At 40.9% G+C, this 275,746-nt stretch overlaps 2 protein-coding genes, 1 non-coding gene and 1 pseudogene across 4 annotated transcripts; all 4 read left to right on the top strand.

Moving 5' to 3' along the window:
- Positions 1-21,773: 21,773 nt before the first annotated feature.
- On the top strand, positions 21,774-21,880 carry LOC138077247 (U6 spliceosomal RNA). Its single transcript, XR_011144710.1, has one exon. It is a non-coding gene; the product is annotated as a U6 spliceosomal RNA (small nuclear RNA).
- Positions 21,881-38,502: 16,622 nt separating this feature from the next.
- MAP3K20 (mitogen-activated protein kinase kinase kinase 20) lies at positions 38,503-207,501 on the top strand. The gene is made up of 20 exons (XM_068968128.1): positions 38,503-38,573; positions 51,714-51,906; positions 115,776-115,863; positions 122,094-122,195; positions 126,205-126,270; positions 132,576-132,604; positions 132,725-132,862; positions 140,625-140,711; positions 146,239-146,313; positions 152,071-152,177; positions 159,270-159,405; positions 171,893-171,937; positions 173,719-173,749; positions 173,847-173,986; positions 177,655-177,717; positions 178,914-179,006; positions 197,027-197,143; positions 199,887-199,961; positions 202,710-202,860; positions 206,726-207,501. Exons 2-20 carry the CDS (start codon positions 51,748-51,750, stop codon positions 207,424-207,426), a joined length of 2,403 nt encoding a protein of 800 aa, XP_068824229.1. The 5' UTR covers positions 38,503-38,573; positions 51,714-51,747; the 3' UTR covers positions 207,427-207,501.
- LOC138077107 (serine palmitoyltransferase small subunit A pseudogene) lies at positions 102,947-103,180 on the top strand (annotated as a pseudogene).
- A 54,593-nt stretch (positions 207,502-262,094) lies between the features above and the next one.
- Positions 262,095-274,014, top strand: CDCA7 (cell division cycle associated 7). 2 transcript variants are annotated; one of them, XM_068969359.1, is made up of 10 exons: positions 262,095-262,115; positions 265,308-265,433; positions 265,854-266,090; positions 268,782-269,018; positions 269,322-269,399; positions 270,251-270,454; positions 271,023-271,160; positions 272,137-272,286; positions 272,678-272,814; positions 273,909-274,014. In XM_068969359.1, exons 1-10 carry the CDS (start codon positions 262,095-262,097, stop codon positions 273,937-273,939), a joined length of 1,359 nt encoding a protein of 452 aa, XP_068825460.1. In that variant the 3' UTR covers positions 273,940-274,014. The 2 variants fall into 2 exon arrangements, with proteins under 2 accessions (XP_068825460.1, XP_068825461.1); XM_068969360.1 differs by lacking the exon at positions 265,854-266,090.
- The last annotated feature ends 1,732 nt before the right edge of the window (positions 274,015-275,746 follow it).

Raw genomic sequence — 275,746 nt, 5'->3', positions numbered from 1 at the left:
TTTACCTAGACATTCTGTATAAACAGAATCATATAATGCAGAGTCTTTTATGTCTGGTTTCTTTCACTTAGTACGTTTCAGGGTTCTTCCACGTTGCAGCAGGTATCAGGACGCCACTCCTTTTTATGGCTGCGTACTATTCCATGGTATGGATATGTCACCTGTTGTTTGCTTACTTATCAATTAACGGACACTGGGTTGTTGCCACTTTTTAGCTGTTAGGAATACTGCTGCTATGAAGAGGCACTGGATTTTAGAGCTATTATGGGTCCTACACCACTGTTTTAGTGATTTAAGCAATTGGTATACTACTTGATGAAAAAATTTCCAAAACAATTTAATTCCCCAACCCATGTCTGTTTTTTTTTGTCAGCATTTTCCAGAGTGTATTTCAGGCTATAATCTCACAAGTTCACAAACTGTTCCTTCCAAAACATACACAATTGCAGAATGAGACACAAAACCAAGATGACATCTTCAAAAAATTGGGGAACCATAACATACGCCCTTCTTAGAAATGATTCCCAGTATTCATTAACATATTCAAGGCTCTGAGAAGTCCTGCTGTAATCCCTTTTCACATTCACAGTCAAAGGCCTCTTTGAGAAATGCCACAGCAGTCAAATGCCTTTCTGTGTTCATTTATGTAATAGTTCAAGGTCCCCAGGTACAGGGGTGATGTTTCATGCAACATTATGTCTTCTATGCAGGGTCGAGCTGAAAGCCTAGAATTTACCAGAGAATTTTAAAAGTCACCAAATAAATTTTTTTGAAGTTATTATTCTTCAGCATTTTACCATCTCATAGACCTTAGTATCAGCTGCGAAGTTTCCCTTATATAATGTGTAATGCTTTCCCACCATTATATAGTTTTCCTTTCCTAGACAATTTTAAAAGCTGACAAAATGAAGCTGATAGCCTATCCCTTGGGCATCTTTGCTCTTGTTTACTCTTCCTTACTCCTATCTTACTTAAAAGCTGGTAGCCCGCATGACATCCTTCCTTTCTCCCAATTCCATGGTGACTGACCCCTTTTGACCTTATTCTAATTTGGATTCCACATTATTCAAAATCAATACATACTCTCCCATGATATTCCCCTTGGTCTTCCAAATGAGAATAACTATTGCTATACTTAATAAAGATAAGGGATGCTTAATTATGTCTGGCTTCTTTGAAAATGCATTAAATGCCATTAGTCAAGGTAGCGATGGTGAAGTAAAAGAATTCACCCAGCAAAAACAGAGTAGTAGCCAGGCAACCCTTCCTGAAGCAGGAGATGCAGTTAATACTTTAAAACTTGCTAACAAGCCAAGAGAAAATGAGATGCCTACAGGGTCACAAGAAGGATAATGAGGTTTGCTAGAAGATGTGAGAAAGAAGAAAGAATGTTTTTACCAAAAGCGCTTGTAGAAAATTATACATTTAAGTGTTTAACATACCTGCTTAGCACAGTGTACAGAAACTAAGCTTTTCCAGCAATTTTTGAATGCCATGCAGGTTAAGTAGATTTCTCCTGAATTCAATGTCATTTCCTCTGAACTATGAATGCAAATCAATGACTACCAGTGTGGGGAAATTAAAAGAAGTATCATTCTGATTTCACACTGGGCTTATAATTTTTTTTGAAAAATCAGCACAGAAAATGCAGTGTTGTAAAAATGAACCCCTACCTCAAATAGTTTCCCTTTACCTGTTAATCTGAAATGTACTGCCTTTCTCGCTGTGGAATAATCTTCATTTCCTCCACTTGTCTTACACAGAGAAGAATGTGGTATTAGATGAACAGAGCATAGCATCAATGACTTAAAGATTGGAGAAGAATCTTTAACTTATTAATAGTTCGATATTGTTAGTTATCTTTCTATTCATTCATTCATTAGCCAGTAATGATTGAAGGGCTTATAAGTGAGTGCCAGGCCCTCAGTGAAATCAAGATTCAACATAAGGCAAAACTAGAGGGTCTCTGTTCTCCCAGAGCTTATCATCTATTGATGAAAACCAGAGTAACCAAATAAACAATAAAACATAAAGACACTTCCAAGGAAGGATGTAGAGGTGCTGGAACATGTAGTAAGAGGACTTAAGCTGATCTGAGGTGAGGAAATGTTTTCTGTGGAGGAACAGTTGATCTGAACTCTGCAGGGTGAAAATGCTAACTCAGCAGAGAAGAGAGAATATGGTCTAAGGAGGAAACAACCTCAGCAGCGTAAAGAACAGAAGGTGAAAACCTCACTGTGGAAGAGCAGAGACAGCAAGGGTGAGCAGGTGCAAGGTGCGCTGAAGACCTAAGACAGGCTCTGAGTGGGCAAAGCCTTGCACGGCCTTTTAGAGGAGCTTTGTCTTTCATCCCAGAGCAGTAGGAAGCCTGAAGTGCTCAAGGCAGGGGGTTGCATTTCAAATAGCAGCTCTTACAGGCCTGGGCCATTGCTTTATGATCTCTCCCTGTGGATGACACATGTTATACCTAATTCCTTAATTACTTATTATACAGGCTTAAACATAAGGCAGAGAGAATTGTGCATAATGGTAAATGTTAGAGTAGTGGTGGGCCTAGATGCCCACACAGAGTCAAACACCCTTCTTCCTCCTGACTTAGTCCATACTGGGCTACTTTTTAATTTTGGTTGTGGTAAAATATAGATATTGTAAAATGTACCATTCTAACCATTTTTGAGTATACAGTTCAGTGGCATGAAGTCCATTCACACTGTGCAACCATCACCACTGCTGCTGCTGCTACTAAGTCGCTTCAGTCATGTCCGACTCTGTGCGACCCCATAGACGGCAGCCCACCAGGCTCCCCCGTCCCTGGGATTCTCCAGGCAAGAACACTGGACTGGGTTGCCAATTCCTTCTCCAATGCATGAAAGTGAAAACTGAAAGTGAAGTCGCTCAGTCGTGTCCGATTCTTAGCGACCCCATGGACTGCAGCCCACCAGGCTCCTCCATCCATGGTGGGCTGGGGGGCTACCATCACCACTATCCATCTCCAAAACATCATCAATCTAAACTGAAAACCCCTATTATATAATAACTCCCCACTTCCCCCTACCCCCAGTCCCCAGAAGCTACAACAGTAAGTCCCACACACATGAATAAGTTTCGGTCCGATAGTGCATTCATCAGTCCAATTTGTTCATGTAAGTACAACAAAGTTACCCTAGGCACCCAACTAACACAATAGAGTACTGCACTGCAATAGGTTTATAGTACTTTTCACACAAATTACACCAAAAAAAGGTAAAAAAACAAAGACAATATTTTTATTCTTATAGTGCAGTATGTTGAAAATCACAGTAGTACAGTACAACAGTACAAACCGAGACAGCACATTAAAAAAGAGAGACTTGACTTTGCCTACAAAGGTCCATATAGTCAAAGCTATGGTTTTTCCAGTAGTCAGGTACAGATGTGAGAGCTGGACAATAAAAAAGGCTGAGCCCCAAAGAAATGATGCCTTTGAACTGCAGTGCTGGAGACTCTCGAGAGTCCCTTGGACAGCCAGGAGATCAAACCAGTCAATCCTGTAGGAAATCAACCCTGAATATTCACTGGAAGGACGGATGCTGAAGCTAAAGCTCCAATACTTTGGCCCCTGATGCAAAGAGCTGACTCATTGGAAAAGACCCTGATGCTGGGAAAGATTGAAGGCAGGGGAAAATGGACAGAGCATGAGATGGCTGGATGGCATCACCGACTCACTGGACATGAGTTTGCGCAAACCCCAGGAGACAGTGAAGGACAGGGAAGCCTGGTGTGCTGCAGTCCATGGAGTCGCAAAGAGTGGGACACAACTGAGCAACTGAATGACAACAGTGCAACAACAACGAGCATACAGGACACGTTCATCCCTTTGAAAGCGTCAACGTGAAGGTTCGTAAGTAGAGGACTTACTGTACCCCCCTTCTATGGATCTGGAAGTTACCTTCCCTAATAGCTGTCCTTTTGCAGATCCGAGGAGAGGACTGGGGTTGGCTGCACGGAGATAGGCCAAAGGGCCTGGAGTGCAGTCGAGGCCACAACCAGGGATGTGCACAGGATGGAGCCCAGGTTTGCCAAAAAAGCCCCATTGTTAACCTGCATATCAAGGGAGGGGCGGGGCCCCACCATATCAGCCCCTTAGCACACTCACAGCGGGCATGGCTCTGCCTCTGTGAGCTCCGGGAGCGTGCAAGCACCCATGAAACTGAGAGGGCCTCCCAGGAGGAGCACTCCAGTAATATCTACCTCACATTGCAGCTCAGAAATGCATCGGAGGGCTTCTATTTCAACTTGGAAGAAGACCCTGACCCTAACAGACAACCCCAAAGCAAAGAGGAAGCCCTGCTCAGTGTCCAGAGTAGTCTCTGTTCAACACAACACCAATTGCACCCCCTAACAAGGGGACAATGGCCAGCACACACAGAGAAAAGAGGTGACAGGCATTCATACCAAAAACAGACCTCGCAGTAAAATTACTACACTCACACATGCTACACTGGGATGCTCCCACATAAAATTGCCCTTTAAGGTCAAAGTAGATAACTGTTTCTCCTACGTCCAGAGAAACAGAGAAAGTTAAGTAAAATGAAAAAGCAGAGGAATTACTCCCAATCAAAAGAACAAGAGAATTTCCTTAAAAGAATAATGAAACAGATGTCTCCTGTCTACTAAACACTGAGTTCAAAATGGACGTAATATAAATGCTGAAGGAAAGAAAGGGCTATCAGTAGAAATAGGGGGTTCCCTGGTGGTCTAGCGGTTATGACTTTTTACTGCTGTGGCCCAGGTTCAAACCCTGGTCAGAGAACTGATATCCCACACACCTCATGGGATAGCAAGGGAAAAAAGAAAAAAAGAAATACAGATCATTGTAAAAGGAAGTAGAAACTATGAAGAGAAGTCAATGAAAATTTAAAAACTCATTTACCAGGACAAAAACTGAGCTAAAGGCAATAAATAGCAAACTAAATAATACAGAAGAATGAACAAGTGATCCGAAAGCTAGAACAATGGAAATTATCCAATCACAATTGCAGACAGAAAGACAAGTGAGAAAAAAAAAAAAGAAAGCAATAAGCAAGACCTCTGGGATAATAACAGTGAGCCAACCGATGCATAATTGGAATCCAGAATAAGAAGAAACAAGGGAATATAAAATATATTTGAAGCAATTATGGCTGAAAATTTCCCAAACCTAAAGAAGGAAAAAGATATCCAGGTACAGGATGCACAGAGTCCCAAACAAGATGAACCCAAACAGACCCACACCAAGAATAGTATAATTAAAATGACTATTAGTTAAAGTTAAAGATAGAAAGAGTCTAAAGGCAGCAAGAGAAAAACAGAGTTAGTCACAAGGGAACCCCCATAAGGGTATCAGCTGATTTCTCTACAGAAACATCACAGGCCAGGAGGCAATGGCAAGATATATTCAAAATCCTAAAAGAGAAAAACTACCAAATGAGGAAACTCTATCAGCAAGATTATCATATAGAATTGAGGAAGAGGGAATTTCTTAGACAAGCAAAAAAAATTAAAGAATATAGTAAGACTAAGCCTATCCTTAAAAAAACTACTGAAAGGTATTCTCTAAATAGAAAAGAAGCAATAATAAATAGGCAAGAGAAAATCACAACAGGAAAGTGAATCATTTAAATAAGCCAGTACATAGATTTCTAAAGTTTTTTAAATTGTGAAAGCAATTGTAAGCACAATGAACAGCAAAAGGATAAACATGAAAATGTAAAAGAGGACATCAAAAGGTGGAAACAAGACGGCAGAGTAGAAGGATGTGACCTCACTGCTTCAGATGAAAACAGCAAAATCACAGCTGACTGCTAAGCAACCATCAGCCAAAAAACACCGGAGCCTATCAGAAATGACACCCTACATCCAAAGACAAAGAAGCAGCCACAACCAGGCGGCAGGAGGAACACAGTCACAGTAAAATTAAATCCCATCTCCTACAGATGGGCAACCCACAAACTAGAAAATAGTTATAGCAAAGCAGCTCTCCCACAGGAGTGAAAGTTCTAAGCCCCAGGTTAGACTCCTCACCCCGGGGGTCCGGCAATGGGAAGAGGAGGCCCACAGGAAATCTGGCTTTGAGGGTCAGGGGGTTTGATGGCAGGAATTCCACAGGACTGGGGGAAACAGAAACTCCACTCTTGAGGGTGAACACAAGGTCTCTTGCGCACCAGGACCCAGGGGAAAAAAGCAGTGACTTCACAGGATTCAGGGCCACGTTACCTGCTGGTATTGGAGGGTCTCCTGTGGAAGTGGAGTGAGAGGAGGTAGCTGCAGCTCACTGCAGGAACAAACACAGGGACAGTGGTAGTTCTGGAGAGTATTCATTAGCATGAGCTCTCCTGGAGGGCTGCCAAGATCTGGCCCCACTCAGTAGCCTGTAGGGTTCACTCCTGAAACACCACAGGTCAAACAACCAACAGGGCAAGAATACAGCTCCACCCATCTGTAGACAGGCTGCTTAAAGTCTTTCTGAGGACACAGATGCCCACTAAACATACCCTTTGACATGGCCCTGCCCGGAGGAACAAGACCCAGCTCTACCCACCAGTGGGTAGGAAGCAGTGCCTCCCACCAGGGAGCCTATACAAGCCTCTTAGACAGTTTCATCCACCAGGAAGCAGACTGTAGAAGCAAGAAGAATTACAACCAAGCCTGCAGCTTGCAGAAGAGAAACCTCAATCACAGCAAGTTAGACAAAATGAGACAGCAGAGAAACATGACCCAGAAGAAAGAAGAAGATAAAATAAAACCCCAGAATAACAACTAAATGAACTGGAGACCAGGCAATCTACCCAAAAAAGAATTCAGAGTAATGATAGTAAAGATGATCCAAGATCTCGGAAAAAGAAGTGAGGCACAGACTGCGATACAAGAAATGTGAAATAAAGACCGAGAAGAACTAAAGAATAAACAGAGATGAACAATACAATAACTGAAATGAAAAATACACTGAAGTAGTCAATAGCAGAATAACTGAGGCAGAAGAATGGATAAGTGAACTGGAAGACAGAATGGTGGAAATCACTTTCATGGAATAAAGAAAAAAGAATGAAAAGAAATGAAGACAGTCTAAGAGACCTCTGGGACAACACTAAATGCATCAATATTTGCATTATAGCGGTTCCAGAAGGAGAGAAGAGAGAAGGAAAGGACCTGGGAAAATATTTGAAGAGATAATAGCTGAAAACTTCCATAACTTGGGAAATGAAACAGCCACCTGAGTTCAGGAAGTACAGAGAATCCCAGGCAAGATAAACCCAAGGAGATACACATCAAGACACAAAGTAATCAACTGACAAAAATTAAAAACAAAGACTAAATATTAAAAGCAACAAGGAGAAAGCAACAAATAACATTCAAGGGAATTCCTACAAGGTTAGGAATTCCTACAGCTTCTGATTTCTAGGCAGAAACTGCAGGCTAGAAGGGAGTGAGTGACACCATGTATTTAAAGTGATGGAAGAGAATAACCTACAACAAGAATACTCTATCCAGCAAGGCTCTCATTCAAATTTGATGAAGAAATCAAAAGCTTTACAGACAAAAGCTAGACTACCACCACCAGACCAGCTTTGCAACAAATGTTAAAGCAACTTCTCTAGGCAAAAAAGAAACGACCACAACTAGAAATGAGAAAATTATTCATGGAAAAGCTCATTGGTAAAAGCAAACATACATTAAAGGTAGGAAATAATCTGCACACAAATATGATATGAAAACCAGCAATTGTGAGGAGAGGAGAGCAAAAATGCTGGATATTGGAGATGCATTTGAAATTAAAAGACCAGCAACTTAGAACAATCTTGTTTTTATAAAAGTCTATATAAAAACTTCATAGAAACCTGTTAACGTGTTAACACAGTTAACAGAAGAAATCCTAAAAAGAGAGAAGAAATAAATGAAATAGAGACTTAAACGATAGAAAAAAAATCAATGAAACTAAAAGTAGTTTTTCTGAAAAGACAAAAAAATTTGACAAACCTTTTGTCAGACTCATCAAGAAAAAAAAAGAGAGGGTGCTCAAATCAATAAAATCAGAAATAAGAAAGGGGAAGTTACACTGGACACAGAAGAAATACAAAGGATCATCATCAGAGACTACTACAAGCATCTATATGCCAATAAAATGGGCATCCTAGAAGAAATGGAAAAATTCTTAGAAAGGTACAATCTCCCAAGGCTGAACCAGGAAGAAATAGAAATATAAACATAAACAGACCAATCACAAGTACTGAAATTGAAACTGAGGTTTAAAAACTCCCAACAAACAAAAGTCCAGGACCAGAAGTCTTCACAGGCAAATTCCATCAAACATTTAGAGAAAAGTTAAAACCTATCCTTCTGAACAGAGAAGGCAATGGCACCCCACTCCAGTACTCTTGCCTGGAAAATCCCATGGACAGAGGAGCCTGGAAGGCTGCAGTCCATGGGGTCGCTGAGGGTCGGACACGACTGAGCAACGTCACTTTCACTTTTCACTTTCATGCATTGGAGAAGGAAATGGCAACCCACTCCAGTGTTCTTGCCTGGAGAATCCCAGGGACTGGGGAGCCTGGTGGGCTGCCATCTATGGGGTCGTACAGAGTCAGACACGACTGAAGTGACTTAGCAGCAGCAGCATCCTTCTGAAACTATTTCAAAAAAATTACAGAGGAAGGAACACTCCCAAACCACCATCAACCTAATACCAAAATCAGACAAAGATACCCCCCCAAAAAAGGAAGAAAATTAGAGGCCAAGATCACTGATGAATATACATGCAAAAATCTTCACCAAAATACCAGCAAACTGAATCCAACAATACGTTAAAAGGATCATACACCATGATCAATTTATGGTGTGGAATTTATCCCAGGGATGCAAGGATTTTTCAGTATCCACAAGTCAATCAGTGTGATACATCACATCAAGCCACATGATCCATTGCAACAGATGCAAAAAAATAAAAATAAAAATCTTTTGACACAATTCCACACCAATTTATGATAAAAACTCTCCAGAAAGGAAGACATCTCAACATAATAAAGGCCATATGTGACAAACCTAGAGCAGACATCATACTCAATGATGAAAACCTGAAAACATTTCCTCAGGAACAAGAAAAGGATATCCACTCTCACCACTTTTATTCAACATAGCTTTGGAAGTCCTAGCCATGGCAATAAGAGAAGAAAATCAAAAGGAATCCAAATTGAAAAAGAAATAAAATTGTTACTGTTTGCAAATGACATTGTATCACAGGTAAAAAATCCTTATGCTACCAAAAACCTAAACACTAGAGTTCATTAATGAATTCAGTAAAACCACAGGATACAAATATATAGAAATCTTAGCATTTCTATACAATGACAATGAAAGATCAAAAAGAGAGATTAAATAAGCAATCCCACTTACCACTGCATCAAAAAGAATATATAGAAATAAATCTACCTAAGGAGAAAAAAAGACCTGTACTCTGAAAACTATAAGATTCCGATAAAAGAAACTGAAGATGATACAAACAGACACATGCTAGCAAGGTAATGCTCAAAATCCTTCAAGCTAGACTTCAGCAGCACATGGACCGAGAACTTCCATATATACAAGCTGGATTTTAAAAAGGCAGAGGAACCAAATTGCCAGTACCTGTTGGATCACAGAGAAAGTGAGGGAATTCCAGAAAAACATCTACTTCTGCTTTGTTGACTACACTAAGGTCTTTGACTGTGTGGATCACAACGAACTGTGGAAAATTCTTAAAGAGATTTTACCTGTTTTAGGAAAAACCTGTATGCAGGTCAAGAAGGAACAGTCAGAATCGGACATGGAACAACAGACTGGTTCAAAATTGGTAAAGGAGTACATCAAGGCTGTATATTGTCACTCTGCTTATTTAACATATATGCAGAGTACATCATGTGAAATGCCAGGCTGGATGACTCACAAGCTGGAGTCAAGATTGCCTGGAGAAATATCAACAACCTCAGATATGCAGATGATACCACTCTAAAAGGCACAAAGCAAAGAGGAATTAAAGGGCCTCTTGAAAAGGGTGAAAGGGGAGAGTGAAAAAGCTGGCTTAGATTAAAAAAACCAAGATCATGTCATCCAGTCCCATCACTTTATGGCAAATAGATGTGGAAAACGTGAAAACAGTAACAGATTTTATTTTCTTGGGCTCCAAAATCACTGTGGACAGTGACTAAAGCCATGAAATTAAAAGATGCTTACTCCTTGGAAGGGAAGCTATGACAAAACTTTTTTTTTTTTTTAAGTCATTCAGTCATATCTGACTCTTTGTGACCCCATGGACTATATAAAGTCCATGGAACTCTCCAAGTCAGAATATTCCTCTGGGGGAATCTTCCCCACCCAGGGATTGAACCCAGGTCTCCCACACTGCAGGCAGATTCTTTACCAGTTGAGCCACAAGGGAAGCCCAGAAATACTGGAGTGGATAGCCTATCCCTTCTCCAGCTGATCTTCCCGACCCAGGAATCGAACCTGGGTCACATGCATTGCAGGCGGATTCTTTACCAACTGAGCTATTAGGCAAGTCCAATGACAAACCTAGATAGCATATGAAAAAGTGGAGACATCACTTTGCCAACAAAGGTTTATCTAGTCAAAGGTATGGTTTTTCCAGTAGTCATGTATGAATATGAGAGCTGGACCATAAAGAAGGTTGAACAGCAAAGAATTGATGCTTTCAAATTGTGGTGCTGGAGAAGTCTCTTGAGAGTTCCCTGGACAGCAAGGAGATCAAACCAGTCAATCTGAAAGGAAATCAACCTTGAATATTCATTGGAAGGACTAATGCTGAAGCCCCAATACTTTGGAGCTTGGCTACCTGATGCAAAGAGCTCACTGGAAAAGACCTTGATGCTGGGAAAGATTGAGGGCAGGAAGAGAAGAGGGCAACAGAGGATGAGATGATTAGATGGCATTATCAACTCAATGGACATGAGTTTGAGCAAGTGAAGGACAGGGAAGCCTGGCATGCTGCAGTCCATAGCATCGCAAAGAGTCAGACACGACTTAGTGACTGAAAAACAACAATAATAAACAGATGGAAAGATAAACCACATTCTTGGATTGGAAGGATCAATATTGTTTAAATGACCATTCTATCCAGATTCTGTGCAATCCCTATCAAATTACAGTGGCATTTTTCACAAAACTAGAACAAAGTATGAACACACAAAAACCCCTGAATACCCAACACAATCTTGAGAAGGAAGAACAGAGGGAGAGGAATTACGCTCCCTGACTGCAGTCTACACTATACGCAAAACTACAGGACTCAAAACCACAGTACCGACACAAAAGCAAGCACAATGCTTAATGGAATCAGGATAGAAAACCCAGAAATAAATCCATACACTTACAGTCAATTAATCTACAAAAAAAGGAAGCAAGACTACTCAATGGGAAACGACAGGCCTTTCAGTAAGTGGTGCTGGGAAACCTGAACAGCTACATGGAAAAGAATGAAATTATTAAGAGCACATTCTTTAACACTGCATACAAAACTTAAAATGGATCAAACACCTAAATATAAGACTGAATACTATAAAACTTCTAGAGGAAAACTTAGGCAGAACACTCTTTGACATAAACCACAGTAATTATTTTTTTGGATCCATAATGGAAGTAAAATCAGTAGTAAACAAATGGGACCTAATTAAACTTAAATGCTTTTGCACACTAAAAGGAAACCATAAATAAACCAAAAAGACACCCTATAGACTGGCAGAAATATTTGTAAACACTGTGACTGGTAAGGGCTTAATTTCCAAAATATAAAAACAGTTCATACAGGTATATATACACACACATATATATACATATATATATATATATATACACCCAATCAAAAAATGGGCAGAACACTTGTTCCATGTTTTTGCTCCAGGGAGCAAACAGGTACAAAGCTCGTCTCTGGAAGAGCTTGGGAAGGGGTTTGGAGAAGGGAGGAAGGAGATCAAAACGCTATTCTGACATGTACCCCAGTGTTCACAGCCGCACTGTGTACACTAGTCAAGATATGGCAGCAACCTAAACTTCCACTGACAGATGAATGGATAAAGAAGATACGGTATTTAAATGGATACAACGCAGTATTAGTCAGCCATAAAAAATGAATGAAATAATACCATTTGCAGCAACATGGGTGGGCCTAGAGATTATCATACTAAGGGAAGTGACTCAGAGAAAGACAAATATCATATGCTGCCACTTATATGCAGCATTTAAAGAGATGGCACGAGTGAAGTTATTTACAAAACAGAAACAGACTCCAACAGAAAGCAAACTTATGGATACCAAAGGGATAAATTAAGAGTTCGGGATTAGCAGACACCCACTGCTATATAGGAGGTCCTACTGTATTACACAGGCAACTACATTCAGGATCCTGTAATAAACCATAATGAGAGAAACATATATATGTAGCACAACCAGGTAAATCAGCTGTACTTCAGTAATTGTCCTTTTGTGTCTGGCTCATTTCACTTAGGGTAATGTTTTCAAGGTTTATCCATGTATCAGAATTTCCTTCCTTTTTAAGACTGAAAAATACTGTATTTCATGTATATACCATATTTTGTTTATCCACTCATCCATCAGTGGACATTTGTTTCCATCTTTTGGCATTGTGACTAATGCTGCTGTGTACATGGGTGGACAAATATCAACTCTCAGCTTTTAATTCTTTTGATGCCTATTTAGGAATGGAATTGCTAAACTTGTAATTCTATGCTTAACCTCTTGAGGAACTGCCATACTGTCCTCCACAGTGGCTTCAGCATTTTACGGGCTATATCTGGCATAGTCCATGATTTCCCATGTTGTCTTAGAGATGGAGGCTGACAGCGCATGGCACGGCTGCTAGGAGAAGCAATGGCTAGGGGACCCAGGGCCCAGTGCGTGGGTGTCCAAGCACGGAGAGGAAGCCTCCACTCGCCACTGTGCCCTCCTTCAAGCCATGATGGCCCAGAGGCAGTCACAGCTCCAGAACTGTGGTCTGTCCTTGCTGCTCTGTTGGCTGAGTTATCAGACTACCGTCGCCTTTTGCTTGACACCAAAGGATGGGAGAACTGGAGGAAATGTTACTAACCCCAGAGAATAAGAGCGTGGGAATGGGAAAAGTGCCTGCCTTACTTTAGCTCCTTTTGCACGTGCTTTCCCAGCAGCTAGGGAAGGTCAAGGTTACAGGAAGCTAGGATCTTTGTTCTTGAGGCAATTTAAAGTTGGAAAAATTGGGTCCAAAGACCTGCACTAAAGGGAAGTGAGCACAAGGCACAGTGAATTTGTGGGCACTGATTGATATGGGAGAACTTCCAGACTTAGAGAAAGAAAGAGGCTGGGGCCAGGGCATGCAAGCACAGCTGGTTTCTGCAGTAGTATCCTCCACTTGGCACCTGTGGGGAAGGTTCAGACTCTTCCTCGGCAGGGAGAGTTGAGAAGAGTGGACTCCTACAACAGGAGGACAAACATAAGGAAATAACTGGGGCAAAAGTTTGCATAAAATTTTTCAGAATAGGTTCTAGTCCTCTTCTATTGTCAGGTACTGCAAGAAGACCCTCATGGGGCCTCCATTCCCTCCTTTAGCCATAGGCAGAGGGCAAGAGTCTCCAGTGTGTTAACAACAGGGAACTGGAAGGAATGGAAATGCATTGATGGTTTAGTCTTCTTGGCAGGATAAAGGGCTGAACACAAGAAGACTCAGCAGCTCTTGGGGAAGACAGGTTCTGGACCAGCCAAGATACAGAAGTTCTAGAAGGATGAAGAAGGAAGTGGTTCAGTGGAAAGATAAACTACATCACCAAGTGTATCAGTTATTGCATGTATTAAACAAGTTTCTTCCAAGAAGTAGGACCAATAAAATGTGTATATACATAGGAGATCTATTATGAGGAATTGGCTCACACAATATGGAAGCTGCAGTGGGGCCAGCATGTTGCAGACACAGGAGAGTTGATGGAGCAGTTAAGTCCAAATCAGTGTGCTGGGGAACTCCCTCCTCCTTTGAGGAGGCCAGTCTCTTTGTTCTGTTCAGATCTTCAACTAATGAGATGAGGCCCACCCAGTTATGAAGGACAATCTGCTTACTTGAAGTTTACCGACTTACAAATTACCCATGCCATTTTTCACAGAACTAGAACAAATAATTCTAAAATTCATATGGAACCATAAAAGGCTCAGAATTGGGTCTGAAGAAAAGGACCAAAGCAGGAGGCATAACCTTCCCAGACTTCAGACAATACCACAAAGCTCCAGTAATCAAAACACCATGGTATTGGCACAAAAACAAACAGATCGATGGAACCAAACAGAGAATCCAGAAATAAACCCACATGCCTCCAGTCAATTAGTCTTCAACAAAGGAGGCAAGAATATCCAATGGGAAAAAGACAGCCTCTTCAGCAAGTAGTGTTGGAAAAGTTGGACAGCTGCATGTACATCAATGAAGTTGGAACACACCCTCTTACCACACACAAAAATAAACTCAAAATGGCTTGAAAATTTAAGCATAAGACATGACACCATAAAATTCTTAGAAGAGAACATAGGCAAAGCACTCTCTGACATAAACCATACCTACATTTTCTTAGGTCAGTCTCCCAAGGCAATAGAAATAAAAGCAAAAATAAACAAATGGGACCTAATCGAACTTACAAACTTTTGCACAGCAAAGGAAATGGAAACAAAACGAAAACACAACCTACAGAATGGGAGAAAATATTTGTTAACAATGCAACCAACAAGGAATACGTTTCCAAAATACATAAACAGCTCACGAAACTCAACAACAAAAAAATAACCCAATCAAAAAATGATCAGAAGACCTAAATAGACATTTCTCCAAACAAGACAGACAGAAGGCCAAGAGGCACATGAAAAGATGCTCAACATTGCTAATTATTAGAGAAATGCAAATCAAAAACCACAGTGAGGTAGCACCTCACACCATTCAGAACAACTGTTATTAAAAAGTCTACAAATAACAAAGGCTGGAGAGAATGTGGAGAAAAGGGAATCCTCCTATATTGTTGGAGGGAGTTTATATTGTATACTATATTGTAAGCTGGTGCAGCCACTATGGAAAACAGGATAGCGGTTCCTCAGAAAACTAAAACTAGAATTACCCTACGATCCAGCAATCTCACTGCTGGGCATATATCCTGAAAAAATGATAATTCAAAAAGATACACTCATCCCTATGTTCACAGCAGCACTGTTCACAATAGTCAAGACATGGAAACCACCCAAATGTCCACTGACAGATGAGTGGCAGTCCAGTGGTTAGGATTCAGCCCTTTCACCACTGGGGCCCAGGTTCAGTCCCTGGTCAGGGACCTAAGATCCTGAAAGCCACATGGTGTTGCCAGAACAAAAGCAATAAAAGCAGATGAATGGATAAAGAAGATGTGGTACACACATACAACAGAATACAACTCAGCCATAAAAGCAACAATATAATGCCATTTGCAGCAACAAATATAATATAATACAAAAGCAACAATATAATGCCATTTGGGTGCAACTAAAGATTATTATACTAAATAAAGTAAATCAGAAAGAAAGACAAACACCATATAATATCACTTATACGTGACATCTAAAATACGGCACTAATGAACCTACCTATGAAACAGAAACAGCATCATGGACATAGAGAACACGCTGGTGGTTGCCAAAAGGGAAGGGTCTGGGGGAGGGATGGAGTAGGAGGCTGTGGTTAGCAACTGTAAGCGTTTGTATATAGGATGGATACACAACAAGCACAGAGGACTATATTCAATATTCTATAATAAACCATAATGGAAATAAAAAGAATGTATATATGTGTATAACTGAATCACTTCTCTGTACAGCAGTAATTAACACAACAATGTAAATAGACTAGTCTTCAATTTAAAAAACAGTTCACCAGTTGGAAGGTTAATCTCATCTGAAAACATCCTCCAGTGAGACATGTAGTTAATTAACACTGTGTATCAACCACTCCAAAATTAGTGGTTTAAAACAATGAGCCCATGGGTCAACAAGGCAATTCTGCCACCTGAGCCAGACATAGGCTGGGCTCCGTCAAGCACCTGCAGTCCACTGGTACAGGAAGACCTCCGATGGAGTGCTTCATCTCTGCTCTATGCAGTCTCCCATCCTCCAGCAGGCTAGCCTGGGCTTATTCACTTGCTGACTAGGAAGGGTTCCCAAGGAAGAAGTAGGTGAATGGGAGCTCAGAATGGATGCGCCATCACTTCCATAGCACTGCACTGGCCAACGTGGGTGAAGAGGCCAGACAAGATTCAAAGGGTGGAGAAGTAGCTCTGTCTCTCCATGTGCAGAGCTGCAAAGCCACAGCGCCAAGGCTGTGGATATAGGAAAAGGAATATTGCTACCATTTTTGCTGACCATCCCTCCCCCAGACCCTTCCCCTTTGTGAGTGTCTGAAAGTGTTGCGGCTCTTGTTTAGGGAGAGTTTTCAGGGCCTGGTGCTGTCAGATGTTTAAAATGCTTCTCTTGGGTGAAGTTGGTAGCTTTGGGGGAAGGAATACATAATAGCAGAAATACACTGGGCTTTAAAATCAGGGTTTGACTCAGTCAGGGCCCTCTCCAGTCCAAACAACACCTTCACTTGCATTAGGACAAGAGGCAACCCTTCTCTCCGACTGGCACTGCCCTACTAGAGAACCCCCACTGTATGCAGTAACCCTCGCCTTTGAACACTGGCCAGTGTTATCTCCTCGGAGCCTCAATTTCCGTATCTGCTGATGAGAATTATTATAACACCGCCCTCACAAAGGCTGTGGGGAGGATTAAATGAGTTTAGGTATATGAAGTGTCTGGCATACTGAGTACTTGGTTCTCAAAAACTATTAATGCCTTTTCTGCCTCTCTGCTATAAGAAGCCACAGTGAAGAGAACTTTAGAACATTTAAGGATGCCTGTGAGCCTCCAGTCAAACCAATCATGAAAGGAGGGGAAAGGAGAGAAACTTACACGAGGGCATTGAGTTCTTGAACTTGACCTGGGTAGAGGAGCAGTTCAAGAGGCCTGTGCGTTGCTCATCCTTTGCACCCCAAACTTGGGTTACTTGAGTTTTACTAAGGGATTACTGCAATAATTGAAACAGAGGATAACGATCTTGTCTATACCCAACCTAAAAGTTATTTTCAGAGGAATAGAAAACATTTCAAATTACTGAATGAAAGAGTGGGGAGGTGAAAATAGAAAAAAAGCCTCATGCTTCTTATCAGCAGATAAATGGTCATATATGTAAGAATACATGGGGGCTTCCCTGGTGGCTCAGTTGGGAAAGAATCTGCCCGCAACGTAGGAGACCCAGATTCAATCCCTAGGTCAGGAAGATCTCCTGAAGAAGGAAATGGCAACCCACTCCAGTATTCTTGTCTGGAAAATTCCATGGATGGAGAGGCCTGGCGGGCTACAGTCTATAGCATCTCAAGAGTCTATGACTTAGCAACTTAGTGACTAAACCACCACCATGCAAGAATAGATGAGGAACCAAACCAAAGTTTTAACACAAGTCATACATACATAATTCACTCAAGAAGTTCAATTTTAGCCTCACCTGGGTGTTCAATTACAGGAACCATGGAACCTAGAAACAATCACGCAATGTTAATCCTCCCAAGAAAGTGGCTCTTCATTAGTGATTCTAATCTGTCACCTGATGCTCACAGGCCATTATGAAATCCATTTATATTCCTAGTTTCAAAAACTAAATTGGAGGTATGAGCAGAAGAGTACATTAAATTAGGGATTATTGCTTGTGGCACTCTATGTGAGCCAGGTGATGCTGGGCCATTTTAATTAAGAGTTTGTTTTCAATACCAACACAAGCAAATGAATAATATTAAGTCAACACTGAGACAGTTGTGGGGGGAGGGGTTATGGGGATAATTGAAATACACAGTTGTGTTATAGGTCTATTGTGCAGAGTTCTGTTAGTCATTAGAAAAAACTGCTTTGGAGCAACTGAATCAAATCTGTACATGGGGCATGGATATTGAGCACCAAGAAAAGATGACGGCTAGAGTAATAGGCTTCCCTGGTTGCTCAGCGGTAAAGAATCCATCTGCAATACAGGAGACATGCTTCGATTAAGGTAGAGGTGGGGTTTCAAACCAGGTGTATCTGATTCCAAAGCATACTGTTAAAACAGAAACAGACTAACAGAGAATGAGCTTAAGGTTATGCGGGGGGTGGAGAAGGGGGGAAGGACAGTTAGGGAGTCTGGGACTAGTGTGTACACACTGCTGTATTTGAAATACATAACCAACAAGGACCTACTGTATAGCACAGGGAACTCTGCTCAGTGATAAGTAACAAACCTAAATGGGAAAAGAATTTGAAAACAGATACATGTATATGAATAACAGCCTCAGTTTGCTGTACATCTGAAACTATCAACTATACTCCAACATAAAATAAAAAGTAAACAAAAAAAAATTACAAAGCCTATGTTATTAACTATGAGACTTCACTATCTGCCTGTCTTATTGTCCCCAAGGAGGAAAAAGCTAAAAATAACCGAAAAAAGTTTGGGAACCAAACCATGAGATTAATTTTGCCAAAATATTGTGAGGTTTAGGGAAGAGATTTGGGAGTATTTTTCTCTGAAGTTTTCTCTTTAGAACAAAAATGTATGTGTGTGTCCCTTCATCAATATACCATATACATGTTACTGGAAGCCTTTAAGCCTTCGCCATAAATTATCCAGTCGTCTTCAGGGAGGGACTTCCATTGTATTTGATATGCTTTTATCCCTGAAGCTGAGTGTCTGGTTAGCCCATGTGTGTTTTCACATTGTTTGCTATGTTTTATTTCATTAAAAACTAAATCCACTGAAATCAGAGCATTATTGAACCATGCAGATTTACTTTTTTTTTTTTTTTGGCAGATAAGATGGGAGAAGTGGGTTTCATTCCAGAGCTGCACAGTATTTCATTTTTAAAAATCTTCCTTGAAAAAAAAAATCCTCATTGAACATAATTTGTCCTCCAAAGCTTTCTTCTTTGCTGCGTATCATAGGCTCTGCTCTTTCTAGTCCAGGTTCTCCCCACCCCCTCCAGTCTGCAGATAATCCTTAGGAACCCTAAGTCACACTTTCTTCTTTATGCAGATCAACTTAATTGTATCCTACTTCTTAGCTCCAGACCTAAAAATCTCCATTCTGACTGGGAATGAAGATATTGTTCAAACAGAAGACCCTTCTATCACTAGGGTCATCCTCTTTGAAAGGAAACTATAAATGACAAAAAAAAAAAAAAAGTTATACTAGATAACAGCAAATGGTCTTAATTAAAACCAAAACTAGCTACCTCTCCTTCTGCCTCATAAGGATAGGTGTCATAATTTATATCAGGGAAAGTAAACCTCTCTTCTCTAACTCTTCATTTCAGAGACTAGTGAGAAGAGAAAGAAAGACTGAAACTTCAAGCCCTCCCCAGTTCTGTGCTAAGGCATCGTTCAGCATGGGATGCATTCTCAGACATGGGAGCCTAACCAGCCATTACCTTTCACGTAAAGATAAATCCCCAGAATACACATTGACATCATTCTTCCTTTCTCTTAAAATCCCCTAAGTTATAATAAGCTTAGGGGACAGTTTTTTCCCTGCTATTTTTGACAACCCCTCAAAGACTGCAGTGATACTTTAGATGCCCTTCCTAATATCAAAGGATTTCTATCAATTTTTAATTTTTCCTGATTTTGGCCTTCTTGATAACTGGCCTCACAAGCTGTAGCAAAACTTTCATTTAAACATCCAATGGGATACTCTCCCTGAGTACCTTTTTGGTCACCTCCTGTACACTTTTTCATTAGCTATCTTAAGTTATAACTTCACAAAATGAGAAAGAAAAGAAGTCCAAGGCAAGATTTCTACTTCTGCTGTTCTGGCTAAGTCCACCATGAAAATATGTGTACAAGTTCACTGCATCTAAAGCAGGACTGCTTGTCACACTAGTTCCTCCATGTACTTGAGGTTACCACACAGTCTTCTTATTCAGGGAAGTATCCTACAGGAAAAAATCTATTTCTCAACAATAAAGAAAATCCATGACAGCTAACTAAAATAGTCAAATCTAATTCTTCATTCTTACATATAAACAATAACTAATGATTGGGCTTCCCTCGTGACTCAGTGGTAAAGAATCTGCCTGCCAATGCAGGACACACACAGGTTCGATCCCTGATCCAGGAAGATCCTATATGCCACTGAGCAACGAGGCCCACGAGCTGCAACTACTGAAGCTCTCGAGCCCTACAGCCGGTGAGCTGCAACAAGAGAAGCCAGCACGACGAGAAGCTGGCGCTCCGCAACTGCAGGGTAGTCCTTGCTCACCACAACTAGAGAAAACGTCCACATAGCAATGAAGACCCAGCACAGTCTAAAATAAACAAATAACATTATTTTTAAAAATGATTAATTTGATCAGAGATGTCTAGGAAAACTAGTACCATAAAAGAGAAAAACTAATTCCAGGGAAAACAATCCATATAACTGAATAATGATAGTAAAAAATATTTAGCATGAAACATGACTAATAATAACAGCAACACTAACTCAAAGCCCTGTTTTAAACACTGCACATATGTTGACTTATTCAATCCAAACAAAAATCCTATTTTTATAGGTGAAGAAAATGAGGCTCAGAAAGGCTGAGTAAAACACTCAAGGTCACACAGCTCGTAAGAAGCAGACCTCAGTCAAGGTCTATCCAACCCAAAGCCCATGTTCTTAGTCCCTATGCTGTATTGTAGTCAGAGCCTTAATCTTTGAGTCTGACACGGCAAAGTCCTCATTAACATTTGTCCCAAAGGATCCACCAATCTCCCAACTTTTCATGGAATAAGACCACTCAAGGTCCACTGTGACTTGTCTAAGAAAGAGTCTGGGTAAGAACTTGAATTTGGCCTCCGCTTACATACATTTTGGGAAATAAAACTACTAAAATCAGCCTATGACTTCAAGAATATCCATGAGCTTTATTTCATAACAGGATGTCAACACTAAAACTTGCGCATCTGGATGTTTCAGAACCAGAAATAATCTGAACCATCTAGAGGTGCGTAAAGCATATTCCTCCAGAGGCTGGGGGTGTTAGTCATAGATCTTAAGCTATGTAACTGAAACACTGAAACTTGTTAGAGAGGTCTGTGAAACGATCCAGATAAACTGGTTGTCTACACTGACCAAGGCTGGCTTGTGCTTAGTCGCTCAGTCATGTCTGACTCTTTGCAATGCCATGGACTGTAGCGCGCCAGACATCTCTGTCCATGGAGATTCTCCAGACAAGAATACTGGAGTGGGTTGCCATTTCCTTCTCCAAAGGCTGGCTCAGTGAGGTTGAATTTTGATTACTCAACTGAAATAATACAGTAGGATTTTGCACATCTGACTTACAATTATTTTGAAATGTCCCCCACAAAAGTTTGGTAAGGTTTGCTTTACATTAATGAAGTAAAAAACTACTATCCAGGGAACTTCCCTGGTGGTCTGGTGGCTAAGTCTCTGCTCCCAATGCAGGAGGGGGCCTGAGTTTGATCCCTGGTCAGGGAACTAGATCCCACATGCTGCAAATAAAGATCCTACATAGTCCAACTAAAAGATCTTTTAAAGAAAGAACTGTAAGTGGGGAAAATTATATGGAGATTTATCATTCAACCTGAATTGTAATGAATAGACTGGAATGTGTCAGGAGGATGAATTTGTGAGAGATGCAAATAGTGAAGAATCAACTCTCATGCTCACTTCGGCAGCACATATACTAAAATCGGATGCCTACAGGGTAGATTAGCATGGCCCCTGTGCAAGGATGACGCGAAAATTTGTGAAGCATTCCATATTTTTAGGGAACTCAAACCAGGGCTCTGTAACCACCCAGAGGGGTGGGAGGCAGACGGGAGGTACAAGAGGGAGGGAGCATGTGTATACCTCTGGCTGATTCATGTTGATGTGTGGCAGAAACCAACACAATACTGTAAGGCCATTATCCTTCAATTAAAAATAAATAAATTTTTAAAAAAGAATACACTTATATATAAATGTATCCCAATGCTCCTGCATTGGGAGGACATAAAAGAATATGTCTATACATAAAAAGAAAAGAATCAACTCTCAGCAGTGTGCTTGGCAGTCCCTTGGATCTGTCTCTTGCTTCACAGTGTTTGGACGAAACAGACGTGGGACACCCTTCCTCCAGCCTCTGATGAAAGAAATTTTCACATATCGAGATACAGGGAAGTCATTCTGGTTTACACATGAGTTAATTTGAATTTTATGCTAAATACAATAGCCTAAAAAAAAAAAAAACCGATAGCCTGCTTATGGCCTATCAAACATACATTGTACAACTGCTTTAATTATTAAAGAAAAGGGCCTACTGACCAGAAGTAAATAATGTCCATGTTAAAAAATTAAGGTTAAACACCACTTTTCCTTGGACACTGACACTGGTTCTCCTTTGATGATAAGACTCCCTTCCCAGGTGCCAAGACTATACTGACTCACTGGGTACCTCGTGCTCTGTTCTGCTTTTGTTTTTTTGGTTTTTTTTTTTGGTCTTTTTTCTGTTTGTTTGTTTGTTTAACCACACCACATGGCTTGTGGGATCTTAGTTCCCTGACTAGGGATTGAATCAGGGCCCTTGGCATGGAGTCCTAACCGCTGGACCGCCAGGGAATTCCCTGTTTTCTTTTTTTTGAAACATTGAAGAAATGTAACCCTGACTTGTTCAATGTTCTTTGTTTTCACAAGATATAAAACTATGTTGAAAACCTTGCTTCTCCAGAGCAGTTTCTCAGAGTAATCTTGGAAGCAGGATTCTGGGCTAGTCCTCAGTTCAGTTCAGTTCAGTTCAGTCGCTCAGTCGTGTCTGACTCTTGGCGACCCCATGAATCACAGCACGCCAGGCCTCCCTGTCTGTCACCAACTCCCGGAGTTCACTCAGACTCACGTCCATCGAGTCAGTGATGCCATCCAGCCATCTCATCCTCTGTCGTCCCCTTCTCCTCCTGCCCCCAATCCCTCCCAGCATCAGAGTCTTTTCCAATGAGTCAACTCTTCGCATGAGGTGACCAAAGTATTGGAGTTTCAGCTTTAGCGTCATTCCTTCCAAAGAAATCCCAGGGCTGGTCTCCTTCAGAATGGACTGGTTGGATCTCCTTGCAGTCCAAGGGACTCTCAAGAGTCTTCTCCAACACCACAGTTCAAAAGCATCAATTCTTCGGCGCTCAGCCTTCTTCACAGTCCAACTCTCACATCCATACATGACCACAGGAAAAACCATAGCCTTGACTAGACAGACCTTAGTCGGCAAAGTAATGTCTCTGCTTTAAATATGCTATCTAAAAATAAATAAATAAATAAATAATAAATAAATAAATATGCTATCTAGGTTGATCATAACTTTTCTTCCAAGGAGTAAGCGTCTTTTAATTTCATGGCTGCAATCACCATCTGCAGTGATTCTGGAGCCCAAAAAAACAAAGTCTGCCACTGTTTCCACTGTTTCCCCATCTATTTCCCATGAAGTGATGGGACTGGATGCCATGATCTTCATTTTCTGAATGTTGAGCGTTAAGCCAACTTTTTCACTCTCCACTTTCACTTTCATCAAGAGTCAAGTGGGCCTTAGAAAGCATCACTACAAACAAAGCTAGTGGAGGTGATGGAATTCCAGTTGAGCTATTTCAAATCCTGAAAGATGATGCTGTGAAAGTGCTGCACTCAATATGCCAGCAAATTTGGAAAACTCAGCAGTGGCCACAGGACTGGAAGAGGTCAGTTTTCATTCCAATCCCAAAGAAAGGCAATGCCAAAGAATGCTAAAACTACCACACAATTGCACTCATCTCACATGCTATTAAAGTAATGCTCAAAATTCTCCAAGCCAGGCTTCAGCAATACATGAACCGTGGACTTCCTGATGTTCAAGCTGGTTTTAGAAAAGGCAGAGGAACCAGAGATCAAATTGCCAACATCCGCTGGATCATGGAAAAAGCAAGAGAGTTCCAGAAAAACATCTATTTCTGCTTTATTCACTATGCCAAAGCCTTTGACTCTGTGGATCACAATAAACTGTGGAAAATTCTGAAAGAGATGGGAATACCAGACCACCTGATCTGCCTCTTGAGAAATCTCTATGCAGTTCAGGAAGCAGCACTTAGAACTGGACATGGAACAACAAACTGGTTCCAAATAGGAAAAGGAGTACGTCAAGGCTATACACTGTCACCCTGCTTATTTAACTTATATGCAGAGTACATCATGAGAAATGCTGGACTAGAAGAAACACAAGCTGGAATCAAGATTGCTGGGAGACATATCAATAACCTCAGATATGCAGATGACACCACCCTTATGGCAGAAAGTGAAGAAGAACTAAAAAGCCTCTTGATGAAAGTGAAAGTGACTAGTCCTCAACTTGGCATAAATTAAACTTTTCTAGTCTTATTACAGATTGTCTATTATTTTCATCGACACCTCGACCACCCTCCAACCTCTTTCTAGTCACAATTTTCAGAACCAACCACTCAGCTATCCTCAGCCACCAGGACAAGCCACACCATTTTTTCAGCTTCTCTCCTTATTACCAATTACTCAAGAGCTCCCAGATGCTTGAGGACTATTCCCCAGAGGTGGAGGCCGCAGTCCACCCCGCAGTCAACCTGTCTCTGCAGTCCTCTAACACCTACCTCTCTCTGGGCTTCTATTTCCACTGGGACGATGTGGCTCTGGAGGGCAGGGGCCACTTTTTCCACGAATCAGCCAAAGAGAAGCATGAGGGCACCCAGCGGTCCCTTGAAAATACAAAACCAGTGGGGCAGGCAGCTGTGCTCTCTTCCAGGACGCGTGGAAGCTGCCCCAAGAAGAGTGGGGTGAAACCCAGGACGCCATGGGAGTTTCCATTCTCATGAAGAAGAACCGGAACCAGGCCTTGTTGGCTCTGCAGGCCCTGGGCTCTGCCCTGGGGGAGAGCCGCGTCCTGGAGGAACAGGTGAAACACACCGAGAAGATGGCGACCACGTGACTCCCCTCTGCAGGCTGGTTGGCCCCCAGGCTGGGCGGGACGAGTTCTCCTCCAAACACTCACCCTCTAGCAGGATGAGGGGCTTCTGGAGCCCAGCCCTGGGGCCTTGGACTCTTTAATCAACAGAAATTTATTAGAGGCCAGACAGGAAACTTGGGCGAGGCTTTGCTGGGATCCGTGCTATAGCAAGAGGGAACAAAAACAAGTAACATGTGCCTTTGCTAACTCCTCGGGAAGGAGGGTGAGCTATTTTCTCAAATGATGAGAGGATGGGGTAGATTGGAGGGTCGCGCTGGAGGGCTGGCTCAGGTGGTCTGCCCACCCCTTGATGGTGCTGTTTGCAGGGACCATGCATGGTACTCTGCTTTTGCTCCCTGAACCTCCAGAAGTGACAGTTGCATTTTGGCCTTTTTGTATCTTCTTGTTCATAATTTGCCCCCAACTGTGCATGCATACAGTTATTTTTAATGCCTTATAGTTACTTTGTATTCTGTTGCTCAGATCAGATCATATCAGTCGCTCAGCAGTGTCCGACTCTTTGTGACCCCATGAATCGCAGCATGCCAGGTCTCCCTGTCCAGCACCATCTCCCGTTGGAGGAGACATTTGTTCAGGTGCAAGCACTCCAGTAAAGGGCCCCAGGTTCCAGTTTGTCTCATAGTGGCCTTTGAGGAGCTTCTCCTGTGTCAGCACTTCTGCATGAAGTCTCTTTGCAACTTTTTGTTTTTTTAGTTGCTAAGTCATCTCTGACTCTCTTGCAACACCCGCCACCCCCACCCCCCACCCCCACCCCGCTCCGCCCCCACTCCTCCACCCCGCTCCCCCGGTGACTGTAGCTGCCAGGCTTCCCCGTCCCTGAGATTTCCCAGGCAAGAATACTGGCCTGTGTTGCCATTTCCTTCTCCAGAGGATCTTCCTGACCCAGGGATCAAACCTGAGTCTCTTGCATCTCCTGAATGGGCAGGATTCTTTACCACTGCAGCCACTACTCAGCTTTTTAACCACCCTGGAGCCCTATCCTAAGCCTTGGAGCAGAGGGAAACAAAGTTTTTTGCAGGAAAACAAAAGAGAATTTCATAGAATCTCAAATATTACCTAAGAATACTTGCTCTAGATAGAAAATTAAATTTTAGCTCAATGTTTTCAGCTGAAATTCAACTCTTTAAGACTTCAAAAGTAAGAAAAAAGAATAAAAAGTTTCCCATAGGAAAACAGAATTTACTTACTTATGCCTTTTCTAACTCACAGGCCTACTGTGAAACTATTTAGGAACTTGGAATGTAAAATTGCATGTTGTTTAGTTATCTAAAATGCAGACATTTTTCTCTTCAAATCTTAGATTTAGTACTGAATTGCATTAAAATTAGGATTAGGGCCAATTAAGAAAGGATAACATGTCATAAAAATAGACAGTTCTACATGGAAAATCTGTGGAAATGCAGCTTTAATTTCTCAATGAAAATAATATCTTCTATTTGCCTTTATTATATTTCAGTACAACATAATACCATTAATTTGCTTGTATACCACTTATAAAACATGTTTGCATAAACTATCTCATTTGAACTTGACAACAACACTGAGATGAATAGGCCAGTTAGGAGGGGACAGAAAGTAAAAGTGAAAGTCACTCAGTCCTGTCAGACACTTTGCGACCCCATGGACTGTAGCCTGCCAGGCTTCTCTGTCCATGGAATTCTCCAGGCAAGAATACTGGAGTGGGTAGCTGTTCCCTTCTCCAGGGGATCTTCCCAACCCAGGAATCGAACCCAGGTCTCCCGCACTGCAGGTGGATTCTTTACCATTTGAGCACCAGGGAAGCCCATGAGAGGACAAGTTGTTGTCAAACCAAATGGGTCCCTAGCCCTCACACAGTAAAGCCAGTCTACTGACATCAGGTTGTGGTGAAGAAAGGTGCAGCATTTATTGCAGGGTGCCAAGCAAGGAGTTCAGGACAGCTAGTATTCAAAAGGCCCAAAACTCTCTATGGATTTCAGGAAAGCATTTGACAACTACAAGTTGATACTTGCCATCTATCTCTACAGAATTAAATCATGAACTGCTGCAGCTGCTGACCTTCCATTGTCAGTAAATTGTGTCCAACTCTTATGAGACCTCCTGGACTGTAGCCTGCCAGGCTCCTCTGTCCATGGGGTTATAGTCCATGGAGACTCCCAGGCAAGAATACTTGAATGGTTGCCATTTCCTCCTCCAGGAGCTCTTCCTGACCCAGAAATGTCTCCTGTATTGACAGGTGGATTCTTTATCACTGAGCCACCAGGGAAGACAACCTTCAATATCCCCTGAAAAAAATTTGGGGTGGGTGGAGCTCTGGGAAAAACTGGCGGAATAAGCCTTCAGATAGATATTTTCAGGAGACTTTATGAGCCCACTTCCTGCATCTCCTCATATCTAGAAAATAAAAAAAAATCCATGGTGGGACTTCCCTGGCAGTCTGGTGATTAAAACTGTGCTTCCAATGCAACAGGCATGGGTTCAATCCCTAATCAGGAAACTAAGATCCCACATGCAGCCTGGTGCAACCAAAAGAAGAAGAAAAAAACATCCTTCATGCTGAGGTCTGCTCCTCATGACCTAGCAGTAACTTTCACGAGAATAGCAGCAGCCAGCTGCAAAAAATATGTGCTTGATTGAATATACTCTGCTTTCACCAAAATCACATATATACTGACCCTCTCCCTACCTCTTTGGAACAGTCTCTCAGAGCTATCTGAAATGCTGTCTCCTGGGCTGTAGTCCTCATTCTACCCCAAATAAAACTTAACTCGCAACTCTTCATGGTGTGCTTTTTTTCTTTCCAGTCGACTTTTTTTTTTTTTCAAAGTTGTAATCAAATGCTCTACCCCGAGCCATACCCGCACGTCGCAGTCAACATATTTTAAAGGCGAGGTGAGGGAGGGGACTTGTAGGGTTTGAGATCAGCTTGTGCATGATTCTCTGATTGCTTGATGATGAGGTTACAGGGCAGTGTCACAGGGTTTATTCATCCTCAGATACTAGCAGGTCTGGGGGCTACATGCTCATGATCAAGTAGTTACTTTCTTCCACTTGGTGATGGTTTTAGCATCTGTAAAACTACTCAGGAAATGTGCATCAGACACAATTATCTAGGTACTTCAGAGAGGAGTTAAAGCACAGAATATAGGGGAGGGGTCTGGCCCAGGAAGTTCACATAGGATTACAAATTCACAGATTACAAATTCACAGATAGGGAAATTGAGATGTAAAGATTAAATAAATTTCTCAGTATGGAAAAGAAAAGATTACTGTGGGTTTATACTCAGTTAACTTTATAAGGGGGAATAGAGAGAGAGAAACTGACAGTGAGGGAAGAGAAACTATTTCCTGGAAATATTATGCAGAAACATGAAGGCTAACCTTCTGAAAAAATGATTTAAAATTGCAATACGTGAACTGCTGCTGCTGCTGCTAAGTCGCTTCAGTCGTGTCTGACTCTGTGTGACCCCATAGACGGCAGCCCACCAGGCTCCCCGTCCCTGGGATTCTCAAGGCAAGAACACTGGAGTGGGTTGTCATTTCCTTCTCCAATGCATGAAAGTGAAAAGTGAAAGCGAAGCCGCTCAGTCATGTCTGACTCTTAGCGACCCCGTGGACTGCAGCCTACCAGGCTCCTCCGTCCATGGGATTTTCCAGTGAGAGTACCAGAATGGGGTGACATTGCCTTCTCCGAATATGTGAACATTAAGTAGAAATAAGTGGCATGTGAGAAGCCTCATCTCATTGAAAGTGAAAACTGGCTATAATAAGGAGGATAATGTGTGACACAAAGTGAAAAAAAGGCTTAATGAATCTCATTCTCTGATTTGAAGGTGGCATGTCTGAGTCCATTATAAAGAACAAAGTCACCCCAGAGCCTATAGGAGTCAGGGAGTCAGTGAACTGATTCGTTATAAAAGAAAATGTTTAGCACACACTTCTAACGTATCTTTATCTCTATATATATACAATATATTATTTATATAAAATATCTGTTGTAAGTATATATAAATGTAACATACATTTACTTGCTTTAAAATTCTAGAATCTATTTCTTTTTAGAAAATTGATACTATGCTTAACAAAATCAAATATTATGGTCATAAAATAATTTTTAATGTTAGAATATTTCTTTAACAGTGGAAAAATATCCACTGAGAATAAAAGACTTAATTTGCTTTTATAAATAGTGGTGGATTACCACCACGCAATAGTGCTAACTCTGCTATCGCTGTGTATTTAAAGCCAAGATGATGACTGTATTGAAAAAGAAGGAAGAGAAAATCAATAGATTATTGCTTCAATGGAGCTCACAACAGTGCTGATTAGAGAACACAAATGAATTGCATAATAGTAAAATAGCTATAAACTAGGTATGGATTTAAGCCTATGTTAAGACCATTCTTAACTGCATTGTATCTTTAGAAAACATGCACTGAAATTACAATAGCAAATTAAATCTATTCGACCGCAAAATTTAATACATAAGAAAATAGCATTTATTAATGATCTGGAAGAGGGAGTAAATAGCATGTTAATGAAATTTGCAGATGATACTAAATTGGAAGGTGTTACAGCTAGGACAGGGCCTTAATACAAGTGGACATTGAAAAGTTAGAAAAAATGGTGACAAAAAAACCAAAAACCAAGTTAGAACTTATAAAAGTATTTGGTTGAAGAATTTTAACTTCAAAATAATAATATAAAAAATGTGACTTTGACATTTGATCAGGATTTTCTGATTATGATAAACTAATTAATCCACTCTTGAGAGGTCCTGGGCCAGCTACTGGAAAGTAGTCATTCCTTTATTCCTTCCTCTAGCCTCTTTCTAGGTAGACCAGAAAAACTATATCACCTGGTTGTAGACATTTCGTAGGCAAGCAAAATGAAGAAAATAGAGACCAGACATATCAGTTATTTAAAAATTGCATATTGAAGAGGAAAAATGGCTAGTGAAAACACTAGACTATTGGCATCATCTAATGCATGAGAAACGCTGGGGGGAAGAAGCACAAGCTGGAATCAAGACTGCCGGGAGAAATATCAACAACCTCAGATATGCAGATGAAACAACCCTTATGGCAGAAAGTGAAGAGGAACTAAAAAGCCTCTTGATGAAAGTGAAAGAGGAGAGTGAAAAGTTTGGCTTAAAGTTCAACATTCAGAAAACGAAGATCATGGCATCTGGTCCCATCACTTCATGGCAAATAGATGGGGAAACAGTGGGAACAGTGGCTGACTTTATTTTTTGGGCTCCAAAATCACTGCATATGGTGATTGCAGCCATGAAATTAAAAGACGCTTACTCCTTGGAACGAAAGTTATGACCAACCTAGGTAGCATATTCAAAAGCAGAGACATTACGTTGCCAACAGTGGTCCGTCTAGTCAAGGCTATGGGTTTTTCAGTGGTCATGTATGGATGTGAGAGTTGGACTGTGAAGAAAGCTGAGTGCTGAAGAATTGATGCTTTTGAACTGTGGTGTTGGAGAAGACTCTTGAGAGTCCCTTGGACTGCAAGGAGATCCAACCAATCCATTCTGAATGAGATCAGTCCTGGGTGTTCTTTGGAAGGAATGATGCTGAAGCTGAAACTCCAGTACTTTGGCCACCTCATGCCAAGAGTTGACTCATTGGAAAAGACTCTGATGCTGGGAGGGATTGGGGGCAGGAGGAGAAGGGGACAACAGAGGATGAGATGGCTGGATCGCATCACTGACTCGATGGACATGAGTTTGGGTGAACTCCGGGAGTTGGTGATGGACAGGGAGGCCTGGCGTGCTGCGATTCATGGGGTCGCAAAGAGTCGGACACGGCTGAGCGACTGACCTGAATACACTAGTAATAGTAATAGTGAACTGAATGCTGTTTACAGTTAAGAGGGGCCATGAAAAATCTATAAACAGATATCTGGACTTCCCTGGAGGTCCAGTGGTTGAGAATCTGTCCACCAATGCAGGGTGCATGGGTTCTACCCCTGCTTCGGGAAGAGTCCATGCGCTGCAGGGCAACCAAGCTGCTGCGCCACAACTGCTGAAGCCTGCACTCTAGACTCTGCTCCACGGAAGCCGCTGCAGTGAGCAGCCCGCGCACCATAGCTAGAGAGTAGGCCTTGATTGCTGCAACTAGAGAAAGCCCTCACACGGCAACAAAGATCCACCACAGCCATAAATAAATAAATAAAAACAAAAGTTTTAAAAATCTATAGATAACTAAAAATTTTATATAAAAAATGGCTGCTGTCACTTGATTCTTTGAGCAATTATTAACTGCAGCTAATAATTACCTTATGAAATACAATTCTAGCTTTTCCAGATAGCAAAAATAGAACAGTCCTCCTTCCTAATCATATGTGCCTAAATCCAAGAAATTGGTGATATTCTGAATATCACACGGGATACTATTGGTCTTCCTAGAATGTCTGGATGCTTTGGTCTGAGAATTTGGTTTATCCAGAAAAATAGCACCACGTGTCTCCTGGAAGCTCTGGGGACTACAAAAACAAATAATGTATAATGTTTTACCAGCTCATCTGGCTCTCGGATACAGTTATCTGGGGATGAAAACCTATCTCTACTGGATCTGTTAAGACAGAAATCTGTTTCAGAAATCAGACTATTGTAACATTTTAATGTTTCCTTTTGATTTCAGTAACATAATCTTTGAACAGAACCTACCAGTGCCACATCTGTGATGGAGGAAGAACAGAGTATGCTTGGGTGGACAGACGTGATGATGAGAGTGAGAGCTGATGGAGAAAAGTTTCAAGGAGGAAGGGAAGGAGCTGGTGGGAAAGGAGCAACATGAAACCCGTGGAGACAGGAGATAATGTTGGGGAGGAAAATTTGGGTGAGCTAATAGAGGGTTTTAAATACGCCTTAAGGATCTTGGACTTCATTTAGTTGGCAGTGAGGTGTCAATAAAGATTTGTGAGTAAAGTTTTTTGAGTTTTGATATGATTCTCTTACATAATATGCTAATTATTCCTTCAAAATGCATGCTATTCTCTAGCTAGATAGCATGCCACCTACATCTTTATCCAAGTTGTAGAAATGTTGAACTGGGCAGGCTAGAGAGAACCCAGCAACATCTCTTCTTCTATTTTAAACTAATTAATTAATTTTTGATTGCTCTGGGTCTTTGTTGCTGTGATCAGGCTTTCTGTAGATGTGGTGAGCAGGCACTGCTCTTCGTTGCGGTGCACGGGCTTCTCATCTCAGTGGCTTCTCTTATTGCAGAGCAGATTCTGGGCACACGGGCTTCCGCAGTTGCAGCACATGGGCTCAGTAGTTGTGGCACACGGGCCTAGTTGCTCCATGGCATGACCAGTTGCTCCTGGTCTGAAATCTTTCCACACCAGGGAGTGAACCCATGTCCCCTGCATTGGCGAATTCTTATCCACTCTACCACCAGGGATGTCTAACAATCCTTCTAAAGAGAATGCTGCAGCTTCAGTGACATCAGCACTTTGGGGGTATAGTTTCTAACAGCAATTTATTATATTATACTGTCATCAGTTAAAATCCTTTTCTGACTTATAAAGTCATCGTGAGAAATTTTGACATGTTTCACTGGCAGAAATCCTCACAGTACTCAATGATCCTAACAGAGGAAACTAGATTTGTCTCGTATATATCTTTACTTCAATGAGTCCATGCGGCTTCCTAATGTTCACTTTCAAAGAGACTACCAGCCTTTCATTTAATAGTGCCATTTAATAATAACTCTAGAATCTTGCCAGAAAATAAAACCAACTGTCATTTCTTTGGGGAAGGAGCACATGAGTTTCTTGCAATAATGTAGGGCTAAGGGCAAACAAAAACGGCAGGCTCAATGTCTTAGATCTAGGATTTTTAAAGATGAGCACAGCAAACAATAGCAAGAGTGAGCAGTGAATAGAACCCCAGATTCAGTACCTAGGCCTTTATCATCCCACATAACCGTCAAGCAGCATTGTCCCAGCTAAGTCACAGCTGCTTAGGGACAGGACTGGCACCACATTCCAGAACTTCTAATGTCTAGCATCCTGCTCAACGCAGCTGTCCCATGATGCTGCCTCTTGAGGCAAAGCACAGAGCAATGAACTCTCCCAAAGAGTATCTTTAAATTCCAAGATAGCAATTCTCAAAATGCAGCCCAGAAACCCTTTGTCTGTAAGGTCAAAGCTCTTCTCATAAGAATACTAAGACGTTATTTTTACTGTCCTCCTTTCGAGTGGATGGCAGAATCTTCCACAGGGTAAATGTAACGTGATCCTGGAATAGATTTAATGCAGAAGCAGATATGAGAATCCAGCTGTTCTATTAGGCCAGATATTAAAGAGATTTGAAAAAATATAAAACAATGACACTTCTCTCACTAGCTTTTTTATTTTGGATAATAGCTATTTTTCACTAAAATATGTTATTCACATTAATCTATGGCTTTATTGTTTTTAAATGAAATTAACAGATTTCAGTTTTAATTTCTTATATGATAAATATTGACAGGTTATAACAGGTATAACTCACATAAACAAAAGTTATTTGACATCCTCAAGGACTTATTTACTTATATAAATGTATTTTTAAATTTATTTATTTTGAAATACAGTTGATCTGTAATATTATGTTAGTTTCACGAAATAAAGTGATTTGACATGTGCATACAATATGAAATGATCATTGCAGTAAGTCTGTCCCCACACAAAGTTACACTATTACTGACCATACACTATCACTATTACTAGTGTATTCAGTTCAGCTCAGTTCAGTCGCTCAGACGTGTCCAACTCTTTGCGACCCCATGAATCACAGTACGCCAGGCCTCCCTGTCCATCCCCGGAGTTCACTCAGACTCATGTCCATCGAGTCAGTGATGCCATCCAGCTATCTCATCCTCTGTTGTCCCCTTCTTCTCCTGCCCCCAATCCCTCCCAGCATCAGAGTCTTTTCCAATGAGTCAACTCTTCCCATCAGGTGGCCAAAGTACTGGAGTTTCAGCTTCAGCATCATTCCTTCCAAAGAAATCCCAGGGCTGGTCTCCTTCAGAATGGACTGGGTGGATCTCCTTGCAGTCCAAGGGACTCTCAAGAGTCTTCTCCAACACCACAGTTCAAAAGCATCAATTCTTCGGCACTCAGCTTTCTTCTACCCATACACTATTATTGACCATATATCTTATGCTGTATATTACATCGCATGGCTTATTTATTTTATCTCAAGGATTTTTAAGAATGTAAAGAAATCCTGAGACCAAATAGTTGGAGAACTCCTTAATCTAAAAGAATAAGCTCTAAAGTTTATGTCTTGCTCCATGAGGGAAGACAAGTTGCCTAAGATTTCCAAGACTTCTTCCTGCCCTACAGCATAGGATGATTATTTAAACTGCCTCGTTGGGTTATTTTGAAGATAAGGTGGTGTGAGCTTGTGTAAAACTCTTAGCTCAGTGCAGGGGACATGAGGTCTCAGAAAATATTAGCCATCACTGTTATTATTATTGCTATGGCTACTATTACTACAACCACTATGAGGATTATTATTCCCTCTTGGCAATGTCTTTTACTCAGCTACTAGGGGATTTAGTCTTTGTACTTGTTAAATGTTCTTGGGCCTTTGTACTTGCCGTTTCCTTCACCTAGAATAGCTTTCCTACCTTTCTGTCCAGCAAATTCTCAACATCATTCTCATATGGACTTAGGGCTTCTTTTCCTTGGAAGCTTTTATTGACTCCCAGAAACTGTGTCAGGTGCCCTGCTGTAGGTCCGGATATTTGCTCACTTAGCACACTGCTTGTATCTTTACTGGCTTTTCCATGGCTCTCTGAAAACTCTGTGAAAGTAGGGACCATATTTGGGTCACTGCTACAATCAAAAAGCTCAGCACAGTGCCTGCCATTCAGTAAATGCTTGTTGAATTAATTCTGTAAAAGTCTCCAGTTTCTATTCTTGACCTACTGCCCCTTTCATGTCCTAGAAAACCTAAGCAAACTTGGTACCCGAAATACTCTCGTGAGTCCTCAAATTTGATGTCCTCAAATTTGATGTGAAATCTAAGCTCAGAAAATGACCTGGGGTTCATCTGTGAGTTTAAGGTAAAGGCTACTTATCTTAAAAGATGCTTGATTATATGTCTTTTTTCCTGGGGATCCAAAATTGCGCAGGAGGTAAAACATCAACTTTTGTGTAAAAGTTGGTCAATTCTTAGTTGTGATCCAAACACAAGTCAGTCACAATCTAAGACGGAGACCTGAGGTGGCTAGAAAAAAATGCTCCAATGTACAAGCATGACAGGTCTTATCGCTACAAGAAGAGTGAAGAATACTCAGAATGCTTTCTGTCTTTCAAGTTGCCTTTCCTTCCATTCTTAGTGGAAGGTCTGCCTGCGCTTCTCTGATCCACTGATAGCAGCTCCGGAATTTCTATTTTAGAGGAACTTAGTGGCAATCTGATTGAATAGGGGGCTAGGAGACTTTTAAGCTATATTTGCATAGCAAATACTGATTTTTTACTGACATTACCTGTTTATTTTGGAGGGTATTCTTGGATATAAGAGGGTGCTAAGGACTTCTAACTCACCCCACTGCTGAAAGTACATCTATTTTTAGTTCAGAGACATGTGAAATAAAGGAATAGGAAAGCTTGATAAGAGAGGTTTGACTAGCTCTCCTTTGTTATGGCTATTTACATTTGTTAACTTATACTCTGCCTGGTAAGAATTAACCAATATGCTTTAAAAAAGATTTGAAAGTCTGAAAAAGCAGAGTTGACCTTGGGAATAAAAATTGACCATAGGAATAAACACTAGAGTATATTTATTAAGTTTGGGACCTAAAGAGATCAGTATAGCCATAAGGAAACAGACAAATTGACCCAAGAAAAATCAGACTTGAAGAAATCAGTTTATTACACAATTATTATATATTTCTTTCAACTATAGACAGATACAATAGAATATATGACTTCAAGGACCTTGCAATCTAGCTGGGAAGACAAGAGAATGCCTACAGGGTTATCCTTTCATCATATCTATGAGACTACCCTTTAGTATTCACCGTTCCTGCTGGTTATTCTCTTAGCCTAATTAACTGAGGAAAAATAAAATGAAGAAAAGAACAGGTGGAAAGGAAGGGGATTGTGGCTAAAAATATTGTGACATATGCTCCAAATTTAAAGCAGTATTATTCAGAAATTTAAAGCTGGAAACTTCAGCTAACATTTGATGGACAATATTGTTTTGCAGGGAAGAAAACTGAGGCCCATCTAGCAAAATACCCCAGCTGATTATTGGCAGGCCTAAAACCAGAAGTCAGGTTCTCTGTTCCCATACCAGTGTCCTTTCCATTACAATCTAGTGCCTTTGAAGGTGGGGTAAAATAACTGAAGTCACTCTATACCTGCTGCTGCCGCTGCTAAGGCGCTTCAGTCGTGTCCGACTCTGTGTGACCTCATAGATGGCAGCCCACCAGGCTCCCCTGTCCCTAGGATTCTCCAGGCAAGAGCCCTGGAGTGGGGTGCCATTTCCTTCTTCAATGCAGGAAAGTGAAAAGTGAGAGTGAGGTCACTTAGTCATGTCCGACCCTCAGCGACCCCATGGACTGCAGCCTTCCAGGCTCCTCCATCCATGGGATTCACTAGGCAAGAGTACTGGAGTGGGATACAGGATGCTTGGGGCTGATGCACTGGAATGACCCAGAGAGATGGTATGGGGAGGGAGGTGGGAGGGGGGTTCAGGGTTGGGAACTATACACCCATGGCGGATTCATGTTGATGTATGGCAAAACCAATACAATATTGTAAAGTGAAAAAAAAATAAAATAAAAAATAAAATAAAATTTGAACAACAACAAAAAAGAGTACTGGAGTGGGTTGCCATTGCCCTCTCCACACTCTATCCCTAGGTCTGTGCTAAAGAGCCTTAGTTTTCCCTTTAATGGTTAGATGGTTTATGAAATTCTTTGATTACCTATACCAGAGTTTTGTTTTTCATTTTTAGCATGACAGTTTTCACTAATCCTAATTTTCAGTTCCCCAAATAGAATCTATCAATGCTAAAATTTCCAGTTTTTAATCAAAGGGAAAATTCAAATAATTAATCTGAATCACAGACTAGAAAGTGGGTTTTTTTTTTCACTCATATCTCCACTTTGATATTTTTAACTATATGAATGGTTTAGAAATTTTGTATTTCCCTCCCGACCACTTTTCTGAATCGGTTTCCCGTTTCAACTGTGGCATCTCTACCGGTTTTTCCTCCCATGACCTCAAACTCAACAGAAAGCCAGCTCCTAGTCTGCTTATCTCTATTTTTGTCAATGACACCATCATTCTTCCAGTCACCCAGGTCTGAAATCTTGGCGTCATCTTTGACTTTTTCTTCTTTTCACTTCTAGTGGATCACCAGTTCTTGTGGCTTCTTCCTGAAACATGTCTCCCAAGTCCGTTTCTTCTTTTCTAATTCTATTCTGTATGCGCCAAGTCCTGATAACCGCATAACCAGGTGGTCACCATATGCTGCTTCCCTTTGCCCTAGCAACCCATCCTGCATCTACTGGGGACTGCTCTCTCTCGAAATCACCATTAAAAAAAAAACCCCACAAAAGCTATTTCATTCCTTGGAGTCTTAACTTTCCCCAGTTCCCCTGTGTCCATAGATGATAAAACTCAAACTCGGTGAGCCTGGATTGTGCTGCCCGTATCTTTGGAACCTCGTCTCCCGTTTGCTTCATAGAACCATCCTCCTCACTGATCGTAACTTCTCTCCCCGGTGCTGGTTTCCACCCTTTGCTCACCCCTGGAATGCATTCTAGTTTCATCTGAAATCGGTTTCGCTAACGTCAGCAACCAGGGGAACAGACCAGGACCCCTCCTCAAAATTACGCAGGTTATCTACTGATAATTTCATTGAAGCAGCTTTCAGCCCTATCTCCATAGAAATATCTGTACACGTCGGTCCTCTTCCCAAGTGGATAATTAACTTCTGGCCCGCACGAGGCAACCTCCCTTGTCTTTGTATCCCAGCGCTTTTTTCATAGTAAATGTTTATGGATAAGGATGAGGTGAGTGCAAAGATGTGAAGGCACAAAGGGGCGCAGGGACATACCCCGTCTCCCCGCGCCCCCACAGTATGGGGTGCCGTGTGAAGCCTGCGGCGGCCTGGCAGGGTTCCAGGGCGCGGGACGCAAGGTGCCCTAAGGGGCCAGCCCGGGAGCCGGAGCGCCCTCCCCCGCCTGGCTGTCTGGCGCGTCTGCGGGGCGGCCAGCCGGGCGGGCGTGCGGGACGCCTGCAGGGAGGCCCGGCGGTTCCGCGCTCGGAGGTAGGTGGTGCTGTTGCCGTGACTGTCTTCCTCATTGGCGCGGGGCGGAGAGGCGGAATGTTCAACTCCTGACTCGGGCGGAAGCGTGGGAGCCGCGCCGCGGGCAGCCGTCCCCTCGAACCCCGGTAGCCGTCCCTGCCCTCGCCGCGCGTGGGGCCTCGGCGCCCCCGGCTCTTGCTCGCGCCCGGCCTGGGAGCCAGGTAAGGGGCCAGGCCGGAGGCCGCAGGGGAGAGGGTGGGGGGCAGGCCCATCGCGATCGCGACTCGTCCCGGCGTCGCGGGCCCAGGCCCTGCCGCGGTCCGGGCCCCCGCGGCAGGACCCCCGCCCGATCCGGAGCCGGCGTCCCGGGCTCCCGCGGCCTTGCGCAGCCGGGAGCGGCTCGGGAAGTTCGCGCGGATCCGATGCAGAAGTTGGCGCCCGGAAGAGTGGGGCGCAGCCGGGGCGTCTCCGGCCGTCTCGGCCAGCCGTGCGGCGCCTCCGGGTCGCCGCTTTCCCTCCCCGGACGCCAGAGCGCCGGCCTCGCCGGCGGTGACCCGAGCGTCTCTCGCGAGGCGAGGCGCGAGTCTCCCAAATCAGCGCAGGGTGCAGGCAGCTTCCCGGCAGAGGTGTTCGCGGGCGAGGAGAGCCCACCAACTTCTGCTTTCCTGCCAGCCGGCCCAGGAGCTCGCATCCCGCCAAGGGCGACCGCGCCAGCCCTGCGCCGTGAGCGTGGAGCCCGCGCCCTCCCGCACTTCGAGGGGCCCCCGAGCCTTCCGCGGGCGCCAGGGTGGCCCCTTTGCCGACCCGCTGGCGTCTCGGATTCCTGGGCCCGGGGAAGTGCACCAGGCCTGGGGGTAAAGGCTGAGGCGGCCGCCAAGCCGCGTTGGCTCCTGACAGCTTGCAGACAAACTTTAACACAAAACTGACCAGAGGACATCGAGTTGCTTACTGAACGGGGCAATCGTTGTTAGAGTGCTGAAAATGTTCGTTTCTGATGCGCCTCTGGGTCTTGCATAAGCACTGTTCATGGGGAAACTTAATTACTATTTTTGTTACTTTCTTTAATAATGAAAGCAACACCATTTAGTGTCCTATTCCAGTGATATTACAATAAGCAGCTTCTCATGAATGATAGTGAATTAGAATCGACTTACAGAATTAATTCGATGATTTTTGAGCTAAGGTGGTTGTTAAAGTGTATTCATATTTTAACCTTAAAGCTGTTCTAGGAGAAACCTTGCTCTCCTGACCCTCCGTTGAAATGAACAGCTAGGATTCCGTGGAACCAAACCGACAGACATATTTAGACAAAATGTAAACAAGAGATCCAAGACAGTTAATGTCTTCTTTGTAGTAGGCCCATCTCCACAATGAAATATCATGTCGTTTTTTGACTTTCAAAAAATATGGAATGGCTTCATTTTAATTATAGTTTTAGTCATTTGTGGAGCCTTTGTTTTCTGTTCCTCTACAATAGTGAGAGATTTGGGAGATTGTAAATGAATGCGAATTTAGTTTGTTTGGAAAGAGGGAATTAAGATAAAGAAACATAGTCTTTTAGAGCAATGTGTACTGTTTAATCTTTTGCAATTTAATTTTTATTATAACTTTTTGGAGGTTATTTTGAGAGTTTTTTTAAACTGGAAAATATTTTTGTTTTTATCAAAAGTTTTAGTGGTAATAATTCCAGAGTAAATGACCATAATGGAAAGGGCATTTTTTTCTTGTCTAGGAAAGCAAACAGATGATTGATCTCTTTTCCTTATTCTTTCAGGGAACACATAAGGACAAATTAAAAAGAGAGAAATATCCAAATATTAAGCACTGAGGATTTGGATCTAAAAATGGATGGTCAAAGATCTTGGGAACTAAGGGACCTTCTTGCCAAATAAGGATACTTGGCAGGCTACACTGTGTATTTTAAGTTAGCACAAGCGTGAGTGTTATTGGCAATATATTGGCTGAGTGCCTATCTGGAAAGAACAGTGAAACTGACTTTGATAGGGCTTCAAAATTATAAACAGGAGTTAAGAGGGGCATGGAGTGAATAATCTGGTCATCAGAGAAAACACTGGAGAAATTACAGTGATGTTTCATGAAAAGGGGTCAGACATGGAGTGAAACTATTAGTGTGGAGTGAAAGAGAAAGAAAATAGTTGATTTTAGAAATTGTTAGATTCAGAGAAAAGAAAGAGAATCAGTGATTTTTTTTTTTTAAAAAACAGAGAAGAGTATTTGTGGTGATATAATCCTTCTTGGAATAAGATAGCCTTATATATGTATCCAGAGATGTTGGAAATCAAAATTAATTTGCATCATTTACTTTCCATTTTATTTGACCCAGGACAGATTGACAGAGAGGGTGTCCTGTCTATCTGAATGCAGTAGAAACAGCTCGGGCACCTTTTGGTATACTGCAGGGATCATTTAGGCTACTTCTTGTGTGGCTATTAACCTTGCCCCACTACACACAAATAAGCAGAGTTCCAGCTGTGACCAGAAAACTGTACCTGGTAAGGAAAGAGAGCTATAATGCTCGAGCTTAGATTGGTTTGACTGATATGTGGGTGCTTTTGTGTCAGACCGTCCTATGGACAGCTGAACCATCGATTATGCCCTAATAGCAGTTAAATAATCCCACCCCAGTAGAAGATGCTGTGAGAACAATGCAGCCAGGCCTTTGACATCCTAATCCCAACATCACGATGGCTTCTAGGAAATTAAAGCCTCATGTTGAACTTTAGGTAAATGGTAAGCAATCTAATAATTACTAGAGTAAGAAAGGAGTTTGTTTAAAGGGAGGGAAAGAAAAACACAAGTTAGAAGGAGAAGGCGGAATGATAGCATGGGGAAAATATGGTGGAAAAAATGCTGTGACTTTGAACTCAGACCTGAATTTGAATCTCAGCTGTGTCATTTTTAAGTTAGGCAACTTTTACATGCTTGATCCTCAATTTCCTCACATGCAAATTGGGGACAGTAATCCCTGCTTCATAAGGATATGAGACAGCACATGGAAATGCTTCAACCAGCGCCCGAAACTTTAGCCGCCATCACTAAGTGGTAGAGAAGGGGTTTTCCACATTCTCAAGTTATACTCAGAGAAAGCTGCCTGTCTCACCTGTTCCCAGCTAAGGCTTGCCCTTGGTAGCCTGCCCTGTTTCCAGATTATACTAATGTGTACATGGAGGGCTAGCAGATTTTCATAACTATTTTCTTGCTTTGCATATAAGGATTTCTAAAGCAGCTTTGTGCATACCTCTGGGTTTATACACGATTTATACACAGCTTTGTAATATTCTTGGGGAGGGGGAGGAGAATCTGAAAATTGGTGCATTTAAATTTGAAGAATTTCAGAGCTATAGGAATAGTGGTTGATTATGACCTAGAAGACCAATGTTGGAACCATTCTTACAGCTAATTTTGAGCGCAGATTACCTTCAGGGACCAACATTCTTTATGGACTCATCTCTGGACCTCCAAAGAAGAAAATTGAAAAGAGAAAGCAAGGGTTGCTGCCTGAAGATTATGGAGTAAATCTTTGCTGATCGAACTTTTCTACTAAAATGTAGAAAAGTTCCCCTATTTAGGGGAAGAATGTATTCCTTCAGGGATCTGTAGGTATAACCATAAATACTTCTGGTATAAGCAAGCACTTTCTCTCAGATCTTGCATTTAATCTTAAAAATTTATGTGACCTTGGCATTCTTTTCTGTACTATTTGACTTATTGAACAAACCAATACAAATGCCAAGCATGTTTCTTCCCCCAAATCTTAAAGAAAAATCAATGCTGTAAGATGGATGTTTGTTCATATACCTTCTTCACAGTGCTGGGTACTCCCCCTGAGGGAGCACCCACATTTGAGGAGCTTGAGCCTGGTTCTGGTAAATGGTACTGCACCACTGAGCTTCACAGCCCAGCACGCTGCATGGGGTAATGCAATTCCATTATGCTGAGAAAAGAATAGTGTACATCGTCATCCAAAGAGTTTTTTTCTGTGGTCACACTGGGGCTTTCAAGGTCAGAAAAGCTCTTTGCTTTGGAAGTCAAGAAGAGGGAGAGATAGTTGTGGGATAGAAATGTAAAATACAGTTTCACCTTCTCAGCCAGTTTAGGAGGGGAAATATAGGAGGACAGCCCAATCATCTCCATTAATCCCGTCCCTGACTTTAATCACCGTGTTCCTCCATGAGGGAGGGGGCTCTCTGTGTCAGGTTCCTGACTATATCCCTAAGAAGGGAAGGGAGAGGTCAGTTAGTCATGGTGTACTCACAGGGTTGGAGTGGGTCTTTACGAAACTCTTCATTCCTCTCCTGGTCTCCTCCCCAACTCCCCTTCAACATGCTCAGTGATAAGGAACTCACTACTAAACAGGGTGGCATATTTTCTTGTTAGGCAGCTCTGATAACCCTGAATTCCATCTGTAACTTGTCTACAGATAGTGTGGCCTCTGGCTCTGTGATACATACTGTAGAGTCTTCCTTTGGGCTTATCTAATTTTAATGCCCCGGGTTTTGTTTGTTTGTTTTCATGTTACTTCAAGGTTACCAAGTTTTAACTCTCATACTTCCCCTTCTCGGGGAACCTTCATTCTAGGTTCGTCCAAAATTGTACTCAGCCAGGAAGGTGAGATACTTTCTATTTGACAAGAGTAGAAATAAGAATAGAAACAAGAGCTGAGTAGAAGCAGGATCTTGAATGGGTGGGCTTATTGACTGAGTAAATCTTTCTTACTTATTAGCAACTGCTTTCTCCCCACCCCAGCCTACACCCCCAAGACCTATGAATTCCTCTTCTAGCCGACTCATAGAAATATGCCCACTTTACGCTTTTTTGCTATAGTCAGGCTCTGACCTCCTTCTCTTCCTCAGGCCTCCAATCATTCAGCGCTCAAAACTTGTAATTGTTTGACACAAGGCACCGACCCGTGTCCTGGGTTGTACCTACTCGGAGTTTCCTAGCTAGGCTTCTGTTTGAGCATGGGCACATTTCCACAGGGCATCTCTGGGCATCAGTACCCCTTCTCCCTACATTTCTGTTCCTCATGTATTTTGCTTCTAGTAACATTTCTGGCAAAAAATATGTCATGGAAGTCTCTTTTCTTTAACTGAAGTATTTAACCTGTGCTTCAAGTAGAGGTTTATGTTCAGTTCAGTTCAGTTGGCCAGTCGTGTCTGACTCTTTGCAACCCCATGGACTGCAGCACGCCAGGCCTCCCTGTCCATCACCAACTCTTGGAGTTCACTCAAACTCATGTTCATTGAGTCGGTGATGCCATCCAGCCATCTCATCCTCTGTCGTCCCCTTCTCCTCCTGCCCTCAATCTTTCCCACCATCAGGGTCTTTTCAAATGAGTCAGCTCTTTGCATCAGGTGGCCAAAGTATTGGAGTTTCAGGTTCAACATCAGTCCTTCCAGTGAACACCCAGGACTGATTTCCTTTAGGATGGACTGGTTGGATCTCCTTGCAGTCCAAGGGACTCTCAAGAGTCTTCTCCAGCACCACAGTTCAAAAGCATCAATTCTTCGGCACTCAGCTTTCTTTATAGTCCAACTCTCACATCCATACATGACTACTGGAAAAACCATAACCTGGACTTGATAGACCTTTGTTGGCAGAGTAACGTCTCTGCTTTTTAATATGCTGTCTATGTTGGTCATAACTTTTCTCCCCAGGAGCAAGTGTCTTTTAATTTCATGGCTGCAATCACCATCTGCAGTGATTTTGGAGCCCCCAAAAATAAAGTCTGCCACTGTTTCCACTGTTCTGCATCTATTTGCCATGAAGTGATGGGACCGGATGCCGTGATCTTTTATTTATGTTTATATTATGTTAATGTTATTTAGGAGATTTATGTTATTTATGTGATAAAGGAGAGAGTGGAAAGGAAGTGGACCAATAGCTGTTCTAGGTTTTAGACTTTTAAAGTTGGCTTCTCTTAGATACCCAGATCCTCTTCATGGTGCCCTGCAACCTGTTCTAGACAAGATAGTCTGCTTTCTGTTGGCAGCCTTTGAGGAAGGAAGGCAACAGCTAGGGTAGACACAGTACTGGTTAGTTCTCTTCATACCTAGTCTCTAGCTAGTCTTCTAGAACTTACCTATCATAGCAGAATAGCAGTCCTGTTCAGGAACAGAATCTCTGCATCCTTGATCTTGATGTTATAAACAAGTATATCAAACCCAGAGCTTTCCTCCTTTTGGAAAAAGACTTGCAGAAAAAAAAGAATTGCAGAACTGTAATCCAAGTGGTATTGTTTTTATACACATGATGATAAAGCACATTTTTATTAGTTTATTCACTGATCTTCATTAAGGAGGCTGAAATAATGCTAGCATAAATAAATACTAGGGCAGCAAGTTTGGCAAAGGAATTTGTTGAGGGTTGGGGTTTTTTTTTGCCATATTCAGTCATGACAAAACGAATGAATTTTTTTTTTCCTATATTGTATCAGAAAATAAACTTTTAACTTTACTTTTGTGAAGAGAGGAAATAGAGTAGTATAAGTAAAGGATAGAGAAAGGATCTGAATTGAGAAATAATAGGCCTATATAAACCTGAAAGATAAAAAAATCCAGAAAAAGTCCAAGAGTCTATTTTCTAATAAAGTTAATCCCTTTATAAGTAGATTTAATTTTTTTTAAATTAACCAGTCCATCCTAAAGGAAATCAGTCCTGAATATTCATTGGAAGGACTGATGCTGAAGCTGAAACTCCAATACTTTGGCCACCTGATGAGAAGAACTGACTCATTCGAAAAGATCCTGATGCGGGGAAAGATTGAAGGCGGGAGGAGAAGGGAATGACAGAGGATGAGATGGTTGGATGGCATCACCGACTCAATGGATATGAGTTTGAGTAAACTCTGGGAGTTGGTGATGGACAGGGAGGCCTGGCGTGCTGCAGTCCATGGGGCTGCAAAGAGAGGATTAAGAAAAAATATAAAACATACACAAAGAAACTTAGATACTATAATAAGGCTTTAGGGGATCAATGATACAGTAATCTATTTTTGCTCTGCAAAACTAATGGAGATATAATATAGAACAATTCTGAAAACAAGGAGAGGAAAAGTATTGAGGAAAGCAATCCTAACTACAAAGGCTGAAAAGTAGATGGTTAAATATGATATCAAGCTTTCTTAATATAATTAGGTAGCCAGTTTCCGTTTATTGAGTATTATGTGCTGTGTGCTGGAGAAGGCGATGGCACCCCACTCCAGTACTCTTGCCTGGAAAATCCCATGGATGGAGGAGCCTGGTGGGCTGCAGTCCATGGGGTTGTGAAGAGTCGGACACGACTGAGCGACTTCCCTTTCACTTTTCACTTTCATGCATTGGAGAAGGCAATGGCAACCCACTCCAGTGTTCTTGCCTGGAGAATCCCAGGAATGGGGGAGCCTGGTGGGCTGCCGTCTATGGGGTCGCACAGAGTCGGACACGACTGAAGCGACTCAGCAGCACCAGCTGCATGTACTGTGTGCAGGGCCCTGTGCAAGGCCTTTCACAGCATCTCCCGCTTCGCAACAGCCGCATGGCATGGGTATTACTGCCGGGGAGAAAACTGCTCAGAGAGGCTCGGTGTCCTGCCCAAGGCCTAACAGCTGGTCAGTGCAGATTTGCTACTAGAGCTAACTGGGTCTTTCTCTTGGATCAAAGCTATGTTGTGTTCAAATATCTGTTACTTGGAAATAAGACTTAAGAAGTCAAATAATACTGTGCAAACATGTAACTGTTGGACTATCAATTTTTAAATGTTTGGTAACAGAACAGATATTTCATTTATTGGGTCTGGAAATACCATGGTCTTGAGAAGAGTGATTGATTCAAGGTTACTAAGAGGTAGAGGCAGAGCTTTTATTTTTTTTGGCTGTGCTGGGCAGCTTGTGGGATCTTAGTTCCCTGAATCCGTGCCCTCTGCAGCGGAAGTGCAGAGTCCTAACCATTGGACTGCCAGGGAATTCCCTAGAGGCAGAATTCTAACTCACATCTATCTCATTCTAAACTTTATGGGTTTCTTTTTTCCTCTTTTTCAAAAATCCAGGACAAAAGTCCATTTTTTTTTTTGGACTGGAAGGCTAAAAACTTTGAAAAGTAAAATAATTTTCCCTTTAAGGTTTTCTTCCTATAGTTCCACTTTTGATAATAAGCTGATGGTGCTATTTATGCTTTCAGCAATTAATAGTATAAAAATATATTTAAATTTTAATTTAAGGAAAACAAAAAAATGTTTTGGTTGCACCCTGTGGCTTGCAGGATCTTAGTTCCCTAGCCAGAGATTGACCCTGGGCTTCAGGCAGTGAACATGCAGAGTCCTAACCACTGGATGACCAGGGAATTCCCTAAGGAAATTTTTAAACATTAAAAAAAATGTTACCACTACTAACATAGTAGTTCTACTACTAAAGTAGTTACTAAAGTCATACCACTTGAGGACTCTAGTGATTTGATTCAACCTCTGAGTTAGTGATTTTCAGTATTGTCAGAGTTGTGACGCTCTCTTATGCTTTCATTTCTGTCATATCCCTGTTCTAACTTACTCTTCAGTGCTCTGTGGTAGATACTTAGCATTAGCATTTAAACACAGCTTTGAGAGTTTATGAAACCAGAGTTAGGATGCTACAGAATCAGGACTGGGAATTATTGCATGGAGGAAAGTTGTCTTTCTTGTGTAAAAGCAATTATTTTAACATTGTAGAATGACAGCATCATTTGATTGGGTGGACTAGGTAAATACATTTATAGGGATGACTTTTATTAAATTCTAGTGTCTTCACTGGAGAATACACCTAAAACTTTAGAACATAATTTGATCAGGTAGCAATCTTCCCCAAGATGCTCAAAGTATAATTAATCTGCAACTCTGATTATCCTTTCTTCTGGTCATAAATCGATCCTCTTAGAATAATGATTTTCAAGGAGGGAAAGCTCAAAGGGAAAAGGAAATATATGTGGTCAGACAGTCATGTAGATGGCAGTGGGAATCTCAGTCAGGCTCTTTAGCTAAGCCCATGATGCTTTGCCAAACTTACTGGAGTGAAACCTGTATTCATACACCCCAGAATTTTTAGTCTCCTTGGTAATCAGATGGTACTTAATTTTTTATGGTCCCAATAAAACACTCCAGTAATTATATAGTTCCATTCATTCACAGCCAGTTTCCAAAAGGCAGGATGTATCACAAAGTGAGTAACAGTGATTCTGGGAAGAGCTGACTGGTTGCCTCATCTCAGAGTGAAGATCCTGAGAACTATGCTTCTCAGAGGTCTGCCTCTCTCTGGTACCTCCAGGTCAGTTTCAGATGGGACTGATCCTGCCTCAGGTTACCCTGGACTTGCTCTGTACCAGAGGGTTCGGATTTATTCGTATCGATCTCATCCTGGTTCAGATCCCTGTTTGTTCTGGAAGAATTTCCTCACTCCTCTTCCACCTTCCTCATCTTCTCTCCACCCTTCTCCTCTTCCTCCAGTCTCAGAGACCTAACCCTAGAGATCCCAAATATACTCTTCTTAGTCTCCCAGAAAGCCTAGGCAGCTGTTTCCAGATCAGTATTTGCTTCAGAATCCTTTGGAGGGCACTTATAAAAACTACAGTTCTCAGATTTTACTTAATCTGATTGTAATCTTTCTTTTTTTTTTTTTATTGTAATCTTTCCAGCTGCAAATGGTATAACAGGAATAGCCAGAAGTTATTTGATTGGTTTTTGATTCATTCATTCAACACATATTTTTGAATGGAATAGGTGTGATGTGCTGGCTGCATAGTAGCTACTGAAGATTCATATGAAAATAGAAATGTGTTTCACTTTTAAAGAATTTATAGTCTGGTGGGAAGTAAGTGGGAAAGATGAAAGGATAAAGAAAGGGGCTGTGGCACAGAAAAAGGAGAATTAACTGTGCTCATGGGGCTCAGAGGAGATGGTCAGGGACATCACTGGGCAGGCAAAGGCATTCAGAACTGAAACCCTAGCCTGGGCAGAGGTGTGAAGATGGGAAAGCATGTTCTGGGAATTGCAAATCTGTCCTCCTGTGTGTCTAGGGGGCTGGAGGAGGAAATAAGAAGTAAGAATGGCTATAAGTGGTCAAGAAAGATCACAAGGAAATTTTCTGGAATTAAAAGCCATGAGTCACAGATGGAGAGTATACTGAATATGCCACCAATGAATGAAAAAGACTCACTCCTAAGCATAGCCTATTAATTTCAGGATTCTAGGGTTGAATACCAGGTCCTAAATGATTTCAGAAAGGAAAGAATAATGTAAGCAGAATTGGTAACCAGAGTAACTTCAGACTTGCTCTACAGACACATTAGAAACTAGATGAGTATGAGGTAACAATTTTGAAATCATCAGGAAATAATTTCCTACCTGAAATTGCATACCACCCATCAAGACATTTGAAGACATACGGATTCTCCCCGCAAAACCGCGTTCTGGGCACTCTGCTCAGGTAGCTAATGGGAGATGTGCTCTGTCAAAGTAAGAGACTAAACCAAGAAAGGGAAGCCAGGAGTTCCCACAGAGGAAGAGGGGACGGATGCGGAGGATGATGGACAAGCCAGTGCAATCAGACCTGGAAAGCCACTGGTTCAGCCAAACTGCTCAAGGTGAAAGGTAGGGGAGAAGTGTCTCCTAGAAAAAAATAGACCCTCCTCCCCTGTTACCTGATGTTTTTACTTTACTGAGAGGACTTTTGCAGTTCAGAGAGTTCGAGGTGAATACGTTTTAGATGTATACAAAGCTAAGTGAAGTGAAAGTCACTCAGTCGTGTCTGACTCTTTGTGACCCCATGTACTATACATATACAGTCCATGGAATTCTCCAGGCCAGAATACTGGAGTGGGTAGCCTTTCCCTTCTCCAGGGGGTCTTGCCAACCCAGGGACTGAACCCAGGTCTCCCACGCTGCAGGTGGATTCTTTACCAGCGGCTAAACAAACAGCAAAAACCAAACCGAACAACTAATAACTCAGGGAGAAATGAACAATTATCCAAGAAAGAAAAAGTCATTGAGTCCTGCTCAGCACTCTCAGGAATAATGTTTACCTTGCCAGACTGCTGTAAACAGTGAATATTGCCTTAACCGAATGTTACAGTAGAGCCGGACGCTGGGAGGATAGGGCACGTGTGACGTGTTTGATGTAAGGAGGTAAAGGATGGGGGATGAGAACTAATCTTTTTCTTCCACAGGGAGAAGTGAACAGGTAATAACTAAAATGGAACAATCAGGAACTGGCTATATAAACACACTTTTAGGAATGTACTAATAGATATAAAAATATCATATGAAATATAAATATCAGAATAAAATCCTAAGTGAGTTGAAATTAGTTCCCCCTGAAGAGAGAATTGGGTGTGGGGAGGGGTAGGACAGGGGAGTTCTATTTTTCATTTTTTTTTGATAAAAGTAAAAATGGTAGAAATATAGTATTTATAACACTGAGGGACTCTTACAAGCAGTGTTTTGCATTTTGTTGAACAAACATTTTGCAGATAAGAACAAACTTGCATGTTCTATGTACCTATCTTTGGCATGGTCTTAAGTTTTTTTGGGAGGGGTCTTTTTTTTTTTCTCTAATTAACAAAATATGAATCGAAGCAAAAGTTAGGTAACATTTTTGCCTCAAATATGTACTGACTGTATTTTGATACTATATTTACTTATGTAGATTCTAAAGCTATCTTTTAAACTTCAGAGGATTAAGTCTTCTCTCTTGCCTTCATCCCAAAGTAGAGTCAATTTTGACTTCACTTAAGAAATCAGCATTCTTCAGTGACCTGATGCTCCTAAAATGGATTGGCTAGTCAGCAGCACATTAAGATCTATAATAGATATGAATTTGTACTCTCATGTGTAATAGATATAAATTGCCCCTCCTCCTTTTTTTTTTTGAAAATAATCAGATTCCACAGAAAAGTAGTAGAACACCCACATACTTGGCACCGAGATTCACCAGTTCTTAACATTGAGCTGGATTTGCCTCTTTCCTTTCTATACCCATTCACTTTGTTTTTTGGAGGGTGAAGGGGAGTTGAACTATTTTAAATTAAATTGGAGATATCATACTTTGATATAGGACTCAGTATATCTTCCAAGAACAAGGACATCCTTCTACAAAACCAAAACCAAAATACCATTATTTGCCATGCAGAAAATAATATTATCTAATCTAACTAGTTAATATTCAAATTTCCCTAAAATCCTCATAATTGACTTCTGCACTTTTGAGGGGATCCAAAATCTAGTCAGTGATCATGCATTGCATTTAGTCATGTTTCTTGAAGTCTTCCATATACTAGAAGCTTCTCTGCCTTTTAAATCATGACTTTGACAGTTATGAAGAGACCAGGGGAGTTGTTTTGTAGAATGTCCGGTACATATGGGTTCATCTTTTTGCTCCCTCAGTATAAGATTCTGATTTACAATTTGGGAAGAACATGTCTAAAAACTTCTTTATCCATCTGCTTTTTTTGCGGGTTCAAAATTTTAGACCTTCTTGTTCTTGGTTGTAGGTTTTTGTTTTGTTTTTCCTGCTAATCTGTGGTTAGGCATAGAGTGTGAAGAATTACCCCTTACCTGGAGAACAGTGAAACTCCTTAGACTGCAGAAAATATCACTGTCATCTCTGTGAAAGGTAATCTGTTCCTCTGGAAACAAGCATAATGTTTTTTTTTAAAACATTCTTGGCAGAGATCACTGGATGACTTAATATATTGTAGTCAAGGGCAAATTTTCTTCTCTTTAATTAAGTTCTGCTACAGGACACAGTCCAGGGAGCCACTTCTCGAAAACACTTGGCCAGCTCTTCTCTCATCCCAAAGCTGACCACTTGCTTTTGGAATCCCAGCCCCGAGCGTGCGTTCTGTTTGCAGTGTTTGGGCCCTCCTGTGCCAGCATGCTCAGATGCTTAGGTTATGTATATTTTATGTTAAGTGAGTACAACGCAGAGAGATGGCATGCCTCAGATGCCAGAAGAGCTGTGCAAGCCTCCTGCTGAGAGCACACTTCCCGTTTGTCTTTGCGGTGGGAGAGAGACCTGGTTACACGGTAGCCTTTAGGCAGAGCTGCTGGGGATGTGCAGGAAGTGCTGTTGCAGGCTTTGTCGGGGGGGAAATCTGAGCCATTTCTCTGGGGACAGCTGTGTTTCAGAGTCTGGACAGGTTGCTGTTGAATTTTGCTCGGGCTACCAGGGTAAGTGTTCTCATGTTGACTTGTTTATACTTCTGCTTTTCTTCCTCCTAAGTCATCAAGGCTCTTTGTGGGAGCACCACAGGGCTTGGTATACATTAGCTAAAGTGGAATTCAGAGGTTTCATTCTAGTGTTTCTAATCCAGCTTTTTTTTTCCCCTTTCCCTCTGCAGATTTTGTGGAAGTATAATACTTTGTCATTATGAGATGTCGTCTCTCGGTACCTCCTTTGTGCAAATTAAATTTGATGACTTGCAGTTTTTTGAAAACTGCGGTGGAGGGAGTTTTGGGAGTGTCTATCGAGCCAAATGGATATCACAGGACAAGGAGGTGGCTGTAAAGAAGCTACTCAAGATAGAGAAAGAGGTAAGGTCTTTTCCTGCTATCAGAAGTGGTCATGATAGCACTTATGTAAGCTTTTCAACCTACAGTCAGAGGTCACAGGCTGCCAGGGACCCAGCAGAGCCTTCGGGGCTGATCCACGAGGCTGTTTCCCAAATTTCCATTCTGGGAGCCCCATAAATAGCAATCAGTGCCACGTGTGTTGTAGGGTTGAGTTTTACTAGGGGTCATCTGAACTGAGAGGATTTCTTTCCATGGCGTGCAAGACCGAATGTTCTCTGAGCTCTTGTCCTGGGGAGGTGAGCGCTCAGGTCTTCCCAGACTTTAGGCTTTGCCCTGGGTCAGCCAAAAGGGGTCAGTAAAGAGTAGTGTGTAAAGTTTTCATCCCCTTTCCACTTTCTGGTGAATTTGTGGTCCCCAGGACTTGTCTTTTTGAAAAACAAAAAAAGCATCATTTCTCTACTGAAATAGAAGCAATACCAGCTTCTTGGATTTCACCTCTACTTGAAGTGCAGAGTGATGGACTTTGTTTAATAAAAGTGCTACACAGAGAGCTGCTCTACTTGTAAAATTGGAAAAAACATTTTGACTTTCAGAGTCTGGAATTGGTGCTGGTCCTAGTGGAGCTCAAAACTTGTACACAGGCCCTTCATCTTTCTTAGGAAAGTGACACAGCATCGTCCCCACGTTCAGTTTGGTACCCAAACCCCACAGTAAAGCTAGCTGCAGAGATGACTTGCAGGAGCTCAGGGTGTCAGTAACTTTAAATAGCTACCCTCTGGAGTTTGCTTTGGTCAGTTCTATTTATGCTGTGTTTTGGCTAATTATTGTTCTTTTCAGTATGTTTTTAAAGTGAACTTTTCCATAAATATCCTTTAATCTCCCTGAATGATTTCCTTTTTATCATTAACTGCTGTCAGGGAACCACAGCAGTTGATTCAGAAAGGAAACCGAAATGGCCAAAATAGAAAGCGCTTTGTGTCGTTCCCTCCCAGCACTGCTTTGTGACTGTGTGACCAGCAGTTGTGTTTATGATTTGTGAACCCAAGCCAGAGGACTAAGATACCTCTGCCTTGGGGTATCTGTAGGTTGTAGAAAGCATTAAGAAGTGATAGCTTTTAAAGGGAATGTGTGCTCCAAACCAAAAGGCTACTATGTAGAAAAAGTTTTCTCCCAGTCATGTGGTGATCAACAAATTTTTAAATAGTAGCCAAATAATAAAATTATTTTTTACTCTGGAGTTGAACCTATCTTTTTTTTTTTTTTTTAATCTGGTGAACTCTTGAGCCCTTTATAGGCAGGCATTGTTGTACTCATTCTGTAGGTTGGGAAACAGAGCTTTGCGAAATATGTACAGCTGCCCCAGTAGGGGTGGATGAATTCCAGATCGGACCCCCTATTCTCTAGTTTTTAATTCTGAAACCTCTAGTTTGACCAGGTAAGAACAGATAATAAACCAGTCCCATCAAATTTATATTCAAAGAAGTATATAAGTCTGCTAATATTTTTAAGCATCATACGACTTCAGTACAGTGAACATGTTCTTAACGTGATTGTTGGATATGAGAAAGACTTTGAGACGTGAAACAAGTTTTGATAGGAAAATAGTAATTGCAACCCATTCACTCCACCACTACCCATACCCAGTACCATTTTTTACTGTCTGAGAGAGAACCAGGAGAATGACAGAGGGAAGCACACGAGTGAAAGCAGGAACTGGAAACTGCCAAATCCTGCTCTCATATAGATATTTAACTTGAGTGCATATCACTCAGAATTGGAGCTGATTACAGCAAACCACAGGAGCACGCCTCATAAACTTCGAAGTAGGAAAAACAGAAACTCAGTTTCAGCTTTGGGGCTCGGTTTAGCCAGTGACTGTGAGTGATACAGACGCACGCTAAGTTATTGCAAAGTGTCTCCACACTTACTGACTTAATGTGTGTTCAAGATGTAAATAATTTTGACTAGGGCTTGGCAGTTATTGGAAAGGAAATATGCATTTCTTATGTAAATGTTTGTTATACTTTATGAACTATGTGTTGGCTTGGTGGCTAGATGTTTTCTCAGTGATAAGATAAAAGTTAGAAGCTCTGGATTTTTTTCAGTTTATGGATTCAGTCCTGTGTCACTTGGTCATTTTTGCGAATGAGTTTTAGAAACAATGGAACATTTAATAACATATTTGTCCCTCATGGAACTCTTTAAAAATGACCTAATGTCTGGTTAAATATATATATGTTTTGTGAAAGGTAGAAAAAGTTTATATAGAACTCTTTAATTCTGCTTATGTGGGCATTTAGAGGAATGCTGTTTATTTTCACTTTTATTTGTAGACCTCTAGTTTAGTGAGTATATGTTACTTTTCTGATTTAGAAAAAAAAAAGAAAAATGGCATTTACTTAAAATTTTGGTAGTTCCTTACAACTTAGTTTTTTTAAATATTCATCCATTTGTTTTTTAGATTCTACCCATAAGTGATAGCAATAGGATTTAACTCTGTGTAACTCATTTCACTAAGCTCTAGGTCCATCCATGTTGTTGCAGATGGAAAAATTCCATTCTTTTCTATGACTGAGTAGTGTTCCATTGTACATATAATATATACCACATCTTCTTTATCCATCCATCTGTTGATGGACACTTAGGTTGCTTCCATATCTTCTAAAACTTCATTGTTTAAAAAACCTTTACACCTAGTGAGAAACTACAAGGAGGTACCATGAACTGTAGCATATCATTCCTCTAGAATCACAGCTAATTAACATTTTACAACATTTGCTTTTTCTCTATACATAATCAATTTGGGTATGTTCATACATATTTTCTCGGAGAAGACAATGGCACTCCACTCCAGTACTCTTGCCTGGAAAATCCCATGGACGGAGGAGCCTGATAGGCTGCAGTCCATGGGGTCGCTAAGAGTCAGACATGACTGAGTGACTTCACTTTCACGTTTCAATTTCATGCATTGGAGAAGGAAATGGCAACCCACGCCAGTGTTCTTGCCTGGAGAATCCCAGGGACGGGGGAGCCTGGTGGGCTGCTGTCTATGGGGTCGCACAGAGCCGGACACGACTGAAGCGACTTAGCAGCAGCACACATATTTTCTAGTGAACATAAGGGTAAATTGCAGATGCTCTCTACCTTTATCTCTAGCTACTTTAGCTTCTCTGAAGAACACAACTATAATGCAACTATTGGAAATTTAACATTGATTCAGTAGTACCTATTATACAAGCCTATTTTCAGATTTTTCCTATTGTCCCAATAATGGCTTTTTATGGCATTTTTTTTTCCCAATCCAGAATCACATACTGCATTTCATGGTAAATCTATTTAATCTGTTTTAATCTGCAACAATTTCTCTGCCTTTCTTTGTTTTTTAAACTTTGACATTTTTGAAGTGTGCTGGGACGTTTTTGTAGAATATCTATCATTTGGGGTTAATCTGATTTCCTTTCCCTCTCGCCTAGTTTAAGGTTATGTAGTTTTGGTAGGAATGCTACATAACAACACATGTCCTTGGCAGATCTTAATGGAAGACCTATTATGTCAGTTTGTCCCATTATTGGTGACATTAATTATGAATCTTTGATTAAGAGAGGCTCACCCAATTTCTCCCCAGTAAAAATACCTGTTTTCTCTTCATAATTAATAATTAAGATATTGATAGATACTTTGAGGTTATGTAAATATCTTCCCTCAACAAATATTACCCAATGTCTTTAGCATCCATTGGTGACTCATTTGAGTCAAATATTATTATGACAGTTACAGTGTAGAAAACAAAAGGTTCTGGCATAAATGAGAGCCTTTCTTCCTTCCTTTCTTCACTTGTTTATTGATTCATTTATTTATTTATTGCTTATTGATCCATTTTTTTTATTGTTTCATTGTAGACTTAAGGATTCTTTTTCAAATTTGGAACGTTACAGTTCACTACCGTTGTTATTCACTTTCATGCTTAAATTGTTCCCAGTTTAGCAAGTAAGAGTCTCTTCAGTTTGGCTCCTATGTCCTTTTGATGTTTTTTTAGCGTTTCCTTACTCCCTGGCATGAAAAGATGCTCTAGGCTCAGTTAGTTCCATTCCTGGAGTCAGCCATTTCTTCAGGAAGCCCTGATTCAGGGTACCTGATGTGGGAGTATGACATTCAGAAACCAAGATTTGGCTAACAGGTTTGCTTATTGTAGACTGTTTAAAAAGGAGCCTTTGTCCTTTTGGGAGAACAAATGGTCATAGATAACTTTTATTTATGGAAGCATTTAATTACAATTTAAATATCATATATCTGGATAGTTATGAGCTGTGATATACTCCTATTAGAAATGTAAATTGATATATGTTTTGGGGAAAAGTTTAGCAAATATATAAAAAATCTTAAAATGTTTCCTTCCTTTGAGCCAGAAATTTACTTTGAGGACTTTATCCTGAGGAAGTAATTTGAGATATGCAGGAAGAAGGATCTAATAATTTGCTTATTTCAAATAAATAATAAAGAATTGGAAATAATTCAAGTGCCCTACAAACAAATTATCTTTTAAATTATGCTGTATTCTTACCCTTCCTCCCCCCAAAATGTGAAAGGTGATGATTATGTTAATTAACATGATCATGGGAATCATATCACACTATACAGTACATACATATATTGAAATCATCATGTTGTATACTTTAAATATATTACAGTTCTACTTTTCAATTATATGGAAATGAATATGAAGAAAATTATGCTACATCTGTATAGTGGAATTCCATTGCATTTGGAAGACTACTTAAAAAGCTAGGAAGATACTCATAATATATTGCTAAGTGGTAAAAACAAGTTACAAAATAACATATACACTATCATCCAGGTGTCTTCTTGGTGTCTGTGTGGTATTTTTATTATACTTTCCTTTGTTTTTCATATTTTTCTATGCTGACTTCATATTTCTTTCCCCCCCAACATTTTATTATGAAAATTTTCAAACGTAAAGAAAAGTTGAAAGGGTGAAATTGAACATCTATATGTCTACCCTGTAGGATCTGTTATTAGCATAAACACTCACTTTATCATATGTGTGTCTGTGTGTTCTTCCATCCATCAGTCCATTTTGATGCATTTCAAGATGAGTTGCAGGTGTCAGTCGTTTGCTTTTAAATATTTTAGTGTATGTATTATTACCAGAGTTATTATGTGTTTGCAGGCTTGTTTTCTTTTGAGATAAAATTTGCATACAGTGAAATACGCATATCACTATGTTTTGACAAATGTAAACACAGTGTAACCCATATATTTACAGGAAAAAAAAATAAAAAAAGTCATAGTTCTGACAACCTTTGTCACTTTCTAAGGATGTTCAAGTGAGTTAAGTTATTTATAAGCCACTTTAGTAGGTCACAACTCACAAATTTTCCAGTCTCCATATGTGCTTTTTAAATGTTTAATGTTCATGTCTCCTTGCTTTCTCATAGCAGTGCTATAGGATTTTCAGTGGTAATTTAGTTTGTTTTTATTAGTTGCAGATTTACCTATAGAGTGCTACTTATTTTTGTTAAAAAAGTTTTCAATAGGAAAAAATGGTTTGATCTTAAGCTCATATGCCAAAGGTAAGAAAAGAAATCATTATTGTATCTTTTTGGTAAATTCCCAATGAGCTGAGATCAAACCAAACTGCTTAGGCAGAAATTGAAGCAAGGAGTGGAGAGGGCAGAGGAAGACACCATGGATCCCAGTGCCCTCTTTCCAACCCCCGACCCAGAGGTGAGCAGCCTCTGCACTAGTGGTTCATCTTCATAGTGTGAACCAGACAAGTCTGTACGTCACACTTTTTTCCTGTCTGAGAGATGGAAGCCTGCAAGCATTTGTAATCTATTGATATTTAACCGAAGTAGGAAACCAGATTTAAGTATAGGATTTGAAGGAAACATTCTTCCCCTAAAGAATAAAAAGGAAGCAGAATCCTCAAAAGCTGAAATATGAGACCCTTTCTTCAATTGCCTTGCCTTTTATAAAACCCCACTTCCTTTATTAAAAAAAATTTTTTTTCCTACCCAATTTGACTCTTCTGTGTGCTTGCGTGCTCGCTAAGTCACTTGAGTTGTGTCCAACTCTTTGCAACCTCATGGACAGTAGCCTGCCAGTATTCTCTTACCATGGGGTTATCTCCACAAGAATACTGGAGTAGTTTGCTGTTTCCTCCTCCAGGGGATCTTCCCAACTCAGAGATCAAACCTGCTTCTCCTGCATTGGCAGGCAGATTCTTTACCACTGAGCCACCTGGGAAGCCCCTTTACCATTGTAGAAATATTGAAAGCCAGATAAATTCAAGATTCAAAACTTTCCCACAGTGTAAACATTTATAGGTAGAGAGAAAAGATAAAAATATCAAAACTGGTCATAAGAACAGGAACTCTCAGTAACTTTTTATATAAAGGGGGAAATACTGGTGTGAGATAGAAAATGCAATAGAAATTGAAACAGAACTCAGAAGGAACTTTAGTAAAAATAAGAGCTTTGATTGTATAGATTTTATCAACATGACAGCATTTAGTGATTCATAGAAGTATAGCTAATGTTGTTGCCATCTTATTAACTCTTGAGAGACCCTTTTTCCTCTTCTTTGCAGTTCTGTAGATGACCACTCCAGTGTACTTGCCTGGAGAATCCCAGGGACGGGGGAGCCTGGTGGGCTGCCGTCTATGGGGTCGCACAGAGTCGGACACGACTGAAGCGACTTAGCAGCAGCAGCAGCAGATGACTTTTTGGGCTTCCCTCATAGGTCAGTCAGTAAAGAATCTGCCTGCAATGCAGGAGACTCGGGTTCGATTCCTGGGTCAGGAAGATCCCCTGGAGAAAGAAATGGCAACCCACTCCAGTATTCTTGCCTGGAGAATTCCATGGACAAAGGAGCCTGGGGGGCTACAGTCCATGGGGTCGCAAAGAGTCGGACACGACTGAGTGACTTTCATTTCATTTCATTCATTTCAGCTGACGTTTTAGTGAATGAATTATTTGCATTCACTTAATTGTAGGAATGCTGTTTTACTATTTTCCCCCATCTTTGAGCACAATAAAGAAGAATAACACTATTTACTTTCTTTGTAAATCCTCTTAGCATGTCAGTGTATCGGTGGGACCAATAGAAACAAAAATTAAACATCTTGGATACTGGATAAACTGCCGTTGAGTTACGGTATAGTTTCTGTGATAATTTGTCCAAAATGGTGCTCAAGAATTGCCACTTGGTATTTTTAAACATCAAGAGGGTGAACTTAAGGATGCCAGAGTTACCATTTTAAGTTGCTATTTCAGATGCCCCAGTTCTTAGTGCCTTACTTATCTGTTACAGTATCTTCACATAATTAGTCTCTTCCTTTTCACTCAAAAGTCCCTTCATGGGTTATTATTAAGATAATCCCACCCAGGATTTTTCTGTCTCCAATCAGAGTTTACCCATTCTGCGGTCTCTTCTTTTAGGTCAGTGGTTCTCAAAGTGTGGCCACTGGACCAGTAGCATCAAGCATCACTTGGAAATTTGTTACAAATGCAAATTCTTGGACCTCACTCCACACCTACTGAGTCAGGGGGGACTGGGGCCTGGCAATCTGTGCTCTAACAGGCTTCCCACATGTTTCTGATGCCACTGGAACTTTAGGCTGTACCTAGCCCAATCATGTCAGGTGCAGACCACCCGTATGTTAACTCCAGTTTGGAATTTTAGGCACCTTGTGCAACTCGTGGTGGAGGCATTGTTGCTGTTGGAGGCTTTTGAGACCCTTAATTCACCATGCTCAGGTGAACCTCCTGTGCACAGGCCCTGCTCGGCAATGTCATTGGACATAATGAACTTAAGTCAGTCTTAGGAGCATCAAACAGATGGGAACCTCAGGCAAGCACCTTCAGATTCTAAACCGTTTCCACTTGGGTCCTCATCTGACCTTCCAGCGTTGCCTTTAATTTTCTGACCTGAAACCACCTCTACCCCACCATCCACCTGTTCTGTGCTACATTTCCATTTCTGTAACCTCATCCGCGTTCTTTCCCTCACCTCTAATACCTTTGTCTTCTCTGCCTGAGCAGGTCCTACTCACTCTTCAGCTTTCATTTGAAGCTTCTCTGTGAACCATTCTCAGGTCCTACAATCATAGTTTTTCTCTTTTGAATTTATACCAGTTAATGCTCATGTGCTAATCCAACATGTGAATAAAACTGCCTTGTGACTCTAGAAAGAATGTAAGGGACTGTCACTTGACTTCACATGAACATGTCTTCTCATCTGAAAAGTGGGGCTAAGACTGTACCTCCATGCCGGGGTTGTCAAGAGAATTAAGTTGACTTAATGTATCTAGAAGAGTGCCTGGCACCAAGGAAGACTTGGGTGACTGTTCACTGCCTGCTGTAGCTTTACAACCATGCTGTAAAGTCAGAATAGCAGACATGTGTCACGTTTTGTAAAAACTTCAACTTGTTGGTTCCTAGAACTTCTGTTGAGAAAGCGCCAGAGGCTGCGTTTACACTCTGCAGGAAAGAGCCATGCCAAGGTTTAGCATGGGTGTGGAATGGCAAGCGTGTATACGCTGTGTATTCAGCACCTCTGGTGGGAACTCTCTGCGGGCAAGAAAAGCCATTGCCTTAGTCACTGACGCTGTCACTGTCCTGCTCGTCATTGCTGTACCAAGTACAGCTACCACTGTGAGTGGGGACTTGGCTAGGGGCTTTCCATCACGCCCTCTTCCTCTTCACAGTTGCGTTACAAGATTATAACCTCCATTTGTGAGGATCAGAAATCAAGACTCAGAGAGTCTTGGCTAATATAAACAGCACCCTTCTTGCTGGTCTCACAGCACCTGGGACTGTGCCTTGCTCAGAGTCAAGTATCTGTTCCTTGGTACTTGGGATCAAATCATATCACTGTAGACATCCCTCTCATTCATCCTGTATGGATATGTCTGCATTTTCTTCCTTTACTCTTTGAGCTGTGAAGAAGATAGAGCTCATCTGTTTTCACTGTATCAACTGTACCACTCTCATTTAGCTACATAGTAACAGTACTCTTAGCTATTAGTTTTTTTTAATAAATACCTTTGCTTTGGCACCTCTTTTAGACTGGCATACATGCCATTTTCGCTTAGGGAATTTTAAACATTTCACGGTGCCATGCTTTGAGTTTGTCCTACATACCTAAATCACCTTGAATTAAAGAATAAGCAGTTTTAAATAATGGAATAATGAATCACTGTATTTGATCATGATGCAGTCACTACTCCAGAGGTATATAGAAAACAGCTATTTATCACTCAGCTGTTTTCTGTGAGATGTTTCTGTTCCTGGGAGCTGATAAGACATCCCAAAGTGAACTGCTATAAAGAGAAACAGAAAATTGGACACATGTTGAACAAATATGTAAATTAAATGAGTAAGCATGGTACTACCGATATGTCAGAAGCTAACACGAACCTTTTGGAGAGGTAAACTTACAGTGAGGAAAAGCTATAAGAATGGCTTCTCCTGGGACCAAGAGGACTTTAGAAAGTTACCTGAATTACAAATGACTTTCTTACTGTGTGACGTGAAATGCAGTTACATTAAGATAAACATCACTCTGTGATATTTCAGATCATTGATTTGACTATCAGAGTCTTTTCTCTTTGCAATCAAAAGCCCTATTCTTCTTATTTTTGCTTCTCAGTCATTTAAATTTTTAAAAATTCTCTCAGAATTTTGTCAGATTACATATTTACTTGCCCGTGGAGGTTATTTTTGATTTGCCATATATAACATTGTTACAACAGTTATTTCAGCTTTTCATTAAAGTTATTATTGATCTCAGTATACTAGGCAATAAACATTTCAGTTAATAATTTTTCTCCAGCCATGTTCTAAGTATTGAGCTGAAATCAAACCAATGAATGTGTTCCAGTAAAGCTGTTATATCCTGACTAACTGGTGCTATACAAACCTTGGCCTTTGCTGCTAGAAGAAAAATAGTATGAAGAACATATTTAATTTTTGAGAAAACACAAAGCCTAATATAGAGAGAACAATTTAAAACCTGAAAAATTGGAGAGTTTAAAACTATCTGAAATATTCACAAGTGAATATTCGTAAATATTCGCAAAACTGTCTGAAATACTTGTGAATATTTCAGATAGCTTTTAAATCGATATGATTGGATCTCAGTCTTCAGAATAAAATTGTATCACTTGGGTATTAGAAAGATGCCTAGAATTTCCTCCTCTGCTTTCTAGTGAAGGCGAGAAGTCACTCATGAGAAAGTCCCTAAGACAGAGATCATTGTATCAATTTTTTTTCACTCATGCTTGATTCCCGCTCCTGGTTAGGACAACCAGTTTCTGTTTGATTGCTGCCACTGATGACATGTGCGGTGCAGGCTCTTCAATTTTGGAACAGCTTAATTCTTAGAAAGTCCTTTATACTGTAGCTTCCAGCCATACATAGTGGTCTCCTCTGGGACCATACAGAGCAAATCTTACCCTCTTCCTCTCATGTGTCTGCTTCTTGAGCACCGGATCTGTATCTGATTTTTTTTTTTTTTAACTCTGCATTGTACCCAGCCCACCATAAATAATTAAGAAATGCTTAGGGAATAAATAAAGATCACATCTCAGCCTTCTCTTCTTTTGCAAGATTTTCGGAAAAGTTTTGCTCTTCCTGAATCTACAGAAAAGAACAGCCTGCATCCCCAGTCTACTTCATTCTTTGCCTCTTCTTCTCCATGTTTGGCTGATTATTTGAGTTCTTAACAACTAGTTTGTCTTTGAATGAAAGGTTCTGCTCTATGGCAGCTAGGCAGGATTTTCCTGACCATGGTCCTTACCTGGTTTGTTGTTTTTAACATGTTTCCAAGAAAGGAATCCAAGATGCTTTTTCTTAGCTGTGTTAATATCAGATGTTCATGATTCATGACCTGAGAAAAAGTAAGATATCCTAAACGAAATGAGACCATGGGAATCTTAATGACTTGACAATATGACTCCTATCCCTGATACTATTCTTCAGGAGAACAGCGCTTGGTAAAATTAGCTACATTACAGCAGTTACACTGATAAGGATGCAGATGTCTGGTGAGTGTTCGTGTAGGCTCTGCTCAAGAAGGGGACTACACAGCTGGTCTGCTTTTGAAGACAGATTATATTAAGCAATTAATGAATAAAATCAGTTTATCTCGCTGTATTTTAAAAACGTATAGAACAGTGCTTCCTTTAGTGGGAAAACAATTGCTTTTGTTATTCTAACTATAGTTGTAGAGTCTGTCTTAAGATGTATGTGCGTGCTTAGTCGCTTCATTGTGCCCGACTGTTTGTGACCCCGTGGACTGTAGCCCACCAGGCTCTTCTGTCCATCGGATTCTCCAGGTAAGAATACTGGAACGGGTTGCCACGCCCTCCTCCAGGGGATCTTCCTGACCCAGGGATCGAACCTGTGTCTCTTTCGTCTCCTGCCTTGGCAGGCCCCAACTAAAGAGTATATTAAAACACTATAAAGATCTTTACCCTTGTTAAATATAAGCTGAACTTAGTGACTCACTTCCAAAGACTAGAGTATAGAAAAAGAAAAATGGGTAACTTTATAGTGGACAAATCTTGCAAATATCACCTTAACCCCGTGATCAGGGTTATTAGCACCTAGTGTTAAGTCACATGGTAACCTGTCTCCAAAAAGAAAACCACTTCATCTCTCTGGTCCTCTTCCCTTCAAACCCATAACCTCAGTCTAGTCATGAGGGAAATATCAGATAAACCCAAATTGATGGACATTCTATGAGATACCTGGCCATTACCCCTCAGCGTTGTTAAGATCTCGGGAAACAAAGACTGAGAAACCGTCACAGTCCAAAGGAGACTGATTGAGGCATGATGACCAAACAGAATGTTATATCCTGAAATGGATTCTAGAACAGGAAAGAAAAAAAGACATCAGTGTAAAAAATGGTGAAATCCAGATGAGGTCTGGAGTTTAGTCAATAGTAACATAGCAGTAATGGTTTCTTAGTTCTGATTAGTGTTCCCTGGTGATGCAGCATGTTGAAATGAGGGGAGACAGGGTGAGAAGAACAATCTGCATTATCTTCTTAACTTTCCTATAAATCTAAAATTGTCCCAAAGTAAACAATTTATATCAAAAAAGTAAAGAAAAACATAGAGCAGAGTAAGGGGAAGCAGGAGCGCCAGCAGGGAGCTAATGTTGCCAGTTTATAGGGGCTGATCTGGGTAGGCCTACTTGGGAAGGTGGTCTTTGAGTAAACACTTGAAGAAAGAAAGGGAGCCGTATACTTACATGGAAATAAAACAGTCCAGGCCTAGGGAACACGCGGATGCCAGGTGGGAGTGTGCCTGTTATGTTGGGTAATAGCTGGGAGGCCATGCTGCCTGGAGTGAGTAAGAGGGAAGAAACAGGAAATGGGGCCGGAGAGGTAAAAAGGCCAAACAAGATAGGGCCTGTAGGCAATTCTAAGAGCTTCTGATTCCAATTAGGAGGAATTGGTGAGCAACCAGTGCTTTGGAGTAGAGAAGTGAAATGACTATGATGTTTTGATATGACCACTCTGGATACTTTGTTGAATTAAGACTATATGGGGCAGAGGCAGGGACAGAAAGACCAGTTGGGGTTATAATCCAGACAAAGAGATGTTTGTGGCTGGGCCCAGGAAGGTTGCATTGGAGGCAGAAAGAAGTTGCTCTTGAGGGGTATTTTAAAGGTAGTTCTAGCCAGATTTGCTCAGTCATTGGACATGCTATGTGAAAGCAGAGTCAAGAAGTCTCACAGGTTTTGCACCTAGGCAATGGAGAGATTTATTTGCCATCTTGGGAGATGGGCAAGCTCATGGGTGGAGCAGGTTTGTGAGAGCAGATGAAGAGTTCCTTTTTGATACTGGCAGTGAACTAGGGAAAGAATTAACCATCTAAAAAATACTATATAGAATGCAACAAAAATATGAAACAGTTGGAAATAACCCAAATGTCCATTGACAGGTGAATGGATAAACAAAATACGGTGTAAGCTGCTGCTGCTGCTAAGTCAGTTCAGTTGTGTCCGACTCTGTGTGACCCCATAGACGGCAGCCCACCAGGCTCCCCCGTCCCTGGGATTCTCCAGGCAAGAACACTGGAGTGGGTTGCCATTTCCTTCTCCAAGGCATGAAAGTGAAAAGTGAAAGGGAAGTTGCTCAGTCATGTCTGACTCTTCGTGACCCCGTGGGCTGCAGCCTACCAGGTTCCTCTGTCCGTGGGATTTTCTAGGCGAGAGTACTGGAGTGGGTTGCCATCACCTTCTCCGAACACGGTGTATAATTAATTGAAATTACACTCCTCATTCCTTTAAAAGGAGTGTGATTCTGTTACATGCTACAACATGGATGAAACGTGAAAACAGTATGCTAAATGAAATAAGCCAAACACAAAAGGACAAATATCGTGTGATTTTTACTTACATGAGATACTTAAACTAGGCAAACTCAGATACAGAAAGTAGAAGAGTGGTTACCATTAATAGCAGCTGTGGAGAGTGGGGAATTGTTTAATTGATACAGAGTTTCTATTTAGGATGATAAATTCTGGAGTTTGATTAATGGTGATGATTGCGCAACAGTGTGAATACACTTAATGCATCGTACACTCAAAATGATTAAGATAGTAAGTTTTATATACGTACCCCAACTAAAATATAAAGTTTTATTTATAAAAAAATAAAGGAAATGCTAAGGGATACATTTAACAAAAGAATTGTGCAGTGTCTTTATGCTGAAAACTATAAAACATTGCTGAGACGAGTGAGAGAAGATGTAATAAATGGAGAGAGATGCTACGTTTATAGGTTAGAAAATATGTTATCAAGATGTCAGTTCTCCTGAAATTGATTTGTGTATTCAGTACAATCCCAATCATAACACCAGCCAGCTTTTTGTAGAGACTGATAAGCAGATTATAAAACATATATGGAAATGTGAAGGGACTGGAAGAGCCAAAGCAATTTTGGAAAAGAGGACAGTGTTAGAGGACTTCTACTACTTCTTTATATCAGTACTTACTCTGAGGCTACAGTTATCCACAGTATATGGTGTCAAGATGTATGGATGGGTCATCAAGGCAGAACTGAGAGTTTAGACATAGACCCGGATGTATTTGGTCAGTAGCTTTCTGACAGCGGTCTCAAGGCAATTCAGATGAGGACGAGAAGATGAAAGGATCATATTTTCAACAGATGGTGCTGGAACAGTTAGTGTCTATATGCCAAAAATTTGAGAACCACTGGACTGGAGAAATGTTGTTGGTTACTGAGCAGCGATGGTTTTCTGCAGCCATATTCAGCTCTACAGGTACAGGAGTGGAGTAGATAAAGCATGGAATTTATTCAGGGTTGCAGTTTTCCTGAGTACAGTGAAGTAAAAACAGAATAGAGGAGTTGAGGATGGATCTAAGGGAAGGATTCTGTGAATTGTCTTGGAATTTAAGTGAGGGGAAGAGGGGAAAGGAAGACCTCCGGGAAGGGCATGCATGCTAAGTCGCTTTAGTTATATCCGACTCTTTGCAACCCTATGGACGGTAGCCCACCAGGCTCCTCTGTCCACAGGATTTTCCAGGCAAGAATACTGGCGTGGGTTGCCATTCCCTCTTCCAGGGGATCTTCCCGACTAAGGGATCGAACCCACATCTCTTAAGTCTCCTGCATTGGGAGGTGGGTCCTTTACCACTTGTGCCACCTGGGAAGCCCCTCTGGGAAGGGAGTGGCATGAAAAGGCATAGGCCGGGAGGTTGTGGGAGTCCAGGTACTGGAAGGAAGGAGAGGGAAATCTAAGCGTGGGATGGGTGGATGTCAGATTACGGAGGATGAAGTTACTGGTCATGCAGGGTCTAGGGTGTGACCAAAGGTATGCACACTGAGGTGTGATGAAGGATTAGATTGTTGCAGCTGAGTTCAAGGACTTGAGAGGACAAGTGTCCGAGGCTCGCTTATGTGCACGTAAGCATTCCTACACTATGAGACAGGAATTGTAATTGGAGAAAATGGCAGTGAACTAGGAGCTGAAATCCTCAGGCGATGAAGGGGCGCTGCCTGGAGTTAGTGTATGCTGACAACTGTAAAGGATAATGGATGATGCAATCTAATGATAGATTCAGCTTTTAGACGTGGGAGGGAGAGCTGACTGGAAGCAGTCATGAGGAGCCGGGAGGACGCCTTGCTCCCCTCCAGGCCCCAAGGAGCAGGTGCTGAAAGAGACAGTAGCTACCATGGGGAGAGATGCAGAAGACAGCCAGCTCCTGTCAGAAGGTGAGAGAGAGTTTAGGGAAGCTTCGACTTTCCGTGGAAGTCTGAGACGACATCACCTGCTGGAGGGCAGTTTAGGAGACTGACAAAAGTCTTTAAATGAAATGCCATTTGGTCTATCTCTTTTAAGAATTTGTCCTAAGGAAATGGTTGGAAAAGGGCACGTGTGTATGTTAAGGGCTTTGGTGAAGAATTGGCCTGCAATGCAGGAGACCACCTGCAATGCGGGAGACAAGAGTTTGACCCCGGGGTTGGGAAAATCCCCTGGAGGAGAAAATGGCAACCACTCCAGTATTCTTGCCTGGAGAATTCCACGGACAGAGGAGCCTGGTGAGCTACAGTCCATAGCGCAAGAGTCAGACATGACTTAGCAGCTAAACTATGACCATGTGTGCTAAGAAACAGTGAGCATATGCTACTTTTATAATCAGAGGAAAAAAAAAAAAAAAAACTAAGCTAACTAATAGCGTGGAGACAGGGAAAACATCTCTGTGATTTGTCAGCTTTGTACACATGGGTGATTCACCCCCTGCTTAGTTTTAGATCATGCGGAGCAGAGCACCTTGAAAGTGTACTCCTATGCTCTTGATGTTTTCCGCTTCAGCTCCCCTAGAGTATCACTGACGGCACACGGAAGGTTGTTTTTTCCCCCATGCTGCGTGGTTTGTGGGATCTTAGTTCCCAGTGTTGTCCTGTGCTGTGCTCAGTTGCCCAATTGTGTCCAACTCTTTGTGACCCCATGAACTGTAGCCTGCCAAGCTTCCCTGTCCATAGGATTGGTCAGGCAAGAACACTAGAGCAGGTTGCCGTTCCCTTCTCCAGCGGATTTTCCCAACCCAGGGATTGAACCTGTGTATCTTGCTTCTCCTGCATTGGCAGGCGGGTTCTTTAACATTGCGCCACCTGGGAAGCCCCCTTAGTTCCCAGACCAGGGATCAAACTAGGCCCTTGGCAGTGAAACCACAGTCTTAATCCCTGGACTGCCAGGGAATTCCCGATGGTCCCCAATTTTAATGTTTCTGTTTATGTTAACTTTTTTCCCTTGATTTCTTTGCTGTCATGAGGTTCTGCATACACGTGGTATAAAGTAAACATGAATTCTACTTAGGAGTCTCTCCAGCTCTTAGTTGATAGACGGAGAAACACTGCAGACGTTTTAAGTTAAATGTACATTTATCTGGACTTGCCATCTTAATCTTTTAGTATTCTTTAGGAAGACAAGTAGAACACATGGTTACTAACCAATAGGGCTTTAGAATTTTTCCTTTGTTTCTAGCTTGCTCCAGAGTTGGTAATTATAAGGGGAAGAAATCTATATGTGTTCTGTAGGTGAAAGCGTGTAAAGAACACAGAACCAGTACTTGGGTGGCATCTGAAATGTGTCTTTTCCTTTATTATGGTGGATTTTTTTTTAAATCTTTTTGTTTTGGCAAATGCATAAGGGTTCTGGAATGTTTACCCACAGCCATTTGTCAGAATGAGTGAGGACGAAATTTTCCTTTTTAAGAACTGTATATAAACAGAGAAAAACATTTCACACCTGTTTATCTTAGCAGGGCCTGCAAGGAAGGGAGGCGGATTCTCCATTAACTCTTCCATTCAGAGAAGAGTTTAGAAAAGAGACAGACTCTCCTGTGACCCTGTCAGCCCTGGATAAGAGCACTCAGAGCCAGACGTGTGGGGAGGGGGCCGCCCTTGGTGTCCACAGAAAAAAAACCTGTCCTCCATTTCTCTTTTCAGGCCCCTCTGTACGTTCTTTCAACTCACCTAGGAATAGTCTGTGCTTCTATAGGACATTTTCAGAAGCACACTTTAGAATTTTTTTCCTTAATGAAAACTACCATGCAGTTTTAGTCATTTGATCCAGCAAATATCTCTCTTATCCTCTTGTATTAGGAAATCTAGTCATGGAGACAGGTGGGGTGGGGTGTGATGTGATGTATTTGTCTCCTCTAAAGTAATGTTTGGTAATCTGCTTCCTTTTAAGATATTAATTTGATTCAGTAATAAGTAAGGCATGAGAAGGAAAATTAATGACCTTTTAACTATAAAAAGAAACAACGTCCTTTTTTCATACAACTTATAAATCAAAGAAGGTGGTGTCCCCTCTGACTGAATGGGTCTCTAAGCCATGTAAGAAAATCAGCCTGCTTTGCGTTTATCACCCCCGTCCCTGACTCACTCTCCATACAGCCTACTTCAGCCACTTCATCTCGCACACATCCCTGTCCTCCTTGATTTCAGCGCCTGCCTCACTGTTTTCTGGCCTGGCCTCGACCGTCAGCCCTCCTGAGTGAATTTGGCATCCCCTGTAAGGACCCCCGAGCCAACTGCAGACTTCTGTCACTACCACTTCCCTGACTTGTAGCTCCACTTCCCTTCAGCCACTTATGGGTAAAACCTCATAGCTTAGAACTTCTCTACCTTCAAAACAGCAAGCCTGCCTTTCCCTTCTCTGCCCGTAATTTATTTACCCCAGTCTTCCAGCTGCTCTGCTTTTCTTCATCCTTATCGTGCGTCTAGCCTTTATTCTCCCAACTCAGCACTCCATTCTGGAGTCATTTGCCTCCTGGCCTGCAGGTTTCCCACTGCAGTTATTTCAGTGTTCACCTCTTTAATCCTGTTAAATCCCTTTGTTCTTATCTCCTTGACCTATTCCTTGAAGACAATGGCTTTGTGCATCTGTGCATCACCTTGCTCTGTGCTCACTATTTCCTTAATGGGCAAATGATATTAAGTATTCATATGTATTCACAGGTTTAGTTTTAATAGTTTGACTGTGTCGAAAATTAAACCTTCCGTCAGAGGACAAATATTTACAACACTGAGGAACCCAACTAATGAGAATTGCAAGGAAGACCTGTAGTTTTAAATCAGGGCTGCAAACTGCAGAGTCTGCAGACGGTAATCTAATTTAAAGGAGTGAAGTGAGCCCGGAGTGAAGTGAGCCCGGCATCACACAGTAGGAAGTGGAGGGAGCTGGGGAGGTGGAGAGGGTGGCTTCACTGTGTACAGCTGTGTGCTAGGCCATCACGGTTATCATTATTAAACGTGTTACCAACTGGTAGTCCGTGGCTGTTTCAGATATTCTGTGTTTGATACACACAGTACTTTAATTTTAAAAAGTTTATTGTCAGCATTTAAAACTTAGATGATTTTATATGAAAATCCAGATTTCTAGCTTCCTTGAGAAGCACGCTGGGTTCCTGTTGTTGAGTCGTGACACTGATGACTTCCTTGATGATGGCATGGCTCATATGGGAGTACTAATTCTAAAAGATTTAGTAAAGATCAGTATTATAATTTTATAATTATGTCTCATTCAGTAAGGTGCAATTTTCAATAGTATTTAACAATGCAATCAATAAAATAAAGAATTGGTCTTCTAGAAAGTTTATCTATGAAGTGTATCTTAAAGGACTAAGGAATGTTAAGCTGAATCTCTTAAGAATGCAAAGAGTTCCTCTTATGGAGAAGGGATATGTTCTCATAAATTTTTAAACTTCCCCATTGATTTTTTTCCTATAAACCATACTGAACTCTGTTCTTGGAATGGACTTTTAACCCAGAAATGGAAAGCACCAATACAGAAACGCAAAATGTAGGAACTTCCCTGGTGGTCCAGCAACTAAGACTCCGCGCTCCTAGTGAAGGGGGCTCAGATTCAATCCCTGGTCAGGGATCTAGATTCCACATCCTGCCACTAAAGATCCCACATACCCCAAAGAAGTGTCTGAAGTTTCCACATCCTGCAGCTGAGACCAGGTACAGCCAAATAAATAAGTAAAAATAAATACTTTTTTAAGAACCACAAAATGTAAAAGACATGAGCTAAAGTGTATGTTTAAGCAAGAAGTAGCTTTGAAAAGTGGAGAAGGCAATGGCACCCCACTCCAGTACTCTTGCCTGGAAAATCCCATGGTTGGAGGAGCCTGGTAGGCTGCAGTCCATGGGGTCACAAAGAGTCGGACATGACTAAGCGACTTCACTTTCACTTTTCACTTTCATGCATTGGAGAAGGAAATGGCAACCCACTCCAGTGTTCTTGCCTGGAGAATCCCAGGAATGGGGGAGCCTGGTGGGCTGCTGTCTCTGGGGTCGCACAGAGTCGGACACGACTGAAGTGACTTAGTAGCAACAGAAGCAGCTTTGCAAAGTACAAATATCATATTTCCCGAATTATTTCTGATTTGATAGCAATATCTCCATTCATTTCCCTGAACTTTAGACATGGATGATTATTTTAATGTGACGAAGTGTTAATGGAGTGGCTCTTTTGTTTCTGTCCTATGTGGCAATAGAAGAATGAGACAAAACCCAATAACAGTGATAACGAAAAGATCACTCGCTGACTCTTGTCCATTTTCTTTTTCCACATGAAGTTCTCTCTCTTGTTCTCAATTGTCTCTATGTCTCTAAGACTACTTAAAAAAAAATGTTTTTTTTTTTTCCTTTGGCGATTCTGGAACAATCAGGCTGTGCATATTCCTCTTGTTTTTACTTCTTTGCTTTTATGATAACAAAAGAAATGAAACACATAACATTTTATGCATAGTAGAATATTATATTTGCAGACATTTCCATTCCATTTAAAGGCTTCTCCCACTCTTAACTTCTTTTGGAAGTTTCCCCCAAAATATAAGGAGTGTTGAATGCATTGATAGATTTAATTTTTTGTTTTATTGATAAGAAAGTTTTTAAAAAATGATGGTTTGTGACAATAAAAAGATAAAATTTTATATGAATTGGCTCCTTGAGGATTTACCCATAAATGAAAATAATACCAGGGTTCTTATATTCTTCAACTATTTTCTTATTTATTTTCTTAATAACGTTTTTACTTAACAAAATTTTATTTTTTACAATAAAATTATAGCTTCAATATCCTTTTCTTTATTGGAGTATAATTGCTTTACAATGTTTTGTTAATTTCTGCTGTACAGCAGAGTGAATCAGCTATATATGCATACTCATATCCCCTCCCTGTTGAGCCTCCCTGCCATCCCACCCCACCCCTATCCCACCCTCTAGGTCATCACAGAGCACCTAGCTGAGCTCCCTGTGTGACCCAGCAGCTTCCCACTAGCTATCTATTTTACACATGGTAGTGTAGCCTCACTATCCTTAATTGCACAAGAACTGATACAGGATAGAACAAATGTTAGGATAGCTTAAAGGAGTGCTCATCTAGAAAATGCCTCTGAGTGGAGCAAACAGACATACATCACTTTTGGCTATGGAAATTTTTGTTAATCTCCTTTATCGTCTAATACCAGAGACCCTCTCCCCTGAGGTATATTAGAAAAACATCTAAGTTATATATAAAGGCCTTCTCTGTTCAGTTAGAGCAAAATACCTGCCATTTGTCAAGGTTAAGAGGGTGAGAAGCGGGTGGCGGGTGCTTGAGGGAGTGATCAATGGAAAGATGCGGCAAGAATATGCTATCTAAATCTCTAGCAAGGCAGGAGACCCACCCCAAGGGGTTTTCTCTGCTTTCTACAGTTAGACTCAGAAACTTTGGGACCTGAAAGCATACTATCTGAAGCCAACTATTTTTGTTCCCGTTGTTTTACAAATCTAGCCATGTATTTGACCTTAAGATTAATTATATTTCATCTCTTTTTTCTTATAACTCCATTTTCTTCTAATCAAGTCAGAGTATTTCTTAGTTAATTGTATTGTTTATGTTTAAGGAGATAAAAATCTTTCTTTAAATACATGTGCCCCAAAGAGTAAGATCTGTTATTAGTCAGTAACATTAACAAATCTGGTTGGGGGAAACCACAGTTTTATGGACTTGTCGATTTTTTGAAATTATTTCCAGATTCTTGACTCCATGTTACGAGTTTGTGGCAGGGAAGCACATTAGAAAAGCAGCAAGCAAGAAAGTACCCTATAAATATTGTATGTGTTGGTTCCTTGGCTTGACTGTATTATTTTGATCTCTGTGAATACGCAGGAGCCATAAACATATACGCATACACACAAATACACCCACACGCTTTCCCCCTTAGTTTTCACAAGACCTTGTTCTTGTGAAATCAGTGATTTTACAGTACAAGGCAAGGAATGAAGATTGTGTTTGACAGAGACCAGACTCTTTAAAGGGGAGGAGGTTGTTAACAGCAAGGCTTGCCTTAGACGTTGGTGGTGGTTGTGTCTGTCCACCATCATTTTTTGCGTCTACATCGTCATGTATATAGGGCTTGATTTCAAACTCTTCTTCTTTAATTCAAGAAACTGCAATTGCTTCCTGTTATTTACTTAAAATATTATCAAAATAATGGTAATTAAGTTTGAAAAGCATACCATTGGTAAGGTTAGTAAGTCCTGCCCAGTGAGTAATACCATGATATAAGAGATGCCTCAGTACAAACCAGTAGATTATCAGTCAGGGTCCAATCAGGAAACAGAAACCACACCAGTAATTTGAACAGTGAAGACTGAACATTAAAATTACTAACTAGCATGGTCAACACTATTAACTAGTAATAGTCTCTAAAGAATACGGGAGTGGCAAAGGTAGGGAGCAGCTATCCCCTCTGAACCTAAGGAGAATACCAAAGGAAGGAACAGACTTGGGAGAGAAATTTAGACCTCAGTGGAGAGCACGTAGCTGCACCTGGCTGGTGGAGGGGTTTCTATGGTGCCACTGTCTGAAGCTGGTTCACAGGAAGCCGTTTGCTGGGGTTCCAGTGAGGTTCTCAGGAGTACTGTGGCTAGCATGTAAGAAGCCACCTGCTGGGGAGCTGGCAGGTTGAAGCTGGTCCACTGAGGTGCCAGTAATGCACTTGAGGGTAAGTAACATTGGGTGTCACGTATACTCCTGGCAACTGTAGCCACGGGGGCGGGAATCACACAGTAGAGAGGAAGGGGAGTCCTCTACCATGTCTTACAGTGGCCTTCTAGTGCCCTTGACTGACCGCCCAGCACTCTGCCAGCTGGCAAAAAAAAAATGTTTATAGGGTCTATCTCCAGCATCCTAGGCAGGACAAAGCAACAGATATGGTTCTGAGAGGCACCTGATCAGTAACTGGCACAGTTTGCCCCTTTGGCTACTCAGCTTTTATGTACAACCTCCATGCACATTTGAACTTCTATATAATTCAGTTGGTAAAGAATCCACCTGCAATGCAGGAGACCCTGGTTCTATCCCTGGGTCGGGAAGATCCGCTGGAAGAGCAATAGGCTTCCCACTCCAGGATTCTTGGGCTTCCCTTGTGGCTCAGCTAGTAAAGAATCCACCTGCAATGCGGGAGACCTGGGTTCGATCCTTGGGTTGGGAAGATCCCCTGGAGAAGGGAATAGCTACCTACTCCAGTATTCTGGCCTGGAGAATTCCTTGGACTGTATAGTCCACGGGGTTGCAAACAGTTGGACACGACTGAGCGACTTTCACTTTCACTCTTTTCATAATAATGAAATAGCTATGCTTTTACCATTAAAGAACATGTGTCCTTTTTATAAATGAAGACGTTTTCACCCTTTCCCCAAAATAAGGAGACATACCATCCCAAAAGTCATCCATTGCTGACTGTTAATTTCTCCTCAGATTCCATTGTAATCTCTTTGAATACTCTTTTACCAAAAGAGAAAATCATAAGCTTAACCCCTAACAACTTGTGTGTAAAACATGGGGAAAATAGACATTATTTCTGAGAAGACATAAAAATATCCAGCAGGTATATTAAAAGATGCTCACCATCACTAATCCTCAGTTCAGTTCAGTTCAGTTCAGTCGCTCAGTCGTGTCTGACCCTTTGCGACCCCATGAATCGCAGCATGCCAGGCCTCCCTGTCCATCACCAACTCCTGGAATTCACTCAGACTCACGTCCATTGAGTCCGTGATGCCATCCAGCCATCTCATCCGCTGTCGTCCCCTTCTCCTCCTGCCCCCAATCCCTCCCAGCATCAGAGTCTTTTCCAATGAGTCAACTCTTCGCATGAGGTGGCCAAAGTACTGGAGCTTCAGCTTTAACATCATTCCCTCCAAAGAAATCCCAGGGCTGATCTCCTTCAGAATGGATTGGTTGGATCTCCTTGCAGTCCAAGGGACTCTCAAGAGTCTTCTCCAACACCACAGTTCAAAAGCATCAGTTCTTCGGCTCTCAGCTTTCTTCACAGTCCAACTCTCACATCCATACATGACCACAGGAAAAGACATAGCCTTGACTAGACGGACCTTAGTCGGCAAAGTAATGTCTCTGCTTTTGAATATGCTATCTAGGTTGGTCATAACTTTTCTTCCAATCCTCAGGGAAATACAAATCAAAACCACAATGAGATATCATCTCACACCTGTAGGATGGCTGAAATCAAAAAGTCAAAAGATAACAAGTACTGACAAGGATGTGGAGAAAAGGGAACCCTCGTATACTGTGGTGAGAATGTAAATAGGTGCAGCCTCTATGGAGTTATGGGGGAGGGATCCTCAAAAAATTAAAACTAGAACTACCATATGATCCAGCAATCCCACCTCTGGATATATATCCAAAAGAAATAAAATCACTGTCTTGAAAAGATATATGCACTCACATGTTCATTGCAGCACTGTTTATAGTAGCTAAGATATAGAAGCAACCCAAGTGTCCATTAATGGATTAGTGGATAAAGTTGTGTGTAAGGTACATACTTTTAGTCATAAGATGAATTAAGTCCTGGAGACCTAAAGTAACGCATGGTGACATTAATAATAGTGTAAAATTTTCTAAGAGAGTAGATCGCAAATGTTCTCATCAAACAACACAAAAAGGTAACTACATGAGTTGTTAAATGTATTAAGTAGCATGATCGTGGTAATCATTTTATAATGTATACATAAATCGAAACATGTTGTACACCTTAAATATATGCAATTTTTATTTGTCAATCACACCTCCATAAAGCTAGGGAAAAATAAAGAGAAGAAAAAGAGATAAAAAGAAATGGTTAATATACACAAGTAAGTGTACATATATTTTACAGATATAAATATACAGATGTCAAACAGAGGGAAAAATACACAAAGCTCTGTCCTCATTTACAGGCCTCATTTCTGTAACTAGTCATGATTTCTGTCTTCCTTCTTCCACTGCTCGTTCCATGTTTCCTTTTTCCCTGAGCCGAAACCTCAGCTGGTCAGAGCTCTTTGCTTGGTGGGGCGGCCTGAACTTTCATTTCTGAAGGCTGAGTCCTCAGTAGCCCCACCTGCTATTGGTTGTCATGGTATTTCATTAAGTTTTATTATTGAGCACGGAAGTGTTAGGACTCATCTCACAGAAACCCCTGAGTTTCAGACAGGGTTCTTTGCTCCTACTGTTAAGCAGCAATCTAAATCTTCTTTTGGTAATTGGGATCAATTACTCCCATCAGCAGAGGAATCTCTTTCTATACTTGTTGATTCGGTGGCATTAAAAAAACCTCAAATAGCCAAGTGGCAAATAGCCAATTCAGTAGAATCTTAATTATGTGTCCCCTAGTGGGAACATTTCATCCTCTGGGACTAAGACTTCCAAACCAGCGGAGCTCAAATTTAGGATGGGGAGCACAAACTCTCTGAGTGAGGACTTCCCTGGTAGTCCAGTGGTTAAGGCTTTGCACTTACAACGTAGGAGGTGCCCATTTGCTCCCTATTCAGGGAACTAAGATGCCACATGCTGCTGGGCATGGAGAAAAGTAAATAAATAAATAAAAACATGTAAAAAACATCCTCTGAGGGGATTATTAGGTATAACAGTGACAAGAGTCGCTCCTACTTCTGTCTGTCTATTCCAGATCAGTGTATTCTATTATACGGGAGACAGTGGTCTCTGATTCAAAACGTATATATACTTCATCCTCTAAGTCAGAAATGCTTTTAGGATATTGTCTCTCAACTGGTGACACTGCTGAGACTTCAGTAAGTCATTCCCCCTTCTGGTTGGAATCTCTGCTTCTGAGAAGGGGCGTGTGCTGAGACTAGTAAATTCCATGGGGATGAGCCCATTGCTGCCCTTCCTTTGCTGTGAAGTGGTTTCCTTCCTCAGAGGTGCTGAGGTGTAGTAAAGGGAAGGAAATAGCGGTGAATAAGGCATGCCGTGGGGCAGCTGATGGAGATGCTGACAGAAACATCACAGTCATTACTGTTCCTTGCAGGAGCAACAGACTGCTCCGCCTTGATAAGCAGAAGTTTGTGTTGCTAAGTCTCCATCTCCACCACCATCATCACTTAGTTCATGGACCCATCGAGCTAGCATTGCCGTGGCTGGGAAAGAGGCTGAATGATGTCTGTAGAATATATAATCTGTTCACCTGATTATTGAGCACCTCATCTGCGGTGGATGCTCTTTGGTGAGCATTCATATGGGACACAGTCTGTGCCCGATCTTAGACGTTTATCCACATACCTCTTCCCCCAGATTCTTCGTCATCTATCTTCTAATCCTGTTACTTTCAAGTCCTTGATCATTCAGACAAATTGTAAGTAATAACCCATGAGTTAGTATAAATGCATACTACCTCAGGCCATCTCTCATTCCAAACAAAGTGGGGGGTCTCTACATGTACTACCTGGGTTCTGCCCACTAGGAGGATTTTCCCTGAAAGCTGTTTCTGGGGCTTCCTTGGTAGTTCAGTGGTTGAGAATCTACCTTCCAATGCCAGGGACGTGGGTTCAATCCTTGGTCAGGGAACTAAGATCCTATATACCACAGGGCAGCCAAGCCGGCGTGCCACAGCTACTGAGTCCACTCTCTCTAGAGCCTGTGCCCTGCAACAAGAGAATCCCTCCTGCTGCAACGAAGACCCAGAGCAACCAGTAAATAAATCTGTTTCTTAAAAGGCTGTTCCTTGGGTGTGACCCCTGCTTGGGGCTGCAGATGTCCACTTTTAGTTGGTACTAACATATCACACAGAACCATTTATAAATTGAGTTCATGTCTTTTCTTTCTCTTGGAAAATTTTGTGGACAGAGGAGCCTGGCGGGCTAATGGTCCATGGGGTTGCAAAGAGTTGGACACAACTGAGTGAGCATGCACGCACGCACACACACACATTTTCTTTCTCAGTAAGCCTGTTACAGGGAACTTGGTATCGATTCAGAGCTAGTGTTTCATAACTCCTGAAACTACTGGGCATTTCCTTCTCCCCAATACCCTATCCATCCAGTAATTAACAGCAGGTCCTTTGGTGAATGCTCAGAGGAGGATTTCCTATGCCTGTGAGAGTACAGCAGGGCCCTTCCTCAAAGATACCTGGCCTTCCCTCCGATCAAAGGACTCTGGTCTGTAAACTGGCCTGGAACTATCTATGCCTGTGACAATACAGCAGGGCCCTTCCTCAAAGCTACCTGGCCTTCCCCCCGATCAAAGGACTCTGGTCTGTAAACTGGCCTGGATCTAGAAAATGGGTGTGATGTTTGACTCCCTGGTGGTGACTTAGTGGCTGCCAGAACTAGAGATTTTCCTGTTTAATAGATGATGTCATATTCCGGTAGATTCCACACTGATTTCATTCCTAAGGACACCCAATGTCCCTTAGCATTTTGGCTATCAGTACATCTCTGCTGTCTTTTATGGTAAGTGCACCAAAGTCTTGTCTTTGGCGTTAAGTGCTGCTGCTTAGGGACTCTCCCAGTGGTCCAGTGGTTAAGAATCTGCCTTCCAATACAGGGGATGTGGGTTTGACCCCCCTAGTCAGGGAACTAAGAGTACACATGCCACAGGGCTACTGAGCCTGTTCTCTCTAGAGCCCGCATGCCACAAGTAGAGAGAAGCCCGCACACTGCATCGAAGATCCCACATGCTGCAACCAAGACATGACACAAATAAAAAAACAGAATGTTTTTTTAAATAAATACATAAATAATTCCCAGGTGGACAATGCCCTCGCTAGTCAGAATAACTCTCATCTTAAAAAAAAAAAAAAAAAAGCTGCTGCTTGGCCTCTGCTACTCCGGTATTTCTTCATCCCTGGGGAGATCAGAAAGCCTGTCCCAGTGGTGGCATCCTCTTTGGTGATACCTGGTTTATAAAGGAGAAGAGCCACGGAGTTTTTCAGAGATACAGTGCTATTCTCTCTAATACCTTTGGCAATGTATTAGTGAAGGGAGTGTCTCTGGTCCTTCTCAGGAGATGTAGTTGGCTGGCTGTATTTACACTTCGCCCATCATAACTCCACTCCAGTATTCTTTTCTTCCTGAGCCTTTCGTTCCTTCCTCCACATCATACGAGGGAACTTCTAGCATCTCAACCTTGTTCATTACATGTAGGCTGCCATCCATGTTTTAGTCGCCAATGAAATGAACTATCAGAGACATTTCCGGCTTCATGGGCCAACACATTAAATCTGGAATCCCTGATAAGTGCATCCATATCTCTGTAATCAGCCTTATCTATATATTGCCACCCTCCTTGGTCTAACACCTTTGATATTTATTCCTATACATATTGCCTGAGTTTTTCCAATATAAACAAAATCTTGCATTAAAAAAAAAAATCTTTTTGGCCTATAACATATATTTACTTCAGGATTATACCATGTACCTGACCCCCTGAAGCTTTTTATTTGGAGACAGTGAGTGGTTATGGCCAGTCTTGAGAACAATGAGCATCCCCTTGCAAGGCATGTACGTAGATGAGGCTCTCCAGGAAAAATTTTCCAGCAAAAGAAGGCTTGTCTCTTAAGACATAGGAGGGCAAGATACTTCCATAGGCAAGGGAGCCTCTGAGAGACTTGGGGGGTTGAGCCATCTTGGATGGAATCCAGTACCCCTTTCCAGGCTTCAGGTCCCATTCTTTCCGAGTCAGTGCTCTAACTGCACAAGGGGAACTTGGTGAGGTTATGAAATCAACTGATGTTGCAATTCAACAACACACACAATAAACTTAGGTTTTAATTTCTGGAAGAAGTAGTCCTGTGGCTACTGCGGGGGAAAAAAAAATCCTTTTAGAGCTGCTGTTGAAGCGCTTTTGTTCTTAGAGCTTGGGCTGGGGTTTAAAGGACCTGACTCATCATTTTCTCTTGGTAACTACCTCACTGCACTGAGAAGAACCCATCCTGCCCTTCTGTCCTTATATTCATCATCTCTGCGATGATGGTCAAGGACAGCAGCTGCTTTGGCTTCCAGGCCGTGTTTCAGTTGGGGCTTCACCTCAATTAACCACAGATGACAAAATGATTCATGTTGCTGTCTCTTTATTGCCATGGGTTATAATATCCTCTTTCCCCTTATGGGGGAATTTACCACTGGACTGCAGTTCACGACCAAACTAACCCTAAAATCTTATTTTTCAGGGTTTGTAACCTAGGACCACACCCAGTACCACCTCTATATCACACAGAAAAATTAATGTAGAGAATTATTAACTAGTAAAAGGTGGTTAACCTCCAAACTGAGTAAAAGAGACTCAGGAGTACAGAAATACAGGAAGCAGCCACTAGCCCCGGAGCTGAGGGAGCATATTCAAGGAAGGAACAAACTTGGAAGAGGGCCCATTGCCCACACTGTAGTTGAGACCCGTTGTAGAGGCTGTAGCTGTGAATGGGTAACAGAGGAGTTTGGTGCCATTTCATGGCCCAGGGTTGGTTCACAAGAAGCCACTTTTGAGGGTGCTGGTAATGTTGCATGTAGTGCCCTAGGTTGGAGTGGTTCCACACACATCCCTGCTGTGGGTTACGTGTGGGCAAGAGCTGGGGAACATAAAGCCACCTGCTTGGGTACCAGTGGGCCAGAACTGGCAGGCAGAAAGCTGCCCATTAGGGTGTGGCATCCAGAGCTTGTTACAAGAAGCCAGCTCCTGGGGCGCCCGAGAGACCTGCTGAAGGGTAAGCGCCCTGGAGTCATGCTGGAGGAGGGAGACACCGAGGAGCAAGGGAGAGACACCCCTTCCTCTGCTACGCCTGTGGTGACCCTCCAGCGTCTCCATTCACAAAGCCTGAGACCACACCCACTAACGAAGGAGAAGTGGTTATGGGAGCCAGCTCAAGTATTGATATTACAAAGGAGAGCAAAGTATGGGTGCAGAACTTGAGAGGCAAGTAACTGGCAACTGGCACCTATCTTTAAGATACTGAGGCGGGGCTTCTCGGTGCTCCAGTGGCTAAGGCTCTGCTCCCAGTGCAGGGGGCCCAGGTTCAGTCCCCGGTTAGGGAACTGGATCCCACATGCCACACCTAAGAGCTCGCATGCTGCAGCTAAGACCCAGTGCACCCAAATAAACATTTAAAAAAATAAGTAAAGTACTAGCTGACAATGAGAAGAAACGAATATACCATTTTTTCCTTCATATATTGAAAATCAACTGCCTAGTCATTAGTTGACATGTTTTGTGGAAGATGTGCATTTTAATCCACATTTAATTATATCCCCTGCAAAATCGTATGCATGCGCGCTGAGTCATGTGTCCAACTCTGCGACCTTATGGACTGTAGCCCTCCAGGCGTCTCTGTCCATGGGATTCTCTAGGCAAGAATACTGGAGTGGGCTGCCGTTCCTTCCTCCAGGAGATCTTCCCCACCCAGGGCTTGAACTTGCATCTCCTGCACTGGCATGCGGGTTCTTTACCACTAGCACCACCTGGGAAGCCCAGAATCTCTCATATAGTACCTCCTAACTGACTCAGGGAGGTGGTGATGGACAGGGAGGCCTGGCGTGCTGCGATTCATGGGGTCGCAAAGAGTCGGACACGACTGAGCGACTGAACTGAACTGAACTGACTCTTTGGAAAAGCCCCTGATGCTGTGAAAGATTGAGGGCAGGAGGAGAAGGGAGTGAGAGAGGAAGAGATGGTTTGATGGCATTACTGATTCAATGGACATGAGTTTGAGCAAACTCAGAGAGATAGTGAAGGACAGGGAAGCCTGGCATGCTGCAGTTCATGGGGTCGCAAAGAGCCTCACACAACTTGATGACTAAACAACAACAGAAAGAATGTTCTCAGTGCAATAATTTATTGCCCGTGTATGTCAGCTTTCCAGTATTAGTCCTGAGACCACAACTAAAGAACATATATTGTTTTATGGCTTTTTAGCTTGATGAGAGCTCTCATCACAGCAATACAAGAATCTCAGATTATCTTTATAGCAACCTCACTTACATGGGTTCCCAGGTGGCACTAGTGGTAAAGAACCTGCCTGCCAATGCAGGAGACAAGAGACGCGGGTTCGATCCCTGGGTCAGGAAGATCCCCTAGAGGAGGGCATGGCAACCCATTCCAGTATTCTTGCCTGGAGAATCCCCATGGACAGAGGAGCCTGGCAGGCTACAGTCCATAGGGTCACAGAGTCGGGCACGACTGAAGTGACTTACACATGCAGTCTCACTTACTTGTGTTTTTCTGCTTAGAAGCCTTTACCTTATTGTTTGAAAATAGAGAACAAAGTTAAATTTCAGATACGGTCTTTGGAAACAGAGCTTTATCTTACATACTAGTATTTCTTGCCTAACACTAAAAATGTCAGTCCACTGGGGAGTGGAAGAGAAGATGCATTTCATTCCAGAGAAGAGTTTTCTCAGAAAGCTTTCTTTTCTTTATTTCCCTTTAATTTTCTAGATTGAGGGATGTATGCTTGCCACTTGTCATCTGTACGTTATAAATGAACAGGAAATTATACATTGAAGAATAATTAAAATAAGTGCTTGGGAAACAATATAATTACATTTCCTTATGGAACTTTAATATGTTTAATCCAAAGAATGAGGCATTGTCTCTAAATATAATATTGTTCAAAAGTGTTTTGTGCGATGCTCTTGCCTGTGGCACTTACATAGGGTTTATATAAATTAGGGTATCAAATTCAGGGTTTCATACTTTATTGCTGGGGCAAGGAAAAGAATGACCATCATGGGCAAAAAAGAGATGATGTTGTAATATTCCAGTAGTGATATGGAGGGGAGGGTGGTGTCCAAAGTAACAAAGCAAGCTTCTTTACAAAGAGTGTATTCATTTCCTGTTCTCATCATCAGTCCAGAAGGAAGGAGAGTGAGAAATGCTCGGACTGCAGAAACTCACAGACTATTTTGGGCAGTAAGGTTTGCTTAGAAAAATATGATACCTACTCAGATAGGCAGCATCCACATGTTCAGTTCTTGTGGTGACCACTGCAACAAGCAGGAGGTTTGTGTTTTCTGGATTTTGGAAAATGAAATAGAGCCTGCAAGTTTTGTTCGCTTATGTGACAGCCCTGTGGTTTTGGAATGGACGTTTGTTTTCTCATCAAACCGCAGTCCTACTTGGGCTATTTTTGTGGTTTGCCTCGGACATGCAACAGGAAGTAGGGATTAGCAGTCAGACCACTCAGTAAACATCAGTATTTTGATCACAAAACGAATGAAACAAGAAATAAGAGCGCAGATTTCCACTGCAGAGGACCACCCAGTGGTCATTTCCTTCTAATTACCTCAGCCAGCCTAAGAAAGAAAGAAAAGATGGATGAATGGATCTGCATTGATGGGAAACTCTTCCGAAGTTGGATTCCCTTTCCCTCATTTCAGTTTCTACCTCATTTAAACAATTTGTTCTTATTTAAACAAGTCTAATACTGACTTCCTACTCTCACTCCTTTTCTTTAGACTTGCTCTGCTCTTCACAGTGGTGGAAAGATACTTTGATAACTGATTTATTTAGAAACAGAAATTTTGCTTTTCTGAGGATCCTGTTAAAAAGATCACCTGTAAAAAAGAATTAGCAGCATCTTTCAAATCAAGAATCTCTGCAAAAAAAAAAAAAAAAAAGCATGTTTACATTTGAGAGACTGGTAAGGAAGAAAGATGATGGGAACTGGTATAAATATGAGAAAAAGCTAAAATGTACTTCATCTTTAGTAAACAAACCAAACCTTTCTTGGGGAAGCTTTAAGAAACAATTGCCTAATTTCTAAATAAGATGAGTATTGAGACAGGGATACAGAAATGTATATGTTAGCTTGGAATATAATGTTAGTCAAATTTATCTTAGATTAGTGCAAAGGCATTAAGAGATGAAGTCAGAAGCCCCATAATTTATGCAGATCAACTAAACATAACATGTGCAATCCCTTATTGAACTCTTCCCTTATATATGCACTCTGTGTGCAAAAGTAACACCTCTATGAATTAGGAGTTACTACCTATACACAGGTGAAGCAACAGAGAGAAGTGGATTTATATGCCCAAAGACACATAGTAAGGGGTAGAACCAGAATTTGAATCCAGACCTTCCTGGCTCCCACCATACACATTCTTTCAACTGTACCTCTTTTAACTAAAGCATACCTAGTTGAAGACCTCTCACACCTTAGTTCTAAATTTCTTTTTGACTCTAGTAGATAGCATATTCAAAAGCAGAGATTACTTTGCTGACTAAGGTCCGTCTAGTCAAGGCTATGGTTTTTCCAGTAGCCATGTATGGATGTGAGAGTTGGACTGTGAAGAAGGCTGAGCGCCGAAGAATTGATGCTTTTGAACTGTGGTGTTGGAGAAGACTCTTGAGAGTCCCTTGGACTGCAAGGAGATCCAACCAGTCCATTCTGAAGGAGATCAGCCCTGGGATTTCTTTGGAAGGAATGATGCTAAAGCTGAAACTCCAGTACTTTGGCCACCTCATGCGAAGAGTTGACTCATTGGAAATGACTCTGATGCTGGGAGAGATTGGGGGCAGGAGGAGAGGTGGACGACAGAGGATGAGATAGCTGGATGGCATCACTGACTCGATGGACTTGAGTCTGAGTGAACTCTGGGAGTTGGTGATGGACAGAGAGGCCTGGTGTGCTGCGATTCATGGGGTCGCAAAGAGTCGGACATGACTGAGTGACTGAACTGAACTGAAGAGGAATACAATGAATTAATTTAGAGGCAAAAGATTTATGGAAACTATTGAAATAACAAGAGAAAGAGAAGTTTTATTTTTTCTCTGACACTGGGTTTGTCTCACATGCCTCCTTGATGGCCTCTCCAGTGTTTCTCAGGGTAGTTTGCTAATTGCAGCTCCCAAGAAGCAGCTTGGTTTGGGTTTATGCATCTGCTAACGATCTTTTGACAGAGTAGCAGATGGAAAACATTATGGCTACACTGACTTTAATTAAAAGTTTCTGTGCTGTTCTTTGCATTATTTTTCCTACAGCTATTTGGAGACTTTAAAATCATGATTTTAGGATTTAGTGAGCTGGTTCTTTCCTGAAAGTGCAAAATGATAGATCATTTCCTGCTCAAATAGAATTTCCTTTAAATTCCATTAAACAAGAGCCTGTTTTAGCTGTGATAATTTTAAAATGAAAGATTTTCAACTGTTTTGTAATAAAATATGCTTCAGGGAACTATAAACATTCTTCAACTCAATTTTATAAGTGTTAAATATTGAGAATAAGGTTATAGAAATATGTAACACTGTATCAATAATTAGTAACATTCCTACAGTGTTTGCTAGGGAGGGTAAGCTCATTTCATTCTCACCACAACTCTGTAAGGTAGGTACTACCATATCTCATCAAATCTAAAATGCCTTCAATTTAAAAGAAGTCACTGTTTTATGCACTACTCGATCCCTGGGTTGGGAGGGAAGATCCCCCGGAGAAGGAAATGGCAACCCGCTCCAGTATTCTTGCCTGGAGAATCCCATGGACGGAGGAGCCTAGCAGGCTATACAGTCCACGGGATCGCAAAAGAATCAGACTAAACAACAACAACGAAAGAAAAGAATGCTACTGATGAAAATCCTAAAATGACACCGGTTGTAATATAACCTCGATTGCAGTGATACTTGAAGGAATAACCGTACATCTTAGAGACCATGAAATACAACGTCAGCAGTTTTGCATATGAGGAAACTAAGAGAATCAAATAAATTGTTAAGACCAGATAGTCTGCTGAGATCAGCCTAAGGCTCTGACTACGTTTTGTGTTCAAACTGTTAACATTTATGCTCTCACAAATGCTTTGGATCTGGGAGTATTTAGAAGAGAAACTTAACTGAATGATTTATCTATATTTGACTTATTAAAATTAAGTTGAAACTGCCCTTTCAAAATTTTACATATTAGAATTAGATGTTAGATATTAGAATTGGAACCCACTTACCTAACATGGTAAAGAACTAAAGCGGAACCAAACACACTGACATAAAAAGGACACCAAGAGACACTTCACCGAAAATAGGCTATTGTGGATACTGATAAAAATATATGCAAATTTTCACTGCTGTGAAGGCTGGGAAAATGGATACTCTCTTAATTTATTGGAGGGAGCTTAAGCTGACATACTTCTAAAGTGCATCTGTATATTCTGTATCAAAACAGGCATACATTTTGACCCAGGCATTTCCCAACTAAGAATATAAGCTGAGTTCATGGGCAAAGAAGTGTGTCTGAGGACTTCCCTGTGGTCCAGTGGCTAAGCCTCCATGTTCCCAATGCAGGGGGTCCTGGTTAGATCGCTTGTCAGGGAACTAGATCCCACATGCTGCAACTAAGAGTTCTCATGCTGCTGTGAAGATTCAATATGCCAAGTACTGCAGCTGTGACCTGGTGCTGCCAAGTAAATATATAAAATAATTTAAAAAGAAAGTAACAGAAGTGCATCTGATGAGTATACAGTGTTTTTTTTTTTTTTTTAATAATCATGAAAAATTAGAAACAACTTGAATGTTCAACGATAGAGAACTGGGTAAACGAATTCTGGTATTCCCATTCAATGAAAATTAAACTGCTTTGGAAAACAATGATCTTGATCCATAATTACTGACATGGAAAAATAAAGCAGCTTATAGACAATATATATTTGCTTAAGGAGATTGATATCCGCTGAATTTCCATCACTATTACCAAAAGGGGAGGGGAGCCAGTTATGAGACTATATCAGTATTTTTATGCTGTCAAGGAGAGAGTGGAATTCACATTTTTATCTTTGACTCTGAAATGAGTCCCTCACCTTTCTGATTCCCTCCTCTGTAAAAGAGGAGGTTATGAAAAATAGAAGGATTAGAATCTTCGTAGTTCTAAAACTTAAATGCACGTTCACTAAAGAGCAGATTTAAATATGACACAAATATGTGTTGGACTTCATCCAGGGCATGCTAGTTAACTGAATTACCAAGTTCAGTGGTTCAGCAAGGTACCAGGCACCTTGCTAGGCAAGTGCCCTGTGGAATGGGCTTTGCATTTCTTTTCACTGCCGCTATTTAGGAGATATAATGAAATCATCAATAAGAGAGAAGGAAAGTCAGGCTGGTAATTGTTACTGCTACTGGAGGATCATCACATCAGCGTTAAACAGAAACTTAAGTGCCCTAGGATTCAGAGTTTGACAAGATTTTGGAACCTATCAAAACTCTGCTGAAACATGTGGCTGTGACTCAAATAACTAAGATACTGTCAGAGACAGAATTTGACTTGTCTGTGAGCACCGCACCTTCAAAAACAAAAAGCAATTCCTTAGGGATGATAGTTGCTTTACATGTAGTGGCATTTGTGCAGTTTTTGTCTGCCTCAATCAAACCATTGCCTGTGTATCCTAACTTGGTGGAAACAGCAGAACCAGTGGCAGCCCAGAGGTCTTAAATATTCTTTGTGCATACACTCATTTTGTTTTTCTAGCCTGGCTTTTACCCACTAGAGGGGATAATGCATTTTCTCCAGGGAATTCAGAGACTATCTTATATGTCTTACATAGTCTAAAGGAGATTGAATAATGCATACACATATAAAGTTGCATGTATGGTAATTGACATTAGGTGCTCCATTAAACAATGAAATGTCACAGTGTACCAGTTCTTCCGGACATGTTGCCATGGATACCCAGTGTGATGGAGGAGGGGAAAGAGTTGCTTAGGAATTCAGTGATTTCATTTTGAGGTGAAGTGAAAAAAGAAACTGTTTAGAAATAGGAACCGTTAAAGTAGTTGTTGTTACATATACAAATAGCTGTTTTCAAAATCATCAGTCTTTCAAAATGAGTATCAATTAACGACTGTATTGTCTGTTGTTTTGTAAGCCAAAAGGCTGGGCAGAATTCTTCATTTCAGCTAGGAAACTGTGTGTCATATAGATAAGAGAAAATATTTTAATCAAAGATGACTAAAACAAACAAAAAAAAATCAAGAGTAGAATTACAGAAATGGCAGGAGGCTAGTAGGAGGTAAGTTCTCCAAGGGTTTGCTCAGATCACTCAGTACTGTGAACCCTCAGGTAACCTTTGGGTAAATTACAAAGCAAAGATTTGGAAAAGGAACAAGTTTTAAGAATTAATAAGATACAACAGAAGCAGTAGTAAGGATGGCAACTAACTAGTGTGATATGATTTCATGTCTTCCCCTGTATCTAAGAGCAGTTTGCAACCAGGACTGATTCCAGTTCTTGGATTTCCTGGAGGTATCCATGACTTCATCCCAACACTACTCAGTGAAATTCTCATCTCTAATCAAACAGATTCCCAAACAAGTTCCCTGGAATGGAAAGACCGGGCTCCGGTGTTCATGTAGGTGTGTTCTCAACCGTGTACATTTTGTTGGAAACAGAAAGATTTTTTTGGAATCGGTGTTTACTTATTCCATCTTTGCTTCCCTTAATACAAGTCATTCTTCTCTTGCCTTCCAGTATCTGTTTTCCCTTTCTGATACATCGGCCATGTGGATACCAAAGCAAACAAACAAAAACCCCACCAGATCAGATCATGTCCTTTCTGCTCCAGACACTTTTGATGGTTCCTGTTACTTATAGAGTAAATTCTAACTCCTTAATATGATATCAGAGAATTCCCTGATGGGTGGTCTAGTGATAAGAACTCTGCACTTCCACTGCAGGGGGCCCAGGTTCCATCCCTAGTGGGAAACTAAGCCCTCACAAGCCCGTCGATCTAAATAAATAAGTTTACAAAAAGTAAATAATACAAGAAATAAGGGTTTTTTTTAGTGCACATTAAAAAAAAATATGACATTAGCCCCCTCTAAGAAAGTTCACCCTCAATAAAGCTGTTTAACCTCTTCTGCTTTCCATTCATGCAAGCTGTGTTTCAGCTTTGTGAGAGGACAGGATGTTCTCCAAATGGGCAATGTACTTTCCTGCCTCCAACTGAATGCATTTCTACCTGCTTCCAGCCTGTCAGAAGCCTGTTGTCCTTAAAATACCCCTCCATAAAAGTTCTTCTTCCCCTCCTCCACTCCTCCCAGGGGGGTTAAAATGTCCCTCTGTTTTCATAGAAGACTGTTTACACCTCTATGGAAACCTTGTGCTGTGCTAGGCTTAGTCGTGTCATAAAATTAAGAGACAGTTGAGCGCATACCTTCATAAAATTACAGAAATTTAAAAATTGACAAAGATCTCACAAGCCCAATTTTCCTAATTTTGGCTGCACATCAGAATGACCTGGTGGGCATTATTGACGGGGGGATTTTTGTGAAAACGAATGCCTGTGGCCAGCGATTTCTGTAAATGAATATTAAAACATCTGCAAGTCAATAACATTCAGGTAACAGTAGATGTATTAATACATCTCAAGTTAATATTAATATATATATATAGCTTGACCCTACTTCCAAGGATTCTGATTTAGTAGTTCCAAATTAGAATCTAGGCGTGTGTGTGTGTGTGTGTGTGTGTGTGTGTGTGTGTTCAAATATTTTTCCCCGGATGTAGCACATCAGCAGACTGACACTGGCATTTAGGGAGCCTTGATCTCCCCTAATCAGAGATTCTCATTACGAGATGATTTTCTTCATCCTCTGGTTATCTGGCCACTTTAAATACCTATGGTGATTGGAATTTATAAAAGACACCCTTTCTTCTTTTGCATGGCTCTCTTTTATAGGCCTTCATTGGTTTTAGTTAGAATTTGCTCCCTTTGAACTCTGCCCATTGGTTCTAGTATTGTCTGCTGGAGCCATATAAATCATTTAGCATTGCCTCCACTGCAGTCTCCAGATACTTGCAGACAGTTATGATGCCCTTTTAAAACCTTCTTTTATTTAGGATCTAGAACCCTGTCTATCCTTAGTGTTGCAACTTAATTCAGAAGCCATGTCACCATATATAAAGGGCTTAGTAGATGCCAGAACTGCGTTGCAAGTTGAAGAACCCATGGGGATCTTACAGGTGAACTGGGAGGAGATGAACTTGTAAATAAACACCTTCGGTACAGAGGCAGTGGTGTAAAGTGTGGGCTCTGTAGTCAGACCTGTGTGGTATCCCTAGCTCAGCCACTTGACTAGCTTCCTCTTTCTGCAAGCTGTTTGTACCCTGATTCCTCATTTCTATTAATGGGATGAGAATGCTACTATGACCTACTGCAGAGTACCTTAGAGGGAATTCGAGGTTTTCAGTACAATGCTTGGCATACAGTAAGTGTTCACTACACTTTGGCTGAAAGCTATAATAGTGATAGGAACAAAGAAGATGTATTACGACTTGGAAGGCAAAGTTTATCTGGTACTGAAATATATACTTCTAAATATTTTATTTATTTAGGTATTTATTTGGCTGTGCCAGGCTTAGTTTCAGCAGGTGGGATCTAGTTCCCTGACCAGGGATTGAACCCAACATTGGGAGCATGGAATCTTAGCCTCTGGACTACCCAGGAAGTCCCTGAAATAAAAATATGGAAATAAAGTTTCCATGTACAAATTAGGTGAATTTGTACATGCTTTTACGAGTACCTAAAACCCACTTAATCCTTCTGGAATTAAATACATTTACTCATGTCCTTCTTAACACTTACTTAAGTAATTTAGGTGGCATCTAATTCAGTTAATATAATAATAGGAGAAGTAGTTGATGTGTTAAAAGACTCGGTAAGAATAAGAACCTAAAAAGATTTCAATCAATGAGCACACTGAGCCTGAAGATGGAAATGAAACATTTTATACACAGACTCTGGAAAGCTAAGTGTCGGTAGAAGATGAGGAAAATACAGCTTAAGGGAAAGATGTTTTAGATTTGGTTTATTATGAGTTAATATGTGATATATCTGCCAGAAAAGTTAATGTGATTTTTTTCAAGCCATGATAAGAAAAATTTAGGATCCCGAATGATTGAAGATCGTGCGCTGCTCTCTTTAAAGTTCTAGATCTGTTCTTACTTTTCCTTTACTAATTGGGAGGTCGGGCGAGTCAGCTAACATCACTGGAACGAAGTTTCTTCACCTATAACATAGGGATAATTCCTTCCTAGTCATATTTGCTTTGAACTATAAAGGTCAAATATAATGAATACAAGTGAGATTGTTGTCACTATAGAGAATTTTGTCACATTCTGTTTATATGATTCAAAACCGTTTTTCCTTGATATGACTGATAATATTACTAGTTTTATTAACCATCTGGAATTTTAATTAACTAAAATTTAACTGAAATCTTAGAGATTGTGGCATAGACAGTATTGTTCATCTTGCTTTACATTCAGTAGGAATGTGAACATTAAAGTAGTTGGTGAATGGTGAATTATTTTTTTTTTTTACCTCTTTTAGTTTGTATATTCGCTGGCAAACCTAACTGTGCATTAAACCGACGGAGGTATTTTAGAATAAGTGAAAACCTCGTGAGCATCCAGGGCTAAGGTTAGCTATAGCAAAAGCAGTATGAGCTACCTCATTGAATGGCTTGTGTTCTACTTTTAGTGGAAAAGGATACTTCAGGAATATAGGGAAGAACAGATTGGTAGTTTTCTTTTACACTCTTTGCTGCTGGTGGCTGTGCTTTTTGGGGAAGCAGTAAGAGACTCCTTTTCTGCATCCTCTTTCTCTGTCTCTCAACTGTTATAACAACAAAAATTCATAATGTGAAGATCAAGAACCTGCAGATTACAATTCTAATTATCTTTTAAACCCAAACATGAGCATTAGAATCCTTTTACATATGATATGACAGTTTCCCGTCAGCCCTGACATTTTCCTTGTGTTCTCTGTAGCTACTGAAGAGCCTGGACAGGGAAGGAAAGAGACAGAGGGTGAGAAAGAGAGGGAGAGTCTAAATGACAGTCTTTTGAATAGTGTAAGTTCAATCCCTAAAACAAAAAGCACGATCTTTTTTTCTGCTAAATAATGTGCTCTCCAGCTTCACCTCTCATCCTGAGAAAGATGAAAGAGAAAGTAAAAGAGGTGACCCAAATCACAGAGTGCCTTTGATAGGAGAAATTCAGCTGTTTTGAACACTTACAATCAAAGGAAGTGGTTTCCCTAATTACATGAACTATGTGAAATCTCTCAGAATAGCTCTTCCACCCCAGGATTCCTTGCACTTTAGAAGTTTGCATAAAAAGCTCACATGGAGAATGAGATGCAAAGTGTTTGATTCAGATTTTATTAGGCAGAAGAGTGCCCACATCCATCCTGCAGTTTGCCAGCTGCTCGGGTTGGGACCACTATACCTGGTTTTGATGTAGCTGTCTCTCAGACCTGCAACATTAAGAGCTTTGTTCTATCCTTTTCTTGCAAGGAGCACCACTCTTCAGGAGCAGTAGCTATGAAAATATTCAGAAGATTCGTCTTCCCATTTTCTCTCTCAACCTGAAATGGATCCATAGCTATGTCTGTGAACTTTGCATGGGAAAACATGATTTCCTGGGTTGGTTGCTGGGTTGTGTTCAAGTGTTAGATTTTATTAAGCTCTTCATTCGATTTTAATATTTTAAATATAATCGTTTACCGTAAAATTTACATGCAGATTTCCCCCAGGTACTCTCAGAATCTAGGCTAGGAATCTGCCAAAACACTTGGCCTAAAGAATAATAGCAATTATGGTGGTATTAAATCTTTTGTATTTTGCTAGTCACTTTGTTATCAAGGCGTATAGGATGGTGCAGGTGTGTAGAGAAGAGAATTACAGATATCCTGAGTTCTCTTGTTTGAGGAGGTAGGTATCAGTATTAAGCCATCAGAAGACAGAAGCATCCATCTTAATTAAAATGTCAACTTCTGAAGACTTTTTTTTTTCCCCTGGAGGAGTAATTTTATATTATAAGGGAGATCGTCTAATAAGCTTAAGTAACACTAAAAAAGGCATATGTGTGTTTCTTTTTGCCTTTCTTTTCTTTCTTTCAATGAATAAGTGTTACTATTGTATCTTATATTCTGTTGAAAATTTGTGGGTCCAAAGAAAGAAATGGAAATCCAGGAACAGAAACAGCAGGAAATTTTATTTTGTCTAGTGTTTAAAGTACTGACTAAAGTGTAATCCACATAAAATATCCTAACACTAGGATTGTTGGCTCTTGCGCAGTGAGATTTAAGTAAAAGAAAATAAGAGTGCCCTTCAAAAAACCAACCTATAAAAATCTACTTAAACAATTACATAGCAATTTCTTTGTACTTTAACAGTCCTCATTTATTTCAGAGAAATAGCTTATTTGAAAAGATACGTAGGTTGATAAGGATTTGTCATTTTAAGATATATAAAATCCAGAAGTGGCATGACTGTGGTGTGCTGTGAACTCCTAATTATGGGTGGATAAAAATTTGGCTATTTTGTACATAGTCTCATCAATATAAGAAGAGAAAGGAGATTTGAAAGGTGATGAAGGATTGATACTATGGGAGGTATTTTGCTTAATAGGTAGGTTTGCACATAATTGTGAAGAGGTCTGTTATCTGAGAAATCTATAATACTCAAACTGAAAGTTTAATAGCTATTTTAGTCCAACAACCCTAAACCACCATTTTAAAAATCAGTTATTTAAAGTTCAGAACTGTTACGTTGGGTAGCAGTAAATTCAGTTGCAGGGCCCAGGCCTTTGGTTTGCCAGCTTGGAGCTCTTGTCAGGAGCACACTGTCAAGTTCCTACTGCTTCTGTTATTTTTTTGAATGACGTTAAATTGCCTACCCTATGCTTGCTATAAGAGAGAAGGTTAAACATGCTTAAATGATAGGCATGTGACAACACTTTAACGTTAGTGGTAAAAGGTCATTTTGGTTTTCTTCTTCATAGTATTTCTATCAACTAAGAAATAGTACCGCATAAATCACAATTCAACTTCTTGTTCATGATCAAGACTGTATCTGTGCCGTCCCAGAGACTGAGAATTGTATACGTCATGTAAAATTCCACAATCTCTCTGGAAAATGGGTTCTGTAATCCTTACCATTTAGAAGTCAGCTTCATGGCTGGCTTAAATAACGTCTGTTAAGGTTTTAACTTAGATCCCTTGCGTTATCCTCAAATGATTATAAATAATATTATTCAGACAGCACTTTTACCATTTACACAGCACTCTTAATTATATCATTCCGTATACAGAATGATGAAACAGGTTCAGTATGATTCCCAAAATTATACCTTAGAAACCAGAGCTGAATCTTAGGGTTTTGGGCTCTGGATCCAGTACTCTTTACCCAAGATAGAATCTCAGCTTTGGAAAAGACCTTAATTGACAATATTTTAGATGCCTGGATCTCCTCTGCAAAATTCCTGCCACAGATGGGCATTGAGCATCTGTTTGAATTCTGATTACCACTGTTAGAGAACTCACCAGAACATTCTCAATGCTCCTGGAAACTTCACCTTTGGAAAACTGTGACCATCACAGAGTTCTTTTCTGAGTTTTTCTGAGTCTATACCACATGCTAACAGTACATCTTTGATCAGTCATAAAAGGAATTAAGTAACACTGTATATGAATGTGATTTTTTAAAACATCATTAAAATTATACTCCTCAGAAAACTCTTACCAAATGGCATTTATTAAGCATTTAATTGTCCCCTAGCTTGTAATTATAAGTAATATAGTGTCATTTATTGTAGTTTTTTAGTTTTCTGTCAATTTTTTAAAGTTTTTTCTTGCTTTTTGGAATCTCTTTCTAAAGTGACTAGTTCTTACTTAAGTGAAGAACCCAACTGGATGTAGTATACTAATAATAGAAAAATAGAGCCCTAAATATTATATTTTATACACTTCAGTATCATACCTCTTTTTAATGTTTATACTTTTGTCCACTTGCTCACTGTAACCCTGCTATACTTAAAACCAGACATTTCCATGTTATATTTATTTTCTATATTTTACTTTTTATGTTGTAAAGGTGATAAATGTTTATTTTTAAAAAATCAAACATTATAGCAGTGTAAAAAGTAAAAAAGCAAAAAATTTTTCCTTCCTACAATCCTATTTTATAAAAATTCTCAGCTTATGAATGACTTAACAGATTGATTTTTTTCCCCTCTGCATTTATGACAGTACTAATACTCTTTCCACTTCCCGGGTGGCTCCGTGGTAAAGAATCTGCCTATAATGCAGGAGACACGGATTCTCTCCCTGGGTCGTGAAGATCCCTTGGAGAAGGAAATGGCAACCCACTCCAGTATTCTTGCCTTGGAAATCCCATGGACAGGGGAGCCTGGCAAGCTACAGTCCATGGGGTCACAAAGAGCTGGACATGACTTGGTGACTAACAGCAATACTCTCTCCGCTCCATGAAACAATGAATCATCCAAAGAAGAGTAGCAGGAGGGAAATTTGTATCTGCCTGTATCTTGACTGTTGTGATGATCACTTGAATACGGGTAATATAAAATTGTGTAGAACTAAACACACGCACACATACAATGCGTATAAAACTGGTCAAATCTGAATAAGGTTTGTGGATTGTCCCAACCTCAGTTTTCTGGTTATATTATTGTACTGTAGTTATGCAAGATGTTACCATTAGGGTACACTGTGTAAAGAGTGTATGGGACCTCTCTAAATTATTTTTTATAGCTGCCTGTGAATCCACAATTATCTTTTTAAAAAGAAGTTTAAAAATTAGATCGTTCTGTTATATATATATTATCTTGCAACTTGAATTTTTAACTTTATATATAATTTCCATGTGAGTATGGATAAAGCTACCTCATTCTTTTTAATAACCTTTATACTTTGTATTTAAATAGTATTTATTTGTTTACTTTTCTTTTGTTATACTAAATTATATTCTTGACCAGTATGCAGTAAAAATTTACTACGTGAAGAAACATGAAAAGCTTCTGAACCCTTCTTAGTAAAATGTTAGGCTATGAGAGGCAGGATGTTGAGTGGCTTTCAGGACACATTCAGCTCCAGAGCTTCTCCTTTATTTTGTTCTTCTAAAGCAACTTGGGATGTATTCACTGTTGCCTGATATTGGAGGGATGAGTTGTATGAGTGGCATGGATTCTGACTGAGCTTTCTCCCAGGCAAGCTGGCAAGCTCAGAGCACTGAGCGATAAAGAAAGCTTCACTCTCCTGTCTCCCCCTCACCGCAGGTCATCTTTTCTATCTTCCTAATGATGCTTGAAAACTGTGCACAGATTGCTTAACAGGAAATATGTAAATGTTGGTTCCTTTGCTGATGTTTGTGGAATGGTCCCTCTTGAATTTTGTGGCTTCTTTGTGTAGCTCCAGGACTAAGGTTGATGTTTGACGGCAAAGTGAAACCTCTGTGGCTTCTGAGCTTCCGCTGGTGCCTCTGTCTTCACCCCATCTCTTGTCCTTTCTCCTCTGCTAGATTGAGCTGCTTTTGCTAACTCAGTTGGTTAGAGCAAGATGTTTCTGAAGGTTTGGTCAAGGGCTATCTCTATAAAAGTGTCCTCTTACAGGGGAAAATCTGTAGTTGGAGAGGATTTGTGAACCCCGAGCAACTGTTAAAGATGTGTAGAACTCATCATTTTGTAGCATGGGTATAAACATTTATAATAATAATAATAATGCTAATAACCCATATTTGGGACTTAATACAGTCCAGTTTTCTTGGTGCTTTATATGCCTGGGCTCATTTAATGCCTAACAATAGTAAATCATATTCTAATATTCCTTTTCATTTTACAAGGTGTTTTCACATTTATTTGATTTGTATTAAAACCCTGTGATATGAGACTAGAGAATATTAGGGAGGTATAACAACTGAATGTGATGTGAACCCTCTGGAGAGGGTCCTAGACCACAAAGAGGACATTCACAGAGCAACAGGTGAAATGTTTGGTTAATAGTGATGTACTACAGTAATATATTTACTGGACTAGGGCTTTGCTGCTGCTGCGGCTGCTAAGTCACTTCAGTCGTGCCCGACTCTGTGTGACCCCATAGACGGCAGCCCACTAGGCTCCTCTGTCTCTGGGATTCTCCAGGCAAGAATCCTGAAGTGGATTGCCATTTCCTTCTCCAATGCATGAAAGTGAAAAGCAAAAGTGAAGTCGCTCAGTCGTGCCCGAGTCTTAGTGACCCCATGGACTGCAGCCTACCAGGCTCCTCTGTCCATGGGATTTTCCAGGCAAGAGTACTGGAGTGGGGTGCCATTGCCTTCTCTGGGACTAGGGCTCTACAGAGCCTCTATTTTTACCTATGACTCTAAATTCTCTAAACAGCTTTTCTCTGAATCTAAAAATTATTCCAAAAGAAAAATTTTGAAAGTTTTTATTATCCCCAATTCCACAGATTCCTAGTGTTTGAAAGGCCAGGTAACTTGCTGAGTGGCACATAGTGAAAAACCAGAACCCCAAACCCTAGTCTTTACCTTTCTGGTGCCACCCATGCCTGTATTTGGCTCAATGCCACCATTCCCCCAACAGTCTTTAGAGCTGGGAGGTAATATCCTTACTTTAGAGATGATAGATCATTGTGATTGATGTTCACTCCTGGAAAAATAATTCAGAAATACTTTTCTGATTGACTTTGAGCCAGTAGTCCTTCCATATTTGAATGGAGGGTGTCATACATATATTGGGCTCATTTGATTACACTAACACAACAGAAACCTCATTATGATGAATGACAGCCAGGGCCAGAGGCAACTGTTCTGAAAAAGAATAATGGTGCAGTGTGCTCCTCTGCGACCTCTGACACGGAGATCTGAGAATGGGCAGGAAAGAGAAGCACAAGAACAGCCCCACCAAATTCTCATTCTTTCTGCAAATGTGGTAATTGTGAGGCTAATGATGGTTAAGCTGGATTCTTTACCCTGAGTGTGGAAAAGAGAAGTAATGTTTACTTTCTTTCAGCTTGGCACTTTATTTTTAAAATAGTAGGGAACTGTAAGATTTGTTTAGAGATTAGAAGAACCAGGCTTAACAACTTGGGGTTATCTGTGGTATATTTTGGTCTTTGGATTTAGAGTCTTCTGGCAGCTGTGGTGTTACCTGAGTTTGTAGGCTGACATACCTTCACGCTCTTCCAATGCTGTGTCCACTAGACTTTCTCTGGTCTTTTCTCACTGTTCTGCCCAGACCTGTGTTCCGGCCTCTTGTCTCCTTTATGAGTTTCACTGTGCAGTTGCTGTCAATCTTTGGATCTCTTTTCCAGAAGTTCATAGTTCTAGCAGGTGTTCTGTGTGTCTGAGATCAGTTCTGTGTATCTTCTAAACAGTTTATCTTTGTTCACTCTAGGAATGATTTATTGAGGTAAACCAGGTGCCCGGCAGGTACTGTCCAGGTATATGTGGCCCTCACAGCTGCTTAAGTAGACACTGATTTTCTTATTTTAGAGATGACAGCAAGCTCCGTGATACTGAGGGACTTGCAAGGCCACACAGTTTAGACATGATAAAGTTGAAATTCAGCCCCCAGCATTTCCAGCTCCTAAATAATGAGGCCACAGTTTAGCTGCCACAGAACCACTGTCTAGGCCAGTGCACATTAGACTCACCTGGGAAGCTTCTAAGGCACACCTGTGCCCGGGTCCCACCCCATATCAGCTTAGTCCGATTTAAGTCAGGAAGTTAGAATTTAAGGGACTTTAGATCATTCATTTGGTCCTTTTTACCTCCAAATTTTGACATTTATCAGTAGGTGAGCTGAGGCCTCGAATCACATAGCCTCTGAGTGTCAGAACCAAGGCTAAATTAGGTCTCTTGATTCTGATTCTAGAGTTCTTTCCATACTCAGATAAAGTAAATATGTTAAAGTATTTCCTCTGTTATGTATATGTATAGTCGCAGGTGGAGTTTGTTTATCCTTTTGTAACATACAGAAATGTGTGTGTGTGTACATCTGTGTGCATGTGTAGAACATGTACATCTGTGTGATTTTGAAAACTGACATTCATTCGTGAGAGAGGCTGTACTATGTCATGGTGGAAATCATAGGCTTTACAACCAGACTACCTGGGTTGAATCTTGGCTTCACTGCTTCTTAAGCTAGGCTTGTAATTCCTTTACCTATCAATGTTCTCCCATGTATACTCCACATTCCAAGCAAACAGAAGTGCTACTGTCTCTCAAACACGCTGCCCATGCTGTCTCTAACAAAGTTCTTGTTGTTCCCTTTGCTTGGAATGCCAAGCCTTCTCTAGCTATAAATTAAAGCCTAATTCATTTTCCATTGTCTAATTGAAGCTTTCCATTACCCCCAGCTTCACCTAATCTCTATATGGGTCCTCCACAACACTTTCTACTTCTTATAATCATTGTGTTGCATGTTATTATTATGCACTTTTATTTTTCCCCTGCTATTGTGTGAGCCTTGATAGTAGGGGTTTATTTTATTTTTATATAACTTAGAATGCCTGTGTCTCTTGTTTTCATTCATACCAGGAAATAGCACAGGTATAGATCTAAGGGACTTTATCAGAGTGTTCAGAGGAGCTTATATTTAACTGAAGAACTCAGAATAGAATCTATAAAGGGTATTTAACAGAAAAGATCAGAATTCAGAATTAGTTAGGGAAACTTTAACAATAGAATAAAAATCCAGCCAAATATAATGGGATTAAGAAATGAATAAAAAGCAAAGAAACAGAACTTAGTGAAAAGTATTATTTCAGGCCGTTTTGATGTTTAGAAAAGTAGCTTGAGAAGAGGGTCAAGCAAAGTTGTTTGTTTCTTGGAGAGGTGAAGCTCAAGCATTTTTTAGGCCTAGAGGATAGAACTAGAAAGAGATTGTTCCAGAAAGGATATAATTGATGGATTATATGTCCTGAGTGAAAAGGAGAGATATAAAGAGCACAGGTGGGGAAGAAAAAAAAAAAGAGCACAGGCGACAGTGTAAGATCTGGGAAGGAAGGATACCTTTTTCTCAGACAGAAAGGCAGAAAGTGTAGGGAAGGAATACCAAGGGCAGTTATGCCTGTTTCTCTGGTGTAGAGCATCCATAGTGATCTGAGGCTGGAAAAGACAAGAGTAGCTAAAGGCCGTGAGTAGAGTCAAGGTTTATTGTAGGTAACTCATAAAGATGATCTTGTTTATTACTTGATATCATCATCGTCTGTCTTCCTCTCTAAACTGTAAGCTCTGTGAAGGCAATGGCTTTGCCATCTTGTCCATCACTATCCTCAGCCCCGAAAAAATAGTGCCTGGCACATAAATACTCAGTAAATATTTGTTGAGTAAACAGAGAGTGAAGAAGGGAGGACACTGGAGATACTCGAAATTACTGCTACAGCCTTCTAGCGTTCAATAAATGGAGATGTAAACAGAACTCATTGGATAAGATTGCTGAGAGCGCTCTTTAGAGAAAGCTGACCTAAGAGAATGCCCTTCTACACTTTCCTCTTTCCTGCTGCCTCAGGGGTTGTGTTGTGATCATCTGGTAACCTTGAGGATGTAAACCAGTGCGAAGGATGGTAAGGCAGACTGTATTAATAATCGTGGCGCTTCCATACTGGGCTTCCTGCAGCCTTCACATTCTGAGACAGTATGAGCTACTTGTTTAACTACTGTTACTTTGGATCTCTGTTTCTTTCAACAGAAAGAAGCCACAATGGGGCTTCTCTTGTGGCTCAGCTGTAAAGAATCCACCTACAGTGTAGGAGACCTGGGTTCTGTCCCTGGGTTGGGAAGATCACCTGGAGAAGGGAAAGGCTACCCACTCCAGTATTCTGGCCTGGAGAATCCCATGGACTGTATGGTCCATGGGGTCACAAAGAGTCGGACACGACTGAGCGACTTTCACTTTCTTTCAATAGAACCAGTTGATTAGTGGGGGAAAACTGAAATGAACTAAGGGACTAGAGACCTCAATAAGATCAACTGAAGAGCAGGTTTAAGGTGAACAAGGCTAAAAGGTTAAGGTGAATAAGGCTAAAAGGTTAAGGTGAAAGAGGGCCTTCTGCATTTGAGATGGGGGGTAATAGAAAGATCTAAGGGATGGTCATGAATTGCTAAAGCAGAATGCTGGTGAAGGCTGCCAGAGGAGAAACAGTGAAGGAGAGCATCTTTGTGTACAGAGAAGTAACCAAGAAGTAACCCTTCGATTAGACCAGTGTTTCTTTCATTTTTCTGATGGGCCACCAGGGACCATCTGTGGACCCTGGAGTCTTATCTTGAAGAGTCCAGTTTGAGATACAGTACAAAATACTGTTTTATTGTATGGCTTCACTGTCAAAATGATTTAAGGCAGCTAATAGAAATACAAATTATGAGATTTAAAAAATTAAAATAGGAAAATGGGGCAAAGGGAAAATATGGTGAAAAAACAAAATGGAAACAAAAATGAAAATAGTACAATAAAAATACACTCATGAGGTTCTTTATTCTTTCTAGATATAGGCAACAAATTTGTGCCTAAGCTTTCTTGCAATCAACTTGAAAAATGTAACATGATAAGTTGTTGAGCAATGGGGATTGAAAACCAACCGGTTCAGGAAAATCACAAATATTCCTTTTCCTGAGACCAGATAGATTCAAGGGATTATATCTGATAGAGTGCCTGAAGAACTATGGATGGAGGTTTGTAACATTGTACAGGAGGTAGTGATCAGAATTATCCCCAAGAAAAAGAAATGCAAAAAGGCAAAATGGTTGTCTGAGGAGGCCTTACAAATAGAAAAGAAGAGACATGAAAGGCAAAGGAGAAAAGGAAAGATATATCCATCTGAATGCAGAGTTCCGAAGAATAGCAAGGAGAGATAAGAAAGCCTTCCTCAGTGATCAGTGCAAAGAAATAGAGGAAAACAACAGAATGGGAAAGACTAGAGATCTCTTCAAGAAAATTAGAGATACCAAGGGAACATTTCATGCAAAGATGGGCACAATAAAGGACAGAAATGGTATGGACCTAACAGAAGCAGAAAATGTTAAGAAGAGGTGGCAAGAATACACAGAAGAACTGTACAAAAAAGATCTTCATGACCCAGATAACCACGATGGTGTGATCACTCACCTAGAGCCAGACACCCTGGAATGCAAAGTCAAGTGGGCCTTAGGAAGCATCACTACAGACAAAGCTAGTGGAAGTGATGGAATCCCAGCTGAACTATTTCAAATCCTGAAAGATGATGCTGTGAAAGTGCTGCACTCAATATGCCAGCAAATTTGGAAAACTCAGCAGAGGCTACAGGACTGGAAAAGGTCAGTTTTCATTCCAATCCCAAAGGAAGGCAATGCCAAAGAATGTTCAAACTATTGCACAATTGCACTCATCTCAGATGCTAGCAAAGTAATGCTCAAAATTCTCCAAGTGAGGCTTCAACAGACTGGTTCCAAATTGGGAAAGGAGAACGTCAAGGCTGTATATCATCACCCTGCTTATTTAACTTATATGCAGAGTACATCATGCAAAATGCTGGGCTGGATGAATAAGCTGGAATCAAGATTGCTGGGAGAAATATCAATAACCTCAGATATGGAGATGACACCACCCTTATGGCAGAAAGCAAAGAGGAACTAAAGAGCCTCCTGATGAAAGTGAAAGAGGACAATGAAAATGCTGGCTTAAAACTAAACGTTCAGAAAATGAACATCATGGTATCCAGTCCCATCACTTCATGGCAAGTAGATGGGGAAACAATGGAAACAGTGAGAGACTTTATTTTCTTGGGCTCCAAAATCACTGCAGACGGTGACAGCAGCCATGAAATTAAAAGACACTTGCTCCTTGGAAGGAAAGCTATGACCAACCTAGACAGCATATTAAAAAGCAGAGATGTTACGTTGCCAACAAAGGTCTGTCTAGAGACTGACATTTGGCTGCAACGCGGGAGGCGTGTGGCGGGGATGGCGCTGGCGCGGGCCTGGAAGCAGATGTCCTGGTTCTACTACCAGTACCTGCTGGTCACGGCGCTCTACATGCTGGAGCCCTGGGAGCGGACTGTGTTCAATTCCATGCTGGTTTCCATCGTGGGGATGGCACTGTACACAGGATACGTCTTCATGCCTCAGCACATCATGGCGATACTGCACTACTTTGAAGTTGTACAGTGACCAACATGTGACCAAGTCAAGAAGCTCCTTAGGGAAGACCCATCATCTGAATTTGGAAAGAGACTTCATCAGATGTCATAAGAAACTCTCCTAGATGTCAACATAACCAACCCTATGAATATAAGGACTAAAATTCATGAGTAGAACAGGAAAGCAATCCTGACTCATGTGTTGTGTTCTTTATTTTTAATTTTAAAAGAGGCTCTTGTATAGTAATTTTTGTCTATTTTAACATTGTAGTCATTTGTACTTTGATATCAGTATTTTCTTAACCTTTGTGACTGTTTCAATATTACCCAGTGAAAGCTTTTCTTAATGTAACTTTGAGTACATTTTAATTGCCTTCTATTTCTAAAACCTAAAGTCATTAGTTGGGCTTTACTGTTCTTGCTATTGTATAGCATACATATCTGCCTGGAAATATTTATACTCTTGACCAAAGTTTTGTAAGAAAAAAATTCAAGATTTGGGGCAAGGGGGCCGGGGAGGGAGGACATTTTATTGAGAACTATTTACAAAAGACTTATCTGTAAGTTTGAACTCAGGAGTACAGTTTTAGTTATCTGGACTCTTATCAGCTTTTGCTTTAAAACTATAAAGTGTTTCTTAATGAAAAAGGAAGATCTCGCTTAAGTTAAAATAAGGAACATTTCACCTTTTAAATATTTAATTCATGTGTGAACTTATTTCCAGAAAACTTTGATGACGGTTCTTGTGACAAATGGTGGTTAAGCAGCGTTATTATGTAAGGCTTATATACCATAGAGTTTTTAACAGAAGGTAATGAGCTTCTTCTGAGGGCCACTAGTAGCACTGTACTTCCTTAAAGTAATGGGTGCTGCAAGTGCATTTGCACATTGCAATATGATGAGATGAATTGTTAAAAACTATAACAAAAAGAAATGTAAACTTGGTTAAAATCTGCTCACTCTTTGTATTGTTTTTTTTTTTTAAGATTTTTATTCCGTAAATGTAAAAAAAAAAAAACAAAGGTCTGTCTAGTCAAAGCTATGGTTTTTCCAGTAGTCACGTATGGATGTGAGAGTTGGACCATAAAGAAAACTGAGAGCCAAAGAATTGATGCTTTTGAACTGTGGTGTTGGAGAAGACTCTTGAGAGTCTCTTGGACAGCAAGGAGATCAAGCCAGTGAATCCTAAAGGAAATCAATCTTGAATTAGATTGATTGGAAGGACTGATGCTGAAGCTGAAGCTCCAATACTTTGGCCACCTGATGCTAAGGGCTGACTCATTAGAAAATACCCTGATGCTGGGAAAGATTGAAGGCAGGAGAAGGGGACAACAGAGGATGAGATGGTTGGATGTCATCACCAACCTGATTGATGTGAGTTTGAGCAAGCTCTGGGAGTTGCAGATAGACAGGGAAGCCTGGCGTGCTGCAGTCCTTGGAGTCGCAAAGAGTCAGACACAACTGAGTGACTTAACTGAAGATGATTATACTTAAATTATAACTTTATATGATTGAACCTAAAAATGTAAAAAATTTTCTTTTGGATCAGAGGAATATAAAGATGTTTTTGAGGAGAGCCATAGTAACCAGGTTTACACTATACCTCAATATTGGGCTGAAAAGTGAATACATTCAGTCAGGTGGCTCTACCAGTTACTTGAGTGTGTTTTTAGAATGATTGGTATTTTTGCATAAATTTAGGTAAAACAACCCCTAAAAATGGAAAAATAAGACATGTCAAGAAAATTGATAAGAATTAGAGTTTTTAGACTTGTTTAGTCACTAAGCTGCTGGGAGGGATTGGGGGCAGGAGGAGAAGGGGACGACAGAGGATGAGATGGCTGGATGGCATCACTGACTTGATGGACGTGAGTTTGAGTGAACTCTGGGAGTTGGTGATGGACAGGGAGGCCTGGCGTGCTGCGATTCATGGGGCTACAAAGAGTCAGACACAACTGAGCGACTGAACTGAGTCACTAAGTCATATCCAACTCCTGCAACCCCATGGACTGCAGCATGCCCTCTCCTCTGTCTTCCACTATTTCCCAAAGTTTTCTATAATTCATGTCCATTGAGTTGGTGATGCTATATAACCATCTCATCCTCTGCCACCCCCATCCCCTTTTGCCTTCAATCTTTCCCCAGCATCAGGGTCTTTTCCAATGAGTCAGCTGTTTGCATCAGGGCCACAGTATTGCAGCTTCAGCTTCAGCATGAGTCCTTTGAATGAATATTCAGGATTGATTTCCTTTAGGATTGATTGGTTTGATCTCCTTGCTTTCCAAGGAACTCTCCAGCTGTCCAGAGTCTTCTCCACCAACACAGTTCAAAGGCATTAATTCTTCAGCATTCAGCCTTTTTGATGGTCCAACTCTTGCATCTGTATACGACTACTTGCAAAACCATAGCTTTGACTATAGGGACCCTTGTTGGGAAGGTGATGTCTCTGCTTTTTCATATGCTGTCTAGGTTTGTCATTGCTTTCCTTCCAAGGAGCAAGGGTATTTTAATTTCACAGCTGCAGTCACATCCGTGGTGATTTTGGAGCCCAAGAAAATAAAATCTGTCACTTCTTCCACTTTTTCCCCTTCTGTTTACAATGAAGTGATGAGACCAGATGCCATGATCTTAGTTTTCTGAATGTTGAGTTTTAAGATAGCTTTTTCATTCTCCTCTTTCACCATCAAGAGGCCTTCTTCACTTTTTGCCATTAGAATGGTATCCTCTGCATGTCTGAGGATGTTGATATTTCTCCTGGCAGTCTTGATTCCAGCTCGTGATTCATCCAGCTTTAGGCCTCAGTTCAGTTCAGTTCAGTTCAGTCCCTCAGTCGTGTCTGACTCTTTGTGACCCCATGAACCGCAGCACGCCAGGCCTCCCTGTCCGTCACCAACTGCCGGAGTCTAGGCTTAGGAAAACCTAGACTGTAGTGTGATATGAAAATTAGCCTTCAGATGTTATCTTTTACTATCTCTACTGAACACAAAGAAGGACTTAGATTTCAGCATGAAGGTTAGTGAAAAGAAAGATTGTGGTGGTGGTGGTGGTGGTGGTTATTAATATGGGAGAGTTGGCTTACATGGAGGCTGTCTCTTCTTTAAACCTTAAGGGAGAAATCGTCTTAAGAGTCTGTGATTCCAGGTTATTTTTTTACCGTATATTTGTTGGGGTTTGGTGCTTGTTTTTCACTCAACAGTCTGGCAGACACCACACACGGCCTTTGTCATTAATTATTGTTTCAGTATGCTGACAGAACCCAGAAATAGTGAAATCATTCAATGGAAGAATCCAGGTATTCCAGATGCTGTCTAATTGGAGTCTACAAGATGTGAAAGGACTTTTCAGACTATTTAAAAATTAAATCTGCCTGAATTCTTCTAAATGATTTTGCAGATTTCTATAATAAATGTAGCAAACATTTCTCTAATGGGATATAAATAATCAAACTCTGTTGCACTGTAGAGTAATATTATAAAGCACTTAACTAATCAGATTGTGAGAGTTGCTCAAAATTCCTAACCATGTAATTTTTGCATAGAGAGAGGGTGCTTCATGCTGTGCAATTAACTGGCTTTATTAACTATAAATTTGGTCATTTCTTGCTGGCCTGATGGCCTAGTGAGAATTAGATCTTGGTTCTTGACTTGACCTTGCCCAGTTGAGTGTCAGGAAGGCTTGGAAACCTTACAGTGGAGGTAGTGGCTGAGGTCGTAAAGGGAGTTGATGAGTTGTTTCTCACGTTTCTGTAACTAACTAGAGAGTTTTGGTATTTTTTTAGGTCTATTATAATTTTAAGATGTTCTATAAACTAACATCCCATTCTGTATTCAAATTAGGTTTGTAAAGTGGGAGGGTTTAGTGATTATAAACAGAGCTTTGGCATAAGACAATCTGTGTTAAAAACATGGCTTTGCCATTTTTTTGTGCCCTTAGGCAAGTTTTAAAATGTCTCTGTGATAGTAGAAGGCTCTGGCTCGTGATTTGCTTTGAGGCTTTAAAAGGTCAGTCTACCAATCGCATATATATCATCACCAGGCAGAATGATGTTTGCATTACTCACCTTTCTGAAACTTGATTATTTTCATCAGGTTCTTTAACTACCTGTTCCATTTCTTCCTTTAATTTCTTCATGAAGTGAAGTGAAGTCGCTCAGTCGTGTCTGACTCTTTGCGACCGCGTAGACTGGGACCTATCAGGCTCCTCTGTCCATGGGATTTTCTAGGCAATAGTGTTGGAGTGGATTGCCATTTCCTTCTCCAGGGGATCTTCCCAACCCAGGGCTCGAACCTGGGTCTCCCACATTGTAGACGGACGCTTTACCATCTGAGCCACCAGGGAAGTCTTCATACTACATATATTTAAAATACACATAAATAATTCAGTTCAGTTCAGTTCAGTTCAGTTGCTCAGTCGTGTTCGACTCTTTGGGACCCCATGAATCGCAGCACACCAGGCCTCCCTGTCCATCACCAGCTCCCGGAGTTCACTCAAACTCACATCCATCGAGTCAGTGATGCCATCCAGCCATCTCATCCTCTGTCGTCCCCTTCTCCTCCTGCCCCCAATCCCTCCCAGCATCAGAGTCTTTTCCAGTGAGTCAACTCTTCGCATGAGGTGGCCAAAGTACTGGAGCTTCAGCTTTAGCATCATTCCCTCCAAAGAACACCCAGGGCTGATCTTCAGAATGGACTGGTTGGATCTCCTTGCAGTCCAAGGGACTCTCAAGAGTCTTCTCTAACACCACAGTTCAAAAGCATCAATTCTTCGGTGCTCAGCCTTCTTCGCAGTCCAACTCTCACATCCATACATGACCACTGGAAAAACCATAGCCTTGACTAGACGGACCTTTGTTGGCAAAGTAATGTCTCTGCTTTTCAATATGCTATCTAGGTTGGTCATAATTTTCCTTCCAAGGAGTAAGCATCTTTTAATTTCATGGCTGCAGTCACCATCTGCAATGATTTTTGGATAAATAAATACCTCTGCTCAAAAAATGCATGCAAGTGTTTTAGAATTATATTTATATAATATTTTGGTTCTCTAGATTAATCTGGGCTTCCCTGCTAGCTCAGACAGTAAAGAATTCGCCTACAATGCGGGAGACCTGGGTTTAATCCCTGGATTGGGAAGATCCTCTGGAGGAGGGCATGGCAACCCACGCCGGTATTCTGGCCTGGAGAATTCCATGGACAGAAGAGCCTGGTGGGCTTTGATTAATCTAAGCCATTAAATAACATTAGCAAATGTATTCACAGCACATATAAAAGAGTTCAGAATAAAAGACAAGATCACAAACTGAAATAAAAACAAATGGATGGTGACTTCCCTGTTGGTCCAGAGATTAGGAATTCTCCTCCCAGTGCAGGGGACATGGTTTTGATCCCTGGTCCAGGAAGAATCCTGCATGCCACGGAGCAACTAAGCCCGTCAGCCACAGCTACTGACCCCGCGAGCTTAGAGCCTGTGCTCCGCAACAAGAGAAGCCACTGCAATGGAAAGTCCATGCACCACAACTAAAGAGTAGCCGCTGTTCAGCGCAATAGAGAAGCCCACACACAGCAATGAGGAGCCAGTACTGCAGCGAACAAGCAGAGGAGCTTCTGCAGTGGTTGAGTGGCTGAGCTTCCCAATGCAGAGGGCCCAGTTTTGATCCCTGGTCTGGGAACGAGGTCCCCACATGCCGCAACTAAGACCAGGAGCAGCCAAAGAAATAAAATATTTTTATAAAATAAGACTAATATAAAATATTATTTTTTTAAGCTATCTATATGAATTGTTTGACACAGTAGACACTCAGTGTGTACTAGCTGTTTTGTACAGAAGTCTGCAAACTGGAATCTCTTTGAGCAAAGGCAGCTTTTGATAAAAAAATATTTAGATGAAAGAACTCATATTTTTATTGTATTTTTTTAAAGGGGGTGGGTAAAGAATCCACCTGCAATACAGGAAATGCAGGAGATGTGGGTTCCATACCTGGGTGGGGAAGATCACCTGGAAGAGGGCATGGGAACCCACTCCAGCATTCTTGCCAGGAAAATCCCAGGGACAGAAGAGCCTGGGGGCGTACAGTCCATCGGGTCGCACAAAAAGTCAGACACAACTGAGCGACTGAGCACAACACAGCACGCATAAACATGGAAAGTCAAATATGATAAATGCATGAAGCTAACTAATACAAGCCAATTATGAAAGTGAAATCCAGTGTGGAAGAAATCTGATCTTTGCTCGTAAGCTTGACTTGACTCTGAATGATAAGCTGGTTAAAAAGGAAAAGGAAGACCTTCAGAGAAAGGAATTATCATTGGTTAAATACCTGGAATTTCTAGACACTAGGGTAGGATTTCTGTTCTCCCTTAAGGAGACTGGAGCCCAGAGAGGTTAAATCGCTTCCCCTAAGTCACCCAGCTTATAGGAGGCATAGCCAGGACTCCTGCCTCCAGTCTCTTTGACTCCAGAGGGTGTCCTAATACACCACAGTTAATGACCTCAGTTCAGTTTATCACATATCTATCGAGAACCCACTCTGAGTAAAGCAACTGTTAGAAAGACATCAAGTTAGCTGTTTGTTTGTTTGTTTATGTATCTATAGAAATAGATAGAAATTTAAAGCATGAAGGAATCTGGAAGATAATTTTGTCCAGCAAAAAAATAATTTTCTAGGAAGAAACAAGGGTCAGAGTAACCAGGTGGCTCCAGGGCCATCCATTTTGGAATTAGAATTTAAATTTCCACTGACCTAGTTTTGATTACATTATATTGTGTTTTATTATTTTTTTAAAAGCCTAACCCTTCATTAATTCATACTTCAAGTCTTATTCAAGGGCTTTCTTTGGGGAGGTTTTCTGTGTAATTTTAGCCCCAAGTGATCTCTTTGACCAAGTTACGTAAGTTGTTTAGTGGAAAATTGAGTGCTTGAATGTGCTTTTGTTATCCAAACTGAATACAGGTTTACAATATATCTGACTTTTTCATGTCATCACAGTGACCTTCTGTTGTTGAGCATGAAGAATCTAAAATCTCTCAGTCTTTTATACCTTGGGATATCTCTTACATCCCAGTCCTTAACTCTTCAGTATTTATTTCATTCAGTTTTAGCCAGCCTTCCATCCTGCCAGGTTAGTCTGTCCTTAGTTGGGTATATACTTCACTGGAGAGCAGCCTGATCCCTGGAATGGAGCCCAGGCAGCTGTCCTGGTAGCTGCACGTGGTAAGTCTCCTGCAACCCACCAGGAAAACCATTGAGCAATAAAGACTTCCCAGCACCAGTGATGTTTGTAATGCCTCCCGCGTGACTCCATCTCGGCTGTTCACGAAGAGTGAGCAGAGTGACTAGTTTATTTTTCCTTCTTAGTATTTCTAGCCATTTTTCTTCCAAAGAAACGTCTTCATGATATCATACGCCATGAGGAATATAGGCTGTATTATATTATGGAACCTGAATTCAGTTCGTTTATCCTTCTTTATTTCCCTGAATACCTAAAGGGCAGCATTTGAAAGAAAACCTACAGAACTGAGAGATTTGCTGCTTGTCATGTGCCTGTGTTATTGAATGGGTCTCATTAAGTGTAAAAGTGACTCAAAGAGCACAACCTGGGTATGACTCCAGTGATTCAACACAGAATTGAAAATCATCCTCGCCTATTTTTAATGTTGTTCTATAGCACTGACTTTTTAGAAGTGGGAGCTGGTTTTCCATCTTGCAAGAATCAAGTTTTTATGTTAGGAAAAAGCCCCTAAAATAGTATTCTTGGAGTAAAAATGCAATGAAGTAAACAACTTTTTTTTTTTTGGACACTGGTTCTTGTGATCTGACACGTGTAAATCTTCTGATTACTTAGAGAGTGCATTCTGCCTCAATTATCTTTGTAATCAGAGCCTGAAACAGAAGAGAATGTCTACCTACTTCTTGCCTGAAAAAGCAGGATGTTTGACCTTATACACTGCTGTTTTAGGGTTGTTTATTTGGTTTTTTTTTTGGCTGCACTGAATCTTCATTGTGCCATGGGCTTTCTCCAGTTGTGGTGTGGGGCTTCTCGTGGTGGTTTTTCTTGCTGCAGAGCGCAGGCTCTAGAGCTTGGGTCAGTAATTGTGGTTCACAGACTTAGTTGCTCCACGCTTGTGGGATCTTCCCAGACCAGGGATCAAACCGGGGTCCCCTGCATTGGCTGGAGATTTCTTAACCACTGGTCCACCAGAGAAGTCCCTGTTTTCGGAGTTTTTAAATCAAGTATTTCCCATTGTGCCTTACGGTCTGCTGCTAAGTACAATAAATAGCTCTGGGCTCTGTGGGAATAATGATAAGAGGTACACTGTACTGAGAAGACCAAGGGCATTGTCTTTTCGAACCCATCCTGTTCTTTAGAAGCCTGGTTCAGTTGTGTAGAGTTTTGTGATGTTGGCCCAAGCCTAGGAAGAGGGCTGTCTTAGTCCATTCAGGATGCTGTAACAGAATGCTGAAGATGGGGTGACTTGTAAACCACAAACACACTCATAAGTTCTGGAGGTTGGGAAGTCCGAGATCAAGTTGTAAGCAGAGTCAATTTCTGGTGAGAACCTACTTCCTGATTCACAGGTGGCCATCTTCGTGCGGTGTCCTCATGTGGCAGAAGGAAGGGGCGAGGGAGCTCTTTTATAAGGGCGCTGATTCCATTCATGAGGCTCTACCCTCATCACCTTTTACAGGTCCCACCTCTTTATACCATCACTTCGGGGGTCAGGTTTCAACATATGGATTTTAGGGAAACACATTCAGTCTATGCAGAAAGCATGTGTGAAATGTAGCCCCACTACTAAGAATCAGGGCTCCATTTTTCAGTGTGTGGTAGAGGAGTGTCTGCTACAGTGGGTATGGTGTGGGCAAGATGTGGACTCGATAAGAAGCTGGCTTACTTGCAGAGGTGATTTTGGAAATATAAGTGGTACCGTGCATTGGGTAGAAAGCTGGAAGCAGAAGGTTTAAGATTAAGCAAGCTTCTCCATTCTATATCTGAAAAAGTTCAATGAGGGCATGCTTGGAGAATAGACAAGCAAGGAAGGGCTCTCAAGAAGTTTTGCCCATTTGATTGTCATGGACTGCAAGAGGCAACTTGTAGCTATCCAAGGCTTTATTCTGAAAGTTCACATCAACAAAGGGCTCGTGAACACAAATTTCAATGTGGCTTCTACTGTAGTTGTATAATTGATTGACTGGCATTCTTATGAAATAATAGCCTGAAGTAACCCTTATGCCTGTAAAAGAACAGAATGAATATTGAAGCAAATCCACACCCACAGGCATTGTACTCTTCTCACTGCCCTGTTCAGAGTAAACATTTACCTTACATGAACTCTTAGCATGGCAGTTATTTAAACACACTTAATATCACTATTGTCAGATACTATTTATTCATCCACCCTTCAGATGCTGTTGAGCTTCTGCTGTGTAAAGCATGTGATCTTTCTCCCTCGTGTGGTTTTATACTAGACAAGGTGCAAGACAAGCAAGGCTTCTCTGAAGAGCAGTGGGCTACGAGAACAAATGTCCGAAGGGAGAGGAAGACCATTTAATAAAACACTGAACCAGAGTCTAAGGAGGTATACTCAGTGTCCAGACTTTTGTCTCACGGCGTCTCAGAGCTTATGGACTTCTTCAGGAATAACCCAGGAGATGTTTGTTCTGGATGCAAGTCAGGAGAAACTCATAGCTCAGAGATTAACTAAACTAGTCCTTATATACCTAGGGTAGTTCTGGGGAGGTAAGGAAAGAATTTTACCTCTTTCTGATCCAATCCTAGGGAAATCAAAATTTCCATGCAAAACAGTATTTTAAATATTTATATGCTCTAGTCATACATACTATGGATAACATGCATCTATTGTTTTTTCTGATTAAAAATTATAGAGGCTATTATAAAGAATTAGGGAAATATGTGGAAATTTTAAATCAGTTAATATTCTTTTTACTACCTAGTGCGTGCTCAGTTTTTTCAGTCATGTCTGACTCTTTGCAACCATATGGACTGTAGCCCACCAGGCTCCTCTGTTCATGGAATTCTCTAGGCAAGAATACTAGTGTGGGTTGCCATACCCTCCTGCAGGGGATCTTCCCCACCCATGGACTGAACCCATGTCTCCTGCATTGCAGGCGGATTCTTTATCCTCTGAGCCACCTGGGAAGCCCTTTGCTACCAGGAGATAAACACAAATAATATATTTTATTTCCTCCCCATTTCCTTTCTTTTATGTGTGATTTTAATTTTTTTTTAAATGTGGGCTCTTCTTAAATTTGGGGAATGGATATTCCCCTTTAAACTATTGGGGAATGGCTATGCACTCCAGTATTCTTGCCTAGAGAATCCCATGGACAGAGGAGCCTGGCCGGCTACATAGTCCATGGGGTCGCAAAGAGTCAGACATGACTGAGTGACTAATACTTTCACTTTCAGTATTCTCTAAGTACATCCATATTTCTGCAAATGACAATATTTTGTTCTTTTTTATGGCTGAGTAATATTCCATTGTAGATACGTACCAAATCTTCTTAGTTTTAATAGTATAAAAAATATTTAAATTTTTTGGCACAACAAAGCATTATTTTAGCCTTCATTGTTATTATGTTTCCTTTTTACCATAAAGCTGAACTTTTTCAAGCCACTAATCCATTATTTTGATGTGTAAGCCATTTGCTAGAGTATCCCAGAATTTAAATCTGGAAAACAATGGGAAAACAACAACTGGAGGGAAAATTATTTGCTGCATACTTACTTCAGCAATATCCATTGATGAACTATTGACAGGCAGGAGCCTATAGAGGGAAATCTCTATAATACATCCATTTGCATTCAGATACCGGCTACTATAAGCACAGGTTTTAATAATTCAATTAATCCCAGGTATTTCTTTTGGAGCTTGTTTGAATTGCTAACAGGTATCATGATTTCCATTTATTGCAAATATTACTTATTTATTTAATCTATCTCTACTTATTATTAGGCCACTTTCATGAAACTCGTACAACATTCTAAAGTAGCATGTTGTTTTCAAGATGTTAAATTCTTAGTTTATTAAATTGGAACCTAAAGCCTTATTCCATAAAAATATCTTTTGCTTGCAAATCATACTGCAAGAGTTTTTCATAACTGTAAAGAATTAAAACATGAGCACAACAAAGTCACACAAGATAATAGTTGTTCTGTTGTTAGCATATACCTACTCAAGACCATTTAGACATGCTTACCAACACCTGAAAAGATACATTCTCTCTCCAAGATATAATTTGTTAGTATCTTAAATGTAAGCATGAAAGCTAGCTAAAACACTGAAAATTCCATGTCATGCTGAATTATAAAATGATTGTCCAAGGATTCAGAATATTCTTATATTTATTCTTATTGCTGAAAACATTTTTAATGGCTTCGAGATTTAGATATTCTGAAGAAAATATCAAAAAGTGCCAAAGGATAACACTGCCTGATTTTGACCAATACTGGTTCCAACATTAATGCGTCCTCACATTGAGCTATCATGCTTTACTCACAGAGAGTTGATCTGCCACTGAAAAACAGAGGGCTTATGATCTCCAAACTTCACATGAACTCTTTTTACAACAAAGGTCATTTATGCTGATTTAGAAATAAAGTTGCCATATGGATGGATAATTGTATTTATTGTCCGGTTAGTATATTTTCTTTCTACTTGGAAAACTAAATTATGAGAAGATTGTTTGATGAATACAGAGAAACCTCTACGCGCAGTGAACACTCGGTAATTGTTAAGGAATTATTTCTATAGCCCCCTTCAACACTTACTAAAACAAATTGTCAAATCAACCTTGATAAAATGAATGTCTTATCCAGTCACTAATAATGGCTACTTTCTCTTGTTCCCATATTGACCCCTTGTCAACCCATAACCTCTGTTTTCTGTTTAGTCAAACTACCTTGCAAGCAAGTTTCACACATTTTTAATGAAAAATCGTCTCCTACTGGGGTGTCCCAGGTGGTGCTTGTTGTAAAGAACCTGCCTGCCAGGGCAAGAGACATAAAAGACATGCAATCCCTGGGTTGGGAAGACCCCCTGGAGGAGGGCGTGGCAACCAAGTCCAGTATTCTTGCCTGAAGAATCCCATGGACAGAGGGGTAAGAATACTGGAATGGGTAGCCATTCCGTTTTCCAGGGAATCTTCCCAGCCTAGGAATCGAAGCCAGGTCTCCTGAATTGCAGGCAGACTCTACTGTCTGAGCCAATTTTGTTTTAACTGTTCATCCAACTGATAGAAATTTAGTCATGTTGCAGTCTGCCAGTGGGGATATTATGCAGGCAAAAAAAATCTGTTTGACTTAAAGGAAGAAGGCTTTTACTTAAATAAATATGGCATCTCCCCTCTTTAATCATCCCCCTCTACTGTCAGTCATGTTGGCTTTCTATCTAGTAAGCACTTCTGCTGCTGCCAGTTCAACCCATTTCTTTAAAAAATTTTTCAGAAACTTTCAATATAAATTCTTAATCTATCAAGAAGACTGCCAAAGGTACTGTTTTATTAGTATCACATGCTTGTTGAACACATACACATCCTTGTAAAGTATGTAAAAGAAAATTGAATATAAAATCTGTTTTATGAGACTTTTATAAATGTGAAATTTTATGCAGTTTTGTATTTGATTTTTGTATAGGCAGAAATACTCAGCGTCCTCAGTCACAGAAACATCATCCAGTTTTATGGAGTAATTCTCGAACCTCCCAACTATGGTATTGTCACAGGTAGGAACTCTATTTGACTTTTTTCTTTCCCCATTTACCTAGCTTTAGATTCTTTAATATGCTCAAATGCTTAATATTACGTTCTGTCATGAATTGTGTGCTACTGTCAGATGTCACTTTTGTTGCTATAAAGCATTAATAAAACTGATTATATCAATATAATTAAGAATGGTGTTTCCACTTCTACCCATGTTTAATTGTGCTAATTATATCTGTGTAAATGCTATTTAAATGCACTCGCAGCTGCAATACCAATATTTAAAGGTGCCGTTTAACTAAAATTTCATTTAATTAGTTGAAATGAGCGATGTTTTTTGTAACTCTGTGACCTTTTACAAATTAAGATTTCTTGAGCTACTCATGCTGTAATTCTTCGCAAGGCATTTTAATCCCATTAGAGCATTCTTTCTTCAAGGTCTCTGATGTGAGAATAATATTTTTCAGGTTTGGTCATCTGGGTTGGTAATGACCTTGATCTAAATTATCACATAATATGGAACTGCAATTTATAACTGATGGAAATACCCTTTCCAAAATGGAGCACACAGGAAATTTTGCCATATAAAAATACAGAATGGCACCTATTTATATTACTTTATACTTTGGCCACCTCATGTGAAGAGTTGACTCATTGGAAAAGACTCTGATGCTGGGAGGGATTGGGGGCAGGAGGAGAAGGGGACGACAGAGGATGAGAGTGGCTGGATGGCATCACCAACTAGATGGACGTGAGTTTGAGTGAACTCCAGGGGTTGGTGATGGACAGGGAGGCCTGGCATGCTGCGATTCATGGGGTCGCAAAGAGTCGAACACGACTGAGAGACTGAACTGAACTGAACTGAAGCTGTTTATTGGATTATTATACAACTATGAGTTTCAGTTCAGTTCAGTTCAGTTCAGGCGCTCAGTCGTGTCCGACTCTTTGTGACCCCATGAATCGCAGCACGCCAGGCCTCCCTGTCCATCACCAACTCCTGGAGTTCACTCAAACTCACATCCATCTAGTTGGTGATGCCATCCAGCCACTCTCATCTTCTGTCATCCCCTTCTCCTCCTGCCCCCAATCCCTCCCAACATTAGAGTCTTTTCCAATGAGTCAGCTCTTCGCATGAGGTGGCCGAAGTACTGGAACTTCAGCTTCAGCATCAGTCCTTCCAAAGAACACCCAGGGCTGATCTCCCTTAGGGTGGACTGGTTGGATCTCCTTGCAGTCCAAGGGACTCTCAAGAGTCTTCTCCAACACCACAGTTCAAAAGCATCAATTCTTTGGCCCTCAGCTTTCTTCACAGTCCAACTCTCACATCCATACATGACCACTGGAAAAACCATAGCCTTGACTAGATGGACCTTTGTTGGCAAGGTAATGTCTCTGCTTTTCAAAATACTATATAGGTTGGTCATAACTTTCCTTCCAAGGAGTAAGCGTCTTTTAATTTCATGGCTGCAGTCACCATCCGCAGTGATTTTGGAGCCCCCAAAAATAAAGTCTGACACTGTTTCAGGTCTACGATAAGTAAGTATAGTGTTCAATTTTACAATACATAACTTTGACCCAAGTTCTTTATCATGGCAGTTCTTTGACCAACAAGAAAACCTTAAAAGATCAGGCAGCCCTCTTTTCTTCTGCTGTAGTGGTAAGAACTTGGATTGTCTTTATATATTGTCTTAAAATAACAACAAAATACCCTCAATAAAAAGGACTGGATTAGGTACTTCCTTATAAATTATGTTATCTAATACTTAGAATAACCTATTTCACGTAAGAAACTGAAACTCTAACTTAGGTACTTTTCCAAGATTACCCAACTAATGGTAGAACCACAGTGGTGTAAGTTTCTCAATTGATTTTATGCAGAATCTCCTCTTCTTATACGTAAGCTAGGTTCTGGACGGCTATGAGCACACTTTAGGTCCAATAGATGTGGAAGACTGAATGTACCGCTCCGTTTTATGTAAGAGACTCGAGTGTCCTCAGCCAACCCCCGGCAGATCACTGAAGGATGCTAGTACAGACGCAGCTGAGTCGTGTGGAAGGTCAGATGGGTTGGAAATGAGAGCACTTGCCTTGCCTCTTGAAATGAAAGCTAGTGTGGCAGACCTGTAAGTAAGTAAGGCAGGCACGAAAACCGTGATCACCCAATCCAACTAGCTCCCTCTTTTTAGAACCTCATTGTCTTTCTCAGATGCTGGAGTCCTGATGCGGAAACCTTGAATAGCTTGTACCTATTCCGTCTTGAGTGTACTTTGTTAATAAAAAAAGGTTGTTGCATCAGGCAGCTGTTGTCACTCATTCTGAGGACTTGAAAGAATAATTTATCAGAGTGATGGAACAGAATGGACACCGGAATAGGAATTGAGAGATGAAGTCTTGTCTTGATTCTGCCAAAGCTCCATAGATGGGTCCCTGATGACCTATGTCTCAGTTTTCTCTTCGTGAGTGAAGGGACGAGAATTGATTATTTCTGGGTGAGAGTGTGTATAGGTGCACCCATGCATGTGTGTTTGCCGAAACTTCTCATCACAGAGACGATTTTCTAAAACCTGCTTGTAAGACTTAGAACAGAGTCCAAGAGGTAGCTGCCATTTTATTTCCCTTGGAAGGGAAGTGAACATCTTTTTCTCAGATCTACAAAATAATGGGATGACTAGAATCTCCAGAGTCAAAAGAACAGGTACCATAGAGGATCGTCTTCGATCATTCTTTGATTTTTGGAAACGTCTTAATTCTGTACTACCGATCAAGCAATAAGCACGAACTGGAGTAACTATAGTAATTTCAAACAAAAGAAGCTTAAGAAATATTACTAGAAATAAATTGAGTCATTCATAATGATAAAAAGAATTAATACATCAGGAAGATATAGCAATTGTAAATGTTTACACAGTTAACAACAGGTCCTCAAAGTACATGAAGCAATAACTGACTGTAAAAGAGAACCAGTCAGTTCAACAAAGGGGTTTCAGTATCCCCATTCTCAGTAATTGAAGGAACAACTAGATAGAAAATCAGCATGGATATAGAAGACTTGACACTCTCAACCAGCTCTACACACCACCGAACAAAGAATGCATATTCTTCTCAAGGGCATATTCTTTAGCATGCATGATAAGTTAAATCATGAAATAAATCTTAATGCATCAAAAAGAACTGAATAAAATGGAAGAGCAGTTCAAGTTCAATGCATGAAGCAGGGCACCCAATGCCAGTGCTCTGTGACAGCCTGGCGGGATGGGGCGAGGAGGGCGGTGGGAGGCGGGTTCAGGGTGGGGGGACATGTGTACCTATGGCCGATTCATGTTAATGCATGGCAGAAGCCATCACAATATTGTAAAGTAATTATCCTCCAGTTAAAATAAAGGATTGAAGAGTTCTTTAATCACAATAGAATTAGAAAATCAATACAAGAAAGAAACCTGGAAAAGTCCCAAATGTTTGGAAATTACATGACATGTTTCTAAACAGTCAATGAGTCAAGAAACTACAATGGTTTTTTAAATATTTTCGACAGAGAGGAAATGAAAATGCAGCATATCAATATCATAGGTGGAAGACAAAGTAATACTTAGGAGGGAATTTATAAGCATATTAAAAAGCAGAGACATCACTTGCTGACAAAAGTCTGTATAGTCAAAGCTATGGTTTTTCCAGCAGTCACATACGGATGTGAGAGTTGGACCATAAAGAAGACTGAGCGCCAAAGAATTGATGCTTTTGAACAGCGGTGTTGGAGAAGACTCTTGAGAGTCCCTCGGACAACAAGGAGATCCAACCAGTACCCTAAAGGAAATCAGCCCTGAATACTCATTGGAAGGACTGATGCTGAAGCTGAGCCTCCAATACTTTGGCTGCCTGATGCGAAGAGCCGACTCACTAGAAAAGACCGTGATGCTGAGGAAGATTGAGGGCAGGAGGAGAAGGGGACGACAGAGGACGAGATGGTTGGATGGCATCATTGACTCAATGGACATGAGTTTGAGCAAACTCCAGGAAATGATGAAGGCCAGGGAAGCCTGGCGTACTGTAGTCCATGGAGTTGCAAAGAGTTGGACACAACTGAGCGACTGAACAACAACACATCTATGTTTTATTTAAAAAGAAGGTCTGAAATTGATCATTAAGCTTTAACCTTAACAAACTACAAAAAGAACAAAATAAGCCCAAAGCAAGGCAGTGAAAGGAAATAATAAGGATTAGAGCAGAATAGAATAACATAGAAAACAGAAAAATAATAGAGACAATCCATGAAACTAAAATTTTGGTCTTTGTAAAGCTCAGTAAAACTGACAAACCTTTAGCTGGACTGACCAACAAAAAGGAAAATACAAATTGGCAAACTCAGAAATGAAGAAGAAGACAGCATTATGGTCCCTACAGAAATTTAAAAAGGTTATAAGGGAATATTATGACCAACTTTATGGCAACAAATTAGGCAATTTAAAATGAAAATGATACAATGAAAAAATCCCTAAAAATACAAAAATTTTCAAAACTGACTCAAGAAGAAACAAAAAATCTAACCAAAACTGCAAGTAAAGAAATTTGAATTCATAATTTAAAATGTTTCCATAATGAATTTCCAAAACCAGGTGATTTCACTGATGATTTCTATACGAAATATAACACCAGTCCTTCCCATACTGTTTCTGAAAATAGAAGGAACACTTGCCAGTTCATTCTGTACAGCCAGCATTATCCTAATAGCAAAACCAGACAGAACCATAATATGAAAACTACAGACTGCCATCCCTCCTGAATATAGATGAAAAAATCCTTGACTAAAAAAAAAAAATCCTTCACTACATATTAGCAAACTGAATCCATCTACCAATAAAAAGGATTATACATTACAACCGAATGGGATCTATCCCAGAAATGCAAGGTTGATTTAACATCTGAAATCAATTAATGTAAAACACCATAATAGAATAAAGGACAAAAACCAATCTGACATCCTCAACACCCATTTATAATAAGAAATCTCAGCAGGCTAAAAATAGAAGGGAATTTTCTCCACCTGATAAATAACATCTAGAAAAGAAACCATGCAAATATCTATCAACCCAGTGAATGAAAAAAGTGAATGTGCTAGATCAATACAATGAAATACTGGTGCTGCTGTTGCTGCTGCTAAGTCGCTTCAGTTGTGTCCAACTCTGTTGCGACCCCATAGACGGAAGCCTACCAGGCTCCCTTGTCCCTGGGATTCTCCAGGCAAGAACACTGGAGTGGGTTGCCATTTCCTTCTCCAGTGCATGAAAGTGAAAAGTGAAAGGGAAGTCGCTCAGTCGTGTCCAACTCTTCGCGACCCCATGGACTGCAGCCCACCAGGCTCCGTCCATGGAATTCTCCAGGCAAGAGTACTGGAGTGGGGTGCTGTCGCCTTCTCCAGGACAGTGAAATACTATTCAGGAATAAAAAGGAATGAAGTACTGACATATGCTACAACACAGAAGAGTCTTGCAAACATTATATGAAGAGAAAGAAGTCAGACATAAAGGCCGTATATTGTTTCATTCCATTATGTGACATGTCTAGAAAAGGCACATTTGAGAGTGAGAAAAGATAAATCACAGGGCTGGGGCTGACAGTGGTGATTAACTATAAGTGGGCAGAAGGGACTTGTTTGGGATCGTGAAAAGGTTAAAATTGGGTTGTAGTGATTATTGCACAAATCTGTAAGTTTCCTAAAAATCAAATTGTGCACATATGGTGGGTGAATTTTATGATATGTAATTTATATCTCAAAACCATTTTTAAAGGAATTTTCTCACTTTCTTGGCCTTTTGTAAAGCTTAAAATTTGAGGACTAATGTAAATCCTGATGCAACAAATATTGATTTGTTTACATTGTTACATAACCCTCTGACTTATGTGTTTAACCTTATTTATCTCCTAAGAATAACAATTTTTTGAAATACCTATATTCATGCCTGCCTTTGTTTCAAATGGATTCTTGCAACACCTTTGTATTTCTGAATTCCATCCAAATAGCTTTTGATTTCATCACCAGCTGAAGATATTATCTATTCTGTTAGTAGTCTTGTCTTTGACAGATTTCTTTCCATGATGATATTAATTTTGAGAAACCACAGCATAGAACAGTTTTTTTTAATAAGTTTTAATGTCTTTTGTTAAATTTTTTAGCACATTTTCTCAATGAAACCATGCAGTCTTATTTGTGAATTGTGCCTTGGTTTTAATTCTATGCTTATCTTTCCTTTGAAAACAGAATACGCTTCTCTGGGATCACTCTATGATTACATTAACAGTAACAGAAGTGAAGAAATGGACATGGATCACATTATGACCTGGGCCACTGATGTAGCCAAAGGTAATGTTTCATGTATTCTTACAGCATAGTTGGAGAGATCCTGACATGGTGAGTTAAGTTGGAAGATTTCTTATTCTGTCTTAAGCTTTTTTTTTTTTTTTCAGACAAAAGTAGCAAGAATTCTGCAGCTTACTGTGCACATAATATTTTAGGCCATTGCCTTTCCACTGCTGCATTCCTTTTTTCTCTTTCCTTTCTTTACTTCTTTACCAAAAACCAAGTTTCAACAAAATCAGTGGCTCCAAGGAAGATACTTTTGTCCCATTTTGTGACACTGTAATTGACCAGCTTGCTCAATACATTAAATGGAAAGATCATATTTCTGTTATTGTTCTGTAAGTCTCAGACCGCAGTATCCAGAAAACGTGACTTATTGTAGGATTAGTTCTACTTCTTTTGTATACATAATAATATGCTAAAAATAGTAACCACTTGCAAAAAAGTTTTATTTGGCCTTCAATGCAAAAGCAATTCAGATTTTATTTTATATTTAATGTAAACTTGAAAATCACCCTTGGAAATGGAATATTTTTTAATACACAAAATCCCTAAACAAGGTGCCTAGTTCTTTTTCCCTCATAAATTCCTTCATACACAAATGCTCTCTAAAGCAATTTAAACTCCATTTATTTTTATCTTTTTTCCATTTTCCTAACTGAATGTTTCTGAGTTTTATTTATAACTGTCAAAGTTGCTTTGGAAACAACTTAATCTAAATAATGAATGCTGATGGTTACATTTGTATTCTAGCAACCCCTGGAAAGCAAGTATGTCCAAATTTTACTGGGGCAGTTAGCTCCTTTGCATTTTGCTGCTCCAATCTCTACAAGTATCTCTTTACAAAGCAAATAAAAGGATATTTAGTACTCAATAAGGAAAGCAACTCATACTTCACTTTCACTGGAAAGTCACACAGAGACTTCCAAAAGTAATAGTCTTTCCTTTGGGGAATTATCCTGTTTTAAGTTTCATCAACACCTGCCAAATTCTTCAAATAGAGAAAGTGGAAATTAAAAAAAAAAAGTTTCATGCAAAATGCTGCAGCTTGAGTGATACTTCATTACCTTATAAGAATAATAAGCTCTATGTTTAGGATGGTGTACTTAAGGCTTTGGCTGTGTTAATTAACTTAATTGTGTATTCATGCATGAGACATCTCAAATCAGTCTTAAAATTTCTCATTCTTCAAGACATTTTCATGGAACATCATAGCCACTTCTCTGCATATCAGGGGCCACCTGTTTGTAAGCTGGTTAATGTGCTGTTTTTGGAAACTGCCTGAAGCATTGTGGAAATACTCTTAGAGAAATGTAAATACATATACAAGCAGTCCTTGACTTAAAGCACTTCACCTTACAGACATTTGCGTTTAGGGTGCTCAGCCAATTACACCCATCTTATTACCTAATGGCACTTAAGATGGATAGCAAACAAATCAGCTGACACCAGTCACTCGGCTTCTTGCTGTGCACACTGTTTAGCTTCCCTGGCCCTTAACCTGTAAACCTCATCCCTCCTGATCCCTTCCCCTGTAACAGTCCCTGTCTGTGGGGCAAGTCCTTTGGCTCCAGATCAGCTCAGTCATTCCTAGGGTTTCTCAAGAGTCCCGGCTGTATAAAAAAGAAAAGGAAGAGAAGGAATAGGACTAAACAGCAAACTGGAACTACAGGTGAAAAACTGGGATGAAGAAGATGGGAGTGTGCAAAACTACACAGTAATAGAACTTCCATTTTGGTGGCTGATGAATTAATGTGAAAGGCAAGTCCCCATGTGTTCAGCCTCAAGTGAGAAGCGTGAAGCAGAGAAGACAGTCGTTTACAACTATACAGGTAGTTCTTAATATTTAAAATGGCCTACAAAAAGAAGAAAGCAATGCTTTCAGAATGACTTCAACCCTCTCTGATAAAGCTATGTGTGGAACTTGGAGATGACATAGGAAGCCTTGATTTTTGTTGATTCAGTTTTGAATTCAGCTGTGCCCTTCAGTTTGACCATGATTGAAGCCACTGAAGCAACAAGATGTTGAGAAATCAGAGGATGAATAATTCATTTCAAATAAGAGTTGATTCATGCAGTTTTGAAATAGGCATTGCTTAACATTACTGGAAAGAGAAAACCTTCTCAAAGGCAAAACAGACTCTCTTCTTTCTGGGTGGGAAGAGGGAAGAAGGGCAGACCAGTGTATCTGAAATTGCTGCAAGTCAGCCAGCAATGGGTAAAAGGAACAATTAAAGCTAACAAGCCTGGATCCAGTCTCCAAATGGTCATCATTGATTCCACATCTTCCCAAAGTGACACCTGGGAAATCTTTTTTAGGAAACCCTGAATTTTAAAATTGATGGAGATATTTTTCAGGCCTCCTGTTTTCTTGCAATAAAAATATGGCAGAATTGTATATAGCGCTATTGAAACACACTAAATAGAATTTTATATGATTGTACATGTACACTAAATATTCTATAAATGTATACTATGTTATACACAGATACCAGCTTGCTCAATACAATATGGTACTTCTTCTCATAATATCTACAGTGAGGAAGAAAAGTCCCTATACTCAAAGCTTTTGAGTGTTTTTTAAAATTCTTTATTGTCAGCAAATGTAGAAATGATGTAGCTCTATCTCTAATAGTAATTAAACAGTTTCTACCTAAAAAACTATTCAGGAATTGGATTCTTAAAGCAAGAGAGAAATAACTATGAAATTCTGTCATAAAAATTATTAAACGTTACCCAAGTTGTAGCTATTGAATTTTCACAGCTTGGAATATGTAGAACTTAATATTAGAAGAAAGATTTCTTCTATTCCAGTTACATTTTATTTAAGATATTTGAATTGCTATACTTTTGTTGACTCTTCAGTAATAACTTTAAATGGCAAGAGTTTAAGTGTTTTGAAATTTTTCATTGTTCTTTCATGATTCTTCAATATATAATAACTAGAAAGTAGAAAATAATAGATTTTTAAAAATTTGCCCTTATAAAACTGAAATTTTCTATATACTGAAAAAAGAACCAAGGCCTCATTATTAAACTGTGTTCAGCATATAATTCATTAGCCAAAGAAATGGTTTTGATTGAGGTGAGAGGGCTATTTCTTTGATTGTTTAGAAGGCAACTTAAGAAATAGGAAATATTTCAGTAGAAAATGTTTTTGTTCTTTATTCTAGATAGACTATATATAAATACAAGGAAGGAACCAAATATTACTAAGGGGGTAACTGTGAAATATGTATCTTTTAAAATATAATTTTTTATTCAAAATAAGAAAACTGCTTAATTTATGTGCATACAATTTACTGAAGTAACTTGATTTTTAATATGTTGTAAAGAATTTTAGAGTACATTGAAATATAGATTATCTCAAAGATTTGTCTTTGTAAGAAGAATAAAATATTTTATAACTACTGTGTATTTTTCTATCTGAGGATCACAAAATTCTTTACCAACCATAACTAATGAATTCAACCAGTCTTCCCATCCCTACTCCACCTCCACTCCCAGGGTCTTACCAGAGTGAATACTGAGAAAATAAATGAAACTGCCCTGGGTAACTTCAGACATGCAAATGAAAACTGAAATTTCTGTTCAGAACTGTGGCTGATTTAGAAGGCCGTTGGTAGTGGAATACCTTAGTCACTTAGTCACCTTATCATTTCTTTCAGTGGCATCTGTTTTATTTTTGTGCAAACTCCAGAAAATCAAGGTGTCCTATTGGATACTGTGAGAAGCTAACTTTATTCACAATCAAATTCCGACTTATATGACATTAAACCACATACTTTCCATAGTATTTAAATTTTCCTAGTGTAGGCATGTCTTGTCCCTATTTTATCTATCATGGAAGAATAGAGCACATGGACTTAGTTTTTGCTATTAAATCCTTTGTAAAAATATAGAAAGTAATACTGATGTTTAAAATAGAGGTAATACTGATGTAATGTTGAAAATTATATTAACTGTATTTCTATTATAATTATATTCATTATATTTCTTTTTGTATGAAAAGGAATGCACTATTTACATATGGAGGCTCCTGTCAAGGTGATTCACAGAGATCTCAAGTCAAGAAATGGTAAAGTAGTCATATGTTTTTATCTCACCTATTATAAATACATGCATATGTATACATACATGTATAGAAATAAGCATCATGCTTTCCATATCTTTTGTAACCTGCTGTTTAACTCACAGCTAATATCATGAAAATCTTTCCATTATTAATAAATTCAAAATCTTCCCCATTATTTCAAGGGGCTGCATAGTATTCCACTATATAAATAGCACAGAATGTGGACATTTGGGTTTACATTTTTTTTCTATGATAAAAATATATGTTAAGCTTAATAGTTTTCAGCAAAAATTTTCAACAGGTCCCTAATTATTTATCTAGAATCATTCTCTAAAAGAGGTATTGCTGGATCCAAGCACATAGTGGTAGTGTATTTCTAACTTCTATTTATAGATGACTCTCTGTACTAGCAGTTATGAGTTTTGTTCTTGTTACTCCTGAATTATTTGGTGTAAATTTTTTATGTCACTCATATTACCTGGAGGAGTGCCCAAAAATGATCAGCAGGGTTTGGAAAGTAAGAGCTTTCTTTTTCTTCTTTCTCCTCTTCTCTGCTTCTTAAAATTTATTTATGATCCTATATTTTATAATTTGTAGAGTGAGCACTTTTAAATGACTTGCAGGATTAGATGTTACCTTCAAGTAGGAGTGGTAATTGAATGCTTCTTCCATTACGTCACTTGAAAATTAATGGAGAAAGGCAGTGGTGTTATTTAACTAGCCAGCACTGAGAGCTTGAATCAGAGTTTGCTACTTAAAAAAAAAAATCTTGATATCAATTCATTTGCATGCTTTAGTTATTTACTTGTTTTCTAAGTGATTCTTCTAAAAACAATTTATTTTTAGAAAATCTTTAAATCATTGCAGTTAAAATGGGTAAATACTAATAGTGTGATTTTTGGAATGAGTAGTCATGGTCAGTAGAGAAAGAGAACGCAGGAGTTTGACCAGCTGCCCAGGACCGTGATGCTTGTGGGGGTGGAGACGGGGAAGTTGTTTGCAGCTGCCACTCCTCAGCAGTTCAGGTTGGACCACCACTCCAACCCTGAAGTTGACTCTGGCTCATTGTTCTTGCCCTTTTCTAGGTTTCATCACTTATCCTTTAGCTTTCCTTAGACGTAAGTTTCTTAGAGCTAAAAACTTTTAATATACATGGGTTAACAGGAAGTCATTGGGCTTCCCAAGTGGCTCAGTGATTTAAAAAAAAGAAATCTGCCTGCCATTACAGGAGACACAGGAGACATGGGTTTGATCCCTGGGTTGGGGAGGTCCCCTGGAGGAGGAAACGGCAACCCACTCCAGTATTCTTGCCTAGATAATCCCATGGACAGAGGAGCCTGGCGGGCTACAGTCCGTGGGATTGCAAAGAGTCAGACACGACTGAGTCACTGAGCATGCATGCTCAACAGGAAGTCACTGGAAAATAATCTAGAATCTGGTAGGAAGTATCAGAGTTTATAACTTCATTTATTTTCAATTCTTGCTCAGAATTTCAATTAAAAATGTGTTTAATGTCTCTCCTTTTAATATAGTTTATCAGTATATCTTAAATATCCCATGAGATAATGGTTAAGTTATTCAAACTGTCTTTATGAAACTAACAATGGAGAATGTTTGCATTTTTTGAAATTATAGTTGTGTGGTTACTTGACGGTAAAACGCATACACATTGAAACAATATAGAGCTAACTTTTAACAATTTGGGGAGGCAAGAGAGAACAGTAGAACTTTCATTTTCTAAGTTATATAGTTTTATGACGTTAGATTTTTAAATAAACACTGGTCTTATGAAAAGACAGAAGTATTTTTTAAATAACTGAATATAATATTAACAATATTTGAAAAATGTATAGCTTATTATATATAGTATTAGATTTAACCTTAGGCTATTTCTGGGTATTGGATCATGAAAAAATTATTTTCCCCACTTGTCAAGGTCATTAGTAACACCTATTAAGTACTGATAATATACCGTGTTCGAGGCATTGTGTGGCTTAGAAAGGAAATGCTAGAAACATTCCTTTAGGATTCTGTCCTTGACCTTCTCCCTTCTTACATTTTATTCACCCACTCCCATAAAAGCCCTCCCTAATTGATCTTCACATTGTCAAATAGATCTCAACTTCAAAACTATGTATGTGCTTATTGAACATATTCACATAGGTATTTTGTATGACCCTAAAGTGTGCTGTGTCCAAGTCGACCTTTTCATCTTCTCCCTGTCCCCTAACAAATTATTCCTGCATTCCCCTTCTCAGTGAGTGACAACGCCAGTTGCCTAATCCATAATCAGATTTTTAAAAAGGAGCTACAGTTTGATTGCCGAGTTCCTGTTATAACCACTATGCCACATGGCCTCTTTTATTTCCTCTTCGAGTCCTCTTCCTCGCCCATAGCCAGTCCTCCAAGCCCAGCTGATTCTGCTTCCAGCCTGTTTCTTGCCTTGGTCCACTTCTCTCCTGTCCTTGCCACAGGTTTAGTGCAGGCATCATCATCTCTCTAGGGCTTCACCCTGCCTGCAGTGATCTCCTTCCTCGCGTTCTGTCCCTCCGGGCACATTTGATCATTTCATTCCTCTGCTTAATATTGTTCACTGGCTTTCCATTTCTCACAAAGGCTCTTCCGGACCTGGCCCACGCTTTCCAAAACTGCAAGCCTCTTCCTCTGCTCCTGACCCTTTTCACGAGCTCACTCTTCTGCTTGGAAAACATGCATCCCTCCCCCACTTCTCCTCTTTCTGGTTAGCTCTAATCTGTTCTTCAGGTCTCAGCATAGCATCATTTCTTCCAGAGAACTTCGACCTCCTTACAGTTTGACTTCTTAGACTGCTGTTTGGTCCTATGGCAATCTCCATACCTCTCATCACAGAACTTATCCCACTTTATTATAGGTGTTTGCTTAACTCTGTTTACCATTAGACTGTAAGCTCCACCAGAGCAGAGACAATGCCAGTCTTGCTCACTTTCCTCTGCTAGAATATAGTAAATGGCTTTGCCCACAGCGTGTGCTCAACAAATATTTGTTAAATGAATGAATGTATAATGTAAATAGATAAGCATTATCTCCACCTTCAAGAAAATTACTCTTCAACCAGAGGGAAAAACTGTATTTACCATGAAGCAATAATGCTAATGACTTGCTCAGTAGAATGTTGACAGTCTAGTGTCAGAATCCAGGTGAAAATTTGGTTCCCTTGACTGCAGCTGATCTATAACTTTTTTACTAGACAATGCTACATTTAATTTAAAACGAGGTCTCCAGTTCATTTCAGTTCAGTTCAGTCACTCAGTCATGTCCGACTCTTTGCGACCCCATGAATCGCAGCACACCAGGCCTCCCTGTCCATCACCAACTCCCGGAGTTCACTCAGACTCACGTCCATCGAGTCAGTGATGCCATCCAGCCATCTCATCCCCTGTCGTCCCCTTCTCCTCCTGTGCCGGGGGCCAGCGTGAGGAACTCAGCCCATGGCAAAGGTCATGAGGAAGGAGGCTTGGCACACAAAGGCGAGATCAAGCCTCAGGAAACCCCCTGATCCCGAGCATCTACCCCAAAACCAGAGTCTGTTTTATGCTCTCACCTACATCTCTGACTTTAACGGGGGGCTCTCCCCCATCACCATTTCTCTCGGAGAAGGAGTTAACTTGCAGCTCCAAGCAATAAAAATTCCTGGGCGTGACAAGAGTGTTTCAGCTTACGGACTCCTCTGAAGGTTATCTAGCCCACCTGTATAGGTTCGTCTGGCCACATGTGATTGTTTACAGCCTCCCAATCTGAGAGGCAAGAGATGTTTTAGACTTACTAAAGGCAAATTCTTTTGGGGAGTTAGAAATTATTAGTATAGTGGGTTGGTTAGAAATTATATTGGTGAAGGGTTTTTCATTTGTTGTGTCAATAATTGCTGCTAATTCCCTGCTCTGGGTAGGACAAGGATGTCTCAGGTCAAACCTCTCTGCTGACAGACTAGCTTGTGGGACATGATTATCCATACTGCTGCCACTACGCACATGATTGTTTACTACCTCTCAACCATAAACAGCACAGAGAGTTTTGGAGTATTTTGAGAGTCTTAATTAGCATAGGGCTTTTTCTTCTTGTTGAGTCAATGATTGCCGCCAGGCCTCCATATCCTTAGGCACCTGGGAATATATTAATCAATGTATTTGGAATATAGAAAAGGAAATATAGTAGTTTTTAAGGTTAGCAATACTAGACTTTTTGAGTTAATGAATTTTCTCTTTTGTAATAGATCACTGTACTTTGTTATAAATCCCTGTGTCCTTGCTATGTAAAAATGTAACTTTATCACTATCTTAAGACTAAATAGATCTTAAGGGGAGCATTGGTGAAAGGATTTTCATTTGTTGGGCTTATGTTTGCTGCTAAATCTCCATATTCCCTGCCCTTATAATGAATATAACTAACATATAGGAGAAATAAGTATTAACCTTTAAGCATATAGGAGAAATAAGTATTAACCTTTAAGATTAATCATGTTAACCTTGGGTTAAATAAATTCCTTTCTTGATTGTAACTCACTACACCCTCACCCTATAGGAATGTAACTTTATTTGGAGGGTGGTGCTTGGTTTAAGAAAAAACACCCTTGGAAGAAATAAGTTTTTTGGTTATCAGAAAGAAAGGATCATAAAATGTCAGCAGGTCTCACTCATGGCCAGAAGATGATGTAAAATCTCTAAGACCTTTTTATGTGAAGCACCTGATTTTGATAAAGGTCAGGACTGCTAACCCCCCCATGACTCTGTATTCATCCCTATATGTAACAAAAGGTATATAAGCAAACCCAAAAATAAAGAAATTGGATCAGTTTCTGGAAAGACTGATTCCCCCATGTCACTTCTTTCTTGCTCCCGTTTTTCTGGCTGAATTCCCATCTGGAGCATGGATGCTATTCCACGTGATCCAAGTTATTCAGCCTCTTTTTCTCCACTAATCTTCCTACTACACTATCCGTTTCTAATCTCTCTATATATCTGTAATTAAATATGTATTTTTCCAAGGACGCCGACTCCATCCCCACCTTCAAGTCACCCTGGATCCACCGGGGCTGGATCCCGACACTCCTGCCCCCAATCCTCCCAGCATCAGTCTTTTCCAATGAGTCAACTCTTCGCATGAGGTGGCCAAAGTACTGGAGTTTCAGCTTCAGCATCATTCCCTCCAAAGAAATCCCAGGGCTGATCTCCTTCAGAATGGACTGGTTGGATCTCCTTGCAGTCCAAGGGACTCTCAAGAGTCTTCTCCAACACCACAGTTCAAAAGCATCAATTCTTTGGCCCTCAGCCTTCTTCACAGTCCAACTCTCACATCCATACATGACCACAGGAAAAGCCATAGCCTTGACTAGACGGACCTTTGTTGGCAAAGGAATGTCTCTGCTTTTGAATATGCTATCTAGGTTGGTCATAACTTTTCTTCCAAAGAGTAAGCGTCTTTTAATTTCATGGCTGCAGTCACCATCTGCAGTGATTTTGGAGCCCCCCAAAATAAAGTCTGACCCTGTTTCCACTATTTCCCCATCTATTTCCCATGAAGTGATGGGACTGGATGCCATGATCTTCATTTTCTGAATGTTGAACTTTAAGCCGACTTTTTCACTCTCCACTTCACTTTCATCAAGAGGCTTTTTAGCATCTCTTCACTTTTTGCCATAAGGGTGGTGTCATCTGCATATCTGAGGTTATTGATGTTTCTCCCAGCAATCTTGATTCCAGCTTGTGCTTCTTCCAGCCCAGCGTTTCTCATGATGTACTCTGCATATAAGTTAAATAGGCAGGGTGACAATATACAGCCTTGACATACTCCTTTTCGTATTTGGAACCAGTCTGTTGTTCCATGTCCAGTTCTAACTGTTGCTTCCTGACCTGCATACACGTTTCTCAAGAGGCAGGTCAGGTGGTCTGGTATTCCCATCTCTTTCAGAATTTTCCACAGTTTATTGTGATCCACACAGTCAAAAGCTTTGGCATAGTCAATAAAGCAGAAATAGATGTTTTTCTGGAACTCTCTTGCTTTTTCCATGATCCAGCGGATGTTGGCAGTTTGATCTCTGGTTCCTCTGCCTTTTCTAAAACGAGGTCTTAAAGCCCTTTTAATAAGCACCTCATAGAATTAGTTTTGTATTTTTATTTTAATGTCAGCTCCATTTTGTAAAATCTTCAGTGTGGTAAACACTTTGATTTTACTGTTCAGAATCCCACATGGAAGATAAAAATACACGTTTATGATTTTTTTCAGGATAACTCAAACTGGATGGCTTTCATAATTTATCTTTTTTTCCCTTTTAGTTGTTATAGCTGCTGATGGGGTGTTGAAGGTAGGACTATTAATTTTTTAATTTTAAGAAATTTGGTTAATTTCAGATGTAGGTTTTATGACTGATGCTTGTTTTATTAGTCAGTAAAAAGAAAGTTGATACTCCTTTCTCTTTTCTCAGATCTGCGATTTTGGTGCCTCGCGGTTCCACAACCATACAACACATATGTCCTTGGTTGGAACTTTCCCGTGGATGGCTCCTGAAGTCATCCAAAGTCTCCCTGTGTCTGAAACTTGTGACACATATTCCTATGGTGTGGTGAGTTCATTTCTCATTTTTTGTTGCCAAAGGGCATTAAAAAGCAAACAAGGTACAGAAGCAGGGCATAGCAGTTTAACATGGTTTTAAAGCAATGATACTGTTCCTGGTAGAATATCCAGTGCAGTGGCAACAGAGAGAGTATTTTCTATTAGAAGGTGTACTCTGATCATGTTTTAGTTATTTCGTCCTGTGTTGAGAAGAAACCAGTGCCATGTGCAAGGAGCACATTAGATGGATCCTCAAATAGTATTAGATCTGATGCCCTTCTGCTTTTCTGGGAGGTTGTATGACTGTAGAATATCTCTATAAGTCAGTGGAAATGTAGAGCCTTTAGAATGGGACTTCACTGTAGTGTGTTGCTCCAAAACCACCCGTAGATACGCTAAATGAGTTAATTAACAGGAAATTTTTGAGTGTCAGCCATTAAAGTGATGAGTGAGTTTCCGGAGAATGCAGAAGAAAATGTACTTATTGGGTACATAGCCTTGCCCATGTGTGCTGCAGGTCTCATAGAGTGACTGTCTGAAACCTGGATCTAAGGTGTCACAGAAGAAGACTGGCCAAGCAACTTAGTTACAAGAATAGAATACTGTGGGGGTTGGGGGAGGGAGGCTCAAGGAATAGAGACCACAGGAACCAATCAGTGAAGAAGCAGAAGGAGGAGTTGCTAGAGGAGGAGTCTTGAGATGGACCATGCTTGAGGAATAAGTTGTGTCTGAATTAGCAGAGAGGAAGAAATGGGACAACAGGAGAGTGGAGGGGTGGGAGGGGAGAGTGGGCAGGGCAGCTCTTTGTGGAGGAAGGAATTCATTGCAGCCTTTTGTTGAGGATAAGTTTTTTATCCCTAAAAATGCTGTATATATATATCCTTTACAAAAAGCCCAAAATAGCATTTGGAGGGAATTCCCAAGCAGTTCAGTGGTTAAGATTCTGCACGCCCGATGCAAGGGGCACAGCTTCCATCCCTGGTCATGGACTAAGATCCCACACGCCTGTCGCAGCCAGCAAGGCTTTACCAAAAGAAAAGTTCTTGGAAGCCCAGTCTTCACCTCTCATCTCTTGATCATACTGCCTCTCTATATTGTTACTTCTTTGAAGGACCTTTTCATAGTAATGGGGGAGAAAGCTGTCTAACTTTAGAGCAGATCAATATGCCTCTTCCTCCTGACTTTCTGTGTTTTCAACTAAGGTGATAGCTGATGGTACAGGAGGATACCAGCATCGTCAAACCCATTCCTGTTTCTTTAGAGTCAGTCGGGCTCTAGGTACTTCCTGCTGGCCTCAGTAAGTTCTGGGCTGGTTTCAGTTCACTAGCTTTTTCTGTCATACTACATCTTACGTATACCAAATGTATCTAATATCAATTTTATTGGCTATTGAAAAAAATCATGTCATAAATGAAATACATGTTTTTGGTGAAAGGCTGGAATTGTAAAGTTTGGAAGACAGTAGCAGCATCAGGCTAAATATCTAATTTTCCTTAATTCTGTGCGTCTCTAAGAATGAAGGCTATAACTTCTTTAAGAAATTAATATCTTTTTTCTTTTTAAAGTATTATTATTTTATATTGGGGTATAGTTATAACCTATTTTAGACAGTGATCAAATAGTTCTTATCAAAAGAAAAGGAAAAGCCCAGAAGTTCATGAAGAAATAGATTCTAAAGCTGGTCCTGTATGTCAAAAGTTACTACATTCTGGGCTTCCCTGGTGGTTCGTTCAGTGGTTAAAAATCTGCTAGCCAAAGCAGGGGAAACAGGTTCAATCCCTGCTCTGGGAGGATTCCACATACAACTAATTCTATGGGGACCTAAGCTCATCCATCACAACTCCTGAGCCCACACATACCAGCTACTGAAGCCTGAGCACCTAGAGTCCAGGCTCCACAACAAGGGAAGCCTGTGTTCAGCAAAAAAGACCCAGCTTGGCCAAAAATAAATATATATATATATATATTTTTAAAATTACTACATTCTAACCATCCTGCAAATCAACTGCTAGGGAATATGAAAATGGAGAAATTTGTTGCAATTTAAGACTTTTTATGAGATTATTTCCTTCTAATGAAGTTATGTTCCTTCATTTTAAAGTAAAAGCCTATTTATTATGTCAGGCACTGTGCTAGACACCAACTTGCTGCTGCTGCTAAGTCACTTCCATTGTGTCTGACTCTGTGCAACCCCATGACGGCAGCCCACCAGGCTCCCCTGTCCCTGGGATTCTCCAGGCAAGAACGCTGGAGTGGGTTGCCATTTCCTTCTCCAATGCATGAAAGTGAAAAGTGAAAGTGAAGTCACCAACTTAGGGCAATTTAAATTTTCCTTTGCCTGCTTCTTGGGTCCAGCATTTCATTTTATCCTGTGGAATCAGGAACCATCAAACTTTTCCTATAAGGGACGAGAGAGTAAGGATCACTTACAGTGTCTCTGTTGTATATTGTTTTGTTTTTTACAACCGTTTAAAACTGTTAAAAGCAGTCAGCTATCTGTAGGGACCATAGTTCTCACTCTTTCCCCTTGCCTGTGGATGTAAACATGTATAAATATATTTTGATGGCTAGAGTTTTTAAGTTACATTGCACATTTATGTGAATTAGAAGATTTTTAAGGCTCACTTTAGCACTCTACAAGTTCTCGGGCAGTGCTTTTACTTGTAAGTCTCCCCACGTCTTAGAATTTCCCTCCCTCTGAAATCTTTGACTGGAAAGACACAACTGTGAGTTCTGTATAGAGTGAACTTTGGGGTTCAGTATTATCTCATTTATGAAAGCACAGTTCACACTGCCTTTCCCCAAAGCTTTACAATTGCCCAGGACTTTGTTTAAGTGTACCCACCTGCTTTTCCTTAGCTGAAATGGAGTTTTGGTTCCAGTGACCAGGAACAAATTCCCTTCTACATAGAAATTACAAAAGATGTGAAGAGAGGACTTTGTGGAGCTTAGGGTCTTCACTGTATCTTTTTATAATCCATTCCACAGTAAATGCCCGCCCCCACCATATTAAATGTAGTTTAAATCAAGACTTCTGAACCTGCAAATGTACAGCTTATTTTATTAAAAAGCTTTCCTTTCAAGGAACTGCTCACCACTACTCAGTAGATGGTGAACCTTTCTCTTTATGAATTATGTTTTCAATCTACTTATTTACTGATTCTACTTTTGTTTTGAGAGATGAAAAGTGAAAATGTTAGTTGCTCATTCATATCCAACTCTTTGCAACCCCATGGACTGCAGCCTGTCAGGGTCCTCTGTCCATGGGATTCTCCAGGCCAGAATACTGGAGTGGGTTGCCATTTCCTTGTCCAGGGGATCTTCCTGATCCAGGGGTCAAACCCAGGTCTCTTGCATTGCAGGCTGATTCCTTACCGTCTGAGGTACCAGGGAAGCCTTGCTGCTACTGCTGCTGCTGCTAAGTCACTTCAGTCGTGTCTGACTCTGTGTGACCCCATAGACATCAGCCACCAGGCTCCCCCGTCCTATCAAATGCTTAACAACTCTTTCATCAAGTAATCAATCTTACAGCAAACCTTAGAGCCAGTCACTGGACCTTTCCAGGGTTGCTCTGCATTTACAGATCTGGTGTTGCTCTTCAGGACTTGTCTGCTTCAGTCACATGTTTTTGAATATCAATTCTATATTCTTATTAGAGTCTTCTTTTAACTGGGTGGGGCGGGGGAGGGTATGCCTTTTCAGTAAATCTGTTAGTTTTAAAATAGCGACTGCTGTTTTACTCTCTGAAAGAGGTTTACTCAGAATGCTGGTTATTCTTACCCTGTGGCTGCATCAGCCGAATTCCATTCAGAAGAGTACACATATGCTCATTTAGTTATAAACAACAAATCAGGATTTTATTTAATCACGACTCTTTCCTGTTTTACTCTCAACAACATTAGTGAAAGGAAAAGTACAGAGCGCGCTTTACGGATCCTGTTTGTTTAAACGATCACAAATTTTTTTTAAAGTCAAGAAAGCATCACACGCCCAAGGTAGTAGGCCAGGCGAGGATAGTTGTTAAGGTAGGAACCATGTTAGTTTTAGAAGTTTATAGTCCATAAACTCTGAAAATGATATCTATCTAAGGAAGCAGTACAGATATTGAGAGTTCTTCACATCCTTTCAGAACAGGTGAGTAAGCAGGACTTCTTTGTCAATAGGTATATTTGCCTGCATAGGACATCCCGTAGTTCATTAGAAGTCTGTTCCATTCATTGAGCCCCCCTACTCACATAGCAGTCACATGCAGATGAATAAGACCATAAAAAACAGTTGTCATTTTTGAAACCCAACCAAAAAACCCCAGTGTATTTTTGCTTTTTATTTTTCTTTCTCAGACTTGCTGTAAGAATTTAGCCCCTTGTTTTAAAGTCCCTGGCCCTCCGCAGCTTAATTTAATTAACCTTTGGCTCTTCTTAACACATTGCGAGACTAGCCAGCCTTGTACAGCCTTAAAATAAACATGCTGGTGAAATGCCAGAAATAGATCTTGTGACCCTTTGCTTGTACGCTGGTAAACTTCACTAGGCAGGCCATTGTTGGTATTTTATAAGGAAGTAGATTTTTTTCTGTCCTCTTCTGATGACATCTCTTGAAGGAGTGTTTAGGATATTATCCACAAAAGAGAAAAGAGTTCAGGAAAGCCAGAATCATTGAAGAGTAAACGTTCTGAGAACCCAAGGCCTAACCACTCTTTAAAAACAAAACTCTCCTAATGGCAATGCAGAAAGGATTACCTGCTCCAAAGCTTCTCAGCCAAAACCAGTTTTGAAAATAAAGCAGCTTCAGAGTGAGCATCACTGCTTCGCTTGTCTGTGAGTCCTGTTCCAGAACCACCCGGCTCAGGTAATGGCTTTCCATTGTAAAAGAAAAGGCAGGAAAAGTACACAGCTTTGTCCAAGTTTCTCTTCTGTAACCCGAAAATAGAAATTTTCCTTGCAAGCACAGTTTAAATGTAGGGATGTCTCAATATAACATGAGTTGGAAAATATTTTTAAGGTGAAAGATCACAATAATGTTTGGCCTGCATCCCCATAACTGATATTTTCAGGCATAGTTTAATATATTTTTAGACCTCCAAGTGACTTCCTCAACTAAGCTACTTTTTTTGTGCCAAATGTGATTTTGCTCAGTAGAAAAAGCTGTTGTCCTATCTCACATCACCTACTTTTTGATACATTTCTGAAGTTGGCAAATAAATAGTAGGGAATCATGAGATGTGCTGACCCTGGAATTAAACTCAAGATCTCATTTGGGCTTCAGGATCCAGCAGTTCAGGACGCCACTCTTGCCAGTTTCACATCCATCAGATGGCTACTCCTTGTGGTAGGTCTTTAGAGACACAGGAGGGAATAGAATGAAACTATCTTACTTTTTCCAGGGTTGGAACCCTTAGAGAAATATAACTCTGATCCTATTAGATTTTTGGACACTTTCCAGTGGAATATTTTGGGATAAAGAATGGCATAAATCTTTTTTTGGTGTCATTCCCCAGGCTCTTAGTTCTGCCTCTTACCCCACAAAAAACCCAAGCAGCTTTTGTGTGTGTGTGTGTGTGTGTGTGTGTGTGTGTGTGTGTGTGTGTGATGTGTATTGTGCAGACAGGTCAGAAGGCCAGACTCTGAAAGGAGGGGCACAAGGCTGCTCATCTAAACATTCTGGTGTCCTGGGCATTTGAGGCAGAGTCATTCTTTCCAAAGAATGCCAAACCCCTTCATTTTCTTGCACTTTATACCCCTTCCCCTCTGAACCCCAGCACCAGGGAGTAGTGATTGCAGTAAATTGAGGGGCTTTATTTCCTGCTCATCCCTCTTGCTCCTGCCATTTCTCCACCCCTCCTCCACCACCACCATCCCTGCCCACTGCCCAGTGTCAGGTGACCACGTACCTGTTCTGGTTCCCATCTTTCCTGTACTTCCAGCATTTGCTCGAATCAGCCCCTTCTGGGATGCCCCTTACCTTTTCCTAATCACTTCTGTGACTCGAATAGAATTATTCAGTAGCTCTTCTAAAGAAGTACCTTACACACTTGATTAAAAGCCCAAAGAAGCTTCAGGGAATTATTTTTCTCCTGCTTGAGCAGCATCTGCCAATTTCCCTGATTTTCCTGCTAATTACCTTAGTATATTAGCCAGAACTCATTTAACATGTTATGGCTCGAGTAAGACTGAGCACTGGCTAAGGAAATAGTGGGTATCGGACTTGCTTGAATAGAGTGTATATTCTCAGTCTGCACTCTTATTTAGAAATGAGTTTTTGTTTTTAGAACAACAGAAATGTCAAGCAGAGGTGCTGCATGTCTTTGCTTCTGCCTTGGCTCCAAACCTACCTAAACTAGGGCCTGTGCACTCTCGTTCTTCCATCTCTAAAGTTACCTATTGTTGAGACCTTGACTTTCAGGGTGAGACAAGAAGTTCACATTCTAGCTCTGTCACCTGATAACTGAATGCCTTTGGGCAAGTTTATTTAACTTCCTTAAGCATTAGTTTCCTCATCTGTACAATGAGAATGATACCTATCTGATGGGACTGAGATTAATCAGGATAGCATACTTAAAGGCTTAACAGAGTACCTGGAACATAATCCCTCGATAAATGATAGTGGCTGTTATTATCATGCTATTATTAATAAAATTGTAATTGTTTGTGCACTTCACAAAAGTATCGATAGACTCAAATCCGGATACTCATTTGTATAAATAAAGTAAAACTCTCCATTGTGGTTGTTGTTTACTTGCTAACTTGTATCTGACTCTTTGACCCCATGGACTGTAGCTGGCCAGGCTTCTCTGTCCATGGGTTTTTCCAGGAAAGAATACTGGAATCGGTTGCCATTTTCTGCTGCAGGAGATCTTCCCAACCCAGGGATTGAACCCACGTCTCCTGCATTGACAGGCGGATTCTTTACCATTGACTTACCTTGGCAGCAAAAGTCTCCATGACTCAGAGTTTAAAGAGAATACAGAATCATTAGCTGTTTTCAGCACTTCTCACATCGATTTGCTTTGTTTCAGCATTCCAGTGCAGATTTATTAATCAAGCTAATCTCAAGGATTGCAGAGAGATAACGTATACATACATTTGCACACACATGCACATGCGAACAGCCTATATATGTACATAGGTGTTTATGACATTTTAGAATATAATTAATAGATTATATCATAGGTGGATGAAAATAAATCCCTTAGACTGACTCATTTGGAGAAAGAGTTCTCCAAACACAGAATCTAAATGTTAGTCTTGCAAGTATCCACCATTGTGGAATAAGTGGTTTAGCCAGTGATTTGGATTTGGGGCTCAATTTTTTTTTTTTTTTAATGAGACTGCTACTGAAGCTTTGAAAATATGTTTGAATTCCCAGTTGTTTTCATACAGAGAAATTTATCAGAGATTGAAGGTGCAAAGAGTTTTGACTAACAAAGTGTAAAATCTAGTTTATGGTGAGCCATGGGAATTCTGTTAATTTACAAAATACAGTTAAATCACTTAGGCGCATTGGTTTCATAAAATTTTAAGCCCGGATGTAGATATTCTACTCCCTAAAGTGGATTTTTTTAAATAAAAAAGAACAGCAGCAACAACAAAATATATGTATATGTATAAAATATACGGAAGAAGCTCTATGCGTGAATATATATGTTTTGCCCAAGTTTCTACAGATGGAGTTGGTTGTGTCTGGTAATTGGATACAGTTAAATGTTAAAGTTTCAGTAATATACCAAAAATATAAAGTACAAGAATAAAAATTCCATTTCCTTTTTGTTCCAGGTTCTCTGGGAGATGCTAACAAGGGAGGTCCCCTTTAAAGGTTTGGAAGGATTACAAGTAGCTTGGCTTGTAGTGGAAAAAAACGAGGTAAGACTACGATTCCCCATTCAGGTACATAGATCAGAAAACAGTATTGGGGTTTTGCAAAAGACTTTTTCATCTTCTTCAAATTGAAAGTAAGTTCACGCTTATGGAAAGATTAGCAGTAGGAGCTAACACAAAGGGTCAAAGTGATGTTATTCCTCATGAATGGACCCTTTACATCTAATTGTTGCAGCTTCACGTCGTGATGCTGTAGATCAAAAATTGTACAAGTACTGTACTAGTTTCTCAGTCTCAATTGTAAAACCTAGGGGTTTGTTCTTAGTGATGAAAGAAGCCGTTGCGTCCAAGGTAGGGGAACAGTTTAACTCCATCTCCTGCGTTTAGGACATCTTTTTTACTGTCCGGGAGTTGATATATCTGTAAGAGACCTTCAGCTACTTCAACTTACCTCTCCCAGCAGGAGTCACTATAGTACAAGAAACTGCCGCTTAGATGAGAATTTCAAAAATAAAAGAAGAAAAAATAGTTTCAAAAAAGGGAAAAATTACAGTTTTGCCACCTACGTTGAACACTACATTGAAGATGAGCTCCTCACTGGAATTGGCGAGGCAGTGGCATAACTGCTCCCTTCTTCATGCAGAGCCTTTCCATTTCAAAAGAACTTCAGTGGCGTAAACAGCGTTTGTGCTGTGTCCCCAGCCTCGCTTTTCTTCTTCCCACAAATTGAGGCTTTCAGTTAGTTGGACCTATGAGCCTACATCAGAGAACATGGTACATTCATATCAAAGAGAGCAACTACATTTTGAAAGGTTTAAAATTGTGACTGAAACGCACAGCCATGGAGATTCTCAGCATAAAGATGAAGCATCCAATATCAAGGTATTATGAGAACTTAGATCAAGTGATGGAAGCACGCAGTTGTCTTTGCAACACTGCAAAACAACTTTATTTCACAAAACTTCTTCATTTCCACATCTTATCTGTGCCCTCCACAAAAGGAAAGGGTGCAGCCTTAGGATAAAATAATTTGCCAAAAGGCAAATATGTAGTAATATTCCCTTTTTAATGCCTTAAAAGAATTAGATTGATCTGCTCTCCATGGTTAGTGCAGGAACAAACTAGATCAATCAAAAAGCTGCTATTGACTGAGAGAAGCCAAGTTTTCATATTTAGATCACATAATCCACAGTTACCTTATTAATTTGTCCTCCTGAGCCATTGAGATTGGATGAAATGTTCATGATAGCCGAAGTTAATGGGAGAGAGCTGCCAATTTAAAGAAAAATGAAAAGGTGTAATATTTAAGAATGTGTCTTACTCATTGTTTCACAGAGGCTGTTCTGTTTTAATTAAATGTGGTGGTTCTTCCTGGTGTGCTATTCAATCAGACCTCACACACAGTATAACTGATTATTTTCATGGTATGAGAACCCACTTGTTTCTGTTCAGTTTCTTTTGCCAGTGAGATGATTAGACATTTAGTTCTGGGTTGACAAATAGAGCAAAGAAGGTTTTGACCTTCTATTGACTTTGGAGCAGAACACTCAATGTCATTTTTTTTTCTCTGTATCATTTCAAAATAAAGTAGGAAGAAATTTTATTTTAAAGCTGACTGAACTCTCCAAGTATGTATAAGACAGAGTAATTAATATTTTAAAATAATATTTCAATTAAAGGAGGGCAGAATAGCTGTGAATCTAAAGCACTTTGAAAATATTGGAGTGTCCATCAAGGATTTTTAAAGCTGAAGAAAAAAATGAATTTAGAAGCTGCCTTTGAGTAGTTGACTTGAGGCTTGAGAATGCCCTATAAATAGCCTTCAGGACCTCCTCAATGGGTACATGAGGAGGCCCTCTCCCTGTCTGTCTCTAGGGAATCCCCTAGAGTGTGCTGTTTTATCCGTGGGGTGATATGATCAGCTAATAACAGATGGGGACTATTCAAATGCCTCCCCTATTGTGTTTATTAAATATAACAGTCAGTTGAAAGAAACCCACATGGTGAAATATATTTTCTCAACTTTCTAGTGAACCAAATGCAGATTGGGTGCTACAAGGGTATTTATCCATTCTCATTCTGCACATTTACCAGAAATATGGAAATGAAGTTCAAATGTCATTTCCATTATCATCATTCAAGAAGATGTCTTCATTTCACCTTATGAATAGTGGCCCTTATTATCAAAACAAATTCTGTTGAGATAGCAATTAAAATAATTCCCAAGGATTTATTTTATAATAAAATTGAGACTTTGACTTAAATATAATTTATAAAAATCCCTTCAGTTTCTAATTATTTTGTTTATTTTTGCTCTGAAATACCTTGGGTTATTGAGTTGAAAAGAGAAAGCTGTAATTGTTTTTCAAAGGCCTCATTTAAATAAAGAATGGCATGTTTAAACTTTTAGGGAGATATTTTAAATGTGAGCTAGTCATCCTAGACTCATTAGAAGTTGCAAAAATATTACAAAGAATTCTGTGTACCCTTTACTCTGCTTCCCCCACTCGTGAGACATATATATATATATATATATATATATATAATATCAGTATATATAATATCAGAACCAGAAACTTGACACTGATACATTACTCTTAACTAGACTCTAGAGCTTATTTGTTTTCACTGTTTAGAATTGCTTTTTGCATCTTTAGGAAAATCAATACTTTCTAAAAATTATATCTGAAGGCCTTTGATTCCAAACCCCTAATAATGAAATAAGATCATCGAACAATAACTTTTTCTATTATTAAATTCTATTGAAGCTATAATCCACAAAATGCTGTTAAACTTTACAAAGCAAACGATGAACCATTATAGAAGACATGAAGTTAAGAGAGTATTACTAATTTTTAAATCTTACAGGTATGTCTGTATGCCATTGGACTTTCCATAAAACTCAATTAGTAGTCATTCAGAATGTCCTAGCAGTATAACTCCATCTTTTCAAGTACATAAATGTGTTTTATTCTAAGTAGCAAAACAACTATTAACGTGGAAATCCAAAAACTTAATCCATTTTTCTTGACTACACTTTAGAAAAAGGTGATAAACTTGACTTAAAAAATAATTATTGTATCTTATGTAGAAAATAGTGCAGAAAAAAAAGAATATAATCTTTAAGAAAAATGTCTTGCCTAATTTAATGATTGGGAATTATTTTCATCTTCAGTTTGAAATCTTTATTTTTAAATATTTAAGGTTTAAGTAGTGTTGCAGACCTGGTGCTAATATCTGGTTGTTTCAGGATGTTTTAATAGAATACCCACAGTTATATAATCACACTTAAATATTTTAAATTCTCTTTTAAAGTACTTTTTAGTGCATGAAAATAATCCCTTACGTAGTGTCTGAGTCTCGATTTAACTGATATTTGAACATGTCAGATAATTTAAAATAATTATGTCTCCTTTTATAATGTCTCACATGTGGTATCTAAAAAGTTTGTCAGTATGAAAATATCAACACCTATATTCAGCCAGTTCACATTTCAGTTCTTGGAAAATGTGCTGCAGTTACGTTGAAAATGTTACCTGTTAGGAAAACTTGTTTTTCATTACTCATGATGTGTGTTCAGTCACATAATTGCAGTCACTGTCTGTTTATGTTAGTTGCCACCCCAACGATCTTACTTTTTTTTTAAGTAAACTCTTGATTTTCTTTACTTTTCACGAGAAGGTTTCCAGTTCTCATTACAGTAAAATAATAGTGCCGTTTACTACATCTTACTCTAGTCTATGAAATCACAAAACCAGAGGTTTAAAAATGCTTAGTGTAGTCTCTAACTTCCAGAGTTGCTTTTTTTTTTTTAGCTTTGCTTTAAAGTTTTATTTATTTCGGTTTTCTGATTTTAATTCCAAATACAGATTGTCTGTTTTCTTGCCAAGACAACTATTTTTCTAGTTTTATATGTAACCTCCTCCAAATCCAATGAAATTGTTTTAAATTTTTTATCTGCAAAACGTCTTGGCAAACAACATTGCAGAGAAAAATCTTCCTACTGCAGAGGTTCTCAGCTCTGTCACACCTGTGAGTGCACGCTCAGTCACTCACTCAGTCGTGTTCAACTCTTTGTGAGCCCGTGACTGTAGCCCACCAGGCTCCTTCATCCATGGGATTCTCCAAGCAAGAATACTGGAGTGGGTTGCCATTTCCTCCTCCAGGCGATCTTCCCGACCCAGGGATCGAACCCCAGTCTCATGTCTCCTGCATTGGCAGGCAGATTCTTTACCACTGAGTGATCTGAGAAGTCCCCTTCATACTCAATACTCTATTTATAACAATTATTTAATGCTCCCGCTTTATCCCTGAAAGGAAATTCAGTGGTAATACAGCTTACTACACACATTGTATTTTAAGTCAACATAATGCTGTAAATGTAATATAAGGAAGAAATAAATATGTATTGCAGTGTATAAATGCTCAGGCATGATGACAGTAGAGGTGATAATGGAACAATTTTAGATGCTTGCACCTATAAATAAATAGAATTCAACAGCTAAAAAAGCAAAATAAAGATGGGTTATTGTGAGTATTAATGATTCCAGTACCATGAGCAACACTATATTGTAGGTAAGATTTTCCCAACATTATGGTAAGGTTATGAATAATGCAAAAATCAATCTACCCTTGATTTATTTCATTTAGTAGTTGCATTCAAGAAAGTTCAGAGTATTTTTAAAATATTCAAAAAATACTCTACTTAGAAATCAAAGTTAGAGTCTAAGCTCAGAAAAGTATAAAGCTCATTGTTTTCTTGTCTTACATGAACGCACATGGGGCATTTGAAGTTTGGTGGAATGCAGGAGAATTTTTAATCAGGCTTTATGATACATTGAAAGATGCTTAGCATTCTTGACCTGCTCTAGGTACAACCCCCCAGACTTTAAAACAAAAATGTCTCTGTAGATTTCTAAACTGCCTCTGGGAGAATTACATGTTCTATGAGAACCACTGCTCTAGAATGTTAGAACAAGACTAGTCTTCACATTATATTCTTTGTTCTATCAAGTCCTTATATTTTATGGGTTTGGCCAAAACTAAGCCATGATGAGTCATCCATTCAGAGTGTCTCATTTGCCACTGAGAAAATACTTCTATAAAATTATCTCTGTGTTCACGATGTTTTCAGAAGTTGTACACCTATTGCCAAAGCTGAACTGGTTTCCTAGTTACCTGGCCTATTTGCAATTTTCATAGTTACCTATAAAAATACAGTGATAGGTTCATGGTTTAGGTTTATGTAAGTTCCAACTTGTCCCTCTCCTACTGTAGTTTCTTTTAACCAGATTCTATATTTTGTCGCATTTGTTGCTCTGAACCTGATTTCTTCATCCACTATGATTCCTCTTTGGAGGAAAAGGTAAAGTGTCATTAGAGATTAGATACTATGAATGTAAACACAAATTCTCTCCGGTCACCTATTAATCAAAGGATGCTTTCAATTTCATGTCTTATTTATGCTACTAAATTAATTCTTTCATATCTTCCAACTAGTATTTCCTTCCTTTAATGAGAAAATGCCTGTATTTTGTTTTGATTTTGCTTATTTTGTCTTTCTGTCTTACAGAGATTGACCATTCCAAGCAGTTGCCCCAGGAGTTTTGCTGAACTGTTACATCAGTGTTGGGAAGCTGATGCCAAGGTGTGTGTGTGTGTGTATATATATATATATTTGTTGTTGTTGTTGTTCTGAAATCTCACTTGTTTGTCTGGCTCTTGAGTTTTTAAAATGTGGGTTAATCAAATTCATTACAGAGCAAAACAGGGTTGCTGTTCCTTTGAGCCCCAGATTGACTATGAAGGCTTTCTGCTGACATTTGCTTGGCATGAAACCTAAAATCTCATTACTGGCTCTCTCTTACAGCACTCCAGCATTCTTGAGTCAGTAAAAAAGAATTTTGTTCCTTGTTTTTAATCTTCAGTAATAAGTCTTGCATCTTCATGTTATATAAATACTAGCACACCATGCTTATTATAAGCCAGGCACTGTTCTGAACACTTTAAGTATATCAACTCCTTTACTTCTCAGCATATCTCTGTGAACTGGGTATTGTTATTATCCCCATTTTACACATGAAGAACCAAGCCTCGGTTAAGTAGTGAGGTCAGGGCCACACAGCTTGTAAGTGGTGGCGCTGGAGGCTGAACCCAAGCTGACTGACGTGAGTCCCTGCACTTAACCCTCCACACCACATTGCCTCTCTACACTAGAAGTCCAATGCGCTATCCATTGTGCTACAAAGCCCGACCACCACATTGCCTTTCTAACCAAAGACCAGGCAAAAGTAGCACTTCTAGAGAAGCTCGATACGCACTCCCTGTGGAGTTTCAGTGATGTTTTTTAAGCTGTCACAATAACGTTGGAGAAATTCCAAAATTGAGGCTTTCATGTGGTTATCACTTTCAAGCACAAATGGCCCATTTCCCTTCCCTGCAAAGACTGGTTTAAAAGACTGTCACGTACATACGGAAGTGTTTATAGATAAAATGATAGGCGAGTCTTGGATTTGCTTCAAAATACAGTGAAGGGAAATGAATAATGGTATAGATTAAATAGGATTGGCCGTGATGATTTTTGGAGTGATAAGTATATGGAGGGTGTTCTCTCTACTTTGGTGTATGTTTGGAATTTGCTGTAATACAAAGTTTAAAAACAAAAACGATCCTCATAGATGAAATATTAGAATAAGAGAGATAGACTTGAGAAAAGAAAAGTTCAAATTTCTGCAGTCTTTCATGGAAATAAGTGTATCACAAACTGACCTTTTAAAGATAGATCTAGAAAGAAAAAAAAAAGACTTGAAAATGGAATTTCTTCCTTAATTTAAACCCAGTCCCCATATGACTTTAAAGAAGAATGAATGGTAATAATGTACAGAGCCGTTCCCTTCACCTCCTCAGGGGAGGTTTCAGGACCCCAGGAGAATCCATGGATGCTCAAGTCCCTTATATATCAGGGGTGATTCAGTCACGACCCTTCCCTTCACCCCAACTGTGGTTACACTTCCTTGCATTCAACAACCAACTTGAACTCTGGCTGATTGAATCCATGGATACGGAAAGCTGTGGTTTGTCTAGGCGAAGTAACTCAGAAACGCTTGGTGAGTATGGGAATCGTGTTAGCATCACACAGTTCAGGATGGACCATAAGTAAAGCACACTGTTCCCTTCCACAAGTGAGAACAACTGAACTCCAAGCACATCAGCGCAGCCAGTAGCGCTGCAACAGACACAGAACCAAGACAACCCCTTCTCCCCTGCCTTGGGGATTTCACCTTTGCCCTGATAAACCAGCAGGCTCAATTGGCTTTCACTCCTGTTCCTCAAACAACTTTCACCCTTTTTAGAGTTCTGTATTTACTTAGTTTTTTTTTTTTAAGAATTTAACAATTTTTAAACTGTTTAGTACTTTTGTTTAGGATTACTATTGTTTTCTGAATTTTTTTGACAGAGTTGATAGGTTTTGAATGGTCTGTCTGGCCCCTCTGTGGGCCCTGCTTTAAGTGTGTGATTTTGCAGAATGTGGGGCTTTTTAAGCATGAAGAGAAATGCCTGCACTTTGCAACTAATCTGGTGGAAATTATAAGTGGCTATTTGCAAGCTTTCTGTAGAATATTTATTTTATATGATTAAAATACAATCTTTTCATACGCTACCACTCATATATCCATTGTGGCATATTTGGTCATTTTGGTAGTATTTTTCTCTCTGATGTGAAAGTGGAAGTCGCTCAGTTGTACCTGACTCTTTGCAACCCCGTGGACTATCCTGTACAGTCCACGGGATTCTCCAGGCCAGAATACTGGAGTGGGTAGCCTTTTCCTTCTCCAGGGGATCGTCCCAATCCAGGGATCAAACGCAGGTCTCCTGCATCGCAGGTGGATTCTTTACCAGCTGAGCCACCAGGAAAGCCCAAGAATACTGGAATGGGTAGCTCACCTCTTCTCCAGGGGATCTTCCTGACCCAGGAATCAAACTGGGATCTTCTGCATTGCAGGTGGATTCTTTAGCAACTGAGCTATCAGGAAAGCCCTTTCTCTCTGATACTCAAGTAGAAATTTCACTCGAAATTATTAGTGCTGAATTAGATGAATGCAACTAAATCACTGTAATTGTAATTATATTTCAGTATGCAAAGCAGGTTTTTAATTTCTTAATCTGTAACTCTGTACTATATTAAAATTCTAAGAATATACGTTTATGGTATATTAATTAAATGATAGTGTAAACACCTACACAGTAAGGACATTGGAGTTGATGCCATGAAGCTGGCATGTCTTTTTAACAGGTAGTAAGCTGACGCTTCTTTAATACCAGAGGAGTCTTGTCTTCTAGCACTGTGAAGTATGAAGAAAGTTTAGATCAGGTTTTTTTTTTCTAAATTCATGGCATTTTATTCTAATACAACTAATATATGCCCTCTATATTTGATTTGATTATGCCTGCAGCTCACATTTCTAAGTCATTGCTCTCTCCTGTAGACATACCTTACACACCTTCTTTATTCCCGAAACGTGTTCTTTTCCTTCTTTTCTTTCCCCTCCTGATTACTTCATCATCCAGCCTTCCCCAGTTATTCTGTTTCCCCTGCCCATACTAAGTACTCCTTTTCCTGAACCACAGTCTGGGTTACTGCCTCATTTTATGCTGTTGCATTTTTAAAAATATCTTTTCTTCCTAAATGGATTACAGGCTTCACGAGGAAATAGAGTTAGTTTTTCTTTGTCTCCCTATAGCATCTTCTGTAAATTTAGCAAGTAGATGTACAATTTGTTGTTGACTAAAGAGGCCAGACCAAGGTTTATTTCCTGAGAGTCCATGTTTTAGTTTTCTGGCTAGAAGGAAGGAAGGATTAGTCATTCAATCGTGTCTGGCTTTGCGACCCCATGGACTGGGGCTTGCCAGGCTCTTCCATCCATGGAATTCTCCAGGCAAGAATACTGGAGTGGGTTGTAATTTCCTTTTCAACCAAGAATACTGGAGTGGGTTGCAATCTTCCCAACCCAGGGATTGAACTCAGGTCTCCTTTCAGGCAGACTCTACCATCTGAGCCACCAGGGGAGCTCTTCTCTGGCTAGAAGTATATAGCAGTTCAAACAGAAGTTGGTGCCAGTCCTATGCAGATAGATACAGCAGTAGTTGGTTAAAGTATATTTTAATTATTTTTATTTTCAGTCCTTGGAGTCTAGAGTATTAACACAGATTAAAATGTTCAGCTCACCTGTAGAAGTATGTTCTTTTGCAACGAGGCGGTAGACATGTGTGCAAGAGAAAAAACTGCTCTTGTGTTAGATAAATGTTGGGTCATGCCAATGGGTTTGATCAGGTGCTCAAAAAAAACCTTTTTTTTTTTTTTTAAGAAAAGAAGGAAGTAAAGGTGGGTATTAGTTCAGGTTCTAAAATGACATTTCTAAAAAAGGACAAAGCAATAGTTAAAGCTCCAAGTTTGATAGGAAGTAATATCTTACCCTCATGTGATAAAATGTTTTGAAGGATTAAAGAGAATAGACCCTGGTTCTGTAACTTGCTACCTGTATGATACTGGGAAATTCACATTTTTCTGAGACTGATCTTCCTTACCTATAACATGAAGATAACAAATAATGTATACAGATGCTTAATAAATGGTTCTGGTTGTGCCTTTTTAAGTAGGCAGAGCCTACATAATACATAAAAGGAAGCTAAGCCCCTTTGGAGGAAGATCGTAGACCACATGTTGTATTCTGTGATCAAAATACTCATGAAATATTAACATATGATTCTACATTGCTGCTATGTTCTGAATGTTCACTTTGATAATTTCCATCTGGGAGTATATTCTAAATATGAAATAAAGATTTTTCCAGGGATACTTGCCATCCAATTACAAAAAATGTTTTACCTTATCTTAAGAATGATTAAGTGTAGGGAAATATATTATTCTTTGAAAATTTATCAGCTCCTCCTGCTTCTTTTCCATGAAAAATGAAAATCCTATATATATTATATAATTAGCTCCTGTACAAACAAAACGTTTTTCCTGTTGCTACCTGACACATGGATGGAGAAATTAAAATGGAAACACATGCAAAGAAGACAAATATAATTTTTTCAGATTTCCAACTTAAGGCACTTTTTGCTTATTACGAGGCTTAATGTACCATCAGTGACATTTAGCTACCTACGCCCTTTTTTTAAACACACACACACACCCTTGAAAGAGGACAATAACGGCAGAACTCAGAATAAATATTCCAGTTTTATATTCTTAAGAAAAAATTACCTTTCTTAATGTAGGAAACACTCAAGTCCTAAGAGCAAGCCACCTCAACATTCTTTCTCCTTGTTTTTGTGCTCCTAAATTAAAATGCATGTTTTAATTGCGGCAACTGTAATTTGTTCAGAAATGCTATAATTATGTGGCGTGATGAGAGAATGTGCATCACCCTTTTATTATCTTTCTCCATTTTTGCTTTAACCTTTTGTCTCCACCTTGGCTAGAGTCTAAAGAGATAGACTAGGGTAGTTTTTGCTAGCTAAAGAAATACACCTAACCACTGCTTTTTCAATTTCTGGTTATCAGTACGTGAGAGTTTTCAAGCACCAAAGCTAGTTATATTATGGAATAACCATTGAGAACAGTGAAGTTATGATGGCTTTAAAATTGGGGAATTTTTTCTCTGAGCAGCTGGTTTAGGAAATTGTATAAGTTCTGCTAGATTAATAAGTAATTTTCCTCCCACAGTTTATTATAAAGATTTTCAAACATATGGAAAAGTTGACAGAATTTTGCCGTGAGCACTGGTATACCTATCGCCCACTGTGCATGCGTGCATGCTAAGTCGTTTCATTCGTGTCCAACTCTTTGCAACACCAGGCTCCTCTGTCCATGGGGTTCTCCGGGCAAGAATACTGGAGTGGGTTGCCATGCCCTCCTCTAGGGGATCTTCCTGACCCAGGGATCAAACCCGTGTCTCTATGTCTCCTGCATTGGCGGACATGTTCTTTACCGCCAGCGCCACCTAGGAAGACCCCTATCACCCAGACCCTACCAGTAACTTTTACTATGCTTGCTTTATCACATAGATGACTTTTTAAAAGACTTAACTGTTTCCTTTCAGGAGTCTTTAAACATACCTCAAAGAGAACTAATTAGTTCTTACCTAACCTGGAAAAATACTGTAATCATTCCAACCTTAGACAACAGAATAGAAAAATGACATCTGAGCCTATTATAAATAATTGATTGAAAATAAGTCTGGTTCCTATGCAGTGTGACAGTTGTGAAAGAACAAAACCAGGATATTCCAGCATATCTTATTTTGTTATGGTGATTTGACCTTATTGCTATGCTTGTGGATTTTTTCTTGAAGATCTACTTTCCTAAGTCCCAACAAGTGATTATTTTTTTCTTCTTCAGAAACGGCCTTCTTTCAAGCAAATCATTTCAATCCTGGAGTCCATGTCACTCGATTCGAAGCTTTCTGACCAGTGTAATTCATTCCTGCACAACAAAGCAGAATGGAGGTAGGGGCCTCCCACCCCAGGTCACATCAGCTGGCTTCAAGGGATTGTGGGCGACTGGCTTCGGAAAGCACAAGCACCTGGGAACTGGATGACAGTCCCAATCTCTTAGAAACTGGGGCTTTTTTGTGTTAAAAAATTTTGGAGATTGAATAAGCTCTCCCTCTCATATGTAAGCCAACAGTGTTCCTCTAAGCGTGTTGCTTTATCTAAGTCTTTAGGAAGAATATTGAAGCAGTATCTTCTGAGACAAAAGGCAGTTAGCAGACATTCCTTCTGTATACACTCCCTGTTAGGAAACTTTAGCCTCTGTGCAGTGAGAAATCAAAACACTGTCTGGTTGGAAATAGGCAGAGTACTTTTTCTGTTGATGGGAGAGGTAGGGAGACTGTAAAAACACTTTTAAAATAAAACTTTCAATGTTATAAATCCTATTACATTTTGTCAAATGTAAACAAGCTAAGTAATGAGAGAATTGTATTGTGTGAGGGGAAGAACTAAGCCAGAGATGAGACATTTGAGCCAGGTCACATGATGTACAATATAAATAGCATGTTTGGGCTCTGACATTATTTCTCCCTGACTCAGCAGAGATTTAAGTAACTCACCCCTGCTCTTGATAGCTATGGGTAGTAACATGACGCCTCACGCCACCTGCCGATAGCAAATGAATACTACAGGCGCTCAAAAATGACGGAGTTGTTTAGTCCTGTGATTGCACATTTCTTTGGGCTTTCTGTTTGGTGTTTTACAATAACGTTCTTTATTTTTTATTCTTGGAGAATCTCTAGGACCGGTGAGTTAAAAGGAATTTTTACTTAGTAATACAAAAGTAATACTGTTTGCTAGAGTCTAGGTATGAGGGACTTTGTTCTGGGCTCAAAAAATAAACAAAACATGTTAGTAATATTTGTTTCCTACAGTACACATCTAATCAGATCACTTCCCTTAAATCAGTATAAGGAGCTCCCATAACTCTAGGACAAAGGCCAAAGCACAAGATTCATGACACCCTCTGTGTTCTTGCTTTATCTTGAGTGTCATTCTACCCCTTAATTTTTGGCTCTGGTCCTTCAACACGTGGCGATTTCTCCCTCCTTCAGAATCCTTCCAAATGCAGTTTCTTCTGTATGAAATTCATCTCATTTCAGCAGCATACCAACCCTGATGCCCAGACCCAACTTGGCTCTGACTCATACTGCTTCAGATAGTGGCTGAAAACAGCTCTCCTTCAAGCAGGTGTGTCCTGACCCCAGAGCCGCTGAGGTTCCGCTTTATGTGCCCTGAGAGCATCTCCTTCACACCCTCTGTTGAAGTTAATAAGCAGTTCTGCAGTCTGTTGTTTAATAATGGTGTGTCTTGCTGGCTAACATGTAAGAGGGTCAGATCATCTCTTCTGTTCATCGCTGTAACTGCAGTATCTAGAACATGTCTTGAACACTGCAGTTGCTCAGCAAATACTTGGAGAAGGAAATACCATAGTAGCAATAATATTAAAAGACATCGCCATATTACACAAGAGGATAGAAACATGTAAGTTGATTTGTTTGCTTTGATAGATGTGCTTCTTGTATTCATTCATTCAGATATTCATTAAACCTTTGCGAAAAGTTCTTTAGGTGTGGGCTCTGGTGATGAACAGAACAGTAACAGTGCACTTGGAGTTTAATATTAGATTACTACATACAGATATACAAATAACTTTTTCATTACTGTTTTGATAAATATTATGACCGGACAGTCCTGGATATCTGAGACTATAAATCCATGAAATCTAATCTAGTCTGAGGGTTTAATAAAGGGATTCCCTGAGGAACTGCTGTTTGATCTGTTAGCCAAAGGATTAGTAGGATTTTAATACTACTATTAATATCCATGAGCTAGGGAGCCTGTAAAGTATGTCAACACAACCAGAAAATAGGGGAGAAGTTGGTAAGTTTTCTGTATTAAAATGCAAAACCTCCATAAGACCAAAAGCAATACCCACCATCAATAAATTTCCTAGACCAACGCCATACTGTTACAGCTTTTTCCCCTAGTTGATATGTCAGTTGTTCTAAAAGTTTCTAGTCTCAGGACTCCATTACACTCTGAAAAAATCATTGAGGACTCCAAAGGGCTTTTGTTTAAATGAGTTACATCTGTCAGTATTTACCACGTTCAAAATCAGAACTGAGAAAAAAGTTCAAATAGGTACTTATTGATTCATTTGCGAAGCAGTAATTAATCCTGCTTCTGCACACACTAAAAGACCTGAAATGGCATTTCACAAAAAAGGAAGTCAAAGGGTCAATAAACACGTGAAAAGTATTCAATCTCATGTAGCAGCCAAATAAAAGGGAACACAGTTTATTCGCCAGATTGGCAGAAATTCATATCAGGAAAATAGGTGGTGCTGTAAACTTCCTCACACTTTGCTGGGGGAGAAATACCTTTCTGGCGGAGTTTGTATAGATCAGACACCTCTGCCACTGCAACTTCATCCCTAAGAAAATAAGTGAGAATGTGTGGACATTGGTTTATCACAGCCTTTAGAACGGTGAAACTGGAAGTGAGCTTCAAGGGAAACAAGATTCATTTGGTTTTGTGTGTGTGTGGTTTTTATGACTTAAAAAATTACAATAGCTCCATACACAAAGCAGTGTTGAGCCTTATATACAGATCTGATAAATGATTTTAAGATCAATGCTACAGTCCAGTATGTTCAGAATGATCTCATTTGTTCTAAAATAAAAAACATATTTACATGTACATATATGTGCACATAGGAAAAAGTAGGAAAAGTTCAATATTATCTTTTTCTCTGCAATAACCATGGATTAGTTGAATAACAAATATTTTTTTAATGCTTCAAGCTAAAAAGACGAGAGAAATAAAATTGGTAATACATTAATGTATTTTAATAAAAGGCAAACAGTTGCCCAGAGGGCTTCCTCATTGACTCTCAGGAGCTAGTTAATCCTGAGGGCTGGAGAAAGGATATATATCTTTACCAGAAACTCTGAACTACACTTTAAGAGGCAGCAGAGCTATTTTCATTGAATCTGGCAATTGATTAAAACCATGGGGAATAATAATACTAATGAGTAACAATCATGAACACAGCTATTGTTATTACATTCTTGACCCGATGCTTGTACTTTATTTGGGTTATCTTTTTAAATCCACACGGCAGCCCTAACTTACATCACAGGTGCAAGAACCAAGACATGGACAGGTGGGGCAACCCGCCTGAGATCACGCATGTGAGACAGAACCGGTGCTGGAAACCAGGGGCCTGGCCCCAGGGGCCTCCATGGACACCCTGTGTGGCGCTGTCCCCACCCTTGTGGCCATTGTCAGGCCACCTGCTCATTGGCGTGCAGTGTCCACTTGACTCGACTGATTCCTGTTTAACAACGAGAAGCATCACAGGGCAGGATGGGTTTAGGTGATGACTAAGGGAAAACAACGACCCCACCCAGTGTGCCAAGGGTTGAAAAGAAGAAAATGTTTCTTCAGGTGACCTGGACGTTTCAACGGACTGCTCCTCTCCTTCCTCTGACTTTTATTTGGTTACTGAAGCTGTGCGTCTAGGGTCCAAAGTATGTGTAGGAAGTTACGAGTCTCAGTGGAGTTGGACTCCTGTCCTGCTCTGGTGTTTCTAGCAAATGCTTGTTTGCTAATGGAGCTTCCTCTATGCCTCGACACCAGATGAAACATCTAGTCTTAGAAAATTAAATGATTATCCTGAAAATTCTTTTTGAGTCTAGGTTATTAAAAACCACATCAACTATGCCCTTTCCTTTAAACTAATAAATGATAGGAAAGAAATCTCGTGTCTAGTGAACCTTTCCTGTTCATCACATGTTCATGTTGTTTCTCCTCCTATGATTAGCAATAGTGGCCACCAACATTAAGAACAGAAAGTGTGGTCCTCTTGGTCACGTTTTCAGTTCCCATGGCCCCATGTGATTGTCTGCAGGCCTGTGGTCACCTGCACTGAATGAGCTCCATGGTGCTTGGTAGAGAGTTCAGCTCCCTTTCTCTTAGCAAAACACTCTGGTGGCTGCACTCTTCCTCAGTGATCAAAATACTCACTCTAGCACACCTTCATAAAAACAAAATATAGGAACTTCTTGGTAGTCCAATTGCTAAGACTCCGAGCTCCCAATGCAGGGGGCCTGGGTTCCATCTCTGGTGAGGGAACTAGATCCCACATGCCCCACATAAGATCTGGCACAGCCAAATATTTTCTCAAAAAACACAAAGATTAAAAAAAATTAACCTTTGAAATTTGCATTTAGCACAAATCATTTAATATATAACACTAAACGTAATTCAGTTCAGTTCAGTTCAGTCGCTCAGTCGTGTCTGACTCTTTGCGACCCCATGAATCGCAGCACGTATCTATTTATCTTGTAATGTATATAATATAGCTGCTTTTATGAATTGACCTTTTATTTCAAAGTAAGTTTCTATTAAAAGAAGATAATTATAGTTCATTGCCTGTTTCTGACAGAGGGAAAACTGATACTGGTTGAAGTCAACCTTAGTTGGATTTGGTTTAAGAGAAAAACCATAATCTCCATCAACTTAAAACATACAAACTTTATTTTCAGAACAGGGAGATTACATAAATGCACTTGATGCAAAACAATACATCAAGAAAAACAGAGGGGACAGCCAGAGGAGCAGCTGTTTTGTGTTGCCCTCCGGATTGGGGTTAGATCTCTTGTGGCCTAAGATCTTGCTGTCAGGATCCTAGGGCTTCTGGGAAAGCCGTGTATGGGAGCTGACCCTGAAGACACAGACTGAGGAGGCCTACTTATTCGGTGTTTTTCTGCAGCAGCTCTCAGCTTACCTAGCTTACTTAACTGTTGATCTGTTTTCCAGAAGGGCTCAAAATCAGAGTGGGCTCCCAGAGCTGTAACTTGAGATGAATCCTAGGCTTAACTTACAAGTGAAATCAAATGTGCTGGCCACTTTACCCTCTTCGGAACGGACATCAGTGAGCTCAGCCCTCCTGGCAGGAGAGTTGGGACTGGGCTTGGCAGCAGCCAGGCCCCTGCCATCTCCCAGAGCCCCGTGTGCCCAGCTCTGTGCCGCCTTTTCTCACCCTCTCGTTTACTGAAGATGGCTCATTCTTTCTCTCCTTTTTGTTGCTTAAGTTTAACCTAAGATCTTCTACACTGAGTTTGTTTGTTTTTCCTCAGTCCTCCATTTGAAAAATAAAAACATTTATGAATGGGCATAATATTATGTCTGAAATACAAAATAAAATTTGGATTTTATGATACAGTCATAATTCTGAAAGATTGTCGATTTGCTGCCTTTCTTTAGGGACTCTAGTGTGACTTACATGGTTTTATAACTTTCAAGTGGCACCACGAAAAGGGACAGAGGGTTGACAACAGATGCTTTTACACTTGCTTTCCTGGCGTCCCTTGCTCTGCACACAGCCTGGGAAGTAAAATGTGTGACCCAAGTCCAGCTCCACTTCAGCAGCTGTTCCGAGTTGGATTTGGTCAGTTGATAGCCACACCTTTTTGTTTTCATGTATTTACTTCTCATCTATTCTGGTTTTCCCTGGACATGAAAAGGCAGACTTGGGCTGCATACATCTATTAACTTTGATCTGGGAGCTTCAGACTTCTGGAGTCAAGACCTCAAACCGAGTCGCACAGTCTGACATATAGGTGTGTCTCAGGGCACCTAGCAGCAGCTTTTGGCTCAGCAGCTCACCTCTTCCAGTCCCTTTCTCACTCTCCGTCCTCCTCTCCCCCTTCCTCTCTCCCTCCCTGTCTCTCCTTGCTCTCAGCCTCTCATTGCTGTTCCTTTTCTCACAAGGCCTGCAGAAACTCACGGGGAGGAACTTCCAACTCTTGGAGCATAAGTTTAGACCTAAGCACGACAATAGCCCTGAAGGAGAAAAAAACTTACACTGAGCCATCTTACCAGCTTTAATTTCTGTCAAGGACTGGTTTCTGCAACTGGACTTATTGTTCCAGTGAGGCGGGTCAGCCCGTAGAGTCTGGGAGGGAACTAACTTGCTTTTAAAATTATTAGAGTCGAAATGAACCTTAGTGTTCATCTGATCCAGGATTCCTCACACTTGCCTGACTGTAAAAACAAACTCATATCAAATAATAGAAATTCCTAAGCCCTACCCAGCCCTACTCAATCATGAGCTCTGAGGAAGGTCTTAGGAATCTATGTTGTATGGTATGTTTTGCCCAGACAGTTAATTATTAGGATCAGGCAGGTTGCGGAATCCTCATAAAAGGTAACCACCACCCCATACAGCTGAAGAAACTGAGTCAGGTTAACCCGTAGACTGCTGGAGTTACTCAGCCAGTGACTAGGCTAAGGTGAATTTACTAGTCGGGTGACAGTAATCATCTAACCAGAGTGTCATTTTCCCATCTCTCTCTATGCAAGATTAAAACCTTGGGGTTTCTTGGGGCTGTAATGAATATAAGATGAGCTGATATACAGTAGAGCCAGAGGACTATGAGCATTTATTAAATGGCTAAACCAAGACACTGGTTCCATGGCTCAGGCCCCAGACAGAGGTTCTTCACTGCTTTGAGAAAGTATTCCAAACTTATGTTTCCAAGCTAGTTTATATGTTGATTTTGAAGGATAAGAAAGATGTCCTATTCTTTTCTACTTTGTCATTTAATCACTAAGTGTTCGACTCTTTGTGACCCCGTGAACTGCAGCACTCCAGGCTTCCCTGTCCTTCACTATCTCCCAAAGTTTGCTCAAACTCAAGTCCATTTAGTCAGTCATGCCATCCAACCATCTCTTCCTCTGTCATCCCCTTCTCCTCTTGCCCTCAGTCTTTCCCAGCATCAGGGTCTTTTCCAGTGAGTCGGCTTTTTGCATCAGCTGGCCCAAGTATTGGAACTCAGCTTCAGCATCAGTCCTTCCCATGAATATTCAGGGTTGATTTCCTTTAGAATGGACTGGTTGGATCTCCTCGCTGTTTACTGTTTGGCTTCAAAGCACAGGTTTTAGCCTTTTCCTTTGATTAAGCATTGTGATGGACCCCTCAGCACCTAACACCTCTTGAGCAAAGCTGAGATTTAAACCAGTCATGTCCTCCTGCAGGTGTGAAATAGAAGCCACTCTTGAGAGACTGAAGAAACTAGAACGCGACCTCAGCTTTAAAGAGCAGGAGCTCAAAGAACGAGAAAGACGGCTAAAGATGTGGGAGCAAAAGCTGACAGAGCAGTCCAACACCCCGGTGAGTGCTCCCTGCAGGGCTCGCTGACACCCCGCCCCCCACTCGCTCAGGAGACTGGCTGAGCTTGGCAGCATGGCGCCACCCCCCCCTGCCGCCGCCTCACTTGCTGCCTCGAAAGGACCTGCATTTACACTTGAGTAGTGCTTCTTACCTCTTTTCAATTAACAAAATTCCAGAAATTTAGAAGAAAAGCTTATCCTGTTTCTGGCTCTTTCCCTGAGAACTGTTACTCTGTCAGTGTGTTTGTATGTTAGAATTACAAAAATGAAATTCAGTGTATTTTTGTACCATCTGCAGTGTATTTTGTACCATCAGGTCCCCAGAGCCTGTGCCTTGAGGCATTAACTCTTTAGAGTGAGTCTATCAGTAATTCATAAACATTACACCAAGGCAGTTAGCTGTCCGAGAAAGTCATTGATGGGTCAGAAAACCAGTTTTCCTTCTAAAAGCTAACTTAATGATCTATAAATGACGAGTATTAATATTCCTTACTCAATGTAGGGTCATGATCAAGGACAGCAAAAAAGTGGGAAAATAGTTCTCTCAGGACAAGCTTCAAGTATTTACTCTGCCAATAAATATCTTGTTTTTTTTCCAAATCTTGTATTTGGATTAAGATAAAAATTCTTCTTAAGAACTTCATTGTTTATACACTTAACTTGAGCTTATATGTTGACATGATATATTAAAGTCTAGTCAAATTTCACCATTCTTTCCTGTTTTATTTTTTTTCGCTACTAAAAAATAAAAATTCTGTATTGCAAAAAAATATGACATTCAAATAAAAACAAACTACAAATTCGTAAAATTAAATATTTAAGACAGAAATATAGAGAGCTCACAGAAATAACTTTAAAAAAAAGCCTAGGACACCAACAGAAGCATGGGGAAAGACTACAGGTCCATAATTCACAAAAGAAGAGGCATAAATAACTAATAAACGCAAGAAAAGTTACTCTAGGAAACAAGGAGAACATTCTTCCCTATTTTAAATAATTTATTATTTAAAGAATTAGGTATAAATTTATCATTGGCTTTTCCAGGGTTTTAAATGGGCAATATATGTCCACCTTAAGATCACAAGAAATAATGATTAAAAGTACACTTCTTATATATTTTAAATTCATGTTTGATAGTTACTTTGGCGATTTTATCCCCCCCCCCAATACTTAAATGTCCTTCAATTTGTGATCTTTAAAAAACTTTCCTATTTTTTAAAGTCTTAATCTCTATTAAGCAGCCAGTGCCCAACTGCAAAGTATTTAACAGTGTCTAAAGAATAAAATAGTTTGCCTCTTTTTCCGATTTATGTGGAGAAAGAAGCTGATATCCAAAAAAGGAAACTACAGTGAAATTAAATGTTTATTATCAGATTTAACTTTTTAAAAAATGACTTTGGTTATCCAAGGAATCCCAGAGTAAGGGACTGTGTAACAAGTAAACTTACTTGTCATGCGTAAGACTGTCTTGTGGTATTAAAACAGTACCACATTTTGTAAATTCGGTAAATTTTATCTTGGCTTTCAAGAAAGAAATTAAGGAAGGCTTCCTGTTACGGTTGAACTAGCAGACTCAGAAAGCATTGCACTAAGGATCTGCAAGGGAACATTACTTCTCCCAGAACTGATGAGAAGCAAAAATATGGCCACCTTCTGAAGAGTTGTGGGGGCTTTTAAGTACATTGAAATCTTAAGCTATAAAGCGCTGCATGGCTTGACTCTTTCTAAATGTAGCGTTGTAAGGAAAAAAAAAAACTTTAAAGGACCCCTTAAAGTATGCTTTAGAACCTCTCTTTGGTTTACGGGCATTAGTTTTGCTAAGAAATTATGGGCTGCCTTGCACACATTATTGCTATTAGTAACGCAGCTGTGTAATAAATCATGAAAACCTGAGTGCACAGTAGGTTGTATGCTTGTGTTTTAACTGCAGAAAACTTTCTGTAAAGGAGCTGCTCTGAGGGCTACCATCTAACAATGGACAGCATGCAGCACAATCTCAATGAGATTTTCTTCCTTTTTTTTTTTTTAACCTATAAGGCTAAGTTTTCTTTCTGTACAGTACTTGCTTTTAACATCTCTTTTGCTTAGAGCTGGTATTTCTGAAGGAAAGGTTTGTGCTCAGGTATTTTATAAGTAGGTTTTTTCTTTTATCCTCACATCAGTTTCTAGTTGACTTTAGATGAGGTTTCTGAGAAATGGATAAAATAAACCTTTTTGAAAGGAAGTGGCTGGAGACTCAGTAGCTAAGACTGTGTAGCCTCATTTTATAACTTGATATTTAAGTAACATCATAAAAAATGTATTATTGTATTTATTTCAAGGAAGAACAGTCTTTTCTTCCCTAAAATTAAAACATTAGTTAAAGATATTTGGGAAGATGGATTCTCCATACACAAATATGAACAATGTTTATTTTTAACAATTCTTGTAGCTTGATATAGAAATTTTACTTCTTTTAAAAATAAAACTTATTTGAGAGGCATTTTTTGAGATCTTAACATAATGTGAGGAAGGACCTATGAAATAAAGTAGATAAGCAACAAAGAGATCCTGAAAGTGTGTAACAATTCAAAAAAAAAATTTGAGAGGCTGGGAAATTTGACTGCAAGAAAAGGAATAGCCTGTTTCCGGTCTTAAAGAATTTAAAACAATTTCTTCTATGTAGCTGCTGATTTTTAGCTGAATTATGTGAAGTTCTTATCGAACTAATAACTATTGAGGTCTTTTCCTAATGAAGTTAAGATAATTTTTTAATAGAATTCATTTCCAACTTTAATGTAAAAATTTGGAAATTGGCCCTAAAAAGTACCTTTACTTCCAGAATGTTAAGATCATCCCAGAGTTATATTATTTGTACTTTATCATAAATTTACCCTTATTTACACAGCATCAAAAATATGTCTTAATTTGCTTCTTCCTCAAAAGAAGAGGCAGTCACTTGTTCCGAGCCTAACAGTTCTACCCCTGAAATGTATATGAATGACATTTATGGAAATATGTTGGCTGTTTAAAATAATTATGTATGATTGAAAATGTCTGTATCCATTATGAGAAGAATTCCTAGAAGATAATTCTGCTAAAAGAAGGAAACTTGTAGAGATAGAGACCAAGGTGACAATCTAAATGAATACTCATTTCCTGTCCTCCAATTTTCAGATATTTACATACTTGTTTATACTTAGATGTCAGAGATGATCTAAAATTTGTGTATAAGTGAATTATTCCATAAATTGGATAACTAGTATTATATATCTGCCTGTATTAAATAATAGAGACAAGTGAATTCTAGACTGCTTTTTAGTACATAGTCAGACACTTAATCTAGCTAAAAAGATAGCTAATGACCCAAATCTCCCTAGAACTGTATTGACTACCAAACTGTTTTTATGCTTCCTCTAAGCTTTTCTTCTTTGGTACAGGGTTTCTTGTTTGTTTTGTTTTTTATTACTCAAGATTAATCTCTACTTAATTTCTTCATTAATATAATAGTTAACTTTTTCCATATGAATTTGGGAAAAATTAAGAGAAATTCTAAAAACTACTTCGTTTTTGCAAAATGAGGGTTTAAAACTTACAAGTTCCTTCCAATTTGAAAATTTGGCTTGCTGTAGTGCTTTGCAAACTTTGATGTGATCGACTCTGTCATTTGTAAATCATGATAAACATGCTGGAGCCAAACCTGCCATTAATAAATTCTCAAATAATCCCCTACATTCATTTCACTAATCATTTACTTTCCGTGCAGCACCCGTTAATTTTGTGGTATCTGTTCCCTTGATATAAATTGGTCCTAATTTCTCTTTTTACTTCTGTCCTTTCTTCCCTCATGATAGCTTCTCTTGCCTCTTGCTGCAAGAATGTCTGAGGAGTCTTACTTTGAATCTAAGACAGAGGAGTCAAACAGTGCAGAGATGTCATGTCAGATCACAGCAGCAAGTAACGGGGAGGGCCATGGCATGAACCAAAGTCTGCAGGCCATGATGCTGATGGGCTTTGGGGATATCTTCTCAATGAACAAAGCAGGAGCTGTGCTGCATTCTGGGATGCAGATAAACATGCAAGCCAAGCAGAATTCTTCCAAAACCACATCTAAGAGAAGGGGGAAGAAGGTCAACATGGCCCTGGGGTTCAGTGATTTTGACTTGTCAGAAGGTGACGATGATGATGATGATGACGGTGATGAGGAGGATAATGACATGGATAATAATAGTGAATGAAAGCAGAAAGCAAAGTAATAAAATGGAAAATGTCCGGGAAAACAAAAGAAACTTGGTATCTCAGTCTGTACAAAAACCAGTAAGGAGGTAGAAAACCAAGCACTGCGTTTTTAGGCCAATCACATTTAGATAACTGTCATTTCTTTACAATTTTACTTTTGACTTGTCTCTGCTTACAGGAAAAGGGAATGGGGAATTAAGCCCAAAAGGCCTGTTCAATGAATCAGCATATGTGGTGCCTGATTATAGAAACTTGTGATTTTATGTGCAATGTAGCATTTTTTTAACTAATGACATTCTGGCTTTTTTTTAATGAATACTTTATAATTTCATTTGATTTATTCAATTGCTTCAAAAAACTTACATTTTGGACAATCACTCTTAATTCCTAATTCTCCTCTGACACTTGATTTTCTTGTAGCATAACACATTTTTTTCCCTTATGGAAATACACAATACTGTCAGAAATAATTGATAGTGACTGCAAAATCCAACAGTAAAAAAAATTGAGATGAAACAAATACTTCTACAGAAATACCTAAGTGCTAAGAATACTGAGAGTGAGACCCAAGAGATGTTCTCAATTGTATGTTTGCAGGAGAAATACTCTAATTTGAAACCAACATCAGATGTGATACTTTTATACTGGTACTTGCTCTAGAAGCTTCTTAACAGCACACTGTCATCTAAGGCTTAGCTGACACTTGATACAAGGTATATACTTTATACAAAGAGAAAGAGAGGATAAGGGAACTTCCAGACAGTGTGAGTGTTAATATGGTGCCATAGAGGTGTATACATGTGTCTGCTTTCCAGAGGAGTATGAGAATCCTGGATTCTAAATGCATGTAGAGATATTTTAAAGAAGGAACCAAATATTATAAAAAGCTGTCCTTACTTAGGCAAAAGTGCAGAATGAAGGATCCTTTTATAGCAGATATAACCTTCCAGATTTGTCCTTTAAAACAAAACGAAACAAAACAAAGCCCTGACTCAGCTATGCTGGTGTTAAAGAGAAGTAAATGTTGATGCTGCTCTGAAAACCTAGCTAGCCAGAGAGATGTTTTCAAAATGTTATCACAGATTTGTCAAAGCTTATTTAAACTATGAAACAGGTAAAAAAAAAAAAAAAACTAAAAAAACTTGTAGTTATATATATATATATACATATATATATATATATACAGAAAGGCAAAAGAACAAAGACTTTTCTTCAGTCTAAATTTGAAAGTAGTGCCATTCATCTGACTATCAAACCAAGGAACTTTGCATGGTTCCTTTTATAGGAGATTTAAGAAAGGATATTATCATGATATAATCTAACACTAATTCTAAGTATATTTGATCATAAAAAGCCTCCTGGAATTTGAAGCATGACATGCTTCTAATCCCCATTAAGGGTAGGAAAATGTCATATAATGATCAATATACTATGCTTGCTTTCTTTGGAGAAGAATTACTAATATAATGTTCTGGGTATGAAATGGAAACCACTCAATACAGAATAGTGATAAAGGGAAGGATCTGGATTCAGCTTGTGATTCAAAAATTGCTGCGCAATCTTGGGCAAATTATTTAACTTGTGTGTCCATTTACTCATCTTTAACATGAGAATGATAATAGTACCTACTTCACAGGATTGTTGTGAGGGTTAAATGAAATGATAGACATAAAGCACTTAACACAATATCAACCCCATGATAAGTGGTCAGTTAATGTTAGCTACTGTTAACTGTGTCAGTGAAAAGACACTGAAAAATAAGTGGTCTCTATAACCTGGAATATGAAACTATCAATTCCAAGTAATGTTGGTTAAGTAGGATAAGGTGAAAGTTAAAGTGAACAACTTTCAGGAAAGATAAAGCAAACATCTTTAGAATGTAAGCTATGCGAGCGATCCACTCTGACTCCCTTTGAAGACCATGCAAGGTTTGCCTAGTCTGAGGTGTTTGCAGGCCCTGCTACCACCCATAGACCAGGCAAACACAGAAAGAAGCCATAAGTGTTTTTCCTAGAGGATGGGATCCCCACATAGCCAATCTGATACACTTCCTGTGTCTATGCAAACTCAGACCCATATACCCATATAGCGCAATATAGTGCTGGTGATGAACAGGTGCAAACATAAATAGCCGTCCTGTCTGCACTCAGATATAGAGGAGTCCTGATTCAAGCCAAGCCACTCAAGCAGAAGATCCTGGAGTGGAGCAGAGGGGATGGGTTTCAGCTCTTGCCCTCCCAGCATGCCCTGGGGCTCTGTGACTGCGTAATCTGAAGGAGAGCCAGAGACCAGGTAGTTCAAAGCCTCTTGTTGCACGTCTTCCCAGGCCAAGGCAAAGTCATCCATCCCACCAATATTCTTGAGCCCCTCCTCTGTGCCCCGTACCATTCTAGGGAACGGCTTCATGAACATCTCTGCCCTCATACAGCTTACATGCTCTTGAGTGGAGACTGAGAACAATCAGAACAAAGGCATCGTATAGTAAACATTTAAGTGGACACTGGGACGCGCAGCAGAGAAGGAGGCGGCGGCTCATAGGAGGGTTTTGCGGACTTGCAAGCGTGGTCAGGAAGGGCCTCACGGATTATGGAATCTCTGTGGGTGGATTTGGGGATCTCTGTACCTCTGTAGGAATGTAGACCTTGCCTCTCGTTTGAGACTAACCAGCAACAAATGTAGAATGTTTGAAATGAAAGGGATGGACTTTTTAAATTTACATTTTTAAAAATTTACAGCAATTAGATCTATTGTGATTATACGTAAGATTTTCTTGCATTAAGAAAAGCAGCCAAATAGGGCCAAAAGAGAAGGATAATCACCCAGCCATAGGTTTACCATCAATCAGGTAATATTTCTCTAATCTCTCAACTGTACCATTTTCCTGACCAATATTCCAGAGATGGTCATAGCTCAATAATCTACCATCAAGAAACTACAGTAAAGATTCCAGATATAGCAGAATCGATAACCTCAGGGATAAGCTTGAAATCTTCTAACCTAACATTGAACTATAGATAATTACTGTATGGCACTGGCTCTTTTACTTTTTGTTCCAAATCAGTGTCCTTTCTAGGGTTTTGAACATTCCTTCAATCTGTATCATATAAACAGAATCTTAAAGTGGTCTCATTCAATCTATGAAGATGATTTAGAAGACTTTAGACTCTATTATTGGCCCTATTAATTTTAAAAAGAAATGTTTATTAGTCATTAGTCATCTTCATTCGAATAAAGATGTTAATTATACAGCTTTTAATTTACCTTTCAGATCAGTTTTTTAAATGGTAAATTATTGGTGTTAGAATTATTTCCAAATACTTGACTTACAAAAATGTACATTTATAAAGAGAATCTGAGTTAAAGAAACAGAATATAAAATAGGTAACTAATAAAAACCTACTGTATAGCACAGGGAACTCTGCTCAACACTCTATAATGACCTGTATACAAGGAAAGCCTCTAGAAAAAGAATGGATACATGTATAACTGATTCACTTTACTGTACAGCAGAAACTAACACAACATTGTAAATCAACTGTACTCCAATAAAAATCAACTGGGAAAAAAAGAGAAATATGAAGATTCACAATTAGAGTTGAAACTCCAAATTGTGATAATAATTATCAGAGCCATACAACTGAAAAATATAACTACTCTTTTATCTTTTTTTCTTTACTCACAAAGCTGGTCATGTAGGATTTGATGACACCCTCTCAGTGGTTCTCAACCACGATAGCACTGTCACCAAATGGTGTTTGGTGATGTTGGGGCGTATTTTTGGTTGTCTGGGAGTATATTTAGTGCCCAATGCCCCAATCCTATGTGCCAGGCCCACCCAATAAAACAATTAAATACAAAAAGCCCATGACATTGTCCCTTCCTTCACCAAGAATCTTAGCTAAACCTGGCGGTTGTAGAGTTCCACATCTCATTTTTTTCCCCATAAACATAATTACCCAAGTCAAAAGATGCATTTTCAGAATTATAACTACTTATGCAATCTGAATTTTGTTGATTCATGTCATTTATCTTAAATCCTTACTTGTGGAAATTGTTTCCTTCCTGTTAAGAATGCTGGTAGAAAGTTTATGAAACAGCTAAATTTACTAAGAGAGAGGGGCAAGGTGTTAGTCTCCTGTTACACTGATTTGACAGTAAATAAAAAAGAAAAATATCACTGAGGTAGCTATAGTTCTACGAAGTAGCCAGGTTAACTTAAAAGGTCATGTTTCTTTAATGGTCTTTTTTTTTTTTTTTTCAAGAAAAATCATACTTTAATATTTTACATAAATAACCAATGGGAAGAGGTTGAAGACACACTTGTTTCTGATGCTCTGGAAATGTTGAGGGCCATTTTATAGCCAGTGATTTTTAATATGCAGTAGATTTGTTAGACTTTAACACTAGCTGGGGAATTCAAACTTGATCCCCATGAAAGTCAAGGAATTGGGGGTGGGGGAAGGTTTGGGAGAAATCAAAAATGATTTTTCACGGCACTATGATGCACACAGCTTTGTTTTCCAGAGGTTTCATTGGAGTGGGAAGACTTTCATGAAAGATCATTTTAAAACTTATTTTGAGTTAAACCTTGATCCTTTTTTTTTTAATATATATACTAGACTTTGACTCACTGCCTCTTGAGACTAGCAGAATCTACTATTCCATATACATAATAGAGCACACTTTTTCTATAATCAGGTACCTTTTGCTGCTTTGGGATAAGACCGTTTTCCTGTTTCGATTTTAAGCATTGCCAGAGAGAAGAATCTGTTCTGCTCTTTTGATTGTAGCACAGCCTGATAGCTCTAGCTGCAGCCTCTCTGATGAGGAATGAGTGCCTACCAGGACACCTGGGCAACTAGCTATGTTTCCTCAGACTCCAGCTTAGTTGGCGCTCCATTGCCTGTGAGGAGCTTTCTGGCATGTGATTATTTACTTCAGAATTAGAGTTTCAGGCACCTACATTGACTATTTTATATCGTGTGCAGAATAATAGATCTTTTAATGTCAGATACAATACACTGCACATATTGCTTTTGCACTGTTTTAAAATTTTTGTACTAAATGATAGAAAATATTTATATTCTTTGAGTGTGAGCTTTGAATAGATGGTATTATCACTTTATTGTTTGTTTTTTTTTTTAACAAAACGTTTTTCTCAAATATTCTATCGCAATGTTATTCTAAGCAAGTCGTATGCCAAAATCTTGTATCATGTTTGTATGGAAGATTAAATTTTACTCTTGTGTGGTAAGACTACTCAGTTATTAAGTTCATTGTTGGAATTTGATATTCCAACACAAAGCCCACTATGTATTCAGAAATCCAAGTTGGTGTCATACATTTCATTTTGATGTGAACTTTTCTTTGCTTTCCTTTGTTTCAAGACTCCATTTTGCAATAAACGTTTTGACAGTAAATCCCTTTGTTATGTGTGGCTGTGTATATCAGAGATTTGTTAGATTGGATTCCCAACATCCTTTGAATGAATCATTGTCACACACATGCCCATGAGTGTGAGCTCTTATCTCCTGAAATCAATTGGAGTGTAAATAATGAAACTGTAAAGAGATGGGGCAGTCACGAGGTAAATGTTTTTTGTTTTTTGGTTTTTTTTTTTATCCCCAAAGAGAGACAGAAAGACTTAGAACTCACCCTACAGCAGAAATACTGATGTGTTAACAAGGTGCAGCAGACATAAAGGAAATGGAAAGCCACTCTGTGGCTGGAGATCATTAACTCTTCTTCCCTATCCTGCCAAATTCAAACCATCTTGAAGCTGTGCCTGGCTCCACAGCCTTCCTCTCACTGATCTTTGCAAGCAGCGTGCAAGAATCCTACCAGAGCGAGGTCTCACCCTGCATCCAGTGTGCTTTCCTTGGCGTCATCTTGATAAGCCTTTCTCAGAGCTCAAGAGAACTCTTCCCCTCTCCTTCTGACATGAAAACCAGAAATGCTGGTTTTGATTAGTTGTTTCACTTGCAACCTTTATTCAAGAAATATTTATCAGTTTTGTTCAGCGCAACATTTGGGGATTGTATAAAATCAAAACATTGCATACACACCCACTCCCTGTAAAGCCAGGCTTGACACAGCAACCAGCTCTGAGAGGCAGTCCATTGTTTCTTGAACTAATCAAAGAATTTCCTTGTTTCACATTTGATCCCGTGATGGGAAAAGGGAATGACATGTTTCTGCAGCTATATACAGCTGCCCCGTGAAGAAATAAAACTTGTCATGTGTTTTCTTTGATCGAGTTCTGTTTTCGATCCTGTTTCTCAAGTCACTCTCCTTCCTGCATTATTCAAGGAGATGAGTGCATGTGTCTACAAACACAAAGTATTTCAGAGGAGGAAGGGGCAGCCCTGTAGGAACTGAAGCACATAGGGGTAGTGGAATACATATGGGGTGGTAGCGATCTGTACCCTTGCAACTTATTTCTACATCTCTAACTCTATGCATTCAAATTCACTGTAACTAGTGGCCTTGTGAAATAATTCTGCATAGCCCCCTAGAGCTGCTACATTCCCCCTATCTTGAGACATGCACACTCTGTACCTGGAGCTGCAGTCAGGCAAATGTGACACGCCTATCCTTCCTTCTTTTTCCGCCCCCAGGGTCAGTGTCCTGCCTTGTTGCTTCTCCTGTCCAGGAGTCACCTCTCTTCTCCCTGCTGTGCCAGCTCAAGCCACTGTCCCTTCCACCCCCATGTTAGTCTATGAAACATCCTTTTTCCATGGTATAGCCATAGACACTGAAGTCTATACCAGAGAATTTCGCTCTGTCGTAAATGCAGCCTTCGATTTTACTCATTCAACAAATTGTTCAACGAAGATTTACCAGGTATTATGTGCCTGGCATTCTGCTGGGCACTGAGGAAACGAAAATGAAGGTGAATTCCTCCAAAAGTAAAATCCATACCTACTTCACCACCTTAAATTAAAAGCTCCCTGAAAGCAGGGGTATGACTTCCCTAGCAAGGTTTTGAGCATGTGAATTAAAAATACCTGCAGATTAGAAGCATTAGTCACCCACCCTCTGATTTTTACATGATTATAAAAGTAACCAAATCCAACTTTTTTTTCAATTCACCCACACACACAAAATATATTATTTATAACAGGGGTTGAAAGACGCTTTGCCACATTATCTCATGAGCAGTCCAACCCTTCTGGCCAGTTAGAGTTGGTTACAAGTAATAGCTGTTGTCATTTGCCAAGCTGTGTCCAACTCTTTTGAGACCTCATGAACTGTAGCCTGCCAGGCTCCATCGTCCATGGGATTTACCAGGCAAGAATACTGGAGTGGGTTGCCATTTCCTTCTGCAGGGATCTTGCCAGCCCAGAGATTGAACCCACATCTCCTCCACTGGCAGGTAGATTCTTTACCACTGAGCCACCAGGGATGATAATGGTTAAAGCAAACTAATTCAGGTCATGAGACACAGATTTTTTCTCCCATTATGTAGGTATTGGGTTAGTCAAAACATTCATAAGAAGTTATGGAAAAACCCAAACAGACTTTTTGGCCACCTTAATGTTTATTACTTAGTCTGGAACATATATTGAAGCAAGTAGCCCTTTGGCTCTGAAAGTGGCCAGGTGGGAGTCCTCCTGAAAAGTTTTCTTTTGTGTTTGTACACTTGCCAGGGAGGGTGGTTACTTTAATTTTAGTTAGAGCAACTCCGCAACCTGAGTTCCTTCGGACAGCTCCGATTTCACATGTCCTTCTAATATTTGGTTTTAAAAATACAGTGCAAGTAAGACATTTAGTTAAAACTTAGAAATTCCCCTCTAAAAATAAGCATCTATGACATCTAGTTACCAAATGGTTGCTTTGGAATTTTCATTAATAAAATTAAATGATCTCCATATTGATTGAGAATCCCGAAGAAGGCTCTGGCATCTGACAAATGTCAGAATTTCCTCGACTTCCAAGGCCTTCTTGTGGGAGGTAAAACTACTTTCAGTGTGCCAACTATCAAGAGAGGAAAATCCCATGATGTGCAGTCCCGCTGTAACAGTTCACCAAGCGCAGTGAATTGTTACTGAGAGGTTGATACACTCGACTGGCTTCTGTGGGCACCATCCTTAGAACCCTGAGATTCCTCTTAACAGGCAGGAAAATTGGTTTCCATTCAACATAACCTGCAGAAAGAACCAAGCCAGAGCATCGGCCCAGAGCTAAAATATTGAAAAGAGGGGATAAGCGAAAAAGACAATGATAATATTCCTTTTTTTTTTCCCATTTCATTCATATTTCCCATGCAGCTGCTGCCTTCCTTTGAGATTGGTGCTTGGACAGAAGATGACGTGGTAAGCTGTTTCTGTTAATGCCTCCTTCAACCTGGACAGGGAGTTCGTAACTAGGTCTGCAAGTTAAAAATGCAGGTAGAGGGGTCTGGGCCTTAGGAAAGTCTAAGGAGAAGTTGACAAATTCCATGTTTTTCTATTTTTAAGGCAGTAGTGATTTAAAGTAAGGCCTCGAGCAAAGCAAGTATCTCATCAAATCTTACAAGAGGATTCCACCTCCCTATTTGCTCTGAAAGATATTCCAGAATGCAGTAATGAATCCCAGTTAAACGGGCTTCCCAGGATACCAAGGAACACACCAGGAAAAAAAGTGATCTTGAGTTTTCCCAGAAGATCAGGGTTGGACTTGAACCATGGTGGGGAAAGATTAGGTAAAGGCAGTGCCGTAGCCCTGTTCATTTTGCCATCTTTACTCTGACCTTCCCAAGAAGGAACAGACCTGTGTTCCCAGACATTTCTCCACAGCTGGAGCTAGACAAGCCCCGTGTTTGGCAGAGGATGTGGAGAGACTGTTTAAATCCAAAGAAAATCCCACACCCTACACTCTGAGTAGACACCCTGAGGAACAAGCCTCCTTAGCCTGTTGTATCTCTGCAGCTTGTTTCCTTCATGAAAAACAGGGCTAAGAATTTTTGATCAGAGACCTCAGGGGTTTATGTCTGTCCAGGTTCAACTTATAAGTTCAGGGTTTCGTTAAATGAAAAGTGGGGGAAAAGCTTGTATGCCAACTTTAGCTGGCCCACACCCCAGGAAACAGACTTGGTACTCCAAGATCAACTTTTTACTAGAAACTCTTGGGAAGGTCTCTGGAAGGTTTACCAGACTTGGTCTGGTTTGGGGGCTGGGGCACATCCCTTCCTGCCCTTGGTCTTCTGCTGAAGTGATGCTTTCAGATGAGCTCATCTCTGTGGCTTCCATGGGGAGAGGACGCTGGCATCCGCTGCATCTACTTCCCATCCCCTGAGCCCCAGGGATTCTAAATTTCCTGCTAGCCCTGCTTAACGAGAGAGGACTTAGAATCTCTGTTCACAGACCCGGATATAATGCCTTCATCCCCTGCTGCAAAGTTGGCCCATCTCATTTGAGAAGAAATGTTTTCAAAGGCACTGAACTCCAACAGCTATTTTTAGTCTTTGCTCTGAGGTTGAGTGGTTTTCAAACCATTTAAATAAAATTCCAGGGTCAAGGGCTCCCTAGAGAACTGGGTCTGGCCCCACCATTCTGTCTCCGTTTGCCTGGGTAGTGTGAGAGGCTACGGTAAACATGTGCCAAGCGACAGTCGAGGACTGAGGTCGCTGGGTCCAACCTCATTCTGTGTAGAAAGCTCCATGCTTTAACTTGTCTTGGGCCACAAAGCTACTTCATGACCAGGCCTAGAACAGAGGATGCATATTATCCATTTTTCTGTCCACTGCCATATGGTCCCTGTTTTTCATATAATTCCTGGGTAAACCAGGGCCCTTAAACACCCCTGTGGACCACTGGCACAAGAATGGAAAAGGCATCATAAGTAAGAATCTTCTCATAAGGATTTTTAAATGTGTTTCAAATAAGAAGTAAAACCAGTAGTCCTCCAAGGGCCCAAGATCCCCAAAGGGAGGGATATCTCCAATTTGAAAATGTGAAGCTTTAAAACAATGAAGAGCAAGTCTTCAGTTTTCCCTTTGTGGTTGAGCAAGAATTAAACATATTTTACCCATTGAACAAACCATGTGTCTTACTGTTAAGTCTGGCCACTGACCATGAATGAATCTGCAAAACCGTGTGTGTCCTCTCTTCCACAGTATTTTTGGGTTCAGCAGCTCGTCAGAAAAGGCAAGTGGAATAACTTACCTTCTTAATTCATGGAGTTAACTTTGCTTGGGACGTGATTGAATCTAATTTTATTCTGCCTTCTAATCACTCCCTCCAGGTGACTCTTCAGCAGAGATGAGTGTGTATGCAAGCTTGTTTAAGGAAAACAACATTACAGGAAAGCGACTGCTTCTTCTCGAGGAAGAAGACTTGAAAGACATGGGCATCATCTCCAAGGGCCACATCATCCATTTAAAGGTACCTCAGAAAGGGAGGCCGTTCCGTCCGCAAATGTCTATTGAGCGCTTACTGTGGAGCGGGTCATGTGCCGTGTTAGAGGCTGAGCTGACGGTCATAGCGCCATACTTCATGCCAGTTGAGCATTAGCTGCTGCCCCCATGGGACCCCTACTTCCTCCACATAATCCCCAAACAAAAGAGTTGGACTTTGGGTCCAGCAGAAGTCACCTGGATACACCTGCATAGCACACATGGGGCATTGACCGTGCAAAAATGATTACCATGACAGCTTTAAGAAAGGCCACAAAGGAGAGGTGAGGTTGGGCTGAGGAACGGCTTCTGTGAAGGAGTTATGAAGGACTTGAGAGCTGAAGAACCTGGAGGCATTGAGCAGGGGAAGGACATGGGGAGGAGGTGTTCTGGGAACAGGGCACCGCCTGTGGAGAGGCCTCAGTGAGGGAGGAAGCACCAGGTACACTAAGGCCGTGTGCGCAGGCAGAGCTGCCAGCCCCAGGCAGTATAGGAGGCGACTTCCTTCGAGGCGAGACTGGATATCCCTTAGGGACCCCAGCAATGCCACAGCATGTCTGTAGACTGAATGAAGCTTGAACCACCACAGCATCCAAAGCCATGGGAATTATGTGTTCAGTCTGTAATATTCCAAATTTTGACCCGAACAGACACCACTATATGTATATTCTTATCCCTCATCTTTTTGGGAAATCCTAACATTTCCCCTCAAAACTTCAGTCTTGAACCCTTTCAAGGCTAAACCTGTTTTTGTTGTTGCTTTTTTTTTCTATTTGTAGTTTAACAACCAGATCTGGGTTTTTGTTTCTTTGTTATGTTTTGTTTTTTAGTTACTCAAACCAAACCACACTTGCTTGCATCTGTGTGCACCTTGTTATTCATCAGAGGTGTTTCAAGAGAGATCTTATGAGAAAATCAAATTTGCTCTCCAAACCACCTCAACCCCAGAGTGTCAGTGGATGGAGGGGTAGGCACAAGTTAGAAAGAAGAGAGATAGAATAAAGAAGGAAATGTGGAAAAAGCAACTTCTTTTCCAAATCCACATAGTGACAAAGGCTCTACCAACATGCCAACAACCATTCCCTTTTCCTCAGTTGGGGCTCCTGATACCAGGCTTTCCAGGGAAATCTTCCCTGAGGTCCAAAGAGAACACATCCACTCCTATCCTGTGGGCCCTGAATCCATATAAAGACATCCTTACAGCCCCTCAGCACCCTTTGGATGATGGCTTAGCCTTAACCTATCATCTGCTCCCTCTGAGAAGACGGACAGGAAGCCTCATGCACACACATATACGTCAAATGCTGGTAATAGATGGTGATGGACAGGGAGGCATGGCGTGCTGCGATTCATGGGGTCGCAAAGAGTCGGACACGACTGAGCGACTGAACTAACTAACTAACTAATCTATGACTGTGGGCAAATCCATCCTGAAAAGCAATGCTGGCTTAGATGGCCCACAGTAGGAAATATTCTTTTCTCTCATACAGAGAGAGGAGTTTCGGGGTTCAAAGAGAGAGATCTGGTCAATCTTGTCCTATTTAGCAGAGGCCAAAAAGAAGCTCCTAGCTCCCCTTTGCCTCTTGCAGCCACAGTGATTTCAATATTCCCAGACCCAGCCTAGGACAGTCTAAGTTTCTCTCCCTGCTGGTTGGTATCATTAAAGCAAGCAATGTCCAGACTTACTAATTATTGTTCAACAAATACAGTGGATACCTGCTAATCAGAGTCCTGGGCCTGTGAATAAACAAAGAATCCTGCCCTTAAGGAATTTACATCCCAGAAAAGAGATAAAACATGTACATACAGCTTCTCTTAATTCGGAGTCTTGGCAGTTGGGAGTAGAGTGTCTGTCCTGAGTTTCAAAGGAAGGGTGTGACCAGCATCTGCGGGGACTAGAGACACCCCTCAAGCTCCTGGAAGAGTCTGCTTGTGCACAGAAAGACAGTAAGTCCTCAGAGGTGGGGGTCTCAAAAGTCAGGTTTGCAGACCCTCTACTTCTGCCAAAGCCAGGGCCATGTTAACAGTGGCTGTCCCGGGGGGCAGGGGGGAAGGGTTGGGGGTGCTCAGCCCACAGGTGATGCTCTCTTAGTCTCAGCTGGGGTCCCAGGCACTTCTGACAAATAAGCTTATATGAGAGGGAAAGAATAAGGGGAAAGGATCATGGAAACAGACTTTTCCATGGGAGGTCTGGGAGCATCCTGCATATTTTCATTTTAAAAAAAGAAAAAAAAAAGATTCTTTTCTGCTACGGTTTATCATAGGATATTGAATACAGTTCTCTGTGCTCTACAGTCAGACCTTGTTGTTCATCCATCCTATGTACAATAGCTTACATCTGCTAACTCCAGCCTCCCACCCAACCTCCGCCCCCTTGGCAACCACCAGTCTGTTCCCTATCTCCGTGATTCTGCTTCTGTTTTCATAGAGAGGTTCGTTGGTGTCATATTTTAGATTCCATTATATATATTGGAATATATATATATTGGGTTGGCCCAAAAGTTTGTTTGGTTAGCGAATACATTGTTCAATAAAGTCTTGGTGAAAAGGAAAAATGTCTTTTATTTTTACTTAAAACTGAATGAACTTTTTGGCCAAGCCATTGCAGAAAGGGATATATTGCCTATACTCTTGAGGCAATGAAGATAAAGAAATGATCCTGCAACCTGGGCCATTCAGGATGGGACACCACAAAGGGACCTCCAGCTTGGAGGAGCCCACCTGGCCCTTGTCAGAGGGCTCTACACACACACCACCCTATGCCTCCGATCCTGAGGGTGAGAAGCACTGCTCCATGTTCTGCTCTCCCACTGAGGCAGGCAGGGCATTTTTGTAAACCTTCTCGGTGAGTGAGCCTGTCAGCCCACAGATGGTAGATCATAAAACTGGAAAGTGGACGGTCAGCCTACCTACCCTTTTGCTATTTGATTGTCCTGTTCAGCCTGTCTTGGCTCCCACCTCGTTGAGCCTGGAAGCCTATGTAGAAAGAATAAAGCCAAACATCCAATAAGCGCTGATTATTGTCAGGTGTAAACGGCTTTCATTTCACTTAAAAAAATGCATCTCATTTTTCTCACATTGGTACTTTTTTTACTCTCTATGTGATATGTTTGGTTCACAGAAAAGCTGGATTATACCTGATGAGTATGAAAAAGAATCATAATTTAAATTGTTCTCCTTTCCTTTAAGAGTTCTTTGTGCTCCATTGGGTGGCAGAGCTTTGGACACAAATCCATAGAAAAGCCCGCACAGGGCAGTAAACCCTTCAGTGAGGTTTCAGCCCTAAAGGGAGCCTCTGGTGATATATTCATGTTCTTTGTTGTTTATCCCACGGTTACTCGGGGTGACGACTGCATTCTGTACCCTAGAATATTAACTTGTTACTACTGTACTCTACCAGTGTTTGAAGAAAGCTTTTACTTATTTTTTTACTCTGAGATTTAATGTCTTTAAAATATCTTCCTGTTCCATTCATTAATTGTAAAACTACCTATAATACTTTGAACAATCAGGTTTATTCTCAATAGATGTTGGATATTAACATCCCCATGGCATTTTATGGAATACATAAATAAAGAATGCCTTTATATGTGCACAATAATTTTAATCCTTTCTTGGCATTATCAGGTCATTAATAATTTTTTTTTTTTTTTACAGTCAGCCATTGAGAAATTAACCCACGATTACCTAAACTTGTTTCACTTCCCACCACTGATTAAGGTAAGGAAGGTTTTTTCCTACTGAGAATATGCAACTTTTATTGACATATGCACCTGCCACATCCACACCTAAATTTGCCAATGTCGGGAACTGTTGTTTGAAGTGAAATTTAATCATATCTGTCCAACAAGAGGCCCTTTGAGCAAAGCTTAGGATGTGCATATATTGAATACCCTTGTTCCCTGCAAGTTGAAATATTAACAATACAGTCATGATAAGAAAAACACATGTCACCTTAGTAGCTTGGGGACATAAGGGCTAACATTGCAGGTGAGGACTTCTGGCCTCCCACCTGGCTCTGCAGAACTTTGTCCAACGTGGAAGCTGCTGAAGGAATTCACATGCTAAGCTCTGGATGACTACTTGCATTGAGGGGTAGGAGTTTTATTGTTTGAATAACATATTAGTATTAATATATTTAACACGCATGCGTGCTAAGTCACTTCAGTTGTGTCCGACTCTTTGTGACCCCATGGACTGTATCCCACCAGGCTCCTCTGTTCTTGGGATTCTCTAGACAAGAATACTGGAGTAGGTTGCCATGCCCTCCTCCAGGGGATCTTCCCAACCCAGGGGTCGAACCTGCATCTCTTACGTCTCCTTCCTTAGTAGGTGGATTCTTTACCACTAGCATCACCTGGGAAGCCGCATATTTAACATATTATATTTTAAATATAGTCTAAAGGTATTGGCATAGTTTGTTATAAAATTAGTAGATACTTGCAGGAAGTACACAGAACTCGTCTCATTCACTAACCATTCCAGTTTTCCATCTCTGAGCCCTCAAATGTTCATTTTGTTTCTCTGCTTGCCCACCATCTGCAGATACTCTAGGAACTGCATTCTTCTTTGGGAATAGGGTGTAAATATCTTGAGTGTTGTGAAACTTTCAAGGTAAAGGGACAAAGTACATTTCTAGGGAAAAACTGCAGAACACAAGATGCGTTATGAAAAATGTAAGATGGTGACATTCAGTTTGTAGTACATGAGACAAATCATTTGACAAAGTTCTCAAAGGCTTAATATGTCGTTTCTCTTGCTTTAAGCAATTGGAATGTGTGGCATAATAATAAAAAAAAAGAAATTAAACAGTAGATTAGAAAGGAAAAAGAAGTGCTGTGAAATCATCTCCTTTACATGAGAAGTAAAGGTGAAAACACTACATGAAATAAACAGTGCTTGGTTTTCTGTTTCAGGGCTCAGTAGGTGAACCAGAAGAAAATGAGGAAAAAATAGTGAATCTTGAACTTGTTTTTGGTTTTCACTTGAAACCAGGGACTGGCCTACAGGTAAATCACATTTTAAGTCCTTTGGATAAATTTCAGTCTAATTTACTCTTTTTCTCTCCTGGAATTCAGTGGTTTTATATACCCCCTACCAGCTGGTAACATGATTCTGAGTAAATTTATAGACTTTATAAAATAGAATTTAGTTGAAAGGCTGCCAACTGCCTCTGTAAGCCAATCTAGGAATCTTTCTCATCTAGCTGAAGAGTCCTGTATGAGGCCACCCAAACCCTCAAGGAAACTCATTGCAAACCATGGAGGATGAGGGGAGGGGGTTAAGGTTGGGGGCACAGACAGTAGAGTAATTGTTTGTGCTTCCTGGTGTCACAGCTTCTGATTCCAGTTTTTTTGGGGGTTTTTTTGTTGTTGTTTAATGTTATTTTTTGGCCATGCTCCATGACTGAGGTCTTAGCTCCCTGACCAGGGTCAAATCCAGGGTCCCTACCTTTCAATCATGGAATCTTCACCACTGGACTGCCAGGAAAGTCCTGCCAGTTTCTTTGTTTTTTAAGGGAAATCACTTTTATAATGTTGAGAGTGGAACAATGCTGAGAATGGAATTGTGGGCAAAATGGAAGCCCAAATTATCAGCTCTAAATGGGGTGGCAGGACTTTTGCCCAATTCTCATTCAGTCGGAGTGCTACTCGATGTTATTTTTAGAATCTGGGGAAATGGTGTGGGCTAGATGGCATGTGAATTGGAATCGTAATAGGTTTCTGTTGCTTTGGATTACTATGAATGGCTAGTAATAGTGATCATGGCTACTAACAGGGAGCACTCGTGTTCCAGGCATGCAGGACTCAGGTGTAGTGCTATTTCTCCTTGTTTTACAAATAAGGAGACTAAGGATCTGAACAGCTAAATAATTTGTCCAAGGGATACCTGGCTAGCAAGTAGCAGAAGAAGGATCTGAATGCAAGCCTCTCTGACCCCAGAACCAAGCTCTTAGCTACTGCCCTATTGGTAACTTTCCTTTGAAGCCACAAAAAGACCTTGTAAATACAACTCCTCACTACCTGAGTCTGTTGCTCTGGGAGAGCTGGTGGGGCTCAGCTGGCCCACTGGTCCCCACTAATTAAACCTTGCTTACCCCAGGCCATTCCTGGAACCAGCGCTTGGGAATGACAGGAAATTGTTGCAAGGGGTTAGTTTCGCCTGGGGCTTCAAAAGATACTCTTTCTAGACACCTGACAGTGTTTCACCTGCACCACTGCAGGTATATTGATGCTCTTGCTGAATGGAAATCTTAGGCTCCTTGTTTGGGCCACAGAACTTGGATGAGTGAAAGCTGCTCTGACTCCAGGTGTCTGGTGTAGGAACGCTTTTCTTCTTCTTCTGTGATCGGATCACTGTCTATTCATTCCTGTGGATAGAAGCAGCTTTAGAAAGGGGCATAGGAAAGTAAGCGCCTCTCCAGCAATAAAGGGCCCTTCCAATCCTGAGAGTCTGTGCCTGTGGATACCCCAGGGCCATCCGGTGATAAATAAGTTACCCATTGTAATTTGCCTTCTTTGGCATCTACAGCTCTATGGGACTTAATTTATGAGTATTCTGTGTTTAAACATTTTTATGGCTTGTAGGAGGTAAAAGAAGGGGCAAGAATTTTCTTGAAAAGACTTGTCAAGAGCAGTTTCAGCCAAGAAAATTATTTTCAATTCACAAAGAAATGACTTGTTAATACACACATAGTAAAAATCAGAGGCTATCAATAATATTGAAGACCAAATACAGTAGTCTGGTTTTGACCATGATAGTATATAGACTTCTTGCGTCATTGCTTATCCACACGGCCTCAAGTCACTGGAACTTTTGATTATTTGCTGATCCTTGGTCACCCGTGGAGAATAATAATTTCATCTATATCCATCCACTCAGCAGAAATTTACCGAGGACCAACTGTGTGCCTGGCTCTCTGCTGGATGCTCAGAATGCAAAGTTTAAAAGTAGAGCACTGCCTTGCAAGAAACCCATAGTTTGTGGGAAGAAATAGACAAGATCAATGAATGGTTTTAATACAGAATGATGCATTTTTACAATATCATGCACATCATTCAGTGAAAGCACAGTGGATGAGCCCTGAAAGGGGTGCAGTAAGGACTCAAAGGAGGATCTTGACATCTTCATGGGAGAGGTTATGCTTGAGCTAAAATTTGAAATCTATCAAGAACTGTTAGGTTAGGGAGAAGACATTGAAGGCAAAAGGGACAGCATGTACAAAAGTTCAGAAGCTAGGAAAACATAAGCAGCTCTTCTTTGGGCTAATTTCTATGAGAGCTCACAACTCAAACCTCGCTCTCTCTGGGGCAACTTAGCATAGGGTGGGTAGAATAGAATGGTAAGAGTTTAGGCCACAAGGGTAACGAGACCAGAAAAAGAACTGTCTCGCATGCTAAGCTAAGGAGTTTGAACAGTGCTAAGCATGGCGTAAGGAGTTTGAAGAGAACTAAGCTAACTCGCGTGCTAAGCTAAGGAGTTTCAAGAGTGCTAAGCATGGCATAGAGAAGCTTCCCTGGTGACTCAGTAGTAAAGAATCCTCCTGCAATGTACGAGACACAGGTTCAATCCCTGGGTCAGGAAAATCCCCTGGAGAAGGAAATGGCAACCCACTCCAGTAATTCTTGCCTGGGAAATCATCCATGGGGTCACAAAAGAGTCGGACATGACAGCGACTGAACAAGAGAGGATTCTGTTTATGTTTTAAATGATCTCTCAAAAGCACAGATGAGCTGGATGAATTGGAAAGCACTCAGGACAGAGTGAGAAAGGCCTGTGTATGGCAGGGAGACAACCAGGTAAAGAGAGACAGGAGCTGGAAGCACCATGGAAGTGCATGCATCCAAAGAACTGATCCGACTGGAGTTGAGGTCTGAGGGAGGAGCCAGGATGGTGCCCAGGTTTCTAGGGTGAGCAGCTGGCTAGATGGCATTATAATGCAATAGATGAAAAGTGAAATATACAGTGCAAATGTAATACCAAGGCGCTAAAAGTATAAAGAAGTAACTGGAATGGGTGCCGTTAATTAAGAAAAGAAAAGCTTTCCTCACCCCTCCCTCCAATTTTTTAGCTGTACGTGTGGCTTGCAGGATCTTAGTTCCCCAACCAAGAGTTCAATCAGCAGTGAAAGCATGGAGTCCTGACCTCCAGGGAAATTCCAGGAAAAGCTTTTTTGGAAGGGATGTTTTGAATATGAGCTTGAAGAGGCTCATGGTCCTTTGCAAATAATTTTCTGAATATAATGTTTAAAACTTCATCTTAGAGAGTCCTTCTTTCCGAAGAGCTCAAGTTATTTCATCCTTGTCACCTCATTTACTTCCCTTGGCATTTCTGTGAGATGCATAAGGCACATGGTGTTGTCATTTTTGATTAGAGAAAGTGTGTTACCAGCCTAGGGTGAGGAGAGGATAGAGCTGAAACCAAAAATTACATCTTCATCATAACCTTTATATTAAACATGTACTTGCTCTCATTCCTGGCTCAAGATATTTAAGCCATCTGGAGACATTCACAAAATAATCCTCAAGTAAATTAGTGTCCAGATCTAAATTACCCAATTATGTGCTAGGCTATATCCTAACATTATGAAATATCTCCTCACAAATGTGCTTTAAATTGCTATTTCAATTCCCCACATGAAAACCTTGTTACATTGACCCTTCAAGGTGGAACCCAAGAGAAAAAGACATCCTCAAAATTTCCAATTAACTGAGTTCCCATAAGCCCATCTTTATGGAAAAGGTGCAGCCTTTACCCCCATCTCCATGACTGGAATAAGTTAAATGAGAACATTGAGGCTTTGGAAGTTCTCTCCAAACAATTAAAATGAAAGATGTGTTCTAAAGGCAGCTATTGGGAATAATGTATGACAATGACTTTATCATGAAAATAGTAGCTGTGTTTTCCCACTGCCTCTGAAAAGGACCACCAACTAGCTACCACTTAAAATTGGTTTGTTGTGCAGTAACTGGCCTACTGAGAGGAAACAATGGAAATATGGCCTTATCCACAAATATACAAATATATGTAGAAAACAAATGCTTTCCTTGTAAGACCTGTCAACTTTTTTTTTAATTTTATTTTTACTTTATTTTACTTTACAATACTTTATTCATTTTGCCATACACTGACATGAATCCGCCATGGTTGTACATGAATTCCCAATCCTGAACCCCCCTCCCACCTCCCACCCCATATCTCTCTGGATCATCCCCGTGCACCAGCCCCAAGCATCCTGTATCCTGTATCGAACATAGACTGGTGATTCGTTTCTTACATGATAGTATACATGTTTCAATGCCATTCTCCCAAATCATCCCACCCTCTCCCTCTCCCTCACAGTCCAAATTCCGTTCTATACATCTGTGTCTCTTTTGCTGACTCGCATACAGGGTCATCATTACCATCTTTCTAAATTCCATATATATGTGTCAGTATACTGTATTGGTGTTTTCTTTCTGGCTTACTTCACTCTGTATAATCAGCTCCAGTTTCATCCATCTCATTAGAACTGATTCAAATGTATTCTTTTTAATGGCTGAGTAATACTCCATTGTGTATATGTACCACAGCTAGACCTGTCAACTTTTATGGTCCAAAAACTCAGCCTAAATTCTTTTTTTCAAGCTTCATTTTACAACCAGATGGATTATGACACATCAGTTCAGTTCAGTTCAGTCGCTCAGTCGTGTCCGACTCTTTGCGACCCCATGAATCGCAGCATGCCAGGCCTCCCTGTCCATCACCAATTCCCGGAGTTCACTCAGACTCACATCCATCGAGTCAGTGATGCCATCCAGCCATCTTGTCCTCTGTCATCCCCTTCTCCTCCTGCCCCCAATCCCTCCCAGCATCAGAGTCTTTTCCAATGAGTCAGCTCTTTGCATGCGGTGGCCAAAGTACTGGAGTTTCAGCTTTAGCATCAGTGAGACCAAACCAAGGAAAGCCTTTCACATCTGGGAGCCTGTGCCAGCTGCAGTGGTCAGAGCCCCTGACTGTGACCTCAGTCTTTGCTAGTCAGATACCTTGACTGTGACCCCACCTCTCGAGATGACCAGGCCCTCATCAGACTCCAGCACCGTGAGTGATTCAAGAATTTGTCCACCAATGAAACCAACATCCTTTTTCCTTTCCTTTTCTGAGACAACCTGGCAGGGGAGATAATTGGACCAAAGGCTTTCCTGACAATTTAAATTAATAAGAAGTTGAGAATGAGTTTCACCCATTTACCCAGTTCTACAGAGTAAAATAACTGTGCATTGAGGCAGCCTCAAAGTTGACAGTGGTATTGGCAGAAATTGGGTCTTTCTCAGCTCAGGTTTCCTGGGCGAGGTGCTTAAAATGCTTACGATAATTATTATTATTTCATACCTCTCCCAGACACTGTGGCAAGTACTCTGCAAACATTTTTCTGGTGTATAACTCACCCTCACAGGGAGCAGTATCCATGTATTAGACCAGGAGGAAATGAAGGAGGGGAGAGGAAGAGCTCCTCCCCCAGAGCCCCTACCTAGTTAGGGGCAGGTCCAGCCCAAGGCCTCAGCCACCATGTCACACTGCTTCTTTGTGAAAAGCATCATGCGTGCATGCATGCTAAGTCACTTTAGTCATGTCTGACTCTTTGCGACCCCATGGACTGTAACCTACCAGGCTTCTTTGTCCATGGAATTCTTCAGGCAAGAATACTGGAGTGGGGTGCCATGCCCTCCTCCAGGGGATCTTCCCGAGTAAGGGATTGAACCCAGGTCTCCTGCAGCTCCTGCACTGCAGGCAGATTCTTTACTGCTGAGCCACCAGGAAAGCCCTTGAAAAGCATCAGATTCAGTCCCCAAAATAGGTGCATTGGCAGTAAACAGGCAAACATTTTTTTGGTCATTTAATACTAAACCACCACTATTTTTGTTTCATGTGGAAGGTGCCTTGTGTTTTGTAACCTAAGGCCCTTGACTTGCTACAGAAGGAAAGCGGCTTACAGAATCTCAGGCAGCTTCGTGCACTCCCCAGGGTGGCAACCACCCTTTTTATTGGAATATTCAGGTGCACAGAGTTTCTTATTATATCTCTTATCAACTCGCCAGTCAGGAGCATTGATTCTCAAATTGCCAAGGAATAAACTATCAAATTACCCAGCAGTTTTCTCACCGAGCTCCTTTTGAGACTCTGTGTCATAAAAATTCAAAAGCAGAGTTAGGAGGGGACTCTCCGAGGAGCCATCCATTCCTTGTGAGGGCTGGACAGTCATAGACTTTGCTCCTGAGTCTTTAGTCCATTTTCTCCCCCATGGGACAAGGAAACCTGATTGAAGCTGGGATTCCATGAGTCTAAGTGGATCCCTGTGGTAGAGAAGAGATGGGCTTAGGGGAGAAGCCTGGGGAAGGACACCTTGGCTCCAGCGGACCCTTAATTAGACAGGCTTCCAGCAGCATTTGAAGAGGCAAGCAAACCAGAAAGAGAAAACAAGAGGGACATTTGGAAAAGGTGGAAGCGGCACTAACAGCCCACTTCAGAGCGGAAGACATTCGCGTCCCCTCCCCCTCCCTCCTCGCACCCATCCCTGTGAGCACCTGGCCCCTTTCTCCCACTCCCCAACCCAGGAAATTCACTCAATAGTTTTGCTTCTCTGGTTTTTTCATCCTTAGGTTAAAAATGCTGCTTTTTACAAATACTTCCCACTCACTATTGTGCTTTTACATCTTTATTAGATTGCTTATAAAATGTGGCATTTAATAAACTTAATTGAATCTCCAGGCCCTTTCTCAAAGCACTATAAATATCAAAAACTGTCAAATAGGACTTTTTTCCCCCCCCTATTATAGAGTTTTTATAAATGGATAGATAAACATGAATGAAATAGAGCACAAAGAAAAGGATTTTGTAAGGAGGTAAAAAGCCAACACCTTCTGTAATTTCGGAACTGAAAGGCAGTGCCTTGCCTTCCTTTGCTATGTCTAGCATTTATGAAAAATGCGGTGTAGGAAAGTTGGTTTTCCGTGACCAACTATTTTTGAGGATAAAGATACATGTACACAAGGACGCATTTGTACTCCTCGGTATAGACCCTTGCAGTGGTAGGGTTCTGTAAGAAACACAAGTTGTCATTGACAGCAAAGGAACAAATACAGGTCAGAATTTGACCACGTGACTTGCTGCTGATTTCTAATTAGCATTGGTTGTACGCTTTGTCAGACAGCCCAGGCAGCCTCCTATAGAACTAAAACAAAACTGGAGAGGTGTCCAGTACGTCATTGCTGACGGACTGATAGTCATGTGTAGAAATGGTTGTGCCAGAACATGTCTAGCAAATGGAGAAAACAGCCCTGACTTGTGTTTGCAGTTTTCCATGGTGTCAATACTCCTACCATGGCCAATTTCAAAGTGCCAATCTGACCTCACCGAACTCGAAGCTGAAAAGAGATGAAAGTAATCAGCTCATGAGGGCTGGGCCCAGCACAGACTAGATCACTCTTTAGTCTTCTTGATCAAGATTATGTGGTCCTTTCAAAATCATGAGTAGCAAGGAAGCATGCGTGCTGAAGCATAGGTTTAAATAAATCACAAACATATTACTGCTGGTTTCCAGCTATATTAAAACGCGTAGTTAGCTCAGAGAGCTCCAAGCTCCCCATGAACCCACTGTTGGCTTAGATCCCCTTGGCTGGCTGTGGGCTCGTACAGCCACACTGACCATAGTGTATGAATCATACCCTAGGATGTGAGTTTGTAAAAAGTAAGAAGATAATTATAGAAACAGAGAAACAAAACTTAAATTTGTGACTGCCTTTTAAAATGGCTTTAACAGCCACTATTGGCAACTCCATGATGACAGACACAGTTGTTGAGAATAACAGAGATCTTTGCTTTTAGAAGCAGGTTTGGAAAAGTCTCTGAGGATCTGCAGAGAGAAGGCCTCCATAACTCACAGTGACTTGTGTATCCTGAACCAAAATTTAGATCTTGGAAATAATCAGCTGTAAAAGGACAGATTATTTGAAGTCAAATTAAAAAGCACTATGTTGGAAAATCAAAGATATATGACAACCACGTCAACATTAAGATGTGAACTGAGAATAAGTAATGCCTACTAACTGGGACAATCTTGTTATTTCTTTTTTCAAAAAATTGTATTTCTAAAAGAAAAAAGAAAAAAAATGTGTTTTCTTGGAGTCATCTCTGGAGACATGGGAGGAGGCAGGAGAAGTAAGTAGGTAAAAGCTGTTTATGTATTTTGAGTAAAAGTTTCTTGTATTTTGAGTAAAAGTCCTGGGTAAAAGTTTATTTGCAGCCCATTCTGCAGTACTAACAACTTAAGCAGTAATTAGGTAAGCCAGGCCACTTTCTGTATTGGTTAAGAAACCCAGCTGGAGACAGAATAGATTCTTAATTATTAAAAAATCAATAAGAAGATTTACCATTCTTTTTTCCCTGAGATGAATACTTAGTACCTTCCAATTTCAAATACCGTTTAAAAATAAGTTAATAAAAAAGGCTTTTCCAATTATGTCAACTAACATCTGCACCCTTTTAGGTAGTCAAGTATATAATGCATCATACGAAAGTGTACCTCACTTGACTTCTCACTTTATTTTAGCACCATCCCTAAAGTCTTTTTTCCATCCATAACTCAAATAAAAACCCCCCAAAAGGCAACAGAACAACCTTATCTCCAGTGGTGTCTAGTTGGCACCGGTCTGCCCTGACCTTAGACACAAGCCATTGTTAAGGGTATAACGCATTTACATATTTTGCAATAAAACATCAGTTATTTGCATTACTGTGTCAAGTTTTATTTGATTCTTTCACCTAAAAATGACTCATTTTCCTTTCTTGTATTTTAAAAACCAACTACTCTAAGCTTGTTTGAGAATAATCAAAAATTGCCCATTTAGCTAGAAGTCATTTTCTTTTCAAAAGGCAAATGTTATTTAATCTTTCAGCTGTTCATTGTGCCATCATAAATACTTTCTTTTCAGCACAGTTGTGGGGACTGAAATGAGCCCACTAATTGCCTCCCATTTCGACTGACATGTGGTGGTTTAGTGGAAAGAGAACACAGCAGGGAGAAGGAAATAGGAGGCTGAGAAAATGAGAGCTAATTATTTTCACTGCCTCATGTCAGGCTCTGTGTCAGCCTTGTTTTTACAAACTGGAAGGTTTAGCACTAAATAAAACAAACTGGCGTCATGTTTTTATATACTGGCAGTGTCATGGAAGCAGCTGCACATCTCAAAGACAATATAATGCCTGCGTTCGCATGGACACCATCTGACAGACACTGTGAGCCACGGCTAATGAGGACATCACAGTGGTGCCAAGTGAAAGGTGCTGAATTATGTATGATTCTTCATCAGTACAGCAATAGTCCTGTACATCATTATGAGACATTGTTTTGCTGGAGAGATTAAAACATTCTTAGTTCCAGACCCTGCAACCTATATGCGCTGAAAGAGGTTATTAATGGAATTTTTAGGGAGAGTTTCTTGTGGATTTCTTTGGGATTGAAAAACAAATCTCGTGGGACAAAGCTGTGATGGGTCACGACACTGTATAGATAAAGAAGAGAGCCAAATTAACCATACTTGCATTATCTTCCTTTTAAAGGCAGCATAATAAAATAGAGTGTAGCAGGGTTATACATAATGATAAATAACCCAGGTGCTATCATGGGATGTTCTTCTCTCCTGCCTTTAAAACAGCAGGTTCCAGCAGCTAAGCGAGATAATAGCAATGCATGTAAAGGAGCCTTCGGAGGCCTAAACCATCAACATCTTACTACTTTTAATACCAGCATGACCAACATTTCTATCGTGTTTTTATTTCATCTTGTATGACTTCTTACATTTCAAAATAGTCAGTCGCCTGCTATGTAACTCTTTCCCTTTTTCCCCCCTCTTGAATCTTAAAAAGTTTATTTCAACCTCTGTATTTTAGGTTTTAAAATATGTCCTCAGTAGACGATTTTTTTTTTTTTTTAAGGTGGAAGGGCCTCTTTGCTAGAATCTTGGGCATTCTCCAATGGGATTTTACTTTTTCTCTGGTCATGGGGAAGGGGGCAGGGTGGACATGGGGATTTTAAAAACCTGTATCTCCTCCATTTGACTGGGCGTGCCACGTGTAGCTAAGTGAACTTGCTACAAATCTCCACGCTATAAAAATCCCAATTTTGTGAAGTTCTATAGCAGGCAAAATTAATCTATGGTGGTAGAAATCGGGACAGTGGGTGCCTCTGGTTGTGGAGGAGATGTCAACTGGGAAGGGGCATGAGAGAATTTTTTTATGGCAGTGGAATATCTTACCTGTTTAGATAATTTGTTGTTGTTTAGTCTCTAAGCCATGTCCAGCTCTTGCAACCCCATGGACTATAGCCCACCAGACTCCTCTGTCCATGGGATTTCTGAGGCAAGAATACTGGAGTGGGTTGCCATTTCCTTCTCCAGGGGATCTTCCCAACCCAGGAATGGAATCCAAGTCTCCTGGATTGGCAGGCAGATTCTTTACCACTGAGTCACTTGGGAAGCCCATTTGCGTAATTACATGGGTGTTTACAGTTGTTAAAATTCATTGAACTGTACACTTAAAAACCTGTACATTTTACTGTATGCAAATTATGTTGTTCAGTCACCCAGTTGTGTCTGACGCTTTGCGACCCCATGGACTGCAGCACACCAGGCCTCCCTCTCCCTCACCATCTCCCGAAGTTTGCCCAAGTTCATGTCCATTGCATCGGTGGATGCCATCCAGCCATCTCATCCTCGGATACCTCAATAAAAAATATGTTAAAAAAAATTTTTATGTCTGTAACTTTCAGATAAATATCTATAGGAGCCTGAAAGCTCAATGTGGAGGTCTATTTCTTCCTCAAACGTCCTGAATAATCTTGCTCCTAGATTTTTAAAGATTTACCTATAATGTTCATGTTTGTGATAAGATTTAGGTAGGAAAAAAAAATAGACAGATTGTTGTTTCTGAATTGCCCAGAACTTAATATAATATTTATGTATAACTTTTGTGCTAACTTCAATCACTTTGTCTATTTAGAAATTTTACCTCTATCCTGATGAGTTCTTTTTCTTTCCTTCCTTCTTTCTTTCCTTTTTTTTTTTTTTTCTTGTGAGAGGGAGAAGGGATGTCTATGTTTAGAATCACATGTATTAGCCTAGGACTCCAAAGAATTTTAAACAGCTTGCAGAGAATGTAATAGTGATTTCTCACAAAGAGATACTTAATTTAGCATTAACTGAGTGTTGTTTAGAATGTTATCTTCACAGTGTAAGAGTTTCTGTTTTACTTGGCCAGTAATCTTAATTCAGAAAAATTTTTCATGTAATTCGCAATGCAGAAGCAGTTCAAATGGAATGCTTTCTCATCCTCCATTAACCACATACTTGCTCCTAAAATTATCCAGGTATTTCAGCAGCTGCTGAAATAAATGGTACATATCCTGGGAGCTCAACACAATTATTTTTTTCATCAGTTTCCAATGCGAAAACTCCCCTCTCCCCAACAGAATGTCACCCACATCTTGTAGGTTTGCCCTGAGGGGCAGATTTTCTAGCTAGTAGAGAGGTTTTGCTCTTCAGCCCCGGTGGAGGACTTCCCAGGCTTCTGCTCCTCCTTCACCGCCTTCCCCCTATGGATTAGTAATTAGCACTCCCCAGAGATGTCCAGGGCACAAATTCAAACAGTGGGGATCTTCTTGGGTGGGAATCTAGTTATGAAATGAAACTGTGGTAGTCAGGACCTGCCCCGTGATTTTGCTTGTGCAAACAGAAAGGAGAAGGTTGTTTCTGCTTTGGAAAGTGGGAGTCCTCCCTAGTCACGAAGCCTAAGCCAGGGCTGGAGGGAAGTGTTTGTGATTCTGGATTCTGGCCCAATCAGTCAAGAAAAGGAACTTACAGACAGTGAAATGGCACCATATTCACGTTTAACAATGGTCTTTTTCAACAAAGGAGAGGGAAACTGGCTCTGTTGGACTTATTGGAGACTCAGTATTTCAGTCTCTGCCTGGGAGTCCTACAAAAGAACCCGCAAGATAATTTGGACTACTTGTTGACTTTGGAAGGTGGAACTCCTCTGGACTATAATTCTTACTTTTGTTAACCCATAACAAGGAAAGTACAGGATTCAGAAAAGTCTGAGGGGAAAGCTACTCTTCATAGCACAATAGGTCTACTTGGTTTAGTTCTGAACTCCACTACTTGCTCTCTGTGTGATCTTGGTTGAGCTAACTTATCCTTCTGTACTTCCCCTTCCTCATCCAAGATAAGGCTCTCTGGCTGTCCATCGCATTTCATAGCCATTGTCCCTCTGGTAATCTGCTGGTTTCTGTTAGGAGGGCCACATCAGATCTGTTGAAACTGGAAAGGGCAGAATTGGTGCTATCGAATCCATCTATGTAAGAAGATATGAGTTTTTTTTCCTACTTCTATTTACTGCATAAAGGCAGTTGTGGTTATGTTGCCACTTAGCTACACCTTCTTTTTTCCAACAAAGTCCCTGGCACCAGAATTAGTCCGTGTCCTCTGGGTCAAACTCCTGCCCAAGGAAGCTGCTTTGACTCAGCCTCCTCTCTGCAAGGTCTCTATTCTAGGCACTCTTTGGACCTTCCTGCCTCACTCACCTTCTGGCCTGCTCCCTTAGATGGCTGCTAGAGGACAGGTTGGCTATGTAATAACAAATTGGAGCTCTGTTGGTGGCCAATATTGGCAACAATAGTAATTATTTCTTTTTTTATATTAAATGTTTTTATTTTATTGAAGTATAGTTGATTTATAATGTTGTATTAATTTCGGCCATACAGGAAATATACATGTTTGTGTGTTCAGACACTTCAGTAGTGTCTGTCTCCGTGCAACCCTATGGACTGTAGCCTTCCAGGCTCCTCTGTCCCTGGGATTCTCCAGGCAAGAATACCGAAGTGGGTTGCCGTGGCCTCCTTCAGGAAGTCTTCCCGGCCCAGGGATCGAACCTGCAATCCACATCTCTTACATCTCCTGCGTTGGCAAGTGGGTTCTTTACCACTAGCGCCACCTGGAAAGGCCCATATAGATGCATATATAAATTCTTTTTCATGTTTTTTCATTATGGTCTATTATAGGATATTGAATATAGTTCTCTGTGCTATACAGCCGACCCTGTTTATTCAATCTATACATCGTACTTTGCATCTGCTAATCCAAAATTCCCAATCCATCCCTTCCCCAAGTAATTACATCTTTGGGAACTCCTAATTTGGCTCCAGCACAGTGCTGAGTACTTTCTTTACATTATCTCATTTAGTCAAAATACAACAACCCACTCGTAAAGAACACTCAGATCCAGACGGGTTACATAATTTGGCTGAGGTTGGGGGGAAAGTGGCAGAACTGGGATTCCAGCTGGGGTAGTTGGACTTTAAACTTGTGATCTTTCACCTCTGCTAGTGATGGCTCAGTGTATGACCCTTTTCTATATTGTTTCCATTTTAATAGGATTCCCCAACACCTTAAACCAGGCGAGTGAATAACAGAACCATTGCAGACTGCCAGAGGTGAAATGTGTTCCAAAAAGGAGTCCTTCAAGGCCCCCATGGGCTCTCAGAGAAGAGAGCTGCCTGCTTTTGATTTCTGCCAGTCAGGATGGAGAGTTGTTCACTGACATCCAAAACGATTCTTGAATGTTTCCGATTCAAATATCAATACCCACATTTCTATCATTCACATCAAACCAAAATCAATAGCTCTCCCTAGCAAATTGAGTGGTTTTTAAATCAGAGCCAATATTCCCACTATCTGGTTCCTATCACTAGCAAGAAACTAAAAAGCTAGCAACTGTGCCTTTAAAATTCTATGTTAGGCTCATAAATATGTAGAATTTTTATTTTTAGTGATATTGTTGATGATTTAATTCACCTCATTCATATGAGGTCCTTTCAGTGATCTATTGGTTAAGAATTTCTTCCCCAGCATCCCATCCATGGTTGGGTCCTGTGGAATTCAATAACTTGTTTAAATCCTGGGAGTTGTGGAGAATGCTCTTGGACACCTCTGGCTCACCAAATGACAAAAATGCCAGAAATACCTTCATTTTTAAAATTTAAAATGAGTAGATTTTAATTTTCAAAAATTAAAATGGGTAATTTAAAACTGAGTAAAATTTAAAGAATTTTATTACTTCATTTGTAGATTGCTTTTCTTAACTAAGGAACAATGAAATCATAGATACCCTGAAGATACCTAGGAGTTCTATCAGGTGGCTCAGTGGTAAAGAATCCTTCTGCCAGTGCAGGAGATGCAGGTTCGATCCCTGGGTTGAGAAGATCCCCTAGAGAAGGAAATGACAAGCCACTCCAGTATTCTTGCCTGGGAAATCCCATGGGCAGAGGAGCCTTGTGGGCTACAGTCCATGGAGTCACAAGAATTGGACAGGACTTAGCAACTAAAGCACCACTACCTTAACACATTAACTTAATCATTTGGGTGAACACTTCATATTTCCTTTCTTTCTCTCCCAGCTTTGTAACCACCAGTACCTACTTTTTAATGAATGGATAATGCCCCTCTTGTCTTATAACCTCTCTGATTACAGTTTTATTACTTCTCTCGCTATCTTCTTTTATGGTTCAGGTAAAAGGCTTGCTTTAAGATAAGAGAAAAAGAAATTAAAAAATTAAAGGTCTGTAACCCTACATGGAGATCCTGTTTCTCCACATTGGATTTTGGGGAACAAGAAGCTGGAGCTGCAGAGGAGGACCTGTGACCACTTGTTATTTTGGTTGTATTGGCAAAGTCTTCCCTGGCTCCTTCTGGCCTGTGGTCAATAGCTGGTCCCACTCTGGAGCTCTGACAACCAGCCAGTGAGTCCATCCTGTACCTCCCAGTTGCCCTTCCCTATTGCTTTCTCCTCCAGCTTTGGAGCCAGGCAGCTCTGTGCTTTTCTAATCCCACCTGTATCACTTCTTGGCCAGGGAACCCTAGAAAAATTCCTTAATCTGTCTAAGCCTCATTTTTCTCAATTGCCTGATGGGAAAATAAAGCTAACTTGCAGGGTCATTATGGGTATCAAATAAAACAGCACAGTGTCAGTACCCAGCAAGACACTGGGAGCATGGTAAGCACCCCCAGCCTGAGCTCCCTCTGAAGCCCCTTCTCTATGCAGAGCTCCCCTCAGTCTCTGATTGGCAGGGGCCTGCGGTCACAGAGGTGAAACAGAGGGTGTCAGGCATTTGCACCACAGTTCAAGGTCTTTTAACTGTGCTTTTGACTAACTTCATTCCAAAACTTGGAAGGCAGAAAAAACAGAAGGAAGTAAACTCGTCATTTCTAAGGCTTTTTGTTCTAGCCACTGACTTGAGAAGGCTCTTGCTATTTCAGAGAAGAGTAATCATGACTCCAAAGAGTCATTTTCCTGCCCAGTTATCTCAGGGCTCACGTTGCCAGGGTAGCAGTGGCTCCAAAACAAAGAAATACTGAGAGATTTGTCAGTTCTGAGCGACTAATTTGACTTGTGTTAGCCAAGAGCAAGGTTTTCATGTTATTGAATAGAACTTTTCTTTCACTAATTGGCTTTCCACCTTGTGAACGTGGCCGGGCAAAGAGGGACCGTCGCCTCAGGCCTGGGCCCTTCTTGATTCTGCCATTCCCCTAGAAGCTTTCCTAAAACATAGGACCCCTCTAGCTTCCTGCTGAAGCCAACAGGTTTTCAACAGTCTCTTTGTTCCTGTTCTTCCATTAGTAATTGTGTCTGAGCTTGCTCAGGGAACATTCCAAGTCTGCTGGTGTGAAGGCATATTTTGGTTTCGGGGTGTAAGGTACTTAGTACATTATCCTTAATCTCTCAGAATCCTTTTATTATCTGATAACATAAGAGAGAAGATAAATTTATGATCCAGAGGTCAAATTTGGTGCACAGACATGGGTTTCTTTTTCCTTTTAACTACATACATAGTGTTTGTCCCCCAACATTTTTATTGCTGCATTTTTCTAAAAGCAAAGTTGAAAAAATGTAATGGAAATTCTTGCATACTCACCTCCTAGATGAAAACAGAAGCATTTTATTCTACTTGTTTTGTTACATCTCTCTATCCTTTGCCATCTATCAATCCTTATTTTTTGATGCATTTTAAAGTAATATGTAGATATCAGTATACTTTCTCCTAATGCACACATGTTAAGTATACACACTTAAGTTTTAACAAATACATACATCTTTATAGCCCAGCTCAGCTTCCCTGGTGGCTCAGTGGTAAAGAATTCACCTGCCAATGCAGGAGATGCAGTTTCTAAGCCTGGGTCATGAAGATCCCCTGGAGAAGGAAATGGCAACCCACTCCAGTATTCTTGCCTGGAGAATCCCATCGACAGAGGAGCCTGGTGGGCTACAGTCCATGGGGTCGCAAAGAGTCGGTCACAACTTAGTGACTAAGCAACAGTGACAATATAATCCAAACTTCTATCAGTAGAGCATTAGCATCCTTGGACACTCCCCTCATGTGTCTTCCAAGTCAATTGCCATCTGCAGAAAGCAACCACTTTTCTGAATATTTTCCACTGTAGGTTGGTTTTGTCTATTCTAGAAATTCATGTAAATTGAAGCCTTACGTTAAGGTGAAGTCGCTCAGTCGTGTCCGACTCTTTGCAACCGCGTGGACTGTAACCTACTAGGCTTCTCCATCCATAAGATTCTCCAAGCAAGAATACTGGAGTGGATTGCCATTTCCTTCTCCAGGGGATCTTCCCGACCCAGGGATTGAACCCAGGTCTCCCGCATTAGAGGCAGACACTTTAACCTCTGAGCCACCAGGGAAGCCCCAGTTTGTTCTTTTTCTTATACAAGATTTCACTCACTGTAATGCTTTTGTGATTTATCCATGTTGTTGCATGTATCAATAATTCATTCCTTTGTATTGCTAAGTAATATCCCACTCTATGAAAATATCACAGTCCATCCATTCTCCTGTTGATCAACACTTGGCCTGTTTCCAGTTTTCTTTAGCTATTATGATACAGCTGCTCAGAAGAATACCATACAAGTCTTTTTTCATTTCACTTGGGTAAATACTTGGAGTAGAATTTGTGAGTCATAGAGTACATATATGGTTAGTTTTGTAATAAATTGCCAAAACTTTTCCAACAGTGATTTTTACCATTTACACTCCCACCAACAATCCAATAGCTCCAACTCACAACCAAATTTGATGTTCTCAGTCTTAGCCACCTGGTAAATGTATAGTGGGATTTCATTGTGATTTTAATTTACATTCCCCTGGTGATTAATGTTGTAGAGCACTTTTTCATTACATCATCGTTTTACTGAAAATTTAATTAATGTACTAATATTTAAAAAACCAAGAGGTTTCTTATAAGAATCAGATATCCAACTTTTTATGAAACGTTTGAGGACCTGTCAAGACTAGGCTCATATTCCCACATGGGAACAATCAACAGAAGATGAGTGGTGGCTGCCCCTTTAGGGCAGTTACCCTTTAGATCCCCAGAGAGTCGAACCCTTCCCCTGATGCCTAACCCAATGGTTGGGCTAATTATCCATTGCCATATAGCCTCACATTTCCTGTTAAGAAGAAATGAAGCTATTTCTTGAATCTGTGTCATTATTAATACTGGGAAAGTGAAAGGTAGATCAAGAGAGTCTTATATTTCAAAAGAGTGGGAAGACCACATTACTTTGTGTCAGTGGGGAAATATCCCTACAGTGTTTAGCATGTAAATTAAATGGGTCTATTTTGAAAGGTTACAATTTAAGGCTCTTAGCTGCCTGCCTTACTCATTTTTATCTGCCTGGCCCCTTTAAGGTGTGGAGTTTGCAACTCCTGTTATAGAACACTTAGAAGAGATAAATGGTGTCTCAAGACTGCCCCGCCTGGGGGTTATTTAGGTATAGAAAGAGATCTAATTTCACGTTCTTTTATTGATAAGGAGAAAAAAAATTCCAATAATACTTCATTGAGAATACTTCATGTGTTATAAAACATTGAGTTTTTTTTTTTTTAATTGCTTTACTTTCTCAAATTCTATAATTTTTCTTTTAATTCCAGGACTGTAAGTGGAAAATGTATATGGAGATGGATGGGGATGAAATTGCAATAACCTACATCAAAGATGTGACTTTCAACACTAACCTACCTGATGCAGAGATTTTAAAGATGACAAAGGTAGGGTTCTATTTACGGCTTAAAAGCTTTTTTGAATTCACAGATATCAAACAAAGACATTAAAATACCCCAGTGGTATGCTTTTGTGCTCATGATGTTCATACCAGCTCAGCTTCAAGCTGGCTGTTGAAAGGCACATTTTATTTAGCAGATTGAGATCATAATAGTTTTTTGTTAAAATTCCACTTATGCTGTGTGAACCAAAAAGTACTACAGAAAAGTGTCGTTTAATTTTTTTTTAAACTTTCTTCTACATTTCTTTAGGCATATTCTGTCATTTATGAAAGAAAAGAAAATGCTAATGATGAAAATATTTACCTTGAATTTTTGGGTCATGTTAAACTCTAAAAAACTTGTCAGGAGAAAGATTTCTTGAATTTCTGGAAGTACTGGGATGAGATTATTCAAAAGGCACATATTGCAGTCTTCATGGTTTCCTTGAATTCACCCCTGTGAATTCCTGGAGTGACCGGACAGTATCTTACTACTGTGAGGTCAATAGTAGAAGCACACCCATTAAAACACTGAAGACAGACTTAGAAAAATGCTTAGCTTCTCTTCAAAATAATCATACTGAAAACATACATATAAGACTTCAATTGTAGAAGGTCAACCACTCAGGTAAATAACCACGATGTCAACAGGACAGTTAACCTAAACGTCACAGAAGGCATGAACTCTACTACACAATTGACTGCGTATTTGGTTTCAGGGAAGAAAATGAGGCTGGCAGCAACAAGCCAGGGTGCAGACACAAAGGGGGAAGTGAAAAGAGCCTTCAAATCCCCAGCACTAGACTTGCAAATGTGTTCCCTTCCCAGGCACGAGATTGCTAACCACCCAAGTGTAAAGAATCCGCCTGCAATGAAGGAGACCAGGGTTCAATCCCCGGGTTGGGAAGATCCCCTGGAGAAGGAAATGGCAACCCACTCCAGTATTCTTGCCTGGAGAATTCCATGGACAGAGGACCTGGCGGGCTATAGTCCATGGAGTGGCAAAGAAGTCAAACATGACTGAGCAACTAACACTTTCACTTTTAATTTATAAGCATATGCAAGTAGATTGACTTGATATTCTTTGTTGGATTGCCCCTGTGTACTGGAAGTTATGTTAGTTATCTGTAACGGTTATGATCTGCTTTCACCTTTCCCTTATTCTGTTGGGACAGACTGTGTTTTGGTGTCTGGGAGCCTGGACACACACATACTTTCTCTTTCCTCCCCACCTGTGCTGTCTCTGGTTGCCGCCGGTTGTTTGTGGCTTCACTGTCACTGAGAAGCAAGTCATTGCCTGCTAACGGAAGGAAGTCACTCAGAGCAAAAATAACAGGGTGGAGTTATAAAACTAAACATAGGTGTTTCTGCTCTAAGGCTATATATGCATTCCAGGGGAACTGTATCTTCTGCAAAATCATGCACCAACATTAACAAGGCTTATGGGGAAAAATAGGACTGGGCTGGACCATTCAAAATCTGTAGGACTTTTCAGCATCAATGGAAACAATAACAAATCCTAATTAAGGAAAGAAAAAAATACCAAGGTTGATTCTTGTCCCAGGAGAGACTAGAATTTGGCTCCACACCTAGTCAAACTTTGTCTGTTCCTCTAAGGGCCCATAGTCTTTCCTAAAAATCAATTTCTCTCCTCCAAGGGGCCTATGTCTCCCTCTTCCCTTTCCTCTATAAACATGGCATTTAATCCTGAATTCTTTAAATTACTCATTTTTCCCTGGGTATCTCCCGTGTATACATGAGGTATAAATGCTAATAAACTTCTCTTTGTTTTCTCATCTTAAAAAACAAAAAACCTCAGTTAAATCTCTACCAAATTTGCTTTGTACCCATCTCATGGTCAGCCAGTCATTTGCAACCTTAAATCTGGAATGACCTGGGGGGTGGGAAGAAAGTGTGGAGATTCACCTCTAATAAAGACCACTTTCATCTCACTTAAAATAGGACCCAAAGCATAGGCTTTCTTCATTACTCATTTATCTCAATGTAGTGGGGAATGACCCACCCACCCCCAGTTTCACTTGTGCCCACAACGTTGCTGGGTATCCTGATATAACCAGAAAGCAGAGTGGTTATGAAACCTCTAAACCAGCCACTGCCTGCACTCAGAAAAAGCACTTTAGGGTCTTCTTAGATTGTTAAGGATTTTTCTTAATTGTGAAAAAGCTTTCTGAGAAGTCTTCCAGATACAATCATGAGTTAATGATCTAATGATACAACTGAGAGATGCATGAGAAAAGAGAAGATTGTGGGAGACAAAAGCTGTTTACAAACATATAAAAGGATGTCTTATGAAAACCAAACCCCCAAAGATCAGACATTAGCATGTTGTGAGTAATCACATGGGAACCAACAGGTCTTTTCTAATAATCTGACATCATAGCATTCATGATAACCTGACATCACACCCTATTTACCAATTGTGTACAGCATGACTGGCCTCCAAGAAACCTATGCTGTAGCAGGGCAGGCTGTATTAAAGCAGTTGTTGTTGCTGTTTAGTCTCTATGTCTGACCTCTGTGACCCCATGGATTGTAGCCCGCCAGGCTCCTCTGTCCATGAGATTTCCTAGGCAAGAAGACTGGAGTGAGTATCCATTTCCTTCTCCAGGGGATCTTCCTGACCCAGGGATTGAACCTGTGTCTCCTGCATTGCAGGCTGCTGCTTTACCGCTGCGCCATCAGGGAAGCCCGTACTATAGCACTACACCTTTCTAACTTCTGTTTTTCAGCCCCCATTTGTAATGGAGAAGTGGATGGTAGGAATAATGGAAAATCAGACTGTAGAATGCACTGTCACATATGAGGTAAGCCTGGGTAAGGGGTAGGGGAGAGGGGGCAAGGCCATTGGCTTCACCATCAGTTTCTCCAAAGGGGTTTTTATTTGCTGCCTCAGGGTGTTTAGCGTTTATTGGAAGAGAAGCTATTTAACCAACATGAATATAGGGAGATCAATATAATTATTCTAACAAAGTAATGAAGGGGATGAGAACAGGGTGCTTACCTAGAGATTGAAGTAGTAATTCATTAATCAGTTAATCATTGAGCACCTTCTGAATACAAATGTATGCGTGTGTGACATACTAGGGATATGGAACAATGAGTGCAGGCAGTGGCTGGTTTAGAGGTTTCATAGCCACTCTGCTTTCTGGTTATATCAGGATACCCAGCAACATTGTGGGGTGCAAATGAAACTGAAGGTGGGTGGGTCCTTTCCCCACTACATTAAGATAAATGAGTAATGAAGAAAGCCTATGCTTTGGGTCCCAAACAAAGCTCTGCCTTCTTGGTGCTTCGAGTTTAAGGGTGAGGGTAGATCAGTGAGTGAGTCTTCACAAGGACAGGGTACAACTTCTATTACTACCATCAAAACCAGATTCCATATATTTAATATATGAAAAAAATTGAAAGATGTACAAACAAATATTTTAGGAATATTGGTTTAGAGAAACAATATATTTGTTTTAGAAAAACAAATATTTTAGAAATAGGTGCTATTAAAACTAAAATTCATATATTTAGCAAGTACCTACCAACAGGTACCATTCTGTGATTTGCTTGTTTAGTCACTAAGTCATGTCTGACTCTTTGTGACCCCATGGACTGCAGCACACCAGGCTCCTCTGTCCTCTACTGTCTCACAGAGTTTGCTCAAATTCATGTCCATTGAATAGGTGATGCTATCATTCTGTGATTAGGGTGGACTAAATCTAAATCTATACTCTCTCAAAGTTTATATATACTCCAGTGGAGGGTGATAGATAGTAAATAAATTAGTAATGTCAGAGTGCTAAGTGAGAATCAGAAAATAGTGAGACTCGGGGCATTAGATTCAGTGGTCAGGGAAGACCCCTCTTCTCAGTGTGAGGCAGCAGGGAACAGCAGAGGAAGGGCAAGTACAAGTCTGAAGCAGAGAGGACATGACAAGGCTAAAGAGGTGGGTGGGACCGAGCATAGCGCCTCCTGGGGCCAAGGTGAGGAGTTTGGATTCACTGTAAACACCATGGTGGCTGCTAAGTATTCTGCTGCTTTAAATGATCTAATTATGCTTTTGAAAAGAGCAAGATCTTCATGGTGGTGGAACAATCTGCTTCACAAGGTAGAGAAACCCTAGTTTTCTCTACCTGGGAATGGAATGGAGGGAAATGGTTATAGCAGAGTCTTGGCATATATGGAGACATGGTTAGTATGAATGTAGTTAGTATGCAGCTACCCTCAGTAGGACATGCCTTTCACTCATTCGCTCCCTTATTCATCTAAGAAACATTTAGCAAGGATTTACCATGACCTAGACACTGTAAGAGGAAGTTACACCTGTGTTATTTCAGTAACCTTGTGCAAATACTCAAAGGTAAGGACCACTGTCTTCATATGGCAACTAGGGAAAACCAGCTCAGAGAAATGAAGGGTAATCCCAAGGTTTGGGGGGTTAGTGAGAATCCGTGGGGTCACCAAGTTCCTCTGAGTGTGAATAGTTTCCAGCCTTCCTTGGCTGTTCTAGCCATTCCCTTCCCAACAGCAAGAGGAGGGAAGTCAGCCTCGAATGGACTGCATATGCTGCTGCATAGGGATGGTCTTCTGAGCTGCCACGGATTAGCATTTTAACATGAGAAGTCCAAAGCCTGGCCAGTCCACTTATTCAGGATGACCCGATATTGGAAGCCAGTTAGGATGACAGCAATGATTTATCCTCCCCAGCCAGGGTACACTGCCTGTAGGAATGAGGCCCCTGAGAAATAGCCTTAATTGTCAAAGTGTGGCTTGCAGGACACAGACCTAAATAAAAGAAGTCGACTGGTCTTGAGGAACTGGGAACCTGGGAATCTAGAGCCTGTTGGCCAGTCCCCAGTACCAAGGAAAAGCCCTCTCTTTAGTAAGTGGACAGTAATAACAGCCAGTTTTCATCTCTGCCTGCCTTAGCTCTGGAGACACGCCTCACCAAATTCTTCTCTTCTCTTTCTCTCTCCCCTGCTCCTCCTTCTCTCCTTCTTAGACTACGGGATGATGTGATAATTATGTGGGTAACAGTCACTTCAGAGCTTTTTAAAAAATATGTATTTGCATAACCTTATCAAATCCTAAGAGGTTCTTCAATCTAGTCTGATTTGTGGCACCTGGTGATGAAGAGGTAACGGGGCCCACCAACCTACCCATACTTACCCAGTTACTCAGATGACCGCAGGCCGTCCTGAGCAAAATAGTTGTCAGATTTTATTTATTCAGCAAAATATGTTTTCAACTACTATAAATGAAAGACATTGTTTTTCATTACTCATTAAACAAAGAGGTAAGTTGAGATTTACCAACAAATTCTTAGAGAAGACAACCACCGTTTTAAACTACTGTAGTCCACTAAGGAATAAAGTGGTTAAATTTTTTTATTTTAATCATATTGCCATATTGAGGGAAACAGTGCAAATATTTTACCTCGTGCATTATGACAGTGTTCTAAAGAGTTACCTTGAACAGATAATGATAACCTGATTTTCTTTCCTGTTTTATAAGCATGCATATATCTGATTGTGAGTTTCTCTCCCTATTTTTTTTTTTCACAGAGTGATGTTAGAACTCCAAAAAGCACTAAACACATCCATTCGATTCAATGGAGTAGAACAAAACCTCAAGATGAAGTGAAGGCCATCCAGCTTGCCATTCAGACGTTATTCCCCAACTCAGAGGGCACCCCTGGAAGCAGGTCTGACTCAAGTAAGTTAGCTGTGCTCTAGACAGGGTCCAAGGTGGAAATGTCAAAAGTCTCACATCGGGAATTAGGACCAGTCTGTAAGTTTATATAGATTTCTTTTTTTTTTTTTTTTTTTTTTTTGCTGTGTGTGCAGCTTGAAGGATCTTAGTTCTCCAACCAGGGATCGAACCTAGGTCCCCTACAGTGGAAGAGTAGAATCCTAACCACTGGGATAGGGAATCCTTATTTACTTATTTAGCTGTGTTGGATCTTAGTTGCAGCATGCGGGATCTTTTAGTTCAGGCATTTGAACTCTAGTTGCAGCACGTGAGATCTAGCTTCCCCACCAGGAGAAGACCTGAGCACCCTGCATTGGGAGCAGAGTCTTAGCCACTGGACCACCAGGGAAGTTCCGCCCATAGAGATTTCTAATATCATGCATGCATGCGTGCTAAGTCGATTCAGTTGTGCCTGATTCTTTGCAACCGTATGGACTATACACAGCCCAACAGGCTGCTCTGTCCATGTGATTCTCCAGGCAAGAGTACTGGAGTGGGTTGCCATGCCCTCCTCCAGGGGATCTTCTTGACCCAGGGATTGAACCTGTGTCTCCTGCAGGTCCTGCATTACAGGCAGATTCTTTACCACTGAGCCACTGGGGAAGCCCTCTAATATCATACTTCCTCCTATTTTTAGAATATTGGCTTTATACACAGATTATATGGAAAGTAGAAATTATGGGCTTGGAAATAAGAACATATTATAATAAAGTTCCATATTCAAGTAACTATCAGAAAAGATAAAAATTAATGATTATGTCCTATTGAAAAATATGTATGTATATTTATACACATATATATTTAATTTCCAAGACTGTAGATAAAGATAAGAATTATCTTCCATGTCCAGCACACATTCCTATGAAGTCACTGCTGTCACTGGGGCAACCTCTTGAGTCCTTAACACCACAGATCCATCAAAGCAAAAGAATGACAGGGCAAGCAAGAGAGAGGGCCGGGGGCGGGGCGGGGATAAAAGTGAGGGAGGAAGAAAGGAAAGGAGGACAGAGAAAGAGAAACATGAAATGCCTATGCTGGGTAGGGGTGATAATAATTACAGATGCTATAAAGAAGCCATTTAGACATGACTTAGAGTCAGACCAGAGAAGGCAATGGCACCCCACTCCAGTATTCTTGCCTGGAAATCCCATGGATGGAGGAGCCTGGTAGACTGCAGTCCATGGGGTCGCGAAGAATCAGACACAACTGAGCAACTTCACCTTCATTTTTCACTTTCATGCATTGGAGAAGGAAATGGCAACCCACTCCAGTGTTCTTGCCTGGAGAATACCAGGGACGGGGGAGCCTGGTGGGCTGCCATCTATGAGGTTGAACAGAGTCGGACATGACTGAAGCGTCTTAGCAGCAGCAGTAGAGTAAGATAGGCTGCCTTGTCGATGAACTGGTTGTTATTTGCTAGCTTCAGGGGAAAAGTTCTGACCTTCACCTTTGCAGACCCAGAAACTCTAATACAACCCAGACTCAGGCTAACAAACACTCGGGAGATGGATACATAAACCCCTGTGCAAATCACCTTTTGCCATGAGAAACATACCTTCCCAACAAACCAAAAACACATGTTTTCTGACCAATGCCTCTTCTTCCCAATAAGAAAATACCTTTGATGGAGAAGATGGCAACCCACTCCAATGTTCTTGCCTAGGAAATCCCGTGAACAGAGGAGCCTGGGGCTATGGACCATGGGGTCGCAAAAGAGTCAGACTCGACTTAGCAATTAAACAACAATTAATCAGGGTTCAAGTGTGTGTCCTTCCATTATCCAACCAACACAGCAGTTTAAATCCCTCACTTCCTACATTGTAATAGATATAAACTCTTTTAAAAAAAAAAGAAAATAAAATATCCCTGAGAAGGCATAACAGATTTCTGGTGACATGGCAACAAAGTGCCCTGATGGCTACTGTCAATGAGTTATGAGAGACCAAATTCTGTGTCCTCCACGGTGCAGACTGGCTTACCAAGCACACCAGGTGTTTTAAATGCCCACTGGCCAGGGGCCCCAGGATCCTGGGCAGTATTCTAAACCCAGCAACAAATTCTTTGACAGCATGCTAGACATGCCTTGCTTTGTCAGCATGGTTGATTGGGTTATTTTTCTTTCTCATTCTAAAGTTCTTAAACCATGGGTTTTAACGATACTAAAATTTACCATCTTCCATCACAAGAAGTCCAGGGTAGGCCAGGCTCCAGGTACAGTACAATAAGGCACTCAACCATGTTAAGGATGAGAAATGAGCCTTGCCTGGTTTCTACTCTGCCATCCTTAACAGGTTGCCTTGGTCCTCTGCCTAGCTCCTCTCACATTCACAGTCATTGTATAAAGATATGGTAATGCCCACAGGAAATAAGAGGTCAATCCCTTTCCTGTTCTCATGCTTGGGAGGGAGAAAGACTTGCTTAGAGGCCCCTTTGCAGACTGCCTTTCAGGTTGCTTTGGCCAGAGCTAAGCACCTTGTTCATTCTTAACCATGGCATCATATGTCTGGCTTGGACTAATCAAAGTCTGCCTTAGAGCTGGATGTGATTGGCTTCCCCAGGGCACATAGCTCCGTGTAGGGGGTTGGACACTGAACAAAATTGGCGTTCTGTTGGAAGCTAAGATTTCGGGGAGGTCCAAGCGAAGAGAAAGTAGCATGTGATGGTTGGCTGAAGCCTGTGAGCCTGAACACAGGAGGATGCCTGTGTCTGGATGCACCCCTTGCCTGAGAGGCGTGAGGCATCGGTGCTGGCAGAGGGAGTGGGCACATTCTGTTCCTCTCCAGAGCCCCGCTGGCACAAGCAGAGCTCAGGGAGGATGCCAGGGAACTCGGGATGTGGGCAATGCAGGCCCTAGGGAAGACAGAGAAGATCCAAGGTGGGATGGAACTTGCTTATTCACTGAAGTATATCGTTTACTAAGTGGCTGTTAATTAAGCATTTTCTTTTACTGTAACTTCTTCCTGTTTGCCACAAATCTTCATTTTTCAGGCAGAAAGTATTTCTTATTCCTGAACCTTGGGAATCTCTCCTCTGGAGATATAAACAGTCTTTCTTCCAACCTCTAGCTGTCTCAACCATTAGAACCCAATCTCTTTTATCCGCATTTAATGTTCTTGAGGATTTAGAAGTGCTGGTTAGCAAAAGCCTTTTGTTGACTAAACATGCCCCTGCCATCCAAAGACACTTAAACAGTAATTTCTAGAAGTGACAACATGGCTAAGTTGGGAAGAAGATAGAATTTAGATGCAGGAGTATTAGCTGAGTGACCATGGGTCTGGTGACTTCACCTCTCAAGCGTCAGTCTCCTCCGTTATAGAATGATATTATTAGTATTGACCTGAGAAGATGGCCCAGAGGTAAAGAATCCGCCTGCCAATGCAGGAGCCACAGGAGACGCGAGTTGGGTCCCTGGGTGGGGAAGATCCCTTGGAGGAGGAAATGGCAACCTGCTTCCAGTATTCTTGCCTGGAGAATCATATGGACTGGGGAGTCTGGCAGGCCACACACAGTCCGTGGGGTCACAAAGAGTCAGACATGACTGAGTGACTGAGCATGGTTTCTAAGATGTCAGGGAAGTTAAGTGATATACTGTAAGAAAAGCCTTTGAAACAGTGCCAGCATATAGCATACATTTGGTAAGGATAAATGCCCTTATTTTTTTTTAATAAATATTTATAATAAAGGAAATGTTTTGATATCTAGCCTAGAATTATGAATGGTAACGCTTAGAGCTTCCCAAAGAGGTTTGAAATTTTGTGAGACAGGCTTATGAATTAGGCATGCAGCTTTACTGTGGCTTCAAAGATGCCCATTTCCATTTCTTCCACAGGCGCTGATTGCCAGTGGCTGGATACGCTGAGGATGCGGCAGATGGCATCCAACAGTTCCCTACAGCGCTCCCAGAGCAACCCCATCCTGGCGTCCCAATTCTTCCCCTATATCAATGACCAGGACTCCTATGCAGCTGCGGTGAGGCGGACCCAGGTGCCCATTAAGTATCAACAGATTACACCTATAAACCAGTCCAGAAGCTCCTCTCCTACTCAGTACGGACTGACCAAAAACTTCTCTTCTCTGCATCTGAACTCCAGGGATAGCGGCTTTTCCAGTGTTAATACTGACGGCTCTTTAGAGAGGGGGCGATACTCTGGTAGAAGCAGGAACAAATACGATCGAGCTAGTCACTCACTCAATTCTTCTCTGAGAGGAAGACACAGTGGGAAAAGTCAGCACTCCACTCCTTCAAGAGAAAGATATTCTGGAAAATTCTACAGGGTTTCTCAGTCAGCCCTCAATGCTCACCAGTCACCTGAGTTCAAGAGAAGCCCAGATGCCTCCCATCAACCCAGAACCATCCCAGGGATGCCTTTGTGCACTGACACGGACTCACAAGCCAGTGAGGAGGAGAGCAAAGTCAGCGAAGGGGGATGGACAAAGGTGGAGTACCGCAAGAAACCCCGCAGGCCCTCCCCTGCCAAGACCAACAGAGAAAGGCCCAGAGGAAATTTCCGAGGAAGGAGAAACTTTTGACGAACTGAACTAGTTGAGCTCTTCTTAGTATTTTTTTTTTAATGTAATGGATTTTGATAATGTGCTGCCTTCACACAGAATTAACGAAAGACGATGTTTCCCTTCCGGGGGTTTAGAAAATACCTTCTAAGAGAGCCTATAGCCAAAACAAGGCCAAAATTGTGGATGTTGGTTGTCCATTGTTAAGTAACTGGACTTAAAACATAACTATATATATTTTATTCCCCTGAATTAACATCTTTAGAGAAGGGAATATACCATTGTATTACCCTAGCCACTGCTTTTCTGATTAGCAGGGCCTGGACTAGGGTGAACTTAAATGCAGAAAAACTTAGCTTAAATAGGGCGGTCATCTTGGGTGCAAAATTTAAGGGGGAATTGAAGAGCTCAATAATCAAGATTAATAATATTCTAGTGCAATATTTAAATAATATTCTAGTGCAATATTTAAATAAATGAAAATTAATGCAAAAAATTGTGATAAACAAAAAAATCGAGATTCTGGAGAAAGACAGGATCAGTATTACTGGTTTTTCCTTTTGTCTAAGGCTCCAGTATGGCTTGGCAAGACAGTTACTGATCCTGTCTTTATTTAAAAATCTTATATTAATATTTTGTTCATCATGTATTTTTTGCATTAATTTTCTCTTTAAAAAATATTGCATTAAAATATCATTTATTTTGATTACTCAGGTGGTGCTTTTTTCATGCTTCCTTAAATTTTGTACCCAAGGCAAGTGCCTCACTTGCCTTACCCAATCTCCACACAGCCGGTTAGTATTTATTTTAGTAAGTCATTTGGGTTTTTATCTTAGTTAGAGCTGAATTGACTTGGCTTGTCATTTTTAGGCGATAAGAAAGGTTATTGGACTTAATGTTGATCATAATGCCACATATCATTCCATGAGACTCATCAGAAACCAGAAATCTAAACTGCTTAGGAGATTTGTGGTTATTTCTTTCCCAAAGCTCCCAGGGATTGCAATCAAATATTATTTTCTACATTTTGCCAAAGGAGGAGCCAAGAGGGGAAAACGAAGGTCTGTAAAGTCCTCTTGGGATGTCAGAACTCTAAAATCTAAAAGAAAACAGACACAGAACAGGATGATAACATCACAAGCTAAAAGTCAGAGAAATTTAAAATTACTATCATCCTTGTTAGAGCAAGACAGTAAATACCATCCTTGTAGCAAGAAAGCTGTAAGCAGTTGGGGGTAAAGAGGTGAATGGTATGGGTGGGAGGAAGCTGACTGCAGTTTAGGACAGGCATTGTGGAATCTGGTTTGGGAAATCCTACATATTTTTACAAATCAAAGAAGCCTGGTGGCAACAAACGTACTATATGTCAAACAAATAAATGTTATTTTCAGTACATTCTGAGTTTCAATTCAACATTCACCAGCTCTGAATATCAACTGTTCTTTGCCCTGCGTAGAATTCTCAGTGCTCTGTAGAAATCTGATTCTGGGGAATTGCCAGTGTTGGGGGTGGTTCTCTTTTAATAGAAACCAGTCATCAAGTACAAGCATGTATTCCCAGAGTAACTGCCCTGCTCTAAAACGGTCCTTGGGGCCTGGGGTTGGTTTGGGCAGCATTAAAGAATCCCATGGATAGAGGAGCCTGGCAGGTTACAGTCCATGGGGTCGCAAGGAGTTGGACACAATTTAGCAACTAAACCACCAACACCACCACAAAATCTAGGTTATGGGAAACAACTTTACCTGTGTGGAAAGTTGTGACCTAACCATCAATCCAACAACTCAGTTGTATAACCCTTATTGTTTAATACCTGCATTTACAAGCAAAAGTGATGGGAAATAGTGACATTAGGCACCAAGGTCCTCTTTTCCACTGTGGATGACCAACTTCTCCAAGGATTTAAGTTCCAGTATGATCCTTTCTCATGAAGTTTATATCAACTACATCTGTTTTCAATTATTTTTCCCTTTGTCCTTTGTTCATGTTTAATTTTTTTAAGAGGGCTAATACAAAGTATGCTATCTTCATAGCATGCTGCTTCCAAATAAGCAATAAAATACTTTCTTTGATTAGGATTTTTGGGTAAGTAGCCAAATGCAGTCTTAACTGGGTCACTCTGATGGAACATGGAGTATGGATTTAATTATTAAACAAATGGTTCATTCTGAGGAATTATTTAAGACTCTAGTTTAAAAGGTGTTATGCCAATAATTGCTTGTTTCATGCTTTCTCCCTTCTTGCTTTCCTGACCTATTCGTTGGAGAACCCAACCTGGTAGTAAAATGACTCAATGACCTCATTCCTAGTTAGTGCAGTAGCTAATCACAAAGAGGTTATTCCAACACTGTACAAAACTGACCACCTCAAAAGATCTCATGAAAAAATTCCTGTCCCCTCAATGCTCCTAGTCAAAACCAAAATACGAACATCTGTGGTCTACTTCTTGGTTGAAGGAAATTATTATTATTAAAGAAATAATAAGGGTGGATGTTATTTTTTTCCTAATGATGCTTATTCATCAAAAACTGCTTGCCATGTTGCAAGATGAATGTAAGTGAAGAACAGAACAAGGATTAAGAGGGTTTTTTCCCCATCAAGTTAAATCAGTTGCAAGAGGCTGATGTTAATAGCAACAACAATCAACAGTAAAAAAAAAAAAAAAACCCAACAATAATGAAAAACTACCAGGGATATTTTAAGAGGAAAAAATCATAGTAGGAACAAATCAAGAAACTATATCTTGAGTTAGGCACCTGTAAGTGTGGGAGTGTGGCAGACCCTCAGTAAGCTTCAGATCAAGTCTGAAACACCTGAATCTGTACTGGTTGCTACCAAAGAGGCAGGCATTACTCCAGGCATTGCTCAGGCAAAGCATGATGGTTTGCTCTCTGCATGGTCACTAGATAGCAATTCTACAGCACTGACCTGCATAATTGAATAATCCCACATATGTAAAGGAGAACTGGAGATTACTTACCAAAGATACTTTAGAAATATATATAACCTGGTCATTGTTTTCAACTAATTCCTGAATAGTATTCATAAAAATTATAAAAATTAAACTGCAGTGTTTAAAAATATTCATAGTAAAATTTAGAACAGTAAAATCTGGGATAATTGGATGAAGACACAAAAGACTCACAGTGGCAGAAGTGATAATGGGTAGAGTATGAACAACAGAAAAAATTATATATAAAATCTTCATTGTAAAACTTATATTGAAAAGAACTAATCCCATGGGGGGAAATCAGTACAATAAAAATTAATATAAAAATGGGAAATAATTTTATTATGTTGGATAGAATGCATGTGTGTGTGCTCAGTTGCTCAATCGTGTCCAAACTCTTTGCAATCCCATGGACTGTAGCCCACTTGGCTCCTCTGTCCATGGGATTTTCCAAGCAAGAATACTGGAGCCAGTTACCATTTCCTTCTCGAGAGGGTCTTCCCAAATGAGGGATCAAATCTGCATTGGTAGGTGGATTCTTCACCAGGAAAGCCCATTAGATGGAATATCAGGGAATTGAATTGGCATAATGACATGCAGAATACATCATGAGAAACGCTGGGCTAGAAGAAGCACAAGCTGGAATCAAGATTGCTGGGAGAAATACCAATAACCTCAGATATGCAGATGACACCACCCTTATGGCACAAAGTGAAAAAGAACTAAAGAGCCTCTTGATGAAAGTGAAAGAGGAGAGTGAAAAAGTTGGCTTAAAGCTCAACATTCCGAAAATGACGATCATGGCATCCAGTCCCATCACTTCATAGCAAATAGATTGGAAAACAGTGGAAACAGTAGCTGACTTTATTTTTCTGGGCTCCAAAATCACTGCAGATGGTGATTGCAGCCATGAAATTAAATGACGCTTTCTCCTTGGAAGAAAAGTTATGATCAACCTAGATAGCATATTCAAAAGCAGAGACATTACTTTGCCAACAAAGGCCCATCTAGTCAAGGCTATGGTTTTTCCAGCAGTCATGTATGGATGTGAGAGTTGGACTATAAAGAAAGCTGAGCACCGAAGAAATGATGCTTTTGAACTGTAGTGTTGGAGAAGACTCTTGAGAGTCCCTTGGACTGCAAGGATATCCAACCAGTCCATTCTAAAGGAGATCAGTCCTGGGTGTTCATTGGAAGGACTGATGTTGAAGCTGAAACTCCAATACTTTGGCCACCTCGTGCGAAGAGTTGACTCACTGGAAAAGACTCTGATGCTGGGAGGGATTAGGGGCAGGAGAAGAAGGGGATGACAGAGGATGAGATAGTTGGATGGCATCACAGACTCAATGGACATGGGCTTGGGTGGACTCCAGGAATTGGTGATGGAAAGGGAGGCCTGGCGTGCTGTGGTTCATGGGGTCGCAAAGAGTTGGACACGACTAAGTGACTGAACTGAACTGAACTGAATGACATTCTTCCTTAACACAAACATTTCCCAGTAGTTATATATAGTTCTGATCACATTTTATCCATAAATAAGTGTTTAAAAGTCCAATGGGGAAATACAACTAACCACCAAGAATTCATCAATGGAATGGCCACAAACACCACAATACCTCCCAGGGCTGAAAAGCATGCATATATCTCAGACCAGAGACATGAAATGATGAGTCTTCTAGAGGTGGTGGAAGGGTTAGGAGGTGGGTTTGGGGACAGACAGAGGTGGTCAGCCTTAGAAGCCCAGAATCAGGCAGTCCACAAAGGAAAAGTTTAGCCATACTATCTGCACCAAGCCTTCACACAGGGCATAACATGCCCAATCACTCCTAGAGACCAGTAAGCATCACATCATTGTCCAGCAGAGCCTTTACCAGACTGGTGTAAGAGTCTACTTGGTTCAGATCAGATCAGATCAGATCAGTCGCTCAGTCGTGTCCGACTTTTTGCGACCCCATGAATCACAGCACGCCAGGCCTCCCTATCCATCACCAACTCCAGGAGTTCACTCAAACTCATGTCCATCAAGTCGGTGATGCCATCCAGCCATCTCATCCTCTGTACTTGGTTAGGGAAATATAAACCTGTTGTGGACATGGTCATTCGATCGGGCTCCTGCTTGCCTTTTCTGCATCACTGTCTGCTTCTCCCCACAGCAATCAAACTGAAACGCTGCTATATTCTCCCTTTTCCTCAAAACTCCCTCCATCCAGCTTCCTCTGCACTGTCTGGCTGAGTTAGCCTTTAGCTCCCTGCTAAGACCTTGCTTCCTCCAGGAAGCCCTCCCTGATCCCCAGGCCTAGGTCAGGCTCATCCTCATGTGTTCACACAGGACCTTGTGGTTAATCAGATGTATCTCCCTTTGTTAAAAATCATCCCAAAATCTGTTCCTCTGTACTCCTTCATAGATCATCAGTGTTATTTCCAACACACAATTGGTACTCAATCTGTTTACTGAATGCATACATTAATTGGCAAATATATTGATCAGACTAAGAAACCACTTCAAATCATCTAAATTCTTGTTCTAATCTCATGCTCATTAAGTAACCTTAACAGGATTCTCCAATTTGCCTTACAGTTACATTTCTAGTATTGAAAAAAACTACCATTCTGATTTTATACATCAGTCTCTCATGAGTTTTGCTAATGTGAATTGGCCCCTGAGAACAACTCTGAGACACTGATTTGATTTGGGGGCTTATTGAGAATTCCTTGGTGATCCAGTGGTTAGGACTCAGCAGTTTCACTGCTGTGGCCCAGGTTAAGTCCCAGATTAGGGAACTAAGATCCTGCAAGCAGCGTGGTGCTGCCAAAAAACAAAAATGGGGATGGGAGGGCTTATAAGTGAGAGCAGATTCTGGGTGTGCCAAGGCCCCCAAGGAAAGGCCAGCCTGATTTTCCCCAAGAAGTAACCCCTTGTGTTATAGCAAACTATGCTCATTTTCCATTTTGAGTTTTTGTACCTAGTACAGCACAATAAATACCAGAACTCAAGAAATGCTTGTCACAGGAATAGAAAAAGAACTAAAATATTGTGTATGTTCAAGAAATTCACACAGAGACATTGTCTTTTCAGACGCTGATAGAACCTCATTATATAGCTTTTCTTTCCAGAGGCCCAAAGGGTGTTGTTGTATTTTTGTTTTGTTTTGCCTGTGCTTCGAGACTTGTAGGATCTCAGTTCCCCAACCAGGGACTGAACCCCAGGCCAGGGCAATGAGAGGGCCAAATCCTAACCACTAGACCACCAGGGAACTCCTCCCAAAGTCCTTTTTTTTTTAATGACTATTAGTTTTTCCTGATTCCGGTGCTCTCTACTATCCTGTTGTGCCTCCTTCTAAAAGTATGTAAAGTTTTCCTGAAAGTCTGGCCTGGCAGTTTTCCTTTCTCATAGCCATGGGCACCAGGTGCCCTCCTGATGCCTGATGGTGCCTGTTCTGGCTGAGACAGGGGATGGCTTAGCCTTGGTGCAGGGACAATTCAAGATTTGTCAGCTGGTTGTGGCTGATTATCAAGATGTCCAAACCAGCTCCTTTGCTATGTGTAAGCAATTTAATTTTGTGCCTAATTTTAATCTGCAGTGTACTGTATGTCTCCATCTGCTGTGTTAAAGGATTCATTAGCATTTAAAGGGGGAGCTGATGGTATTGATCACTCTTATTAAAACCAAAAACAATCACGCAGCAGTAACTGATGAGCATTCTCTTCGACCGCTGAAGTCACAGCCAAAGTTTATGTACTTGAAACTCTGGCAGAAACAGAAAATGTGATAATAAAGCAGAGAAATCAAAGTGGCATCTGTTTTATGCATTTATGATTTGCCACTATCCCCAGCCACCCTAGCTTTTCAGATTATGAGCTTCTTGAAGATAGGAAACTTCATTTTTTCCTTCATTTCTACCACCTGGCACAGTGTCTGGCAGAGAATAAGTTCTCGATAAATTTTCTGATAAGAATAAGTTAAGGAATAAAGATGAGATGTATATAACCAGTGCATGTTATACAAATACTCTATAAGAACAACTGTAATTTTCTTACAGATGTTCTAATAGTTGTGTATTGCTATTTAACAAATTGGGCTTCCCTGGTAGCTCAACTTGTTAAAGAATCCGCCTGCAATGTGGGACACCTGGGTCTGATCCCTGAGTCAGGAAGATCCCCTGGAGGAGGGCATGGGCAACCCATTCCAGTACCCTTGCCTGGAGAATTAAGGACAGGAGCCTGGCGTGCTGCAGTCCATGGAGTTGCACAGAGTCAGATGCGACTAAGCACAGCACAGCACATAAAATAAATCACCCCAAACCCTAGTGTCTGAAAATAAGAATAAACATTTGTTATTTCACGTAATTCCTGTAGTTCAGGAATTTAGGAATAGCTTAGCTGCCTGGTTCTGGCATGGGTTTCTGATGAAGTGTCTGTCAAGATGTTCACAGGAGCTGCATTTATCTGAAGGCTTGACTGTGGCTGGAGGTTCTGCTTCCAAGACAGTTCTCCCATATGGAGCTGGTTGTTGGCATGGGACCTCAGTTGCTCCTCATGTGGACCTCTGTATATGCTTAGGTATCTCTATGACATGATGCTTGGATTCCCCTGCTGAGAGAGATCCAAGAGAGTATGGTGAAAGCCACAGTGTATTTTCTGAAGTCACAACCAAGACTTCCCTGGTGGTCTAGTGGCTAAGACTCCACACTCCCAATGCAGCGGGCCCACATTCAATCCCTAGTCAGGGAGCAAGATACATCCACAACTAAAGATCCTGCATGCCACAGCTAAGACCCAGCACAGCCAAATAATAAATAAATATTAAAAAATGAAAATGGAAAAGAAGTCTGGCACGTCCCATAACATCCTGTTGTTTACACAGGTCAGCCCTATTCCATACGGGAGGGATGGCACAAGGGTGCAAATACCAGAAGGTGAGATCACAGGGCTGCCTTGTAGGCTGGCTACCTCAGACATCACTAAAATCTCTGTACCCCCCTATTGTAAATGGCTGTCTCTTCTGAGCTTTGCCTTTCCTGCCTTCTTTATATTGTCTCACAATCTAAAATTTGAACCTGAGCAGACTTCAACGGAGTGTAACAGCTGGAAGGCATCTTGAAGACCATCTCCTGAAGTTCGATGTCCTCACTTCACAGACGAGAACCCCAAAGCTTGGAATTGAAGAGCCTGCTCTGTCACTTAGCCAGCTATAGGCAGGGCAGCACACAGAGCCCCCAGCCGAGGCTCTTCCCCACCCTCTTCTCATGGAAGCCGTGCTTTGTGAAATGGTTCATCATGTGTGAAATTGGTGTTTGGGAGGTCCGGCAGCTGTAAAGTCAACACTTATTTTATTTCGGTGTAGGTGAACCTCTTTGGTCTCCGTAGAGACAGGGAGAGTCATTGTGGTTTAGTAGGTGTGACTAAATGCTTCTAAAAACAAAACATTCAGGCAGTTACATTTTCTCTTTCTTTCATCAGCCCTCTGTTGATTTCCTCTCGATTTTGTGGTAGTTTAGAGAGAGTATTTGTTTTATGCGATAACTATGTCTAATAAAGTTGCAGAGTACATTCGAATGCTTAGTTCGGGCAGGCAAATGTTTGCTGGGGTCTTTGTGTGTTAGGCACTGGCCCTGGGTTCTCTCTCATCTTCAGTGGCCATTCAGAAATAAGTCTCAAAGGCAGGGGGCATTATTTCCCTATTGACTAAATTTAAAAATTGGAAAGAAGAGCTAGAAACATAAAGTAAAAAAACAGAAAAATTCACAAAAGACAGGAATAATTCTTTTCCCTCTCCTTTGTCAGTTCTTTTGGCTCCTACTGAATACCGCACTTTCCTCTGACTGTATGCATTTCATCCTTGCCTGGGGAACCCATGACTCTGAACTTGAACTTCTCAGGACTCAGCCTACCCAATTATTTATCTTTGTCTAAAAAGAGTCTAAAAATTACTAGTTCCTCCACTTGATGTAACACGCTCAACAACGACCATTCCTTAAATTCGAGCCATTATTGTAAATCACTGTCTTATTTTATCAAAGAATCAAAATGAGCTTACTGAAAATGAGAGAGCCAATGCTAGATGGTCAATTTTCAGAAACCCCCTACTTCTTACCCACACAGATGAAGTTCCAAGGAGACTCAAAGGATAACAACACCACCTGCTTGTTTTGCTGAGTTTTAACTATAAGGAAACAGTCCCATGCTAGCCGATTCAAACACAAATTTGTTGTAATGTAATATAAAGTATATCACAGAAGAAGTAATTTTGATTAGAGTTAATTATGGACAGATCATGATGTACCAAGCCCAGTTGTAAGCCCTTCCCACTTCCTATGAGGTTGATTCTATTATTATGTCCATTTTACAGTTGAGAAAACTGGGACATAGAAGTTAGTTATTTGATCAAAGTAATTGAAGAAGTGGCACTGTGACAGGGTAGGACCCCGCAAAGATGGTGCTGAGGGGGGAGCGGCTCTACGGCCCTGGGTGGGCTTGCTGGGTCCTCGCCTCACACTCCACTATCAGCCGCCCCCATACAATTGCTGCTGCCCTAGTCACCAGCATCTGATGTCTGATGTTCTCACATTTCAGACTGGACTCCCAGCCGCCATGCTTCTTCATGAAGTTTAGCTGCAAATCCTACCTGGAATTGTATTTATGTATTTATCTCTATTTTGGAGGGGGTCTGTCTTGGGTCTTCTTTGTGGTGCACAAGCGTTCTCTATTTGTGGTGTGTGAAGAGCTTCTCTAATTGTGGCACATGGGTTTAGCTGTCCCTTGGCAGGTGGGATTTAGTTCCCAGACCAGGGATAGGACCCACATCCCCTGCACTGGATGGTGAAGTCTTAACACACTGGACCACCAGGGATGTCCCCTTACCTGTAACTGTTAAGTAAGTGTGTGTGCTCAGTCATGTCCAACTCTTGTGACCCCATGGACTGTAGCCCACCAGGCTGCTCTGTCCATGGAATTTTCCAGGCAAGAAGACTGGAGCAGGTTGCCATTTCTTCCTCCAAAGGATCTTCCCAACCCTAAATCCTTCTCTATTCCTTGTCTCAAAGTCCCGAAAGACAGAGAAGTGACTTGGCCCAGCTCATATTTTTGAGACAGACTGGAGAAGGCCCAGGTGGCTCAGCTGACCCGAGGCTGGACAGGAACCCTCCCACCACCTGGGAAGAGAGAACTATGAGGCTGGCAAGTAACAGAAAGCATAGCCATCTAGGCTGCAAGGCCATGTAGCTGCCATCGCATCTCTCAGAACAGGGATAGGCACACTCTTTCAGCACGTTTTTATCCTCTAATGTCCAGTCTACACTGTTTGCTAGAAGGGCATAGTCAAACAAATTGGCTGAATTTAATACATTTCTTAAATGTGTCATTTATAAGAACTGTACCAAGAAAATTATACAAACAAAAACGCCTGCTCTTTTAAAAAAGATTGGCTAGTGAGAAGGAAACCTACACGACTCCAGTGTTTCTCCTTTGTTCTCGCGTTACTATCACATTCATAACACTTCTGGCATGACATGGGTGGGCTTTCCCCCCTCCACCAAGCAATCCTGCCACACCAGCCAGGGTGCCCTAAATTTAACTCAATTCCGACACTATCTACCTGGAGATAGTATCAGACCCCAGGTGAAGGGTGCAGTCTCACAAGGCTGCTACACACCCCTCAACTTTGAATGGCAATCTCAAGTCCAGGTTGTCACCTGTGCTTCTGACCAATGGGCTGTATATCAGAGGTTCCCACGACCCTCTCCCAGGCCTTAATTCATTTGCTAGAGTGGCTCACAGAACTCAGGAAAACAGTCTACTCATTGTTTACCCGTTAATTACCAAAAGTATGATAAGTGACACAGATGAGCATCCAGGCGGGAGAGACGTGAGTGGTGTGTGGGAAGGGGCTCTGAGCTTCCATGCCTTTTCCAGGAGTGCCACTCTCCTAGTACCTCCAAGTGTTCACCAACCCAGAAGTTCTGCAAATTCCATACTATCAGGATTTTTATGGAGACTTCATCACACAGACATGATCAATTATTATATTAACTCCTTTGCCAGCCCCTGTCCCCTCTGGAGAACCTGTGGTGGGGCTGAAAATACCACACCTTCTAATCTTGACTGTCTTTCTGCTCTGCCATTTGGCTCACAGTCTTGGATTTTATGGTAATGGGGTTCGTTTCCAGGTTCAGTTCAGTTCACTTCAGTTCAGTCATGTCCAACTCTTTGCCAACTCTTTGTCCAACCCATGGACTGCAGCACACCAGGCTTCCCAGTCTATCACCAACTCCCGGAGCTTGCTCAAACTCATGTCCATCGGGTCGGTGATACCATCAAACCATCTCATCCTCTGTCATCCCCTTCTCCTCCTGCCTTCAATCTTTCCCAGCATCAGGGTCTTTTCCAGTGAGTCAGCTCTTTGCATCAGGTGGCCAAAGTATTGGAGCTTCCGCTTCAGCATCAGTCCTTCCAGTGAATATTCAGGACTGATTTCCTTTAGAATGGACTGGTTGGATCTCCTTGCTGTCCAAGGGACTCTCAAGAGTCTTCTCTAACACCACAGTTCAAAAGCATCAATTCTTCAGCGCTCATCTTTCTTTATGGTCCAACTCTTCACATCTGTACATAACTACTGGAAAAAACATAGCTTTGACTAGATGGACCTTTGTCAGCAAAGTATTGTCTTTGCTTCCTAATAGGCTGTCTAGGCCCATCATAGCCTTTCTTCCAAGGAGCAAGTGTCCTCCTTTGTAAGATAACTCATGCGGTTGGCTACTGTTAATATCTTTCCTGGCTAAGGCAGGCAGTTTCAGTCAGTGGTTCCCCTCTCAGTTTGGTTTTCCGGTGGCTTTAGCAGAGGAGGAGAATGACAGAATATGTGTAGCTGAGGGCACTTGTGAGGGAGACAGAAGCTTCACTGTAATGAAACATCATTCTTGGGAATTAACTGGCTGTCCAGTGGTTAGGACTTCATGTTTTCACTGCCAAGGGCACAGGTTTGATGTCCGGTTGGGGAACTAACATCCATAAACCGTGTGGCCAAAAGCAAAAACCATTGTTCTTCATATCTAACTAAATATTCCCAAGTTTGATTTTGTTTATTTTTATAGGATGTCGGGTTTTTTTGTTATTGTTTACTTTGGCTGCTCTGTGTGGCTTGCAGGATGTTAGTTTCCCAACCAGGAGTCAAACCTGTGTCCTTGGCATTGAAAGTGCAGCATCTCAACTACTGGACTACCAGGGAATTCACCACAATGTCTTTTTTTTGGTAAGTTTTTATTTTATATTGGAGTACAGTTGATTTACAATGTTGTATTAGTTTCACGTGTACAGCAAAGTGACTCAGTTATACATATCTGTATATCTGCTCCTTTTTAGGTTCTTTTCCCATGTAGGTCATTACAGATTATTGAGTAGAGTTCCCTGTGCTCCATAGTAGGTCCTTAGTAATCTATTTCATATATAGTAGTGTGTATATGTTAATTGCAATCTCCTAATTTTTCCCTTCCACTGACCTTTCCCCTCTGGTAACCCTAAGATTGTTTCCTAAGTCTGTGGATCTTGATTTTATTTATATTTAGTTTGTAAATTTGTTTGGGCTGTACAGTTAGTTGAATGGCAACTATGAGGTAAGGAGCTTGTTTTTGGTAGTGTTTATTGTTAAGTAACATTTTAACCTAAATAATGTAATAATACCGGCAGAATTTAATAGTTCTTTTTGTTTAAAAGGATCCCATACATAACTTATGTTTGAGGAAAACTGATTTCGATCAACCTGATTTTCAGATGGTAGGTACAAGTTCCTGAAATATAAAGAAACCTGTGAGCTACTTAAGACAGGAAGTGACTTATTCATCCCAAGTGCACAGAACTTAGATCCCTAGTTACTTGTAACTGAATTAAAAAAAAGAAAAAGAAAAAAAGACCTCAGCAAGATGGTGACAGAGCCAGGCAAGCTTTTTACACTTGTCTTCTTTCCCATTTCCCACGCTCGGAGGCTTGTTAGTTCCTAGCTTACCTGGATCACCTAACTGTGACTTTCTTTTTTTAACTGAAATATATTTGATGCATAACACTGTAAATGTAAGGTGTCTAACATGTTGATTTGATACATTTACATATTATAATATGCTTTCCATTGTGATAATAATTAGTACCTTTATCATGCTACATAATTATCATTTCTCTTTAGTAGTTGAAATAATTGAGATCTGGTCTCTTAGTAAGCTGGAATAGAGTAGAATATTGTTGTCTATAGTCACTGTACTGTGCATTAGAACTGTAAGACTTATTTACTACTTGTTACAAGTTTATACTCTTAAGCAACATCTCCTCTATCTCCCCACCCCTCAGCCCATGATAACGACTACTTTATTTTTTGTTTTTACAAATTTGGCTGTTTAGAATCCACATATAAGGGATATGCAACACTTGTCTTTCTCTGTCTGACTTAACCTCACTTAGCATGATGTCCTTCAGAGAAGGCAATGGCACCCCACTCCAGTACTCTTGCCTGGAAAATCCTATGAACGAAGGAGCCTGGTAGGCTGCAGTCCATGGGGTCGCTAAGAGTCGGAGACGGCTGAGCGACTTCCCTTTCACTTTTCACTTTCATGCATTGGAGAAGGAAATGGCAACCCACTCCAGTGTTCTTGCCTGGAGAGTCCCAGAGACGGGGGAGCCTGGTGGGCTGCCGACTCTGGAGTCACACAGAGTCGGACACGACTGAAGTGACTTAGCAGCAGCAGCATCATGTCCTTAAGGTGCATCCAAGGTCATTGCAAATGACAGCATTTCCTCCTTCCTCATCTGAATGATATTCCATTGTCTGAGTGTGTGTGTGTGTACACATATATATACCACATCTTCTTTATCCTTTCATCTGTTGATGGACACTTGCATTGTTTCCATAGCTGTGAAACTGGGTGTCATTTCTAGTCCTTTATGTCTCAGCACAGAAAAGAATTCACCAAGAGGCAAAGTGATACATAAGAAATGATTTATTAGGAACACATGTACACCCGTGGTGGATTCATGTCAATGTATGGCAAAACCAATATACTATTCTAAAGTAAAATAAAGTAAAAATAAAAATTAAAAAAAAAAAGAAATGATTTATTAGAATAGGATGCTTGTGAGGGTTACAAGTCAGTGGGTGAGGGGTGTGTTGCACCCTGAGAACTTACTGGGCTACAGACTTGTCATCAAAGGAAAAGTGAGGAGAGGGAGAAGAGCGTCTTTAGCTTTCTTGACTAGATGGCGTGCTTCCATCATCAGTTTCTCCTCCAGATTGAGCAGGGGAGTTTTCTTGTCCCTACATGGCCAAGTTTGCCCACAGATTATTGTTTTTTCACGTGTGCAGAGAGCATGTCCTCGGGATCATTAACCAGCTGACTCACTGTGCAGGATGTGGGTCTCATTCCACCATTGTTTCATTGTTTGGGGACGTGGCTCTTGCTTCTGTTGCGTGGTTTTGTTGCTAAGTGAGCCTGCTTGGTTTTGTGATTAGGTAAACCTGCTCTCTTAAGTAATCATTAACTTACAGGGGTCTCCCATATTTTTTCTACTTACAATCCCCTAGTGGGATTAACCATTTAATCACCTGCTTTGTCCCTTTCCTCTGTCCCTGTTAGGCATGTTATGAGAATAGTGCTGTGATAAACACGGGAATGCGTATATCTCTTCAATAGCCTGTTTCCATTTCTTTTGGGTGTATACTCAATAGATTATATGGGTTATATGCTAGATTACATGGTGAGGCTATTACTAATGTTTTGAGGAAGCTCCATATTGTTTTCCATAGTTTTCCAACTTCTTTTTCCTGTCTTTTTTTCTCTCTCACATTCTCAGTATATAATTATAACTACAATCGAACATAGCTCGCTCTGTGCACAGTGCTTAATAAACATTATCTTGCTCCATGTTTGATTAGACTCCTCAAATCTTGAGTTGTCTTTAGTTTTGTTTCATTTACCATTTTGTTTTTCCATGTCTTTTTCTTGTATACGTTTCTTTAGCTGGGCAGCTTTTCAGGATGAAAGTCTGCTGAGTGTTCCTGAAGGGTGACTGCTTTCAACCTCAATCAGGCTACTGTGCCTAGTAAGGGAATCATGAATTAATGACACTTTCCCAGTAATGTTCTTGAGAACTTCTTGTTGTCCTTAAAGAGGAACAGTTCATCTGGCTTGAGACATGATTTTGGTGATATGGTTCTCAATAAGCCTTTGACTGTGTGGATCACAAGAAACTGTGGAAAATTCTGAAAGAGATGGGAATACCAGACCACCTGACCTGCCTCTTGAGAAATCTGTATGCAGGTCAGGAAACAACAGTTAGAACTGGACATGGAACAACAGACTGGTTCCAAATAGGAAAAGGAGTACGTCAAGGCTGTATATTGTCACCCTGCTTATTTAACTTATATGCAGAGTACATCATGAGAAACGCTGGACTGGAAGAAACACAAGCTGGAATCAAGATTGCCGGGAGAAATATCAATCACCTCAGATATGCAGATGACACCACCCTTATGGCAGAAAGTGAAAAGATGCTAAAAAGCCTCTTGATGAAAGTGAAAGAGGAGAGCGAAAAAGTTGGCTTAAAGCTCAACATTCAGAAAATGAAGATCATGGCATCCAGTCCCATCACTTCATGGGAAATAGATTGGGAAATAGTGGAAACAGTGTCAGACTTTATTTTGGGGGGCTCCAAAATCACTGCAGATGGTGACTACAGCCATGAAGTTAAAAGACGCTTACTCCTTGGAAGAAAAGTTATGACCAACCTAGATAGTATATTCAAAAGCAGAGACATTACTTTGCCAACAAAGGGCCATCTAGTCAAGGCTATGGTTTTTCCTGTGGTCATGTTTGGATGTGAGTGTTGGACTGTGAAGAAGGCTGAGTGCCGAAGAATTGATGCTTTTGAACTGTGGTGTTGGAGAAGACTCTTGAGAGTCCCTTGGACTGCAAGGAGATCCAACCAGTCCATTATGAAAGAGATCAACCCTGGGATTTCTTTGGAAGGAATGATGCTAAAGCTGAAGCTCCAGTACTTTGGCCACCTCATGCGAAGAGTTGACTCACTGGAAGAGACTCTGATGCTGGGAGGGATTGGGGGCAGGAGGAGAAGGGGACGACCGAGGATGAGATGGCCGGATGGCATCATGGACTCGATGGACGTGAGTCTGAGTGAACTCCGGGAGATGGTGATGGACAGGGAGGCCTGGCGTGCTGCGATTCATGGGGTCGCAAAGAGTCGGACACAACTGAGCAACTGAACTGAACTGAACTGAAAAGACAGCTTCCATGCTGGTGGAAACCTTTGTATTTTAGAGCATTCTTCCATGAGCTGCCTTCCTTAGATTCCTTGAAAGAAAACACCCTTCCTCTTCTCCTTCTCAATGCATCATTTTTACATAGACAAGTTTCTCAAACACAGGCAGGAAAAGTATCGAATGTAACAGTGACTTGACTTTATGCGCTGCTTCACAGCCAAGCCACAATCACCCGTCCTAGAGCTGCTGAAACCACTGTGCTAAACACCCTTATCTCTGTCATACAAAGATGAAGATTTCCCTAGAAATCCAGAAAAATCTAGACTGCTGTCCAAATTAGAATGCAGAAGAGCTTAAGTTTAGTCTTTACTTCAGATCACTGCGGTTCCTCCCATTCACAACACTGTCATTGCAAGACTGATTGCCGTCATAACTACAGAACGAAAAGAATGACCACTGCAGGAGAGGAAAAAAGTCCCCTCGACCCTCGTAGGGTCCATGGCTGGGTCTGAAAATTAAACCAATAAATACAAATTAACAGGAGAAAAGCAGTTTATAAGAATGGGAAATCCCCTCTTTAATTTTATGCATATCTTGAGAGAATTTCTCAGAAGAGAGCTGTTTTTCCCACATCCACCTGTTGATCACGCATATAACAACATGGGATGGAGATCTCAAAATCTGTTAACAAGTTATTTTACTAAAAAAAAAAAAAAAAAACAACTAAGCATATCCAAAAAATATCTTTGATCTGTAGCTCTTAGCACTGATATTATATCAAGACTGAAGAGTGACTTTACACTGATTCTAGTGAAAAAACAAATGATTAAGAACACAAAACGAAAAATAAAGCAATGATTGTCAATACACTCTCTTTTCCAAATCATCATTCCTGAGTTTGCTAATTGCAACATCTGAAAACCAAAACCGGTAACCAAAACCATTACCATAAATAGGAGAATAGATTCCTTCACTTTCTGCACTTCCAGGACTTGACGTTTAACATTTGGGCAAACTTGTAAACTTGCCACAGTCAAGCTAGATTGAGGTTAAGGAGGACCCCAATTTAGCTAGGGGTTTGCCTGGGTTCAATCCCTGGGTTGGGAAGATCCCGTGGAGAAGGGAATGGCTACCCACTCCAGTATTCTTGCCTGGAGAATTCCATGAATAGAGGAGCCTGGCAAGCTGCAGTCCATGGGGTCACAAAGAGTCAGACACTGAAACCATTTACCTCAGACTGGGACTTGCACCCACGTGGCCGGGACTTGAACCCAGCCTAAACCCTGCTTGGGACTTGAAGCCACATGGCTGGCACTTGAACCTAGCCAAAACCCCACTTAGGACTTGAACCCATGTAGCTGGGAGTCAAACCCAGTCAAAACCCTGCTTGGGACTTGAAGCCAGCCGAAACTCTGCTTGGGACTCAAACCTACATGCCTGGGACTCAAACCCAGCCAAAACCCTGCATGGGACTCGAACCCACATGGCTGGGACTCAAACCCAGCCAAAACCTACTGTACCTGGTTTCAGGACCTAATGAAGCTCAGGTTCTTGATGTCTCATCACATAAAGAATTCAGTGAGAGACAAAGTGGTAGGTAACTTGTGGATTTATTCAGATTCAGAGAGTGGCACACTCCACACACAGAGTGTGGGCCACCGCAGAGCGCGAGCGCAGCGTGAGATGTGGTGTGGCGAGTGTTTATAGGCTGCGTAGTTTCATACGCTAATGAGTGGGAGGACTATTCCATCTATTTTGGAGAAGTGGGTGGAGATTTCCAGGAATTGGGCCACTCCTTGGTCTTTTGACAGTGCCTTGGAACTGTCGTGGCGCCTCTGGGTGTGTCATTTCACTTGCTGATTGAGGATCAAGGTCTACTCTTATCTGCCATCTTGGTCCCATTTGATTCTAATCCGTTTATGTTGTGTCCTTGGGCTATGTCATTCTTTCAAAAGTTATGCACTGCCCCTTTCTCTCCTGTTACAACACGACTGAGACTTTCACATTCACCTTAGCTCAGCTGGTTATTGGATCCACCACTGAAATTACTGGCTCACTTAGGAAAGTAAATTGAACTGCAGACAGAAACCAAACAAAATGAAGATCCCTGATTTCGTTCTGGAAGATTTTTTCTTCTTCCTGAAGGGCTGGTCAATGTGTCACCCTAAAATCTGTCTCTTTGGTATAAGAATTATTTTGAGGGGATTCTTTTTAAGAAACTGCAAGTGCAAAAGAGGCTCTGAAAACAACAGCAGTTACCCTTTGGTAAAGGAAATCTACGTTTATAAAGAAATTGACATTAGAAAGGGGCCTGTACTGGAAAGACATAACTGTTTCACTGGAGGGACTCACCTGCAGTGGCTGGCAACCTCATTTTACCAAACATTCCTCTTCTTGCCTACCTTTAGATTGCTTCCCCTCTGAAGTCCCAACCCCCATCTCTGTCCTTAGATTGAGGTGGTACTTAAGTCTCAACTGTCTGGCACCTTTTTTTTTTTTTTTTTTTTAATCACATTGCAAGGAATGTGGGATCTTGGTTCTCCCACCAGGGATTGAACCTGCACCCGCTGCATTGGAAGTGCACAAAAGTTAAAATGCAGTCATTCAGTCACGTCCGACTCTTTGCGACCCCATGGACTGTAGCCCACCAAGCTCCTCTCTCCATGGAATTCTCCAGACAAGAATACTGCAGTGGGTTGCCATGTCCTTCTCCAGGGGACCTTCCCAACGCAGGGATCAAACCCTGCTCTCCCATATTGCTGGCAAATTCTTTATCACCTAAGCTCCCAGGGAACCGCTAAGGAAGTCCATGTCTGGCTCCCTTTTGGGTCTCAAATCTTAGGCTCCAGTGCGCTGCGGCAGCTGCTCAGTTGCTTCAGTCGTGTCCAGCTCTTTGCAACCCTATGGACTATGCCCGCCAGGTTCTTCCGTCCACGGGATTCTCCAGACAAGAAGACTGGAGTGGATTGCCATGCCCTCCTCCAGGGGATCTTCCTGACTCAGGAATTGAATCTATATCTCAATGTCTCCTGCACTGGCTTCCTGCTAGGTTATTCACCACTGGTGCCACCTGGGAAAGCCCAGGCCCCAGTATGAATGTATGTACTTAAAATTGTTTTATTTTTCTCCTGTTGCTGCTGCTGCTAAGTCGCTTCAGTCGTGTCCGACTCTGTGCGACCCCATAGACGGCAGCCCACCAGGCTCCCCCGTCCCTGGGATTCTCCAGGCAAGAACACTGGAGTGGGTTGCCATTTCCTTCTCCAATGCATGAAAGTGAAAATTGAAAGTGAAGTTGCTCAGTCGTGTCCGACTCTTCATGACCCTATGGGCTGCAGCCTACCAGGCTCCTCCTTCCATGGGATTTTCCAGGCAAGAGTACTGGAGTGGGGTGACGTTGCCTTCTCCCGTTAACCTGTCTTTATTATGAAGGTGAGGGGTCTTAGCCAAGAACTTGGAAAAATAGAGGGAAAATTATTTTATCTCCTCTACGTTACTTCAGAAAGCAGAATGCTTAGCCCTTATTTCGCTGATTACTCCACAATAAGAGTAAGATTTTAAAGGATAAAAGAGCCTGTATATAAAGTGCTCAGTTCATAGATGGCTCCTGCCATGGGCTCAATAGATTATAACTATTATCATTGTTGTTATTAGTATTGTATTATATCTTAATACTCAAATGAAAAAGGCCAGGTCTGAGAAAGAAGCACTAAAAGTATTAATATATTCCAGCTACTTCCCAGGTAAGTGCTTACATCCTTGGTTTACTCTTTTTCTTAATTGTCTTTGTTTAAACTACTCTCCCTAGCCTTTTTCTGTGTTTCATTTTTACATTGCTTTAAGGAGACTGGGTTGATAGTGGACCAATTTTTCAATTCCCTAAAATTTTATAATCTAGTCAGCTTCCCCCTCAAAATAAATATACTTACTGCCTCCAGGCCTTGGTTATTTTTAAAGGACTATATAGCTGTGATTGGGTTGTACAAGTTTTCATGTTCATAGATACTGTATACCACGATGTCTTAGTACTGATAAATGGAATATTGCCTGCCATAACAGTAAACAAAGGATGTCTCCATTTTCCAGAGGTTGCAGCTACAGTCAATGGTGAACTGATGAGTCCTGAGGGGACTCAGGAAGGAAAGAATACCTGCCAGCTAACAGCTATCATCCAGTCCCATCACTTGATGGGAAATAGATGGGGAAACAATGGAAACAGTGACAGACTTTATTTTCTTGGGCTCCAAAGTCACTGCAGATGGTGACTGCAGCCATGAAATTAAATGACACTTGCTCCTTGGAAGAAAAAGCTGTGACCAACCTAGACAGCATATTTAAAAAGCAGAGACGTTACTTTGCCAACAAAGGTCCATCTAGTCAAGACTATGTTTTTTCCAGTAGTCATGTATGGATGTGAGAGTTGGACTATAAAGAAAGCTGCTGCTGCTGCTAAGTTGCTTCAGTCGTGTCCGACTCTGTGCAACGCCATAGACAGCAGCCCATCAGGCTCCGCTCTCCCTGGGATTCTCCAGGCAAGAATACTGTACTGGGTTGCCATTTCCTTCTCCAATGCATGCATGCATGCTAAGTCGCTTCAGCTGTGTCCAACTCTGTGCAACCCTATGGACAGAAACCCACCAGGCTCCTCTGTCCACAGGATTCTCTAGGCAAGAATACTGGAGTGGGTTGCAATTTCCTTCTCCAAAAGAAAGCTGAGCACCGAAGAATTGATGCTTTTGAACTGTGGTGTTGGAGAAGACTCTTGAGAGTCCCTTGGACAGCAAGGAGATCAAACAAGTCAATCCTAAAGGAAATCAGTCCTGAATATTCATTGGAAGGACTAATGCTGAAGCTGAAACTCCAATACTTTGGCCACCTGATGTGAAGAGCTGACTCATTGGAAAAGACCCTGATGCTGGGAAAGATTGAGGGCGGGAGAAGGGGATGACAGAGGATGAGATGTTGGATGGCATCACTGACTCAATGGACATGAGTTTGAGTAAACTCTGGGAGTTGGTGATAGACAGGGAGGCCTGGTGTGTTGCAGTCCACGGGGTCGCAAAGAGTCGGACACAACTGAGCAACTGAACTGAACTGAACAGCTATCAGACTCCAGCCACTCCCCATGTTGGGCCCTAAAGAAACTCAGGATATGAATACACAGCCTACTGGCCCCAGACAGCTAAGGTGCATATCAAAGGGATGACTTCACTGAGCCCAGACTTGCATCTTTGCATATATAGAAAGTGAAAGTGAAGTCGCTCAGTTGTGTACGACTCTTGGCGACCCCATAGACTGTAGCCTACCAGGCTCCTCTATCCATGGGATTTTCCAGGCAATAGTGCTGGAGTGGATTGCCATTTCCTTCTCCAGGGGATCTTCCCAACCCAGGGATCGAACCTGGGTCTCCCGCATTGTAGACAGAGGCTTTACCATCTGAGCCACCAGGGAAGTTCTAAATAGAAAAGCACTAAATTACTTAACTTCATATATCTGAGTTTTTTAAATTAACAATAATCTTTTGTTGTTCAGACTACTGCCCTTTGTTGCAGAGCTTATATATATCCTGGCTACTCCCTCACATCCTTGGAGCAATTATCTCAGGGTTATTTGACATGCTGCCTCCCAGGCTTAAAGTCCTAAAATTCCTGCTAAATAAAACACAACTCTTAACTTTTAGGTTATGAATTTTTTTTTTAGTCTACAGTACATTGAACAAAACTGTGTAAATTTTTAATAGATCCCCAATATTCCAAATTGATATTATTACCTAAAAAAGTCAACTTTAAGAAAAACACACACACATGGGATTTCCCTGGTGGTTGCAGTGGCTAAGACTCTGCTCTTCATGCTGGGGGCCCTGATTTGATCCCTGGTCAGGGAGCTAGGTCCTACCTGCAGCAACTAACACCTGGTACAAAACAAACAAACAAACGTGTGTTTGTGAGAGAGAGAGAGAGAGAGAAGAGAAACAGAAAAGATGTCTGGAATGATACATAATAAAATATTAACTTTGTCACTGGCTGATTAGATAGCAGGTGATTTTTTTATTTTAAATTAATTTATTTATTTTAATTGGAGTCTAATTACTCTACAATATTGTAGTGGTTTTTGTCATACAGTGACATGAATCAGCCATGGGTGTACATGTGTTCCCCATCCTGAACCCCCCTCCCACCTCCCTCCCCAATAGCAGGTGCTTTATATTTTATCTTTGTTTTGCTTATTTGTACAATACCTCAAAAATTACTTGTACTTTTTTAGTTGAAAATGTACTTATTATAATCTAGTATCTTTAGCATATGGAGAAGGCAATGGCACCCCACTCCAGTACTCTTGCCTGGAAAATTCCATGGACAGAGGAGCCTAGTAGGCTGTAGTCCATGGGGTCACCAAGAGACGGACACGACTGAGCGACTTCACTTTCACTTTTCACTTTCATGCATTGGAGAAGGAAATGGCAACCCACTCCAGTGTTCTTGCCTGGAGAATCCCAGGGACGGGGGAGCCTGGTGGGCTCACGTCTGTGGGGTCATACAGAGTCAGACACGACTGAAGCGACTTAGCAGCAGCAGCAGCAGCAGCATTACTAAATATAAAACATAAAGAAGGACTACTTACTGTATAGCACAGGGAACTGTACTTAATATTCTCTAATAACCCACACAGAGAAAGAACCTGAAAAAGAAAACACACACACACACACACACACACGTATGTGCTAAGTTGCTTCAGTCACATCCAACTCTGTTGGACCCTATGAGCTGCAGCCTGCAGGCTCCTCTGTCCATGGAATTCTCCAGGCAAGAATACTGGAGTGGGTTGCCATGCCCTCCTCCAGAGGATCTTCCAGACCCAGGAATCGAACCCATGTCTCTTATGCTTCCTCCACTGGCAGGCAGGTTCTTCACCACTATACATACCACCTGGGAAGTATATGTATAACTAAATCACTTTGCCATGTACCTGAAACTAACACAAGATTGTAAATCAACTATCCATCAATTTTAAAAAATAATTGACTGAAAAAGGGAAGATATGGGGTTTCCCTGGTGGTCTAGTGGTTAAGAATCTGCCAGCTAGTGCAGGAGACATGCGTACAATCCCTGGTTTAGGAAGATCCCCAGGCTATGGAGCAACTAAGCCTGTGCACCATAGCAACTGAGCCTGAGCGCCTAGAGCCTGTGCTTTACAGCAAGAAAACTGATCTCAATGAGAGGCCTGAGCACCGCAACTAGAAAGTAGCCCTCTCTTGCCACAACTAGAGAAAGCCCACATGCAGCGGCGCAGCCAAAAATAGACAGAAATGAATAATAAAATCCTTTTTAAAAATGAAGATATGGGTTAAAAATAAATAAACTAATATCTTTAGATAAGTCTACTAGATAGAATTTTCTATCTTCTCAGCCCAGTGGGGTCTTTCTGTATCTCACCGGGCTCTGAAGAAATCACACCAATTATTATCCATGACGAGATCAGTTTGCTGTCTGCACCCCTGATTCCAGGTAAGCATTTTTAACAGGCAATCAACAAAACAGCACAAATTGATTCCACTGCTACCGAAGATGGTCTCTGGGCCCTTGTTCCATCAGATGTGAGCTGATGATTTCATCTTTGGAACAGAGATAGCCCTCAATTTTAGTTTAGGAGCTGTACCATGTTGGATACACATCCCCAGTATATAAGATGGGTACAAGGATCATGATTTCACAAGAATATAGTGATGGTTAGGAATGAATGTAAAACCCCCAAAAGAGTGCCTCGCAAGAGCTAGCATTCAACACCTGGAAGCCATTCTTATAATTCTCTGTAGTCAAAACAGCACATGGTCCCTGTCCTTTCTACTATCTCCTAAGTCTTTCACTTTCCTGAGTTTGAATATCTCCAAAAGGCAGCTCCTTCTGCACAGCCTCACCAGTGAAAGGGAACCAGCCTGCATTCCTTTGGTGTTGAAATGATAAAGATGCATGTATTAATACCTTTTAAGACTATACTATTTTATACATCTATATGATTTATATAAGATAGATATTTAGGTATCTAAAATCTGTATTTAATTCAGCTGCTTATAATGACTGCTGAATCATAAATATTACTGCTAATTCTTGAATAGCTTTTTCTCTGCTTACTTATAATTTATTAACCATCTAACCACCTAAAGATTTTCTCCCACTCTAAATAATTAAGTTGATAAAATACTTCTTGGGTAGTTTTCATTTTCAGGTTCCTCAAGACTTCTAAGTCTTTTTTTTTTTAAATAACAGCTATCTTCTAAGTCTGTATCTCTAAAACTTTTAAGGCTAAAGCCAGAGGCCTCTCAAATTAGACTGTTTCAGCTCAAATTCCAACTCACTGTTTTCAAGCTGTGTGACAAGCTACTTAACCTCACTGTGTTTCAGTCTCCTCAACAGTTTAATAAGAGAATAATAATACCTATCCTAGCCCATAAGTTAAACAGTGAGAGCCTGGCATGGAGTAAGTAGTTATTAATATGTGATCAATATTGTAGAAGTGAAATACACTCCACAGGCATTTGCAGCTCCATCAGTCCATCAGAATGGCAACTGCCTACATGCATGAGTCTGTTTTAAGTGACTGTGAATGAAAAACACTGCCTGCCATATCAGTAAACAGAGGATGTTGCAGCCATCAAGCCATGATATTACAGCTGCTGGGAAGGTAAGCTCTGAGGGAGCTCAGAATGGAGGCAGAATGCCCCCCTATCTAACAGTCAGCCACTGCAACCACCCTCTACAGTGCACCAGGCGGAGTCTCAGGGTGAGAAAATATGGGATGCTGCCCAAGATAGCTGAGGTGCATATCAAAGGAAGAATTCAAAGAACCCAGACTTTGCATTTTCCCATATACAGAAAAGCAGTAAATTCCTTAACTTGAGATATGCGGTTTTCCTTAATTAACTAATCTTTTGATGTTCTGACTACCTGGTCTGAGAGCCAAATTGGGATAGAAGTAGGGGGCTTTGATCTTCAACATGTGAATGGTTATTAATCACCAGTTTTCAGGACAGAGTCCCTTACTTCAGTGGCCCTTAACATTAATCTCTGCAAATGATAAACAGCTGTCTCAGCGGTGAGGTAGTCACTTGGGGGTACCAGTTGGGGAGGAGCCTGGGGCTCCAACTGCTTCTTACACTGAATTTCAACCTTTCCTTCTGTTTGTAGTTCACTTGTACCCCTTTTCAGAAAGCTATTACAATGTTGCCAGTTTCTGAGTCTTTGGGGAATCCTTCCCTGTAAGAGGAGCCCATTTTCTTAAGATGGTTATCATCCTACCCTTTCTTTACCAGCTCCTAAAATGTTGTTCCTTTTCTTTCCTCTCCTAATTTCTTTGATCTTGTGGTTTTCTGTTTTAATTTAAAAAGACATATATATCCCAATGTTCATTGCAGCACTATGTACAACAGCCAGGAGATGGAAGCATCTTAGATGTCCATTGATAGATGAATGAAAGAAGTTGTACAAATGTACAATGGAATATTACTCAGTCATAAAAGGGAATGAATGTGAATCAGATGAACTGAGGTGGATGAACCTAGAACCTGCTATACAGAATGGGTAAGTTAGAGAAAAACAAGTATCACATATTAATGCATATATATGGAATCTAGAAAAAATGGTACTGATGAACCTATTTGCAGGGCAGGAATAGAGATGCAGTTATAGAGAACAGACTTGTGGTCACAGCAGGGGAAGAAGTCGGGACAAACTGAGAAAGTAGCCTTGACATATATACACCACTATGTGTGAAACATACAGTGAGTGGGGAGCTGCTATCTAACACAGGGGGCCTAGCCAGCACTCTGTGATGACCTAGAGGGGTGGGATGAGGCTGGAGGGAGGCTCAAGAGGGAGGGAATGTGTATATGGCTGATTGTTGTATGGCAGAAACCAATACCACATTGTAAAGCAATTATCCTTCAATCAAAAAAAAAAAACCCAAACAATTTAAACCCTTGTTATACTGTGGGTTTAGTGGAGTGGGGGGAAGGGGAAGCGGCTAATTGCTGGTATTGAAGTCAGGATGTAAACCAGCCTTTAAACAACTTCATATTTCCTTTAAATGTTTTAAATTTAATATTAGAACATAATCATTTTCCTGTATAATAAAAAATAACTTGATAAATATCATTTAGTTGTTTGCTTATATGACATTGTCTTTCCTTAATAACTATCCCATCATGGACTTTGGGCATGTTTCCCAATTATGAATAATACTGTAATGAACATCTCTGAGTATAAAATCATGACCTGATTTTAGATTATTTCCTTAGAACTATTAAGAAACAAAATTCAACTGAGTAAATATAAAGATCTAAACTGGCTTTATTTCACAGTTCATGAATCGGGCACATACTGATAAGTAGAGAGGAGCTCTGAGGAGCTGCACAGAATGGAAGACTGTACAAAAGGGTAGAAAAGGGAGAGAGATAAAGAAAGAGTGCATTGTTTCAGGCAAGGTTACCTTCTTAGAGGGGACGGAAGGGGTCTACTGGGTGGATTACATCATTAGTGCTGACCAGGTAATTCTAGACTGGTTAAAGATTACATTCCTGGGAGAGCTAAAACTGCTATCAGGTTAGGTGCTGAGTCTTGGTTTGCTCAAGCGACTCCATCTGGGGCCTGTAGCATCTTATTTAACAGAATAAATTCCCAGAGGAAATATTGGAAACAAGAGAATGCAGACAAAAGAAAGAGCAAATCCTTCTGTTGCCTCAGACTAGCCTGGAGGGCTGGTTAAAACAGCCTGCTGGGCCCATCCCTAGAGTGAATGATTTGGCAGGTCTGGGGTGGGGCCAACAATCATTTGCATTTTGGCTAAAGCTAAGGGTTGGGAACCACACTCTGAGAACACTGATCAAAACCAGAGACAGGGAAAAATAGTCTTGAACAAGAAAAGGAGGTAAATTGAGAGCAGATGAAACTGCAGAGGTGTTTGTTGATGGGACCTAGGCAAGAAACTGCTTCTTTTTTCTGACTGAAGTAGGCGGCGGAATCCTCGGCCAAAAAAGGTAAGTGTAGAGCAAAAGGTGTGATAAGAAGAGTGAGTGGTTCAGGTTTAAGCCATGGTGGGATTCAGTGAAGGCACAGACTTGGAATCCTAAAAAAGCATTAACTAAGCGCATTGACAGTGGAGGACAGGGAAGCCTGGTGTGCTGCAGTCTATGGGGTCGCAAAGAGTCAGACACGACTGAGCGACTGACCAACAAGGGCATTGAAAATCCAGCTTAAACTAGACATCATACATTTAAAATTATAGTCTTCATCGTCCTATAATCTTTCACAACGTCGTTCAGCTGCCAGAGGAGGCCTAAAGAGTATAGGGCAGCTGCCCCAGGGGGTAAAGCGCTGAGACTAGTGGTCGAAGAGCGAAGCAATGAAGATGAGACCCAGGCTAGAGATGAGATCTCTGTGTGACCATTTTGCCGGAGGGCAGGTTTGATAAAATACATGTCAGGTCTTGTGGAAATAAACGAGCGAGAAAGCTGGAAAGATGGGGACGGGACAGGAAAGTGGTGAGTCAAATGATTAGAGCTGACCATTCTGCAAATGGAGCTGTTCTGAGGTGTGAGAAGAGTTTGGAGATGGGGAGAATTTGAGGAAATCTGTCATTTGCAAGGGCGTTAAAATTCCTGGGAATAATGACAAACCCTGGGTCACCTGGAGGTTGAAATAAGTAGCCCAGAGGGACAGTAAAATCGAAGGCTGAGGTGTGTGTGTGTGGCGGTCTCAAAGCCTTTTGTATCAAAGTTGGAGACAAATGAGCTGAAATCAGCCACGGAGAGGGAGGAAAATTCACATAACTCTCCTAATTTATGGTAGGTGGGGTGTGGGAAGCAGGCCGCCAGAGTTGGCCAGGTGGTCGTGATGAGGGGCCGGGCCTGAGAGTTGAGAGCTTCACTCAGTCATTTCTGTAGAGGCTGCAGGGAAGCGAGAGTTCCCCCAGAAAAGCCTGAGGTCTACAGAGTGATTTTTGGTCCCCAAGAAACCCAGACTTCGCCCCTCCAGGATGAAGGATGTTAGCGGCAGCATTGTGCTCATTAATTCATTCCATTCTGTGGGGAGGGGGAAATTTCCCCCTTTACTCCTCTTGGTTCTTATAACTACGCTAATAATCAAACGAACACAAAACAGGTTAGGAGAAAAAGGAGCACATTTTAATCCAGGTGCATGAAGTTCTCATGGAACCTAAGGAGTGGCCAAAGCGGGCAGCTTGTATACATACCTTTTAGAGAAAGAAACAATAAACCTGTGAGGAACTGGCAGGGCAAAGAAACTTAGGCGCCTAATTAGCGAAGAATCAACACAGAATTGGGGCTTGGGGTAGTAACTTAAAGAGGCCACAAGGCTTGTGTAAATAGGCATCTCGGCCTGAATTCCCTGTCTTTGGCAGTAAGGGTGTTTTACCTCCAGATGCAGGAAATTTACTTTTCACGGGAGAGATTTATTTCCTGCTTTCAGGGAGAAAGAGAGGAGGGTCAGAGTGTCCCTCTTGTGTTGGCCATTTCTTAAGCAACTTTAATCCAAAATCATCAATATGCCTTTGAGGGCAGCCTACCCCGGCCCCGATAATTCCTAGGCGGCTCTGATACTGGGGGGCTGCTGTTCTTCATCTCCCCAGGATCATGGTCCTTCTCTGAGTTCCAGGCAACTACCAATCCTTTTAGAGTTTGTACAAAATAAATGAAACTCCGTGCCATTCTCATGCTAGGCATTGGCAACGCTAAATCCCCATTCTCAAGGATCTTAATGACTGGGGGCAGGGGAGTGGGAAATGAAAGTCTTGATGGGGGCTCAGAAAAAGTAACACCTAACAAAGTCTAGAAAGCTGGATAGAAAATGACCTTTCCGAGGATATTTCTTTGTAAGACAAAAGCTCTTTGAGACAGGTATTTTCTAGGAAGGAACCTTTTTCAAAATGCAAATAAACCACTTAAGACCAAAGAGTACCTATTGTTTCCCACAGTCTGCTATTTCTGGCACACTTTCTGAGAACAGGAATTAGCTTGGGGCCAAGTGAGAAAACTAGGGGCAGAGGGAGATGTTTGTAGTTGGGCTGCCCTGCAATGACGGAAGCCTCGGCCAATTCTAGGGTGTCCTAGCTTGTACGGAGAAAGGGGATAAACAAATACATTGCTCCCAAGTGACAGTTACCTTTACTCTGCCTCTGAAATTATTTGCCTTTAAAAAAAACGCATTTATTTCTTTGCGTTGTGTCTTAGTCGCAGCATATGGCATCTTCAGTTGCAACAGGCGAATTGTTCTTCGCGGCATGTGGGATCTAGTTCCCTGACTAGGGATTGAACCTGGGCCCCCTGCATTGAGACTGCAGGGTCCTAACCACTGGACCGCCAGGGAAGGCTTTCTTATAACTCTAAAGACTTGGCCCAAAGAGGGGTGAGTAGAGGAAAGGAGAAAGAGACAAGCCTGTTGGATTTGATCACAGAGAGCATGTGGGGCACCTCGAACGAGCCCCAGGAACACTGGCATCTTTAGCATGGCCAGAGGAAGTGAGAAAGATTGCCTGTAAAGGGGGCTATGTAGGTTCCCTGGGAAATACGCCCCATTCCGCAGCCAGTCTTGGGAAAGAGATTAAAGAAACCAAGAGATAAGAGTACTCAGTGGATGCTGTAGGTTTCAGAAGTGAAAAACAGGCTGTCACATGAAAGGACGAGCAAATAAAAACCAATCAGTAACTGAGCTGGGGTGACATTCTTGAATAATAATTCAGTGGTAGATTGAAAGCCATTAAGGAATTGCAAATAGGGGAACGACACGGCTGTGTGTGTGTGTGTGTGAGTGTTCAGGTCGCCCGTTGACCAGGAAGAATGTGGGGGTGGGTGGGTAGGTGGGAGGTTGGCGGCAGGGGGAGAAGAGGCAGGGAGAGGATTCAGCCACTCCAGTCTCCTTCCTTCTGTACTCATCATCGAGTTTCCTCTCCCTTCTACCATGTGTGTGCTCAGTCGCTGAGTCATGTCCCACTCTTGGCCACTCCACAGGCTGTAGCCCGTCAGACTCCTCTGTCCATGGGATTCTCCAGGCAAGAATACTGGAGTGGGTCGCCATTTCCTCCTCCAGGGGGTCTCTTCCCAGCCCAAGGATCTCCTGCACTGGCATTCTTTACCACTAAGCCACCTGGGAAGCCCACCTCCCTATCTATAGGAGCCTAAAAAGAGCCTAAAAAATAGTCTGGAGACTTATTTTTCCTCCCAGGCTATGTGGGGTGATTCTTCCTTTTTACAATTGTCAGAAATGAAAGTGACAAATGTAGCCTGTTTCTCACCTAAAGAAAATAAGCCTTGCTAGATTTTAAGAAAAAGGAGACCGTCAGAATAGAGATGTTCTATGTACTTTAACCAAGAAACTTCTCAGTTGGCTGTCCTGCCATCCCCAGGTATTATCTTAATTTATTCAATATTCACTAATATGTCACTATGAAAGTGAAAGTGAAGTCGCTCAGTTATGTCCGACTCTGCGACCCCATGGACGGTAGCCCACCAGGCTCCTCCATCCATGGAATTTTCTAGGCAAGAGTACTGGAGTGGGTTGCCATTTCCTTCTCTAGGGGATCTTCCCGACCTTGGGATCGAACCCGGGTCTCCCGCATTGCAGGCAGACGCTTTTACCATTTGAGCCACCAGGGAATCCCATATGTCACTGTAGAGGAGGAAAAATAATTTTGCCTCTACCCTTCTAGGCTTGAATGAGTGCTGTGCTCAGTTGCTCAGTTGTGTCCAACTTTTGCAGTGTCATGGACTGTAGCCCACCAGGCTCCTCTGTCCGTAGGGGATTCTCTAGGCAAGAATACTGGGGTGGGTTGCCATGCCCTCCAGGATCTTCCCAGCCCAAGGATCGAGGTCTTCCACATTGCAGGAGAATCCTTTACTGTCTCAGCCACCAGGGAAGCCCATGAATACTGGGAAAGATTAACAAGAGGAAATTTTAATTCCATTCCTGTACAAAAGCCCCACAAAGATAAGAGACTGAAAGACATGACTGGACCAGGATGCTTTTATACCTTTTAGACAAAGAAACAATAAATTTATGAAGAATTGACAAGACAAAGGGGTTTGGGCTGGAAGTAATAGACGGTGAGGAAGTAACAAGATTTGTTTATCCAGCCTTTTTGGCCCTAAATTCCCTGTGTCTGGTGGTGAGGATGCCTATTCCAGGTACACTGAGGGCACCTTTCACAGGGAGTTTTTTTTTTTTTTAATTTCTGCTGTACAGCAAAGTGACTCAGTTATATTTACATTCTTTTTCATATTCTCTTGCATTCTGGTTTAATACAGGGTATTGAATATAGTTCCCTGTTCTATACTGTAGGATCTTGTTTATTCATCCTCTATGCTAGTTAGCATCTGCAAATTTCAAGCTCCCAATCCTTGTCTCCCCCACCTCCTTGGGCAACCACAAGTCTGTTCACCATGTCTGAGTCTGTTTCTGTTTTATAGATATGTTCATTTGTGTCTTATTTTAGATTCCACGTATAAATGATATTTGGTATTTGTCTTTCTGACTTCGCTTAGTATGATAATCTCTAGGTATATCTATGTTGATGCAAATGGCATTATTTCATTCCTGTTTTTTATCACATGGGAGATTTATCTTCTGCTTAGTAGGGGGACAAAGGAAAGTGAGAGTGCCCTTCTTGTACTGGCTATTTCTCTAGTGCTCTTAATTCAAAATAAATGCCAAAGTGGGAGATATGTTCTGAACCGCTGTACCAGCCATGGTACTAAGATGAGGTCCATGAATAAGACAGATGGGATCTCTGTTCTCTTAGACTTTACATTCCAGGTAGGTTTTGGATGTGGGTGTGCACATGGATGTGTACATGAGTGTGCGCGTGTGTATGTTGGGAGCAGTGAGTGAGACAGACTGTAAACAAGTAACCATGAAAACTTGAGATTCTGAGAGGGGCTGTAAAGACAAAAGGGTCCTGAGATAGAATATAATAGGGTGGAGGACAGTCCTCTGAATGTAATACATGCTCAAGGGAGGTGACATTTGAATTTAGACTTGAAGGCAGAAAAGGAATTGGAGTACAAAGGTCCTCTGAAGCGGACGAAGGAGCCTGTGCAAAGACTTTGAGATGGTTATGAGTCTGGTTTAGGATGAGATGGAGGAGGCAGGCAGGATTGGAGGAAGGGAAAGCTAATGAAGGATTTTTATTTATTTTTTTTGCTGACGCTGGCTCTTAGTTTCAGCATTTGGGATCTAGTTCCCCAAGACTCTGAGCTCCCAGTGCTGGGGGTCTGGGTTTGATCCTTGGTCAGGGAAAGTGTTAGTTGCTCAGTTGTGGTCTCCAAGAGTCAGACTGAGTGACTGACACTTTCCCTTACCAGGGATCAAGCCCAGACTCCCTGTTTTGGGATCGCATCTTGGCCACTGAACCAACCACCAGGCCCTGGAAAGATTTTTTAACTGGAGAATGACCCAAGTTATTTTCTAAAAAACTGCTGTGGTTCTGTGTAGATATGTAATTGAGGAAGTCACTGGAGTATCCAGAGGGATTTTACACAAGAGTTTAGACAAGAACAGTGGTAGTGGCAATGCACAGAAGTGGATGGGCTTGTGACGTAGGTGTGGAAGTAGAAGCAACAGTATTTGGTGACACGTTAGATGTGAGAAACAAGGGATACAGAGAAATCAGGAATAAATAATCAGGATTTTTAGCTTGGGCAACGGAGTAGATGATGATGCTGTTTACTGAGGTGGAAAGATGTGGAGATGAGTGGCTGTTGAGGAGGGAATCGGAGATCTATTATGGTATGTTATATTCAAAATGACATTAAGTAGATGGTTTAATATACGAATTTCGAGTTCAGAGGTAAAGTTTTGGCTGAAGATATAATACTGGGAGTCATAGCAGATGATGGTGCTACTGCCCATGGGCTCAGATGATCTGTTCCTGAAAAACAGTCGGATAAGTCAAACGTTTCCTAACTTAAGAACGTGTCATGCCTGAGTGCCCTGTTTCAGGTAATCCCCACGTTTCACAGGCAATCACTGTTCATTCTAATTTCTATTGCCATTGTTTCATTTCACCTGTTCTAATATAGGTTTTCCCTTCACTGTCTGAAAGTAGAGCATTCCTATGAAATGTTTCACAACCTGAAATGGTGTGAGGAAGCAATTACCCTAGGACATATGTTGCTAACCGATGCACAAAATAAACTGAGATCCTGCACAGACAGTTCAAATCTGGCGGTTTGTTGCTGAGATGCTGACTGTTGTTCCTGGGGAAGAAGGTTGGAGGGGCCACTTTAGCTGCTTCCAGTTGCTCACCACCTTTATAATGGTGGTTGGTGGTTGGCTGCAAAATAAGTGCTGAATGTTACTGTTATTTTTCATCTTTTTTTGGTAAAAGTGAAAATCCTCTTTGGCTTTCTTTCCAGTGTGAAAACCAGGTACAAGCGAAGTGGTTATAAAACAAACTTTTGAAAAGCAGGGGATAACAATACAATAAGGGGATAAGTACAATAAGCATTGTACTTTCTTCATCATTGTCCAAAGTATTTTCACCTTTGTGATTTCTTTGACTCATGGATTATTTATATGTGCACAGTTCAATTTCCAAATATCTGAGACTTCTCTAGTTATCTTAATGGCTAATTGAATTATTAGTGGTCAGGGAATAGATTAGGTAAAATGGCAATTTCTTTCGAAGTTCATTGAGACTTATGACTTCATGACCTAAAATAATGTGCATCATGATAAACCTTCCATTTTCACTTGAAAAGAACATGTATTCTACTACTCCACATTTGCTGGATAACATGCTTTATAAAAATTAATTATGTAATTAGGTGAAGTTACTTAATGACGTTTTTTCATATTCTACATATCCTAGTTTTTTGAGTGTGGTTGTGTGTTGGTCTAATTCTATCCATTTCTGAGATGGGATATTAAATTCTCCAACTATGATTTAACTAAGATTAAAATCTCCAACTAGGATTGTGAGTTTCTCTATTTCTCTCTTTAGCTCTGTCAGATTTTTCTTTAAAGTTTTGAAGTACTGCTATTAGGTTCATACATTTCAGAATTATATGTCTTCCTGGTGAAACAATCCTTTTATCATTATAAAATATTCCTCTTTATCTCTGGTAATACATGTTGTTTTGAAATCTGATTTGTCCTGATTTCAGTTCAGTCCAGTTGCTCAGTTGTGTCCGACTCTTTGCGACCCCATGAATCGCAGCACGCCAGGCCTCCCTGTCCATCACCAACTCCCAGAGTTCACTCAGACTCACGTCCATCGAGTCGGTGATGCCATCCAGCCATCTCATCCTCTGTCGTCCCCTTCTCCTCCTGCCCCCAATCCCTCCCGGCATCAGAGTCTTTTCCAGTGAGTCAACTCTTCGCATGAGGTGGCCGAACTACTGGAGTTTCGGCTTTAGCATCATTCCTTCCAAAGTATACCCAGGGCTGATCTCCTTCAGAATGGACTGGTTGGATCTCCTCAGTCCAAGGGACTCTCAAGAGTCTTCTCCAACACCACACTTCAAAAGCATCAATTCTTCAGCGCTCAGCCTTCTTCACAGTCCAACTCTCACATCCATACATGATCACAGGAAAAACCATAGCCTTGACTAGACGGACCTTTGTTGGCAAAGTAGTGTCTCTGCTTTTCAGTATGCTATCCAGGTTGGTCATAACTTTCCTTCCAAGGAGTAAGCGTCTTTTAATTTCATGGCTGCAATCACCATCTGCAGTGACTTTGGAGCCCCCCAAAGTAAAGTCTGACATTGTTTCCACTGTTTCCCCATCTATTTGCCATGAAGTGATGGGACCGGATGCCATGATCTTCATTTTCTGAATGTTGAACTTTAAGCCAAATTTTTCACTCTCCACTTTCACTTTCATCAAGAGGCTTTTTAGCTCCTTTTCACTTTCTGCCATAAGGGTGGTGTCATCTGCATATCTGAGGTTATTGATATTTCTCCTGGCAATCTTGATTCCAGCTTGTGCTTCTTCCAGCCCAGCGTTTCTCACGATGTACTCTGCATAGAAGTTAAATAACCAGGGTGACAATATACAGCCTTGATGTACTCCTTTTCCTATTTGGAACCAGTCTGTTGTTCCATGTCCAGTTCTAACCGTTGCTTCCTGACCTGCATATAGGTTTCTCAAGAGGCAGGTTAGGTGGTCTGGTATTCCCATCTCTTTAAGAATTTTCCACACTTTATTGTGATCCACACAGTCAAAGGCTTTGGCATAATCAATAAAGCAGAAGTAGATGTTTTTCTGGAACCCTCTTGCTTTTTCCATGATCCAGAGGATGTGGGCAATTTGATCTCTGATTCCTCTGCCTTTTCTAAAACCAGCTCTAACATCTGGAAGTTCACGGTTCACGTATTACTGAGCCTGACTTGGTGAATTTTGAGCATTACTTTACTAGCATGTGAGATGGGTGCAATCGTGTGGTAGTTTGAGCATTCTTTCCATTGCCTTTCTTTGGGATTGGAATGAAAACTGACCTTTTCCAGTCCTGTGGCCACTGCTGAGTTTTCCAAATTTGCTGGCATATTGAGTGCAGCACTTTGACAGCATCATCTTTCAGGATTTGAAATAGCTCAACTGGAATGCCATAACCTCCACTAGCTTTGTTTGTAGTAATGCTTTCTAAGGCCCACTTGACTTCACATTCCAGGATGTCTGGCTCTAGGTGAGTAATCACACCATCGTGATTATCTTGGTCATGAAGATATTTTTTGTACAGTTCTTCTGTGTATTCTTGCCACTTATTCTTAATATCTTCTGCTTCTGTTAGGTCCATACCATTTCTGTCCTTTATCGAGCCCATCTTTGCATGAAATGTTCCCTTGGTATCTCTAATTTTCTTGAAGAGATCTCTGGTCTTTTCCATTCTGTTGTTTTCCTCTATTTCTTTGCATTGATCACCGAGGAAGGCTTTCTTATCTCTCCTTGCTATTCTGTGGAACTCTGCATTCAGATGTTTATATCTTTCCTTTTCTCCTTTGCTTTTCCCTTCGCTTCTTTTCACAGCTATTTGTAAGGCCTCCCCAGACAGCCATTTTGCTTTTTTGCATTTCCTTTCCATGAGGATGGTCTTGATCCCTGTCTCCTGTGCACTGTCAGGAACCTCAGTCCATAGTTCATCAGGCACTCTATCTATCAGATCTAGTCCCTTAAATCTATTTCTCACTTCCACTGTATAATCATAAGGGATTTGATTTAGGTCATACCTGAATGGTCTAGCGGTTTTCCCTACTTTCTTCAATTTAAGTCTGAATTTGGCAATAAGGAGCTCATGATCTGAGCCACAGTCAGCTGCCAGTCTTGTTTTTGCTGACTGTATAGACTGTCTCCGTCTTTGGCTGCAAAGAATATAAGCAATCTGATTTCGGTGTTGACCATCTGGTGATGTCCATGTGTAGAGTCTTCTCTTGTGTTGTTGGAAGAGGGTGTTTGCTATAACCAGTGCATTCTCTTGGCAAAACTCTATTAGACTTTGCCCTGCTTCATTCCGTATTTCAAGGCCAAATTTGCCTGTTACTACAGGTGTTTCTTGACTTCCTACTTTTGCATTCCAGTCCCCTATAATGAAAAGGACATCTTTTTTGGGCGTTAGTTCTAAAAGATCTTGTAGGTCTTCATAGAACCGTTCAACTTCAGCTTCTTCAGCGTTACTGGTTGGGACATAAACTTGGATAACTGTGATATTGAATGGTTTGCCTTGGAAACGAACAGAGATCATTCTGTCGTTTTTGAGACTGCATCCAAGGACTGCATTTTGGACTCTTCTGTTGACCATGATGGCTACTCCATTTCTTCTGAGGGCTTCCTGCCCACAGTAGTAGATATAATGGTCATCTGAGTTAAATTCACCCGTTCCAGTCCATTTTAGTTCGCTGATTCCTATAATGTCAACTTTCACTCTTGCCATCTCCTGTTTGACCACTTCCAATTTGCCTTGATTCATGGACCTCACATTCCAGGTTCCTATGCAATATTGCTCTTTACAGCATCGGACCTTGCTTCTATCACCAGTCACATCCACAGCTGGGTATTGTTTTTTGCTTTGGCTCCATCCCTTGATTCTTTCTGGAGTTGTTTCTCCACTGATCTCCAGTAGCATATTGGGCACCTACTGACCTGGGGAGTTCCTCTTTCAGTATCCTATCATTTTTACTTTTCAGACTGTTCATGGGGTTCTCAAGGCAAGAATACTGAAGTGGTTTGCCATCCCCTTCTCCAGTGGACCACATTCTGTCCGACCTCTCCACCATGCCCGCCCGTCTTGGGTGGCCCCACACGGCATGGCTTAGTTTCATTGAGTTAGACATGGCTGTGGTCCTCGTGTCCTGTATTAAGGTGGGTCTTTTTTTTTTTTTTTTAATACTTTTGTATTTATTTTTGGTTGTGCTGGGTCTCCACTGCTGCACTCAGGCTTTCTCCAGCTGTGGCGTGTGCGGTCCGCTTCCCATTGTGGTGCATGCACCTCTTGCGGCAGTGTCCTCTCTTGTGCAGCACGGGCCCTCGGTGCATGGGCTTCAGTAGTTGCAGTGCTCAGGCTTGGCAGTTGTGACTCTTGGGCTTTGTTGCTCCACAGTACATGGAAGGAATCCTCCCAGACCAGGGATCGAACCTACGTCCCCGGCATTGACAGGCGGACTTGCATCCACTGTGCCACCAGGGCAGTTTGTGTCTCTTGTTGATAGCACATAGTTAGGTCTTCTTTTTTATTTAGTCAGACAATTCCAGTCTTTCAGTTGGTTTGTTAGATTTATGTACATTTGATGTAATTCCTGTTGTGTTCAATTCAGTTCCACTGTTTTTGCTATTTTCTCTCTGTCTCGGCTATCTTTTATTCCTGTATTTCTCCTTTCTGTCCTTCTGTTTGGGAGATCATATTTCTTACTATTCAGTTTTAGTTCCTCTATTGGCTTTTTAGCCCTGACACCACAAGCCAATAAAACTCCGGATATCTGCTTCAGGTCTAGCTGCCCCATGCAGCCTAGACATGGGAACAGCCTGTACGAGTGGATTTCATCTAGTGAGTGCGGGTCCCCTTTTTAAGGCTTGAAGGCCCTTCCAGTTTTTGCCTGCAGTGGGTCCTCTCCAGTATCTTCAAATAGTTGATTACATTTTGTCCACAGTTTATAACTGTTAGCAGTGGGAGAGTTATTCCAGTGGTGGTTACTCTGCCATTACCAACACTATATAACTCACAGTTCTCTTAATCCTTTAAAAGTCTTTCTTATTATCTACGAGAACACCTCAGTTAGATATTGTTATTTAATGTCACTTTTTGTTCTGTCCAAGAGATCGTGTCTCAGACTTTAGAAGATAAAAAAAATCTAATAATAGATTAGATTAATAGAACATAATAATAATATAACTTAATAATCATGTTTCATACTTTATCCGTCTATCATTTTATTGACAGCCAATTATACTGCTTTTCCAATTGTAGCTATAATTTTAAGTTTTATACAAGTAAAATAAGTGTGAGTCCGTATAAAGAAAAGTAATTAGCACTAATCATAGAAGGGTTACACAGTTATGGCAAAACATGAAATAATAGTGCTGGGAATACTGAAGTTAGGAAGCTTCTTTTCAGTAACATACTTCCTCTGACCCTGAGACAGTGGTAAACGGAAATCTAGAGTAAGGAAGAGAAGTCAGGACAGGCAATAGAGATGAGAGAATTCAAAGGCTTAAGACCTTCAGTCCAGTGCCATTGTTAGAACCAATTTTTGTAACTTTAATGTAAAAGGTTGTTGAGAATACAGCCATTCTAAGAAGTTCTGTCTTTGGTTCTCTAAGATGTTTTTATCCTAATACATTATTAAATTTTGTAAGAATCAGTATAACCTTTTCAATTCCGCTTCTGATAAGTGTTTTTTTATTTGATTTTTGCTTTCTATTTCTAACCATTTTGAAGGTAGTTTTAAAATACATCTATAAGTTGATTTGTTTGAATGTCTCTGATGAAACTTCAGTTTCAGAAATGTATATTTTTTCCTTTTATTTTTTTTTTTCATGTGTTGATCTTGATCCTGAGGAGAGTTACGAAGTTTTCTTTTAAGTCGTCTAACTCTAGTCCTAGATCAGGTCCGTAGCACCTGAAAAGTAACCCCTTTGTTATCCAAAGAATGTAAAGAAAATAAACCCCCAGGGAGGCAGCATTGACTAGAGATTAGAAAAAGGGGCTGTCAGGATGATAATCCAATTTAATCAGCTCTCCTTTTTCTAAACTCTGCTTCCAGTTTTCCACCCTGGCTTTTTAAGGATTGGTATGACTACCTAGTGCTTACTTGTATTTATACAATGAAGGCAACATTTTTATTTTCTTAACTAGGTTTTTAGTCATTTCACTGTGGAGTAACTGGTTCTTTGATCTGCTCTGAAGGATGGACTGAAGAAAAAAATCCCTGATTGATTCTGTTAAGGGCCTCATGTCATGGACATCTTACCCTGTCTTTTCTAGTTGCTGCTGTGCTAAAATTGACTTATGCTAAAACACAATGATGCTGTGTTTAGAAACACAAATACTTTTGAAGAGAAGTCAGTGGTCATTTGTATTTTCTTGCATATGTTTTTAAACTGTTTTTCTCTTTTCTTTGGTTTTCAGAAAATTTACAAAGGATATCACAGGTGTGGTTTTCTCTGTATTTGTTCTGCTTAGGGTTTGCCGAGCTTCTTGAATCTATAAATTTGGGAAATTTTCAGCTATTATTCCTTTAACTATTTGTTTTCCTGCCTTATTCTTTCTGTGCTTTCCTTCTAGGACTTCAATTACTCATATATTAAAAATTTTATATTGTTCCCATAAGTCATGAAGTCCCTTTTCTGTTCTGTTCTCCCCCCCCCCCCCCCCGCCCCTGCAATCTTTTATCCTCTGTTCTTTAGACTGGATAATTTCTAATTATCTCTCTTTATGTTCACTTATTATGACATCATAACCAATATTCTTATAAGTCTATCCATTAGATATTTGATTTACGTTATATTTCAAATCTAGAATTTCCACTTGGTTCTATTTTTATCCTTTTGCTTTCTTTACTGATAGCTCTTATTTGTTTAAGGACATAAAGGAAAAGTAAGCTTAGTCCTAATAACTTTTATAATCTTCCTTTGCTAATTTCAGTATCTGCAGAATCTTGAAGTTAGTCTGCATTGATTATGTATGAGTCATGCAAGTTTCCCCCTTTGTCTAGTGATTTGGGGTTTTATTCAAAACATAAATAATCACTGTAGAAACTCTGGATTCTGTTCTGTTTTTTCCAAAGAGTCTTGATTATTTGTTTTGACGGGAGGTTAACTAGGCCTGCTTCAAACTCCACACTCAGACTCCCCTGCAGTTGGTAGCGGCTGAAATTTCTGCTTAGTTTTTAAAGCCATAGATGAACTTCTTGGATCTCTCATGCGCGTGTAGTTTAGGAATTAGCCAAAGATTTGGGCAGAACTTAGGCGCAGCATTTGAGGCTACCCCTTCTTGATTCTCTTTTAAAAAAAAAAGTAATTTTACTTATTTATTTTTGGGCTTTGTCACTTCGCTGCACGGGCTTCTCTCTAGGGGCTACTGTCCAGTTGCGGTGCGCAGGCTTCTCATTGCAGTGGCTTCTGGTCGCACTGCACGGGCTCTAGGGCGTGTGTGTTTCAGCAGTTGCAGCCCTTGAGCTCAGTAGTTGCAGCTAGAATCCAAGGCTCAATAGTTGTGGTGCATGGGCTTAGCTGCTGGCCATGTAGGATCTTCCCGGATCAGGGATGGAACCCATGTCTCCTGCATTGGCAGGCAGATTCTTTACCACTGAGCCACCAGGGAAGCCCAGACTTCTGTTATTTATTTCTAGTTTGACTCCATCATAGTTACATAATACACTTTCTATAATTCACATTCTTTTTAATTTCAAAGTTTGCTTTATGACCCAGGATATGGTTTGGTTTCTCTGGACACTTTAAAAGAATGTGTATCACGCTGTTTTTGGATAAAGTGTTATATGAACGTTGACTAGGCTCTGTTGGTCGGTGGTATTGAGTTCTATCCCTTTGCTGATTTTCTGGTTAATTTTATCACTCACTGAGTGAGGAGCGCTGAAATCTCCCAACTATAATTGTGTCCTTTTCCTGATACCCAAGCCCTGTAAATGTCACCTTATTTGGAAATTACAGATGTAATTGAAGTTAAGGATCTTGAGATGAGACCATCCTGGATTACCCAAATAGGCCCTGATCCCAGTGGCAAGTGTCCTTATAAGAGACACAGGAGGAGCAGTCAGAGACACAGAGGAGAAGGTCATGCAAAGATGTTGGCAGAGCCTGGTGTGAGCAACCATAAGCCAAAGAATGAGGACAGCAACCCCAAACTGCAAGAGGCAAGGAACAGAGACTCCTAGAACTTCTAAGGGAGCACAGTCCTCTTGATACCTTGGTTTTAGACTTCTGGCCTCCAAAGCTGAGAGAATAGATTTCTATTGTTTTAAGCCACAGAGTTTGTGATCATTTTTTACAGCAGCCACAGGATACCCATACAGTAGCATACCTAGCCTTCCAGGCTTTAATCTGTAAAAGAGGAGTCCAAAGAGACACAGCTTGACCAAGCTCTCACCCTAGAGATTAGACTACTGTCACAACTCTGGTGACAAATGAAACTAGATCTTTCAGACTCATCAAAGACAGTAACTAGAATAACCAGTCTTTACCAGTTTCCACTTAGGAACTTATAAAGCCAATGTTTGTGTCCCATATGTTGGGACATTTATATGTTGGGAAATTCATGTGTTGATGTTCCATCTCCAGTGCAACAGAATGTGGAGGTGGGGCCTTCTGGAAGGAATGAGGTCATGGGAGTAGAGCCCTCATGAATAGGATTAGAGGCCTTAGAAGAAGAGATATGAGAGAAATTGCTTCTCTGTCTCTGCTCTGCCCTGTTAGGATAGCAAGAAGAAGGCCATCTCAAATCAGGAAGCACTCTCTTGCTAGGCACCTTGATTGTGCATTTCCCAGTCTCCAGAATTATGAGAAGTAAATGTTTGTTGTTAAAGTCATCCAGTCTATGGTATCTTTGTTGTAGCAGACTGAACTAATAGCAGCCAGTTTTTATAGTTTCCAAAATTTGGAATTTTGGATAATTCTTCTTGCTGCCCTAAGCAATCTTATTTTCTTTTCTTTAAATTTTATTTACTTTTTCTGGGTACAGCGGGTCTTCCTTGCTGCACGGGCTTTCTCTAGTTGTGGCACGTGGGGCCTGCTCTGCAGTTGAGGTGCTCGGGCTTCTCATTGTGCTGGCTTCTCTTGTTGCAGAGCACAAGCAAAGTAGTTGTGGCACACAGGCTCAGTTGCTCCACAGCATGTGAAATCCTCCCAGACCAGGGATCGAACCCATGCCTCTTGCAATGGCAGGTGGATTCTTAACCACTGGACCACGAGGGAAGTCTGCAACCCTGTTTTCTTACTGGCCATTTGGTCTCTTCTGCTTCCTTGTGACATTAGCTCACATTAGTCCTTAGTCTGCCTCAGACTCAGAGCATCATTGATTTGCTTTCTATTTCACCACTAGCCAGTGTTATCTTCTGGTATTAACAAGGATTAACTAAGTTAAGAGAAAGAAAGTGACCATGGGACTACCAAGGTGTTAATGGATCAGTGGCCCCTATCTCAAGTGTCTAATCTGACTGGGAGCAGGGGAACATTATCACCTGGGATCAAATGTGGTGCTTAACCACGTGGGGCTGGTTATTCAGATGTTGCCTGGTACAATACAGCAGTAAAGAGTGTGAACTCAGTCTAAGTTGAAATAGCTATGCCACTCTCCACATGTTCCATGACCTTGGGCAGGTTAATCTCTCTCAGTTTTTGTATTTTGTCTATAAACTAGAGAAAATGAGCCAAGCCTGCCTTACCGGATTGGCATGAGGATTAAATGAGTACACGTCTGGCACAGAGTCAGTGCACAATACATTTTATTTATTATTACTGAGCCTGCCAAGTGCAGGCTATTTCCTATTCTGTAATTCCAATGATGCCCAGACCAACATGATTAAGATAATACTTTTCTAGTCAAAAACACATATTCCCATTGCTAAAATAAGCTCCTAAAATCATAACTAACTATTGTATCTACAGACAATATCATGGGGCAGTATCAAAGCTGCTTCTCAGTCTTAAGAGTTCACAACCTCCTGGCACTAAGCATCCCATCTCTAGTTCTGCAATCCCTTCCTGCCATTTTGTTAAATACAGCCCCCCGTGTCTCAAAGGTAAAGAATCTGCCTGCAGTGCATGAGGCACAGGAGGTGCAAGTTCAACCCTGGGTTAGGAAGATCCCCTGGAGGAGGGCATGGCAATCCATTCCAGTATTCTTGACTTAAAAATTCCCGTGGACAGAGGAGCCTGATGGGCTACAATCCACAGGATCACAAAGGGTCAGACACCAGTACGTGACTGAGCACATAGCAGATCAGTACATGGAATGAATAGTACCTTTTACCACCATCAGCGTTGCTGATACTATTTAGATATTATTTAACTACTTATTAAAGTATCAGTTCAGTTCAATTGCTCAATCGTGTCAGATTCTTTGTGACCCCATGGACTGAAGCATGCCAGGCTTCCCTGTCCCTCACCAACTCCCATAGCTTGCTCAAATTCATGTCCGTTGAGTCCGTGATATCATCCAACCATCTCATCCTCTGTTGTCCCCTTCTCCTCCTGTCTTCAATCTTTCCCAGCATCAGGGTATTTTCCTATGAGTCAGTTCTTCACATCAGGTGACCAAAGTATCAGAGATCCAGCTTCAGCATCTGTTCTTCTAATCAATATTCAGGACTGTTTTCCTTTAGGATTGACTGGTTGGATCTCCTTGCAGTCCAAGGGACTCTCAAGAGTCTTCTCCAACACCACAGTTCAAAAGCATCAATTCTTTGGTGCTCCGCTTTCTTTATAGTCCAACTCTCACATCCATACATGACTACTGGAAAAACCAAAGTTTTGACTAGATGGACCTTTGTCAACAAAGTTATGTCTTTGCTTTTCAATATGCTGTCTAGGTTGGTCATAGCGTTTCTTCCAAGGAACAAGCATCTTAATTTCATGGCTGCAGTCACCATCTGCACTGATTTTGGAGCCCAAGAAAATAAAGTCTTTCACTGTTTCCATTGTTTCCCCATCTATTTGCCATGAAGTGATGGGACTGGATTGGAGAAGGAAACGGCAACCCACTCCAGTGTTCTTTCCTAGAGAATCCTGTGGACAGAGGAGACTAGTGGTCTGTTTTCATGGGGTCACACAAAGTCAGACATGACTGAAGCGACTTAGCATTGATGCATGTAACGGAGAAGGAAGTGGCAACCCACTCCAGTGTTCTTGCCTGGAGAATCCCAGGGACAGAGGAGCCTGGTGGGCTGCCATCTATGGGGTCACACAGAGTCGGACACTCCTGAAGCGACTTTACAGCAGCAGCAGCAGATGGGACTGGATACCATGATCTTAGTTTTTTGAATGTTGAGTTTTAAGCCAGCTTTTTCACTCTCCTCTTTCACTTTCATTAAGAGACTCTTTAGTTCTTTGCTTTCTACCATAAGGGTGGTGTCATCTGTATATCTGAGGTTATTGATATGTCTCCTGGCAATCTTGATTCCAGCTTGTGCTTCATCCAGCCCAGCATTTCTCATGATGTACTCTGCATATAAGTTAAATAAACAGGGTAACAGTATATAGCCTTGACGTCCTCCTTTTCCAATTTGGAACCAGTCTCTTGTTCCATGCCTATTTCTAACTGTTGCTTCTTGACCTGCATACAGATTTCTCAGGAGGTAGGTAAGGTGGTCTGGTATTCCCATCTCTTTAAGAATTTTCCACAGTTTGTTGTGATCCACACAGTCAAAGGCTTTAGTGTAGTCAAGGAAGCAGAAGTAGATGTTTTTCTGGAATTTTCTTGCTTTTTTCTATGATCCAATGGATGTTGGCAATCTGATCATACATATTGAAGTATATGAAAGTATTAATGCAATTATATTAAGTATATACATGTCTATTAATTAATGAGGAAACTAAAAAAATAATAAGATTTCTAAGAAATAAAGTAACTATAGAGACAAGCTCAGTTAACCATGACCCTTGCTCCAAGAAAACCAGATCCCCTGTTTCCTGCCTTAAAGTTAATACTGATGAGTACAGCGCTGGGTACATACTGGACCTATAGACAGAGTGAGGACGCTAATGTGGGCGCTTATATTTCTTTTTATAAGCCTGGGAACCATGTAATTCCAATAACCCTACCATTTTATGCTTCTCTCCCACTGGTTACATTCTTGTTCTCTCTGACTTCCTAAATCTCTCTTACATTCTGTTTTATACTCATTCCTCCCTCTGTCTCACCAGAACAACATTAATTTAGACCTCATTCTGTGTCCTGGATAGCTGGAACAGTTTCCTATTTCCCCAGCATCCAGCTTCCTTGCCCCCTTCCTGTACATTATTTTTTAATATACATATTTTAATTAATTTATTTATTTGACTGTGCTGGGTCTTAGTTGTGGCATGTGGGATACAGTTCCCTAACCAGGGATCAGACCGGGGTCCCCTGCATTGGGAGTGTGGAGTCTTAGCCACTGGACCACCAGGAAGTCCCTCTTGTGCATTCTTTATCCTGGGAGCAGAGTGATTTTTCTGTAGTGCAAATTTTACTGTATTGTTTGTTCTTTTGCTCAAAACTCTATTGCTTTCAGGATACAACCTAAACTGCTTAGGTCTTTCCAAATTCTAGCCCAGTGGGTTCCTGTGGTTGCTGTTAAATCATCTATATTGCACCTGTTGGTACCTGTTTTCTGCTGCATTGCCTGGTAGTCCTATGTAGCAAAGCTCCTTCCTAGTCCTACTAACACCACCTCATCATCCCCTTAGTCATTAATGTGGATGTTTGATGGCACTTTGGAGTACGTCAAGGCTGTATATTGTCACCCTGCTTATTTAACTTCTATGCAGAGTACATCATGAGAAATGCTGGACTGGAAGAAACACAAGCTGGAATCAAGATTGCCAGGAGAAATATCAATCATCTCAGATATGCAGATGACACCACCTTTATGGCAGAAAGTGAAGAGGAACTAAAGAGCCTCTTGATGAAAGTGAAAGAGAAGAGTGAAAAAGTTGGCTTAAAGCTCAACATTCAGAAAACGAAGATCATGGCATCCGGTCCCATCACTTCATGGGAAATAGATGGGGAAACAGTGGAAACAGTGTCAGACTTTATTTGGGGGGGGGGGCTCCAAAATCACTGCAGATGGTGACTGTAGCCATGAAATTAAAAGACGCTTACTCCTTGGAAGGAAAGTTATGACCAACCTAGACAGTATATTCAAAAGCAGAGACATTACTTTGCCGACTAAGGTCCGTCTAGTCAAGGCTATGGTTTTTCCAGTGGTCATGTATGGATGTGAGAGTTGGACTGTGAAGAAGGCTGAGCGCCGAAGAATTGATGCTTTTGAAGTGTGGTGTTGGAGAAGACTCTTGAGAGTCCCTTGGACTGCAAGGAGATCCAACCAGTCCATTCTGAAGGAGATCAGCCCTGGGATTTCTTTGGAAGGAATGATGCTAAAGCTGAAACTCCAGTACTTTGGCCACCTCATGCGAAGAGTTGACTCATTGGAAAAGACTCTGATGCTGGGAGGGATTGGGGGCAGGAGGAGAAGGGGACAACCGAGGATGAGATGGCTGGATGGACGTGAGTCTGAGTGAGCTCCGGCGTTGGTGATGGACAGGGAGGCCTGGCGTGCTGCAATTCATGGAGTCGCAAAGAGTTGGACACGATTGAGTGACTGAACTGAACTGAACTGAACTGAACTGTAGTTGCAGATTCTGGTCTTGCTGAAACAGGAAAAGACATCCCTTCCTCCCTTTAGAAAATTCTTTCATTAAATGTTAAAGGGAGCAGTCCATTCTGAGTTACATCCCCAGGAGGCACAAGTTTCATCAGCCTGTTTAAAGACCATTAAGTGGAATGACTGTGTCTCACTCCAAAACATCTCTTTGAACCAAAAATCTAAGTGGTCCAGGAGATTCCCAGCCTAGCTTGAGTATCTGTCAGTCATTTCCTTTTGCACTGACCCTCATCAAGGGCATGCTGGTTCTCCTAAGGCTGGATCTCTGTATGCCTGAGCCAGACTGACAATGCTGATTGTTTTTTCCTCGTTTCTTCCTGGTGGCCCATGAAGGGAGGACATGTCTGTGAGTTATGGATATTATGAGTCATGATCATGAAAATTATTTTTAGTTAAAAAAATTGCAACTTTTTTTTTCCTGTCACACACCCTGTAGGATCTTAATTCCCCAAGCAAGAATGGAACCTGTGCCCCGTGCAGTGTTAGCTCTGAGTTCTAACAACTGAACCACCTGGGAATTTAACCCAAACAAATCTATTAATATTACAGCAAAAAAGAACTGTGAACTACAATGACTTTTTGAACTATTAATAGTTCCATCACATTTTCCATAGTAATTTCTTCTCTAGAAATCTGGGAGAGGATAGGATGGGAATGTGGTTTTCCTTCTCACTTCCAACACATTTAACCTGACCCCATGAGTCCTTATGGAATCCAGATTTTTGGTCAGCTGTTTGTTGTTGTTATTTTTTAAAAATGTGGTCATATGTACATGAAATTTATCATTTTAATCATTTGAAAGTGTGCAATTCAGTGGCATTAAGTCGCTCGCTCAGTCGTGTTCGACTCTTTGCAGCCCCGTGGACTGTAGCCCGCCAGGCTCCTCTGTCCTTGGGATTCTCCAGGCAAGAATGCTGGAGTGGGTTGCCATTTCCTTCTCCAGGGATCTTCCTGACCCAGGGATCGAACCCGGGTCTCCGGCATTGCGGGCCGACGCTTTAACCTCTGGGCCACCAGGTGTACTCAAAATGTTGTGCAGTCATTAGCACTATCCATTTCCAGAACTTTTTCATTGTCCCAAACAGAAACGCTGTATGTGTTAAGGAGTCATTTCCCTCCTTCCCTTCAGTCCCTGGTAACCTCTATTCTACTTTCTCAATTTTTCTATTCTACGTACTTTATATAGTATTTGTCCTTTCGTGTGTCTGGCTTATTTCAATTAACACAGTGCTTTTTAGGTTCATCTATGTAACAGAATTTCATTCATTTTAAGGCTAATTAACATTCCATTGTATGTATATACCACATTTTTTTCCTATCCATTCATCTGTTGATGGACATTTGAGTGCTTAACACCTTCTGGCTATTGTTAATAACACCGCTGCAAGCATGGGTGTACAAGTTTATCATTGAATTCCTGCTTCAAGTCTTTGGGTATATGCCTAGGAATGGAGTCGATGGATCATGTGGTAATTCTATGTTTAACTTTTTGAGGTCTGCTGGTGGACTGGTTTTGAGTTGTATAGATTAATGTGCAGATTAGGCTCCTCCCTAGGGTCCTGATCAGTATCTTGAGCTTTTAACCAATCTATAGTCAATCCTGAAGTCTCCTTTTAGCTAATAGTCAAACTTCCTCTCTCTACAATTCTCTTTGCACAGAGTTGCTTAAGAGGAACTGATCTGAAGAAGAAATCAATGCCCTGGAAAATTCACAAGTAGGACAGTTTACAATAAGCTGTCTATGCAGCGAACAGAGAAAAGAAACTTTTCACACCTTTTTTTTTGGTACTCCCTAGTTGTTTCCAGTGGTGAGAAAGTGCTAAAGTGTTAGTCGCTCAGTTGTGTCTGACTCTTTGCAACCCAATGGACTGTATGTAGCCCACGAGGCTCCTTTGTCCATTGAATTCTCCAGGCAAGAACATCCTCCATTCTCCAGGGGATCTTCCCAACCCAGAAATCGAGCCCTGGTATCACACTGCATGCATGTTCCTTACCATCTGAGCAACCAGGGAAGCGCCCCAGTGGTGGTGGTGGGATGATCAAATTAAAAACAAACCAAAAACTTTTGAGTAAAAACAAACAGAAACCTTGCTAAGTACAAAATTTTTAAAAAGTTCTGGAAGGAGAACAAGTTAGAAGGGAGTTTGGATCATAAAAATGTAGGCAGAGTTATAGTTATAATTCAGCTTCTGTAATGTTGAAACTGACTGATTCAGTAATTAAAACTTGACTTTATCTTATTCAGTGTTTAATGGTGCCTTAACACTAGCAATCAAGTATTTCACAATAGATAATGCTTATCCATGAAAAACCAAATATTTCTTCTTGCAAAGATTGTGGGATTTGCATTCACGTTTCCATCTTCCATTCTCGCATCAGGCATCAGATTCAGTAAACTGACCTACTTAAAATGGTGTTGACATATGATTAAAAGCAAACATACCAATATGGTTTGGAGGCATAGGATTTATGAATTTGACTGAGCCAGGGTGGTCATGGGCTGGGCCCTCATGCAGAGGGACTTCTGGCAACAGAAGGGTAACTTTAGAGTTTTTTGGTTTCTTGCCTTTGTGCATCCTGAAAGCAGGCACTGGGCAAGTAAATCAATAATTAGGGGGTTATTTAAAGTAGAGATTTGTCACCTGACAGACCGCAACCCGTCTATATCCACAAACACAGTGACAACTCTCCCAGCCCTTTGTCCCCACGTGTGTGGTGGCTATTGAGGGTTTCTCATTTACAGAGCAGGTTGGGTTCAAGTTACCTTGCTTGAAAGAAGGAAAGGTGGGTGGGACTAGAGCAGCACACCTACAGGGGCATTAGCTTTGTTTTGAAATCCATCTAAAAGGGATACCTCTTATTATTAATTTTTGCACTCTTTGTCCTAAAACCAAGCATCTCGAGGTCGAGATTGACTTAATTCACCTTGTTATTCTACAGGTGCTGAGTGCTCAGATGCTCAGGGTCAAGTACCAAACTTAATAGGAAATGAAATTCTTTGTGCAAAGTGAATAAAAGCGATGAGACAGCATACAACCTTCCTGAAAGTTCATAATAGCCTGAGGAGTTCAAAGCTCTGTTACAGGAGATTGGTATTTTAGAATGTTTCACAGATTTAAAATTCCTCCCACAATCATTCTAGTTGGTAATAAGTAGTTACTGAGGACCTGCTGTATTTACAGCCCTTGGATCAGATACTGTCTGTATATGACAGGTATGTGCTTATGCAATGTCAGGTATGTGCCTACTGCCTGTTGCTCTGGCCAGTGACCTCATCATCTCTGCTCATTGAATTTCCATTCTTACTCATTTGCATCTTTCATTCAAAATGAACATTTTACCAGTATATGATTAACATAGTGACTTAAAACCTTTATGAAGTAGCTAAAATTACAAGACTAACTGGCATTCCCTTTTATAGGACCCTGTATGGAACTGCATATGTGTGTGTGTGTATATATACACACACACACACATATATATGTATATATAACTGCATGTGTGTGTGTGGGTATATATACCTGCATGTGTGTGTATATACATACACACACACACATATATATATGTATATATAACTGCATGTGTGTATGTGTATATATACATACATACACATATATGTATATATAACTGCATGTGTGTGTGTATATATATTTTGGGGGGTGCTGTGTTGGGTCTTTGCTGTGGGCAGCCTTCTCCAGTTGTAGTGCATGGGCTTAGTTGCCCTGTGGCATGTGGGATCTTTGTTCCCCCTACCCCACAAGGGATCAAAACCACCTCTCCCCCAGGTCCCCTGCCTTGGAAGGTGGATTCTTAACCACTGGACCATCAAGGAAATTCCAGGACTGCATATTTAACACTACAGTATATGTCTTGATTGACAGGACAACTGTTTCAAAATTAAAAAAAAAACTTTGTATCATAAAATGTTTCCGATACAAAGCCCACAAGTGAAATTGTAAGACACTCATGTATCTACTACTCACATTGAACACTTTGCCATTTTTTCTTCGTACTGTTTATTTTTACTTTAAAAAATATTTATTTATTTATTTGGCTTCACCAGGTCTTAGTTGTGGCACATGGGATCTTTACCTGTGGCACGTGGAATAGCTCCCTGACCAGGGATCGAACCCCAGACCTCCTATACTGAGCACGCAGAGTCTTAGCCACTGGATCACCTGGGAAGTCCCCATACCGTTTATTTTTAAAGAAAGCATTAGTGATAGAGTGGAAAACCTCATCTTCCCGTGTCCTCCATCTTTCCCTCCTTAGAGTTAACCTCTATCCTATTCTAATCACTCATGTCTTTATATACTTTCATAGTTTATGTATGTTTTGTGTTTTTAAAATTTGCATAAGGGGTATCCTTTACCAAAATGTTTGCAATTTGCTCTTCCATTCAACATTAAGATTTACCTACATTGATGCATGTAAGCTATGCCATTCCTTTGAACACTGTTCAAATTCTCTTGTATGAATATACCACTGTTGCTGTCTCCATTTCCTTTCTGAGGGCCATTCAGATTGTTTCTAATATCTTATTATGGTATACAACACTACTATGAATGAACAATCCATTCCTCTGGTCCAGTTAGCCCTGCCTTCAAAATGATGTATCTTAAAATCTGACCACGTTCTGCCTCATCCCACAATCACCCTAGTCCAAAACATCATTTTCTCTTTTAGGGATTCCTAAGTGTCTCTCTCTTGCTCTCCCCTTCCCATTTAGTATATAGTTCACGCAGCTCACGGAGTCTGATTGGGTCTTTTCTTCATCAGAATCCTTCCCCGCATACCTGATATAAAGTCCAAGCTTCTTCCATGGCCAGGGAGCCCCCATGTGATCTCTCCCATGCCCTCTCTTTCTCTACCTTTCTGTAGTTCAGTATGGTCTGCTGCTGAGCTTCTGTTCACTGCCTTAGAGCCTTTGAACTAGCTGTTCACTCTGTCTTATGCCAGCTCTTCCTTCATCTCCCTATGGATTCCTCCCTATTTTTTTTTAAATGTATTTATTTATTTGGCTGCACCAAGTCTAAGTTGTGGCATATGGGATCTTTAGTTGTGGTATGTGTGATCTAGTTCCCTGGGATCGAATCCGGGTCTTCTGCTTTGCAAGCGTGGAGTCTCAGCCACTGAAGTTCCCCTCCCTTGTCTTTATTTGGGTTTTTGATCAGATAACACCTCCTTTCCTGTTTCTATTATCTGAATTGGTACCTCTTTTCTTTCCTATCCCTTTATTCTGCTCTCTGCTTCCCTGATAGCTCAGATGGTAATAAATCTGCCAGCAATGCAGAAGACTTGGGTTTGATCCCTGGGTTGGGAAGATCCCCTGGAGGAGGAAATGGCAACCCACTTCAGTACGTTTGCCTGGAGAATTCCATGGACAGAGGAACCTGGTGGGCTATAGTCCATGAGGTCACGAAGAGTTGGACACTACTAAGCAACTAACAGTTTCTTCTCAGAAGTGATCACATCTGAAATCATCTTATTGTTTAGTTCCGCTCCTCCACTAGAATGTAAACTCCCTGGGCTTTATGCCCTAGTTCTCAGAAAAGTGCCTAGTGTTACAGATATTGGCAAGCCTCAGCTGAACAAACAAGGGAGCACCAGTACAAGCCTCAATGCACCTTCTCCTGGACAGTGTCTTGGAAACTTGTTGATGGTGAAGCACAATAAGGAGTGCACATTTTATACAGCATACACACAGACAGGCACAAGAGTTTCAGGAAACAATATACTACTCTTATTTTTAAAATTCTATTTCAAAAAGAAAGAAAATATGCTAGTTGCAACCCATGAAATTGATTTCAAAATTTGCCAATGGGTTCTAACTCACAGTGTGAAAAACTTTGTTTTAGAGTATATACCTGTAAGTGGTTTTGCTGAACATTCCTGAATTGCTCTCCAAAGTGAAACATTTACACTGATAACATTGTTGCAGGGATTTCCTCATATCCTTACCAACACATGGTCTTAACAGGCTTTAAATTTTTTTGTCAGTCTGAGTGAAACTATGTTTTCATTTGCATTTTCCTGATTACTAAAAAGAATAGCCCAGTGATCTTAACCCAAAAAAATAATGTAAACTATATTATAGTGCCCCTGGAGGACTAAGCAGATTCTTTACCAACTGAGCCACAAGGAAAGCCCTCCTTTCCAGAACCAGTAGGCAAAGTGACTTAATCTTTCCCGTCCTTAGTTTAGCAATTCCAAATTCTCATGTTTGATTTTAGTGGCACAGATTGCATTTCCAAGGACACAGCACTAAGGACAATTTTAGTTCATTCACCATTCATGCAGTCATTTATTTACTCAACAAATATTTATCGAGGGCCCACTACTGCCAAGGAATTTTGAAGGACAGACCAACAACCTCTCGGCGCCTACCTTCCAGACCAGGAGTTCTTTGTCCCTGGCACTGTGGCACAGTGACCACGGAGCAGGAAGACTCTGAGCAAGTCCCCTCCAATTTTTCCAATCCACATTCTCTTACGTCTTGTTCACAAGCTTTTGTCTTCAGTACACCCAGAGAGGAAGCAGTATGTTCATCTCTTCCTGCAAAGAAGTATTCCCAAGAGAAGTTGGGAAGGAGAAAACTGATGTTTCATTTCAAGCATTTGTTTTAAAATCTAAGATTACAATTAGCCTCTTTTAAAGCAATCCAATTTATTTAACTTTTTCTTCTCAAAGCAACTTTTTTTTCTTACTCTCTACATACATTTGTTTTAAAGCTTCACACTTGATCTCGTTGTAATGTCAGGTTCGATTCAAAGGGCCATGAAAAATCTCAAGTTCTTTCTGACTTAAGTGATTACAAATTTTGACAGAAGAAAGGAGCCCCAAATCACATTATTACAGTCTTTAGCTTCTATTCTTCTATAATCTCTAGACTTTATTATCCCATAGTTAAGTCTTAACTAACATCAGACCTTTCTTATTTAAAAATCACAAGTCTTATGTAAAAGAACTTCCCGTGCTTTCTAGAAAGAAAGATAAGGGATTTAGCTCATTTTATTACTTTAGATAATGGTGTGGTTACCAGATAAGAGGTGCTAGCTATATCGTGGGACAGTGTCTGGGCTGTTGGGAGTTCGTGCTCCAGTCTTTGATTTTTATTTTAAATAACGTAAACCGCACGCCTCAGGGAAAGTGCTAAGTGCGGAGGCTGGCACCGCTCTCCATTACCCCCTGTCTCCCGCTTCCCCACCCCAGCCCCAGAATTCATGCAAATTAGACTGCTATCCCCGGGGCAATTTGACCCATTTTCGCGCCATTCTGTAGGGACCGTGCAGCTATGTAAAGAGAGAGGTCCCGGAGCTTCCAAGGCAGTAATTTTCCAAGGCGGATCTTAGCGGACTGCAAGACCATTACTGGACTTTAGCGCATCTGGAAGGGCTGCTTTTTTCTCGGGGCCGAGTGGGTCTTGCGCGGGTGGGCCGTTACCAAAGCTGGCAGGACCTGAGCCTCAACGCGGGAAAGTCGGCCCCGCCCCGCCCCTCCGGCCCCGGCTCTGCACACCCCGCCCGCCGGCCCGCGCGGCTAGGGCTCCGGCTCCTGCGCTGTGGGACGGCGGCGCGCGCGGCTGCTCAGCTCTCCCCGCTCCAGCGCCGGCCGCCAGCATGGACGCTCGCCGCGCGCGGGTGAGGCTGGACGGGCTAAGGCGCGGGATGGGCGCGGTGGGTGCTGGGGGCGGGCTGACCCCTCCAACTTCGCCGGCGGAGTGCCCTTATCAACGGGTGGCAGTCCTGGGCGGCACCCGTTTAGGCAAGCCCCAGATTTTGTGCACTTGGGGGTATTTTGGAGACTAGGCACTGTGTCCAGCGGGCGTGACACCCGGCGCGCGGGCGGTCAGAGAGTTGTGAGGTTTGAGGTTTGCAGGATGCTTTGCAGCCTGGGGGAGCTCAAGGCCACGTGCGTCCGAGGCACACGTGTGCTGCGGGCAGCAGGGGCGGACCGGTCCCCCATTGTGTCTGCTGGTCCGAACCCTGCCCGCGGGGCGCAGAGGGGAGCGGGACGTGGAGGAGGGTGCTGCCCTGCAGCCTCCCGGACCTTTCCCGTGCGCAGCCCAGGGAGGATGAATGTCTGGTAACGCATCCTCCTGGGCGCTGGCTTCCTGCTTGTTTTTCCCTTGGCCGTGCTGGCAGGCGCATCTAACTGCTGAAAGTTGATGGCTTGGGAGTTTAAAGGTCTTGAAAACCTCTCTCTTTAGAACTTGGGCTGCCCACACTTGAGAGAGCACTTACGGTCACAGGAGGTGATTAGTGCAATGGTGGTCTCATCGGTTTGCCGACCATTTGCTCGTTTGCCATTCCCTTCCCCATCCCCCAGCCTTTCTTGCAGCAACAGGACGGAGCCCTGAATGGAACATGGAACGTTACTGTTTACTCTAACGGAAACCGGAACGGAGGGTCTGCCCCAGGAGAGGTTAGAGGGTGGGGGGTTGGGTGAAGAGGAAGAAAATGACAAGCTTAAAATAAATAGCAGGGGTAAGGGGCCCACGTGAGGGGGCTGGGGTACTCCGGGAGTGGGTTGGAGAGGGCGTGTTGGGGGCGTAGTTTCAGAGATACCTCTTCCTGAATGGACCTTGACATTGGCTTTCAGGATGAAGAAAACCACATGTAGCAGGACCTGGAATCTGACGTCCCTGGGTTCAAATTTGAGCCATCATGGGACTTGAATAATCTGTTTCACAACTCTACGCCTCAGTTTCCACCTTTGTTGCAAGGAATTGCTTAGTGCCTGGCAGAAAAAATTAAAAAAACCTGTTGAATGGTATTTATTACCTACCTGCCAGGAAAGTCCATGACCATTTGTGTTGCTTCTTTCTGTCTTATTCTCCAAGCATACATTTGCCTGTTAACTAACTTCGCATGTGCTGACTCGTTAACGCCCAGCCCAGCAATTATTTCCCTGAAAGCTTCCAATAGAATACCTACCTTGAGGCAGTCTTGTGCCTCTGACTGCAGGCAGGTAGATTGATGATTGCGGGAGAGCGGGCGTGCTAATAAGTTGCTTCAGTCCTGTCTGACTCTTTGCGACCCTATGGACTGTAGCCCACCAGGCTCCTCTGTCCATGGAGTTTCCAGGCAAGAATACTGGAGTGGGTTGCCATGCCCTCCTCTAGGGGATCTTTCCTCCCCAGGGATTGAACCCCCACCCAGGGCTCCTGCATTGCGGGAGGATTCTTTTCCTTTGAGCCACCGGAAATGGTGATAATTCCAGCAGCAGTGTGAGGAGCACAGCTATTTTAGGAGACTGCAGACTCCTTCCAGCCCTGTGATCTTGGGCAATCTAATTTCACCTACCTGGTACTTTTAATTTGTTCATCTGGAAAATAGGGACTTTCTGAGACCTACCTATTATCACATTTTCATGATTTTTAAAAGGACAAGACTAAAACTTCCTAAGATGATTGAATGGAGTCTGTTGAGAAGCACTGACTGGGTGGTTGGGTTCCACCATCATGAAAATAATTTTATTTTCAAGAGAAATGTGTAACGTTAGGTGTAGAAAGAAGATCAGAAAGTTATGTTCCCCCTACACCTCACGTCTTGGCATTATTTTGCAGGACCCATAGCAGAACTTGCCTTCTTAAAGTTTTCAGTGTATGGAGTCACTTCTGTTAGTCCATGGCCATATTTCAGATATGAGAAATATAGGAAGTAATACAACAGTAATGATATTCATTGGAAAGACTGATACTGAAGCTCCAGTACTTTGGCCAACTGGTGCAAAGAGCCAACTCACTGGAAAAGACTCTGATGGTGGGAAAGATTCAGGGCAAGAGGAGGAGAAGGGCATGGTGGGGGATGAGACAGATAACATCACTGACTCAATGGACATGATGAGTTTGAGCAAACTCTGGGAGGTAGGGAAGCACAGGGAAGCCTGGCGTGCTGCATTTGATGGGTTGCAAAGAGTTGGACACGACTTAGCGACTGCACAACATTTAAAAAATCTCTTATTATTAAATATGAGGAAATGGTAGAAACTACTATCTTTTTTACATGAAGTAGATGTCAGTTGCATATTCTAATGATTGGTGCCAGGCAGGAAAGAAGCATTTTCATATCCATAGGGCATATGTGTCTAATAAAAGGGCTTGTAAAAACTTAAGACTTGTGCAGCAATGAAACTACAGAAAGAGCTGAATGGCCAGCCTAATAGAGCCCTGAAGTGGAATTGGGCATTCTACCTGAGTTTGGAAGACTGACCTTTAACTTGGTTCTTGTTCATTTGTTCACTGGGTTGATATATTTGATTTGTAAAGACTTGTGCAGAAATCACTGTTCCCCTCCTGATTGGCACAAGGGCTGTTTGAAAGTCTGCCCTCTTGAAGTAGAGGTGCTGCCCAGGATTTGAGGTTTGAGAAATTAGCATCACAGTACAGAGCCCAAAGCTTACTTAGAAAGACCTCATTAGCTTGATTTTGGCTGAGGGAAAGAAATCACTCTACCATTTTATACTTTTGAAGTACAGTCTAATTTCTTTCTTTTTTTTTTTAAAGGGCAGATTTTAGCAGTTTAGCATTTAACGCCTTGGGAGCTCAGTATAATGTTAAGAGTTTGGGAGTTTTTAAGGTGGGTTAAAGGGTAATTCCACAGGTATTTGAATAAATTGATACCAGTGTTCCCTCAAAGGGATCTCTTTAGGATTTTACCTGATTTTGGAAAATTTTGTAGCAATTGCAAACCCTCCTTTTTCTTTGTAGGATATAAGAAATGGACATACCTCCTCTGCGCTGTTTGAACCTACTCAACTGAAAAATGATACCTTTCTTTAGATTCTGCAGCAAGCATCCCATTTAATAGTATGGCCGTTTCCGTTTGCAGCAAAAGGATTGCAGAGCCAAGAAGAACTTCAAGAAATTCAGATATGTGAAGTTGATTTCCATGGAAACCCCGTCATCCTCTGATGACAGTTGTGACAGCTTTGCTTCTGATAATTTTGCAAACACAGTAAGTGCTGCCTGAGAATAAACAGAATGGAGTCTGCAGTGCTCAAAATGCCCCAAATGCTTTGTGCATGATTAAAACTGCTTGCTTTTTGCCTACATTTCTATACAGCTGTTACGAAAATACAGTATGCACTGTAATTTCATTTCACTTTTTGCTGTGGTTCTAGGTAGTAATTGTTGGAGGTAGATTAGCTACTTATTCTATCCTTTTGAAATGTCGCCTAACCTAACATGCCTGATGATTTGCCATAACAACTCAGAAATCATTTGTAAACCTCTGAACCATTTTTCTTTGTAACAAAAGCTATTCTCTTGTAGTGCACTTGTAAATGTGATTTGCTCTCTGCACGGTTTACGGAAAATTGGTTCTTCAAAAAGGAAAAAAAAAATGCACAACCACATTTATTTATTTATTTTACAGAAACCTAAATTCAGGTCAGATATCAGTGAAGAACTGGCAAATGTTTTTTATGAGGACTCTGATAATGAATCTTTCTGCGGCTTTTCAGAAAGTGAGGTGCAAGATGTGTTAGACCATTGTGGATTTTTACAGAAATCAAGGCCAGATGTCACTAACGAACTGGCCAGTATTTTTCATGGCGACTCTGATGATGAATCGTTTTGCGGTTTCTCAGAGAGTGAGATACAGGATGGAATGGTGAGTTTGAGAATTTCACCAATATCAAGCAATAAGGTACATTTAGAGGCATGACATACTTGCTTAAAAATTTTTTTTCCTTATGATTTTCATTTTAGTCATGCCAGAAGGTTTTGTTGATCTTTTAAGAAAGTTTTGAGTATTTTCTTCATGTCTTAAAGCAGTTTTTTGCTAATGTAATTCTAATAGTAAGGCTTAAGGATTTTTGTAGTCTCTGAAAATCTTAGAAACTTGTAAGAAACAATTGGCCAGCATGCAGATTTCTGTGGCCACAGAAAGGAAGCCCAATCAGAGGAAGCAGAGATGTCCTCAAGATGAGCTCCAGTGACATTTAAGTGCCCAGACCAGGGCCTGACATAGAGAAGGCCTTCAGTAAATGTTGCTTCCCATAGTGAATCTATACCTGGACCTGGAAAGCCTGTGATAACTCACATGCAGGAGCTTGAGTGCAGGTGATGACAGTTAGGGCCCTGCCTGCTTCTGCTCTTGCTCCTTCGCTGGCTTTTCTTACGCCTGCTGTCTTACCTTTAACCTCTATTGTCCTGCTCAGGACGCTGCTGCCAAGGATGCGCCTCAGTCCCACTCTTATCTGAGCACGCTGTTGACTTCTGTGCATGTTTTCCTCTTAGCAACACTTTCTCGACAAAGGAAGTGTGTTTCGGGTGCATGCTCCTCAGCTCATTGTGGTCTGACACGGGTCCACTGCCTGGGACCACAGTTGGGCGGCGCTGATATAAGTGAGAACATCTGGCCAGGGAGTGTTTTATCATGACGTAACTTCATGATAGTGTAATGTTTTCTCTTAAGAGGTGATGCTGATCTGAATCAGTGCGTATTGGAGTTATTGGCAGCACTGCTCTCTGAATCTGGGTATGACTCAAACATTGTCTATAGCCTGATTCATTTCTGGGCAGTGTTTCAGTTCTTTGTAGATGCTGTTTGTTGCGACTGAGAAAATGCCAATCGATTAAAAGGCTTAAGGATTTGTAAAAGTTTTTTTGTCATTTTATGTTCTCTCAATCTGCACACTAAAAATAACATAAAGGTTATAAAAAGCAATGAGTTTGTTGAAATGTTAAAAAACGCTTCTTCCATTTTGGGACTTTATGGGTGGTATTTTTTACTTCTCTCTTTTTTGTAAGTTTGTTTTCAACAATCACCACAATCAATTTCAGAATGTTTTCATCACCCCAAAAAGAAACCCTGTTCCCATCAGCAGTCACTTCGCATCCTTTCCCAGCACCCTCAGTTCCTGGCAACCACCAGTCTATTTCCTCTCCTAGGTTTGCCTGTTCTAGGCATTTCATATAAATGGAACCAAACAATATGTGGTCGATTGCGACTTCACTTAGCATGATGTTCCTGAGGTTCTTCCGTGTGTCATTACTTTGTATCTTTTTATTGCTGAATAATACTCAGCTATAAATATTCAGACTATATCACGTTTTATGTATCCATTCATCAGCTGATGGATGTTTGAGTTGTTGGCACCTTTTGGCTATTTTGAATGATGCTGTTGTGAACATTCATGTGCAAGTGTTTGTGTGGATATACACACCTGAGTATATATATACCCAAGAGTAGAATTGCTGAGTCATACAGTCTCTATGTTTAACCTTTTGAGGAACTGCCAGACTGTTCCAAAGTGGCTGCCCCATTTTACACTCCTCCCAGGGTTTGCAGGTTCTGGTTTTTCCACATCCTTGCCATACTTGTTTATTTGGCTCTGCTAGTAGGTGGAAAGTGATATCTCATGATTCTGATTTTCCCCGGTGGCCAACATTAATACATTTTAAATGATGGAAACATTCCTTTTGGAATCTGAAATTTAAAAAATTTTATGCTTACACAAAATGGATTAGAGAGTTGTTGTTAATGTTGTTTAGTTGCTAAGTTATGTCTGACTCTTGTGACCCCGTGGCCTGTAGCCTGCCAGGCTCTTCTGTCCTTGAGATTTCGAGAGAGGTAGTCAGATTCATAGAGACAGAATGTAGAATGACGCTTGCCAGGAGTTCTGGGGGAGTAATTGTTTAATAAGTATAGAGTTTTAGTTTATGAAGATGAAAAATTTCTGGAGATGGATGGTGGTGATAATCGTTGCTAAACATGGAGCCTATTTAATGTCACTCAACTGTACACTTAAGAATGGTTGAAGAGTAACAACATTGTAAATTAACTATACTCCAATAAAAATTAAAACAAATGGTTAAAGGGGTAAATTTTATGTTATGTATATTTTGCTACAGTTTTTTAAAAAGTAGATTAGAGCATTGAGACGTCTTTAATATAGTTTAATACTACCATAAGTATGGAAGTCATGAGAGAACATATATTTGTTTCTAGGGGAATTCTTTTAAAATACATCGATTCTATTTTTTAAAGAAGTGGAAAAAGAAGCTGGGATTTTTCAGTTTAAAAAATGACTCAGAACCACCGTCCTAGAGGCTGTGACTGTGGCTTAGTACAGTGTGTCCCAGGAAAGCTCCTAGTTAATTGGCCCTCAGGTTGTTGTGTTTACTGGTAATTCCTGATTTTGTTACTCAGAGCCGCCAGTTAAACTTGACAATTAAAGCGTTCAATGCAAATGTATTTGCAAGTGTCTTTTGTTCCAAAGGCATTGTGTAGTCACACTCTTGCAGACTGTGTGACAGTCAGCAAGTCATTAACGACTCACTTGTTCTGATGGACCAGAGGCTGCAGGCGGACCTCGAGGGCTGTCGGACCCGCAGTCAGTGCACGCGGTCGGGACCTCTCCGCGTGGCCATGAAGTTTCCCACTCGAAGCACCAGGGGAGCAGCCAACAAAAGAACAGTGCCCTCTGAACCCCCAGAGAATTCTGTGACCGATTCCAATTCTGACTCGGAAGATGAAAGTGGCATGAATTTCTTGGAGAAAAGGGCTTTAAATATAAAGCAAAACAAAGCAATGGTAGGTGTCTGACTTTGAAGGTGTCAGAACTGATGACCCTTCCCAGCATTTCTCTAAGCCACTTGTTGCTTATATCCGTGTCCTAAGAACTGTTTTCCACGTAGCTCTGAAAACGTCATCACATATGCTTTAACATGTATTTCTTTCCCTTTTCTAACTTTTCTGTTTTTTCAGTCTGTGAAAGTTTTGGGAAATGTACAGGGGAAGCAAACTCTGAGTCGCGCTGCTGTGATTTCTAGAATTTGCTTGTTTACAGCAGTTACTGTAAACCAATAATTTCTGTTTAATTTCCTCCCTTTCTAGCTTGCAAAACTCATGTCAGAATTAGAAAGCTTCCCTGGCTCCTTCCCTGGAAGGCGTTCCCTGCCGGGCCCCAGTTCAGTAAGTATAAATATTTGTGTGTAGAATGGTGTTTGGGGTAGGTCTGAGGTGTTGTGATAGTTTAAAGTCCGATTTTGTTATTTTGTGTGATCTTGTAGACAGAGGCGATAGAGGAAGTCTAAAAGATCTCTGGGACCTCTTCCTTGCACCCCAGGCCAGGTGTGGGCCCTCTACCCCATGCTCAAATCACCCCCCTTTTTTGGCTGCACTGCATATCATGTGAGATCCTAGTTCTCGCACGAGGGATTGAACACACACTCCCTGCAGTGGAAACATGGAGTCTTAAGCACTGAACTGTCAGAGTAGTTCCTCAAATGCCTTTTGATTGGTTATTTCTCTCCCTCCCACTCAAATAAACTAAGTCCCTCAGGGATAGGGAAGAAAAATCGCAAGTTGTTTTTTCTGTAACTCCAGCCCTTGGAACATTTCTACCTGGCATGGTAATCTGTCTTTTTAAAATCTGAGAATGAGAAAAAAAGAAGAAACGATTTCTTAAACCAAGTCATGGCCTAATATATGTGATTGTATTCCAAGGAGCTAAGCTTGTGCTACTTAAGAGATATTGTAGAAAAGGTTTTTTTTTTTTTTTTTAAGAAAACAAGAATTTTTCCTTACATCTTTATCAAATCAAGAATAAACAGGTCATCCCTGAGTTTGAGAGAAACTGGGCTTGGTGTTACAGAAGCTGAATTTCAATGGCTGTATTATGTCTGGGCTCATTTCCCATGCATTACACAAAGGATGAAGGAAAATGGCAAGTGGAGCATTCCTTTTACTTCTGGGAAAACCTGCCGCAGGAGAAGCTGCCGCTTGTCATTTTGGAATAAGTGGGTCCATCCTCTGTGTTTCAGCGTCCAAAGACCCCGAGGAGGCGCACATTTCCAGGTGTCGCCTGCAGGAGAAATCCTGAGCGGAGAGCTCGTCCGCTCACAAGGTCTAGGTCCCGGGTCCTTGGGTCACTCATGGCCCTGCCCACAGAGGAGGAGGAGGAGGAGGAGGAGGAAGACAAGTACATGCTGGTGAGGAAGAGGAAGCCCATGGTTGGCTACATGAATGTGAGTTCTCTGCTTTTGCGCCTGCTCCTCTGTTTGTCATCTTCTGTGGGTCCAGGGATCATGGACAGAGGATGGGGGCACATACAATTTCGACACCAATGATCCATGTATGTTTTTAACTTAAAAAAATCAATTAATTAATTTGGCTGTGGCATGCAAACTCCGAGTGGCAGCATGTGGGATCTAGCTCCCTGACCAGGGACTGAACCTGGGCCCCCTGCGTTGGGAATGTGGAGTCTCAGCCACTGGACCACCAGGGCGGTCCCCAAGGATCTGTATTAAATGGCCTTCTCAAACCGTCCACAATGGCTAAGGTCACATCAGCTTGTTTTACTGGCTCTTGGTAGCAGGCAAGAGAATTAAAAAGTTTTCTTGGGCTTTTCTTAATTATAGGAGTTGTTTCAGTAATCTTGTTCTGTGATCCTCAGTAAATCCCCTTTCTCCGTAAGTTCCAAGACTGATTTCCAGGTTGAGTTCTCTGTGAAGGAGTGACAAAGCAAAGGTCTAAGAGTCAGAGCTGGGGAAAGCGAGCCAGGAAGGACGCTGTTCCTTGATTCTCGTTATGCAGGAAGATGACATGCCCCGAGGTCGTCGCCCCGGACCCATGACCCTTCCCCATGTCGTTCGCCCGGTGGACGAAATCACGGAGGAAGAGCTGGAGAACATCTGCAGCAACTCCCGAGAGAAGATCTATAACCGTTCATTGGTCAGAGCCTCTAAATAATGTCTGTACATGTCCCCGTCTGTGAGAGGCATTTTGCTCATGTTCTAATGGTCTTAGCGCATGGGATGTGTGCCTGGGTATTTTTTTCATGTAAGAAAAGAGAATTTTGTAGCATCCTTGGGATTTAGCCTGGTTAGTAAGTTTGCAGTAGTAGTAGTTGCTTAGGTAAATCTTCAGTAGCATTAAGTCTTTTCTCAATTTAGAAATTGATTTCATTCAGCCTAAGTAGCTGTTAATGTGTGCCTACATAGATAGGTGCTGAGGATATGCTGCTGCTGCTGCTAAGTCACTTCAGTCGTGTCCGACTCTGTGTGACCACATAGACGGCAGCCCACCAGGCTCCCCCATCCCTGGGATCCTCCAGGCAAGAACACTGGAGTGGGTTGCCATTTCCTTCTCCAGTGCATGAAAGTGAAAAGTGAGAGTGAAGTCGCTCAGTGGTGTCCGACTCCTAGCGACCCCATGGACTGCAGCCCACCAGACTCCTCTGTCCATGGGATTTGCCAGGCAAAAGTACTGGAGTGGGTTGCCATTGCCTTCTCTGCTAAGGATATGGTGGTATGCTAAAGACAAACAAGATTTGGGCAAGCTTTCTTTTGCGTAAGATCTTTTCTTGAGATAGTTTTGATAGCATTAACTGTTGCATCTGCCAGTTGAATGGAATCACCATGCTCAATACTTTTCATGGCCTGGTGTATACGTGTGTATATAGATGTGAGGTAGGATTCAAAGAGAAAAGGTCAGACTACCCACAAAAAAGGACATTCTTTTTTTTTCCTTTTAATATTTTTTTTTGTAGTCAAATTTCTCTTTCTTTTTTTTTTTTTTGGTTGTGAGGCTTGTCCTCAGCAGTAAAAGCACAGAGTCCTAACCACCAGGCTGCCGGGGGATTCCCGGAGAATGACTTTAAGATTTTCTCTACAAAGAGTAGTGTTTCTATTTTTCTTCTTATTTGCAGGGGTCAACTTGTCATCAGTGCCGCCAGAAGACTATCGATACCAAGACAAACTGCAGAAACCCAGAGTGCTGGGGCGTTCGAGGTCAATTCTGTGGCCCCTGCCTTCGAAACCGTTACGGTGAAGAAGTCAGGGATGCTCTGCTTGACCCAGTAAGGGCCTTGAAGGGGTGATCCTGTAGGCTCCAGGGTCAGCTGTGAGCTGATAGGGGCAGAGAGAGATTGAGCTCTTGGAGTTGAAAGGCAGAGGAGTTCATAGTGTCGGTACTGGACAGCTGTGAGCGCTTGCGGAGCACTCGGGACCTGGCCGTTTAGGGCAGGTCCGTTCTCTAGTTCCTGTACTGGTAGTGGTTGTGTGACTTTTTCTGTGGGATTTCCCAAGGGAAGTGATGCATTAACCACATTATGTTTTTTTGTTTCTTTAATAGTAATAAAAAAGATCTGAATGCAATTGATGACACCCACCTTGGAGGTTAAACAGGAGTAGATAAGTAAGGGGTGGTAAGGTTTGGCATAATGGTGCCTTTTCATGCTTCTCCTTCAGAACTGGCACTGCCCACCGTGTCGCGGGATCTGCAACTGCAGCTTTTGTCGGCAGCGAGATGGGCGGTGTGCGACTGGGGTGCTCGTGTACTTAGCCAAGTACCATGGCTTTGGGAATGTGCATGCTTACTTGAAAAGGTAGGGCTGGTTTTTCTCTCTTCTGCACCCCAATCTTAATTTTTTTTTTTCCCTTAAGTACTTTTCATATTTTTTTCCCTCAAACTTTAAACTCTATTTTGTATCGGGGTATAGCTGATTAACAACGTTGTGGTTGTGTTAGGTGAACAGTGAAGGGACTAAGCCGTACGTATACATGTGTCCATTCTCTCCCAAACACCCTGCCCCTGTTCATTTTTGTTATCTTAATAAAGAGAAGGTGGAAGTCGGGATAGCAATCACGTGGAAAGCAGGAGAGGCACGTGGGGCGTCAGGGAGCCTTGCAAACCTTCCTCTGGGTGGTGGTGACGCTTGCGGGCCCTCATGTGTAAAATTTAAGCTGTGCACTTAAGATGCACATTACAACTCAATAGAAACATTTTTAAAGGAGTGAATTGGGCTCTCAGAAAATTATTATTATTTTTGTAACTTTTTAAAAATAGAAATATGGTTAATTTACAATGTTGTGTTAGTTTCAGGTATACAGCAAAGTGATTCAGTTACATGTTAATATATTCCTTTTTTGTATTTTTTCCATTACAGTTTGTTACAAACTATTGACTATAGTTCCCTGTTCTATACAGTGGACCTTGTTGGTTATTTATTTTATATATAGTAGTTTGTAACTGCTAATCCCAAACTTCTGATTTGTCCTCCCCCAACTCCCTTCCCCTCTAGTAACCATGTTTGTTTTCTAGATCTGTGAGTCTGTTTCTTTTTTGTAAATAAGTTTTTATTTGTGTCATATTTTTTATTCCACATATAAGTGATATCATATGATACTTGTCTTTGTCTAATTTAGTATGAGTCTCTTGGTCTATCCAGCTGGTCCATCCAGATCGCATAATTTCATTCCTTCTTTTTTATGACTGAGTAGTATTTCACTGTATATATGCACCATATCTGCTTTATCCATTCATCTGTCAGTGGACACTTAGGTTGTTTCTATATCTTGGCTATTGTAAATTAGTGCTTCTGTGAACATTGGGGTGCGTGTGTGTTTTGGAATCAAGTTTTTTATAAGAGAATTCTTAGGCCAAAAACTATATCCTGACATGTTCCCTCTTCTCTTTCAGTCTAAAACAGGAGTTTGAAATGCAAGGATAATAACTGGAAGATCCACTCCCTGCCTTCCACTTCGCAGATCTTCCTTGTTAAAGTCTTCAGTTTTGTCATGTGATTGAAACCCAGGTTAAGAATTCTGAGGCTCAGTCTGTCTTACAGGCAAATCAGGTTGTTCCCATTAAATGCGCACGTGTGTCTGGGCATCACAGAAGTGATGTACTCTGCCCTCCTGCAGTTTCTCCTTTGCTTTTCTGCCCACCCCTCGCCCCATGCCGTTCTCTTATTTCCAGTGATTCTCCTCCATCGTTTAGTTTGGGAATCCTTTTTGAACAACAGTTTTATGAAAGCATGTTGGATTTAATTGGCGTTGAAATAGCCCTGCAATCCACGTATAAAACCAAGCACTTAGAAACACAGTAGTAGCTGTAACTACCTCTATCCAGTTTCAGAGACTGTCCCTGCAACTTGCTCACATGTAAACACTGGGTCTGATATAGCGTTTGTCAACCTTTTTAGCAGCATCATGGCACAGAAGTCGTAAGACCATGTGGAAAAATTCGGTGATTGTTGGCAAGTGGAGTATATGACTTTGGAGGCTTCTGAGGAGACTATTTCGTGTATTTTGCTTGTGATTCAAGTTGTCACAGTTGAGACTTAGTTGCTGCTGATTTCCTCTGCCATGTGCATCTGGCCCACACGGTCACAATATGAAGGTTCGAGGACAGGACTAAGCTTGAAATCATTGTAGAAAAGCCATCCTAGGAAGCTGAGATGGAGAGGCTTCAGGAGTAGGCCAATCTTTGAATTCATGGAATAGAACCTCAGGATAATTGAGTTTGCCAAATTTATTTCAGTTCATAACATAAGGTGTTTCAAATAAATTCTTGGTTATTTTGCATGGAAAATTGATACACTCAGCTACAATCCTTTGCAGTTTTTGCTTTCTTGAAGAAATCATAAGCCAGGCATAGAGGATTCATGTTCAGGCTTAAAGCACTTTTATAACTGAGAAGTGCCTTTTTTGAAAAAGGGTGACTGTCAGCAGTTCTTGAACTTGCCACCTCTGCCAGTTGAGTTTCTGGGCAGAGTCGTGTGTTGTCTCTCCCTTGCCCTGTTTTGGCATGAATCAAATCTTTCGGTAGAGGTAGACGCTAAGTGTGTGTGTGTTCGTTTGGCTTTGCGTCTGCAGCCTGTAGCTATGCCGTTCAGTTCAGTGTTTGGTGCATAATTGGACCTTGAATCAATAGATGTAAATAGAGCTTTTGATCTGTTACGCTTTTATACAAAGTTTTTTTATTTTAATAATAAAACATTTTGTTTTAGCTTGTCTTACTTTTTTAAAATCTTTGATACTCAATCTTACTGCACCGAGTCCTAATGTTTCTTTCCTATTTAAACAAAAGACCATTTCTGCCTTTTCAAGACCCACCTCCACCCTTTTGGCTTAAGTTTCTGATGACCAAGGGCTAGCTCTTTTGAACAGGGCCTGATTTGGTGATGTGAATAGCTGTGAATCAGAATCAGCTAAGATGGCTACATCGACACATAGAAAGTAGGGACCCATGAAGTTTTAAAAATGTTGTTTTCTTTCCCTTGGCCATTTGCCAACACAAGAACCAACAGCAATTTCACAATACCTGGGTATTTATTTTAGACTCCCTGTACCTTGAGGCCTGTTCTAGGACTGAGAGACTCAAAAGACAGAAACAGCATGGTTCAAAAGTTCTCTTATCCCATTCTTTTATTTTTTAATTAAAAAATTAAAAACATTTTGGGGCCATGCTGAGCAGCATGTGGGATCTTAGTTCCCCTGCATTGGAAGTGTGAAAGAAGTCTTAACTACTCAACT

This window comes from Capricornis sumatraensis, chromosome 3 (genome assembly GCF_032405125.1).
Source record: "Capricornis sumatraensis isolate serow.1 chromosome 3, serow.2, whole genome shotgun sequence".
Classification (NCBI taxonomy): domain Eukaryota; kingdom Metazoa; phylum Chordata; class Mammalia; order Artiodactyla; family Bovidae; genus Capricornis; species Capricornis sumatraensis.
The sequence above is the reverse complement of the archived record's forward strand: the minus strand, read 5'-3'. Positions and strand labels throughout refer to the sequence as shown.

Excerpts from the sequence above, each read along its gene's own strand:
- MAP3K20 (XM_068968128.1), top strand. The coding sequence starts at position 51,748 with ATGTCGTCTCTCGGTACCTCCTTTGTGCAAATTAAATTTGATGACTTG. Across the intron at positions 177,718-178,913 it reads ACTTCCCACCACTGATTAAG|GGCTCAGTAGGTGAACCAGA; the intron begins GTAAGGAAGGTT and ends TTTCTGTTTCAG. Across the intron at positions 202,861-206,725 it reads TGGAAGCAGGTCTGACTCAA|GCGCTGATTGCCAGTGGCTG; the intron begins GTAAGTTAGCTG and ends TTTCTTCCACAG.
- CDCA7 (XM_068969359.1), top strand. The coding sequence starts at position 262,095 with ATGGACGCTCGCCGCGCGCGG. Across the intron at positions 265,434-265,853 it reads CTGATAATTTTGCAAACACA|AAACCTAAATTCAGGTCAGA; the intron begins GTAAGTGCTGCC and ends TTTATTTTACAG. Across the intron at positions 269,400-270,250 it reads CCCTGCCGGGCCCCAGTTCA|CGTCCAAAGACCCCGAGGAG; the intron begins GTAAGTATAAAT and ends TCTGTGTTTCAG.